This window comes from Dermacentor albipictus, chromosome 1 (assembly GCF_038994185.2).
Source record: "Dermacentor albipictus isolate Rhodes 1998 colony chromosome 1, USDA_Dalb.pri_finalv2, whole genome shotgun sequence".
In the NCBI taxonomy this organism is placed as follows: domain Eukaryota; kingdom Metazoa; phylum Arthropoda; class Arachnida; order Ixodida; family Ixodidae; genus Dermacentor; species Dermacentor albipictus.
Genome location: NC_091821.1, coordinates 505351306 through 505588306, shown reverse-complemented (window position 1 = coordinate 505588306; position 237001 = coordinate 505351306). Strand labels below are relative to the sequence as shown.

General features: G+C 47.3%; 1 protein-coding gene across 2 annotated transcripts; it reads right to left on the bottom strand.

Moving 5' to 3' along the window:
* Positions 1 to 48897: 48897 nt before the first annotated feature.
* Positions 48898 to 215162, bottom strand: LOC135907564 (uncharacterized). 2 transcript variants are annotated; one of them, XM_065439241.2, is made up of 9 exons: positions 214881 to 215162; positions 200675 to 200822; positions 174779 to 174924; positions 133346 to 133436; positions 132519 to 132664; positions 124685 to 124880; positions 85840 to 85985; positions 83780 to 83900; positions 48898 to 49120 (listed from the first exon to the last, which is right to left on the bottom strand). In XM_065439241.2, exons 1-9 carry the CDS (start codon positions 214933 to 214935, stop codon positions 48913 to 48915), a joined length of 1257 nt encoding a protein of 418 aa, XP_065295313.1. In that variant the 5' UTR covers positions 214936 to 215162; the 3' UTR covers positions 48898 to 48912. The 2 variants fall into 2 exon arrangements, with proteins under 2 accessions (XP_065295313.1, XP_065295314.1); XM_065439242.2 differs by having other exon boundaries at positions 124685 to 124865; positions 214881 to 215159.
* Positions 215163 to 237001: the final 21839 nt, after the last annotated feature.

The window sequence follows — 237001 nt, the reverse complement described above, 5'->3', positions numbered from 1 at the left end:
TTACTTGGACTATCTATGTCGCATAAATTCAGGCGTCTGGCCGTAATATTCGCTGCGTAAATGCGTACCTTATCCTGCCGTGAAATTGAACAAGTAGTGCTGCAAGCATATTTTCATTGATCATGGTTGGGAGCCTCCATGAAGCGACTCAGCACTATGATGCAATCTGGTACTGTTCAACTGGTGTAGAGACCACACGCCCTGCATCATGACGCCATAACGAACATAAATAAACGTTCTCTCTCTCTCTCTCTCTCTCTCTCTCTCTATATATATATATATATATATATATATATTGAAATAGGTTATACAATATTATTGAATAAACTTTGTATTAAAGGTACTTCCCGAGGCCCTTCGTAAGCGTCTGCGTGCGACTTTCCTTCTCTGCCTTCCTCCGTATCTGTGCGCTCATTCAAGGCTGCTCTTAGTCCTGGATGACGCACGAGATCCTCATATTGCTGAGAAAGAGAGAGAGAGAGAAAGATAAATGACATTCATTTATGTAGTCGGCAGACTGCTGGGGCGGCAAACCCCACCTAGATGGCGGCCAGAAGCCCTTGAGCTCTAGTGGCATCCTTGGCCTGCTGGAGGGCTAAATGTTGGTCTTCGGGAGCCGAGCTGAGCAACACGGTCTCCCACTGCTTCCGATCCTTAATTTTCCGGACCTGTCGGGGTGCCCGAGGGCAGGTCGAGATACTGTGATCCCGGTCCGCCGTTTCTCGAGAAACTTTACACTTCGCCGAATATTGTTTTGGATGATGATTATAAATAACCATATTTGGATACGTATTGGCTTGAAGGAGGCGCCATACCACCGCCTGCTGCTTATTAAGTGATTGGTTTGCGGGAGGAAAACGCAGCCTCCACAATCTGTAATGGTAAGTTATCTCTTTGTAGCCAACCATCGGGTCCCCTGTCAGGCCCAGCCGCGGCTCCCCCTTGTGGCTCGGCTTGTGAGTCCTCGAGCCACGGTGTCGGCCGCCTGGTGGCCGGGGAGGGAGGAGTGCGCAAGCGCCCAGATAATATGGGCAACCCGCTGACCGCGGAAGTTTGCCACGATTCATTGTGATTCCTGTGAAATGCGCCCCTTTGCGTAATTTAAAACAGCGGTTTTAGAGTCGCTGGCTATTATCGTGGCCAGTGTGGAAGCCATTGCGAGAGCAATGGCCGATTCCTCAGCCACCTCGGCTCTGTTGGTTTTAATAGATCCGCTTACGTTAATATCGCCCTTCGAGTTCACTGCAACGATATACATATTCTGGGGTGCTATAACGTAAAACTATTCCAAACTTTTCTATTCCAATTCTGCTATCAGCCCTCCGCGATTAGTCACAAACTTTTTTCGACCACCCCCCATTTCACCTGTCTGTCACGCGACGTCGCGAAATCCACAATACCTCCCCATCCGATATGATGTGTACGCACTGATTACGCATGATTTGAAAGGAAAAAGAAAAACAGTTATTTCTGATTCGGCCCATTTTCGCCATTAGCCCTCGGCTATTGGTAAAAAGTTTTCGGGCTGCATCCATTTCACCTGCCTGTCACACGACGTCACAAAACCACCCAAACTCACCGCGTCAAAGTGACGTGTACGTGATAAAGATGCATTAATATGCCGAACAAAACTGAATTTTTTTCGGAATAGCCGCAGGCTGCCCCGTTCCGAAAGGAATAAAAGATGGGTGCCGCCGATCGCTAAGACGCTGGATACTCGCACCTGCCGGAGAGCATGGGTGTATTTGCGTATAATAAAACATCTTGCGTGACCGTGTAACATTTTCAAGCACTTTCGGCACGTTTACTACCTCATTCTGCCAACTCTTCTTTGCTGAGGGTCAGTTTTAGCGTCATTCTTAAGCTTCCGTTGTATGCCGCCGCGATTTTCGTCCAGCCACCACAAGCTAAGTAAGGGAAAGCCGACCAATCGCAGACGTCGGCACCATCCTCTTCATCCGGTTATCAATTTTTAGTGCACTGGCTCTGCCCCAGTGAATCCCTCTCCACTTGAGCGTTCTCCTCGCCTCTTGTCAGCCAATTAGATATGACAAGCCGCTCAGAGTAGGCAATGTTATTCGTTTTTCAAGCAAACAAAAGTGGCCTCCTATGAACGAGGAGAGCGTTTGATTGGTCTGTTCAGACAACCCTGCGGGTGACCGCCCGGTGCTTGCGTCGGTGGTTACGCAAATTTGACGTCAGGAAATTGGAATAGAAACATATTGGAATAGTTTTACGTTATAGGGCCCCTGATTAGTCGTGTACTCTGCCGCGTCGACGTACACCACGTCCTGAGAGCGCTGGAATCTCCTCTGTATTGTCCTTGCCCTTTCCTCCCGCCTTTCCCTGTGGTGTTCGGGATGCAGGTTTTTCGGGTAGCGGTTGGATAATAAGCTGCTTCCTTGTGTCGTGGGGAATGTCTACTTTAGTGCCATACTGTGATGCGTATGTTACTTTAAGCTTGTTAAGTATTTGTAGGTGTTTGTGTGAGTCTTTCGTATTGCGCTATCGTATGGCCTTCTATGAGTTCTTCGAGCGTGTTGTGGACACCTAAGGCTAGGAGCCTGTCATTCGATGTGTTTATCGGCAAAGCTCTGGCTTGTTTGAATGACCGTCTAATGATGCCTTCGATTTTTGTCTTTTCTGCTACTTGGAGATTTAGGCAAGGGGTTACATATACTATACAGCTAATGACAAAAGCCTGGACTAGTCGTACCAGATTGTTCTCTTTCATCACATAATGTCGATTAGCTATACTCTTAATTAGTCTCATTGTTTCTTGCGTGTAGTTTTCTAGCATTCTGATTGTTTTCCCGTTGCGACCGTTAGCTGACACGCGGAATCCGAGGACTCTAATGCTGTAGACAATAGGTATTTGGTTGCCATTTACAAAAAGCGTGATGTTTGGTTTATCCGTAGAACTCTTACGGCCCCTGCGTGTCGGTCGGTATAGAAGTAATTCTGATATCTGCGGCGAGCATCTCAATCCTTTATCCACGACGTATTTCTCAACCGTATGTATGGCTGTTTGGAGGATTTCCTCAATCTGCCCATCACTTCCACCTGTTACCCAAAGGGTGCTATCATCGGCGCACAGGCTATGTTGTAATCCTTCTATATTTTCTAGTTCTGCTGGCAGGCCAATCATAGCTATATCAATCATCCGTAGAACTCTTACGGCCCCTGCGTGTCGGTCGGTATAGAAGTAATTCTGATATCTGCGGCGAGCATCTCAATCCTTTATCCACGACGTATTTCTCAACCGTATGTATGTCTGTTTGGAGGATTTCCTCAATCTGCCCATCACTTCCACGTGTTACCCAAAGGGTGCTATCATCGGCGCACAGGCTATGTTGTAATCCTTCTATATTTTCTAGTTCTGCTGGCAGGCCAATCATAGCTATATTGAAAAGAAAGAGAGATAAGACTGAGCCTTGTGGCATGCCGCGGCTTACGAGTTTTATCTCTTTGGATTTCACTTCACCGATTGTGATTTGCGCAATACGGCCAGAGAGAAATAATATACGCTTGGATTCGTTGACCCACTCCTAGGTCTTGTAAGTTTTCTAAAATAGCCCTGTGGGTGATATTGTCAAATGCCTTCGTAAGATCAAAACGAAGGATAGCTTTTGTATGCAGTGTTTGAGGTCCCGTGTTTATTACTTTCTGTTTGATTTGCAAAACAATGTATTGAGTAGACAGTTTTGGCCTAAACCCGATCATGGTGTGCGAGAAAAGGCCATTATTGTCCATGTAACTAGTTAGGCGTGTGAGGATGACGTGCTCCACGAGCTTGCCAGCACACAACGTTAACGATACAGGCCTGAGATTCTCAAGTTGAAGTTTCTTTCCCGGCTTTGGAATCATTATAACGTGGCGGTTTTCCTTTGGCGTGGAATATTACTTTGTTCCCAACAGTTGTTGATATACTTGGTGAGGGCCGAGGTAAATTGGTCATCGAGATTTCTCAGGATCTTATTCGTGATACCATTCTGGCCTGGCGCGAATTTCGTGTTGAGCCGGATGAGCTCCGCTCGAACTTCAGCCTCGGTTATGGGGCTGTCAACATCAGGGTTTTCCTTACCAGTATACACATGTTGTTTTTTGGTTGTGTTTCCTACTTATAGCCTTTGTAGTTCCTGTAAAAGCTCTAGTTGCGTGCCTTTGTATCTGTCAATTATTTTGCGCAGGCAGTGTCGTTGTGTGGACTTGACGTCTTCCGGGTTTGAAAAATAACGCAGAAGATTCCAGGTTTTAGGTAGCCCTATCTGTCTCTCCATGGCGTTGCACGTGGCCTCGCAATTTCGACGGCTTAATCTGTTCGCATAGTCTTCTATTTCCTTATTGAGCATGGCGATTTGCCACCTCAGGTTTCTAATAAGTTTTTGCTTTTTCCATATTCGAGCATTTCTGCATGGTGCTTTTTGCCTCCCACGTATGTAGGAGTATGGTATGATGGTATTCACCAATCCGGCAGTGGTGCACACTGGCTCCGTAAAACCAGACAGAGTTCGACAAAAACACTTCACCTTATTCGTCGCATTGCAGCAAAAGCAGCTGGAGCTCGTACTGACGTAGCTCGACGGTTGGTGCGTGCAGTCTTGCAGCCACGAATTTTATATCAAGCACAATTTCAACGGCTGACGTTGGCACAGCTGGCACAGTTGGAGACGATTAATCGCGATGCTATGCGCACAATCACAGCACTGCCCCGCATCACTCCGATACCAGCCCTACAGGAACATGCCCAGCTCAACACAATTGCAGAGCTAATTTTGCAACGTGAAAAAGCACGTGAAATAAAAAAGCAACTTATTCCGGCTGTCGCTGCGCTGCATGCTCATTTTCACCGCGGCTCTCGGATTGACAATCAGCCCTATCCAATGCTTCCCTGGGAATTCACCAGCATCACAACTAATAAGCCAACGAAGTTACGACGCAGCGATACAACAGGTACTATTGACGAACACAACATCGTCGATGCATCATGCGTTAACACCTGCAAAGTTTATACGGATGCTGCCATTCTCCCAGACGGCGGAAGGACATCATTCTTGAGTACTACGCATAATTTCATCAGCGGCCACCAGCGCTATTTATCTACGGAAGCCAGCGCTCTAGTAATGGAACTTCAAGCCATCCACGACGCTGTGCAAGATGCGACATCTAAGCTGCCTACCATGAAGCAACTAGACATCTTCACGGATTCTTTAGCGGCTATTCAGGAACTCAAGAAGGTCGATAAGGCGATGGAAATCTGCGAGAGCATACACACTATGAATAGTAAGACAGCTACTTGCGTCAAGGTACACTGGATTCAAGGCCATTCAGCGAACCCTCACAACATTGCTGCTGACCAGCAGGCACACTGCCCTCCTAATCCTGATCCTCCCCCTATTCCCCTCCCACCCCAACCCCGTAACTCGCTGCGAGCCCGTAAAAATGTTCTCCGGCAGGACACACGCGCTCTTATCCCACCGCGTGTCTGCTCCCTCCCCCTTCACCTTACTAGGGCGGAGGAAGTTGTGCTTAGGAGGCTTCGGGCCGGGGTGGCCCTTACACCGGCTGTTGTCTCAAGGTGGAACTGGTCGAATTTGCCACTGGGTGCTACGTGTCCATACTGCTCCGTTCCTGTGGTGGAATCAGATGCATACCACCTAATATGGACATGTGCGGGTTTACGATCGGAACGCTCGCGTCTCCTACTGCAAGCCGGCCTCCGCTACAGTGCGACAACCAGCTATGACCGCTGGATACATGATAACAGATTTCACAAAACACTGCTTCAATTCATACACAACACAGGCCTCACAGCACACATATAATACACATATACGCTACAACAATTATGCCTTAAGGGCAAGCCTTCATCGCAATAAAAAAAAAAAAAGTATGTAGGAGTTTGCTGTCAGCCTCATCTATACCTGCTTTTTCCGGAATAGTCTTCGTGGCTCGTTTCACACTTTGCTGAAGTTTTTCAGTCGAAATCTTGATGTCGTGTATGACTTGATCAGCTTGCTCCTCCCGTATTTTGCGGAGGGAGTCCCATTTGACAATCGTTATTTTCCTGCCTTTCTTTCTTGATGGGCCTGCGTGTACAGTTGTTGCTACATTGAAGTGATCACTACCCAGGTTTTCTTGTGTGTTTATCCATTTTGCATCAGGTGTGTTCTTTGCAAAAGTTAGGTCTGGTGTGGTGTCATTGCTCATGCCATTACCCCTTCTAGTGGTTGCCTGTGGATCCGTTACGAGAGTAAGACTGTCCTGCTGAGCGTCTAACTGCAGATTACGACCCTTGATGTTCTCCAAACGGTATCCTCAAGACGCGTGGGGCGCATTAAAGTCCACTACAATTACCATTGCATGTCTTCCTGCTAAGTTTAAGGTTTTACGAAAAAGCGCGCCAAATCTAACTTACTGTCGAGGGCTACTGTATATATTTAAGATGAAAGAGCTTCCTTCTCTCTTGCGCGTGGGAATGATTTCATCCAGGACGTCGACATGGTTGATGCCGGTTACGCAAGCGTTGTGTTCTATGACCGTAAGGTTTCTACGTACGAGAGTTGTAACGGACGCCTTCTCATCGGAAGCACCATATGCATTGTAACCGGATAATTTAGCTAGTGCCCCCGTTTCTTGCAGGGCGATGACGTCTGGGGCCTCCTTGCTATTTATGAACTGCTGTAGGGTCCCCGTTTCCGGCGATATCTGCGACAGTTCCATTGCCATATTATGCATTCATTACGCGCAGCCATGTTTAATTGTTTAATTTTCCCCGGTGACTTTACTGGTTTCTGTCACTGTCATATTGTTACGGAAGGATGAAAGAACACAGAGGAAGAAGATCGCGAGACGCTGGCTGCTGCGTGTTTTTGGTAGTCAGCCATGTCGTCTACGCGGACTCATGCTGTGTATATATTGTAAATACAGTCTTTATATACTCCTAACATCCCCGTAACAATATGGTTTGGTAGACGCTTTTACCGGTCCTACTGCCGCGGGCCCCAAGTCTTTTGGCGCGTTTTCAACAACTGTTGATCGGGTTTCAATGCCCTCTATTCTTTGTAGTATTTCCATGAACTGTACCTGTAACCCTGCGATTTTTTGTTGTAGAATCTTAATTCTGCGAACGTTCCCTCTACGTGTTTCTCCAACTGCGTTGAGACACTGCTTTGGACGTCTGGCGCGTCTTCAGCTTTTCTTTTGTGGGGCGGCGTACCTGTCATTTGCGCGAGAACGGGCGTTGACGACTACGCGTCTGTGCCCTACTGACGGCAGATCTGTGACTCGGCTCGTGTGTCCTATTCTGCTGAAGCCTAGGGTTTTGTTGCCTATATTGTTGAATTTCCTCCCTGTGCCTAGTATTTTTGCGAGTAATTTGCGCTAGTAATTTTTTCATTTGGACCATTTTTTGCTCCAGGGCGGACCCTTCTATTTTAGGTGTTATTTTAGACGGAGAAGCAGCGCCGGAGACCATGTCTGCCAAGCTCACCTGCGTTTTATTGCTGTCGTCCCCGCCAGAGCCCTCCGGGGTTCCGTGTAGTGGGGATCCTCTCGATCTCGATTCGGACCTGGGCCGGGAACTGGACCGGGACTTGGAGTTGAACCGGCCGCCATCGCCTCGACCGGGGAGGCTCGGGAACGAGCTAGAGCGGCTCCTGTCTCGGCGTCTTCTGCCGTGGCTGTTGGTGCACGACGATCCTTTGTGCGATTCGGTGCTGCCCGACCACTCCCTGGATCAACTCGGGTGATTGTCCACCGTAGCTTTTTGCGGTTGATGTTCATTCCGTTGTTGTTGTTGTTTCCACTGCATTTTTTTAAGAAGATATGGAGACTTGAATCGTGCATGGCACTTTTTGTCTCCCGTGAGGTGTCCTTTCCCATTCATGAAGCATCTTGGCTCGCACCGATGATGTTCGGGTGGATTCAGAGTTCCGCACCCGCGACATTTCTTGTTCGGTGTCGGGCCGACATCCGCTCGGTGGCCGAAGCAGCCATAGGTGGTACATGTTCCGTACTGCTTACGACATAGTAGGCAACGATATTTAGCTCCGTGATAGTATGTACGTATGTACTTTCGAACACTATCACAACCGAATCGGTGCGTCCCATGCGTCTTGCGTGTAGTATAGTCGGGCTTATATGCGTATAGTATAGTCGAACGTCCTCCGGCGTGTCGTATTCTGGTATACCGTGTGTGACTCCCTTGGAGGTGTTCTCTGATGCCGTAATGTGCGCAGCCGTACTGTAGGTGTTCGATCCGGGTTGCATTTCCCGTATCTGGCTCTAGCGCTTCGCTATCTCCAGTTTTGGCGTGCTCATGATTATGGTGTTTTGTCTTGGATCATTTCGTAGTGTATCTTCAGCGGCATTTTCTGGTGTCAGTGCGGCTGTGAGTAGAACGCCATCCTTTGTGTACGCAATGCGTTGTTGCACCATGTCAAGCCCACCTCTCGGGCGGATCACAATCTTGTAGTCATCCTCCGGAAGCGTGCGGTTGCTTCGGTGCCATTGGTCGCTGTAGGATTCGAGTGTTCGCGGCTTTCCACGCCGTTGCAAAGGGCGTGTCTTCGATGTTCTTGGATCGTTCATCGAGGTCTGGGCGCCTCTTGGGGTTACTACGGCGTGCGTGAGCCACAATCCAGCCCTGGCGGTCATATTCTCCCGGGGAAATTGTCTCCCTTTCCACTTCTAGGACATCCATCTCGCGTCTCGCGGTGAAGCGGGGCCCAACCGCGCCTGGGTCAGGCGTCGTTCCCGCCGAAGTGAAGGGAACAGTGGCGTCGTAGACACAGCTAGTTAGGGTTAGCCAAGCCGCCGTCGTGGTAGTGTATGAAAACTGTCTTTGTGGCACAAAAAATCACCCACCCGGGATAATTCTGTTGTCTTCGTAGTCCGTCGTCCTTTCGGTGTTAGGTGTGGTAATTCCAGAGTCGAGAACTGCCTTTTTCCGCTACCATCGCAGAGCGTTATCGGAGCCCATGTGTAGCCCGTCTTGTCGGCTCGGCCCCCTAGCATACCATCCTCATATTGCTGAAGCAAAACTAATTCGGGTTTCACAAACGGAGGCAATATAAACATAGTGTTTACCATTAAGTCCACTTTCACATTTTAAGAAATGAGACCGTATCTCTGATGAGAGAATTTCTGATGATTAGTGAAGAAGTTCGCGACAATTGTAAGAAACTTGCCTAGATTGTAAAGGAAGCTGTTGGTAATCTAAATTCACAACGCCGCTTACCTGACACTACAGATGCATACAGCCGCGAAAACTGAGATAAATTTAACCAATTTTTCGCAGACATTGGTCGAACGTTAGCAGCGAAGATCTTTTCTGAAAGAACCCAATGCTTTTCACACTCTGGGTCAAATACACTTGCCTCTCAGACCAATAGCGCCGAGAAAATTGAGTGCACTTTTGCTAATGTGAGCACCAATAAAGTTAATGGGTTAAATAAATTTACAGCGTGCTTAGTAAAAGATATTGATATCTGGGCTCCGTCATATGTCATGCGGGTAACTATTCGCTGCGTGCATTAAAATATCCCTGCTGTGCAAAAAATGCACGCAGAAACTCCTCTGGGAATTGCCTAAATAGGCGTAAGCCTTGTGCCACTTAGTCATTTCCACGCGGCGCGTTGTTCTTATAAATATTATGAAACTTCATCCGGTTAGTACAAACGACAGCACTGCGTTAACACGAACTAGTGCATGCGGACAGCGCCGCAAGGAGCATTGATGACGCAAGCAAAGTACTGTAGGTGGGCAGATGGCGCAGACGACGTTCCGATCATTAAAATCTTAATCCCTCCTTAGCCCCTTATCCATCCGCGTTGGACCGTTATCAACCGTGACTAAGCATACTGGTTCGGCGGCACCACCGCGCGAACCGTGCCTTGAAAGCGGTCTGCGATGCCGACAAAGAGTGCGGGCTGCTGATAGCTTCGCGCGCTGTGCTCTCGCCGTTTGCTTTGCGCTGAAGAGAGACACGCGGATCTTCAAAGCGATCGGCGAAAGCGCCCGAGTGCGGCATGTGCTGAGTGCTCCGTGAGCGCTGCATTCCCGCCGCTTCGTTGGCGTTGAAGCCAGAGGCAGCACGGAAGTGAATTGGCTCGCTGCTGCGGGTGATATGTTGAAAGCGGTCGTCTGCGATGAGACGCGACGCTTCTCCACTTTAGTTATTGGAGCCTCGTTGAAGGTTGCTTTGTTCATTTTAGGTGAACACGATGCGCGAACCAACACGATGCGCGAATGAAATCACGGTAGCACATGTTTTCCTCGATGCGCGCGCTAGTTCTGCCGAGAAAAAAAAAATTCCGCCAAGGAGGTTCCGTCGAGATGCGTAGAGAGTAGGGCCATCTGGTGGCAAAAAAAGAACCAAAATGCCACGTGACCAAAATGCCACGTCACTTACCTGAACTCTGATTGGTGGACGCGCGCGCGCGACGCGTTTTTTTCTACTCCGAGCAGCAGCACGCGGCGGCGCGATTTCGTGATGGATCCTGCTGGGCACGCGTCAAAATTACGCGCGCGTCCCACCATACGCGCGTCAATCGCGCCTGAAATCGCGCCATGCGGTTCCGCCTTTACGGACGGATTTCTCATTGGGCAAGCGTAGAAAAGCTTACGCATTTAAACGTTTCATGAAAAGCTAAGGTCTTACCGATATATAAAGACAGCGATGACTCTGATTTTTAAAGCTGCAGGCCTATATCTTCTTATAGTATGATAAACAATATTTTTGAGAAAAGAAACAAAAATTTTGTATGCACAATCCTAGAAAAATACTTTGCATGTTGCTCTGGGAAACATATTTTGTCTCAAAAGGTTCATCGGTGCGTTCAGCAGAAGCGGAGTTAGTGGCATTCAAACACGTCGTTCGCGGTGGTTCGGCTCCTCCTTCAATCATTTGCGCTGCGAAGGCTACGTCGGAGCTGGCTGTGCCTACAACTGTGCCCACTGAACGTCACATTGACGCGCTGTTCAAGTTCTATTTTGTTTGTTTACGTCGACGCTACTTTTTCCCGTTTTGTCGCCTATGACATGCATATAACTCTGTTGTCCCAGCGAGCCGCAGAGCCAGCGGACTCGTCGCGGCACCCCACGGCGGTCGCGCTTTTCACGCTACCCAGAAGACCGCAGCGGCACGTGACGGTAATACGTATGCGCAGCATTTGCTTTGTGCGCAACTGGGCTTGAATGCGTGCTCGCGCTCATTAATTACAATCTGGCCATTGCCTGTCCTGCACCAGCTAGGCCGATGCAAGGCAAATGAAACTTGCGCATTTTGAAGCGCTGTCAAAGCCTCAATACGAAGCGAAGTCTGCTAAGGCGTCTAGCCAAGAGCAGCCAGGAGCTGTTGCACGCTGGCAAGCATGCCTGTGGCTTCGCATGGTTAGAGGCTAGTAGAGGGATGAAAACTCATCAAAATTAGCGACAGCGCACGGCTATCACACAAATTTCTGTCGTAGCTGAAATGGCCAAAGTTCAGTACTTACGTGAGCGGCCGCGACCGCGCGTGTGCACACGATAGTCGGCTTCTTCTGGAAGCACGAATTCGTGTCTAAATTCGAAACTAGATCTTCGCTTACTGGAGCTTGATCGTTAAACTGTATCCATAAACGTATACATTAACAGTAGTGTCACGCAGACGTTAACGCCTGGTACGCTTGCTTGAACAGGCAGAATGAACACATGAACGCAAGGTGCAGCACACATAACGTTAATTTGATATGGAAGTTAAACAGCAGTAGCACACGGTAACTTCAACACTTATTGAACATTGACTGCATCCTCCCTTGCCGCGCTAAACGCGTTAGCTACCTCGTTAACCAAAGTCTGTGCGGCGATCATTTATGCGCTATCGTAGGGGCGATTACAGCGCCGGTTCTGTTCGGGGCGGATATAGGCGTCGCCCGGTCTGTGGTCCGTCGCTGCCATCCGGTCGCCTTCAGTCGTCGCTGGTGTCCGGCGTCACCGATGCCCAGGCCGATGTGACGAAGGCACAGTCGCTGAGGAGCTGTTGCGCTCCGGCAGAGCGGGACTCGTGCCGGCTGGCGCTACTAGTGCGCGCCGGCTCAGCTGAGTTCCCTAGACGGCACGGTGACTGGCTGCAGCCAGCCTTCGCGCGTCTACATTCACCGGTGTAAACGCTGACGTGTCCTGGCAGGTAGGTCCGGGTCAGGGGTAGTTCCGGAGGCGTCGGTCCTCTGCTCACCGAGCCTGGTACTCGGGCGGCGACGTCGTTGCATCACCTAGGTACTGGCGCAGGACCCAGAATAGCGATCTCCGGCCGTCTTCTCCTGGAACGCTGCGCCCCGGCCACCACGTCCTTCTATGCGCGCGCCTCTTCTCTGAGATGGCGGCTGCACGCGCTCGCTTCGCTCACTCTTCCTCGTCTTCTTTCTTTGTTTACGCTTGTCACTCGTGACAATGTCCCCCCCCCCTCCTTCTATTTTCCGAGTTTTCGCTCCACGAGAACTTCAGTCACTCTTCGTCGCCTCTTGGGTTTACACGGAGACTGCACTCCACTTCCCTACACCCATATAACTTCACTTTGGCGTTTCTTCGTTTACCCATCACTGCACTTCACCGCGCTTCACTGCACTATACCACATATAATTTCACTTCGCCGTTTCTTCATTCACACATCACTGTACTTCACCGCACTTAATAGCGCCCATGCGCGCATCACGTAAGCTTTCGCCGAGTCTTAACACTACGTCAATGTCAACGATGCCACCATTCACACAACACTGTATTCCGCGAGTGTTTGAGGAATACTCCTCAGAAGCTCTAAACACTATATGCATGCGCAGCATGCTGCTCCCAGGTATGATTGTATACCTCTTTAGTGTTATTAACTAAAACAAACATTCAGCAAAGTCAGTGGTGTCCTTCGTGGCACGTTCACTCACATGGTCCGCGAACTCCTGCCTACCGGTTCTTGTTTGGCATGTATACAGCCAAACAGGAAGCTGTGCACTGGTCCTGGCTCTCGACGCCAGCGCCTCATTGAGACATGGCCTCGGTCAGAATGATTTGGATGACACCAGGAGTTGGCGCGAGACCCAGACTTGCATGCCGAGGGCTTGTCAAAGTTGTCGGACACAGCGATGACACGCCCATTGCTCTTCAATTTTTGAGCCCGTCTTTTCTCACATAGGCTCAGTTTGTTTAGACACCATGCTTGTCATCTTCACGTTCTGAGGGATCATTTCTGTTGTTGGGATGTCTGCTTGGTACGGATTTTCAGCAAGCAACTCTGTGATGGCCATTCCTATGTCCTTTTGAAACGGTTGCTGAATAATAGGCGTAGTTCATAGAGGTACCTATGATATCAACCCTTTTGGCGAGGTTCACTGACATGTCTCGCAAGATCGCACAAAGCGTTTAACGTCACTTTGCATGCACGGACAAAAGTATCCTCATACTAGATTTGTCGTCTTCCTTAATCCTTGATGGCCAGCCATAATAATTTCATGCACCAGCTCTAGGACTGCCCTTTGTAAACTCAATGGCACTACTAACTGTCGTGTTTCTCTTCCATCGTGGGTTCTGACTATTCGGTACAGTAATTCTTCAACCTTCTGAAACTTATGTTAGACCCGGCTCTTCTTACTCTGAACCCATTTCCCCAAAATTTCAAAATGACGTCGCAGAGTACTGTCCGCTTCTTGCCTGTTTTTTCATTTCCGTCATGGTTACATCCATGGCGCTGCCTGAAGTATTCTTTATATGGACATCTTTCGTGTCCTTATTCCTTGTGCTTTTCTCCCCTGACCAATGGTAGCTTCTCCGGTATACGGATCCGAACTTCTTTCGTTGTCTCTGCCACCGGCTTCGGTGGATTCATGCTCCGTCCTACTTGTAATTTTGATATTGGGAAAACTCCAGAGGGGATCTGGATCATCCACTCTTCTGGCTCCTAGCACATTCCAAAGAATGACATCGTTAAGCGGTTTTTTGACGCACCAGGTTTCAATCCAACCGCAGTAATAAGGCGTCAAAAGCAATACACCGAGCCACAGGCATTCGCCCTACCGTGCCATCCGCCAATCGAACGGGCGTTTCTGCACCGGTGACATCTCTTTCCGTCACCATGAATTGCATTGCCAGAACAATGTTGGAGCGAGTGTCTCTGAGCGCAGACACTTTTCGTCCCTGCAGCATTCCCACTACTACTGGCATCGGGGTTTCCGCGTCTTCAGACTTTGGAGCCGTCGTGACAGCGCTTGCCTTGTCGCTGGACTCCTGTTCCATTTGCGTCCTGGCAACACCAATGGGACTTTCACTCGCAGCAATACAGGCAGTCTTATTTTCTGGCTTAGCTCGCCAGGTTTGTGTTGTGTGTCCGTGCCGTCCGCTCACCTCGCACTTCAACGTCGAACTGCGAGCGCGACCCAATTCACAGGGACAATTCACAGCCCGATGCCCCATCCTGTCCCACATAAAACATTTGATTGTGCTCCGAGTCTTCTCTCTCATCTGGTATCTTCTTATCTTCCTTCTCCTTTCCGAAGTTCTTTTGGCTTTGGGCTTCTAAATAGCGGTCGGCGTTTTGAGATAGTCCATCCACCGTCCTCAAGTTGCGCTATTTCGGGAATATTGCCACACCCTGCAGACATGATGCTAGGAACTGTTCTGCAATCATGTTGTCCGTCAAGTCTTCAAATGTCTTCCTTATTTTAACCATCGCCAGCCAACGATCAAAGTAGTTGGAAATTCGAGCGACGAATTGCTTGCCCGTCTCATTTTCGTGTGGCTTGTAGCTTCTGAATTTATCCCTGAAACCTCCGCCCGTTAGTCTGAAGCGTTGTAGGAGAGCCTTCCTCACCTTGTCGTAATCTAGTGCGTCGGTCGCTGACATCCGGCTGTACACGGCCAACGCTTCCCCCACAAAGCACATACTCCATCCAGACGCCCAGTCACTCCTCTGCCAGCCTTATCCAGTTGCGATTCGCTGGAAACTCTGTATGTAGGCGTCTAGTTCATCTCGCCTTTCATAAAATGGGGCGATTAGCTTCTGGAGACACACTGTCGCTATCATCTGAGGTACTACATCTGAGCTCCTATTTCGTGCCTGTTCTCCACTGTTACTCACGCGCAGCTGCAATTTCTTTTCCGTAAGCTCTTTTTCTATCACGAAGTTCCTATAGGCACGTTCATCGGCAGCTTTCGCTCTCTACTCAGCTGCCTTGGCTCTCTCCTCAGCTTCCTTCGCAGCCTCTCGCGCCTCTGCGCGTTCTTCTCTTAATAGCTTCTGTTCCTCGTGATACAGTGCTATTATGGCCTCTGCCGACATGCCCGTGGCACTCCCAGTAGTCATCAAACGTTCAATGTCCATTCCACTGCTGAAGACACCCCGAGGCACGTCATGAAGTGGAAGGGATCCTGGTAGGCTCGCCAATGTTGTCACGCATACGTTAACGCCTGGTACGCTTGCTTGAGCAGGCAGAATGAGCACATCAACGCAAGGTGCTGCACGCACAATATTCATTCGATATGAAATTTCAACAGCAGTAGCACACAGTAACATTCAACACTTATTGCACACGGACTGCATCCTCACTTGCCATATTTTACGCTCACACTACCGCGGTTACCAATGTCTGTGCGGCGATCGTTTATGCGCTTTCATAGCGGGCGCTTACAGTACTGGTTCAGTTCAGGGCGGATATCGGCTTCCCCCGGTCTGGGGTCCATCATTGCCATCCGGTCGCCTTCAGTCGTCGCTGGTGTCCGGGGTCACCGATGCCCCGGCCGACATGACGAAGGCACAGTCGCTGAGGAGCTGTTGCGCTCCGGCAGAGCGGGACTCGTGCCGGCTGGCGCTCCTGGTGCGCGCCGGCTCAGCTGAGTTCCCTAGACGGGACGGTGACTGGCTGCAGCCAGCCTTCGCGCGTCTACGTTCAGCGGCGTAAACGCTGATGCGTCCTGGCAGGTAGGTCCGGGCCAGCGGTAGCTCTGGAGGCGTCGGTCCTCTGCTCACCGAGCCTGGTACTCGGGCGGTGACGTCGCTGCATCGCCTAGGTACTGGGACAGGACCCAGAGTGGCGATCTCCGGCCGTCTTCTCCTACAACGCTGCGCCCTGGCCACCGCGTCATTCTATGCGCGCGCCACTTCTCCAAGATGGCGGCTCCACGCGCTCGCTTCGCTCCCTCTTCCTCGTCTTCTTTGTTTGTTTACGCTTGTCACTCGTGACAAGTGGGAAGAAACGCACTTATCCAAACACCCTTTTTGGTTGATGTCTGCTATTGACGAATAGCAGCCGCGTAAAGAAGTGTGCTATATGACGGAACATAGCGCCCTAAAAGAGTGAGGAGAATACTTCTTTTCTAAAGAGAGCGTTTAAGAGAAAGGCGGTTTCGCGCACTGCTTGCGAGATCCATGCGCCGCGCACAAATGCAAAATTTACCTGTGATGTTCGCAGTAGCGTGTGCTATCCACTGACCGCGTTTCTTCACCGTGCCCGAGGGTTAGCTCAGGCTCCCTTTAGAAGGTACCTGGTCCACAAAGCGGCTAAACATAAACGCTTGCACACACTTTTGCGGTTGGCAACTTTCAGTTCTTACGTTTGAATACCTTATTGCACTATAGGTATAATTGGTATGTATAAATAATTTATTTTTGTGGTCATGTATCACCATCCTATTATATTGGTATAAAGGATATAAATAGAGATAAGCTGCCTCAGAAAGGCTAGCCAACGTTTTGATAGAAGGACCTATTGCATCGTTGCTAAAGGAAGTAGGCAGTCAAGACGGCAAGAGGCTGCGCCCCACTAAGAACCCTGGGCGGTTTATTTCCAGCCTTTTTAAAGGAAGCGATACGAAAGAAGGGAAAGAGAGTAAGAGAAGGAAAAACTAGGTATGACGTTTGCAGTTATACTGATAAACTGCAATCTGATCCATCTCTTCCCGATACGAAAATAATAAATCTAGGAAACTTGGCGAAGTTACTATCATAATGCAGCCGTCGAGGTTCCGTACGTTGCCTGGTGGACTTTCGTAGACCAGACGAGTTTACACCTGCATGCTCTCAATCATGCATTACAGTCGTGGGATCCATTACGCTGTGTCTGGCTTCATGTGGTTGCTGCTGAGGGCTGCGGTCATCGTTTCCTGGTGTGTGCAGCAGGTGTTGTCTGTTTCGCCTCAGCATCAGCTGGTCCTCGTTCTTCATGTACGACCTTGGAGCTGTTTTCTTGTTTACCGTCGCTGCGCGTCAACAGTCTCCATTTCGAATACGAACCGAACGTTCCTCTTTGAGCGGCGGCAGTACTTTGCCCTTCACAGACTGGTGATGCTTTGCTACTGGGACTCCTGGATCTTCGTTGTACCTGGGCAGGGTAGTACGAAGGTGCCGGCCTTGCAGCAGTTCACTCAGAGTGCGGCCATCATCAAGGGCAGAAGAACGATAGGTTAAAAGACCCAGCCAAAAGTCACTGTGTCATTAGGATGCGTTGAACAATTTGAAGTCACTTATCCGCCAGTCCATTTGACCACGGGAATTGAGGACTCGACGTGATGTGCTGAAAGCGATATTGTGCGCAAACAGACGAAACTCTTGCGATCGAAGAGTGGGGCCCGTTGTGAGTGCATACTTAAAGCGGGATGCCGTGCCTTGAAAAAATAGCCAAAAATTTGATTATGACTTTTGTTATATCCCTTAGCGTCTCCACGTAGGGGAAATTGGAAATTAGTGTGGGCGTCGTAAACTATGACACAGGAAGCTACCCAAATTGCAAAAGATCAAATCCCCCACGGTGCCACGGCCTGCCCGGGGTGGGCTGCACGAGAAGGGGGCTTACTCTGCTGATTATATGCGTACTTTTTGCCGGCACGGCATCCCCGAACGAACGCATCAATAGCACCACTAAGCCCAGGCCAGAATACGAACCCGTGTGTTTTGGCTTTACATTTGTTTAGTCCGAGAGGCCCTTCGTGAATTAGTTGAAGAATTTCTGCTCTCAAAGTTTTGGGTATGGCCAACTTTGTAGCCCTTCAGTAATACTCCTTCTACAACAGTTAGTTCCCCTGAAAATGGCTTGAGTTCATCGATGGCTTTGAAACTCGTTCGCTCTCCTCGTTTAAGTACGGGTCATTCCTGGTTTCCCTTTCCAGACGCACCTACATTGGCGGGCTTACAATACTGCGGATTACCTGTACCGCATGCAAGTGGACGTTTGTCGATGCACTGGACGCCTGTGATGACAAAGGTGCATCAGGCAACACGTCCGCCAGAACCAGGTCCTTGCCAGGCACGAACTGCAAAGTACAATCATACTGCAAAAACCTGGTAAGAAAATTGCTGCAATGGCAATGGCATAACCAGAATGTCCTTTTGGGAAATAGAAAGCAGAGGTCTATGGGCAGTCTCGATTTGTAGCTTTCCACCATATACAAAATGAAACTTCTTGCATGGGAACACTATGCCGGGTGTTTCATTTTCGATTTGCAAATGGGTTTCGCATTCGGTCAAGGTCTTTGATGCACACGTCACTGGGCCCCAGTCACTACCATGTCGCTGCAGAAATGCCGCACCTGGACCAGTTCCCGGAGCGTCCGCGGTGATCTTGGTGTCCCTCGCTTCGTCAAAAAGCGCGAGTAACGGAGGATTTGTTAATGCGCCGCACGCCTTCACCCATTCACTCATGCGCAGTGGACCATTCAAACATGACGTTTTCTTTTACGAGGCTCCGCAAGAACATAGTCTTAACACTCACTGACGAGACATACTTCAGAAATTGTTTACAATGCCCATCATTCTGTGCAGTGAGTGCCTATATGAAGGTGTGGGCAGCAAGCGCACGCTTTCAAAACTGCAGCGCTTTTCTGCAGTTCCGCAGTTTTCTTCAGCCGCCAGAAAAGAAACAAGGGAATGATGTTGGCTGCTGAACTTATATCCACTTCGAACGTAATTTCCCGGCCGCATACGTTTCCGCTGATAGTTTAATCTGCGCTTGCCCCGTCACTTACGCCACAAACGCCGATATCCAAAATGTCGAAACCGTCATCTCCCTCATCTTGTACGCGGTATATATTTGCCGGCTCTGACGACGCTTGCAGCATGCAGCAAAATGGTCCACGTTCTTGCTTGCGTAACATGTCTTTCGATACGTTGGTCATTCTCTTTGCGCATGCTCATTGTTACACTATCGGCACCGAAACCTTTTCGAGTTTCGCTCAGCCCTGTGCTTGTAGTCCACTTACAGCGTCTCACTAGACCGATCAGCATTTTGTCGTACCGAAACCTCGGCTGCTTCGCACATCTGCTCCGCCCTCTGTAAGGTTAGGTCCTTTTCGCTCAGCATTTTTATGCGAAGCATATTACGAGGGCTCAACCCAGCTCCTCAGGCGCGGCGGTGTCGCCTTGAATACCACGTGACACCGTGACGTCACGACAGAGGAGAAGTGGCTTTGGCTCAACTCTTGCAAGATGGGCTGGGTGGGAATCGAACCAGGGTCTCCGGAGTGTGAGACGGAGACGCTACCACTGAGCCACGAGTACGATGCTTCGAAGCGGTACAAAAGCGCCTCTAGTGAATGCGGTGTTGCCTTAGAAACGAGCTGTTTCTAAGGCTCAGGCGTGCGTCGCTTGCTCAGGCGCACATTTCGTTGCCGCGCCGAACGCTGCGTTGCTCGACACTCACCGCGTCCAATGCGGGGCGTCCAAGGCGAAGCAGAGTAACGCATGAGTTATTTCTTCGTCTAGCCGAACCAAATATAGCCAAGCAACAGCAGTTCACCAAGCTAAACAGTGGTTCAACAACTAAAATAAAGGCTAGTATGCTTCGCATCCTGGGCTTAACCTTACCTAAGCCACAGCCATTTTTTCCCCTGATGTTCGGATTGTTTGTGCCAAAAACCCCTGCGCCCTTATCATAGGCTCTTCTAACGAGCAGAAATTGCATAGCTTTGCCTGCTTCTTTAACACCAGCAGATAATGCTCAAACGCCTCCCCCTGAATCTGCCTGCGAAGGCGAAAAATATGCCTTTCATACACCTCGTTCCCTTCGTCAACACAGTACGCCTCAAACTTCTGCAGCACTGTCGGTAGTCTTCTTTGCTGTCACCTTCTGTGAAGGAGAAATTGTTATAGACATCGAGAGAACCTTCACCGGCGATGCTGAGGAGGATTGCTGTCTTCGTGCTTTCTGTCCTCAGTGGTTAATGGGCGTCGCAGTAAGGAAAAGCTCCAGTTTTTGCTTGAAACTCTGCCAGTTTCTGCGTATATTCCCCGACAACTGTTGCGGCTCTGGAGGCTCGACGGTGTCCACTACGGCGAGGCTTTTACACTTCTGACACCAAGTATCGTTGCTAAAGGAAATAGGCAGTCATGACGGCAAGATGCGGCGTCCCACTAAGAACCTTGGCCGGTTTATTTCCAGCCTTTTTAACGCAAGCGATACAAAAAAAGGGAAAGGAAGTAAGAGAAGGAATGACTACGTATGACATTTACAGTGATACTGATAAACTGCAATCTGATACACCTATGTTCGTCAAAGGTTAGTTTTATCGGGTTAGTGGAGTGGCGTCACGTAAGGTCGTTGTCGGTTGTGGCTAAAGGAAAAACGAAAATGAACGATGAGGATGACGTATCGCCCACGGGCAGCCTTTGTTCAATTTCCTGACGATGGACACAACCACGCACGTCTTTCTGCAACGCGACTCCATCAAGCTGTCATTGACTCCTTCGTGTTCAGAGAAAACCTTCAAGATTCACGTTCGCGCCAGAGAACAGGCAGTGTCGTGCGATCGTGTGACACCAGCGCCCTGCACACTGTCAAGTTCCAGCGATAGCCACAGAGGGCGAAAAACCAACCGCAGTGCGTTCTAGCATGATGTGCGCAAGTGGAGCTACTGTAATTTGATCGCATACTTTAATTTGTATTTGTTCCGCTAGGGGCGCAAAAGACGGCTAAGTAGTTTGTCCTTAAATATACATATAATAACCGACAAACATGGTTAGCGTGTCATTTTTTACAAGATAAGCAGACATTTGTTTTTATTGGACTAACGTAAATAAAGTCTGTGCTTCATTACTTGAACAACGGTTTTGAGAAGTCAGTCATGTGTGATAAGCAGCAGCCCACTGGTATCGCCTGCAGTCCGTGCCGTTAATCGATTCCAATTGTACGGCGGTTATAATTGCGAACCGGGTGGTCGTTTGCGTCCACCCGGTTTATGTGTCCTGCATTCGATAGCCGCTACCAGGCTAACTTGTTTAAAGACAGCGAATTTTATCAGCTGCAGCGTCTCACTTGCATAATGGCTGCATACAAAGCTTCCGTCGTAAGTGATCTGCCCCGTTTGGCCGCGTAATGACGTGTTGCCTGAAAAAAATGTGCTAGCTAGCGTGACAACTCGTCGCTTCAACCGAGCACAATCTCTTTGGAAACTACACACGAAAGCGGATTAACCTTGCAGCCTCTGAATTTGTGCACCGCGGAGTAAAAAAACACTGATTCGCATTTTCAACTTTGAATTTCTTCGGATGCGAGGCGGTAAAACAGATTCCTGGAGTCATTTTTTTTTTCGATGTGGAACCTAATGATAAAGCTATTGCTGTTGAAAGGCAATTTAAACAAGGCTCTGGTTATTTTGCCATGTTGCTGAAATTCCTAAAACGGAGTACAGTACAATAAAATAAATAGTTTTGGCTGTGTCTGCATGAATGATACATTGCAATAAATTCACAGCACATTAGTGCATATTGTCGCAACGTCAAAACAGGGGTCGTAGACAAGAAACACAGCAGCAGGTCACCGTTTTTATTATGAGTGCAACCGCGACTTCTCCATTCCGCCTTGCCAAATACTCAAATACACACTCGTGTTTTATTCCTCCTCAACTGAGTACAGGTGTGACATTTGCGTCTCTCCGAAGGAAGCATCGTCCCGACGTGCACTTTAACCGTATGAGGGTGGTGTATAACGGCACAGAGTAAAACACGCAAAAAATATATAAAAAATAAAAAGTTCGACAGATAGGGCATCATCTCTCTCACGTGCAACACATCAAGTTAGTGCTTGCGGCGACAGCAAGAAAGAGAGAGAGTAAAACTCTACTGCATATAAATTAAATAAGGCACGATGGTTGGAGCCCCTATTCCAGGGCCTCACTGGCACGTGCGGCTCCCTGGACTTGGTCCAGAAGAGCCAACTGGCTCTTCCGACCCTCGTCCACAAGCCATGCCTCCCACTGCCTATTCCTCATTAGTGGATGTTGGTGTAATATGGGGATGTCTATGTGCGGAGGCCTGCTGGGGCACTCCCATGTGATGTGTTTTATTGTGGGTGTGTCTGTGCACCACGGGCACTCGTCAGTGAACCTCGTGGGGTGTATTCTGTGTTGGTGGTGCAGGTTGGGGTATGTATTCGCCTGAATGCGACGCCAGTCCCTCTCCTGTTGGCTGTTTAATCGGAGTGAGGATCTCCAAAACGTCTCCGCTCTTGCCTTTGCTGTAGGAGGATGTCACGACAATTCGGTGGAAGGTCGTCGCTCGGCCATGCCGTTGCTCCGACATTTAATCCTCGAGCAATACGGTCTGCCCTCGCATTTGCTGCCAGTCGCTCGTGTGCCGGACACCATACGATAGTGTGGTGCCCCTCTAGTTGAGCGCCTAAAATTTTGATGATTGATTTGGGTGCCATCCCATGTAGAAACATGCGGCAAGACGCTTGCGAGTCGGATAATGTGACAGCCGAATTGGTTGGCGCTCGGCGTCCTGAATGGCCGAGGCGATGGCTGCAGCCTCTGCCACACATGCCGAGGTGGTTTTGAAGGATGCCGTTGTTATGTTGTTGTTGCATGTAGAGACTATTGTGAACGTGTCTGAGCTGGCTCGACTGGCATCCGTGTAATACACCCCCGGTCCTATGCCAAAACGTTTGTGAAGTGTCTTTACCCTTGCTCTGCGTCGTCCGGGATGGTACTTGGGGTGCATGTTTTTTGGGAATCGGGGCCACCGCGATGTGCGATCGAACGTTGCGGTCTATCTGTGCCGTTTCCTCTCCGCAATACTGGGGTCTCAGGGGAAAGCCTAACCTCGCCAATACTTCGCTGCCCTGAGTTGAAGAACAAAGTCGTTCTTTCTGAGCATACAACGTCGCGACTGCGTACGGCGACTGCAAGTGTTGTCACTGTCAGGATCGACCTCGTAATTCACGTCGCTGTGGCGGTGGATAACTCTGTAAAGCCTAATGTACCGTCGTAGGAGATGTTCAGAAAGTTCACGATGGCGTATGGATATCGAGACCCATACTTTGTCGCCGGGAGTGTACAAAACGGACCTGTGTCGAAGATCGTATCGTGTCACATCTTGGTCTTGCTGAATGCTGATACGTACGTGGGCAAGCTGTCTGGCTTCTACGGTGCGCTGGGTAAATTCGTCAACGTCGGTAGGTATGTCGTCAAACTCGTGCGTCAACATGGCATCCAGCGTCGTCGTGGCTTCGCGACCGTCGACCAAGCTGAACGATGTCATTCCAGTAGTTCCTTGTCGAGCGGTATTGTAGGCGAAGGTAACGCAAGGCGATCCCATTTCTTATGTTCTACGTCCACATACGTGCAAAGCATGTCTGCGAGGGTCTTGTTAATATGCTCGGTTAGTCCGTTCGTCTGGGGATGATGTGCGGTTGTTTTCCGGTGGCTTGAAACACTGAGTCTGAGAACCGAGTCAAGGTGTTCGGCAGTGAAGGCAGTTCTCCTGTCAGTGATGACTTTTGGGGCGACGTGCCTGAGCACAACATGTTTGAAGAAAAAATTAGTTGCTTTGGCTGCTGTGCCCTGCTGGGTAGCTTTCGTCTCCGTGTAACGCGTCAGGTAATCGGTGACAACAATGATCCATGTGTTGCCAGCTGTACAAGTTGGAGATGGTCCCAAGAAATCCATTCCAACTTGGGCGAATGGCTGGCTCAGTACCACGACTGGATATAAGACACCGGCGGGCTTGCCGAGAGGCACTTTGCGTCTTTGACAGTCAGAATATGTTCTCATGTGATGCTTTACAGCAGCAGGTAGCTTTAGCCAGTAGCATTTGCGTCGGTGTCGGGACAATGTCCTCGTGTATGCTATATGACCTGCGGTAGTTTGATTGTGGGGTGGCGGAGAGTATACCGCGGGCCCGTTTTCTTTCTTTCCGCGAACATTGTCGGTTCCTCGATGCGGGGGAAGCCTTTGTGCGGAACTGACTATGACGGCGCCGCGGGCATGCGCTCCCGCCCTTTTCTTTTGTAGTAATGCCTTGTGACAGGTACGACACTCTTTTTCATGGGGGGCAGGCGTCGCAAAGGGGGCATACCACGGGCCTCTTCTCTTCCTTACCGCGAATGTTGTGGGTTCCTCGATGCGTAGGAAAGCTTTGTGCGTAAATATCCGCGACGGCGCCTAGGGCATGTGGGCCCGCCCGGCCGTCGTGGCCACACCTGACGGTCACTTCGTGCACGCATCGCAACCATCTTCTCACGCTCGGCTGTATCGGGCGTCAAAATTGATTAGTTATTGGTAATTTGATTGTCTATGCGGAGTGTTTTCGCGACCATTTTGGCCGCTTAGACTCTGGTCCTTATTGGATCCTGTCGGTCTGACTGATTGGTCGGAATATGCCATTTGTTGAGAAGCCTACGCCTCCCGGCAGTCCGCGGGTCCCTTGCATGAGGCAGAAACTTATTACAGAGTATAAGTTTAGGGAACGCAAGGCCTTGGGGCCCCTTGCGCTTGGGTGCGTTTCCGTTCTCGTACGCAAGCAGAAACACGTTATAGGTTAGTGCCCCAAACGCAAGCCGCAGTGAGGTCGCATGCGCTCGCAGCGCCATCAACGTCTGATCTTTGCTGCGTTATCATATTTTAAAACATGAAGTCAAGCATATGAAGTAAAGCACATAAAACTATTCTGCTCAAAAGCAGTAATAGAGAGGTTTAGAGTGTCCGGTATTCGGGTAAGCGCAGGCTGGGGCGTTTGGGTGGAGCCATGAACGGGAGGGGCCTGCATGGTGCAGCCACCTGGTGGCGTAAAGCTCAAACATGCAAAAACAGCTAATATTGCAGTAACCAAGTGTATTTTACTTTGCTGCGGCTATAAATTTTTGGCAGCAACACAATTACGCCAGTGCTGAAAATTTACACCAGCAGCGAAGTAGAATATACGTGGTTAGAGCAATATTAGCTGCTTTTGTCCGTTTGAGCATTGCGCCACCAGGTGGATGCACCATGCAGGCCGCTCCCGTTTATGTCTCCGCCCCAACGCCCCAACTGCGTTTATCCGAATATCGGGCGCGCTAAACCTCTCCAATATATATAAAAACGACGTCTGTCGAAACTTGGCGAAAGATTTATTAGATTATCTACCCGCTAGCTACTCGTAAGTTCGACACCGCGAGAGTCACGTGGGTAACGTGACCACCTGGTACAGGATCACTCCAGAAAGAGGCAGAAGCACAAACACACATCAGACTTGTATTCATCATCATCATCATAATCATCGTCACCATCATCATCATCATCAGCATGGTTACACCCACTACAGGGCAAAGGCCTCTCCCATATTTCTCCAACAACCCCGTACATGTACTAGTTGTGGCCATGTCGTCCTTGCAAAGTTCTTAATCTCATCCGCCCACCTAACTTTCTGCCGCCCCCTGCTACGCTTCCCTTCCCTTGGAATCCAGTCCGTAACCCTTTATGACCATCGGTTCTCTTCCCTCCTCATTACATGTCCTGCCCACGCCCATTTCTTTTTCTTGATTTGAACTATGATGTCGATAACTCGCGTTTGTTCCCTCACCCAATCTGTTCTTTTCTTATCCCTTAACGTGACACCCACCATTCTTCTTTCCATAGCTCGTTGGGTCGTCCTCAATTTAAGTAGAACCCTTTTCGTAAGCCTCCAGATTTCTGCCCCGTAGATGAGTACTGATAAGACACAGCTATTACACACTTTTCTCTAGAGAGATAATGGCAACCTGCTGTTCATGGTCTGAGAATGCCTGCCAAACGCACCCGAGCCCATTCTTATTCTTCTGATTGCTTCCGTCTCATGATCCGGATCCGCCGTCACTACCTGTCCTAAGTAGATGTATTCCCTTACCACTTCCAATGCCTCGCTACCTATTGTAAATTGCTGTTCTCTTCCGAGACTGTTAAACATTACTTTAGTTTTCTGCAGATTATTATTAGACCCATTCTTCTGCTTTGCCTCTCCATGTCAGTGAGCATGCATTCCAATTGGTCCCCTAAGTTACTAAGCAAGGCAACATCATCAGCGAATTGCAAGTTACTAAAGTATTTTCCATTAACTTTTATCCCCAATTCTTCCCACTCCAGGTCTCTGAATACCTCCTGTAAACACGCTGTGAATAACATTGGAGAGATCATATCTCCCTGCCTGACGCCTTTCTTTATAGGGATTTTGCTGCTTTCTTTATGGAGGACTACGGTGGCTGTGGAGCCGCTATAGCAGCTATAGATATCTTCAAGTATTTTTACATACTGCTCGTCTACACCCTGATTCCGTAATGCCTCCATGACTGCTGAGGTTTCGACAGAATCAAACGCTTTCTCGTAATCCATGAAAGCTATAAATAGGGGTTGGTTATATTCCGCACATTTCTCTATCCCCTGATTGCTAGTGTGAATATGGGCTATTGTTGAGTAGCCTTCACGGAATCCTGCCTGGTCTTTTTCTTGACAGAAGTCTCAGGTGTTCTTGATTCTATTTGCGATTACCTTAGTAAATAGCTTGTAGGTAACTGACAGTAAACTGATCGGTCTATAATTTTTCAAGTTTTTGGCGTCCCCTTTCTTATGGATTAGGATTATGTTAGCGTTCTTCCAAGATTTTGGTACGCTCGAGGTCATGAGGCATTGCGTATAAAGGGTGGCCAGTTTCTCTAGAACAATCTGCCCACCATCCTTCAACAAATATGCTGTTATTTGATCCTCCCCAGCGGCCTTCCCCATTTACGTAGCTCCCAAGGCTTTCTTTACTTCTTCCGGCGTTACCAGTAGAATTTCGAATTCGTCTGGGCTATTCTCTCTTCCATTATCGTCGTGGGTGCCACTGGTACTGTATAAATCTCTATAGAGCTCCTCAGCCACTGGAACTATCTCATCCATATTAATAATGATATTGCTGGCTCTGTCTCTTAACGCATACATCTGATTCTTGCAAATTCCTAGTTTCTGCTTCATTGCTTCTAGGCTTCCTCCGTTCGTGAGAGCACGTTCGATTCTATCCATATTATACTTCCTTATGTGAGCTGTCTTACGCTTGTAGATTAACTTCGGAAGTTCTGCCAGTTCTATTCTAGCTGTAGGGTTAGAGGCTTTCATACACTGGCGTTTCTTGATCAGATTTCTCGTATCCTGCGATAGCTTACTGCTATCCTGTCTAACGGAGTTACCACCGACTTCCATGGCACACTCCTTATTGATGTCGACAAGATTGTCGTTCATTGCTTCAACACTAAGGTGCTCTTCCTGAGTTAAAGCCGAATACCTGTCCTGTAGCTTGATCTCGAATTCCTCTATTTTCCCTCCTACCGCTAGCTCAATGATCGGCTTCTTATGTACCAGTTTCTTCCGTTCCCTCCTCGGGTCTGGGCTAATTCGAGTTCTTACCATCCTATTGTCACTGCAGCGCACCTTGCTGAGCACGTCCAAATCATGTATGATGCCAGGGTTAGCGCAGAGTATGAGGTATATTTCATTTCCAGTCTCGCCATTCGGGCTCCTCCACGTTCACTTTCGGCTATCCCGCTTGCGGAAGAAGGTATTCATTATCCGCATATTATTCTGTTCCGCGAACTCTACTAATAACCGTCCCCAGCTATTCCTATTGCCTAGGCCATATTCCCCCACTGCCTTGTCTCCAGCCAGCTTCTTGGCCTGTTACTACCTTGGCCTGCTTCCTTCCTTGGCATTGAGGTCGCCCATCAGTATAGTGCATTTTGTTTTCACTCTACCAATCACCGATTCCACGTCTTCATAGAAGCTTTCGACTTCCTGGTCATCATGACTGGATGTAGGGGCCTGTGCAATGTAGGACCTGTGCAGCCTTCATTTTATACCTCTTATTAAGTTCCACAAGAAGGCCTGCCACCCTCTCGTTAATGGTATAGAATTCCTGTGTGTTACCAGCTATATCCATATTAATCAGGAATCCGACTCCTAGTTCTCGTCTCTCCGCTAAGCCCCGGCAGCACAGGACGTGCCCGCTTTTTACCACTGTATATGCTGCCTTTGGCCTCCTAACTTCTCTGAGCCCGATTATATCCCATTTACTGCCCTCTAATTCCTCCAATAGCACTGCTACACTCGCCTCACTAGATAACGTTCTAGCGTTAAACGTTGCCAGGTTCAAATTTCAATGGCGGCATGTCCGGAGCCAGTGATTCTTAGCACCCTCTGCTGCGTCGCAGGTCTGACCGCCGCCGTGGCCAGTTGCTTCGCAGCTGTTGGGCACTGAGGGGCCGGGGTTTGATTGTTGTGTTCATATAGGAGGTTGTGGCCAAGTACTGCACCAGTGTGGCCAATCCTGCTCTGGTGAGGGAGTGCGTAACCGGTTCTGGTCACCGGGATCAGGCCAGCACAAGTGATCGTGCATGTAGTACACTTGTAAGCATTGTATTTGCATTATTATAGTAAATATAAAAGAGGTGCCACTATTTTATAGGGTTCATACTCTCTCACGTCATGTAAGCTCGTTTATCTTGTAATGCTCTAAGCTAGTAGAAGCAAACTCGTTCATGATGTACGAGAATCTCATTGACAAGAACACGATCTCGTACACACGTGTAGTACGGGAACTCGTACAGTCCACGATAAATTGCATGGTCTACGAAGCAATAATCGCGTACAAAATTACTCGTACATTCTCGTCCACATCACCTTCAATGGGGCTAGGCTTTATTAATCAGGCAAATAAGCTCAAACAAAGAGAATACGCAGCTTCGTTGCTCTAGAAAAGTGTGCTGCCAAGCGAAACTACTGGGCCAGTTTATGCAGAATCTTTGAACATAAATACCGAGTAAAAATGGCCGATGACATAAAAGAGAGAGAAATCGTATCCGTGATCATAACATATATGTGTCGTTGTGGTGTATTCCTCTCTGTGTAGTGGTGATATTCCAGTGCTCTCGCAGAAACTTTCATGGTCTCTCAGCGTATCGCTACTATGGCTTCTGTTCTACAGGGTGATCATCTTTAAACTATGTGGATATCTGAAAAATCGTCTGTGGCAGATAGCGTTATTCTTCTCTTTGAGCAGTTTTATTCGAGGAGGCGGATGTTAGTAGTACAAGAAATCGAAATATATATGCAAATAATTAGGAAGTATCCCTAATTAACATAATAGTTATATTGCGGCACATATTGCTCTGGCGAATGACAGCCGGTGATCTTGCAGGACATATCCACTGGAAATTAATTTCCCGAATGGCACCAGTTTCGAGATATTATTTCCCTGAGTGTGGAACGAGATACATGGACGTTCCAGTTACTTTTGTGCTTCAACGTATAAAAGCGTTTTGTTAAAATAGGAAGTGGCACAACTTGTCAGGTTTAAGGCAAGTCTGATGGCGTATATCTCCCAAGTGACCTTATTCTGGAGATGTACTTGAAGTCAATGCGCCTTGCAAATTCACCGGCTACAATTCATAAACCAAAATGTGCCGTGAAGTAATTACTTCAAAAGATGATTGGTGGATTTGTGTTCTTAGTTGAATATGCGTTTCGCTTTCTTGATCAAGTAGTCTCCCCTTCGGAATAATCGAACTCAAGGACTACAATAGTGTTATCTAGAACCGGCTATTTTTAAAATTGCATAAAACTATGAAATGATCATGCTGTATATCACAAGGCCATATAGGTACTTTGAAAGCACCACGTAGTGAATAGAAATCATGTTTGGGCCACAGGGCCACTTCGCGCTCTCGCAACTAAGCCGCGATAGCAGTTCGGCAGCAGTGCACTACCAGAGTCCTTCCATGTTTTTTCTGGTCACGAAACTGCCGCCTCAGTTTCATATAGCGCCAGCGCCCGCCGCTAGAGGCGCAACCGTGCATGAGAGGGCATGCGAACGCCGCTACCGCTGTGGTTGTGTGTGGGGCAGCCTCGGTATTCTAGCTTTCTCAACTTCCTCAACGATCGCTTTAGTTTCACGTAACTATTTTTAACATTGAATATAATTATATTACTGCCTGAGCGTGTCTTCTGCGATGATATGAGCGCACGGGACGAAAAAAAAAAAGCCGCTCATAACATGGAGCTCGCGGCGGTCTCAGACCAAAGAGAAGAAAGATCTGGAATTTTAAGAGCCAGAACCGCGATACGATTATGAGGCACGCCGTAGTGGGGGACTCGGGATTAGTTTTGACCACCTGGGATCCTTTAAAATGCACCTAAATTTAAATAAACGGGCGTTTTGCATTTCGCCCCCGTCGAAGTGCGTCCGCTGTACACGGCCGGGCGGTCCCGGTCCGGATTTCTTCGTCATCGCCGTTCGCCTCAACGCTTCGGTGGACTCCGCTTTTTAATATTTGCCTTAAATTAAACACCGCGCATTCGCAACAAAACGCCAGTGGTCCCACTTATCACCAGAGGAGTAAGCGCCAATTCTCCGTTGCGCATAGCGCCAGATTGTTCGCCGAGCACAGCTGTTCAGTTTCTGCTAAACTGTGGCATAGAAGGACTCTGTGGGCAGTATCTTATAACGAGATCAAAAGAATGAAATTGCTATTGCAAAGGGCTGCTACCGTAGAATACTTAATGACAAAGAAAAGGGAACTGAGCTGCTCCATGCGCTTAAGATTTCTTGCAAAGCGATGTCATTTCTGAATAAGATTTAGGTAGAATTAATGCAAGACGAACTTCGCTACTAAATGTCTTCCTAGACAATCACATGTAAGAAGACAGGACAGACAGACAGACCTGTCCTGTCTTCTTTCATGTGATTGTCTAGAAAGCGCAACCAATGTTTCCTATTACAATGAACCAACTTGCCCAACAACGCATCCTGCTAAATGCCTTCGGTGCGGCTTTTAACAACGGATTAAGGCGAACCTGAAGTGTTAGGACCTGCACAGTTGAAACTAGCTGTAATTAGGCAATTGCCTTAGCAAGCAGTCGTTTAGAAGCGTCAGTAAGCCCAGCCCAGCACACTGCTCGTGGTTTCGACGCAGAAACGACGAGACCAGGTATTTTGGTTCTTAATTCGCAACTATTTACAATATGTTAAAATGTTGCAATCACCGGTCCTGATATTCTTATCATGGTCGAAAAAAGAAAAAAAAACTTTATAATTCGATTAAGAAAATAAATAAAACGTGTTGGTGCAAAAACAAAATACAAGCACGATCATTTATTTATCATGTAAAATAAGCGGAGCGAAATACAGATAGCACGGAGGCGTCCGGTCACAAAAGGTCCACCATTCACAATGCAAGAAGTTTGTTAAAAGCATGACACTGATATAATACGCATAAAGAAATAAGATCAAACGTGAGAGGTATGCATTGGGAGGCAGGAAACAAACACCAGCAAACGAATGGCAATAGGTACAGAATGCATAGTCGATTGTTTCTATAAACAAGAAAGTGTAAAGCATAAGCATTTCATAACACACGGCTAAAGAACTCTCAAACGAACACAAGTAGCCACATCAGAAATACAGCAATTTTTTTTAAATGGCTTGTTAGAGATACCACCTTTCTACTTCTTCAGCTGTTACTTAAATATGCAGACAAAACTTGCTCAGCAAATCACAATACAAATGTAGCTAACAGTGTGCTAATAACCTTCTTACTCATAGCAGCTTATAGTCTTAAAAGTACGTGCAATTGAAGAATTGTAGCCCATCATTAGCCAAGACTAAAGGACAATGGAAAATAAAACAATGCATATTATTCTGTTTTAACACTTGCATTTAAAGGAATTCTAATGCTATACCTTTCATAGATGGTCGGGGTAAGGGCGCTATTGCTGTGAACTACTCTATCCTGGTATAACACAAATTGAGGTTGCAACAAAGCATAAAGCAAATGTGTTCAGCGTCGGCTTCTCACGCTCCAGGGACACGTCGTCGCCGTTGATGTTGAAATTGTACGCAGTGACGATGTCCGAGGCGTCAAAGTGTTTCGCGCACACACGTGTCTACTTCGATTCGAAATTAGAACCGCCACTTTCCTGCCGCGGTATGGCCCGCTTCCATTTCTCGCGCTGCTCCTTGTTATTAGGTAAACAGAACAACGACACCTTTTCGGTCGTGCCCTTGTAGCCGGAACGGCACCCAGGCACGCAACACGTGTTCGGCATCGTTGTCCCACCCCACCACTTCAACCAAACAGCCCAACACTCGAAAAATAGCACAGCACATGCACAGAACGCACCCGAAAAGTCAGCTCGCCTCGCACTGCGCACGCATTTCGGTACGCGAACGATGCCCTCTGTGGCACAGTGGCGCCGCGTCGTGGCACCTTTGGGCAGTATATGAACCTCTCCCATAGCGTGATGGCGGAGTTTCGTGACCAGAAAAACATGGAAGGACTCTGGCACTACGGAGCCACATCTAAATATTGCCTCTGCCTTTGCAGCCCGCAACAGGACTCGACCAACGTGCTATAGCCCCTTTGATGTCTGCAGTGCCGCGTGTGTCTATACCACAACAATGATCGGAATCATGTGGCTGGAGCTACTCTTCTGCGTCTACGCAAAGGTCGGACGAGCGCCAAACCACAGCACGAAACCGTCAACAGAGCGAGCACCTGTCTCAGTTCAGCAGCAGTGCACTACGGAGCCACATCTAAATATTGCCTCTGCTTTTGCACGTGAGCGGAACATCTTTTTTTAGCCAATATGTCATAGAATCTGCGCACTGCTGCCGAACCTACCAGCTTTCTTGTACTTGTTTGATTCTGGCTATTGGTGTTGTTAGTGCATTTACGTACTCTTTTGTTGTGCAATGTCGAATGTGGCTGAGGCCATTGAAGATTTGAGGCGGGAGGTCAGGGCAGACTTGAGGAGCATAAAAGATAAGTTTCAAGAGGTCACTCAGCTGTAAGCGGAAATACACCAGGTTCTAAAACTAAACAAGGATCTTCGCGCTAGGAATGGCAAGCTGTCATACAGAATTGAGGAATCGGAACAACATTGTGACATGCTGACGAAGATGTTTTCATCATCGTTGGAAGAAGACGCCGTTCTGGGCTTCGCGCGCTGGCTACCATCTTGTCAGCTGATATAATTATTGTAAATATACTGTATCGTTGTGTATATATATATATATATATATATATATATATATATATATATATATATATATATATATATATATATATATATATATATATATATATATATATATATATTCTGTATTCTCTTCTGGAGCCGAACAACGTCGGGACCCCTCCTTGAAGCACCTTATTCAACGGCTCAATTAACGACGCCCGATCCTTCCCTTCGAATGCTTGAACTTCGAGATGGTATATTGTGCCGCTTTAACATGCACCCGGACGGCCCTGCACCACTTTTTGTTGTGTCTGAGCATCTGCGTCAGACTGTTCTCGTCCAGCTTCATGATGTACTGACTGCAGGTCACCTTGGCGTGTCACGGATTTATGACCGCGTTTGTCGGCGCTTCTTTTGACCTGGTCTATACCGTGACGTCTGCCGTTATGTCGCTGCGTGTGATCTCTGTCAAGGACGCAAAAAGCCGACCACACTTCCTGCAGGTCGCCTTCAACCACTTGACGTATCATCAGAACAATTCTTCCGTGTAGGTGTTGATCGCGTTTAAGCCCTTTCCCTACGTCTGCTTCGGGAAACAAGTGGATTGCTGTAGCAACAGACTACGTCACCCGATATGCAATCACACGGGCTCTTCTGACATGCTGTGCAACCGAGGTCGCCGACTTCCTCCTAGAAAACGTCATCCTTCACCACGGCGCCCCTCGAGAGCTTCTCACCGACCGAGGCCGTTACTGTCTTTCTAAAGTTGTCAATGACATTCTACACTCGTTCGCGACTTAACACAAACTTGCTACTGCTTACCATCCACAAACGACCGGTCTAACCGAGCGCCTTAACCGCACCCTTATTGACATGCTGTCCATGTATGTCTTCGATGACCATCGCGACTGGGACGTTGCGCTGCCGTTCGTTACTTTCGCTTATAATTCGTTTCGCCATGATACCGCAGGCTACTCTCCATTCTTCCTCTTGTTTGGCCGCGACCCTACACTACCTTTCGACACCGTTCTGCCTGCTAGTCTGAATTCCACATCAGTACGCCCGTGAAGCCATCCTCAAAGCACAAGAAGCATGCCATATTGCTCGACGTCGGCTTGTGGAGTCGCAGGACAATCAGTGGCGCTTATATGACGCCCGCCATCGTGACGTCCATTACACACCGGGCGCCCTGGTTTTCCTTTGGCCGCCGTCGCGACGCGTTGGCCTCTCGAAGAAGTTACGTTCACGCTACTCCGGCCCTTGCCGTGTCTTGCGTCAAGTAACTGACATCACGTACGAAATCGCCCCTCTTGAGCCAACCGTGGCTCCGCATCGCTCAGACGTGGTCCACGTCACGCGTCTTAAGTTGTATCACTCGCCCGCCTCCTAACCAGCACCGAGCCGGTGCTTCAGTCGCACGGGGTCATGTGACACGCTGACGATGAAGATGTTTTACTCATCGTTGAAAGAAGACGATGTTCTGGGCTTCGCGCGCTGGCTACCATCTTGTCAGCTGACATAATTATTGTAAATAATCTGTAAATACACTTCTGACTGTTTTTACCCACGTAACAATATCAACGTTCAAATAAAATTGAGATAAAGGGCATTTCACTTGAAGGCGAACCACTAGTTTTTGTGTGGCAAATTGGTGAGCTAATTAAGGAAGAGGTCTCAGAGGCTGATATCGACATCTGCCACCGAGTGCCTACTGCTCGACATGATCAAGCAAATATCATTGTTCGGTTTGTCCGCAGAACCAAGAGGAACCCCTTCCTTAGCAAAGCTAAAAAAATGGCTGTGGCTTAGCTAAGGTTAAGCCCAGGATGCGAAGCATACTAGCCTTTATTTTAACGCGATAGCGTTAAGGAGCTCGTGTCGCAGAAAAGCCGGTGTCGTCGGCGTCGGCTCAGGCGTGCGGCGCTTGCTCAGGCGCACATTTCGTTGTCGCGCCGAACGCTGCGTTGCTCGACGATCACCGCGTCCGATGCGGGGCGCGTAGTCGCTGCGCCGTAGCAGAGCCACCTAGAAACAGTCTCTGTAGCACGCCGCAACCTTCGCTTCTCATTCCAACGAGCAGCTCTGTCTCCAGGAGGCATTTCACCTCGTGAGTGTCTAGCAGAGGCAAGCGCAGCTGCTTATATACCACCGCGACGCCGCGAGCGACGGCGCGAGTTGGAGCCCCGTTTCTCCTCTGTCGTGACGTCACGGTGTCGCGTGGTATTGAAGGCGACACCGCCGCGCCTGACGAGCTGGGTTGAGCTCTAGTAATATGCTTCGCATAAAAAGCAAAATGGATGCAATGACACTGGGCTTTCAATCGTCCTCAAGGGTGTTCGTAAATGAACACCTCACATGGTATGACAAACGACTTCATGGTGCCACAGTAGAAAGGAAGAAGGAATTGAGATGGCGGTTCGTATGGATGGCTGGCGGCAAGGTGTTCGTACGCAAGGGCGAAAGTTCGCCAGCTGTTCGAATCGTCAGTATGGAAGAGATTGATAAGAAGAAAACGTGAGCGCCATGGCCTACTTCTCTTTCTTTCTTTTTTTACAGTTTCGCCGTATGAACTGCACATATTATATTATTCAGTCGTTCAATAAATTAGTGTCTCATACCAGTAAATTGCTAAAAATGTTTCACCTAAACTCGGCACTCGACGGCAGCGGCACCACGAAAGGCCATCGCTTGAACACCGCTCTGCTTTTTCGCAGTTTCGTCTCCACCACGGTTTGGTTGCCCACGCTGAACCTGACGAAGGAGCCCGACTGCGCAAGTGCGGCAGAACTACCTCGATCTGCGAACTGCCTGGAACCACCGGCGGTGCGACAAGCGACCTTCTCTGAAGATATAAGACGGCCTGCTCGGATCTACCAGCACGAAAGGCCATCGCTTGACCACCGCTCTGCTTTTTCGCAGGTTGGTGTCGTTCCTTGTGATTGCATTTAAGAATATGTGCTGCTTGCTGCCACTGCCGCCGCCCTGTATTCTGCTATCGTACTTTTTCGCTGTTGTTTTGCTTGAAACTGCTGTCTGTAACGCACGATGTCGACATACTTTTGTTCCTCATGCAATAAAAAGTTTACGCCCGAGGAAATTTCTGCCAAATGTACTGTATGCAACAAATAGTACCATATAGGAACCTGTGCTGGGCTTACCATAAAGCAGTACAAAAGTAAATAGGAGTCAGCCAAGCAGAAATGGGCATGCGCCACATGCAAAAATGGAAACATCAAAGGAGACAATAAAGATGAAAAGCTGGCTGATGACGAGAAAGCCGACATTAAAACCCTACTCGTTACTCTAAATGAAATATTAGACGAGCTGATGCCCCTTAAAGAAACTGTAGCTAGCACTGAAACAGCTGTAGAGCTAACGTCAGAAAAATATAATGAAGTGTTAGAAATGCGAACTACCCAGGAAAAAGAGACGAAGGATATTCAAAAGAGATTGGAAATTTTGGAGAGAAAGGTTAAAAAAAAAGAAGAAAATGAAACGTTGCCAAGTGACGTCAATGATCTTGAATGGAAGAGCAGAAAGCTCAACTTTGAATTCCATGGAATTCAGTCCACCGAACCTGAAAATCTGCTCGATAAAGTAAACGCTGTGGCTGACACGATAGGAGTTCCAAGGCTTTCGAGCGAAGATGTCGACGCAATTCACCGGCTATCTGCCTGCAAAGCATGGTAGGATCCCAGGGATAATAGATACACCAGGCAAGCTGTCAGAGATAAGTGGATCGAGAAAAGGAATAAACTGAGGGACGAAAACAGCAACGTTGCCATTATGTAAAATATGGCTAGTCATAACCGACATCTGTTGCGACTGACTGACTGGGCAAAACAAAATGCCTATCAGTATGTCTGGCACAGGAATGGAAAGATCTTCATGCGGAAAACAGATGGCCAGTCGGCAATCGTATTGTGCAATATGCGTGACCTTCCGTCATAGCATATTTCAATGTGTCCAACAAATGGGTGTAAAATGTGTTGTCGGAGTTTGAAATGGCTACTGACAATTACCTTCTTCCAAAGTATGTAAGCGCAGTTGCAACGAACCAGCACAAAAATTCACTAAAATGTCTTCATTTAAACGTTCGCTCACTTTACAACAAGGAAGCAGAACTTGATGGTTTTATCTCTAGTTTCTTTTTTGTTCGACGCTGTCATTTTAGCTGAACCTTGGTGTAAAGACGACCAGGGTAACTTTCGGTTTTCATGTTGTCAATCCTTCTGCTTAAATCGAAAAAATCGTCGTGGTGGTGGAGTCATGCTATTGATGAAGCCGAATGTGAAGTGCGAGCTGCTTCCTTCTTTTTCTGTGCTATGTGATGATCTTGAAATATTGTCAGTTCGTGTAAATAAGCATGTGTTTTCTTTTTGTTACCGGCTCCCACATGGAAATGTGTGAAGCTTCTTTATTTTGCGGGCAGCTTCTCGATTTTGTTTCTGCAAATGGTTACTCTGTCACATCAGCCGGCGACTTTAATATAGATATGTTAGCAAACACTTACGAACAAAGAACCATGAAAACGCTTATTACATCGAATGGTTGCGATAATGCAATCCCACTACCGACCCGAATTACGAAAGACAATAAAACACTGCTAAACCTTTTTGTGACAAATTTTAATAATACAGACATCACAGCAGGAGCTATATCATGCGATCTTACCGACCATCTTCCGATATTTGTTATGGGAAAGAAGCAGAATTCAGAAAGATGCAAAAGCCGACCCCCCATTTTTTTTTCAATGTATTACTCTGTCAAATTTGGACAGCTTCAGGACTGAACTACGGAAGTCAGATTTTGGAGATAAAAAATGCCGATGAAGGGTATGAAAAACTTATGAACCAGATCCTGCAGATTTACAAGCGACATTTTGCAATAAGGACTTCTAAGCTAGGTAAAAAAATCCGCAAGCCTTGGATAACTCCAGAACTGCGCCGAAAAATGAACGAGGAAAATGTGCTTTACCATCAGTTTATTAAAACAAAAGATCCTGATACCTCAAAGCAATTTAAGGCGTGCCGAAACAAATTAAACAAGGAGGTTAAAAAAAGCAGATCTAGTTACATTTACTCTGACTTCCAGAGTTGTCTAAAGAAAAGTTACCTCGTATGGAAAAAGTTGAACGCTGTTTTTAGACGCACGAAACTTTCACCTAGAATCGAGAAGTTGTCAATAAATCACTGTGAAGTGTCTGGCGGCGCCCTTGCAGATTCCTTTAATGAGTATTTACTTTATGATTATGACCATGGTATACTAGAAGATCTTTGCAATTTTATGCCCGTTAGAAATAATTCATCTGCTTTTCTTAGCCCTGTAACAGAGGGTCAAGTTAGGTCCATTTTTTCTACTTTAAATAATAGTTCAAGCTGAGACGCTGAAGGAATTCAGACACCTCCGGTGAAATATGTGTTGGATGTCTTAAGTCCATATTTAACCCATATTTTTAACCTTTGCCTAACAAGTGCATGCTTTCCAAAGCGAATGCTAATCGCTAAAGTAACTATGCTCTTCAAAAAGGGTGATCCCAATGATATGAATCTGTCTTACCCATATCTTGAAAACGCTTGGGGAAGCTTATCCATTATGAGCTTTGCTCATTTTTTGATTTACGCAAACTTAGTTCAGATGCTCAATATGGATTTAGCAGAAACAAATTGACCGAATTAGCTTTGCTGGAACAGAAATAATTTATTTTTTTCCGAATTTGGAAAAAGAACTTTATACTAGGTACTTATGTCGACATTTCTAAGCATTCAATTGTGTTCATCACTTCACTTTGCTGAAGAAACTGGAAATTTATGGAATCCGAGGACATTTTCTTGAACTTGCCAAATCATATCTCAGTTTTCGACAGCAGTTCGTTCAAATAGAAACGTATTGTTCTGATTTAAAATCGATAGTTAAAGATGTTCGTCAAGGCAGCATTCTTGGTCCGCTTCTTTTTAACATTTACTTGAATGATCTCACTAACCTCTCTACTAAACCTAAATACGTTTTCCATGCCGACGACGCTTGTATATTTCTATCTGCTCCAGATTGCCATATCTTACACAATGACGCGAATTCTCTCCTTACCAAGCTTAGAACGTGATCAATAGTAAACCATCTAAACTTAAATGTTAATAAGACGAAAGCTGTAATATTTAGACCTAAATCGAGGCAGATAAATTTTCATGTAAGCTTGAGTTATGGTGGCGCACCAATAGAAATCACAAATAGTATTAAAATTCTGCGTGTTACATTTTCTCAGAGCATGCTATGGGATCGTCACATTGATGCTGTTCTGAGTTAGCTCGAGTAGTCGGCATTATTCCCCTTACAGATCATATCCCGTATCAAGTAAAGATCCTGCTTTATAATTCCGTGTTTTACTCGCATTTTAATTACTGTTTCTTGGTCTTGGGCACAACCACGTATACAAATTTGCAAAAGATATTTATACTTCAAAAAAAGCTTATCAGAGTAGTTTTTAATCTATCATGCAACACTCACTCGCAAGGTCTTTTCTCCAAAGCATACATAATACCAGTATTCAATCTTTACTATTATAAGCTAGCACTTTCATTCCAGCGCGAACTAAAATATCTTAAATTTCTGCATGAGTTGTCATTACTGAAAAAGAGCACTGTGTTTTACCCTACCCGCCATAAAGAGGAGTGGATTGTACCAACTCCTAGAACCAATTACACAATGGAAAAATTATCCTTCACACTTCCAGTTCTATTAAACAACTGTAAAAAATCCGGGACTGACCTACTTAAAAAATATAAACATGAAATACGACAGCTTCACTGCACACATTCTTAATAACTCCACCTGTATACCTATAATGTGTATACTTAATCCTGTGTTTATTGTACAGCTTTATACCCTCTGTACTTATTATATTGATTGTTGTTCTATTTTCTTTGTTTCTATTCTTATTTCATTTATGAAATGATCCTGTTATTTTTGGCTCGTCTAAATTGCGAAGAGATTATATGTATACTTGCGTGTGCCTTTCCCGGCTTTGCTGTTGTTGCCCTGTAGAAGGGGGCTGTGGGCCTTTGCCAAGCTGCCGTTTACGAGCAGCTTTTACCCACAACCTCCTCCATCATCCCGATGGAAGTAAAGATTATTATTAATATTATTAAACGTGTGGAACATAAAAAACAAAGAGGACAAACTGAATTGCTCATTCGGATCAATCGCGCTCAATTTTGAGGTCTTATTTTATTCTAAAACATGTCTTACTCTGAATGATGACCCCCCGTACTGTGAAAGTTACACATACCATGGGTTAGTAAGAACAAAGTGCAGAAGAGGTGGCGTGGCTGTCTATGTTCAACAGTGCCTTGTACATGAGGTAATTTCAGAGTTTTCACTTGTAACGAATAACGTAGAATGTGTAATGGTACGCTTAGCATATGTCACAGTTGTGGTTATGTAGCGCCCACCGTTGGGAAACAAACTGACGTTCTGTGATTTCCTAGAACAGGTATGGTATTTCCTGAGCCATTCGTCCTCCCCCTTTATCATTATGGGGGACGTAAATATAAGTATGTTGTCGGACGACATATCATCCAGACAGTTTTCTGGTCTAATCAATTCGTTCATGTGCGCAAACGTAATCTGGCAAACCACGAGGATAACGGCGCAAACGGCTACCTTGCTTGATATATGCATAATCAATGTACACCCAACTAACTGCCTAGCGGGACTGTTATCCACTGAGATAAATGATCATCTGCTTGTATTTTGTTTCATTCCTTACGCGCACAAACGAGGGGAAGGAGGAAAAAAAGCGCAGATTCATAGTTTCCACGCAAGCGCGTGATCTGATCCTATCAACAGACTGGTCATGTGTATTTGAAAAACAAGATCCAAATGCAGCCTACGAATTGTTCTTTCATGAAATGATTACGTGCTATGACCTAGCGTTTCCGTTGAAATTGTAGAATCAGAGGAGCAAGAAAATACGAAAACCATGGATAAATGCTGCTTTGCTAAAAATGATAACGTGAAAAAAAATGTATCACTTGTTTCTAAAATACAGGAGTGCGCAATTGTTGACTGATTAAAAAAATACAGAAATAAGGTCAACGGAGAATTAAAGCAACCAAAAAATTCAGCACTATGAACGGTTATTTCTTAAAATAAAAAAAATGACTCTAGGAAAGTTTGTAGTGAAATCAGAGACTTAACATCTACGAAAGGACAGAACACGGAGATAAACATAAAGACAGCCACTGGCGTGTTGACAGGCAGAGAAGCAGCAGCTGCTCTGAAGGAATATTTCGTCTCCAGTATTCAGCACCCCGGCCGGGGGGAGCCCATGGCCGCAATTATAGTGAATAAAATCAGTCTTACTCACCTAGCGATACTTACACCTGTTACGCCTGCTGAAGTTGTGCAGCTGCTATTTAAAGTAAAACAATGTCTATGCTGGGTATGATGATGTGAAACCAGTACCAATGAAATATATGGCGGATATAATTGCACCTGTCATTGTTCACATCATAGACAGAATGTTTGAAAGCGGTCTATTTCGTGATGTTCTAAAAATAGCACGTGTATGCCCTATTAAAAAAGGAGGTGATAAACATTTAATTATCTATTTCCGGCCGATATCTGTCTTACCTGTTCTGTCAAAGGTGTTCGAGAGTGCCCTGAATGTACGGCTACAAAGTTTTTTCAGTAAATATAATGTAATCAGTGACATGCAGTATGGATTGAAAAAAAAAACAAATCTTGTGAGGCATCTCTTCTCAATATCAAACATATTATAACAAATATTGAAAATAGAATGTATACATTATGTTTATTTGTAGACTTTAAGAAAACCTTTGATACAGTATGCCACAGTTTATTAATTAGCAACTTGGAACAGTGTGGTGTAAGAGGTATGTATCGTATTGGAACTTTCACGACATTACTTAACCTACCTCTATCGATATGTCAGTATAAATAATGATGTTTCATCTTACGCAGGATTCATAACGGGTGTTCCACAAGGATCAATACTTGGACCTCTTCTGTTTATAACATATATTAATGATCGGTGTGACATCCCCGAGTCTCCTGAATTAGTTATGTATGCAGATGATATTAACATATTATTTAAAGCTGCTACTAAAACAGAGCTCGAATTAACAGTTAACAATTACCTGAAGCAACTCTCTTGCTGGTTACAACAGAATAAGCTACAAATGAAGTCTTCCAAAACAAAATATATGATATTTGCCCCTATTAATAAACTACGTACCTGCAATACGGCTATTCCTTTTGAAGATAGGCTGATAGAGCAGGTAAAATGTCAAAACACTCTCGGAGTGTGGTTCCAAAAGGATTTGGCCTCGAACATGCACATCGACAAACTTGCTATCGAACTAAGCAAAACTCTTCGTTGCTTATACAGACTGAGTACTCTGGTTCCTCCATGGTTGAAAAGTTCATTGTACTACGCACCCTTTTATTCTAGATTGACCTACTGCATATTGCTACGGAATAGCATTACCAATGGAGAAGAGACGAGCAGCAAGTACACGACGACGACCGTTAGAGGCTAGCGCGGCCTGTTGCCTCTTGGCCAAGTGTGGCGTATTACGGTGTAAATATACTTGTATATAGCTTTTCATCTGCGTCTTCTTACGTAGCATATCTGGTGGAGGTGGACGTTCCCTGTACCTCGTCACGGAGCTTCGCAGTGGACGGTACGTCAAGCCTAGCTTCATGGCTCCCGGCGGTGACAACTCGACTCAGCCGCCCCCGACACCTGCTGCCACTTCAACGACCTACATCACTCTCCCTGCTCCTCGTGATCCTGGCGTGTTCTCGGGCAAAGATGGGGAAGATGTCGACGACTGGATCAGCCTGTACGAACATGTCAGCCGCAATAACCGGTGCGACCCTACTATCACGCTCGCCAACGTAGTCTTTTACCTGGGTGGCACACCTTGAGTTGGGTTTCGGACGCATGAAGATGAGCTCACCAGTTGGGATTGGCTCAAACAAAAGCTCCGAGACTTGTTCGGCAACCCCTACGGTCACAAACTTGCCGCGCAGAAGGCGCTTTCCGGCCGTGTGCAGACGTCTACAGAGCCCTGTGTCACGTACATTCAGGACGTCTTGGCTCTGTGCCGCAAAGTTGATGCACACATGACTGAGTCAGACAAGGTATCCCACATCCTCGAAGGCATTCCCGATGACGCCTTCAACTTGCTCGTATTCAACAACGTCGCGACGGTTGATGCTGTTATAAATGAGTGCCGCCGCCTGGAACTCGCTCAAAGCCGACGTATCGACCAGCAGTTTGCCCGTTTGCCCAACACCCCAGCGACATCTTCCTGTGCCGACGCTCCTCGTCTCAACAACACTGGCGATATTACCAAGATCGTCCGGCGTGAGATTGAAGCCGCCTATCCGGCTGCCTTCGAATCCAGCCCCACCAACGCACCTGCAGTCACCGTTTCCCTGATCCAGGCAGTCGTCCGCCAGGAATTCGAAAACATGGGCCTTCACACCATCTGCTAGGCCCATCATCCTGATACCCATCCGGCTTCTTGGATTCCGCCCCGTCCCGCATCTTCTTACCCACCACGTTTCCGCAACCCGTCTGAATGGCGCACTGCTGACGACAAGCCCATTTGTTTTCACTGCCGTCGCATCGGGCACATTTCTCGGCACTGTCGAAGTCGCTGGACTTCCCCGACCCGGTCTGCTTATACTGCGTACTCTCACCCCTCAGGTGGCCCTTCTCGTCCCTATGCCGCACGCTCCGATAATGCCACCTGACTCTCCTGCGCCGAACCACCCCTGTTCTCCTTCACCTTCACCCCAACGACGAAAATCTCGCTCTCCCCAGCCCCGTCGCTCCTTTTCGCCGACTCCCTTCGGACGCCGCTCCCAGCCGGAAAACTAGATGATGCAGCGCCTCGAGGTGACGCTGCATTGCTCCCTACGCCGCCAAATCCTCCACTGACGTTGCCCACTCATCTGAACCTTCTTGACGTGCACGAAGACGGTGTTCCTGTACTGCTCTTATAGACACTGGGGCGCATTTGTCGGTAATGAGCGCTGACCTTCGTACCCGCCTGAAAAAAATAATCACGCCCGCCACGACGCATGTTGTCCGTGTTGCGGATGGTGGAACAGCCCCCGTAATTGGTATGTGTACCGCCCGCGTCTCCTTCGCCGATCGCTCAACAATCGTGCTATTCACAGTCATCACCCACTGTCCCCATGACATCATCCTCGGCTTAGACTTCCTCTCCGCACATTCTGCTCTCATCAATTGTTCCGCCAGTACTCTCCGCCTTGACCTGCCTGTTCTGGATCCCGCTGAACCACACCCCAGTCGCCTCAGTTCCGTCGACTTCGTTCGCTTGCCACCTTCAGCACTGACTTACGTTGACCTAGTGTCATCCCCACCAGTGCCCGACGGTGACTATATCGCGGCTCCTATGCACGACGTCCTCCTTACACACGGGATCACGGTACTTCATACCGTTTTATCTATTACGGCGAATTGCGTCTATCTGCCAACGGTCAATTTTGGCTTCACGGCACAAGTGCTGCCACGCGGGATGTCTCTGGCCCAGCTTTGCTCATTCGAGGATCACTCAATAGCGTCTATTGAGGTAGACGACAATTCAGCCGATCCCCCTCTACCATCGCAGTCGGCAACATGTACCATCGTGGACTTACAGAAAATGGTTGCGTCCGACATGCTGTCCGAGCACGCTCGTGAGCTCTACCACGTTCTGTTTTCTTGCAACGATATTTTTGACTGTATCGATCGTCCTTTGGCCCAAACTACAACTGTTAAACATCGCATTATTACCCGTGATGCCCCTCCTATTCATCGACACCGGTATCGAGTGTCACCGGCTGAGCGTCAAGTTATTCACGCAGAAGTTCGCAAAATGCTTGCCAAGGACATCATAGAACCGTCATGTAGTCCATGGGCGTCACCTGTTGTACTGGTAAAAAAAGAGGGATGGCTCATGGCGCTTTTGCGTGGATTATCGGCACCTTAACAGGGTTACCAAAAAGGACGTGTATCCCCTACCTCGGATCGATGACGCCCTTGACTGCCTCCATGGTGCTCGCTACTTCTCCTCTATTGACCTCCGCTCCGGCTACTGGCAGATTGCCGTGGACGATCTCGACCGCGAGAAGACTGCTTTTGTAACTCCGGACGGTCTTTATCAATTCAAAGTGATGCCGTTCGGTCTATGTAACGCTCCTGCCACTTTTGAACGCATGATGGACTCCCTTCTTCACGGTTTCAAATGGTCCATATGCCTGTGCTACTTGGACGACGTTATAGCATCCTCCCCAACGTTCGCTACGCACCTCGAGCGCCTCTCGGCAGTCCTGGACGTTTTTCGTCGCGCCGGTCTGCAATTGAACGCATCGAAGTGCCAATTCGGCCGTCACCAGTTTACCGTCCTTGGGCATCTCGTTGACGCGAACGGAGTGCAACCGGACCCAGGCAAGATCCATGCTGTTACGCACTTCCCTGTTCCGAAGTGTGTCAAGGATGTGCGCAGCTTCATCGGCCTTTGTTCCTACTTCCGCCGTTTCGTGAAAAATTTCGCGGCCATAGCACGACCACTAACCGAGCTTTTGAAAAAAGACGCCCCTTTCCAGGGGGGCGATAACGAGGCCTCTGCATTCTCGCATCTAATCGACGTTTTCACAACGCCTCTCGTTCTGGCCCATTTCGATCCTTCTGCGCCTACCGAAGTCCGTACCGATGCCAGCGGTCACGGAATTGGCGCAGTACTGGCTCAACGCCAGCGCGGCAACGACCGTGTTATCGCTCACGCCAGCAGGCTCCTCTCACCCTCCGAGCGCAACTATTCCATCACTGAGCGTGAGTGTCTGGCCTTAGTTTGGGCGGTTGCGAAGTTCCGCCCATACTTATATGGCCGACCCTTTTCCGTTATCACAGACCATCACGCGCTTTGCTGGTTATGCTCACTGAAAGATCCTACAGGAAGACTTGGTCGCTGGGCCTTACGTCTCCAAGAATATTCATATACTGTTACCTACAAATCTGGCCGACTACACAAGGGCGCTGACTGCCTGTCTCGGTACCCGGTAGACGAGCCTGACGACGCCTACAGTAGTACCGCCAACGGCATTTTCTCTGTGTCTGCCTTCGCTAACATCGCCGATGAACAGTACCGAGACCTATCGCTGCGAGCACTGATTGAGCGTCTGCGCTCTACACCTACCGACGCATCCGTCCGCCGATATGTCCTCCAGGGTGGCATTCTGTACCAAAGGAACTTCCTCCCTGACGGCTCTGATCTTCTTCTTGTAGTCCCAAAACATCTACGACAGACTGTGCTCTTTGAGATGCATGACGCACCTACTGCAGGACATCTTGGCGTAACCCGCACGTACGACGGCGTACGCCGCCGCTTCTATTGGCCTGGTCTCGCTCGCTCAGTCCGTCGCTATGTTGCTGCCTGTGATACCTGCCAGCGTCGGAAAACACCTCAGATGGTACCTGCCGGTCATCTCCAGCCGATCACTGTTCCTGTGGAACCGTTTTTTCGTGTTGGATTAGACCTCCTCGGTCCCTTTCCCACGTCATCCTCTGGCAACAAATGGGTAGCCGTCGCAACTGATTACGCCACCCGATACGCTATCACGCGGGCTCTCCCTACCAGTTGCGCCATTGACGCTGCGGATTTTCTCTTGCGTGACATTATCTTCCTTCATGGCGCCCCGCGACAGCTGCTCACTCACCGTGGTCGTAACTTCCTCTCGAACGTTATCGCCGACATTGTACGTTCCTGCTCCACTCAACACAAGCTGACTACCTCATACCATACTCAAACCAATGGCCTGACAGAGCGGTTAAACAGTACTCTTACCGATATGCTGACCAAGTGCGTTTCCATGGACCACCATGACTGGGACATTGCCCTTCCTTACGTCACATTTGCTTATAATTCTTCCCGGCACGACACCGCCGGATTTTCTCCCTTTTATCTACTCTACGGTCGCGAACCGACCTTGCCCCTTAACACGGCACTTCCTCCTGCTTCTATCTTAACAAGCGAGTATGCGCGCGACGCCATCGCCCTCGCCGACCATGCACGCCAGCTTGCCCGTGCTCGAATGACGGACTCCCAAACCACTCAACAGCGTCACTACAACGCCCGTCACCGTGACGTACAGTTTTCGCCTGGTGCGCTCGTGCTCTTGTGGTCGCCCTCTCATCACGTCGGACATTCCGAAAAGCTCCTTTTGCGATACACAGGGCCTTATCGCGTGCGGCGCCAGGTGACGCCTGTGACGTACGAAATTGCTCCTGTGAGCTCAACCTCGTCATCTACTCTGGCATCTAGTCATGTCGTGCACGTCAGTAGGCTCAAGGCCTACTACACTGCTACCGAGCCCGGCCTTTAGTCGCTCCGGGACGGCGCTTTTGCCACCGGGGGCAGTGCTACGGAATACTATTACCAATGACGAAGAGGCAAGCAGTAAGAAGACGACGACGACGATTAGAGGCTAGCGCGGGCTGTTGCCTCTTGGCTAAGTGCGGCGTATTACGGTGCAAATATACTTGTATATAGCTTTTCATCTGCGTCTTCTTACGTAACAATATTAATCTAGGGCACTACTTCGCAAAACAATTGTAATGAATAGTTCTGCAAAAAAAGTCTTACGTGCATTCGAGGGATATAACGGCCTTGTGAAAAACTTTAGAACCACGCCATTTTTTATAAAACATCCTATGTTAAAAGCTAGCCAGGTGTATTATTACAAGTTGCTTCAATACATTAAACAAAACAAATCACAGTACATCTTGAATGTACCCACCAATCTGCATTACAGCCTTCGACAACATAACATGAGAACAAAGATAAGAACCAATTACGGAAAACAACTAGTAAGTTGCCAGGTACCGTCACTACTAAATAGCGTACGTGATTTTGAAGATGAAATTATGTAATGTGCGAACAAATCACACAAAACTTTTCTCATTCTGAACGATATTGAGTTTGTCTGATTACAACCGCAGCACAAATAGTCTTTTGTTCCTTTTGTTTTAAAAATTAAATAAAATAATGGGGTTTTACGTGCCAAAATAACTTTCTGATTATGAGGCTCGCCGTAGTGGAGGACTCCGGAAATTTCGACCACTTGGGATTTTTCAACGTGCACCTAAATCTAAGTACACGGGTGTTTTCGCATTTCGCCCCCACCGAAATGCGGCCGCCGTGGCCGGGATTCGATCCCGTGACCTTCCTCTTGTTTTCAGGTTGTAGTTGGTCTGAAACAAAATGTACCGTACTTTGAGCACCCTGTTCGTTTCTCATATTGCTTATAGACATGTTCTGTCTCATTAAAAAAATATTCTGTCTCATGACACTCCAGTTGATTTTGGTGTGTCTGTATGATACATGTTGCTGCGTACGGCCTGCGTGCCGAATTGTGGGAGCAGAAGCCTTTGTCAGGCCACATGGCCTTTAGCTTCTGTTTCCTTTCTGTTGTAAACAGGAGAAATAAACTCATTCATTCATTCATTCATTCATTCATTCATTCATTCATTCATTCATTCATTCATTCATACCACCGATGCTTGTCAAGTATGGTGTATTACATTGTGTCAATTTATTTTGATATTATATTGAGTAAAGTGGAAAAATACACTTCAGTAAACAGTTTTTACTTGAAGTTAACAAGGAACAACCAAAACATAACCCAAATACTGGTTGCCGTCGTAGCACTGACAGCGTTCGTACTTGAGTCACAGTTCAACTCTCTAAGGTAGGCTGAGATAATATCCTTAGCCCCGAAAGCATAAGTTGAAGAACAGGTTTTTCCTCTTATCACACTTCTTTGGATACAGGCAGTCACTGAGGTTTCCAATTTCCTGAAAGCAAAAAGAGAAAATGATGAAAAAATGAAGCCATTTTCGGTTTACACCGCAGGAGACTTTCTCGCCAATCATATTGTTACGCTCTTAGGTGTGTAGTGGATTCACGAATGTGACGCTCTTAGGAGCATAGTGGTTTCACGCCTCAACAAACAGTATGCGGGGGCACCGGAGGGTGGTGAACGAGGAAGACGACGTGTGGCTGGCTGGCTGAATCTCGCCAGGCGCTCCGCTGATCCAGGCCATCGCTGCTAACTCTACCCGGCTTCAAAGTAACGCCTTTTGTGGGCGCAACAGAGTGGTGGAGGTGCGGGGTACGACAGGACGTACCACGGAGTCGCAACATCCAGAACTTCGCCGGAGCCGTCGTCTTGCCGGTCTCTTGCCAACGACCTTCCCTATGGCTCAGGACGGTGATGGACAAATGCCAGCTCTAGTTTCACCTTCTCAAAGGTCAACGCCAGTTGGACCTTTGCGGCACTACATGGAGCCACGCTCGTTCGCGGGAAAAGTGGGCGAGGACGTCGACGAGTGGCTGATGCACTACGCAAGGGTGAGCCGCTACAACCGTTGGGATTCTGTCACTCAGCTTGAATATGTCGCGCTCTTTCTGAGTGAGACGGCGCTGATGTGGTATGAAAACCACGAAGACTCCCTAACAACATGGGAGCACTTTGTCGAGGAAATAAAGAAGTGTTTTGGTGACACCCACGCCAAACAGAAACGCGCCGAGAGAACACTTGCTCAAAGAGCTCAAGCTCCTGGAGAAACATGCACTATATACATCGAGGAAATCCTCAAGCTGTGCAAAATCATAAATCCGCAGATGTCCGAGGAAGACCGAGTCGGACATCTCCTCAAAGGAATTGCAGAAGATGTATACAATTTCCTCATAAGTCGGGAACACGTTGATTCCGTCTCAGATGTCGTGCGTCATTGCCGTACGTTTGAGACGTTGAAAACACGTCGCATTGTGCCAAAGTTTGGACGCCTGGCGAATGTGACCACCATTGCCAGCGTCGATGAGAGCCCGTCTGCCGATCTTTCGTCTACTATACGGCAGATCGTGCGTGAGGAACTGCTGCGGCACCAGGAACTTGCGCGCGACGTCATACGACAACCTGACGGTTATTACCCGCAACACATGGCGCCTGCCGCACCCTGCGCTTCCTGGCAACCGGCGGTATGTGTCACAGACGTCAACCGCAGAGGTGCTCCATGGCCACGTGAGGACACATTTACGACCGAACACCGACCTGCAGAACACCCTCGCTCCAGCAGGTTTGCACGCAGACCGACCGTTCCTCCTGTGCAGCAGGCTCAGCCGCTTCGCTCTGCTACACGACCCCCCACGGCTGAGCGCTTCGAAGGGCAGTTCATCGATCGTCGTTTGCCTGTGTGTTATAGCTGTGGCGACTTGGGTCACATTGCCAGGTACTGCAATCGCCGCCAACCACCGAGGTTCGACCGATCGACGATGTCTAGGCGGTACCGCGCTCCTCTGGGCGAAACATACTCGCCCTCGCAGACATACTTAGGACGCTTGCCTCACCAGCACCCGGAGCCGCTGCGGAACCGCTCTCCAGCATCCGATCGCAGCTTGACACCACCACCCGCTCCTCGTGTAAGCCGATCGCCCTCTCCGCGGCGTCGATACCCGTCGCCACCTCCGGAAAACTAGCCAGCGCGGCCGTTGGAGGTGAGGTCGCTGGGCAATCTTCGCTGTCGACAGAGATACCTCCACCACTCTGTTGCGCCCACAAAAGGCGTTACTTTGAAGCCGGGTAGAGTTAGCAGCGATGGCCTGGATCAGCGGAGCGCCTGGCGAGATTCAGCCAGCCAGCCACACGTCGTCTTCCTCGTTCACCACCCTCCGGTGCCCCCGCATACTGTTTGTTGAGGCGTGAACCCACTATGCTCCTAAGAGCGTCACATTCGTGAATCCACTACACACCTAAGAGCGTAACAAGAGCGAACCACCGACGGAACGTTTGACGCTACCGTGGAGCCCGTTCACCTGAGTTGCATCAAGAGGAATGTACTGATACCGTATTGCACGCTGTCAGTTGTTCAGGGACGCACCAACTTATGGGCCGTAAACTGTTCCAGTGAACCTGCAATACTACCACAGGGTCTGAAACTTGCCGCCTACCATGAAGATCACGTGCTATCGCTCGCCATTCTTACAGAGGCCCTTGATTCTGCGGATGAGCGCCATTTCGCTAATGTCTGCCCTGCGGCGCATTCCTCATTTCTGACTATGGTAAACAAGTCGCTCAGCACTAAGCAGCGTCACGAAGTGGCGAATATTCTGCTAAAGCATGCCCGACTGTTTGACTTCTCCCAGCAAGAGGGGCCACCATTGTTTCCTCCTTCTCGTATACACCATCGCATAGATACGGGATCTGCCCAACCACTGCGACAGAAACCATACAGAGTCTCACCATCGGAACGCAAGGTGATCAATGACCAAGTCCACGAAATGCTAAATAAGAATGTAATCCAACAATCGTGTAGTCCGTGGGCAGCGCCAGTGATCCTGGTTAGAAAGAAAGATGGTTCATGGCGATTTTGTGTTGACTACCGCCGCCTCAACACCATCACTAAAAAGGACGTATATCCTCTTCCGCGTATTGATGATGCTATCGACTGCCTCTCATCAGCGTCTTACTTTTCGTCTGTTGACTTGAGGTCGGGGTACTGGCAGATTCCGATGCACGAGGCAGACAAGGAGAAAACGGCATTTGTAACACCAGATGGACTTTTTGAATTTAATGTGATGCCGTTCGGGCTCTGTAATGCGCCTGCAACTTTCGAGCGCTTCATGGACAACATCCTGCGTGGTTTGAAGTGGGAAGTATGCATGTGCTATCTAGATGACGTAGTGATTTTCGGGCGCACGTTCAGTGAGCACAACGCACGTCTCGATCTTGTGCTAGACTGCTTGGACAAAGCGGGTTTGGTCCTCAACTCGAAGAAGTGCCATTTTGGAGAGCGCCAAACACTCGTTCTGGGACACCTAGTGGATAAGGACGGTATACGACCTGATCCAGCGAAGACTGCTACGGTGGAAGCCTTCAAGCAACCTCGCCATGTAAAAGAGCTACGCAGTTTCCTAGGGCTTTGCTCGTACTTCCGCCGGTTTATTCGTGGATTTGCCAACATCGCGTATCCGCTGACATGCCTCCTCCAGAAGGGCGTTCCCTTTGAATGGACTCCTGAATGTGAAGCTAGTTTTCGTGAGCTGAAGTCTCGTCTGACGTCTCACCCCATTCTCCGACACTTCGACCATGCGGCTCCCACAGAAGTTCATACGGACGCTAGCGGTATTGGCATCGGCGCTGTCCTTATCCAACGCGTCGACACCAAAGAACACGTCGTCGCCTATGCGAGTCGTTCTTTAAGTAAGTCCGAGCGTAACTACACCGTTACAGAGCAAGAATGTCTTGCAGTTATTTTCGCAGTACAGCGCTTCCGGTCGTACCTGTACGGGCGCCCCTTCACTGTGGTGACAGACCATCATTCTCTCTGCTGGCTGGTTAATCTCCGTGATCCGTCGGGCCGGCTTGCGCGTTGGACACTCCGTTTACAGGAATATAACTTTACCGTTTCTTATAAAAGCGGCCGCCGACACGCCGACGCTGACTGCCTCTCGCGCATGCCGCTTCCAACGACGGACTGCGACGCGGACAACTTCGACTGCTATATTGCATCACTGGAGCCGGGATTTCCTGATATAAATACCTTCAAGGTCGAGCAACAAAAAGACAGAACTTTAGAACCACTGTTCATTACTGCAAGGCAATCAGCACCATCAACTCGTTTCTGTGTTCGTGATGGGGTTCTTTACAAAAAGAACTATTCTACTACAGGCCCACGGTATCTTCTGGTGGTCCCGGAGAGTCTCCGTGTCTCCGTCTTGCGCGCTATGCATGACGATCCAACATCTGGACATTTGGGTTCTGCGCGAACTCTCTACCGCCTTCAAGAAAGGTTCTACTGGCCCAAAATGCGCCAGACGACCGCCCAGTATGTGTCCAGCTGCAACGAGTGTCAACGTTATAAGCGTCCGACGAGTGCTCCTCCTGGTCAACTCCATCCAGTGCCACCCCCCAGCACTCCCTTTGAGCAAGTTGGCATCGACCTCCTCGGTCCTTTCCCGCGTTCATCCGATGGGAACCGCTGGATTATCGTGTGTGCCGATCACTTGACACGCTACTGTGAGACAGCTGCAATACCATCGGCTACTGCAACCGAAGTGTGTATTTTTCTGCTGCGTTTTGTCATTCTCCGACATGGACCTCCCAGAGTCATCATCAGCGATCGTGGGCGGCAGTTCACTGCAGACGTGGTCGAAGAGATGCTTCGTCTATGTGCTTCAAGGTTTCGACATTCCACCCCGTATCATCCCCAAACAAATGGCCTTACGGAACGCACGAACAGAACTCTCACTAACATGCTGTCCATGTATGTCGAGTCAGATCATAAGAACTGGGACAGCGTGCTACCTTTCATTACGTACGCATTTAACACCTCAAAGCATGAAGTTACGGGTTACAGTCCCTTCTTTCTTCTTTACGCTCGTCCGCCTCGTTATACACTAGACACTATCTTCCCGTTCTCCAGCCACGATAATCTTTGTATATCAGAGACAGTCTGTCTTGCTGAAGAAGCCCGACGACTTGCTTCTTTACGCACTCTTCTTTCACAAGACCGCTCGAAGGCACGCTACGACCGCCGACGCCGACACGTGATATATGACCCTGGTGATTTAGTGTTGCTCTGGAAACCAACCAGGAAACGTGGACTATGTGAAAAACTGCTGGCCCACTATGTTGGCCCCTATGTTATTACGGAGCGCATCAGCGAATTAACCTACCGCATAGCACGTCTCACATCAAATGGCCGACGGTCAGCCAAGACTGAACTTTCGCATGTCGCCCGTTTAAAGCCCTTTATTTCTCGATAGCCTGTTAGACTTGCCCGGCGGGCTTCGTCTGCGCGGAGGGAAATGTTACGCTCTTAGGTGTGTAGTGGATTCACGAATGTGACGCTCTTAGGAGCATAGTGGGTTCACGCCTCAACAAACAGTATGCGGGGGCACCGGAGGGTGGTGAACGAGGAAGACGACGTGTGGCTGGCTGGCTGAATCTCGCCAGGCGCTCCGCTGATCCAGGCCATCGCTGCTAACTCTACCCGGCTTCAAAGTAACGCCTTTTGTGGGCGCAACAATATTTAAACCTTTTGGAAAGCAGAATAGGGTCCCACATGGCACCGAATCAAGACCTTTCCTATTTGTTGCCTTCATTAATGATGTTGGCAATACCGATACAACACATCTCATTATACATGGGGATGACGTTACTATTCAACTTTCTGGACCGAACGCACATACCTTGACAGTAAAATGTAATTCACTTAACCGGCATCTCGCTTGGTATTTCTAATGGGTTACAAATTAAAACGCAGAAAAACTAAATCTATCTTCCGTGCGAAAACCAAACTTCCCAATTCAAACAACGCTATCATGCATGCTGGACACGAAATAGAAGTAGCTGACGAACACAAGGTACTCTGGGTCACGTTTTGCTCTAACATTATCTGGAACACTTACAATAATAAGGTTAACAAAATGCTTTTATCTGCATGACGAATGATGTCACTTTATGGCGCTTTTCTTCCTGTCGACATTAAAGTTCATTTATATTTTGCACTATTCGAATCACATCTTATTTATTGCAATTTAGTGCGGACAACGACTTCTCACACTCTGTAAGAGGGTATTTCGTTACATAGAGAATCTTCCCTATCTCTCGCACACTGAACATGCTTTCCGCACGTAAATTATTGTTCCTGCAGTATGCATGCATGATTTTTGTATTTTACGTCCCTTCCACTTCTCATTTCTGCATTTTGTTAATGCCTAACCTGTCGCGTGGTTAGTGCCGTGGGTGCATGGGCACGCAAAGACGGACTGACACGTATACGCAGCTTGCTCAGACGAAAAGAGTAACCACTCTTTATTGGGCCCGAACATACGCACACACAAGTCACAGGCGGCGCCACACTCTGGTGGTAGCCTAACAAACGGGACCGAACTGTGGCAACCTCTGCATCTCGCCCCTTGAAGCCTTCAATCTTAGACGGGAGGTACTCAGGAAGCCAAACACGTCAAAAGTTTCACAAATTCAAACGGCGAGGCAGAACAATAGGCCAGCCGCTACGTGCTCGCTTCACACCGTCACTGTGGTCCTGACTGCAGAGGACTGTTGCACAGTCTGTCGGAGGGGGACCGTTGATTCTGCGACGTTGGCAGGCTGACATTCCCGACTGGGAAACTGCTGCGCTGGTGGTGGTTCCTTTCCTGAGGCCGTAGGCGCAAAAGGCGCTAGGTGACGCCGGTTGCGCTGTAGGGTGCCACCTCACTCCGTTTCAACCACGTAGCTTCTTGGTCTTTGACTGAGGACCGCACCGTGCACTTTATCAGGTCGCACCCAGACACGCTGACCTGTTTGGAGTGGAAGTAGGTCTCGAGCTCCATGATGCCTGTAGTAGCATGCGGCAACCGAGAAGCCGTACTCCAGAAAACGACAGTGGCCGGTGCAGAACAAGGAATCAGCGTTTATTACTTTGCACACGCTTTTTATAGGTAGCGGTTACTTATCCGCTGCTGATATCAGTGCCCGTGGTGACGAAGTGGCATGGCATGCACTTGGCGTTACGTCATCACAATGTCTATTGTAGTTGTCGGCCTGCTTCTGCTTGTAAGCCCCATCCTTGGCGATGACATCTTTCGTTAGCGGCCAGTTGGGACGTAGCTGTGAGTTTGCTTTGGGACTCTGGTTATGAGTTGACGTTCCATCAACAGCTGGGGAGGACTAAAGCCGTCGGCTCTTGGGGTATCTCGATAGCTGAGCAGAGGCGGATGATGATTATTTGACTTGCGAAACAGGTCCTTGATTGTACGCACCATCCTCTCCGCCTCTTCGTTCGATTGAGCGTAGTGTGGACTGCTGGTCACATGGTTAAAATCGTACGACGCTGCAAACGCCGCGAACTCTTGTGACGAGAACGTTGGCCCGTTGTCCGACCTGACTTCTTGCGAGATTCCATAGCGGCCAAAGATGGTTTTGACATCATTGATGACTGCCTGAGCTGTCGCGCACCTCAGGGTCACCCACCTCAGGAAACCTTGAGTAATAGTCCACCACCAGGATGAACGTGTGGCCATTGAGGTGGAACAACTCCATTCCGAGGAATTGCCAGGTACGTCCAGGTAGGGCCGCGGAGAGCACGGGCTCTGCAATGTTCACGCGGGTGGAAGCGCACTGTTCGCAGTTGGTGACAAGAGAGGCGACGTCTGCCGACGTACAGGGCCACCAAACTGGTTCCCGAGATAGAGCTTTGGTCCTATTGATGACCTTCGTGCAACAGCGCCAAGACCGCCGGCCGAAGGGACGATGGGGTGACTATCCGGGCACCTTTCAGCAGAACACCATCGCAGACGGAGAGCTAGCCTGCCACAGAGGCGTACTTTGAGAGGTACAGTGGTATCATGGACTTTTGTGGCCAACCATGCCGGCAAAGGGGGAACTACCAGTGGCACCCACAACGATAATGGAAGAGATTATAGCCTAGAGGAATTTTAAATCCCACAAGTAACGACGGAAGAAGTAAAGAGAGCCTTGGGAGCTATGCAACGGGGGAAGGCTGCTGGGGAGGATCAGGTGACAGCAGATCTCTTGAAGGATGGTGGGGAGATTGTTCTAGAAAAAGTGGTTACCGTGTATACGCAATGCCTCATGACCTCGAATGTGCCGGAATCTAGGAAGAACGCTAGCATAATCCTAATCCATAAGAAAGGGGACGTCAAGGACTTGAAAATTATAGACCGATCAGCTTACTGTCCATTGCCTACAAAGTATTTACTAAAGTTTTTGCAAATAGAATCAGGAACACCTTAGACTTCCGTCAACGGAAGGACCAGGCAAGATTCTGTAAAGGTTACTCAACAATAGACCATATTCACACCATCAATCAGGTGATAGAAAAATGTGCAGAACATAACCAACCCCTATATATAGTTTTCATTGATTACGAGAAAGCGTTTGATTCTGTCGAAACCTCAGCAGTCATGGAGGCATTACGGAATCAGGGTGCAGATGAGCCATATATAAAGATACTGAAAGATATCTATAGCAGCTCCACAGCCACCATAGTCCTCCATAAAGAAAGCAACAAAATCCCAATAAAGAAAGGCGTCAGGCAGGGAGTTACGATCTCTCCTATGCTATTCACAGCGTGTTTACAGGAGGTATTCAGCGACCCGGATTGGGAAGAATTGGGGATAAAAGTTAATGGAGAATGCCTTGGTAACTTGCGATTCGCTGATGATATTGCCTTGCTTAGTAACTCAGCGGACCAAGTGCAATGCATGCTCACTGACCTGGAGAGGCAAAGCAGAAGGGTGGGTGTAAAAATTAATCTGCAGAAATCTAAAGTAATGTTTTACAGCCTCGGAAGAGAACAGCACTTTAGGACAGGTAGTGATGCACTGAAAGTGGTACGGGAATACGTCCACTTAGGACAGGTAGTGACTGCGGATCCAGATCATCAGACTGAAATAATAAGAAGAATAAGAATGGGCTGGGGTGTGTTTGGCAGGCATTCTCAGATCATGAACAGCAGGTTGCCATTATCCCTCAAGAGAAAAGTGTATAACAGCTGTGTCTTACCAGCACTCACGTACGGGGCAGAAACCTGGAGGCTTACGAAAAGGGTTCTACTTAAATTGAGGACGACGCAACGAGCTATGGAAAGAAGAATGGTGGGTGTCACGTTAAGGGATAAGAAAAGAGCAGATTGGGTGAGGGAACAAACGCGAGTTAATGACATCTTAGTTCAAATCAAGAAAAAGAAATGGGCATGGGCAGGACATGTAATGAGGAGGGAGGATAACCGATGGTCATTAAGGGTTACGGACAAGATTTCAAGAGAAGGAAAGCGTAGCAGGGGGTGGCAGAAAGTTAGGTGGGCGGATGAGATTAAGAAGTTTGCAGAGACAACATGGCCACAATTACTACATGACCGGGGTAGTTGGAGAAGTATGGGAGAGGCCTTTGCCCTGCAGTGGGCGTAACCAGGCTGATGATGATGATAATGATGGCGGTGAGACTCTTACGCCTGTCGCACGTCTTTAGGGCTCAGTGGCAAGACTTCCGACGTGCAGCCGACTATCTGTGCTGCAGAAAGATTGATAGTGTATAGGGGAGTGGGTTGCTTGTGAGTGATGCGCGAGGAAGTATCGGTCATGGCCAGCAGCTTTCTTAGCACGTGCAGCATACGGAACTGGTATCGCATGGTCTTCAGCCGTAGTCTCTGAATACGAGGTTGAAACATGTCCAGTTCCATCTTGCCCAGGAGTGAAACGAGTGGCAGATGTCACTCTCGACGTCGAAGGTTATGCCATGGATGAAGTCGTCGAACCTTAGGATAGCCGACGTCGTTTCCAAAGCTTCATTTTCGGTCTGGCTGTAACGCTGCTCGGTCTCGGTCATTGACCTAGATGTGAAGGCGACGGGGCGGCGCTCTCCATGGGGCTGCTTCTGTAGCAAAATTGCGCCGAGTCTGAATAAGCTTGCGTCTGCAGACACCGTAGTGTGGTACGACTGGTGGTACTTCGCCGTGCACCTGCCTGATGTCTTGAGTTCCTTGATTTTATCGAATGCTGCCTTTTGTTCGTGCTGCGCCACCCAACTTGCAGACTTGTTCAGTAAGGCTCTCGTGGGCGCTGTGACGTCCGAGATGTGTGGCAAGAATCTGGCAAGATGATGCATTATTCCGAGCAGTCTTCTAACGCCGGCAGCGTCCGTTGGACACTTGTCCTGGTTAAATGTGATACCTGCTTTTGCAAGGCGAGATAGCACCTGGCTTAGTCTGGTGTCATGTTCCTGGCGGGTGCGTCCAAAAATGAGAGTATCATCTATCATATTGGCGACTTCTTCTTGGCCCTCTAGGATTCTTGCCATCTGTTTTTGGTAGTACACTGGCGCGGAGGTGATGCCGAAGGGGAGCCGGCAAAATAAGTATCGGCAATATAGGGTGTGAACGTTGTAAACTCTTGGGAATCTTTAGAGACCTTCACCTGGTGGAAGCTTGCGGTCACGTCCAGCTTGAAAAAAAAAATCTTACATCGTCGAGGAGGCAAAGGACTTGCTCGAGAGTTGGTAGAATGTGTCGTTCCCGGAGGACGACCTTGTTTATTTGAGTCAAGTCGACGCAGAGCCGCTCGGAACCATCGCCCTTCCGGACGATGACGAGGCCCGGGCACCATGGTGTTGACTTGTCGACCCTGCGGATCACGCCTGCGTTTCCCAATTTGTACAGCTGGCGGCGGCCGATCTCGAGCAGCGGGATGGGGATCCTGCGAGGGACGCTTATCGAGAAAGGCTTCATCAGGTTTAAACCAGGTACTGTCTTCGTCCTTGAGAGTGCCCAATCCATTGAAGAGCTCGGCGTGCAGCGTCGCTTTTGAAGTCTTGACTTGATCGAGAAATCGAACTACTTGGAGGGCTTCAAACGCTGGCAGTCCCAGAAGGGGTAGAGTGAGAGACTGGATCACGTAAAGGCGCTGGCAGCTTGTGTTTCCTTGCCACCGAAGTCGTGCCTGATACGCGCCCAGCTCGCGCAGTGGCTGTCCTCACGGGCCAGTGATCGGAGTGTCGACTTGGTCGAGTTTGGCAGGCAACGTAGGAAAGTATCTGGGAATGGCAGATACTCCGGCTCCGGAGTTGCGATGTGCAGTCGTCAATGGTGACGTCGACGAACTTTGCCGCGGCGGGCGCCGAGACGGCGTGCAGGCGAACTGAGCTGAGCTTGCTATGCTTGAACTTTCGCGAGCGGCATAGTTCGGCAAAGTGGCCTTTCTTTTTGCAGAAGTTGCAGGCGGAGTGTCGGGCTGTGCAGTCTGAACGTAGATGAGTCGCGCGGCCGAAGAAGTGACATGTGGATGGCTCGCGTGAGCGCTCTGCTTGCGGCTGCGGCGAATGAGGCTTAGCTCAGGATCGGTGACGAGAGGGGAACTTGTTAGCTTTTGTGGCGTGGAGGTTCAGCTCGCGGGAGTGCTCGGTGCGTTTCTGGGGCAACACCTTTTCTATGTCGGCGTCTTCGGATTCACGGGCCTGTGTCCAAGCGTCCTTGAGTGTCAACTTCGCGTTTCGGCACAGCTGGTCCGAGAGACGGCAGTCGCTGAGGCCGACGATGAACCGGTCGCATACGCCCCTTTCCTCGACAGCAGCTAACGGATACCTACAGCACTAAACCATCCTGCGCAATTCTGCCTAGTACGTGTCGACGCTTTCGTCGAGTAGCTGAACACGTCTGTGGAATCGTGACGACTCGTAAAACTCGTTTGTCGGGTGCACGAAGTGCTCCATGAAGCGAGTGGCAACGGCTTGGTCTGAAGCGAGCGACTGAGCGTCGAGCGAGAAGGTCTCGAGAAGCGGGTGGGCCTCCGGGCCGATGCACTGCAGTAGCGAGTATAGCTGCATGTCTTCTGACGCTTGTGTCAGTCCTGAAACCACTGCGTCGTCTTCGTAGCGGCTGAGCCATGTCGCCTACGTTGGCAGGTTCGTGAAGTCGAACGGTGCTGGTGGTTGGAAGTTGACGCCGTACAGTTTCGGTGACATGCCGGTCTCGAGGGGCATCTTCGTGCCTTCCTATCGTGGTGATGGCTAAGGCGTGATCCATCCCACTTCTGACACCATTTCGCGTGGTTAGTGCCGCGGGGGCACGGGCATGCAGAGATAGACCTACACGTATACTTGGCTCGCTCAGATGAAAAGGGTAACCCCTCTTTATTGGGCACGAACACACACACAAGTCACAGAGGGCGCCACACTCTGGCGGTAGCCTAACAAAAGGGACCGAACTGTGGCGACCTCTACATCACCTGACCCGATCATTATGTTTTCACAGCAAACGTGTTAACTCCAGCAGCGATCCTACATGGTTTCTGCCAAGCTGCCACCCAAATTATATATTGCAGGCGTTAGGACACAAATTTCACTTTTTATGAAAAACGTATACCGACATTCAGCATTACACTTGAAGTCAACTACGACAAGACTTTTATTAAGCGCAGTTATTTTGGCATTTTGATCTACTAACATTGGCTTCGAAATTCTTAGTATATTCTAATGCTATTTCTTGTCGTTGTTTGTTTTACCTAATATATTGTGTACATTCACTATCGTGTAATCACAGTAACTTGTAAAAACTATGTCCTCACTGCTCGTTTTGTTCTGCATTCCTTTGTATTTTGTTTATAGCTTTGGCACCATTGCCTCCTTTACCGTCATATTATATTCACGATTGTGTAATTACCATATTACTTTGTAAAATGTTCAATTTTTTGTCATTCCTTAAAATAAGCTTTTACGTTCCCTTGTATTTCTATGATAATTCCGATCTGTTGAAACTGCTGCTTCATCACAGTATGTAGGCGCCTAGTAAAGCTCCTGATACCAGCTTTTTGATTCAAGTGAACTGAAGACACAGAGAAGAAGCAACCACAGAACGATAAAAGCAACTTCGAAAGAGCTGTCTGGTTTGGTAAAATCACTGTACACGTTTTGTCAAATTGTGTGCATCCTTGAAACTCAAAGTCTTGCGCAAAAGCAACAACCACCACTAACTACAATACGACAACTGGTGCTTAAGTAAAAATGCGAAACACAATTTAGCTGGTTTGCTCGCAAAATAGAATGCCACTGAACCCATATTTTACAAATGCGAGGTGTTCCTTCTGTGTCGGTTGCGTTTGCGAGTTGGTTTCAGGAGAGCTTATTCAGCACTAACAGGAACACCTGATCGTCATCCATCGCAGCACTAATTGCAATGACTGACGGTCCTTCAAGTGACGTCTGCCGCCTGCCAGGAGAACGTGCACGCGCTATTGTGCCACCGTTCTCTCCTTGACATAAAAAGACGTCCAATTCATTGAGGCGAATAGTTGATCTTGCACATGGCGTAAGACTCTACCCGAATATCAACCCAACCGATCATTTGCTCAGAAGACAGTGAAAACAGCCTTGTGCTTTTTGAAAACGACTGCCTTTGCGATCGCCTTTGATTGGGTGGTGCTTTGACTGCGTGGTACACATTCGCAGCATTCCTCTCTTCTTCTATTCTTTTTTTTTGCCATTCTAACTTTTCTAGCCCCCAGCACCGACGAGTAAACCAGGGGCTTGTCTTGTCAACATCCCTGCCCTATTTCTCTGTTTTACCCTCTTGGTTCTCGTTTTTAACACGGATTAACAAATTACATTTTAAACACCATTCAAAAACGTAAGGGAATGTCTTCTGAACGAAGCTGTCAATGGGAGTTTTGTAGTAGTTGTTCTGTGCCAACGGCGTGTGGCGATGTTCTGGAGCGCTAGCTGTACTCGATCAAACTTGTCAATTTTTATCCAGCGCCCGTGCCAAATGTGAGTGAAAGAACGGCCAGCAACTGCGGTCTGCGTCGGAGCCCCGAAGCAGCCAGATAACCAAGGCGTCGGTGGCAGGCGCGTAGTCGGGTGCGGCTCCGATAATAACTTCTCGTAAGAACCACCGATCGGCTCCGCCACTGCGCGCGTGGGCCGGTGTTGCTCCGATATGGCGCGCTCTCCAGCAAAAAAAGTGTAATGGGCTGCGCGCACCCGGCTGCCCTAGGTGGCGTTGGTAGCCGAGGACTCATAGGTGCCCAGGCGCGCTAGAAGATTCTGGAACCATGTAAGACCACACGGAGCTGCAAATAAAAATTCTCAAACGGATATAGGGGATCAATACGGTAACCCCTCTGAAGGAGACGATGCGCACCGGTACATCTGAGACGTTGTGGGGAATACCTTCGGCACAAGACAAAGCGTAGTTAAGATCCAGCAACAATAAAGAAGGCTTGGAGATCTAAATTTGGCATATAATTATTTTACTGGAAGAAGAGCAGAAGGAAATGTCCCTAATAACACTGCCGCAGGACCCCATGAAATCACAATACTGCTAATCGAAAACCTCAGTTCAAAGACCAAGGTGCTGCTCCCTAATGCCATGGAGCCAGTGATTAGAACGAAGAATCCGCCATTCTCGTCGGACGGCACGAAAGCAAGGTGAACCTCATCCACAAAGGCAAATGCTGTAAGGATCTAGTTATCGCAGACTGGATGTTAAATCCTGCGCTTTCCAAAGGTGTGCGGACTGCCTCATTCGGTCTGAATTTAACATTTAAATGCAAGAAAGAGAGGAGGAGCAACTAAACGTGTTTCTTTCTTTCCATCATCGCTTTAAATGCAGTAGTTTGAACTAAAGCATGCCAAAACATTTAATGACGAGTCGACATCATTCCTCTAGCATCATTGCCATTATGGTCACTAAAACACGATTGTGTTGGCCGATATTTGCTACATATTCGCCGTAACAAAGCAACAAATTGTTTTCTCATTCACAAAGTTTTCGCCCATTTCTAAATCTTAGTGTACCTAACTGCACTCTGTACTCACCGGCGTAACTTTCCGATGCCGCGTGACGACACTGTGCAGGCCGCCGGTGTACGGCGACATCCGGTTAAATGCGCTCTATTGGGGCTCGCGTTCTTTATTGGCTAGGCTAATAATTTCTAATAAAACACTCAAGTAGAAAGTTGAGGAGCAGATTATCTTGTCTAGATGTTCCTCCATCGACTCAAGAAAGTTTGCGTCTGCGCAAGCTCTACTTACCGCTAGGACGCTTTCCTACGAAGGGGAAACACGCGCAAGCACGGAGACCGGTATAACAGAAATTCAAAATTGTTTTTGTCGCTTAAAACAAAAAGTAATTTGATAGGTGTTTCTCAGTTTATAGACAATGAATGTTTCTAATCATTACACTATTTAGCTTATTTTCACCCCGAACACCTCAATGCTAAATTTACGATTAAACATAGGCTAAAGTTGACTTTTTGCAAATTTGTCGCCAGCTGTACAGGACATTTCACGTTATATTCGCCCCAAATTATTTTCACTTACAGTACAACTTGCTGGAAATTAGGCGCTATGAAATGTAACCTTTCGGTAAAAGTTATCTTTCTGCAAGAAAATTCCCGATATGCACCAAATTTTGCATATTTAGTGCCGTATAAGAAACTCACAGAAACGTAACAATAGCTAACACCTTTTTTAAGTGATAAGCCTATCTTCGCTCTCAAGGGAAAATCAAGTGCTCGCCTTATTTAAGCAGCGAGAGTTTTTTGACAATGCGTTTTACGACTCATGCTTTCAAGCTTTCTAAAAAACTTCACATGTTGCTAGCGGTGCTGCAAAATTTTTTTTCGCAACAATGTTTTACAGACAGGCTTCTTGCTTTAACCAGATAGTCCTCAATTTTTTTGAAAGAAATCGCTGAAGGTCGAGCGCCAAGGTTGGGACAGTTGGCGTGTAATGACCCATATATAATGGCAATGCAAGCCATAAAATGTTGCTTGTCGCAGTGGGTGGAGACAAACGTTGCACGGGTGAACTATAGAGTAGGTTCGAACCAGACGCATGCTGAGAGCAAATATGTTTGTACTAACGCAGTTTATAGATATTTGAGTAGCTCATGATAGACTTATGAACATCATTTCTGGATACTAAGGGGGCCTAGAATAACGTAGACAGGGAACTGTCATGGGATATTCTCGAGCACGAAGGCATAGACCACTATTTCGTCGATCTTCTGAGGGAGATATGTAGAGACAACAGAATAAAACTTTATGGGAAGGCCGAAAATGTAATAAACTGGTGGAAATTCACCAAGGAATGAAGCCAGGATGTCCTCTTTATCTATCGTTGTCCACGCTTTTGTGTTAAGCCCATAGAAATATGACTGAAAAACAGTGAATAAAGGTTTGATTTATACTACATGTGCAAATGGGGCAACTGAAGGTCCTTAAACTGATGTATGCGGGCAATATAGTGCCGCTCGGACAATGCAAAATATTTACAGATATTTACGAATATGTATGGCAATGCATCGACAAATGTAAGTCATAAGTTAAGCACACAGAAATCGGGAATTATGATCTCTATTGAAAAAACAAGTAATGGCGCGATGTCAATTCACCAGCAAGTCATACCCATATTTGAGCAGTATAAATACCTCAGCTTATACACAAACGAAGTAAAGGATTATTCACGCACTCACCCAGATAACCTGAAAATAAAGGGTAAGCGGAACGGAGCAATAATGAAACACACATCACTTTGTGGCTACAATAAACATGAGGTGGTGAGTGAAATCTACAAAGGAATAATGATGCCAGCGCTAACGTTCACAAATGCTATTCGAAGCTTAAAATCGGATATCTTGCCGGGACTGGAAGTTAGCCAAAAATTAGTAGGCCGGTTGGCTTTGGGAGGCCACGGTAAAACCACAAATGAGGCAGAGCAGGGTACATTGGCTGCGCCTCTTTTGAAGTCTGAAATGAGCAGAGTAATATTACTTTTGAAGAAAGACTCGGGAACTTGAATGAAAATAGGTGGGTGGCTAAAGTGCACAGGCAGCTGTACCTGAAAGCGTGGACACCTAATGGAGGAAGATATCAAGACAGTAGGCGTTGAAGTACAGGTCAACTGAGAGTGTAAATGGACAACCATGAGTTATCAAAAAGAAAGTGAGGGAAACAGAGAGAGTGAATTAGATGTAAAGAATCGAAACAAAAAGACCATAGAGATCTGCAATAATGAGAAGAGAGAAATTAGAAGGGAAAATCTGTACTATAGCACAAAGGGCAGCGCCTTGCTGTTTGACGCTCGAGATGGTTTCGTAAGGACAAAAACATACCGGCGAAAATCTTTGCAACAAGTTGAGCCATGTGTATAATGCAGCGAGAATCCGATGACCACTCAGCACATCCTAATGGAATGCTAAGGGATTCACCCAGCTAGATCGGTAGGTAATGCACATTTTCTTGGATTTAAAGTGGACAGAAGCATCAGCCGGTGAGCAGTAGAGATAAGCAATGCACATTTATAGCATTGGTGGAAGAAGGAACAGGGAAGAAATTGATACGACTGGATCCGTTGCAGGCATACCTAACGTTATAATGTAGAGACAAGTTTTGAGAAGAAAAACAAGGAAGAAGAAAGAAAGATTAAGGAGATGTATTCAAAAATTATGGAGTGAGAAACACGTATGCTATGCCTGAATAATAAAGCAGGCTGGGTGACTATTTGTCACCGTCTCGTTTTAAAGGGGATGTCACTAAATCATCATCATCATTATCGTCATCATCATCATCCAGCGCTTGCAGAGGCATTCCTGCGCATGCCCTCGTTTCACGTTTAGTGGAAGATTTTCTGTCAAGCCGAAGAATCAGCGCCCATACCTTCCAAATGTACTCAAGGAATTTTTTTACAGCGTTTATCCTAGTCTTCTGGAAATTGCGAAGCCAACTGCAGCAATTGGAACCGAGTCGCGGCTGGACGGCGATATAGGTGATACCGAAGTATTTCCCGAAGGCTACGTCTGTTATAGAATGGATCGCGGTCGTCGTGGAGGAGGCGTTTTTATTTTAATTCATGAGGCAGTCGACTCCCGGAAGCTGGACGTTGATGTTGGCCAAAATGAGTCAGTATGGGTTCAACTTAGGTTACAGAACGGGAAATCTCTTGCATTGTGTTCGTTTTATCGCCCACCTGGAAGCCCGGTTAAGGTACTGAGTGACCTGTCTGATACCATGGAGACAATAGACGCCGATATCTTATTCGTAGGTGGTGACTTTAACTTACCTGAAATTGATTGGTCCCGACCTGGCATTACAGGTAAGTTAAAAAATGCGTCGAGTAAAGAAATGATAAGGATACGCCACTCCTTCGCATTATCTCAAGTGGTGCTAGAGCCTACTCGAGGAAATAATACATTAGATTTGCTGTTCACTAACCTTCCCACGGTAGTGCACTCTACAACGATAGTACCTGGAATAGGGGATCATAACGCTGTCGTTTGTAACATGAACCTCACATACGCTAAAATTGTTAACTGCGGCCAGCGACGCATATATGCTTACAAAAAAGCCCGTACACTTGACATATGTTGAGCACTGGACGCATATTACGATATTTTTGAAACCTTATCAGAATCTAATGACGTGCATGAACTGTGGCGCATATTTAAAAGCAAAATCTTTAAATTGCGGCAACGATACGTTCCATCGTGGTTGATGAAGTCACGGTGTGGCAAAAGTAAGCCATGGTATACGAAGGAAGTACGCAAAATCACCAAGCGAAGGCAGTATGCTTACGCTAGCTACAAAATGAACCAGTCGGCCACAAGAAAAGTTAAATTGCATCACCTTACAAAAGACATGAAAATAGCAGTGAAACAGGCCAAGGAAAAGTTTTTCGGCTCTTTCCCCTCGCGAATTAAAAACCAGCCTAAAGTATTCTGCAAGCTTATCAAAATGAATAGAAAAGACGACTTATCAATTCCCCCTTAGACGATGCTGGCATCGTTGTTCACGAAAATCTGGCTAAAGGAAAATGCTTCAACTCATTCTTTGCTTCGGTGTTCTCTGCACGTGGAAACAGCAGCAAAATGAATACGAATCTTGGCAAAATAGGTGGTGAACCAATGGAAGACATTTTGATTGATAAGAGGGGAATTGAACTGATACTAAAGCGGCTGGACGTTGGTAAGGCTTGCAGTCCTGATGGCTTACCTGTTGCATTACTATCATCGTGTGCTCACTCTGTCTCAAAATATCTTCGCGTTATTTTTGATAAATCATTACAAGAAAGTGCCTTACCTAATGATCGGAAATCTGCAAATGTTGTCCCTGTGCACAAGTCTGGACCCCGTAACAGTGTGTTCAATAATCGACCCATTTGTTTGACATGTATTGTTTGCAAAGTGTTTGAACATATCCTTATTACTAGCTATATAAACCACTTAAACAGATACTCACTTCTAAGTCCTCAGCAACACGGATTTCGTATAGGTTTTTCCTGCGTTACCCAGCTAACAGAACTAACACATGATATAGCAAGTGCATTAGATAACGGCTGCTCTGTTGATTCGGTTTTTCTCGATTTTGAGAAAGCTTTTCATGCTGTTCCCCACGATTTATCAGTAGAGAAGTTATCATGGTATAATTTAAACACATCAGTTATTACTTGGTTTAAGGAATATTCAAGCTCAAGGCACCAGAAAGTATTTTAAACAACCAACACTCCGATGACATTCAGGTAACATCAGGAGTACCACAGGGATCCGTCCTGGGCCCTCTCCTATATTTAATTTACATGAATGACATATGTGTTGGTATTTCATCTCCTATACGTTTATTCGCAGATGATTGTGTGTTATATAGAGTTATTCATAATGAAAATGATTGTCTTGCCTTGCAAGAGGACCTGAACAAGGTTGGGGCATGCGTATAAATTTGCTGAAAACTGTTCACCTGTCTTTTACAAGAAAGCGTACTCCTCATTAATTTAAATACAATATAAGCACTCAACAGCTGTCATCTGTATCCGAGTTCAAATATCTTGGTGTTTTTTTTACCTCCAATCTGTCATGGCACCGACATATTGAATACGTTTCAGCCAAGGCGTGTAGGGTACTAGGTTTCTTGCGACGAAATGCAAAACATTTTCCTTCGGAAACTAAGCAACTCCTGTATAATACGAATGTTATATCTGTCCTCGATTATGCTTGCACTGTATGGGACCCTTGGCTAAAGGTTGACATACAAAAGTTAGAACAAGTGCAAAATTTAGCGGCTCGTTTTGTGTTCCGTAATTACTCTAGGCATTTCAGCGTATCACGTGCGAAAGAGAACCTTGGCTGGGAATTATTAGAGGAACGAAGAAAATCACTTAGGTTAAAGTTCTTTCATAACATATTTCATTCTAGAACTGTTACTGAACGCGATAAGTACATACTTAGGCCTGATTATGTATCTTTACGTCTAGATCATGTGAATAAGGTAAGCGAAATAAGATGCAAAACCGAAATGCTAAGAATGTCTTTTTTCCCCAGGACGATTTCGGACTGGAACAGGTTACCGCAGGATTGTGTAGCAATTCTGTCTAATGATGCATTTTTTTCTTCCTTGTTATAACATGTTCTTTTGATGAATGAAGTTCTGCTCTAAGGACCAATGCTGTCTGACGATGTATCTTTCTTTTTCTTCATTGAGATAACATATTCCGTTATTAACTTAAGTTGTGTTTCTCAGTATGTACATGTTGTGCCGTAAATAATTTTGCATTTATTATGAAATGACTTTACTAGTTGTTTGTTGTATATACTATTTAACCCCCCGCCCCCCCTTCCCACTGTAATGCCACACTGGTGCGGTGGGTTCTGTAATAAATAAATAAATATCTTAAGACGGAATGTTTGCCAACTGCTCAGATTTCTGAATCGCGCTCTCTGTGGGAACAGAGCTTTGCATCCTCTTTAATTTCACGTCATGTTATTCTTGTTAGCTTCTTCGCAGCGTAAATATCCTGGGGTGGTAAACAATAAGGGCGTTCTGCTGGCATAATTTTTCGCTGAAGAAATGTCTCAATGGAAATTGGGCCAACTGTGGTCAATGAATTCTGAGGTTCTCATCCTGTGACACATATTATGATGCGATCACACATATATATTGGTGGGGTGGACAAGCCAAAGCAGGGCGACATTCTGCATTATAAGAAGCCCGTTTTAAAGTTAAAGCTTAAACATTCTTTGTTGGCTTACAGGTTTAAGCGACACTTTACCTGCATACACAGACAAGCAAGCCATTTCTCTTTTTGTCCTCTTGTATCCTAACTTTGAATGTTTTCGCCTGTGAAATGATGCATGGCAATATGCGCAAAACTGGTGATCCTGTCAGTAACAAGAGTTCACATTTCAAAGCTTCGCTGTAGTTGGGGACTTGGGAGCACGAAGCGTTACGATGTCGATTTCTGGAAAGAAAAATTGCCTAAGTGGCAAAAACACGATGTCATTATGAGGCACACAGCGGCCGAAACTCCAGAGTACATCTTCTCACCTGGGGTTCACTAAGGCGCAACTAAATCTAAGTACACGACCCTTAGCGGCGCGTTCTTGCGGGCGGATCATGCTACGCCTTCCTTCACACGTACGCTATCAAGGCGGCGAATCGCACTGACGGAAAGTAGCGCCATCAGAGAAGGCGACTCGTTCAAAGTTTGGAACCAGCTCCCAAATGAAAAACATTAATTCCAAGTATATTGCGTTTCCGGTAGAGAGATTCTTGCAGACAAATTGAACTTCTACATACCGACGTGATTGTATTGGGAATTAGTCTGCAAAAAATAATAATAATAAATAAATGAACGGGCTACAGCAAAACTGCAAATTCTTCCCTTCTCCAGCTTCGCTGTCGTTGAGGTATAGTGTATGTGCGTTTGTGCGCACGCTGCGTGCGTGTTTGTGTGTCGGGCGTTTCCTGTGGGTGTGCTTGTCTTGATAAATATTCTAACAGTTTGCTCAAATCTGCCCTAGTGGACCTCACTTGAAAGAAGAAGGAAATTGTTCAGTTGACAATCTATTTACCATAATTAGCTTCTTAGTCACTAAAACGTACGTTCATAATAAAATGTCGGAGGGAATGGTGATGACAACCTAGCTGTGGTTACTACACGTCAAAATGGCCACGTGGACAGAGATGACTGGCTTCCAATTGCTCGTTCAATTTACCTGATAGCGCTCGCGGCACCGCGTAGCGCGGCACTTCGTCCAAGCCTCTTGCGGCGCAAAAGTGCGGCGTGAAACGAAGCTGCCCCCGAGCACTTCCCTTTCCGCACGACCACGCTCTGATTGGCGCTTTGCGCAGTTTCTGTTTGGACACATGGTCGCTGCCGCATCAGGCCCGATGCACAGCCTTTCATCGCACCATGTGACTGAGTTTCATTTCGCGCACCCCTATTACGTAACTGGGGGTTGCCCCATGAACCACGCGTCGGTTTTGCCGCTTGCACGTTGAGGCAAATTGAGAGAATAATTTGACTCCAGTTAATTCGGTCTACATGGTCATGCTGAAATGCAGAAACACGTAATTAAACTTTTATCAAGATGCCCTTTGACCTATCAGCGCTTGTTGTTCGGCGTCCTGGTGTATAAGTATTACGATTTATTCAGGCGTGAATCGAATTGAAAAAGGACGACAACAACACGAAATAGCGTCACCCGCTCTCTTCATTACGAGTGACGCTCGCTATTGTCCTTCTAGCTTTCTTGTCTTTCTTTTTCTTCTTGTTTTGCCTTCTAATTTAAATTTTTTTCGCGTTTTAACAAATCGTAATAAGCGTGCCCTTAACTTTCTAGTATAAAGTATGCGTTAAAGTGCGTAATCAAAAGGAGGTAAAAATATAATTTATCTAATTAGCGAACGAACTTGTTCGGTCTTTCTTGCAAATAATGTCCCTCTGGGTAGAGAATACGTCTGTAGCGACGCATTTCTCGTATGTTTTGTGAGGCTGCAAGAAAAGAATCTGTAAGAAATAGACCTGGTATAAGTTGCTCGGGTTGGCCTACATGAGGGAGTGTATTTTTGTTTTTGTTTTATTAGTGAGTGTTTTTCTTCCCTAGGCAGCCCAACATGTCAATAAAGAACGAAGGAAAGCGAAGAATGCACACGAGGTGAGCGTTTTTTGTATTCATATTCTAGTCATGAATACCCGGTTTAGCGCTTAACTCGCACGACCTTGCCGAGTTTTCACACACACGTTAGGCAATTGTTCTTCGCGTCGAAGCAGCGTTTTGCCTATGAGCCAACTTACTTGAAAGTTGATCACTCTCCTATGTAATCGCTGTAATGCGCTACGTCTATTTCGTGTTCTTTCATTTACAACATATGTTGTTCTTGATTTTCAATTTTTTCGCTTGTTTATAGTTTATTGGAGTGGTTATTTGGCCCCACTGAGCCTATATGCGCACAGGTCTTGAATTTTTATGCAACTCACCCTTTATAGGGCTGAGAAAAAGCAAGAACAATTGGTGCCCAAAGAACCACCCCAATAAACTACAAACACGCGAAAAAATGAAAAATCAAAAACTACATATGTTGTAAGTGAAAGAACACGAAAACACCTCGCTATCAAATTCACACATCATTACTCACCGTCGTCTGTAGACTTCCTTGACGTCACGATTACTATTGCCGACGGACGCCTAATCACAAAACTATACAAGAAGACAAGTAATAATCATCAATTTCTTCATTCTGAAAGAAGCCACGTGCGTCATTGCAAGACTGCGATTCTATATGGCCAGGCACAGCGCATTAAGCGCGTATGCTCCGAATAATACTATTTTAATTCTTGTTGCCAGGAACTCAAGCAGAAACTTCTCAACCATAAATATCCAGATAAGATGATCCATGACGCGATACACCGAGTGGCAGGACATGATCGGATGGACTTTCTTAAAGGCAGAAACATGCCCAGTGGCTCGCAGTCGGCTAATTTGATACTCACACATTCCGCATCTAAACCTAAGGTCTCAGGCATATTCCGCAAACACTACAACATCCTCACCCAAAGCGACAGGTGAAAAAGCCGTTTTTCCTGAGCCACCTCGTGTCACGTATCACGTTCGAAAAATATAGGTGACACACTAACGTCTTCAAAAATCGCTACTTCCAGTGCGACCGGTTGGAGCCGCTGCAATAAACCACGTTGCAAAGTCTGCGCTGGTATAACACCTACATTGACTGCCACCAGCACAGCCAGCCAATTCACGTTCACTATTAAAGGCAGTTTCAACTGTGATTCATATAACGTAGTGTACTTGCTCGAGTGCGGCACTTGCCACATGCAATGCATAGGCTAGACTGAAACACCTTTCAGAATCCGTTTTAACAACCACAGGTCGTATGCAAAATCCCAATGAAATCTACCACTATCAAAACATGTTAACATGCCGGGCCACTCATTTAACAATCTCAAAGTAACAATACTCGAATCTGGATTCCGCACCAGCCATGACCGCGAGCTTCGCGAATGTTACCTAATTCATAAGTTATACACGGTCTCATCCAGAATAAATGAAAACAAAAGAAAACTAACTTGTCTAACTTTAGATTGAGCACAAATATACACTACCCACACAGTGTCCATGTATGATTTCAACATTTTTGTTTTTGCACGTGTGGCTTTTTTGATGTATGTGGCTGTGGCTCGAAGTTGTACGCTTAACACGTCAATTTTTAGATAATTAGAGATTGCACTCAGAGATGCCATATGCTAAACATCACGCCTTTGTATCTGCATGTGTGCATAATTTTTTTATTGTGATAAAGACTTGCCCTTAAGGCATAATTCGTGGTGCGTATATGTGTATTATATGTTTGCTGTGAGGCCTGTGTTTTGTATGAATTGAAGCAGTGTTTTGTGAAATCTGTTGTCATCTATCCAGTGGTCATAGCTGGTTGTCACACTGTAGCGGAGGCCGGCTTGCAGTAGGAGACGCTAGCGTTCCGATTTTAAACCAGTACATGTTCATATTAGGTGGTATGTATCTGCTTCCATCACAAGAACGGAGCAGTATGGACACGTAGCACCCACTGGTAAATGCGACCAGTTCCACCTTGAGATAACAGCCGCTGTAAGGGCCACCCCGGCCCGAAGCCTCCTAAGCACAACTTCCTCCGCCCTAGTAAGGTGAAGGGGGAGGGAGCAGACACACAGTGGGATAAGAGCGCGTGTCCGGCCGGAGAAAATCTTTACGGGCTCGGAGCGAGTTAAGGGGTTGAGGTGGGAGGGGAATAGGCGGAAGATCAGGATTAGGAGGGCAGTGTGCCTGCTGGTCAGCAGCAATGTTGTGAGGGTTCGCTGAATGGCCTTGAATCCAGTGTACCTTGACGCAAGTAGCTGTTTTACTATTCATAGTGTGTATTGTCTCGCAGATTTCCATCGCCTTATCAACCTTCTTGAGTTCCTGAATAGCCGCTAAAGAATCAGTAAAGATATCTAGTTGCTTGATGGTAGGCAGCTTAGATGTCGCATCTTGCACAGCGTCGTGGATGGCTTGAAGTTCCATTACTAGAGCGCTGGCTTCCGTAGATAAATAGCGCTGCTGGGAGCTAATGAAATTATTCGCAGTACTTAGGAATGATGTCCTTCCGCCGTCTGGGAGAATGGCAGCATCCGCATAGACTTTGCAGGTGTTAGCGCATGTTGCATTGACGATATTGTGTTCGCCAATAATACCTGTTGTATTTCTGCGTCGTAACTTCATTGGCTTATTAGTTGTGATGCTGGTGAATTCCCAGGGAGGCATTGGATAGGGCCGATTGTCAATCCGAGAGCCGCGTTGAAAATGTGCATGCAACGCAGCGACAGCCCGAACAAGTTGCTTTCTTACGTGCTTTGTCACGTTTCAAAATTAGCTCTGCAATTGTGTTGAGCTGGGTATGTTCCTGTAAGGTTGGTATCGGAGTGATGCGGGGCAGTGCTGTGATTGTGCGCATAGCAGCGCGATTAATCGTCTCCAACTGTGCCAGCTGTGCCAAAGTCAGCCGTTGAAATTGTGCGCGATATAAAATTCGTGGCTGCAAGAATGCACGCACCAACCGTCGAGCTACGTCTATACGAGCTCCAGATGCTTTTGCTGCAATGCGACGAATAAGGTTACTAAGCTATAGAGATGCTATGCTGGGAAAACTCGACTCATTCCTAACCCTGGCAACTCTACAACAAAATAGAAGTACATATTCATATCGTCACCAGGCACTATGGCAGATTCTTTTCTCACGTACTAATTATGGCTGCCAACGCCTTAAACTTACACTACCTTCCCTACCTAACTATTTCAACCAACAAAATGTTGATGTGCTATCTCTAAACAAAACTAAAATATTGGATTTGTTCTTATAGATGTGTATTGTTAACTGCTCTAACAGTTCCGCAGAACTTATCATGTACTTTCGTTGCGTTTATACGTTCGCACTTGTAACTATTATTTCTACAATCCACGTTTTCCGCGGCAGTGAGTGTGCCCGGACCTCGTGGCAGGGTTTGGGTTGTAAACTGGATGCTGTAAAGGGCGTCTTCGCGAAAAAAAAAATGAGGATGTGACGACGCCCTGGGTTACATTGTCGAGGTGTCTGTCACGAAAGCAGCAGTCTATATGCAGATTATCTTTTTTTCTTCTGTTTTTTAACCTGGACGCACATATGTATTTGCAAGTATGTAAACTAATTTCTAAAAAAGAAAGAATGTTTCCTGATGGTAACTTGTGTTTGTTGTACACTTCTGTGAAATTTGTTATATATATATATATATATATATATATATATATATATATATATATATATATATATATATATATATACACACGCACTGCTTTTGCATTCTTATGATATATGCGACGGAGTCTGTGTTAAATAATAATATGCAAGATAACAGATTGTAATTGAATACTGGGAGTTATTTCCCACAAGTGTATTATAACTAGTTTCCATGTAATAACACGAACATGTCTATGTATTTCTGTTTAAAAACACCACTCTTATATCAACACTTTATGAGCGATTGTATTGCTACACCAGCCGCTACCATGCCTATCTGGGAGACCGGAGCTTTGTCAAGCCGAAGAATTTTCGGCTTTTTTCCGGCTCTCCCTTTTTCACCTTGTATCGAGTGGTGAAAATAAAAAAAAATCATGATGATGATGATGATGAAGTGTTTTTCTCGAACTCTGTCTGGTTTTACGGAGCCAGTGTGCACCACTGCCGGAGTGGTGAATATCGAGACCCAGTATGCGGACCTCAGAAGCCTCAGGGATTGCCACTGCGCCGAGTCTAAATGTAAAGGGGTGCTCCGTGATTTTTTTGCGTCCTTTCTTGTTGGCCACCACAACATAGCTTGATTTTTGGGCAGAAATGTACAACCCTGCTTTCCGAGCGCAGCTGTTTTCACTACACATAATCATGGTAACCGCTGGCACTTACCTGAGAGTCATGTTTGTATATATTGTATTCTGAGCTCATCTGCATTTCATTTTTTTGTATTCCAAAATGCGTGTCATTGATAATTATTTGTAATGCGCAATGATAATGATTAGGGATGCGCAGTGTATGGTCTAGTCATTGCAGATAGTGCACCCTCTGCTTTTGATATGGTGCCTGTAAAGCTGTGTATCTGTTGTTCATGCGTTGCTGTACTCTGACCAAGGCTGGTCCACCAGCCAAAAACGTTTAGTATATCATCATCATCAGCCTGGTTACGCCCACTGCAGGGCAAAGGCCTCTCCCATATTACTCCAACAACCCCGGTCATGTACTAATTGTGGCCATGCCGTCCCTGCAAACTTCTTGATCTCATCCGCCCACCTAACTTTCTGCCACCCCCTGCTACGCTTCCCTTCCCTTGGGATCCAGTCCGTAACCCTTAATGACCATCGGTTATCTTCCCTCCTCATTAGATGTCCAGCCCACGCCCATTTCTTTTTCTTGATTTGAACTAAGATGTCATTAACTCGCGTTTGTTCCCTGACCCAATCTGCTCTTTTCTTATCCCTTAACGTTACACCTATCATTCTTCTTTCCATAGCTCGTTGCGTCGTCCTCAATTTGAGTAGAACTCTTTTCGTAAGCCTCCAGGTTTCTGCCCCGTAGGTGAGTACTGGTAAGACACAGCTATTATATACTTTTCTCTTGAGGGATAATGGCAACCTGCTGTTCATGATATGAGAATGCCTGCCAAACGCACCCCAGCCCATTCTTATTCTTGTGATTATTTCCGTCTCATGATCCGGATCCGCCGTCACTACCTGCCCCAAGTAGGTGTATTCCCTTACGACTTCCAGTGCCTCGCTGCCTATTATAAATTGCTGTTCTCTTCCGAGACTGTTAAACATTACTTTAGTTTTCTGGAGATTAATTTTTAGACCCACTCTTCGGCTTTGCCTCTCCAGGTCAGTGAGCATGCATTGCAATTGGTCCCCTAAGTTACTAAGCAAGGCAATATCATCAGCGAATCGCAAGTTACTAAGGTATTCTCCATTAACTTTTATCCCCGATTCTTCCCAATCCAGGTCTCTGAATACCTCCAGTAAACATGCTGTGAATAGCATTGGAGAGATCGTATCTCCCTGCCTGACGCCTTTCTCTATTGAGATTTTGTTGCTTGCTTTATGGAGGACTACGGTGGCTGTGGAGCCGCTGTAGATATCTTTCAGTATTTTTACATACGGCTCGTCTACACCCTGATTTCGTAATGCCTCCATGACTGCTGAGGTTTCGACCGAATCAAACGCTTTCTCGCAATAAATAAAAGCTATATATAAGGGTTGGTTATATTCCGAACATATAAGTCGTCGAAAAAGTTCGTCGTCTCTTTCCTGCGTGTGTATATATATATATATATAATACCGACTACTTTAGAGGGAATTAGGCATTCGCGTTATATACATAAACGCGTCAGCGATATCTTCCTGATCCACATGCAACATGCTTTGGTTAACAGGAACCTTTAGCTCGGGCGCGCCTATCTAAACACATGTAAAAGGAGAGTTCATTTTCTCGGCAACCAGTGCACTAAATTTGACGAGGTTTGTTGCATTTAAAAGGAACATCTATAGTTTAGTGACTGTTGGCTTACAATTTTCGGTTTATGTTGGTAATGTTTTATTAAAAATTGGCAAAAATCGAAAATTTTCAAGAACTAAACTGTCAAGTTTACAACTCTGTAACTCAACAACCAAGAACGATAATGCAATTCTGTGAATTGCATCTGATAGTGCATCTAAAGCGGACGAAATTGATACGTTACACGTGAATCTCTAAAAATTCAGTAATATAGAAATACAAGTTTTGCACAACCCTGTACACAGCGTAACTACTTGACGTAAGATATAAAATGGCATATAGAATTTGTGCGCTTTCAACGATCTAATGGATGTCGTTCACAGAACGGCGATATCTGTTCTTGATGCAGAGCTGTGAATTTGTAAACTTCGTGCTTCTATCTTTCTGAAGCTTTCAAATTTTTGAAAATCTTTTTAACAAAATTAAGGCCCAAAATAGAATTCCCACTTCGAACAGTCACTAGAATTAATTTTCTCTCTCAAACGCAACAAATGTAATTAAACTCGGTTGTGGGGTTATCTCAGAAAAACGTTTTTGCGTTTTACATTTATTTCGTCGGAGTTGGGTCGGTGTTAAAGCTTCCTCTTAAGATTGGTTTAGTTAGGCGATAAATTATGACAACTCATAGACCTGGTTCCCGTTGATAGAACGGAATAAACGTACACAAAAATTAAAAGGGCAGACCGGATATGAACTATCTTCTATTTGTAGAATGCGTACCCCACCCTGCAGCTGAATAATCGAAAGGCCAATTGCTAAAGAGTTACAGAGTCCACGTTAAAGAGTCCAGTTATAGGTCCATGTTAAAAAGTTAAATTGATACTTCGTTGGCCATTGCGTTATGTCGAAAAGAAAGCAATTTAGTAAAAAAATATTCGCGTAGGTGCTCAACTGCTGGCATGGAGGGCGTGAAAAAAATATTTCTTAGAGTCCGCTTGAACTCTGCCAGAAATATGGATGGGTTTTATTGGTAAGCGTAAATTTGCTAGCTGAGCTCACAACAACATTTCCGGGGTTTAATTTTGAATACAGCACGTTGTATTAGCACAATACGAGCGCACATTCCCCTAAGGGAAATCTGGAAACGCCCGAGATGAGATTGCTTAAAATAGCAATGTCCTTTCAATCTGTAATATACACAGCATCGAAAGCACTTCTGCATTAACCGGAAACTGCAGCATTCGGAAGATGTAGGGCGACAACTTTTAACAATGTGCCCTGCTGTGCGTAGGCACAGTATCCATCCCCCTATACTGCTAACCCGCATATGAAATTCTGCTCTAAATTGAACACGGCAGCATCCAATTCGTGCAAGCCGCATGCGTGCGAGGTCACAATTTGTTTCGTCGGAGGGTGATTCCGTGAGAGATCAACACGGGTCAAAAGTTTCATATCTTAGATTTCATTGAATCTTTTATATTTTATGCGCATATTCACTAGGTAGCACAGAAGTGAACGTGGCTTCTTTTCCAAATGACTATTTTAGGAGGAAAAAATAACCGGATTCTTCAGCGTGGAGGTACCTATTTAATGCACAAGGCATTTTCACAAATTCAGAACGATGTGAAATACAATGTTACAGCTACAAAGAATACATTCTTGTGTGTAAAACCTAGACGTAAAGAAGGGTCAGCAAGCACTGCTTCAGGCTTCCTTGCAAAACGGAAGTGTTTTACAAAAATTACTTAATTTGCTACAATCGTCAAAAGATGCTATATTTGCGATTTTTTATAAGCTAAACCAATACATGTAGCCTTTTGAAATTTGCTGGACTGCGAGACCTTAACCTATTCAACAATTGTGCTGAATACTCTTGCTGTATTACAAATTACCATTTCTACAATTCGCCTCAAATTTGAAGTTTTGACAAAAATGAACGCTATTTAAAAAGCAAAGTAAAAAACACCCCATTGTAAGTTTTTCTCAAAATCTCGTAAACAATTGTTCACAGGCACGTGAAAAAGAATATTAAAAAATACGTTGCATTATTTTGTTTGCAATTACAATACAGGTGGTAGAAATGAGAGCCTTGCCAGAATGCGGCAAGGTGCTAAGAAAAAGGAACGTCGGGATAAAAAGAGCTTGCATAATGCTCTGACCTGCCTAAACTTGACCGCAATTGCGACGTGAAGCGTGTTGACCTTATAATTAATACTTCTGCATAAAAGTGTGTTTAGTACGCTACTTATTCGCTTGAAAGGGAATAACGAAGCGTCAGCATAGCCATTACGTGGCTCATATAATTAAACAGCAAGTGCGTGCGCCTTGCAGCGTAGATAATTTGTGCCTTCTGCTAATGCAGGGTTTTTATTTCTTTCTGTGCTACAGAATTAACAGTTAACTCTGCATAAATGTACACAGGTAACAGAATGTACGGCAGGTAAATGCCTCCAAAAATGTCGTACTGGTCATTACATGAACGTCATTATACAACCTAAGAGGCGGTGGTGGGAGTGGCGATGGTGTTGGGTTAGCTGGCAGGGTTAGCAGGGTTAGCTGGCAGATAGTTCCAGCGATTGCTTATTTTACTGCCTCTGAAGAAAAAGAAAAAAAAAGGAACTGTTAGAATACTACATAATCAAAAGTTCACAGTCCCTAAGTATCATCACTTGTCGGAAAGTTCAGTTTCTTAGAAAAGCTGGAAAGGAGCACGAGACTTCCTCTTTCAGATACTTGGGTCTATTGCGAAACATTACCTGGTCCGCGCACTCTTGAGGAAATTGCCTTCTGTACAAAGCCTCAAGTAGAGCATCTATTTATTCATTGAAGTAGTGGCAAGACCGAATGCTAAACGGTGATAGCGTGCTGAGAACACGTCCTAAGTTTACGAAGTGCTGCAGTACTGGCAGCTCTTTCCGCATTTTTCTATAGGACCAGCTGATCCTGAGGGCCAGATCACGCAGTTCGAATGGAGCGAATCCAATACGCAGTGGCACAGTTGCTTGCCTGTTGACTTACTGATCCGTCAGTGTAAACTTGTTGATGATCGGCGTATGCGGCATGGAGGCGGGAGAGGGCACAAGGAACTTCGAGCATAGCCGATGCATACGCTCAGAAAAGCTTGATCCTTTTCCAGTTACCTGCAGGAGTGCGAGACACTAATACAACGCGATCGAAGTTGGTGGCGTCAGGCTCGCTTAACCAATTGTGCCAAGACCGTATGCCTGGAACACGTGGCTAAGACTTCCACTGGTTCTTTTTGATGCGGCGAAAGTTCTCTACTTCATCCACATCTGCATAGAGCAGTATTACGTTTTTCAGCGTTGCGGTCATTTACGCCACCATTTCAGCGGCTGACCTATAATGACTGTAGTGCTGTCTGCTCTGAGATTGTGCAGCGAGGCTTGGTGCTTTACTAAGCCACCAACACCATCGCAAGCGTTTTTGCCATTTCCTCTGGCCGAAAAAAGCCTATTGTATTGACGTGCGCTCCTTCTGTGACAGCCGGTAAAGCTGATACTTGTGTTTGAAATGGCTACTGGCGCCGTCGGACACGTATGTAACGTGTTTGCCAAGTTGAAGTTCTTCCTTCATACACTCATAGATTTTTTCCAGTGCAAAGCAAGCGTGTGCAGCATCATGACATACGTCATCACTGATGACATCAAAACATTGAGGGGATCCTCTGCTCGTGACGACACACGTAAATAGCGAGACCTGTTTTTTGTGCCAATGGTATGATTGTACGCCGTTCGGCACAACAGCTGTCCAATTCTCTGCAAAGTCAAAGGCACGGGATCGGTGCTGTTGATTCCGTTTGGCGTCGTGCATGGCTGATGCTTGAATGCCCTTATTTAATCATGGGTGGTCCACTTGACAAGCCATACACCAAGCTCCTGGAGAAAGGTAGTAGCCTGTGCTGTCTTTTTGACGAGCTCGCCATTTTACCATACCGCATTGTTTACCTCTCTCTCTTCAGGGATTCCCAAAGTTGTAGTAGTAAAAGCACCCTCATTTGCGCAATAATCACAATCGCCCAGGAAACAATCGGTCGTGGGCGAGGTCCAAAGACATTGTTCTTTGAGGTGGGTAATAGTGTAGGCACTTTCAGTGAGCTCTTCAAGCGCGGAAACACACTGTGTGGCGTTGGCGCAATATATGCAAAGGTACACTTCTCGTTGTGGAGCAAGAAGAACCTATTTCGGCCGGATAGAATAAAGCTTTGAGAGCCCAATATATGTATCCGGATTGGCTTCCTTAAAGAGACCATATGTCCCCCGTACCGAGCAGGTCATGAACATCTTGGCAGCATACAGTTTGTTTCCATCAATCGCAACAGATACTACATCTTTTTGTTGGGACTCTACCGAGAACATCCGTGCTCGTCTTTGGTATAGTATTCCACAGCGGTCTGGAAGTCTGTTGGGTTCAACCGTGTTCCCTTAGGTGCGGTTGGTGCTGACCCTATTCCACCCTTCTCGCGCCAACGTCGGGATTTGTTCATCATATAGGCTGACAAATTTGAAATGAGAGCTTGAAATTTTGTCGTTCCAGTTTGCTTAGCAGCAAAGTCAACAAACGCATTCGCGCTGGTTACGAAGAGCACATGTGATAGGCTTCTATAAAGTTGGTGAACCATTCGATGCGGATGCCACATTTGGTGCCTGAGGGGTCCAAATGGCGCTTGCACTATACGAAGTGAGATTTGGCCCTTGCAGTGCCACCAAGCTGAATTTGCTTTAGCACCGGGCGAGAGTTCCTTAGTCGCGAATCCGACTTCTGCTGATGAACATGAGGCAAAGTTTCAAGTGGATGTAGGCACTTCTTTCTACGTCCCAGTTCGTCTCCTTCCGGTAAGAATTCATCGCCTCCCGTGCATTCACTTCCCATTCTTCTACACTCTACCAACTCGATCAAAAGAGACGATTTTTACAGCAGCCGCATCTGAAAGCGTGAACTAAACATGGGCGCCAATGATGGCCGAGGAGAGGCATGACTCTACGAACTTATGTCGGAAATTCAGACATTTTAGAACGGCATGGTTGAAATAATGATTACAGTTTACCAAAACTGCCTTAACGTCGCAATCACGGTCAAGTTTAGGCAAGTCAGAGCCTTATGCACGCTCTTTTTACCCCGATGTCCCTTTTTCTTAGCACCTTGCTGCATTCTGAAAAAGATCTCATTTCTGCCACGTGTATTGTGATTAGAAACAAAATAATGCAACATGTTTTTCAATATTCTTTTTCACGTGCCTGTTAACAGTTGTTTACGAGATTTCCAGAAAAAATTACGATGTTATTCTATATTGATTTTTAAATAGCGTTCATTTCTGTCAAAACTTCAAATCTGAGGCGAATTGTAAAAATGGTAATTTCTGATACAGCAAGAATATTCAACAAAATTGTTGAATAGGTTAAGGTCTCGCAGTACAGCAAATTTCAAAAGGCTACATGTATTGGTTTAGTTGAAACAAAATTGTAAATATAGCAACTTTTGAAGATTGTAGCAAATTAAGGAATTTTTGTAAAACACTTCCGTTTTCCACGGAAGCCTGAAGCAGTGCTTGCTGACCCTTCTTTACGTCTAGGTTTTACACACAAGAATGTATTCTTTGTAGCTGTAACATTGTATTTCACATCGTTGTGAATTTGTGAAAATGTCTTGTAAATTAAATAGGCACACCCACACTGAACAATCTCGTTATTTGTTTCCTCCAAAAATATTCATTTGGCAGAGAAGCCACGTTCACTCCAGGGCTACCTAGTGATATGCGCATAAAATATAAAATATTCAATGAAATCAAAAATATGAAATTTTTTACCTGTGTTGACCTCTCGTGGAATCACCCCGGACGAATATTTTCTACACTACGTTGAATTTTATTGAATACTGAACCGTGAATCTCTAATAGAATACATGTTCGCACGCTCTAGCAGTATTTTGTTTAGCCACAAGAGTGTCCGTGTAACAGATATTCCTTAGGCAAAAGCAAGTAAAAAAACACACTTCTCGTATTAATTGAGGCACAATTTGTTCCTTTAGGTTACCGTTAATATTGACGATACCGTTAACCAATAGCCTGTGCCGACACTAGGCAAAATAAGCACACTAACCTGCAGTCTCCTGAAGTCCAGTTGGGTGCGAAAAATTTCTTCTCGATATTTATTATGTCTGCGCTTTCCGCGCACTGTGCAAATCCGGGTGTGTCCCAGCAGTGGGCTGATTTTATCAAATCTGAAATTGTAAATTTGTCCCGAAGTAAGTGGCGTTCTGGTGCCATTCCATTCAACCTCTTAAGGTCAGCTAAACCCTGTAACAATAGCTGGTAGCCTTAAAATGACCAGAAATGAAGTAGTCATAATCAAACCAACACTGCTTTAGATTGGTCGGCTCTTCAATATTGAGCATGACGATGTAATGCTTAGCATACTCAGTATGCTTAGCATACTGAGTACCGGGTAACCTTCGCCAAGTTTATATATATATATATATATATATATAAATTTGGTGCCTGAGGGGTCCAAATGGCGCTTGCACTATACGAAGTGAGATTTGGCCCTTGCAGTGCCACCAAGCTGAATTTGCTGTAGCACCGGGCGAGAGTTCCTTAGTCGCGAATCCGACTTCTGCTGATGAACATGAGGCAAAGTTTCAAGTGGATGTAGGCACTGCTTTCTACGTCCCAGTTCGTCTCCTTCCGGTAAGAATTCATCGCCTATATATATATATATATATATATATATATATATATATATATATATATATATATATATATATATATATATATATATATATATATATATATATATATATATATATATATATATATATATATATATATGTCCATGCCACGTGGCTGGATAGGACCAAGGTAATTGTGTTTGCCGTGGCTTGCAGCAAGTCAGAATTTTTTTTTTATTTGGCCTAAGGAAATCATTAATTATTAAAACATAGCCAATTTCTGCGATGTTTTTTTCAGAGCCAAACTTTCAATGACAAAAATACACGCTAACCGCACAAATTTTCTATCCAGCTTTATGCTGCTCAATACGTGCTATAAAACAGCTTTCTTCCATGCCTCAAAAATAAAACCCACGAAAAAAAAACGTGCTGCGCAACTTGACCAATGAAAAGCTGGATCGGTAATTTGTAGGGTTGTTTACAATTTTGTCATTGACTCTTTTATTCTGAATATAATCTTTCAGAAGTTGAGTGAATAATGACCGAATATCAACTTGCGAGAAGCAAAATATAGTATGGCTCACTCCAATAAGGATACCCATTACCTCGGTTTTGTCCAGTTGCGTGGTATGGTATGGTATGAAGAACTTTATTTATGTCCTGAGGGATCAGTCTGGGACTGATGCGGGCCGCTCCCACGTCGGTACTTGGAAGACGTTACGTCTCCCAAGTCCCGATTTCGAAGCCCAACTATGGGCAGTCCAACGGGCCCGCGACGTGGCGGAGAAGAAGCACCCCGCTACATGCTAGTGCACGTTCCGATGGACCTCAATAAAGTTTTTCCATCCATCCATCCATCCATCCATCCAACTATTCCTAGCATATTGTTGTCAACATGACTTGGTGACTTTTCGCCGAAAATGTTTTTTGACACCAATTTCGCGACTTAAACTTGCCGAAAAAGAAATTAGCAACAGTGCTTTTATTGCCTAACGTGGTCGCACCTTTAAGCATGTATCTATTCTTTTATGCCCATTATTATCAAAGCCAATTCAGACGGCACTGCGTCAATAAATCAATAAAAAAAGTTGACGCCCTAAAGTAAACCAGCGTTATGAGATTGAGCCATTAGCAAATTATAGATCGGTCCGCTGGCATCTCTATACATTATTACTTAGTTAACCCTTGCGTTATGTGGAAGAGAGAGTGATCGAGTAAAAATCTTTGCGTAGGTCCTTAACTGCCGGCAGAGGAGCATGGAGGGCGGGAAAAAAATGTTTAGTTAGCCAACATCGCCTCGAATCCTGCCAGAATTATGGATAGGTTTTATTGGTAACCGTACGTTTGCTAGCTGAATTGACGACAATCTTTTCGGGAATGTATTTTGAATGCATCGTTGGAGGTTGAATTGCCGACGTTTAAAGCAGACTGCATGATTCTTCGGTCACGTTAGCTGCAAGTAGCAAAGGGTGACAAAAACGCAAGGACTCACCAGATAAAACTTTCCCGCCGTTGTCACAGAACATAGACATTGCGTTGTCGTACGCTCCAGCCAAACGATCCAAGCCGTTCATTTCTGTTGCCGTGCAAAATCTCCCGCCGAGGCTCTTTAGACAAGACTTGGACCACTCCCCGTCTCTAAACAAGATTTGATTGCAACGTCAAATTCATTCACACTTATTAGGATAGAACACAGCCGCATTGTAGAGGGTTGTAGTTGGTCCTACAACGACGCAATCTTGGAAACACATGTGCATTTTTGCAATTTTTTAAAGCAAAGCGCCCAACTATGACCGTCATAGAAAGCTTTCCCGCAAATCCTTGCATGTAGGCTCCCTCAACAGCACTTGAGTTACTGTGCATGGCTCACGCAGAAAGCTATTGGCCTCGAGCTCCACCACTGGAAAAGCTGGCGCCACCGTCGGCGTGACGTGCTAGGAGGGATCACGTGGACATAGCGGCCGCGTCGGCTGCTTCGGGCGCGCCGAAGCGAGCTGAAAACGAGTTTAAATTTTCTCGTACACTGCGGTCCTCATTTAGTGGCAAAATTTTCCCGCTTCGAGTGTCTCCTTTACGATGATTGAAAGCACTACAATAGGTAGTGGCTGCCTTTGAAGGCGCGCAACATGGTAGGCTACTGCTCGGTGCCGCAGGGCCGGACGCACGTAACGGAGGCCGGTGTCAGCCTTATTCACACGTAGCCTCAGGACAAGGAGCTGTGTGAAGCCTGACTCGCGAAACATAAAACCAGCAAACAGTCATCGGCTACAACTCGGGTATGCAGCAAGCACAGACGCGAGGAAGATTTCTGCTACGGCGCCCGGTCTGCGATGTTCTGAAAACGCGCACTGAGACGCTCGCCCGAGTCCGCTGCCCGACTAATGTCATGGCGGTTTGGTCTATGAACTTGTCGATGCTATAGATACTGGCAAGTTCAGTGGAGTGAAAAGGCAGTGGTAAGAAGCACATTTAAAAAAAAGCATGGCATATGGTCATGTTTGTGTTATCAATTAATGCACTGGATTACAAAAAACGAGCAGCGGGAAATTGCACGCTGAGAACACCGATAAACATACAGTGCGACGCAACTCGAAAAATAGCATTGAAAAGTCAAAGAAGTTAGAAGAAAAAAATATTGAATCATCGCGATGGCACATCACAGTCCCCGTAGGCGTCGAAGTCTCTACAGTGAAATTATTTTTGAACAGCTCTGATAGCGCCCACGCAACAATGGTTGCTTGTATACTGCCAATACTCATATTCTGCGGCCTAAAGCTCATGGCACGGTGCGAAAACGCGCGCGCGGAGAAAGCGAAACAGTACGCGGACAAGCATGCAGACGCTCAGTCGGTCGCTGCGAATCTGCGCGATCGCTGCATTGAGGCTTCATTTTATTACGCGCCATTTAGTTATACAAACACTATAAGAACATATTTCACATAGTTTGCTCTCAGCGGTTACCTACCTTTCACGCAAGAAGCCGGTTCGAGAGACTCTATCGCGGCGACCGCGCGCAGTGGCGTTCACTGTACGTATTCGGTAAAGAGATAGCGTCTGTAAACGACTGTGTGCTGTCAGTTTGCCCAAGATTATTATTTAGACAGTAAGAAACTTCTCTCGTTTCGAAACTACTTACAGAAATGTCCGGGAGAGCTCGCGCGTGGTGTTTTCAGTGAGCGCTGACAGCAAAACCTATGAGGAGCGCGCCACGTGATCCCTCATACTACGCCAGCGAGGCGCTTCCGATAGATGGCGACTCCGTAACTCCTCGCCGCCAATACCGCACTCAAGCCCCTGGAACTTTGAAAAGCCACAAAAGGCTTCAATTTTGCCGCCGTGCTACGCAATTGGAGGATAAGCGCACCTCTATTTCCTCCTCGCCCGCCGGTCCATGCAGAGTGGCGACAACGTTGTCTGTTACGGCGCGCGCCATGCTGAATCCCACTCCGAACTACCCGGTGCCTGCCTAGGTCAGTGACCCGAGAAGGTCTTTCTGCACATGCAGACTTTCGTGCGAGGAATAACTGCGCGAAAGAGTTCGTAGACGGTGTATTGTGTGACGTATTGCAATTCAAGTGATTCGCTTATACTTTTTTGCTGCAATTTGGATGCAGCTACATTTAATCGCTGGAGCCTTCGTTCGCTCACGGTGCATCGAAAATCGCCAGACCTCGAAACTCCTTTTTGTTGATCAGCGTGCACTGAATGTAGCCATTTCCCTTTGGTTACTCATCATATTTTCTTTAATGTAAACATCATTGATAAAAAGTGATTATGGGGCACCTTGGACCCCTTCACACATTCTGAAACTTAAAGACGACAGCATGTCGGGCACAACTGCCCCCACCGTTTACAATTTATGTAGGAAGCGATGCGTGCAAGGAAAAAAAAATATGCGGATCCCACGCACTGTGGGAATCGGTGTAAGAAAAGCTTTCTGTTCTGTTCGCGTTGATTGAGGTTAACTAGGGGTGATGTTGACGGCATATCTTTAATTTGTTAAATTTATATTTCTACAAGAGAGGGGTGAGTTGATGTTAAACGTTACGATGCGTGCACCACTGTTGTTTCTCTATGAAGTACACAAAACATGCAGGGCGAGGTGTTTCCTTAAGGCGCAGTTCTGCGCCACGCTTCATAACCTGTGAGAAGGTTGAACATTGTCATTATCTCATATGGCGCATCGCATTGGGGCAGAAGTCATAAACTGTAATTGAATGATGGGGCTGTTTTGCCAAAGCCACAATCGGATTATGAGGCGCGCCGTAGTGGTGGACTCCAGAATAACTCTGAGACCTTGGTGTTCTCCAATTCGTCCCCAAATCTAAGTGCACGAGTGTTTTTACTTCGTCCCCGTCGACATGCGCGGCTGCGGTGGTCGGGATCAAACCTGCGACCACGAGTGATGCCATGGCCGCAAAGCTACTGTGGCGGGCACAGAAGTGTTGATTTGGCACATGACCGCCTCCGTAGTGTCGCCTTGACCCTACGGAACGCATCAATGTGGCTCTCCTTCAGCACGCCCTGCCTAAGTTGTCCGCTTGACAAATTTGCATTGTGTTTATTTTTCAGAAATAGCAGAAACGTACCCCACCTTATCCCAAACCTAAATCAAACCCCGGAAGGCGAGTGGCAGTTTCAGTTACAAGCAGTTGCCGGACATCCTAACTTACTTTTTTATTTATCTTGTTCTGAATTTTAAATCGGACGAAGCGCGGCAAGTACTTGTCTTCGTGCATACGTCGAGTTTACCTCCGCTCACCCTTGCCGCTGGCTCAGCGGTATCAAAAGGCAGATCGCGCTGTGTCATCTGCTTCGTTTCGTAGATAGGAAAAATAACACAGAAAATCTCGATCAGGCGTGCAATGAACGGAAGACGCAGGGAACCAGGTCACCCAATCATTAGACGAAGATGGCTAAATCGGAGCATCACATGCGTTTCGCGGCTCTGTGGTATTCTAAGACCGGGAATTCCTGCGAAGCTTTCGAGAGTCCTAATTGTTATAACGTCATCACGCAGCCAAACCGGGAATGGAATCAGTTTATGCAGTGCCGGCGTATATATATATATATATATATATATATATATATATATATATATATATATATATATATATATATATATATATATATATATATCATCATCAGCCTGGTTACGCCCACTGCAGGGCAAAGGCCTCTCCCACATTTCTCCAACAACCCCGGTCATGTACTAATTGTGGCCACGCCGTCCCTGCAAACTTCTTAATCTCATCCGCCCACCTAACTTTCTGCCGCCCCCTGCTACGCTTCCCTTCCCTTGGGATCCAGTCCGTAACCCTTAATGACCATCGGTTATCTTCCCTCCTCATTACATGTCCTGCCCATGCCCATTTCTTTTTCTTGATTTAAACTAAGATGTCATTCACTCGGGTTTGTTCCCTGACCCAATCTGCTCTTTTGTTATCCTTTAACGTTACACCTATCATTCTTCTTTCCATAGCTCGTTGCGTCGTCCTCAATTTGAGTAGAACTCTTTTCGTAAGCCTCCAGGTTTCTGCCCCGTAGGTGAGTACTGGTAAGACACAGCTATTATATACTTTTCTCTTGAGGGATAATGGCAACCTGCTGTTCATGATCTGAGAATGCCTGCCAAACGCACCCCAGCCCATTCTTAATCTCCTGATTATTTCCGTCTCATGATCCGGATGCGCCGTCACTACCTGCCCCAAGTAGGTGTATTCCCTTACGACTTCCAGTGCCTCGCTGCCTATTGTAAATTGCTGTTCTCTTCCGAGACTGTTAAACATTACTTTAGTTTTCTGCAGATTAATTTTTAAACCCACTCTTCTGCTTTGCCTCTCCAGGTCAGTGAGCACACATTGCAATTGGTCCCCTGAGTTACTAAGCAAGGAAATATCATCAGCGAATCGCAAGTTACTAAGGTACTCTCCATTAACTTTTATCCCCAATTCTTCCCAATCCAGGTCTCTGAATACCTCCTGTAAGCATGCTGTGAATAGCATTGGAGAGATCGTGTCTCCCTGCCTGACGCCTCTCTTTATTGGGATTTTGGTGCTTGCTTTATGGAGGACTACGGTGGCAGTGGAGCCGCTATAGATATCTTTCAGTATTTTTACATACGGCTCGTCTACACCCTGATTCCGTAATGCCTCCATGACTGCTGAGGTTTCGACAGAATCAAACGCTTTCTCGTAATCAATCGTAATATATATATATATATATATATATATATATATATATATATATATATATATATATATATATATATATATATATATATATATATATATATATATATATATATATCGCTATGTGACGGCACGTGGATCATATGGATCATGGCAGTTAGCCCGCCCAGTACACGTACTTACGGCATGACGTGCTGCGCTATCACAACTCCTTGCCGCTCAATGAAATACATGGGGTTAGCTAACTAGAAGAACACCTAGTAAGATTAGGTACTGTGTAATTAACAATTTAAAATTACCACCTGACTAATTAAGAGGAAATTGCTTAATATCCTCAGATCTAAACCAGTCTGGTTGCCGGCGCACACGGGCACCCCGACGTAGTGGTTGCTGTTTCTCCGAGTTGGGTGCAGCTGGCGCCGCTGGCACGGGCGACTCAGCCAAGTCTTGCGGTACAGACTGCTGTGTGTGAGTGGCGGTACTGATTCGTCGTGCTCTAGTGTTGTTCTGCGATTGGAGTCTGCCGGCGTCCCAGGGGAACTGGCACCATCCTGGTCTGCCTGCGGTTGTCTTGGTGTCGGAGTGCGGTCGTCTGCCGGTGGCCCTTCTGGTGGCGTTTGGTTCACACCCACCTCCGCGTGCGGGGGCGTCACGCCGGGTTGAGCATGTCCAGGGCGCAGGTGATCAGCGCGTGTTAACCGGAGTCGATCGCGCACTTTCACCATATATGTCACAGCACTGGCAATTTGGATCACAACACCTTCCAAGGAAACGCGTTCACCACGCACAGTTTTCACCAACACCCGGTCCCACACCACGAAGCTGCGCTCCTGCCCACGAAACAAGTCGCGCTGCTCTTCTAGTTTTTCCCGTTTGTCTCGCATGGATTTTGCAAAATCAGGTTTGAGCAGTGAAAGCGTTACGCGTGGCTGGCGCCTCAGAAATCATTCAGCTGGTAATTTGCTTGTCACACTGCTCGGTGTGTTCCGGTAGGCCATGACAAAACTATCAATATTTTCCTGTACTTTTGGCTGCTTACACGAGGCCTCACGCTCGAGCACCTGTTTCAGTAAGGCCTTTTTCGTGGTTTGTACTGTTCATTCTGCAGCACCATTGGGCGCTGCGTGATAAGGAGGAATACGGACTTGTTTTACACCATTGGTGCTCATAAATTCTGCAAACCCCTCTGAGGTGAACTGTGGCCCGTTGTCACTTACCAATATGTCCGGCAAGCCATAAGCGGCAAAAGCACCCCGAAGTTTTTCCAATGTTTTAATGTGCAGAGGTTGACGACACCGGCCATACTTCGATCCATTTCGAGAATGAGTCGACCAATACCAGAAACACGTTCGTACCATTCTGTGCAAAATCTACATGAACGCGTGACCAACACTGCACGGGGTATCGCCAAGGGTGAAGAGGAACCGGCCGAGATGCTGGCTGAACTGCTTGGCAAATTTTGCACCTCTGAACGTACTGTTCAATGGCCAAATCGATTCCTGGCCACCATACGAAACTCCTCGCTAGCATTTTCATACGGCTGGTGCCAGGGTGCTCCTCGTGCAGCATGTTTAGCAAGCGGTCCCTCAGCAGCTCCGGAATTGCGACTCTTACGCCCCACGTCACGCAGCCCTGCTCTAGTGACAGCTCATCGCGGCGGACATAGTAAGATTTCCATTCATCTACCTGCTGTCTAGGCCACCCGATTATCGCATATTGTGCCACGCGGCATAGAGTTAAGCTTCGCTTCGAGACCCTTGCAATTTCCTCTGCTGTCAGCAGGAGACACTGAAAGATTGACATGCAATCCGATAGTTTGTCGTGCACCGATCCTGGTTGACGCAGCCTAGACAAGGCGTCTGCCACTTCAACATTTTTTCCTTCTCTAAATTTCAGCCGGTACCTGTAAGCTGCGAGGGTTAAAGCCCAGCGTTGCATACGTGCGGTAGCGATAGTCGGTATACGCTTATCGTGCTCCAGTATCCCGAGCAGTGGCTGGTGATCTGTATATGTAGTGAATTCTCGGCCGTGCAGGTACCGGTGAAATTTCTTTAGGCAAAAGATGAACGCCAGAACCTCGCGTTCGCACTGCACGTATCTTTTTCTGCTTCCGACAGTGTACTCGAAACAAAAACAATTGGCTTTTCTTCACCTTCAGCCGTCTCGTGAAAGATAACGGCTCCTAAGCCATATGACGATGCATCGCAAAGCATTGCGAGCGGTTTCTGGACGTCATAGAATGTGAGCACCTTGCTGCATGTTAGCAAGTGCTTCGTATCTTTAAACGTGGTGCTGCACTCCTTTGTCCACGACCATTTTTGTTCTTTGCTAAGCAGCCGATAAAGCGGCTCCGCTACTGTCGAAGCGTTCTTGAGAAATTTTGAGAAAAAATTCCACATTCCCAAGTACGCCTTAAGCTCTGTAACTGCAGTGGGCTCGGGGGCTCGTAAGATTGCGCTCTTCTTTGTGTCGGTAGGGTAAATGCCTTGCTCAGTCACTGTGTCACCCAAATATGGAACTGATTTTCGGAAAAAATGGCATTTATCCAGGTTGAGCGTGATGTTGTATTCACTGAGGCGTTGCAAGACACGTTCTAGTGTCTCCTGGCAGTCGCCGATACTTGTCCCTGTGTCGAAACGTCGTCAATATAACAGCCTACACGTGGGATGCCATGAAGTACCTCGTCCATCATTGCCTGAAAGATAGCGGGTGCACTTGCCACCCCGTAAGGAATGCGCTGAAATTCGAACAACCCAAGACTAGTGTTTACTGTCAAAAATGGTCGTGACGCAGGAGTGAGTGGCAGCTGCTGGTACGCCGAAGAAAGGTCTAGTACACTGAGCACCTTTCCTCCTGCTAAGGCAGTGTACAAGTCCTCTGGTCTGGGTAGGCGGTAATGATCTGTTTTGAGAGAGGGGTTTACTGTAGTCTTGTAATCCCCGTTTGCATGCGAATCTAAGCACCCCCCTTATCGTTAAGAAGAGCGCGCAGCCAAGGCCACCAAACGTGCTTGCTCACTCTGGAATCATTGCTTGGCGGACCTGCAGGCACGCGGCTGATGCTTCTGTTGGATGCGTTTCGCGGCCATCTGACTCCGGAGCTAAAGACAAAGCTTCGGAAGATCAATAGCGACGTGGTTGTGATTCTCGGTGGCATGACGCCACTGCTGCAACTCTTCGGCCTTTCAGTCAACAAGTCCTTCAAAGCCAATCTCCGACAGGAGTATGAAGAGTGGGTGCGAAACCTTGACCGGAAGAAGACGCCGACGGGAAAGCTGCAGAAGGCGTCTCCATCAACCATCGCAAAGTGGATTTCGGACGCGTGGAAGAGGGTCCAAGTGGACGTTGTGGTGAAATCATTTAAGAAGTGCTCGATCACAAACAACTTCGATGGAACGGAAGACGACCTGCTGTGGGATACCGAGAGCAGCGGTTCAAGTGGTGCGATGAACTCGAGCGGCAGTGATAGTGACTGAGCATCGTACACAAGCGGCGGGTTCACTGTCTGCACTGTAGGAAAGAAGTGCGCCAGGAAGAAGAAGTTCTCACCAGGCTGCTGTTCAAAAGCTTCGTGCCGAACAGCGTCTGCAGTCGCGCTCTCAGCAGCCTGGTGAGAACTTTACCAGCTATATCGAAGATGTCATCGATCTCTGTAAACACGTCGATGCATCCATGACTGAGGGCAATAAAATCAAGCATATCATGAAGGGTAACGACGAGGACGCGTTTCAATTGCTCATTTCAAAGAGCCCATCTACTGTTGCACAAGTTATTGAACTGTGCCATATCTGATGATGTTTCGCTTTCCTGCACCAAGTTGTCCCTAACTGACGACATCCAAATACCTCCCCGCGCATCCGTTCTGGCACCTATATCCTGTTCCGTTGCCTCCGACGCTACCGTACTCTTCACACCTTCGACTGCTTTCGTTCATTGCCACCTCTCACCACTCCAAACTGCGCTGCTTGGCCTTCAAGCTGGCGCGACTCACCTTCCTATATACATTTACTTCCCATTCCCAATTACGTTGCTTCGCGGTGAATCTCTGCGCACTGTGGAGCTATACGACCCCATTACCACGTTGCAACTTCCTATCGGATCGTCAGAGGTCAACACCCTCTACTGTAGTCTCGTGACTGCCACATCGCCTGAAGACGTTTTCAACCATGTCATCGACAATGCCTTAAACCCCAAGCAATGCCATGACCTTCTTCGTCTCCTCGAGAAATTTCGCCCTGCTTTTGACAGCCATACTATTTCTCAGGGCCGAACGACGATCGTATGTCACCGGCTTGACACCGGCCCTCCCTCATCGCTACGGCAGCGACCATACCGCGTATGGTCGACCGAACGACGCGTAATTGATGAGCAAGTAGGTGACATGCTAAAGCGTGGTGTCATTGAACCATCCGACAGCCCATGGGCGTCGCCAGTAGTTTTAGTTAAAAAGAAGGATGGCTCGATTCGCTTTTGCGTAGATTACCGCAGCCTAAACAAAATAACCCGATAGGATGTTTATCCATTGCCGCGGATCGACGACGCCCTCGACAGCTTACAAGGTGCAGAGTTCCTTTCCTCCCTCGATCTGCGCTCTGCTTATTGGCAGGTGCCTATGGCTGCAGAAGATAAGCCTAAAACTGCTTTCATCGCACCAGATGGCCTATACGAATTTCGTGTGATGCCATTCGGACTTCGCAACTCGCCCGCGACTTTTGAGTGGATGATGGACACTATTCTCCGAGGCCTCAAATGGAACACGTGCTTGTGTTATTTGGATGATGTAGTAGTGTTTACACCAGATTTTCCTACTTAATTTCATCGCTTGAAGCAGGTTTTACGCTGTCTCAGTGACGCTGGCCTCCAACTAAACCTGAAAAAATGTCACGTTGGCGCACGCAAGCTGACAATTCTCGGACATGTCGTGTCGAAGGACGGCATTCTTTCTGATGCCGCTAAGTTCCGTGCTGTTACAGAATTCCCGAGGCCAACGTCACTAAATCACTTGCGCAGTTTCATTGGCCTCGGCTCGTACTTCCGCCGCTTTATTCGAAATTTCGCTTCGATTATGGCACCACTGAAAGAGCTTCTTCGAGGAGACCCCAATCTTTCCTCATGGTCCCCAGCTCGCGATGACGCCTTTGTGACGCTACGTCGCCTGCTCACAACACCACCGATACTACGCCATTTCGATCCAACTGCTCCCACGGAAATCCATGCGGATGCTAGCGGTGTTGGTCTTGGCGCTGTGCTCGCCCAGCGAAAGCCCAGCTGCAAAGAATATGTTCTTGCTTACGCGAGCCGCACTCTGACGAAACCTGAAGCCAACTATTCCGTCACGGAAAAAGAATGTCTCGCGATCATCTGGGCCATCACAAACTTTCGCCCATACCTGTACGGCCGGTCCTTCGATGTCGTTACCGATCGCCACGCACTTTGCTGGTTGTCGTCCCTCAAGGATCCCTGCGGCTGTCTAGCCTGGTGGGCATTGAGGCTCCAAGAGTACGATATCCGGGTTGTCTACCGCTCAGGCAAGAAGCACGCCGATGCCGATGCTCTTTCGCACTCGCCTGTCCACGCCGACATTGTCATTGTGTCCGTCCTAAACGACCGCCTGCTCCCATTCGCTTCTGTCGACATGGCTTTGGAGCAGCGCAAGGACTCCTGGATTTACTATTTGATATATTACACCTCTAATTCACCTACACGCCCACCATTCCTTGCGTTACGTCGGCAAGCTTCGCACTTGGCCATCCGCGACAGAATTGTCTATCGCCGTAACTACCGTTCCGACGGCTGCAATTCGCTGCTTGTAATACCTCGGCAGCTCCGCACTGATGTATGCGCCGCTTTCCATGCCGACCCTCAGTGCGCACACGCTGGTCTCTTCAAGACTTACACCAGACTACGTCATAGGTTTTATTGGCGTGGTATGTACACATTTGTGCAAAAGTACATCCTTGCCGCCCTTCTGGACTCATGCAACCTTTGCCGTGCCCTTCGCGATCCTTTGACCGGGTTGTATGGCAGAGACCCTCTACGGGCCTCTGCCATACGCAGCTGCTGGCAATCGCTGGGTCATTGTAGCTTTAGACCATCTCACGAGGTATGCAGAAACGGCCGCTTTGCCAGCCGCGACGGCTCGTGACGTTGCCTCCTTCAACGCTTCGTTCTACGTCACGGCGCTTCCCGCGAACTCCTGACCGCCTCTTTCTCGCCGATGTCATTCAAGAACTTCTCGCTGAATGCCGCATTATTCATCGCTGTACCACCGCATATCACCCGCGAACAAACGGATTGACAGAGCGCTTTATTCGAACTCTTGGCGACATGCTTTCGATGTATGTCGCCTCCAACCACACCAACTGGGACCTCATCCTTCCCTATGTCATGTACGCCTACAACACGGCACCCCAGTCAACGACGGGCTTTTCTCCCTTCGTTCTATATGGCTGCGAATGATCATTTCCCATTGACACTATTCTCCCTTACCATCCCGACTTATCAGAGGGTACACCGGTTTCCGAAGCCGCCCGGTATGCAGAAGAATGTCGGCAACTAGTTCGCTCCCTTACAACGCAAGAACAAGCGCTACAGAAATTTCGTCATGACGACGGGTGCCCCCACCACCAGTTTTCGCCTGACGCTCTTGTTTGGTTGTGGGTGCCTCCTACTTCGACACAAAGTGTCTCCTCCAAGTTTGTATCCCGATACCATGGACCTTACCGGGTTCTACGCCAAACTTCTCCGGTGAACTACGTTATCGAAACTCTGACGCCCCCTAGAGACCTGCGTCGCTGAGGCCGCTAAATTGCGCACGTAGATCGGCTCAAGCCGTATCACGAGTCCTTCGTCCTCACGACGCCTTAGGCCTCCTGTGCGGCTCCGTCTTCAGCGAGGGGGGAAGTTGTAAGGAAGAAGAAGGGCGCCGTGCTGAGCTCCGCAGCCGGATCGCCAGCGCTACTGAAGTGGGGCTCGGGCTAGACGCTGTTCCTGGTGTGACTGGCTAAGCCTACGCTGTTGCGTCTTCTTGTCCGCGTCCTTCGTGTCGTCCACAGCCGTGTTGGACTTCTTTGCCATAGCATCAATTTTTCTTTTGAATGTTTGCAAAATAAAATGTTATTTCCCGCACCCATCTCGTCGTGATGTCGCAGCTAAAAGAGAGAGAGGGGGGTCATGCTGGATTTTTTGAATCGAAGCACCCCCCCTCACTTTGGCCATCGCGATCGGGAAAGAAAGGCGGCGGTTAGAATCGAGCACATACGGTATATTTGCGTCCTTCCTCTTGTCTTTTTCAGCTCCCTAGACAAACACCATTTTTGCCTTCTGCTCACTAGAAATACATGGCGACTGGAACGAAATGAAACGCACCTTTAAACATTTGCACTGACGTTGTCAATTCGCTTTTGTGGTGACAGGTTTTATGAAAAAAAAACATGAAACATCCGTGCAGTTTATCTACGTTAGGACAACAGTTATCGCAGCTTGTTTCCAACTAACACCAAACGCGACGTGTTACTTCATCCGAGGTGCGGCAGATAATGAACTAGCTCGATCGCGATGTTTTGCAGCGAAGCTGTATATGGCTAGCCGATTCGTCCATCGGTCCTTGTGTCACCTGCATGCGAAACACTCCTCCGTCGCAACACCATACGCATGCACAAAAAAAAAAACAATAGAGATGCGCGCGATTAGCTGCGCCAGTAGTGACGTCGTTGCTATCGGTCGCAGCCGAGCGGGCACGTAGGAGTTACTCTCCGGCTCCGAAATGTGTAGGCCACGCGTCATACGTACTCCTGAGGAGCAGGCAGCTTTCTATCAGCAACGCCGCGAGCAGAACAGGGAACGAGCTAGTCTACGTCATCCCAATGCTGCAGCCCGGGCACAAGAACAGGCTCGTGCAGCCGAGTGCAAGCAGCAGCTGCGTACCGAGAATCCGGCAGCCTACCGAGCCGTTCTTTATAACTGATCAAGCCGACATTTAACAAACCGTCCGGATTATTCCATTGATAAACACCGGGGCCGTAAGTTTCAGCTTCGCTTGTTATCCATATGCATGGAGTGCTTGGGCATTATTTTCTTTCTTTATTTCCTTTATTTTGTTCTACCTAACTCAGAAGTGCCTATTCGAGGGCGCTACTTTATGATGTGGGTGATAGCACAGTCACGTGGTGTTCACAATATTTAGCAGGATATTTTTTATCAGAGGGAAGAAATTTGTACGCAATTAGTCTGTCGCTGAATATTCTGCAGTGAGATGTCCCTTGGCTGTGCCTACAAATGGCCCATTGACACTCTGATACTTATAGTTCGTCTCGAGTTAGATAATTTATTACAATTACCCAATTAAATCTTAGTAATGGCAGAATTACTGACCGCTACACCACTGTAGTGGAAACAATATGCATTAGGTTTTCTTCGGGTAACGCATTGTTTTTTTTTGAAATTTTGGTGCATGATAGTTAATTGGGACAGCCTGTATACATTTATGACCTCTGCATGCAAGTGACGATGTTTTCATATCTATAAAATGTTGTCAGTTATTAGAAGTGTTTTTTAATGAGTTGTTAGCTTTGCTTAGTGGAAAGATAAGCGATGCTGAGACACCTACCATTCACGCGCATTTCACAGGCCGTTGACAAAATACTCTGCCGAAGGGATCACTAAAGTCTACCGGCCTTTTGAGGGTCAGAAAAAGCACGCTAACTATTTTGAAGCGAGGTGAACATAGAGCAACATATCCATTCTCTAGCCATAAGCTATTCATGCCTTTCGATATAACTGTTAGTTGGCTACCTCCTTCTCTTTATAACTATAGTGAACATTGTCTTGTGTATATATTTAAATATACTGTAGATGTCCATAGTGTTTGCAGTAGAAATTCAAAACTCTGTTGAAGTGAGAAAGTACAGATGAGGCTGCCGCCACTGGTACTTCTACTGCGCTTGTTCCCCTATTATCAGATTTGCAGAAATGAAGCAAAGTATGAATTAAAATCTGTGCACGTCCGTGCCAACAATGATGCAGAAAGCTATAAGCCACAATAAAAATTTCAGTGAGAAGATCGAGGCAAGTAAAAAGTGAAAAGAAACGTGCAATGATGTGGCTGACAAAACTCTGGCAATGACACGTTAGTTGCGGGGATTCAGGCCCCCCGGAAAACTCCGGAGGAGTTCGCAGAGCCACCCTGCAGTCGGTGCCCCTGCGTCACACGCCAATCAGAACCCGTGAATGTCCTCAGCGTCGCGACACCCTGCGGCGGCCACGGTGCCTACGCTGCACACGCAGCTACATGCAACTGCAGTCGTTTACTTTGTGCGCACCGGGACTAGAGTGCGTGCTCGTGCGAACGTGTTCCAGTCTGGCTACGCAAATTGGTGCGAATGAGCTTTTTCCTGCATCAGGTTGACCAACGGTAGTAGGCACATCCATATTGAGCAGTTTGCGCAATTGCTCAATACCAAACCAAGTCTGCGAAGGCATCGGATCTTAAGTTTTGCGTGTTTCGAGGCAGGTCGATTGTTCAAAACTAATAGAAATTAGCAAAACACGACGGCTACGACACTGATAAACATTGAGGCCAAAGCTTCGTTGCAACGCGGGCGGCCGCAGACGTTAGCAGACGAGAGTCGGGGACAGTACGATTGTCGTACATCCGGAAGTCGTCGTCGTCAGCAGCAGCAACGGCGGCAGCAGCTGCTCCTGCTGCTGCTGAGAGGACGAACCTGCGATCTCCAATTACCCCTGTCCTGCGCCAACCGATTCCAACTAGCATCCGCGAATATTTCCTAATTTCATCGCTCCACCTAGTTTTGTGTCGTCCTCGATTGCGTTTTCCTTCTCTTGGTACCCATCCTGCAACCCTAATGGTTCAACGGTTATCTAACCGGTGCATTAACATTACCTGCCCAGCTCCATTTTTTCCTCTTGATGTCAATTAAGATATCGTCTATACCCGTTTGCTCTCTGATCAAAGCCGCTTTTTTTCTCTCTTAACGTTATGCCTAGCAATCTTCGTTCCATCGCTCTTTGCGCGGTCCTTAAGTTGTTTTCAAGCTTCTTTATTAGTCTTCAAGTCGTTGCCCATATGTCAGGACTGGTAAAATGCACTCATTGTACACCTTCCTTTTCAATGATAATGGTAAGCTTCCAGTCAGGAGCTGAGAATGTCTGCCGTATGCTATCCAACCCATTTTTATTCTTCTATGAATTTCCTTCTCATGATCAGCATTCCCTTTGATTAAATGACCTAAGTAAACGCACTCCTTCAGACTCTAGAGGCCGACCGGCGATCTCGAATTCTTGCTCCTTTGCCAGGTTATTTATCAGTACCTTTGTCTTCTGCATATTATTCTTCAACCCCACTCTTACACTCTGTCTGTTAATGTCGTCAATCATTTGTTGTAACTCTTTGGCATTTTTTGGCGTATTCGCCGTCTTTACGCTTAAGCCTTCCCAGTTTAATCGCTTGAATATATTCTAAGCATGCAGTGAATAGAATTGGAGAGATTGTGTCTCGCTGTCTGAGCCCTTTCTTTATAGGTATGTTCCTGCTTTTCTTATGTACGATGAAGGTAGCTGTAGAACCTCTGCAGATATTTTTCAAGGCATTTACGTAAACACTCTGTGGTGGTGGTGGTGAATTGTAGCAACAGGTGGGTTTAGCCTGCCGATCAAGGCCGTGTTACGTTTCGCCTATGACGCGCGCTGTAGCCGGCGCGGATTCAACGGACGCCGGGGCTTCGTTCCAAGCGGCGGACATTTTGGCCCGTTCGGAGCGGCCGCGACGCATCCCCGCCGAGCGCGTCCCGGCATGTTCAGTGCCACGTGTCTTTGTGTGTGCGTGTGTGTGTGTGTGCCCACGCTTATCAAAGCGCGGCAGCCGGGGAGAGGAGCTCCCCCAGTGTGAAGCGAGGAGGTCTGACCGGCGCCGGCCCGGCTGATGCGTCACCTCCTTGTCCCAACGTGTCTCTCAGTCCGTCCGTCGCCGCTGTCACGTGGTGTCGTCCCATGACCTTCCTTCTTGCCCGCGACGCCAAGAGTATAAGAGCAGCTGCCCCCGGACGCCAGGAGAGAGGCTCTGATTTCTTCTGTTGAGTAACGTGCTCACCCGTCTCTCTACTTCGGTCGACCTGACCGCCCGCTCTTTGCGATGCTAGAATAAACAAGTTGTTCTGTTAGCAGTCGCCTCATGCTTTGCTGGGACCTTCGGATGCTTCCAGTGTGCCCCAGGCCGCCAGGCCAACGCTACCCTTGGGGCTTGCGACCCATTTGCAACAACGGGCGCCAACGGTCCAGTTGCAACAACGGGTGTCAGCACTGAGGTTCCAACAGCTGGTGGCAGCGCTGAGATTCCAACAGCCGGTGCCATCGGTGCGGTTCAAATAGCTGGTTGCCAGCGGTGAGATCGCGACAACGGAGGCCAGCAGCGAAGATATGCGGTGGACTGTATGCTGAGCAGCACAACGACCATCCGGGAGCAGTGCAACGAGCCCTGTGTGATGACTGGTTGCCTGCAGCGGAACGACTGCGCTGAATTCTTGGCTGCGAGGTTTGGTGAGTGCGGGACTTTCTTCTTCTGAGTTTTGCCAGGCTTTTGTTAGTGTCAGAAACAGAGCTGGTAATTGTGGTTGTCGTTGCTGCCGGGTTAGTTGCGGCAAGACAATAGTAGGCAGTAGAGAAAGCAGCATTCAGAGCAGCCATGGATTTGAAGTCGTTGCGCAAACCGAAATTGTTGGAGCTTGCAAGAGAGTTGGGTCTGGATGTCTCAGACAAACTCAGAAAACCAGAACTGCTAAGGGCTATTCTTGAGTTAGGAGCTGAGGATGACGAGCTGTCGGAATGCCTTGAGACAATTGAGGAGAGGGAGACGGCAAAAAGATAGGAACGCGAACTTGAAGAACAGCAACAGCAACAGCGAGAGAAACAAGAGAAAGATGAGCGTGAACGTAAAGAACAGATAGAACGAGAGCAACAAGAGAAACAGATAGAACGAGAGCAACAAGAGAAAGAAAAAGAGCGAGAGCAACAAGAGAAAAAAGAAGAGCGTGACCGTCAACACGCTTTAGAAATGAAGCGTCTCGAGGTAGAGATGGAACGCGCTCGTAATGGTAATCAGGCACACGGTGCAGGAGAACGAGTATTGTTTAAAATGACTGACCTGATGCGGCCGTTTAAGCTTGGAGAGGACATTGGTTTGTTCCTGGTTAACTTTGAGCGAGCGTGCGAGAAGCAGGGGTTCTCTCGGGAAACGTGGCCACAGCGCTTGCTCACTTTGTTACCCGGCGAGGCGGCCGACGTAGTCGCTCGCTTGGATAGAGAGGAGGCAGAGGATTTCGACAAAGTGAAATCGAGTCTGCTAAAAAAGTACAGGCTGTCCGCGAAGGCGTTCCGTCGGAAGTTTCGAGAAAATGAGAAAGGCAAAAGTGAGTCATATACAGAGTTTGCCTACAGGCTAATGACAAACATGCAGGAGTGGCTCAAAGAAGAGAAAGCGTTTGGTGACCACGAGAAAGTTCTGCAGTGTTTCGGGCTAGAACAGTTTTATAGTCGGTTACCTGAGAACGTGCGCTACTGGGTCTTGGATAGGCCAGACGTTAGTACGGTGGCTAGAGCCGCTGAGCTAGCCGAAGAGTTTGTGACGCGTCGGGCTCGCGGAGCTAAGGACGGTCAAAAGAGTGAATTTGGCTCCAAGTTTGAGAGGCCGAAGTTCCCGCCCATGAGAGCAAAGGGGGACACACGTAGTGCGGACGCGAGTGAAAGCAGTCCGACTGAACGTAAGGAGACGGCGGCAGCCGAAGCCGAACGCAGAAAGCGGTTCGAGGCGAGGCAAGCGCGCGTGTGTTATACGTGCCAGAAGCCGGGTCACTTTTCGGCGCAGTGTCCGGAAACAAAAACAAAAGTCGTGTTTTTGTCATTATGCAGCACTGACGAGAACATGAAGCTTCTCGAGCCTTACATGCGAGACCTCCTCGTAAACGGGAAAGAGTGCCGAGTGCTTCGCGATTCCGCAGCTACAATGCATGTAGTTCACCCCTCTTACGTAGAACCCGATATGTTCACGGGCGAGTGCGCATGGATCAAACAAGCCGTGGAAGCTCATAGCGTGTGTCTGCCCGTAGCAAAAGTGCTTATTGAAGGTCCTTTCGGAGCACTTGAGACGGAGGCGGCAGTGTCATCTATGCTGCCCCCCCAGTACCCGTACCTATTTTCGAACAGGTCCGATCACCTCCTGCGCGAGAAGGGGCTTTTGTTTGGTGAGGCTAGCGTTCAGGCCTTAACCAGATCGAAGGTTCGGGAGCTCGCTGCAAAGGCGGTAGTTGCGGGGCCGACGTTGTCGAAGGATGAAAAAGGGTCAGAGGCGCAGCAAGCTGATATTCAGAGCACGCCCGAACTGAATAAAATTGAGCCTGAAGCGTTAAAGGCACCAGATACTGGAGAAGAAATTCCCGATGCGGGAAAGTTAGAAGAGCTATCTGCAGATTTGCTCGTCGCGCCTACGTCAGACGGACTTAATAGGTTGCTAAAAGTCAGCCGGTCGGCTTTGATAGCCGAGCAAAGGAAGGATGGCAGCCTAGAATACATACGCTGCATTGTCAAGGAAGGTGTCGCCAAGAAAAATGCTCGCTCTGTGGAAAGAGGTGGGGTCCTGTACCGGAAGTATATAGACCGCAGGGGAGTGGAGTTCGATCAGCTGATCGTGCCTCAGTGCTATCGTCAGGATCTGTTGCGCTTGTCGCATGGGGGTTCGTGGTCCGGACACCTAGGAGTTAAGAAAACTAAGGACCGTCTCTTGCAAGAGTACTATTGGCCCGGGTGTTTTCGGGACGCAGACCACTTTGTGAAGACATGCGACACCTGTCAGCGGGTGGGCAAACCAGGGGACAAATCGAGGGCGCCGTTGAAGTTGGTACCTATCATTACGGAGCCTTTTAGACGGCTTGTTATTGATACAGTGGGACCTCTGCCGGTAACAGCCACGGGGTACAGACACATTTTGACTGTGATCTGCCCAGTGACAAAGTTCCCTGAAGCAGTGCCGCTTAAAGAACTCAGCTCAGTTGAGATAGTCAATGCACTACTGTCCATATTTGCGCGAGTTGGTTTTCCTGCGGAAATCCAATCAGATCAGGGCACAGTGTTTACTAGCGCTTTGACGACAGCCTTTCTCGAAAGGTGCGGGGTAAAGCTGTTACACAGCTCAGTGCACCACCCCCAGTCGAATTCCGTTGAGAAGCTCCACTCCGTCATAAAGCGCGTGTTGAGAGCATTGTGGTTTGAACAACAAACTGACTGGGAGCTGTTTCTGCCTGGGGTGATGTTTGCATTGAGGACCGCGCCGCATGCGGCTACGGGGTTTTCGCCAGCTGAGCTAGTGTACGGTCGCTCGCTGCGATCTCCGCTTCGCATGCTTCGAAACGGATCACTGCCCTCTCCAATGGCTGCAGACCATCTGTTCCACAAATGGCCGCCTCCTGCACTGGAGCCTCGCTTTGCAAGAACATTCTTTTGAGGTGCGTTACAAAAAGGGGAGTCTCAACGGTAACGCCGATGGCTTAAGTCGAAGCCCCTAACGTGGGAATCAGCCTCAAAATTGTTTGTTATTGATGTTTTTCTTCCTGAGGCAGTATTTTTAACATATTGCTTTTGTGTAGTCTTTCAAAGTGATGATATGCTTTTTAGTGCAATTTTCCGATTTGTGGAGGCGTTCTGAGTGCTGCTAGACTACTGTAAGGAACTAGGCAGTAGTATTAAAGGGGAAAGAGCCTGGCATGGCTTAGTGAGGATTGTGCCGTGCTTGCTAACTGAGCGGCTGAGTTTCGGCGTAGTTCTAACGCTTGCTGGGAACGAGAGAAAAATGAGAACTCTCCCGAAGTCACTTTGCAGTGTCCTGTGTGAACCTGAACGTGAGAACGAGGCCTTCTCGGTGCGCTGCGCTCAAGAAACGCCGAGGGACGACCGACTTCGGTAATGAGCATCATCGAGCGACATCCCTCCGGACAGCGGATGCAGTCCCCTGACCATCGGGATCTCCTTCCCCCGGCGGGGCGGTCTGTTACGTTTCGCCTATGACGCGCGCTGTAGCCGGCGCGGATTCAACGGACGCCGGGGCTTCCTTACAAGCGGCGGACATTTTGGCCCGTTCGGAGCGGCCGCGACGCATCCCCGCCGAGCGCGTCCCGGCATGTTCAGTGCCACGTGTCTTTGTGTGTGCGTGTGTGTGTGTGTGTGCCCACGCTTGTCAAAGCGCGGCAGCCGGGGAGAGGAGCTCCCCCAGTGTGAAGCGAGGAGGTCTGACCGGCGCCGGCCTGACTGATGCGTCACCTCCTTGTCCCAGCGTGTCTCTCAGTCCGTCCGTCGCCGCTGTCACGTGGTGTCGTCCCGTGACCTTCCTTCTTGCCCGCGACGCCAAGAGTATAAGAGCAGCTGCCCCCGGACGCCAGGAGAGAGGCTCTGATTTCTTCTGTTGAGTAACGTGCTCACCCGTCTCTCTACTTCGGTCGACCTGACCGCCCGCTCTTTGCGATGCTAGAATAAACAAGTTGTTCTGTTAGCAGTCGCCTCATGCTTTGCTGGGACCTTCGGATGCTTCCAGTGTGCCCCAGGCCGCCAGGCCAACGCTACCCTTGGGGCTTGCGACCCATTTGCAACAATGGGCGCCAACGGTCCGGTTGCAACAACGGGTGTCAGCACTGAGGTTCCAACAGCTGGTGGCAGCGCTGAGATTCCAACAGCCGGTGCCGTCGGTGCGGTTCAAATAGCCGCCAATTGCTCCGCCCGAGCGTCTCCTACAATACCGCTGAAGGGTTTCACCATATGCCCATCAAACCAGTTTCTCTTAAGAATTCGATAAGGAGACGTGAGATTTCTTTGCGGACTGCTCCCTCGTTTTGTAATCCCTTCCTTCTTTCTTTATTGATTTATTTAAGAGAATGAACAGATTGTCTTAGGGGACACGGCTAAAGGCAAGCATTTGCCTGACTAGGCCGTGCCACCCGCACATTGGCAGCCAAATGGCAGTGGCAGGCTTTGAGGAGGCCACACATGAAATTAAAATAGTAGACGTTTTCCAACACTTGAGTACACAATTCGCATAAGAAGAAAGAAAAAAGGTTAAAGTTTATACAGTTTCATAATCACTTGAAGCCCAACAACAGGGGAAAAAAACATGTACGAAATTTCCCATGCCTGTAATTGAAAGGTTAAAGTCTACACAGTTTTCTAAAAGCAACAGAAAAAACAAGAAAATGAAAGATGTACGAAATTTTCTATACCTGTAGTTGAACATTTCAATTAGTCTTCGGATAGTAACAATTCTTCTACCGTTTTCTTAAAGCTTTGCTTTGAAATTCCAGGATTTTGCAGGTCCAATACCAAGGGGTAGTCGTTTAGAAGGTTAGGAAGTTGAACTGCTAGTTTTTGATCTCCGTATTTTGTTCTGCAACGTGGTTTTCCTATCAGAGTTTTTCTGAGGTTATAGCTTGTCATTCTGCCATAGTATTTACTTTGGAAGGAACATTTGTCTTCCCAGAATCGCCGTGAAATTTCGAGGAATAATTTGTTAGTGTGTAGTTTTGATACTGTCGACATTTTATATTTGTTATAGTATGGTTTAGTGGTATCAGTACGTTCTAAGTTACCTATCGCGCGCAGTGCGCGGTTTTGGAGTGTTTGAATTGATCTTAAGTTAGTTTCTGTAGTGGTTGACCAAACTAGAAAACAATAAGTTAATCGAGAATGTGTAAGCGCGTTGTAAATATTGCGCTCCACATTTATCGGTAGCAAATATCGCAACCTGTTTAGCACACAGACAGCACGAGCAATATTTTTTCTAAGAAAATCTACGTGCGGCAACCATGACATATTTTCACGGAATATAACTCCTAAAAACCTGGCTGTTCGTGCCTGTTCGAGGTTAACCTTCTGAAATTGGAGTGTTAGCTGAGGGTGGATTATTGTTCCTTTTGGTTTAAACACTTGATACTTTGTTTTAGTTATGTTTAATCGGAGTTTATGCGCATTTAGCCACAAGCTTAGTTGCTGTAACCAGATGATAGCTTGCTCAAAAAGATTCCCTATTTCCCTTCCTGAGAAGAACACGTTAGTATCATCCGCGTATAATATAATATTGGATGGAACAGCCTTGAATATTGGCAATATCATTAATATAGAGTAAAAATAAAGCAGGCCCCAAGACGGATCCTTGCGGCACCCCGTACTTAATGTGCTGAATTTTGGAACTAACTCCATTTATTGTTGTGTGTTGTGTTCTACAGGTGAGATAGCTTTTTATTAAGGATAATGCGAAACCACGAATTCCATAAAGAGGTACCTTTTTTATTATGTAATGCCTCTATGACTGCTGGGGTCTCTGCTCAATCAATAGCCTTTTCATAATTTATGAAAGCCATATAGAGAGGCGCATTGTACTCTGTGGATTTCACGATAACCTGATTGATGACATGGATGTGATCCATTGTAGAGTATCCTTTCCTAAAGCCAGCCTCTTCCCTTGATTGACTAAAGTCCAGTGTTGCCCTTATTCTATTGGGGAATATTTTGCTAAATATTTTATATAATACTGGGAGTAAGCTAATGGGCCTCTAATTCTTCAATTCTTTAACGTCTCCCTTTTTGTGGATTCCTATTATATTTGCATTCTTCCAGTTTTCTTGGACCTTTGAAGTCGAGAGACACTTCGTATAAAGAGCCGTCAGTTTACCAAGCATTATGTCTCCTCTGTCTCTGATTAAATCGACAGTCGTTCCATCTTCTCCTGCCGATCTTCCTCGTTTCATGTCTTGCAGGGCCCTTCTGACCTCTCGCTAATTATAGGAGGAGTTTGTGTATCCTGTTCATTACTGTTTGTAATTGCGGTATCCTCACTTGTCTGGGTACTTTACAGGTCAGTATAGAATTTTTCCGCTGCTTTTACTATATCTTCGAGATTGCTGATGAGATTACCCAGCTTATCATTTAGTCCATATACCTTGGTTTGTCCTATGCCAATTTTCTTTCTCACTGATTTCAGGCTGCGTTTATTTTTTATGGCTTCTTCAGTCTTTCTTACATTATAGTTTCGAATATCACTTAGTTTCCCGTTGTTGATCAGTTTTGACAGGTCCCCGAATTCTATTTCATCTTTTGAGTTGAACACTTTCATTTTTGTCGTTTCTTTGTTAGGACCTTTGTTACTTGGGAGAGCTTGTCCACTGGTTGCCTTGGCGCCTTGCATGCACTTCAATTTCTGCCTCTGAAGCCGACCTAGTAACAGTTTCATTTATTAGCTCTATGTAATCATCAGCTCTCTGCTCTAAGGCTGCATATTGGTTTGCAAGTACCAGCCTGAATTCACCTGCTTTTACCCTTACTGTCTCAAGGTTGACCGGTTTCTTCTTGACAAATTTTGCTCTTTCTCTCTTAAATTGAGGTGAATCCTAGACCTCACTAGCTTATGATCACTGCAGTATACCCTACCTATTACTTCTACATCCTGCACTATGGTGGGATAAGCAGAAAGTATGAAGTCAATTTCATTTGTTGTTTAACCATTAGGGCTTTTCCAGGTCCACTTTCTTTTGCTACGCTTCTTGAAAAAGGTGTTCATTATTCGAAGCTTACTCCTTTCTGAGAATTCTGCCAGCATCTCTCCTCTAGCCTTCCTAGAATCTATGCCGTAGTTTCTAATTGTTGGTTTCCCAGCCTGCTTTTTCGATCACTTTTGCATTTAAGTCGCCCATTAATATAGTATACTGAGTTTGTAGGTCATTCCTATTCAATACCGAAACGTAGACTTTCGCTTATTCAGCTGGTTTATTAAACTGCATATCTAACTATACACAGTAACAAGAATAAGAAGAAGCTCACAGGCAGGTATTTTCTTGTTTATGGATGTCACCTATTGGCCAGTAGCAGTCATGTTGTGAATCAGCTATACGACGAACCATTGCAGGCGGAAAAGTGAGGAGAAAGCTTCTGTTGAAAAGAAAGTGTTTGAGAAAAAGGCAACTTCGTACTCCGCTTCCGAACTCTACACACGCCACACTATTGCAAGATTTGACTGAGATGTTCACAGCAGCGTACGCTATTGCGGACTGTGTTTCTTCACCGCACCCGAGGTATAGTTCATGCCCCATGAGATAAAAGCAGGAAACTAGCGTATCAGTAGCTGCGAAAATGAAATCAATTTTACGGTTTCACATCTGACCACGGCATTATTATGACACATGGCGTATAGCAAGGGACTCTGGAGTTAGTGAAATCAGCTGGTGCCCTTTAATGTACAGCTAATTTCAGTACTCCTTCGATATTCAGCCGCAGCTGACAGGATCAGAGACACGCAAGTACCCAGGATTTTTTTTCGGGGGGGGGGGCTGCACCACCTCCAAAGTAGTAGTAGTAATAATAATAATAATAATAATAATAATAATAATAATAATAATAATAATAATAATAATAATAATAATAATAATAATAATCAGCCTGTTTTTGTCCACTGCAGGACGAAGGCCTCTCCCTGCGATCTCCAATTACCCGTGTCCTGAGCCGACCGATTCCAACTAGCGCCCATGAGTTTCCTAATTTCATCGCTCCACCTAGTGTTTTGTCGTCCTCCATTGCGTTTCCCTTCTCTTGGTACCCATTCTGTAACCCTAATGGTTCAACGGTTATCTAATCAGCGCATTACATGACCTGCCCAGTTACATTTTTTCCTCTTGATGTCAATTAGAATATCGTCTATACCCGTTCGCTCTCTGATCCAAACCGCTCTCTTTCTCTCTCTTAACGTTATGCCTAGCAATCTTCGTTCGATCGCTCTTTGCGCGGTCCTTAACTTGCTCTCAAGTCTCTGCCCCGTATGTCAGCACTGGCAAAATGCACTGATTGCACACCTTACTTTTCAATAATAATGGTAACCTTCCTGTCAGGAGCTGGCAATGTCTGCCGTATGCGATCCAACCTATTTTTATTCTCCTGTGAATTTCCTTCTCATGATCAGGGTTCCCTGTGATTAATTGAGCTAGGTCAACGTACTCCTTCACAGTCTCTTGTGGCCGACTGGCGATCCTGATCTATTGTTTCTTTGCCCGGCTATTTATCATTATCTTCATCTTCTGCATATCAATATTCAACCCCACTCTTACACTCTCTCTGTTAAGGTCTCCAATCAGTTGTAACTCGTCTGCATTGTTGTTGAATAGAACAATGTCATCGGCAAACCGAAGGTTGCTGAGATTTCTGCCGTCGATCTTTACTCCTAAGCCTTTCCAGTTTAATAGCTTGAATTCTTCTAAGCACGCAGTGAATAGCTTTGGAGAAATTGTGTCTCCCTATCTGACCCCTTTCTCTATAGGTATCTCCCTGCTTTTCTTGTGTAGAATTAAGGTATCTGTAGAACCTCTTTAGATATTCTTACGCGAAGGACGAGTCGGTAAGACGAGAAGCTATTTACAGAATATATTTACAACAACGGTTGCAGCGCTGACCGGTTAGATTCACAGCGCGAGCCCAGTTCGTTCTTCCTCCTCTTTTCTGGTGTAATGGCGCCTACGCGCCTCGTTCAACCAAACAAATACCACACGCATGTAGCAATATTTTCCAAGCTTTTTACGTAAGCGTTCTATACTCCTTGATTACGTAGTGCCTCTATGATTGCTGATATCTCTACTGAATCAAACGCCTTTTCGTAATCTATATAAGCCACATAGAGAGGCTTATTGTACACTGCAGATTTCGTGATAACCTGATTGATGACATGGATGTCATCCATTGTAACGTATCTCTTCCTGACGCCAGCCTGTTCCCTTGGTTGACAAAATCCAGTATTGCCCTTATTCTATTGGATATTATTTTGGTAAATATTTTATATAATACTGGGAGCAAGCTAATGGACCCATAATTTTTGAATTCTTTAACGTCTCCTGTTTTGTGGATTGGTATAATGTCTGCATTCTTCCAGTTTTCTGGGACCCTTGCAGTCGATAGACACTTCGTATAAAGATCCGCCAGTTTTCCAAGCATTACGTCTTCTCCATCTTTGATTAAATCAACTGTTATTCCACCTTCTCCTCCTGCTCTTCATCGTTTCATGTCTTGCAGGGCCCTTCTGACCTCATCGCTAGTTATAGGAGAGTTTCTGTATCCTGTTCACTACTGTTTCTAAGTGAGGTATCGTGACTCCTCTGGGTACTGTATACAGGTCAGCTTAGAATTATTCCGCTGCTTTTGCTATATCTTCGTGATTGCTGATGATATTATCCTTCTTATCTTTTAGTGCATACATCATGGTTTGTCCTAAGCCAGGTTTCTTTTTTACTGATTTCAGGCTGCGTTCATTTTTTACGGCTTCTTCAGTCTTTCTCATGTTATAGTTTCGAATATTAGTTATTTTCGCCTTGTTGATCAGTTTTTACAGTTCCGCGAATTGCGTAACGCTGTGTGGCCGCCAGTCCCATACAACCGCGTAGAGCGCAGGACTCGGCGATTCTAGACGTACTGCGCTCACCACGAAACTTTAGAAAAACACCCACATAAGCAGAGCACAGAAGTGGCTACGTGAGGCGGTTCGACCGATAACTGTAGAAGCGTCATTCAAAACAATAATTGTTCTCCACTTCCGGTGGCCTTTTCCCTACTTCCTTTTGAAATTAAAAGATGTCGATCCATAAATATTCTGATAAACAACGGTTAACTTTTTTATTATTCGATTTTGCTTGCAGTTTAGTTGTTGCCTTGGCTTTCTCCCTTAGTAGATCGCTTAATTTCGCAACTCCTTGCGTTTTTTGTTTCCAATTGCCAATTTTGCACGAAAAGTGCTATACAATTAGGGAAAAACAGACGACGTAACGGGTGACAGTCATCTTGCTTATGAGTTTAAGGGTTATTGCAGGGTTTCATGATGGACGCTCTTTCACATTGTTTTATTTCCCACCTTATCTAACCCATATCACGTGTATATGGTTCCGGGCATCTGCCAGCGTCGCGGCGAGCCGTAACTCAAGGAAATAATGAAGCAAAGGGATAAGTTAAACGCAAGTGGCGTTTTCTCCTGCCGCAACTCGTTCCATGAGAGTACAGACCAGCTGAGTAACAGCCGCATCCCTCTCCTGGTCCCAGGATCAGCCTAAACAATGAAGGTTGAACTAACAGAAGCAACAGCTATGCGCGTGACGGTTGAATAGATGGTGACAACTGAATACACACCCGCCGTGGTTGCTCAGTGGCTATGGTGTTGGGCTGCTGAGCACGAGGTCGCGGGATCGAATCCCGGCCACGGCGGCCGCATTTCGATGGGGGCGAAATGCGAAAACACCCGTGTGCTTAGATTTAGGTGCACGTTAAAGAACCCCAGGTGGTCAAAATTTCCGTAGTCCTCCACTACGGCGTGCCTCATAATCAGAAAGTGGTTTTGGCACGTAAAACCCCAAATATTATTATTATTATTATTATTATTAACTGAACGCATCTCGAGTTAATCGCGCGGGTGCGGAATCTATGAGAAAACTGTCCTTCACATTACAAGAGATGCCGATAACTACCGCCATCTTAAAGGAGTGAAAAAGGCAGCATAATTATTCTGGCCTCGCGGATCGCACTTGACGTGATCAAAGCGTCCTCTGTCCAGCTAGATAACGGGTCGAACGCAGTTGAACATTTAAAACAAACTTTAATTACACTGAGAAGGTCAAACAAGCAAGTCAAAAATACACAAAACGCTCAGTTTTAGCCCCGTAAAAAAGTGGTCCGGTCTCTAGGGCCGGTGGGGTGAGTCTGCCCGTCCCGCGCTTTTCCAACCGCGGTTTCCATCCCCGTCGCCGCCCCCAGGCCCGGGAAACAACACCCGAAACCCCGAAGCGTCGTCACTGGGTCACTCACAGGAACCGAACGGAGGGAGCGGGGTCCTTTCTTTCGCGCACAGCTCGGAGTCCGCGGGGGGCCAGTGAAAGAGAAAGCCATAAAAGTAAGGAATGCTCGCTTCCCTCTTGAAAGAAAAGTCTGGCCGTGCATTCGCGATGCGCACAGAACACTCCCCGTCTGGTGTCTTTCGTTCTTAAGACGCCACCACTATATCACGGTCACAGCAAACGCACAACTTCTGTTGTTGGTCGGAAGAATGTTTTCACAACCCCGTCTTTGTCTGTTTTCAGCTCGACCTTGCGCACCCTTCCATCTGCGCTGGGCAGGCTTCGTGTAATCACTCCGATGGGCCAGTCGTTGCGGGTTGCTTCTGTTCAAGCGGCCGCCGACGCGGATCAAGCCGTTGGCGTCTAAGAATGGGCCAAGCTTTCGAAGCGAGCTTGTCTTGTGAACCTGCTCTCCTCTCTGGATACAGCATATCTCTTCATAAAATGCGTCCTGCTGTACTGCGCGAATGATGACGAGCCTGGCTTTGGAGAGCGCCTCAACGGGAGCTACCTCTCCTTGTGATGCGTTCTTTGCGCGATGGGCAACCTGGATCAGACTTGCTACAGCACGAGTGAGAGATTTCCAGTTCGAGAGTCTATGAAAGCGTTCAGCTCCGAGTCGCTGTCGTTTGTTCACCTCCGTCGCCAGAGTGCAGACTTCAGGGCGTATTTCTTTGTCTTCATCAGGATTTAAGAGGATGAAGCTCGACGACCGTGCTTCCTCTTCTCGTCGTGAGAGAAAATCAGGTCCGGACAACCAGTTCGTGCTCTTAAGCTGTGCTGCTGGAATCGCTCTAGTGGCGCGGTCTGCTGGATTTTCGTCTGTGTGAACGTATTTCCATTGTTCAGGTTGCGTGCTGCTACGTATCCGCTGCACCGTGTTGGCCATATACACGTAGAACCTTCTTGTTTCGTTGTATACGTAACTCCAGACCACTTTGCTATCTGTGTGGAACGTGACCGAGTTCGGCTGGAAGTCCAATTCTCGTAGTATAGAATCGGTCATCTCTACAGCAAGCACTGCTGCACACAACTCAATCCTTGGGATGGTGTGTTCGGGTTGTGGAGCAAGCTTGGCCTTTCCCATGACAAATCCGACGTGTCTGTTTCCTTGCTTGTCAGTCACGCGTAGGTATGCCACAGCTGCGACGGCCCTTGTGGATGCGTCTGAAAATACATGAATGTCCCTGCTTTCGGCTTCAAGCGTCGAGACTGGCGCATACGTTCTTCGCACGTGAAGGTGCTGTAGTGCCTGGAGAGAGTTCTTCCACTCGTCCCATCTCTGCTTTTTCTCGTCCGAAAGCGGCGTGTCCCAGTCATAACCCTTCGTCACGAGGTCACAGAGAAGGTACTTGCCTTGAGCCGTTATTGGAGCCACAAACCTTAGTGGATCGTAAAGGCTGTTGACGGTCGACAGCACTCCTCGCCGCGTATATGGCCTGTCCTGACGAGGAGCCCTGAAGACGAAGCTGTTGTCACCTATGTCCCACAGTAGACCGAGACTTCTTTGCGTAAGCGACGCGTCTGTGCCGAAGTCGAGGTTCTTCAGTACCTGGGCGTGGTCCTCTCGAGGAAATGCATTCAGCACATTCTGCCTATTCGAAGCTATCTTGTGCAGCCTTATGTTAGCTGTTGCAAGCATTTTCTGCGTTCTTTGCAGCACATTAATGGCATCTTCTTCGCTCGGAAGAGACTTAAGCCCATCATCGACGTAGAAATCTCTTTCAACGAACTTCCTGGCATCTTCACCAAATCGTGGGGCAGCTTGTTGGGCAGTCCGTCGAAGGCCATACGTTGAAACAGCTGGCGATGGGCTGTTGCCGAAAACGTGAACCTCCATTCGGCACTCTATGATTTCTCTGGAGATATCGTTGCCCTTAAACCAGAGGAACCTCAGGTAGTTCTGATGGTCCTCGCGAACCATGAAACTGTAGAACATTTGCTGGACGTCCGCTGTAACCGCAACTGGTTCTTGCCGGAAGCGTATCAAAATCCCCACAAGGTTATTCGTCAGGTCAGGGCCGGTCAGGAGAACGTTGTTCAGAGATACCCCTTCATACTGAGCGCTGGAGTCAAATACGACTCGGATTTGATCAGGCTTCTGGGGGTGGTGAACGCCGAATATGGGCAGATACCAACATTCTTCGTCCACGTGAAGCAGTGGAGCTTCCTCCGCATGACCCTTGATGAAGAGCTCGTTTGTGAAGTTCACGAAACGTTCCCTTGTTTCAGGATTTTTTCGCAGGGTACGCCGTAGCGAGACCAGACGAGACAGAGCTTGTTCTCTGTTGTTCGGAAGCCGATTTCTCGGTGTGCGAAAGGGGAGAGGGGCGACCCAATTGTTTAATTTGTCTTGGGTGAATTCACTATTCATTATCTTGAGGAATGTCTTGTCTTCCATGGAGAGAGCACGCTGGTTGTCAAGTTCTGTTGTTTCGAAAAGATTCGGGGCCAGGGTGTCATCCAATGTTGCTGCCAATCGTAAATCTTTTGAGAACGTATCCGCAGAGTAGAGAATCGGCGCCTCCCTAACAAAGAAATGTCTTGGGCACGGCTCGAAAAGAGATGGTCGCCCACTGTCCAGCACATGGGTCTTGAACACGTTGACGCTGCCCGTTTTCCGCGTTCGACCAACGCAAACATCGCCGACAATGACCCATCCGAGGTCGAGCTTCTGAGCATACGGCGCGTCGTGGGGTTCGTTGATTGTCTGACAAACCTTGTGAGCTCTTAGGATGTCCCGGCCAAGGAGGAGCAGTATTCCAGCCTCCTCAAGAGGCGGAATGTGATTTGCTACTGACTTCAAGTGCGGGTAGTGCCTTGCCACGTCAGGTGCCGGAATTTCCTCTCTGTTTTCTGGAATTGCCTTGCACTCGAGCAGAGGTGGAAGAGGAAACTTGACTTCGCCTGACATGCTCTGCACGAAAAAACCATGAGCGACTCTTCCAACCACTTCAGTACTGCCGGAACAAGTGCGGAGCGTGTATTGCGTAGGCGTCCCCTTCAATCCGAAATCGTTGAGGAGTTCTGGCCTAACCAACGAGCGATTACTCTGGTCGTCAAGAATCGCGTACGCTCTGACTGTTTTCTCAGGCTGAGTCTCATGGGTCACCTCTACGAGGCAGATTTTAGCACACGACTTTGTGCTGCTGGTAGCGTTTGCCACTTCGGTACGCCTAGATGTGACTCTTCTTTCTGAGTCATCTGTCGTACTGTCATCAGACCCACTAGCCCCTGACAGCTCTGAGGTTGGCGGTGCTGGGTGAAGCGCTGTGGCGTGGTCGGCGCTGTCGCATATGAGGCATATCACAGCTGCCTGACATTGCCACTGCATGTGGTTCTTGGATGAGCAGCATCGTAGGCAGATCCCTTGCTTCTTTGTGAAAGATTGCCGCTCTTCCAAGGTTTTCTCACGGAAGGCGCGACACCTTTCCAAAGGGTGAGGTTTCTTGTGATATGGACAGCACTTCTTCATGTCCTTCGATTCAGGTTGCTGTTCGTTAGCAGTGGCATATTGATTGATCTTGGCAGAAGCAGGATTCACTTCTGTTTTTCTCGCTGATACAGATGACCTTAGCCGCGTGGTCTTGGTAGCATTGTCTTCCCACCTTTGATTGAATGCAGACGAGGCATTTTGTGAATGCAAGATGAAACTCGGGTCGTTCCTCATGCTGGCCTGTTCTCTAACAAATTTGCTAAAGAAAGAAAAGGGTGGAAATGCAGTGTCGTGATCTTTCTTGTATTTCGACCCCGCCGACATCCAATTTTCTTGAAGCCCAGATGGCAACTTCGAGACAATTTTGTTCACCCCTCTTGCGGTATCCAAATAGCCAAGACCGGCAAGATACGGGTCAGTTTTCGCAGCCTCGAGTTCTAGCAGGAGGTCGCCAAGTTCTTGGAGTCTGGTATTTTCCCGGTAAGATATTTTCGGGAAATCTTCTAGCCGCTTCAGTAGTGCATCCTCAATTGCCTCAGGGCGCCCGAAGACGTCGTCGAGCCGTTTCCACACAACGTTCAAGCCCGTTGAAAAGTCGTCGACATGCACTGATTTCAACCTCCGAGCCTGATGTGACGATTCAGGGCCAAGCCATTTGATGAGAAGGACTAGCTCTTCTTGAGCAGAAAGACCTAGATCTCTGACGACACCTTTGAACGATGATTTCCAAGCGCGAAAGTTCTCAGGTCGATCATCAAACTTGATAAGACCGCTCGAAACAAGGTCTTTGCGGCACAGGAATTTGAGGACATCGGCTAGCTCTGAGCTTGAACTGTTGTGTGCCGGGACGTGCACAAGCGGCTGCGGATCAACTCGTAAGCCCATAGGACAATTCGTAGATCCAGCATGATTATAACTTGGGTTGTTAGGGGCAGAATGGTAGTCAGGTGGCCGTTCATCAGCTCGCAGACACATTGAATTATACGTAGCTGTGTGGGCACCCGGCGCCGTGTGAGCATTGTTTACGTCGCCGCTACAGTTGGTGACAGCCACCTCAATTAACACAAGCGCAGAGTTGCGTAGAGCTTGCTGCTCATCGATATAACTCCTAGTCTGCAACGTTCGGTCCACAGAAGGGAGCGTGCGCATGCGCTCCCCCCCCATCCTGCTCCACGGCTGCCTCGAGCGCATTCGCCTGTGCGTTTGCAGCTGCCGCTTCTTTTTCATGCTGCAAAATATCCAATTCAGCCTCAATCCTTGCCTTCTCAATACGCATCGCGGCCTCTCTGCGACCAAACTCTGCTGTGACCCGGACGGCTTCAGCTTGTGCGCGTGCTTGTACGGTGGCTAGGCTGATTGTTGACGAGCCCAATCGTCGTGACTTCGAAGAAACGCTTGAGTGGGCCGATAGAGAGTGCTGCGACATCACCTCTTGCAAGTGGTCGCGTGCTCGTTCTGAAGCCTCACGTAATTTGTCGCTCACAGTCACATAACGATCTGCGTCGATGGCTTTCTGAAGTTCTAATTCCTGCTGGGTTTCAGATCTGCTCGTTTTGGTGAGGAAGGTAGCGTATCTGGCGGCCACGTGCTCGTAGCGCTCATTGCTTGCGCGAAGCTGCGTTGCGGCGTTGTTAACGTCTTCCTCTTTTGCACATGAGACTTTGAAAATAGCTGTCTCCACGTTCTTCCAAGCAGCGTCTATTCTCCGGCAGTGCTCTTCACGGCTTCTTTCATACGTTTCTTTAGCTTTCATGGAAAACGTAGTTGCTCTTTGGGGTCGAATGTTTGCCGTAGAAGCTTCACGCTCTCCTGTCATAACTTGAGACGTTTCAGGCGTCAGCTTGTCCTGATCCATTTTGGCGTGCGTGCTTCACGACGTATATCACTCAAAGCGGACGTATGTGTTGAAGCCTGCTAAGCTGCGCGATGAAATTTGAAACGAGCCCACCTTGTCGTTGCCCTGTGTGCCGTCAGCTGCTCAACTTGTAGGCGATGCCGTGTCCTTGCAGTAGGCGGATCTCATGGTCAAACTGAAGGTCTTGCCGTGCGACGTATTCCACTGCAGCGGATGTTGAGTTGGCGGCCGATGGCAGTTGACTTCACTTTTTTACTATGCTGGCCTCGCGGATCGCACTTGACGGGATCAAAGCGTCCGCTGTCCAGCTATATAACGGGTCGAACGCAGTTGAACATTTAAAGCAAACTTTAATTACACTGAGAAGGTCAAAAAAGCAAGTCAAAAATACACAAAACGTTCAGTTTTAGCCCCGTAAAAAAGTGGTCCGGTCTCTAGGGCCGGTGGGGTGAGTCTGCCCGTCCCGCGCTTTTCCAACCGCGGTTTCCATCCCCGTCGCCGCCCCCAGGCCCGGGAAACAACACCCGAAACCCCGAAGCGTCGTCACTGGGTCACTCCCAGGAACCGAACGGAGGGAGCGGGGTCCTTTCTCTCCCGCACAGCTCGGAGTCCGCGTGGGGCCAGTGAAAGAGAAAGCCATAAAAGTAAGGAATGCTCGCTTCCCTCTTGAAAGAAAAGTCTGGCCGTGCATTCGTGATGCGCACAGAACAATAATGCTGACCGATGAACAGCTGCCAAGTCTCAACATTTATCTGGCGGCGCTTTAGGAATGTGTGAGGAGTGGTGGCGTGGGTGGGGAAGGGGGGGTATGCCACTTGATTTCGAGCCCCCCTCCCCCCCCCCCCCCTGGGTACGTGCCTGATCATAGGCGCGAGTTTGAATTCAGCAGCGCAGCGTCGTAGGCATTAAGCTACCGCGGTGGGTCGGAGTACCTGCGTCGTCTTCTGTTAAGGAGTAAGTAACGGTAGTTGCAAATACTTCCAGCTGTCTCATCTGGTTATTTCTGGAGGTGTGCGGTGGAACTACGGATAACAACGGCAGGCACTCGTGAAGCAAAGCGTGAAGCAGACGGCGCTCGCTCTGAAGATTGTAGGCCGGATGGACTTAGGGGCACGCGGTAAAAGGAAGAAAATTAGGCAGTACACGACAATATGGGTTGGGCCTTTTTTGAACACAGAGAAACACAAAGCAAAGTTTGTTTTCAAGAATGACCCAGGAACCTGAATGAAAATAATTTGGTGGGTAGAGTGCACAAATATTTGTGCCACAAAAGCGAGGACATGGAATTCAGGCAGAGGTGAAGAATGTCGGCAACCTTGAACACGGTAACTAAAAGTGTAAATAAACATGTAGAAGTTATCAAGATAAGGTGAGGAAAAGAGAAACCATAAATTGAATGCAAAGGATGGAAACAAAGAAATGCCATGGAGATTTAAAGGAATGTCATCAAAGACGTTATAATAATAATAATAATAATAATAATATTTGGGGTTTTACGTGCCAAAACCACTTTCTGATTATGAGGCACGCCGTAGTGGAGGACTCCGGAAATTTTGACCACCTGGGGTTCTTTAACGTGCACCTAAATCTAAGCACACGGGTGTTTTCGCATTTCGCCCCCATCGAAATGCGGCCGCCGTGGCCGGGATTCGCTCCCGCTACCTCGTGCTCAGCAGCCCAACACCATAGCCACTGAGCAACCACGGCGGGTAAAGACGTTATAAAGCAAAATCTATACGTTAATACGATGGGTAGTGCCTTGCTCTGAGACTTGAGCTCGTTGCTTAAGAACAAAACATACTACCAAATATTAAGAACAAACATATAAGCATATATTCGCAAGAGGACAAAGCATGTGTATGCTGCAGCAAAAATCCGGAGTCAGAACAATGCATCCCAAAGGAATGCAAAGGTATTCAGCCGGTGAGATTCGCAAGTAAAGTGCACCATCCAGACGCGCTGAGATTTAAAGTGGATAAAAGGCATCAACCGGTCAGCAGTCGACCTAAGCAAGGTACGTTTAGGCTGTTGGAGAAAAAGCAGGGAAGGGATAATATGACCGGATTCATTCCAGGCATAAGCAAAGGTAGAAAAAAGATATAAAAGGTTTAACGAAGATACAGGAAATTAAAGACATGTAGATAAAATGCTACTCTTAAAAGCATGTATAGCATAGCGCATTGGCTCAAGCAGGCTAGGTGATTATTTGTCACCGCCCCCTTTCGAGGGGGTGCCCATATATCATCATCATTGCTTTGCACGCTCATGCTTACTAGTGATGATCTGGCCGCTTCTTGTCGTTTTACGGCATTTCCATATCATGCAGTCTATCGAGCTTCCATGCTAGCATGGCTGCCTAGTGCGGCAGATGCTCTTGCTTTCCGGTTAAATTATTTCAAGTGTGCACAAACTCTTTTGTGAACGCATAAGGCAATTGGCAAACATAGCGACACAGTGCTGAATCACTTCGTCAGTCACTGGGCATATTACATTTGCAGCTAACTGTGAGGAAGCGCGAAAATAGCTGTGTTGGGCATATGTCCAGTTGAAACTTTTTATGATATTGCTTGACGTGAGTGATTTCTGTTTGCCCGTGCGCCCGCAAGACCATGATTGCTAATTCATTGAGAAGGCGATTATATTCTACAATATATACGGCCGATAAAACTACGAACGTTGCTTCCTGCAGTTGTATAATGCTTTGCTATCTCTCTCAAGGCTTAGCCTTTCGGGCGGAACTGCGACATTTTTGAAGCAATACGCGAATGGATAGCCAGACAAGGGTGTCAATTACTTCCGCCACTGAAATGGTAGAAGTTGTGAGGTTATGACTCGGGCGATACCATTAAAGGGAAGTTGAAAGTTTTTCCAGATAAAATGAATGAACATCTGTACATAATGGTTTTCAACCCTCTGAATTCGAATATCGTATCGAAATTGAGCGAAAGAAAGCGCAAATATATTTTATTTCGCCCAAAAGTGCAGCAGAGGACACGCCCAGCTCGCGCGTCTCGTTTCCGCCTGTGATTGGTCGGTGCGCCTCGTGACGTCAACTCTAGTAACCGACCGCTGCCGCTACACATGAAGCGCGGTGCCAGGTAGTTTGGTGCTGTCTTTTTTGAGACGGTAATGGAAAATATAGAGAGACTGCGTTTTTCTGAGGAGTTCGGCGTTGCTCCCTACATGTACGAGCCGATTGCGAAGAGCCGGCCTCTCGAAGAAGCAAACGATGCTGGTGCGAGCAGTGCTTTCGACACGAACGAAAGCAACGTCTTGGGATCTCCTCGTGTTGAAAATTCTCTTTGGTGAGTATGTTTTTTGCAAAGCGATCTAGTGATCTCGGCGATCTTTCGCCGATCTAGTGAGTTCGTTTCCGGTCAAACAACTGTAGTGTTGTGTTCCTGCATGCCTCCTCGTAGAACGTAAGCGGGGATGCGATCATCGGCATTTGTGCGCTGTCCAAAGCTGTAGGCAATCTACAAAGACGGTTTAAACGCGTGAAAAGCTTCCCGGTTCATGCAGTACGTGTAGTGACCTTCATCTGTTGACTACCACTCACGTTGATTACCACTCACGTTGACTACCACGCACGTTGACTACCACTCTACGTACACGCAGACGCACCAACAAAGGCATGCAGGGTCGATCGAAGCAGATTACAATGACACGCACGCAGAAACAAGCGCGGTCAGGCACGGTCGCGGACGCTGCGAAGGAACGAAACACTAGAGTTGTCGTCACAACACCGCGGTTTCCGGTCTCCGCTCCGCTCGCTCACTCAGTGGGGGGCGGAGCTACAGCGCAATTTCAACCGACAATTACGTCACTCCTAATTGAAAAAAACCCAAATTTTACCTAAATGGTTTATAAGGTTCCCGCATCCGTATATGAACGCCTTATTGAATTCGACAGACTCTTCAGCTTCCCTTTAACAGGAATCGGCATGTATCTGTCGTCTAAACATTCACACTCCACCGAAGCTGCCAAGCTTACCGCACTACAGTACTCAAACATGTAAAGTTAACAGATATAGGCATTACTATATATGCGCCTTTTGGGCGCTTCATGTGATATTATTTGCCACATTGCTATTCAGATCCGGGCATTTTAGCCTAAGATTCAAACGACCTGGAGGAGTATTCACCACTTGTTCAAGTTTACTACTTTCAAGTTCAACTAAATGCACAAACGTTCACGGCACTTCGATTATTATGCTTAAATACAGGGCCCTTTTATGAATTACGCACTGACCGCTGTGTTCCAAATTCTATTTACCTTTCAGCGTGCACCAATACATGAGTGCTATGAAGAAACTTTGGTTCTTGAAGTCAAGTACAGCATCACAGACTATATTATACATCTACTATCTAGTATAAACCATCATCTGTACATCCTTCGGGCCTGTAAGGTGATGACCTGGGCTAGTTGGTTTTCCATTTTATACGGTGTGGTGCAGCACGAATCGCGACAGGGGACACAAGAAAGAACGACGACAAGGGCTTACTGCCTACAGAAATATTATCGTCTGACACAAGTTGTTACAAAGAAAAAAAAGAGGGAAAACGACATAAAAATATATGTAAAAAACAAACATGTATGTGTAAAAAAAAACAGAATGGAAAGGAAGGTTTCTCAGCCCTGAATTGCAGCGAGTGCAGATGTACCCCTCTGTTCGGAAAAACAAAAATTAATTTGCACACACAGGGACGATCGAACGCGCATCACCGTTGAATCAGCTAGCATGGCATTGAACTATTCCCGTGCATAAGTAAGCCATCCCTGGCCTTATCACGAAGGGAGATGCCTTTCTTAGGCAATGGCAGCGCGAACAGTGAGCGGTGATGGCATCTTTATAATATTTTTCATCTTTATTTTTTTTTCTTACACATATAGTTTTATGTCGTTTTCCCTCTGTTATTTCTATATAAAACCTTGTATCAAGTAACAAAATTTCAGTTGGCAGTAAGCGCTCGCCCTCGTTTTTTCCTCTGTCCCCTGTCCCGCTGCTCGTTGGACCACAAACTCTAAAATGTAGCCTTGTGATTTTGATCCCGCTAAATTAACAAGCCTACAGCATGAGCCATGTGGAATACGTGGTTGAACCTAAATATTCCCCGAATTCTAGGACATCACGAAATCACATCTATGTGCCTGAAAATAACGCTTGCACATATGCCAACAACATTCGTGAATACGTATCGTTTCCCCCCTCTCTGCACACATGCAGCCGCCCGTGTTACTGTCCGAAGTTGAAACACCATGCACCCTGGGTAGGAGTGCCCCGCGTGTCTTTCGACCCCTTGCTGAAGGCGGATAAGAAAACCAGTCTAAGGTACACGTTTTAGATTGCAGCTAGATTTTGTGCCACACATTACTGAGACAATCGAAGAATGTGCACTTGTATTTTACAGTCATTTAAAGCTCTCCACCAAGACACGTACAGTAAACTTCATCAGAACGGGCCTGTGCTGGGGTTGCCGGTGTAGCGCATTGTTCAAGTATTAGTGGCAAGACCACACCCCCAAATGAAATTATTCTCACTTCTGATTTATTTTTGCCGCATTGCACATTTTCTATTTTCTATTCCTCGAGTTCGCCGCTCTTGTTTTCCAGAATTCAAATAGTTGGATACCTTGCATAACCTGTTTACAGGGAGAAATGCCAGTTGTCATTTTGTTTTGGCTTCTCAAGGCATTATGTTCGCAGGCCATTGAATTCAAGACATTGCCATACACAAAGACCACACAGAAGAGCAGTTTACAGAGCTACCAAAAGTCAACGGCGGTAACATCGCTATTGTCCTTCCCTCTCGGCGGAGTAGCAATACGGTCCCATTACAACGATGCTGCTTGACTGAAAAAAACAAGGTTGTTGCATTGCTATCGAGTTCACTTTTGAAAGAAACTTCTACAGGCAAATGAAAGCATCAGGTGTAGTAACGCAGGGTGTTCTCACCGACACAACTTTGTGATGACATCGTTGAGCGATAGAGAAATCCGAGTGTCGGTGGTGAACAGTGACCGCCCACCATTGGTCACGGCCTTGTACGGGTGGGTGAGGCACTGGGCCACCTTTGTTGCTTCGCAGACTCGGATGCTATGCTCCCGCTTAGGTTCTGATGAGCTGGCCGTGGGGTCTGAAAAAGAAGTGACTGCAGACAATTGTTCACCGCTTTTTTAGTTCTTTTATAGAGCGCCGCTGTTAAGCACCCGTTCTTGCATTCAGCGTCGCCGGCGTTCTACCGCGCAATCGAGCGAACGCGCAGTGGAGCGGCAGGTGAATGAAGTGCGTGCAAAGAGGAAAGCGGAGGAGGAGGCTACCGTGAGAGCATTAGGCGGGAGCGCAGGAGCAGCGGAGTGGAGACAGCCTGCGCATGCGATGAGTTCCCGGCGTCGACGGCTTCTCTTAAGCCACGTGGGCGATATCATCTGGGCTTCCGAGGGGAGGGGTGACGTAGGGGGGAGGAGGCTACTGTCGCCCGCGGCGTCAGCTACTGAGGTCGGTCCACGGTGCCAGTATGTGTGACAGGGATCACTGCTCCTGCAAGGGGTGCTGACAAGTGGCTGCCAGTAAGGCTCGATGTGACGCTCTATTGAGAGTTGGCGCCGCTGCCATTGGTGGCAAGCTTTCCCCGCGACGAAGGGCCACCCTCGTCGTTGGTGCAACGAAAGAGTGAAAAGAAAAGCCAAGTGCCGCGCAAGACGGATGGTGCGGCGACCATGGCTGCGATATGGCGCCAGAGTAGCGCGCATTATCTGCGTGGAAACTGCATGAACAGCACGGCGGCTGCTGCGAATCGCGTCCACGCGCGGCCTCTCCCGATGGACGAGGTGGTCGCGATACACTTCGATACGCTTGCAATGTACCGCACGATACACATATCAGCGCCAGCTACGCTACTCACAGCGTTCTCTTCCTAATAAAAACCGGGAACCTATATAAAAACAATACAAAGCATTGACACGCGAAATGAAAACCCGTATCCTCTCAGATTATACACTGAAATTTGCTTCGCGCACGCAATCCACTCAGACACAATTGTTTTGCTGTAGAATAGGCGACAACATTCTAGAAATCGCGATACACTGAAGTGCGAGCATCGTGTGATAACTTTGTGAGATTTATTATCCGGTAAAAACGGTGACTGAAAGAAAAATAACCAACACCAAAAGCAAAGGCTCTTGTCACTATAAATTACACTTATTTAAAGGTTACTGATTTAGCTTATAGTTAAATATTTCCAGTTCCGGTGCCACATCTCACTATGCTGAAATGTAGGCCCAGAAAAATGTCGGGAAGTATAAAAACAAATAACGACTTGACAAACGCTGTCACAAGAAGCCTTCAGACTAAGAAAAACTTTGAACAAGAAAAAAAAAGCAAAAAATACTGTAATTTGATCCCCCGAAAGAACGCCAAGAAGAGGCCCCACTATACATATACAAGTGGGAGCATGCACTCATGGTAAAATTTTAAACGAGCACAGAGAGAGGCAGGAATTAGAAAAAAATAAGTCAAAGCACACACTAAATTCAACAAGGGTGATTCTTGGGCTAGTTTGTACGGTTTATTCATAATGGCGAAGCATTTAGCGCAATTAAAAAAAAACAGGGACGTGACAGAGACCTAGGACAGCGCTAACTGTCAATTACGTTTATTAAAACACAAAGACAGATATATAGGGAATCAGGTATGAAAAGACAGAAAAGATACTAAAATGCAAGAGATTAATCACACTGAGTGCACGCACACCCCATTACCGCCCGGGCACGCGATTTCCTTGTCAGAAAGATTAACTGAACCTATACTAACGGAGTCTTCTCCCTTTTTTCAAATCAGCCGGGCTTTGATTATTTCATGCATGCAGCGGTCTTTGCTTATGGCCTCTACTGTGCATGCGCCGAACATTGGCTTGCACGTTTTGCTGGGACAATCATGACAATGTTAAGAATAGTTCCCGTCCCTTGGTCTTGGCACATTTCGCTTATGTTCTGCAAGCCTTTCATTGAGACATCTTGGCCTATGTATACCCGACCACAATTAACGGAATGTGGTAAACCGCCCCTTGCGAGCACTCCACAAACTTATTTCTATGCTTCACTCTACATCCCCTTGATCGTTTAGAAAGAGGGTCCGTCAACTTACACAACTATGATAGCCTGTCTGGGGCAAAGAATGTCAACTGCACATTCGCCTTATTGGCAACCCCCTTCAGCCTACCGGAGATACCGTGCATGTACGGAGTCACCGCCGTATTTTTCCTTTCGGTGGGCTGTTCGCCGCCGCCCTTCTTGCACTTCTTCACGAAGCCTTCCGCCACGGAAACAGGCCCATCTGTGGGATACCTAGCCGCAGAAAGCCGACTGTCTTGCTCGCTCAGGCTGACGGGTACCACGACAGGGCATGATTTTTTCATGGCGTTGGTTAAGCACATTTTCACAATTGCCCGTTTAACAAGCTTCGAGTGGGAGGATGAATACGAAAGGAGTGGTGTGTTAGGCCTAGGGTGGTAATATCAGCTTATGTGGGTTTCTGCGAAATTAACATTAAGTCTGAAAATTGCAATTTCTTGTCAGCCCGTACGTTGTTCATGGGTCAAATCAAGTGGTTTAAAACAGTGCCTAAAAAGACATTACAAGGATGTAAGGTCCTGTACAACGCTAACTGTGCTGTTGTCTATTGAAATTTTAAAAAAAAATCATCAAGTCCAGAATATTTCTATGTCTTAAAATCTAGTAGATGGGTGGCTACAGTCCTGTCGCTTTGAGCTAAAAAGAAACCGCTAAGCACCGGCGTAATGCAAGACTCTATGCAGACACCACGTTTCTGTAAGTGTGCGCCATAAATTCATTCCGCATAGGTGGAGTTTAGATAAATATGTAAAAGTTCTATGAGCCCTGCCACTGATGTACAACGGCATTCTGGAATGCAACAGACCCAAAGCACTCGATGCTGTCTTCCACACAAGCAAGCAACTGCTCATGAGGGAGCGAATAATACAGATCTTTTACGTCTACAGAGATGGCAGTCATGCGCTGGTTAGAATTATCTGCTAAAAATTCCACAGTCATTTCTGAATTTTTAGATGTAATGTTAATTTTCGCAAAAACCCACATAAGCGGGTATTACCACCCTAGGGCCAACAAACCACTCCTTTCCTATTCATCCTTCCACTCGAAGCTTGTCAGACGGGAAATTGGTAACATGTGCTTAACCAACGCCTTGAAAAAATCATGCCCTGTCGTGGTACCCGTCAGCCTGAGCGAGCAAGCCAGTCGGCTTTCTGCGGCTAGTTATCCCACAGATGAGCCTGTTTCCGTGGCGGAAGGCTTCGTGAAGAAATGCAAGAAGGGCGGCGGCGAACAGCCCACCGAAAGGAAAAATACGGTGGTGACTCCGTACATGCACGGTATCTCCCATAGCCCGAAGGGGGTTGCCAACAAGGCGAATGTGAAGTTGACATTTTCTGCCCCAGACAGGCTATCATAGTTGTGTAAGTTGACGGACCCTTTTCCTAAATGATCAAGGGGATCAGAAGAACTTCAGTTTGGCCTAGTTGGTGTTTACTGCATATGATATTGACCGCAAATAAAGACGAGGACAGCGGAGGAGAACACATAAACGACACGGGTGGTAACATTCAAATGGTTCATTCACGGCAGCCCGTGTGCATATATAAGCAAATAGAACATGCGCAGAACGCAGCCAACAAGAACGCTCTTCAGCCTAGCGGGGCAACCAATTATCAAAAAAATCTATTTCCGGTTCAAACAACCTTGTGGCACTAACACTGTATTGGCCTTTCTTTATAATGTGATAAACGTCCATCAGTGCACTTGCAGTCTGGTCCTCGCTTCTCCCCAGAATCTTTATCTCCTTAAAAAGAGGTGCACAGTGACAGGCGTTGCAGTGCGCAGGCAAGTGCGCCAATTAATATTTCATTAACATTTGTTTGTGTTTCCTGGCTCGATTATTTAGGCACCGTCCTGTCTGCCCTATGTAGGACTTGCCACACGCCAGGGGGATTTCGTACACAACTCCTACATTGCATTTTGCATACGGCTTGGTATGGTTCTTGCCACAGCCTTGCCGTCCTTTAGGAGAACTGGAGGTGCGGGGGCAGAGCCGTGCCAGCTAAAAAGAGCTGGAAAGATAAGGGGGACTCCATACCTCCAAGCCACCTTCCTTAGGTTGTGAGTGGCCCTATGCATATACGGTTCCACTTCAGGCATTACGGCCATAGTAGTCGTCCTCACCCTTGCTTTGCTCCTAGATCTTTTTACCTTCTGCAGGAGGGTTTCCACCACTGGCGTCACCATCGAGTCAGGGAACCCTGCCGTCTTAAGGCGGGAAATGTGATTCTCAAAGGCAAGCCACATTTTGTGCACACACGACTTGCGGAGAGCTGATTCTAAGCAGAGCATCGCTACTCGTCGTTTAGCAATCTTTGACTGGGTGGAGACATATGGCAGCAAACCCTACTGTGCCCGAGGGGAGTACTGCGAGCAGGCGTGTCCTTTGGCGAAGAAAATGTTTAGGTCTAAAAAACGAAGGAATTGTCAAGTGGAAGCTCGTGAGTAAAAGAAAGCCCTTTACCGAGTTGTTTAAAAACGGCTAGCTGTCACAAGAAGTTGAACTTCCTGGCTCGTTAAAAACAATTACAAAATCATCCACATATCTAAAAACCTTTAGAATGTGTAAAAACGCCCCCCCCCCCAAAAAAAAACGCCTGACCAAGCGCTTTGTCTATTGCAGCTAAAGAAATGTTACACAAAAGCGGCGCAATGCACGAGCCGATTCAGATTCCACGTTTCTGCAGAAAGAAGTGTTCGTCAAAACTGATAAAAGTGCTATTAAGATAAGTTTCTAAAAGCATCAAAAAATCTTCCACCAAAATACCAACTGCGTTCTGGAAGGGAATAGTGCCGTTTTCTTCAATACACCTCCTCACAGTAACAAACAGATCTTTATGAGGAACGTACTAGTAAAGATCTCCTACATCAACTGAACAAGCCGGACCTATGTCCTGGTTAGCCCTTAGAAAATCAACAACCTCGTCAGAGCTTTTTGTAACAAAGGTGTCTGATATAGCAAGCGCCTTCAAACTCTTTAAAATGAACCGGCTAACTTGAACCTGCCACGTTTCACGCTCGATAGCTATTGTCCTGAATGGAAGGCCGGGTTTATGTGTCTTCACAGCAAAGAAAACAATTGGCGTGGAGCCCGAAGCGTTACTGATGTCCTAGCTAGTTTATCCAGATTAAGAGAATTGCACATTCTGATAATCCTGCTTTTTACTCTGGTTTCAGAGTTCCAGAGTTCCTAATAGGTTTAAAATTCTTCTACGGTGCCGCGGAGGCTTTAGCACCAAACAAGCCCTTCGGGAGCACAACAAATTCCCCTTCTTTGTCTGCCTCTAAAAGTACAAGCTCGTTGTCTTTACAAAATGTCAAAGTCCTATGTATGGCGGATACTGTTTGATTGGCACTCCTGCGAAGACAGGCAACACTTTCCAATAGACACCGGTCATCGTGATCCTGTGGAGCCTTCACCACCCGCCTGTTCAGAGCAGCCAGTTCATGGGTAGGAACGTGATGCTCGACGCTGTACTTCGGTCCTTTAGCAAGCAGGGCGTTCATGTCTTCTGGGACGCCTGCGTCGCCCAGCCCAAGCGGCTTATTTCCTTGTCCCCGACTGGTCCTCGTACCGTTGCGTGCCCTAAGGAAATGACCAACCATGTGGTTCCAGCAGTGCTCGGTCAACTGATGAGAGGTACGTCTAGCAGACTTCAAATCCTTTTCCACATGCCATTATGCAGCTTTAGTAAAGCTTGTGATGCAACGCCAATCGTTGAGCAATCGTTGAGCAGAACTTGCCACCACAACTCTGCCGGAGAATTTTGCATAGACGCTTGATGTGACCCCACGACGGAACGACACACCCAAACAGTGCACTCACTTCCGAAGGGATCAGGCCGCACTTGATACAGAAGCCGATGAATCTCGCACGGCAGGTAGTGGCCACGATGCAACTGATGAGTGATTGTTCGTCTGAGGACACGAAAGACGATGGAACACAGAAAGAAGGGCCATCTGTAAGAGATATATGCTTCCGAAGAACTTCAGTTTGGCCTAGTTGGTGTTTACTGCATATCATACTGACCGCAGATAATGACGGGGACAGCAGAAGGGAACATATAAACGACACGGGTGGTAACTTGGCGTGTGGCAAGCCCTACATAGGGCTGACAGGACGGTGCCTGAATGATCGAGCAAGGGAACACGAAAAAAAGTTAACGAAAGATGAATTGGTGCACTTGCCTGTGCACTGCAATGCCTGTCACTGTGCACCTTCTTTAAGGAGATAAAGATTCTTGGGAGAAGCCAGGACCAGACTGCACGCGAACTGATGGAGGATTATCACATAAGAAAGAAAGGCGAAGACTGTGTTAGGGACACTTCCATTGGGTTGGTTCAACCGGAAATAGATTTTTTTTAATAATTGGCTGCCCCGCTAGGCTGATGAGTGTTCGTGTTTGCTGCGTTCTGCGCATGTTCTATTTGTCTATATATGCCCACGGGCTGCCGTGAATAAACTAGTTTAATGTTACCGCCCGTGTCGTTTATGTGTTCTCTTCCGCTGTCGCCATCTTTATTTGCGGTCAATATGATATGCTGATCAAGGCGATGAAAAGTGAAGCATAAAAATAAGTTTGTGTAGTGCTCGCAAGGGGTGCTTTACCGTATTCCGTTAACTTGTGGTCGGGCATACATAGGGCAAACTGGCAGATGTCTCAATGAAAGGCTTGAAAAAAAATAATGGGGTTTTACGTGCCAAAACCACTTTCTGATTATGAGGTACGCCGTAGTGGAGGACTCCGGAAATTTTGACCACCTTGGGTTCTTTAACGTGCACCTAAATCTAAGTACACGGGTGTTTTCGCATTTCGCCCCCATCGAAATGCGGCCGCCGTGGCCGGGATTTGATCCCGCGACCTCGTGTTCAGCAGCCCCACACCATAGCCACTGAGCAACCACGGCGGGTAGCAGACTCTGTTAGTACACGTTCAGTTAATCTTTCTGACAAGGAAATCGCGTTCCCGGACGGTAATGGGTGTGCGTGCGTACAGTGTGATTAATCTTTTAAATTTTTGTATCTTTTGTATCTTTTCATACCTGGTTCGCTATATATCTGCTTCTGTGTTTCAATAAACGTAATTGAAAGTTAGCACCGTCCTAGGTTTCTGTCACGTCCCTCTCTTTTTGAATTGCGCTAAAGGCTTTGTCTTTATGAGTACACACAAAATTTACAGCTGTTTTTGGCTGACTTTAAGAGAACTCGGAAATCGCGAGACACACAAAAGAAAACGGTATAGGAGTTTATGCTACAGTTCACAGAAAATTAAGTAAGACACACTGAAGGAGGAACTCCAGCAACATTTTAAGTCGCTGACATTCATTTAGTAAATAAAACAAGTTAGCTAACTTTCCATTCATTGTGTCAATAGTTAAGATGCCAAATGGGTGGCGGGGATAGGCGGATGGTCGTAACGTACATAGAAATGAAGCGTCTTTTGGAAGCTAGATATCGTCTGGTAAGTTATTCCTTGAAATAAATAAAGTCCACAAGATATAAAAATTAACAGTTACCCGGCGATTCGATTAAAAGAGCTTGCTCTCTCCTTCAATATTTTTCTTGTCTTTAGTGTGGTCGCTTCGTGTGATTTTTCTTTACTAATCCTACTATGCATACTACATGTACGTGTCTTTGTGAAAAGTAGATACATCACCTTTCCCTTCACTCATTTCGATGGCCACTTCGCTTCGACGATCCAGACATCCTAGAAGGCGCATCGCATCTGACATGAAGTGAGATGGAACATGTATTTTTTCTGCGACAGAGTTCATGCAACTTTTGAAAGGGTCTTCAAAGTTCCTGAAAAGAAAACGCAACGTCTTTGCACTTCTTTATGCTTCAAATGACCTAACGTCGCACTAGAGGTCATGATTGTATTCGCACACAGGATTTTTTCTGTGCACCGAAAACATTTTTCCGGTTTTAGCCTTTTATTCAAGTGGGGCGGAGGGGCACTTGGAGTGCCACATATTTAAAATGCGATGTCTTGGCGTTGATTTCACTTACAGCCCTGGAGCAGCGTACATAGAGATTGACGGTAATTCCCCTCCAATTCAAGTGGAAAGTTCTCGTTCTTCCTCATTAATTTCTATTTCTCTTTAGTAAGAACGTTTATCGCATTTGCCGGCCTTCATACTCATAAATTTATTTCCACATGGGAAGAAAGAATGCCGTTAACCTAGACTTTAAAGCGACTTGCACTCTGCAGGGTGCTTTCTATATTTAACTTCCACCATTAGACTGTTCAAGGTGTAAAGGTCTGAGGTATAGACCGATTTGCACCCTTAAGGATGCTTAAGGGCGCTAGTCAGTTTACAGAGTAAGTTATTCTTCATACTTAATATTGTCATGCCATAGTGACGGTGAAGAAAGCAGCGAAACTGAGCAGGGGGCCAGGAAGTAAAGTTTCGAAGTCACTCACGTCTATAAATACTTGCTCCAACGCTTTGCATTCCAAGCAGTACAAGAAGGAAGGCGTACCTGCAGTCATCATCGTTTGCTGTTTTATCCAAGAGCTGAAGGGCGCTGTCGCATCTGCCGTCTTCGGTGTTCCCCAGAATCTCCAGGAATCCTGGACAAATGAAGAAGGGTACTGTGCACCAAGAAGAACACTAACTAACAAATTTACACTTCACCAATCACTGTATTCCGTGCGAGAGTTCTAGATAGGGCATGTTTCCACATGCTTACGTAGTTCGAATAAACAGCACCCGCTGTGCTCAGCCTGTGGATGCAACGCAGTGATAGTAGGAAGGGCACCAGGACTGAATAAGTTGTGTTTTAATTAGGATGCAAAATAACTGCATCTGCAGTATGCTTGTACTTCCGAAGAAGGATGAACAAGTAACCTAATGTCTACGGTCCATCCTCATGATGCAGCATGACGATGTGTATAGCACCATTAACGCAGAATGCTGCATCAAGAATAACAACGACATCAATGCCACCCACACGATGTCATCTACTAAGACGACATAATTTTTTTTTTCGGGTGTACATCATGCACGTCATTGAGGGCAGGGCGTGAACAGACAAAATTGATTTAAGAAGGCACACGAGTGGAACAGATGACATATCTCAATAAAAAATACAAAAATAAACATACAGTGATACAGATAGAGAGAACATAAAAGCTGCATGTTTGCAGTTGGACGACGTTTTTGCCCCTATATATGGCAACGAGGACAGAAAACGTGTGTACATTTTGGTGTGCACAGTGTACACCATCCAATGAGATCAATGACAGTGAATAAGTGAAAATGCTTAAGGTGAAATGTACAATCAGTGTGCTGCAAAGCAGTGTCTTTCATGAGTACAAATGACATATGAGTACACAGTATATAATAGACACACTTAAATATTTTCGTTTCCATACGGTAAATTAATATAATATCAATATTATATTAACATACAAAAACACAGACAGGTTATAAAAGTGTCTAGAAATGTACACTGTCTTCCTTCAGTGAACGGCACACGCGAACGCGTGGCCTGCACTCTGCGGCGGTTGCCTGCAACCCCATCAAGCGACAGGTAAAGAAAGCACGTGCGCTTTTGGTGTCATCATAAGTTTTTCTACAGTTCACTTAATCGTGTGCCATACATCATTCCACCCGCAAGAATATCGCAACGAGCTCGTCATCTACTCCAAGTTTTAAAACCACGCTCACACACAACTACCTTCTCTGCTTCTTTTTATTTTTCTGGAACAGCAACTGATTCGAATGCCCTTCCCCACCATGTTGTATATACAAATAATCACCATGTGTTCATTGCTGAGGTTGCTTCAATTTTGTCAAATTAATTAACTTTTTGTAGAAATTCATCATCTATCGTACGTTTTTCATTGTATGCAATGTATCTACCTTTTTTCAAATGTTCCAGGAGATACTGAAGTGAGTTGTCCATTGCCACTGTTTCTTCTCTTCGGCCAAATTAACTGCTGCTTAGTTATTCTAATTGACAATTTCACACGAGCATGTACTTGTTTATACAGGGTATCTGCCACTTTTCAGATGTTTCGTTCGTTATCATGTTGAATTATTGTTACAAAATGTACCCCACCCCTTATGTAACACCCCTGATAAAGGGGCCTTTAAGGAAATAAATTGACCTGACCTGACCTATGGGCAAACAAAATAGCGAGTCGCGGTCGGTGGACAAGCGCTGCCAGAGCATGCTCCCTCTCCGCTCGTGCAACGGGCGATGCCTTGAGGGCGTCGTCCCCTGCCAGCGAATCGAGCGTGGTGCACGAGCATGGTGGAAACGTCACAGCGCCGTCTCTCAACTTACGCAAGTTGTGCTTCGCCTAAACTAGAGCTATGTAGGCGAGAACGATGCACTCGGATGAACGCTTGGTTGTTGTGGTTTATCCATCACTGAATGATACCGAGTATGATACTCTGTATTAAGCACGATGTATTAAGCACGCACGCATATTTCTTGACGCAAACGTTTCCGCTTACAGGGACTTCTCACCTGTTGAGTTGTTTGAACTTTTTTTTTATGAAACTGTCGTGGAGCTGTTAGCGGAGCAAACAAGAAAATACGATTTATATTTGAATATGCCTGATACGGAGGTCACAAAAGAAGAAATGAGATGTTTTACTGGAGTCCTTGCTTTGTCCGGCTACGCCCGCTTGCCAGGGAAAAAGTGCTACTGGGACAGCGGCACTGACATGCGCATCACAATGATTTACAATGCTATGCGAATAAACCGTTTATACAGATAATGAGGTTTCTGCACTGTGCGGACAATGCGAGCTTGACACTTATTGACAAGCTAACAAAGTTGCGTCCATTGATGGCCCTACTGAAAGCAAGGTTCTTGGAGCACTTTCAGCCTGTTCGTCACCTGAGCTATGACGAAAGTATGATTGAGTACTACGGTCGTCATGGTTGTAAGCAGTTTATACGCGGAAAGCCAATGCGCTTCGGCTATAAAGTATGGTGCGTAAACGCCAAGAATGGATGCCTCGTAAACTTCGAAGTGTATCAAGGGAAGCAGGGCAACCCAGGAACATCTGCAAAATATGAAAAAAACTTTGGCAAAGCAGCCGCACCACTTCTTCAAATGGTGGATGAACTACCAGTAGAGGCTCACAATCTTCCATTTTTTTTCTATTTTGACAATTTATTTGCCAGCATGCCGCGACCTAGGCATCTCAAGGCACAGGGCTGCGAAGGTACGGGCACAATGTGGCAGAACCGTCTACCGAAAGAGTGCCCGACTGCTCGACCTGAACATATCAAGGAGTCAGCCTCGCGGGCATGAAGAACACGTGCTGAGAGACGATGGAATAATAGTTGTCCGCTGGATGGACAACTCGGTAGTAACTATCGCTAGCACCATACACGGAATAGAACCAATGTCTTTTGCAGACAGGTACTCACGTGTTCAGCAGAAACGAGTCAAGGTACCCCGTCCAAATGCTGTTGCTCAATACAACAGCTTTATGGGAGGCTCAGACCAGATGGATGCAAATGTAGCTGCTTACAGGATCGGAATCCGTGGCGAAAAATGGTGGTGGCCAATCTTCACGTGGCTTTGTGATGTATCCATCACCAATGCTTGGACACTAATTCATAGCACGGGGTCCCAGCATTACCCAGCTTGAGTTTCGCAGGCAAGTGGCACAAATCTATTTGATGCGATGGGAGAATAAGCCGAAAAGACCTGGTCGAAGGAGGACTTCGAAGCCTGGTGACGTCCTGCCAAGGTCCGGTACGACCAAGTCGCCCACTTTGTTGCAGCCGTACCGAATGGAAAGAGGCGGAGGTGTGCCGGCGACAACTGCAACAGTGCGGTGCGCACACAATGCACCAAGTGTGATATTGGCATCTGTATTCCATGCTTTCAGCCTTACCACACCAAATGAGTGCCCTACTGTTCAGCAAGTTGGATTTTCCTCAAGTTTTGTTGCTTAAAATAAATGTTTTTCATTTGGTGCACTTTTCTGTAGCCTGAAGGCCCAGCGTGACCATATGGTCACGGGCTATAATTCATAAACTAATTACGCAAACGCAATCATTCTTTGCATGTCATTAATCTGTACAGAAATATGTACCTATATATCGTTTATTTCAACAAAACCAGAAAAAAAAGAAACCGGTCCCTAATGGGTCAATGCGACGTTTAACAGCTGTAGTTTAGCCCGAAGGACGATCATTAAAGTAAAAAATATCGTGGTAGGAACACAACGTGGTAGAGCTCACGAGCGTGCTCGGACGGCATGTCGGGTGCAATCATTTTCTGTAAGTCGGCGATGGTGCAAGTTGCCGACTGCGATGGTAGAGGAGCATCGGCTGAATTGTCGTCTACTGCAATAGATGCTACTGAGTGATCCTCGAATGAGCAAAGCTGGGCCAGAGACATTCCGCGTGGCGGCACTTGTGTCGTCCAGCCAAAATTGACCAGTGGCAGGCAGACGCAATTCGCCGTAATAGATAAATCTGTATGAGGTACTATGATACCGTGTTTAAGGAGGACGTGTTGCATAGGAGCCGTGATGTAGAAACCGTCGCGCACTGGTGGGGATGACACTAAGCCAACGTAAGTCAGTGCCGAAGGTGGCAAGGTGGCAAGCGAACGAAGTCGCTGGAACTGAGGTGACTGGTGTGTGGTTCAGCGGAATCCAGAACGGGCAGGTCAAGGCGGAGAGTACTGACGGAACAATCGATGAGAGCAGAATGTGCGGAGAGGAAGTTTAAGCCGAGGATGATGTCGTGGGGACAGTGGGCGATGACTGAATAGCATGATAGTGGAGCGATCGGTGAAGGAGACGCGGGCGGCACACATACCAATTACGGGAGCTGTTGCGCAATTGGTGACACGGACAAACAGGCGTCGTGGTGGGTGTGATTATTTTCTTCGGCCGCTTACGAAGGTCAGCGCTCATTACTGACAAATGCGTCCCAGTGTCTGTAAGAGTAGATACAGAAACACCGTCAACTTGCACGTCAAGAAGGTTCAGATGAGTGGGCAACGTCAGTAGACGATTTGGCGGCGTAGGGAGGAATGCAGCGTCACCTCGAGGTGCTGCATCGTCTAGTTTTCCGGTTGGGATAGGCATCCGAAGGGAGTCAGCGAATAGGAGCGACGGGACTGGGGAGAGCGAGATTGTCGTCGTTGGGGCGAAGACGAACGAGAATTGGGGCGGTTCGGCGCAGGAGAATCAGTGGCGGCATTATCGGAGCATGCGGCACAAAGACGAGATGGGCCACCTGGGGGGCGAGAGTAGGTAGTTTAAGTAGACCGCGTCGGGGACACCAACGACTGTAACAGTGCCAAGAAATGTGCCCGATTCGACGGCAGTGAAAACAAATGGGCCTGTCGTTAGCAGTGCGCCATTCAGATGGGTTGCGGGAACGTGCTTGGTAATAGGATGCGGGACGAGGCGGAATCGAAGAAGCCGGGTGGGTATCAGGGCGATGGGCCGAGTAGATGGTGTAAAGACCCATGTTTGCGAACTCCTGACGCACAACTGCCCGGATCAGGGAAACCGTAACTGCAGGTACGTTGTAGGGGCTGGAGTCGAAGGCGTCGGTCTCACTCCGGAAGATCCTGGTAACATCGCCAGTGTTGTTGGGACGAGGAGCATCGGCACAGAATGATGTCGCTAGGGTGTTGGGCAGACGGGAAACTGCTGGTCGATACGTCTGCTTTTAGCGAGTTCCAGGCGGCGGCACTGCTTTATAACTGCATCCATCGTCGCCAAGTTGTTGAAAACGAGCAATTTGAAGGCGTCATCGGCAATGCCTTTGAGGATGTGGGAAACCTTGTCTGACTGAGCCATGTGTGCGTCAGCTTTGCCGCACAGAACCAAGACGTCCTGAATATACGTGACGTAGGGCTCTGTTGACGTCTGCACACGGCCGGAAAGCGCCATTCTGCACGGCGAGTTGGTGACCGTAGGGGTTGCCGAACAGGTCTCGGAGCTTTTGCTTGAGCGAATCCCAACTGGTGAGGTCATCTTCGTGCGTCCAAAACCAAACTCTAGCCGTGCCATCGAGGTAAAAGACTACGTTAGCGAGCATGGTAGTAGGGTACGACCGGTTATTGCGGCTGACGTTTTCGTACGGGCTGATCCAGTCCTCGACGTCTTCCCCATCTTTGCCCGAAAATATGTCAGGATCACGGGGAGAGCGATGTAGGTCGTCGAACTGGCAGTAGGTGTCGGAGCCGGCGGAGTCGAGTTGTCACCGGGAGCCATGAAGGAAGGCTCGACGTACCGTCCACTGCGAAGCTCCGTGACGAGGTTCTGGGAACGTCCACATCCACCAGATATTGACACGTGTATTTATATTTATCGGGCGACCAGGTTTCACCGCCTAACAAATCTTATCGCGCAGCGCGGGACGCGCTTGCATGTATCCGAAGTTTCTGGAAAGTTATCGATGCTTCTATCCGCGTGTCTGTTGTCGCCGAACCTTGTGTTATCAGATTTCATCGCGTGACATGAATTGTGTAGAACTTTGTGGAAGACACGCGGGTCCCATCAGGTAATCTGGAACATTCGACGACTGATCTATAAAAGCCGACGCGCTTGACCCGCTGATCAGTTTCCGACGATCGCCGACCGTGTTCGCCGCTATCGTTGTGCTATAAGTGTAGCCTGTTTTTGTGGGCACAGGTTCGCCCAATAAAAGTTAGTTTTCTCGTTCACAGTATTGCTACTGTGTTATTGCTTCTTTCTTCACCGTCACTACCACGTGACATCTGGTGGAGGTGCTTTTCGTCCATGTACAGGACGCCCCCGACAAGCCGTGATCCCAGCCCAGACCGCGAACAGAACACCAACGTAATCCCGGACCACCGAGCAAGCCGCCGTCTTCAACAGCTGCCCCCGGAGCACGGACTTCTACCTGAGAAGACCAAGAAGATTGTGGCCAAGGCAACCGCAATGGCAGCCCCAGCGTCCCCCATCGTCCTGCAGCAGCCCAGGGAACCACCGACGTTCCGCGGTTCCACATTTGAGGACCCGGAAAACTGGCTGGAAACATATGAGAGGGTCGCTACGTTTAACAACTGGGCAAGCGACGACAAGCTACGACATGTCTATTTCGCATTGGAGGACGCCGCCAAGACGTGGTTCGAGAATCGAGAAGCCACCTTGACGACGTGGGACCTCTTCCGAAGCGGCTTCCTGAAAACATTTCAAAGCGTCGTGCGAAAAGAACGAGCCCAAGCTCTACTGGAGACAAGAGCGCAGCTGCCGAATGAGACGATCGCGATTTTCACTGAGGAAATGAGCCGTCTGTTCCGCCACGCCGACCCAGAAATGTCCGAGGAGAAGAAAGTACGTCTACTGATGCGTGGCGTAAAGGAGGAACTTTTCGCCGGTATGGTAAGAAGTCCACCGAAGACCGTCGACGAGTTTCTTCGTGAGGCGACGAGCATCGAGAAGACACTGGAATTGCGGAACCGGCAATTTGACCGACGCACCAAGCCAACAAGCTACTCCGGAATTCAATCACTGGCCACGGACGATTTATGCGAGACCATCAGGGCCATCGTGCGCGAAGAACTGCGCAAGGTCTTGCCATCGTCGCAGCCTCAAGTGGCCTCGATCGCCGACGTCGTGAAAGAAGAGGTGCACCGATCGCTAGGAGTTCCTGAGGTGCAACCACAATTACCGCAGCCCCAGCCAGAAGCGATGACTTACGCCGCCATCGCACGCCGTCAAGCTCCCCCTCCGCGACAACGCCAGGTCCCTGTAACGCCGCAATTCCGTCGTCCACCGCCGCCGCCGCCAGCACGCCCACCCGTCGCCCAGCGCACCTACGCGAGGAAGACGGACATTTGGCGCGCCCCCGACCACCGCCCGCTCTGCTACCACTGCGGCGAAGCCGGGCACGTGTACCGCCGATGCCCATACCGCGACCTGGGATTGCGAGGCTTCGCCGTGAAAGCACAGCGCCCGAGGGAAGGTGAACGCCCTCGTGACATCGCCGATTACCTCGCCGCTACTCAGTGGAGCCCTCGACGACCGTCCCGTTCGCCGTCACCAGGCCGCTACCTGTCGCCGCAGCACCGACCATACACCGGCCCAGCCCGGGGCCGCTCTGCGAGCCCATATCCGGAAAACTAAAAGCAGCAACCGATGGAGGTGCGGTTGCTGTTCGTCGAATTGACGAAGATCCTCCGCCGCCGACGAAGACGACGAAGAAACCGTCTCGACGACCTAATGACGACACGCCGCCGTCCCGACGAAGGCAGGAAGCCAAGACTACACCGACGAAAGACGACTTGACGAAGCGACGTTCCAGCTTCAGTTCAACACGACGCAGCCGTGATCCGACGCCACGACCTAACTGCAACGCCAGACAAAGAACCACCGACCTTGACGTGCTTCTCGACGGCCACGCACTCACTGCCTTAGTCGACACAGGGGCCGATTACTCCGTAATGAGTGGACGCATCGCCGCCCAGTTGAAGAAGGTTAAGACTGCATGGGAGGGCCCCCAAATTCGGACCGCTGGAGGGCACCTCATTACGCCGACTGGAATCTGCACGGCAAGAATTACCATTCATGACCGGACTTACCCTGCCACCTTCGTTATCCTGCAACAGTGTTCACGAGACGTCATTCTCGGCATGGACTTCCTGAACCAACACGGCGCCATCATCGACCTGAAGTCGCAGTCAATAACGCTGTCGGAAGATCAAGCGATACCATCGGAGCGCCCTTGTAGCCACCACGCCTTAAGTGTGCTCGAAGATCAAGTGAGCATCCCGCCTCGCTCCAGCATCGTTATTTCGGTCGGCACCGAAACACCCGCTGACGTAGAAGGCGTCATCGAAGGCGACCAACGTCTACTACTCGACCGTGAAATTTGCGTCGCAAGAGGGATCGCTCGACTGCACGGAGGAAACACGAGAGTGTTGCTGACAAACTTCAGCCAGGAGTTCAAGCACATCAACAAGGGCACGACGATCGCATTCATCGAGGAAATACAGGAAACCAGCGATGCCTTCGTCCTCTCGGATTCTGTTGCATCTACCCCGACGACCGTAGTTCCCGAGCCAGACTTCAACATAAATCCAAGTCTCCCCGTGATTAAGCAGCAACAGCTCAGAAGTCTGCTTCGACGATACAAAGACTGCTTTTCGACGTCATCAAGGATTCGACAAACACCAGTCGCAAAGCATCGCATAATCACCGAAGAGAGCGCTCGACCACTACGCCAGAGCCCTTACCGAGTTTCGACGCGAGAACGCGAAGCTATAAGACAACAAGTCGACGAAATGCTGCGCGACGACATCATCCAGCCGTCGAAAAGCCCGTGGGCGTCTCCAGTTGTTTTAGTGAAGAAAAAGGACGGAACCCTACGTTTCTGCGTCGATTATCATCGACTGAACAAAATCACGAAGAAAGACGTATACCCCCTCCCACGGATAGACGACGCATTAGATCGGCTCTGCAATGCTAAATACTTCTCATCGATGGACCTCAAGTCTGGCTACTGGGAAATAGAAGTCGATGAAAGGGATCGCGAAAAGACCGCCTTCATCACGCCAGACGGCCTCTATGAATTCAAGGTTATGCCGTTTGGACTGTGCTCGGCGCCTGCAACGTTCCAGCGCGTGATGGACACGGTTTTAGCAGGATTGAAGTGGCAGACCTGTCTTGTTTACTTGGATGACGTCGTCGTCTTCGCCGGAAATTTCGACGATCACCTTAAGCGGCTTGCGACAGTATTAGAGGCCATCAAGTCATCAGGGCTCACCCTGAAGCCGGAAAAGTGTCACTTCGCTTACGATGAGCTTCTATTCCTAGGCCATGTCATCAGCAAATCTGGAGTACGCCCCGACCCGCAGAAGACAGCTGCCATCGCAAAGTTCCCGCAGCCAATCGACAAGAAGGCAGTGCGCAGATTCCTTGGCATGTGTGCCTACTATAGGCGCTTTGTCAAAGACTTTTCACGCATCGCTGAGCCGCTGACGCAGCTAACTAAATGCGACGTCGAGTTCAAGTGGGAAACGCCGCAGGCCGAGGCATTTCAAGAACTCAAACGACGCATGCAGTCGCCGCCCGTACTTGCGCACTTCGACGAACACGCCGATACCGAAATCCACACTGACGCCAGTAGCCTAGGCCTCGGCGCCGTCCTGGTCCAGAGAAAAGATGGACATGAACACGTGATAGCTTACGCTAGCCGGTCGTTGTCAAAAGCGGAAGGAAATTATTCTACAACCGAAAAGGAATGCCTCGCCATCGTTTGGGCTACAGCGAAATTTCGCCCTTACCTATATGGCAGGCCATTCAAAGTCGTCAGCGACCATCACGCCTTGTGTTGGCTAGCGAATTTAAAGGATCCCTCAGGACGGCTGGCACGGTGGAGCCTCAGACTACAAGAATACGACATCACCGTAACATACAAGTCCGGACGAAAACACTCAGACGCCGATTGCCTATCCCGCGCCCCCATTGACCCGCCGCCGCAAGATGACGAGGATGACGACGCCTTCCTTGGAATAATAAGCGCGGAAGACTTCGCCGAACAACAACGAGCGGACCCGGAACTTAAAGGCCTCGTCGATTATTTGGAAGGGCACACCGACGTTGTCCCCAGGGCATTTAAGCGCGGATTATCTTCCTTCACGCTTCAAGACAGTCTACTCGTGAAGAAGAACTTCTCGCCAGTCCGCGCCAACTACCTTCTTGTTGTCCCGTCAGGACTTCGTCCAGAAGTATTGCATGCCCTACATGACGATCCGACCGCTGGACACCTCGGAGTTTCCCGGACACTATCAAGGATACAAGAAAAGTATTATTGGCCGCGCCTGACCGCCGACGTCGCCCGTTATGTCAGAACATGCCGAGACTGTCAGCGACGCAAGACACCGCCGACAAGGCCAGCCGGATTACTACAGCCAATCGAGCCTCCTTGCCGACCATTCCAGCAGATCGGGATGGACTTGCTGGGACCCTTTCCGACGTCAATAACCGGAAATAAGTGGATCGTCGTGGCGACGGACTACCTCACCCGCTTCGCTGAAACAAAAGCACTGCCGAAAGGTAGCGCAGCCGAAGTGGCGAAATTCTTTATCGAAAACATCCTGCTGCGACATGGCGCCCCAGAAGTCCTCGTCACCGACCGAGGAACGGCCTTTACAGCGGAGCTCACCCAAGCCATTCTGAAATACAGTCAGACAAGGCACAGGAGGACAACGGCTTACCACCCGCAGACGAATGGTCTTACGGAGCGGCTGAATAAGACCCTCGCCGACATGCTAGCGATGTACGTCGACGTCGAACACAAGACCTGGGATGCCGTCCTGCCGTACGTAACATTCGCTTATAACACGGCGGTGCAAGAAACAACACAGATCACGCCGTTCAAGTTGGTTTACGGCAGGAACCCGACGACGACGCTCGACGCCATGCTGCCGCACGTAACGGACGAAGAGAATCTTGACGTCGCTACCTATCTCCAGCGCGCCGAAGAAGCCCGACAGCTCGCCCGCCTGCGAATCAAGAACCAGCAGAGGACCGACAGCCGACACTACAATCTCCGACGACGCTTCGTCGAGTACCAGCCCGGCGACCGTGTTTGGGTATGGACCCCTATACGCCGACGAGGACTGAGCGAGAAGCTTTTGCGTCGCTATTTTGGACCGTACAAGATCATCCGACGTATTGGTGCACTGGACTACGAGGTCGTGCCAGACGGCATTTCGCTGTCACAGCGGCGCCGCTCACGACCTGAAATTGTCCACGTTGTGCGGCTCAAGCCGTACCACCAGCGTTGACGAACTTTGGGACTTCGCGTAACTGACCTTTGGACTTTAATTCTTTTCGTTGTTTTGTTACTTATGTTTAATAAGCGTCCCTTTGTGTTTCGCTCTCTTTGTAGCATCGGGACGATGCTTTTTAAGAGGGGGGTATTGACACGTGTATTTATATTTATCGGGCGACCAGGTTTCACCGCCTAACAAATCTTATCGCGCAGCGCGGGACGCGCTTGCATGTATCCGAAGTTTCTGGAAAGTTATCGATGCTTCTATCCGCGTGTCTGTTGTCGCCGAACCTTGTGTTATCAGATTTCATCGCGTGACATGAATTGTGTAGAACTTTGTGGAAGACACGCGGGTCCCATCAGGTAATCTGGAACATTCGACGACTGATCTATAAAAGCCGACGCGCTTGACCCGCTGATCAGTTTCCGACGATCGCCGACCGTGTTCGCCGCTATCGTTGTGCTATAAGTGTAGCCTGTTTTTGTGGGCACAGGTTCGCCCAATAAAAGTTAGTTTTCTCGTTCACAGTATTGCTACTGTGTTATTGCTTCTTTCTTCACCGTCACTACCACGTGACAATATGTTACGTAGGAAGACGCAGACGAAAAGCTATATACACGTATATTCACAAGGAAATACGCTGCACTTGGCCAAGAGGCAACAGCCCGCGCTTGCCTCTGATCGTCGTCGTCGTCTTCACACTGCTCGCCTCTTCGTCATCGCAAATACTGTTCCGTAGCAATGTCATCGCACCGATAACAAAAGCTGAGGTGATTCGTGCGCTTCCACTTTCTCTATTGTACTATAAAAAGTGCTTAGGCTCAAATACACACATTTTAGCTTTCGCCAGCTACCCTCGGCGAGATCGGTCCCCACCGAACCTTAGGCCTACAGCGTATCCACCGAGTCCCTCTTCACGATATCGTCGCGTCTAGGCTCAAGAATCAAGAAGTCTACCAAGGATAAATCACTCTATATTTCAGCTCTCGCATCACCGTTCTTACAATTTTTTCATGTCTATAGTGCCAGCACAACAAGCGATGACCGCAGACGTGACGCGTCATAAACACAGGTATATGCGCTATCGCCGAAGGCTCCCAGCCCTAGCCCCCGCTTCTCTGACGAAGATATATGACCAGACACGCGTTGATTTAAAGGCATCACTGAACTAAGAAAACATTGCATATCTATCGCGTGAAGAGCAAGAAACCGCTACCGAAATCGTCAGTAACAGCCCATACAGCGTCCCGGATCGGTGGTTCATTTAGGACCTTTTTCAAAGTTAAAATAGCAATAGCAAGTGTAAAGTGATGGTCTGGCACTTGCGAGCATGCTGCTTAATACGGACAGCAAATTTTTCTTTGTAGTACAGGCATGAGAGTCGGTTGCTGGGTGATAGCGCGTCTACCATGTCTGTGCGAGACGCAGCTCTAGGAGACTAAAACTGTTTTTCAATTTTGACATGGCAAATTATCCGTTTGCGTTCGTTTGCTGCCGTGGTGTACAGGTAGAGTACCGGGCTTGGGATCTGTAGGTCGGACGATCAAATCCTGCTTGGGATAGTTTTATTTTTACGTTTTTTTCTTGTTTAATTGCACTAAGAGGCTCTTTGCTGCCATCTGTATTCAAAAAATATATATGGTGCCCAGGCACCGCATATTTAACGCGCTAAGCTAGCGCCTCCCAGGACGCCGCGCCTGCCCAGCGCCCCAGCATCCAGCGCGCAACACTGGGCACATAATCCGGCGCACTGGGTCCCAGTGGCACTGGGTTTTGCAATAGGGAGTTTTCTACAGATACCGACCAGAACACCTCCAGCGAGTTGCTGCAAGAGGCCGTTTGCCACTGTGCGTGTGTGGCCTCGCCAGAAAAGAAGGCCTTGGTCCACTAGTCCACATAGAGAACAGATTCACGTCTGCTGGCTACTGCTCAATCCTGGACGACGTGATGGTGCCCTACTTGCACAATGCGTCCTTCCCGGAAAGTGTTCACATCTTCCAGCAAGCCATCTCGCCCGTCCACACATCCCGAAGGATGACAAGCTTTTTCGAGGGTCGTGGAATCAACTCTCAAAGGTGGCCGCCCTATTCTTCGGGCCTTAATATTATCGAAAACCTGTGGGGCGTCTTGAAAACCGCGATGGCGGGTTGTTCTCTGCACGGACTGTCGGCTGATAATGATTGTACTGCCATAAAGGAGGAGTGGGAGTGGCTGAGAAGCAACAGGTCACTAACGGTCGCCTTGCATAACAGGCTTACCAAGTATAAAATTTACTCGTTATCACTGTCTTAGTCAAATAAACTTCATCGACACGATGGTCTAGTACAAACAAAACGGAAAACTGAGAACGACACTTTACCGAAAGCCAAGGGATAGCCAGCAATATTTAGACAACAGTCATCACCCGCGACGCGGCAAGCAAGGATTTTTTCTCGGCCAAGCGAAGCTAATAAGAAGAATCGGCAGTGAAAATAACAATTATATCCACCACCTGAATGACTATAAAACAACATTAGCGGAAAGAAACTATCCACAAATTGTTCTAGAAAGAGCTTATGATGTCACGTCAAAATTGTAGAGACAGTCGGAATTAGAGAAGAAATGTCGTACACCAGAATCTGAGAGGCCGCCAGCCTTTATAACAATTGATTCTAATGCACTCCCAAACAAAAACTACATTCTACGAAACTACCACCCAATATAATCAAGTAACGAGCGTCTGAGAAAAGCGTTCCAGGATGTACCAAGGGTTACCTATCGCCGTAACAGTAACTTTAAAGACAGGTTAGTAAGCGCAAAAGCCAGTCAACATCATTGCCCCGTAATAATAATGTGTTGTCGCCCTAGGTGCAAAACATGCAGGCAACTTGAATGTAACATTAGAATTAAAAGCATCGCAAATAGTCATACATACGAAGTCAAAACTAGCCTTACTTGCACAAATTCGTATGTGATTTATATGCTTGAACGTTCCTTCTATAAGAAACAATTTATTCGCGAAACGGAACAATCCATCAGCGCCATATTAAAGGGACATTGCGAGGACACAGCTGAAAAGCTTATCAAAGCCATCGCCGAGCATTTCAACCAACCAGGTCGTAACTTTGATGAACCTAAACTCTACATCTTAGTCAAATATCCGTTCTGAACGAGAAAGAGATTGCGGGCAATCATACCTTACCCATAAGTTCAAGACATTGCAACCAATAGGCGTAAATGTTTCAAAGGGAACTTTAGAATCTATTCGCTATGCTAAATTTCAAGCTATATGCAACAACACTTAGCTTGGTTGCTTAGTGTCTTTTTTTCACTTTCTTTCTTCTCTTTCCATTTCTTTCTTGCGCCTTTGTTTCCTTTTTTCATTTTATTTATTTATTTATTCTATTTTAGTACTTTTTATTATATTTTCTTGCACGGCCACAGGTTTCTGGCGCTCCTTCTATTATATCTGTCACAGACAGGATAGCGTACGACCACTAGCGAAGCTGGTAATAGAGGGGTGCTGTGCACGCTGTTGACACGCCGAGTGAGACATGGCCGTTGACATGTGATTGACACACGGCCATGTCACCGGCCTTGTGCACAGCAGTCCTTTATTCCAAATTCGACCCCCTCGTTGTTAGCACACCTTCGCTCGTTGCCGCACCCACCCGCCTTACCCCCTCTCACCTTTAAAAGAACCCTGCCTATATATATTGTGCCGAGGAAAGCATATGTCTCTTTGAAAAAGACAAGTCCACTTGTTGAAACGTTGGCTTCCGCTTTCATCTTGTTCTCGTTTTGCTCATCGCCACTCTCAAGAATGGCAGCTGCCATATCAGCAAATGGGGATGCCTAGAGGTACTAAGAGGTGTCTAAACACAAAATATTCCAGCTTTTTGTTTTGGTGGAAAGCGTGACGGCTTGCGCAGGAAGCAGTCGCCGGATGACATTGGCCGAAAAAACTTTGTTTCGACAAAGACCAGCGTTGTTTGTGAGCTGAGGCGTCTTTCTTACAGCTTATAGCAAAGCATACCGTAATGCTGCATTTCTTTCAGTCTTCCGGCCCGCTCACCAGCGTTTTTGTTGCGGTTGTTGTCAGTATGCTTAATATTTTGGGGCGACTCCATCATCTTGAACGTCGCTAACTGTTGTTATTCAGTCGGAAGTGCAGCATTATAGATTATGCTTTGCGTCCTTAAAAAATTAGTGGCAAGTATACCCGTCGTATTGCAGGTGATGAACACTGGCTAATCAACATTGATTTTTTTCTTTTAAGGCGAAAGCCTTTAGATCTCTATTTTTCAAGGTCACGTTGTAAACTACAAGTATCACGTGACCCAAAGAAGGCCACAGGTGACGCAAAGCAGGTCCACCCCTGTATAAGAGAATGATTGGCGAAGTAAATAATGAATCATTATGATTTACATAGGGTGAATTGGGGTTGATTAGAGTGCAATAAAGAAGATTAAGGTGGATTAGAGTGGATCAAGGTGAAGGGTTGTTGAAAGGGTATTAAGGTGCATGAGCAAGGTTTAGGGAGCATTAAGGTGGTTAAAGGAAGATTAAGGTCGATTAATGTAAATTATGGTTGATAAAGGAGGGTTAAGACCGATTAGGATGAATTGGGGTAGATTAAGGTGGATTAGGGACCATGAAGCTGGATTAGGTTTGATAGAGGTGGATTAGGGTGTATTAAGGTAGATTGGGAGTATAAAGGGGGATTAAGTTGGATTAAGATGCATGAATAAGGATTAAGATATATGAAGGGGGATTAAGGCAGACTATAATGGATTAAGATTGATAAAGGAGGACTAAGACCGTATAGGGTAGGCTAAGGTGCATTAAGGGCGATGTAGGTTGTTTAGGTTGTATTAAGGTGGATTGGGAGTATTAAGGTGGATGAAGAGCATTAAGGTGGGTAAAGGCCGACTAAGGTGAATTAGGGATCATTGAGTATTAAGTCCGATTAGTCTAGCATAATCCTCCTAATGCACATTAATCCACTGAATCCACATTCATCGACCTTAATCCTCCTTCATTCACTTTAATCCACTATAATCCATGAACGTCCTCCTTAATGTACCCTAATCCACCTTCATCGACCTTAATCTACTTTAACCCTTCTTAATGCACTTTAATCATCCTTAATCAGCCGTAATGCTTCCTCATTAACTTTAATCCACCTTAGTCTACCCTAATCCTTCTTAATCCACCCTAATCCTCGTTCATTCACTTTAATTCACCCTAGCCCACTATAATCCGCCTTAATCCACCCTTATCCTTCTTCATGCACTTTAATCCACCCTAACTCACTATAATCGTCCTTAATGCACCTCAGCGCACCTTCATCGACCTTAATCCAACCTAGTCTTTTATGCACCCTAATGCACCTTCATTCATCCTAATGCACCTTCATCGACTTTGAATGCGCCGCATGTACCGCGTTCGCATTCAATGGAGGATAGAAAGATAGTGCCCGAAAGAGGAGGTACGCCCCTGACGCGCCTGGAAAAGGCGTGGCAAGCGGCTCACGGCAAGTGTGCAGACAGACAGCGGGACAGCCACGATAGTGCTGTTGCGATAACCCGTTGATAAGACGCGGCGCTGGAGCGCTTCATTGTGCAGCCTCCTGCGCTTGAAACGTGGAAGCAGCGTGCCGCGCAGGGTGCGCTCATGTTGTCGTACGCGGCTTTTTGTCTACAGATTTTCTTGCGTGTAGCTCATGCGCGTTCCACGCTTTCTCCGTCCACTGACTGCCATCGATCAAACTCGTGTAAAACTCCGGTGAACGTGAAGCTCGGCGCATCCTGCATAGCACCCCAGATTCGCCCAATAAAAGTTAGTTTCGTCTTTCACAGTATTGCAACTGTGTTCTTGACCATCACTACCACGTGACATCTGGTGCAGGTGCATCGCGTTCATGAACCGGTCGTAGTTCCATGTGGCCTCAATCGCCGAATTCGTCAAAGGAGAGGCTCAGCGATTGCTTGGAGTTACTGAGGCGCAACCACAATCAATGCCGCCCCAGCCGGAAGCGATGACCTACGCTGCCGTCACCCGCCGTCAGGGTCCCCCTCGGCGACCACGCCAGGGCCCTGTAACGCCGCAATTCCATCGTCCACTGCCGCCGACGCCAGCACACCCACCCGTCGACCAGCGCTGCTACGCGAGGAAGACGGACATTTCGCGCGCCCCCGACGGCCATCCGCTCTGCTGCCATTGCGGGAAAGCCGGCCATGTGTACCGCCGATGTCCATACCGTGAATTGGGACTGCAAGGGTTCGTCTTCAACGCACCGTGCCCTCAGCAAGGTGAACGTCCACGTGACATCGCCGACTTCCTCGCCACTACCCAGTGGAGCCCTTGAATACTATCCCGTTCGCCCTCTCCAGGCCGCAGCGCCGCAGCGCCATCCATACATCTGGCCCAGCCCGGGGCCGGTTTAGCAGCCCAAATCCGGAAAACTAAAAGCAGCAACCGATGGAAGTGCGGTTGCTGTTTATCGAACTGAGGAAGATCCTCCGCCGCCGACGAAGACGCCGAAGAGACTGTCTCGACGAGATCACAATGACACGCTGCCATTCAAACGAAGCCTGGAAGCAAAGAATGCACCAACCGAAAACCCAACAACGCGATGTACCAGCTGCACGTTCACACGATACAGTCGCGATCCGGCGCCAAGACCAAACTGCAACGCAAGACAAAGAACAATCGACCTCGACATGCTTGTCGACGGCCACGCAATCACCATCTTAGTGGACACAAAAGCCGGCTACTCCGTCATCAGTCGATTATTCACTGCCAAGCATAAAAAAGTTAAGGCTGCATGGGACGGCCCTGAAGTTTGGACAGCTGGAGGTCTACTATTAACGCGGCGTGAACCTTCATGGCAAGAATTAGTTCATGACCGGACCTACCCTGCAACGATCGTTGTCCTCCAACAGTGCTCGGTAGACGTAATTCTCGACATGGACATCCTGAACTAACACGGCACCCATCATCGACCAGATTTCGAAGTCGATAATGCCCTCCTCAGACAAAGTGATACCGACGGAGAGGCCTTCCAGTCAGCGTGCCTTGAGTGTACTTGAGGACCAAGTCAGCATGCCGCCTCGCTCCAGCATTGTCATTTCTGTTGGCAGCGAAACATTTTCAGACGTAGAAGGCATCATCGAGAGCGACCAACGTCTACTGCTCGACGATGAAACGTCCGTCGCAAGAGGGATCACTCGACTGCACGGGGACTCGGCGCTCAGTGCTCGCGCCGAGCGGACGTGCGCAAGGGGAGCTCCGCCGAACTCGGAGAGCTCCCTGTCATCGCTGGAAGAACTTTGGCCCGCCGCACTGCGCCTCGCCTAAACATCGGCGGCCTGGGCCGGCCCGCCGCGGGGCCGGGCTCCCCGATCCCACGCTGCACTGAAGACGCTTCGCCGCCACCGCTGCCATGCTCGGCATAGATCCGCCACCCTCGACAGCTGCGACTGCATCGCAGCCTGCGCAATCCACCACGCTGAACCCACAGGGCATGGAATTTGGTGACACTTCACAGGGAGCATTTACGTGCGTGACCCCTTCAGCACCCCGGCAGTACGAGGCCACCACCATAGTTGTGAAGTTGACCGATGGCTTCAACCTCTCTTCAGTAAAACCAATCGAGTTGAGCCTACAAATTCATCGGGCGTCCCACCTTGCCAAGTTCGAGAGGCAGGACACGGTCGTGAAAATTCGAACAGTCCAAAACCTCATCGCCATCGACACGTACCGTGCATCGGCCACAACCAAACTACTCGCCTTACAGTCCGTGGATATCTGCGGAAAATCACACCCTAGCTTTTATAGCGTACAGCGCCAACGACCCACAGAACGCCCGCGCCCTCCTGCACGGTCTACCACTCTCCTTTCTGAAGATGCTGTACGGGAAGAACTCCTTATTCCGTGCCGAAAAATCCTGGCTTTTCGGTAACTTGGGAAGATGGCGTCTCTCATCATCATGGTAGAGGGTCCTGAAATACCAAGGAGCGCCATCCTGTTTTCAGCGGTGTACCGGCTGTACCCACCCAAGCCCAAATGCCTTCATTGCTGGCATTGTTACATCCCGAAACACAGATCTGATGTCTGCCCCAACGCCTCGACATATTCGTGCTGTAGATCTTGTGGGCAGCATTTCCCCCCTGGAACTGACACGTCTACGACCCCTTACGAGTGCGATATGCGCTGCTGCAACTGCGGGGGTGACCACCCGGCTACGGACGCAAACTGCCCACACCGCCGCGCTGCGGAGGAGGCACTTCGCCGACGCAAACCACGGACACGCATCAGTCCAAATCACCAAGCAGCCCATTACCTCCCACGACCGCCTACTCGAGAGGACTCCAGCGTGCCAACCAGCAACCGGTTTTCTGCACTTGACGCCGACCGCAGCCGTAGCCGTAGCTGCAGTCGCAACCAGAGTCAAAGTCACAACCGCAAGCCCAGTCAAAATGGGCCCAAACAAAAACCGAAGCCCGCCCACAAGCAGAAGATGGACTTCAGACAGAGCCAGACAGCTCAATCACAATGTGATCAACCCGATCCGTGCCCTCCTTCGTGGTAGCAACTACCTAAATCCAAGCGTGCTGCTGACGACCCTAACTGGCCTGCGCTACCTAACCAGCGACAGACGCAGTCTACGCCTTTAAAGGTGAGTGGCACCCACTGCGGAGTGGCCCCCACTCCGCAGCCCTCCCCATTGAGCTCAGACCTTCTGTCAGAGGAGTTAGATGCACGTATTTGTTGCATCGTGCAACAAGCGATCGAATCTACTATCGCAACTATAATTACTCAACAGATACAACGCGCCATTATAACCACTCTAACCCCCTTAGCAAACCAATTTGCGCAAATTTCCACCCGCTTCCAACATATAGAGGACCCTATGCATCCAAACAAACGCCCCATCCCCCGTAACTCTTCTGAAACACAACATGGTCACTAACTCCAGGCATACACCTCCGATCTCAACCCTACCATCTCCATCTCTCACGATATGGCAATGGAACTGTCGTGGTTTCAGACGCAAGAAACATCTGCAACATATGCTATTCATGAAAACAGAACCGGATATTCTTGTGTTTCAGGAGACCCACGGTGCCTTTCCCCTCGCTGGCTATGAAGATTTTGCTGCTCCTAGTATTACATACAAACAACGGGGCACGTCAGACCCGCTTACTCCTACAGTGACGGTGACTTACGTCAAGAGCTCCTTGCCCACAATCCAACTCGACACTAAGCATATGAATACACTGACTCCTGAGCACGTGACCACGAGGACAGACGTTCATGGTCACAATCTAGATATTTTAAACTGTATTGGACGCGAAACCAAAATAGCTGGCTGTTATCAAGCTACTACCCGCCCCAGCAACGCTTAACACCTCACTATACTGTCCTAATCCTCGGAGACTTCAACTGTCGACACCTTTCTAGGGGTTATGACCAAACATCAGCGCTCGGCCGCAAATTAGACACCTTCATGTCAAACTACAAAGCCCCTCTCCTAAACGACATTACCACTCCCATCAGACTGGGGAACTCACTTGAGAAGGACACAAACCGTGATCTCACTTGGTCAATCAGCGGCTACAACATTCAATGGGAGAATACCCAGGACACTCTTGGGAGCGATCACTCTATTATTGAGATCCGGCTTTTTTTGCGTACACAAAGTCCCAGTCGGACACCCCGCCACAAAACCATCTCACTCGTTGACTGGAACAAGGCGCGTAAACGACTCGAACTGGATGAGATTGATGAGAACACTAACTCCACAGAATGGACAAACAATGTACTCTAGGTTGTGTCCCAACATGCTTGCCACATTGCCGCGACAGATCAACCCCAGATTGACACTCACCTCTTAGCCCTCTGGGAACGACGCCCCAGACTGGTGAGCTGGTGGCGCCGTACAAAGAATAATAGGACTCTGCACCAACGTATTCACACCATAACTCAGGAAAGCCAGGAATACGCTGACCAACTGGCATCTCAACGGTGGTGGCAAACATGTGAAGACCTCAATGGCCAGCTTCACACACCTAGAGTATGGCAAATATTTCGCACTCTCATGGGCCAAGCCAAACCTCGCTACGCCCTCCAACGATATCAAATGCAGACCGGGTGCTCCACAGGAGAAATTATCCAAGAACTGCGAGAGACATTTCATTCGGAGTTCAACCCACTACCGATTGCACCCTATCTGCAATCACCAATCAAGCCAGAAGGGATTGACGCCGCATTTACACTCCAGGAGCTGCGGTCAGCACTCATGCAGCTCCGACGCAATACAACTCCAAGCCCGGATCAAATAACATATACCGTGCTCTGCAACTTGCCCGAACACCACCAGAAGCACTCCTACACCTCATTAACCATGCATGGGAGACGGGGAACATTCCACAGTCATGGAAGGAAGCTTTAGTTCTTTTCCTCCCCAAACCTGGCAAACCTTCCAACACGCTTAAAAACCTTCGACCGATATCCCTCACATCGTGCGTGGGAAAATTGATGGAAAATATAGCCCTGACGCGAATCGAATGGCACCTTGAGAGCTAAGACCATCTCCCAGACACACTCATCGGCTTCCGCAGGCACGTATGAGCCCAAGACGTGGCCCTGCAAATTACCACAGATGTCTACGATCGCCCCAGCTCGGCACAACTCCGGACAAAGGTAGGCGTGGATATCGAACGCGCCTTCGATAATGTCCTGCACCAAGCCATCATTGACAACCTAGTAACCACCAAACCCGGAGAACGCATGGTTCGCTACGTATGCGGCTTCCTCAGTGCTAGGCAAGTGGGTTTCTTGGGTCCGGACGCCCAGCCATCCATGCGCTTCCCTATAAACCGAGGAACGCCACAAGGTTCCCTTCTGTCACCGACTCTCTTCAACTTGGCGATGAAGGACCTCCCCGCAAAGCTCAACCTCGTTACAGGTTTACGCCCTGCAATATATGCTGACGACATCACACTTTGGAGCGCCACCGGAAACCCAAGTGAACAGGAAGCCACACTTCAAACCAGCTTAGACATCGTCAACACCTACATACACCAGCTAGGCCTCACATGCTCCCCGGAAAAATCAGAGTACGTAGTCGTACTGAATTCCTCTACGCGCAAAGCAGCTGCTGAACGCGCTCACATCTCCTTCACTATGACCTGCGAACCTATCCCGCACAGATAATGTGTCGGAATCCTCGGATTCCTGTGGCAAGAGAATGGACATAGTGCGGAGTGGCTACGGCGCATTCTCCATCAGGCAAGTCAGGTCATACACATGATGACACGCGTAAGCAAGCGCCACACAGGCTTGCGTGAACACAAACTCCGTAAAATTGCTGAGGCACCAATCTACTCCCGAATCCTCTATGGCCTGCCATACGTTGCACTTACACGCACTCAGACCAAACGACTCGAGGGTTCTTTGCGAAGATCTCACCGCATTGAAATGGGTTTTCCCAGGCACGCCCGTAGCATCGATGTTGAACGCGCAACCCTGCACAAAACCTTGGATGTGAAGGTCCAAGCCCACCGGGAGTCTCAGCATCTGCGTCTGAGCACCTCGTCCCAGGGTCGTGCCATCCAGCGAATGTTGGCACACGACACTTCACCACTTCCACCTCTTTACATCGATCCTCCACCATGGATAACTGTCCCTCGAGTCGAAGTCCAACCGATACACCGGAATATGCACTCCGAACGCAACGCAGGTAGGCGACAGGTGCGGGTGACCCATCTAACTGACCCAGTGAATTACACCTACTATGGCGACGCCGCCTTCTCGCCGACCGCATCCAAGACGGTAGTCATCGGCCCTCAGGGTGACATCACTCGCTGGCATAGCAGAGTACCGTCTCCAACCGATGCCGGGATCCTTGCCATATCGGAAGCCATGACTATTCCCCGTCACTCCATGCCAACCATAACTGTTCGCTCAGACAGCCAGGAAGCCCTTCGTTCTTTCGCAAACAACCTACTTCCCTGTCATATTGGGGCATCCCTCACGCTACACATTGCAGCAGCAGCCCTCACTTCACGTCCTCTTGGAGTGGGTGCGGGCCATCAGGGGATACAGGGAAATGAGCATGCTCACTCCCTCGCTCGCGAGTCTAAAATACCAAGCGCTCCTATTCTATGGCCTGACACCTATTGCGCCAGAATACACCGCGCTGAACACCGCAAGCAAAGCCGCGCTAGGCTCCGCGAACTGCGCTCATCTGCATGTACTCTTCCGGCCCCCGATTCCTCCTTCACCCGCCACGACGACTCCCTAATTCGTCAGGCTCAAACTCTAACACTGGCGAATGACGCCATGCAACACATTATTGAACAACGCCGCGGCCACCCAGCATGCCCGGTGTGCGGCGGCTATCCCGACGTTCGCCACACGTACAGGACCTGCACCCGTGCACAGTCCTCGCCTTACTATCTCCCCACCTCTTCCCTGAGTCCATCTATTCCTTACTGTTGGGAGAGCTGGACCACTACACCTGAACCCCACCGAGCCGCTTTTTGGTAGCTCCTTGTGCAACATATGAGGCACGTCCAGGGTGCCACTACACCCCCCGCTCCGAGTGCTACTACATGATCACACGGCACCGAAGCGGCGGACGGCATGGACGAAGAGCCGTTTCAAATAAAGTTTTATTTGAAACGGCTCTCGGTGGAGCACGAGTTCGGTGGAGCACGTGACGCTGGCGATTCAGGGTGTGGCCGTCGACCTTGGCGACGTTCGAGCGAGGCTCCTTGGACCTGCTGCAGCCTCGCGGTAGTGCTGGGCACTCCAGGAAGGATCGATTTTCAGAGGCAGACCAGCACCTATGATAGTTCACGGGTGTCTCGTCGAAACTCGAAGAAGTTGCGGCGGAACCTGGCGTTAGGCGCAGCCAGTGAGGCTGGAGCGCTACGTCACCGACGGACTTTGGGACACCGGCATCAAAGATGGACGGATTGACGGGCCGATATCAAGGCCGCATCTTCTACGGTGTTGGCGATGGGTAAGATCCGACAGGCATCGGACCCGGAGATACGTGAGACGACAGAAGTTTATAAGAACACTCATTTCTGACGGCGCTGCAAGCATAGGCTAGCGTCGCCTGACGTTCACTTAGGAACCGCTAAGGACGAACGTAGACGAGGATAAGGACATATTTAGACTATGGAAGTGTTACTATTTCTTAGTGCAGGTTTATTTTTAGTCAATTCAGTTTTGAGTTTTCTTCATCTCGAGTTTGGGTGAATTAATATCTGTGTAATGTGTCGCCCTGCGTCCCCCGATTCCATCTCTCCTAACATCCGCACGCCCCCGATATCAGGGACAGAGACAAAGTTTACAAATTGGCGAGCCTTCCAGCATCCATCCCAGGATACATGCCAGGATTCATTCACGGATACATTCCACGATTCTATTCCGGCCCAGCTGTCACTGATCCTGGTGGTTTGGAGATGGAGTGGGAACGTTTGGCGGCGATAGCTATAGATTTAAACCTGTCGACGGGCGAGACGATGGCATTCATCGAAAAGCAACGCGAACGAACGCGCGAAAAGCAAAAAAGAGAAAACGAAATTTTATAACTGAAGATAAAACTAGCAGTGATTGGCGCGGGCTCTCGTGAAGGCACGAGTACAGTTGGTTCGGCGTCATCCGACTCGCTTTCTTCCAGGTCAAGACAGATTTGCCCTAGGAAATTGATGGCACCTTTCGATGGGCGGAGGGATGACCTGGATGCGTATTCACATCGCTTTAAAGGGATAGCATTCGGGCCAGGCTGGAGAGGAGCGAGTGGGCTAACGCTTTAAGCCTGTGTTTAATGGGCGAGGCTCTGAGTGCCTTTGGGCGTATGCAGGCAGAGGAGTCATTAGACTACGTACGACAAGGTGAAGAAAACTTTATTGCAAAGATTCATGTTTACCGCAGAAGGGTTTCGGGAGAAGTTTAGGTCATGTAAGCCGGAAGATTCAGAAACAGGCAAGCAGTTCACGTGTCGTCTCACAAATTCTATTGAGAGGTGGTCGAACTGTGCGAGACGGACAAAATGTATGACGGCGCTCACGACCATCTCGTGGGTGAACAATTTCTTTCGAGGTGTAGAAGCAGGTGGGCGATAAACCTTAAGGAAAGAAAACTACAAACTGTAGAGCATATGGCAGAACAAACAGACCAGTTCGTAGAGGCACAAGGATTGAGAAATTTGGCAAAGGGCGACAAAGATGCGCACTTGACAGCAGTAGGAGAGATGAAGTACCAAGGGCGAATCAGTAGACAAAAGAGACGCCAGAGATGTTTTCTATGTATCCGGTTAGGTAATTTAGCGGTGAGCTGCCGATTGAGAGGTAATCGTCAAAAAACACTGGTGGCTTGCCAGTTCTGCGAAAAGAAAAGTCACAAAGCAGACGAATGCTGGACTAGTTTCATGGATCAGACGGCATGTATCATGAGGTCAAGAGAGGATGGACAGAGAGAGTAGGACATGCCTGCATTGAAAGGCGAGGTACGAGTACTCAAAGCTGGTCTTCAAAGATACGGGAGCCAATACCATTTTAGTAAGGATGAGTCTAGTGCCACCAGAAAGCATGACCGGTTACTTGGTAGACAAGTCCGTTTAATTCCTGCTAAAATCACGGATTAAAATATCGACACCCTTTTATACAGGACTAGTCACAATTATATATGTGGAGGACCCCTTTATGATTTGATCGTGGGAAATGTACCAGGGGTGGGAAGGCAGACGACCCAGACGCAAGTTGGAAGAGGATAGGGAAGGACGGGGTAGAGAGAAAGCACTCAGAAGCGCAAAAAGAGGCGATGCAAGAGACAGACGTAGTGGCGGCAGTACAAACACGAGCAAGCAGTACTAGCACCAAACGTCTACAGCATTGCAGGTTACTTACTATTAACGGATTGAATATTACCACTGCAGAACTTAAAGGATTACAGAACAAGGGCGAGCGAATACGAAAGTGTGAAATAAAGATGGGAGAACTGTTGCGAAGGAAAAGGAGTAGGACAGTATAGGTATTTTTAAAGAAGAATAACCTATTGTACCGGACGTGTATGTTTAATTCAGGTGAGGAAGTACTACAGTTGATGGTATCGATGGAGCTGAGGGACACAGTACTGAAGATCGGACACATTAGCATAACCGCAAGTCATCAAGGAATAAAGAACACGTTAGAAAGGATCACAGAAGAATTCTTTTGGATCGGGGTGCAGAGTGACGTGAAGCGGCATGTGAAATCATGTGATATATACCAAACGACGGTGGCTAAGGGACATGTAAGAAAGTAGAAAAGGGGAAGAACGAGGAGATCACTAGGGTTTGCATGGTAATTGCGGAAGAGAAGGACCACGGGGAAGTGCACACCTAATCGATAAGAAGATCATGGGGGTAGAGAGTGTTAGGTTGAACCAAGCCCTAGTGGCAATACAAGTAGAGAAGTTAAAAGCGTTGATTCAGAAGTTCGAGGAAGTGTTTTCAGATGTCCCTGGGTGGACAGAAGTGGTGAGGTGTGAACTGCAGTGATAATAGGGTGGATTTTATGAGTAGGGCGTTGGAGTGATGAAATATCAAGAATATGACGCGGACGAACAAGTACACACATCTAAAGTGGTGGGATCAATGAACTCGCAAACATTGTGAACTGTGCATGTTGTGAAATGTGCATGACAGTGGGGCATTGTTTTGTGAGCTACAATGACGCAAGAAAAAAGCACCCAAGTCACAGCGACAGAGTCGAATTCGCTACCAAGAAGACCGACAGAAGGCAGTGTTTTGGAAGAAAAATCAAGGTAAATATACCTGGTAGCGAAGCTTCCATAGGAGCCCATACGTTCAAAAGATGGCGGTCCATCGCCGGTTCATGGGGCTTAGCGCCATCTGTATGTGGTGGGAACACTTCTGGCGGAAGAAAAAAATTATGTGACGCCATGTCCGTTAAAAGCAGAAGTGACGTCATTTTGTTTTCGAAGGCGCGAAATTTGTTTTGTTGTTCTTCCTTTGGAGCTATATATTCGAATGCCCCGCCATTCGACTTGATGGGCGTTTCGAGCTTTCAGCGTGGAAAGCGATGCAGGAAAAGGTCAGCCGTACGGTTGTCGAAATCGCACCCCTGCACAGAACATACTTTCTTTGGAGGCCGAGGGAAGCTTTAGGTGTAGAGGGCTGATCCTATTGTCGGATGCCAAGCCCGTCAGCCAGCGCAGTCGCACGAAAACAACTACACAATTATCTGGCGGTCGTAACTCACTACTTTTGACTGAACAGATTAAGAAGCAATGAAGCTACTTGCGTCACCAAATTCAGACAAATTTCGACAAGCAAGAAAGCACAAATTGTGAGGGGGGCGTATTTCAACAGGTGATACGAGTGCGCCTTTCTGCCCATTTCAAGACGTGCATTGCACTGCGAGTGATAGTGGCGTCAACGCCCCCTGTAGCGATGGGCGCTGAAAAGAAATGCATTTATTAATAATAATAAAATTAAACTTATTTTCTTAACTCATCACGAATATACAAAATTGACTAGAAAGTTTATTTTCGCTGAATGAATCTAACTGTGTCTCGTTTGAATTAAAAAACGCGTTTTTCTTTCCCAATGTTTGTTCCCTCCAAACATAGTCGCGCTTCAATCACTGCTCCCATAATCCCCCATGCTGATGTCGTTGACAATCTGTACTGAACCGCTTTTCGCCCGAAGCTTCGCGACCTATTTGAATCGACCTTGGAAAAATCTCCTGAAAAGGGGACGTATGTCATATGTAAGAGGCATGCAGCGCAATAAGAAAGGAAGATGACGATGTGCGTGGATTGGTCCGAACGGCACGACCCTCGAGGCGCGTGACCCGAGCTGCGGTCGGATGAGAAGAGGAGCTGTGATGGCATTATCGATGTGGCTGTGGGCCAAGAAGGCTGGAGCGTCAGCAGGGCACTGGCGATGGGAGCCATGGAGGTTCGGTCAAGCCCGGGACGGTGGCGATCCAGGGTGTGGCCATTGACTTCGGCGACGTTCGAGCGAGGCTCCTTGGACCTGCGGCAGCCTCTCACGGTAGTGCCGGGCACTCCGGGAAAGACAGGCAGACGAGCACGCACGATAGTCCCCGGGGCGTCTCATCGTCAGACAGGCAAAGTCAGTGAGGCCGGAGTGCCACGTCACCGAGGGAGTCCGCGACACCGGCATCAAAGACGGATAGGTTGACTGGCCGACATCAAGGCAGCGGCTTCTACGGCGTCGGCGATGAGGAAGATCGGTCGGGCATCAGACTCGGAGATACGGAAGACGACAGAAGATTGTATGAACACTCCTTTCTGACCGCGCCGCAACAATAGGCTATGGTTGCCTGAGTTTCGCTTATGAACCGCTAAGGACGAACGTAGACGACGATAATGATATATTTAGACTATGCAAGTGTTAGTATTCCTTAGTGGAGCTTTAGTTTTAGTAAATTGAGTTTGTTTTCATTTTGTGTTTGGGTTAATTAAAATCCGTTTGCTGTGTTGCCCTGCGTCTCTCGACTCCATCTCTGCTAACAGCCACACGCCCCCATGATCATGACATGAGACAAAGTTCGCGATGTTCCTGAAGCTCTAGTCGTAGTGCACTAATCTATTTCATGACCATGTGAAAGTCCTGTCCCTCCGCACTAGTGGGTGTCTGGGTGGGCTTGGGTGCTGTAAGGTTACGTTACTGCGGTGTTTGCTGGACGCGGTTGCGGATCGGGACAGGAAACCTGCAGCTGCCGAGCTTACCTGCGAGGGATGACTCGCTCTGGAGGGCTGCCGATGGGCCGTCTCCTCCCAGCTGTTCCCGGGTTATGAGGTGCCTCTGGATCTTTTTTGGGCTGCTGCTCCGACAGTGCGGACGCGGCGTCTTAAAGAGTACGTCACTAGGCCTTCTCCCTGTACCTTTGTAGAAGCGGTCGTGGGGTGAGACAGCGCCTTGTGCATATCCTGTCCTCCGTGGAGTGAGCTCGGCCACAGAGAGAGAGAGAGAGAGCCGCAAGGCTGACACGTATGGTTAGGTTTAGGGTTCTCCTGGTAGCCGTTCGCGCACCTGTTTAGTGGTGGGGCTGGACATATACTCACTCGGTGACCAACCAAGCCGCAGGCGGAGCGAAGTCGAGCTTTCTTCTGATGCAGATAGGATTTGCATACAGTGTCTCTGTCATCATAATCATTACCATCAGCAGCAGCCTGTTTTATGTCTGCTGCAGGAAAAAGACCTCTCCCTGCAGCACCTCTATAGCCGAATTGGTATGGACTTTCTTAGTCGTCAAAGACGATAAACATCAAGTTGTAGGGCCTATTCGGCGGGCCTGGAGAATCGTTGGGTCTCGCTTGTTGACTAGGTTGTTCGTAATTGCCCCTGAGATGTCCTACGGAAGGACGTTGTGTGTAACTCCCTTCGCGGTAGTGTCCGATGAGGTAGCGTATGGTGGGCTTAAAACTTGTTTTCCCCGATCTGCAAGTAGGTCATCTTGCAGTGTCTTTCCATGTTTCACATCGTGGAAGTGCTGCTCAGAATTATGTTTCAAGCCGGATTTGTTCTGCAGGTAACTACACTGGTTTCGTCGGGTGTGCAATCACTGGTGGCGAGAATAGCATTTCTTATTTGCGCTTCGCCAACCGTGACAGCGTTGAAGCCATCCCGTGAACGTAATACTACTTTGATATCATCCACGTGCAGTTTACGGAGTATTGCGCCTCACGGGTGCATCAAGGGGCGCGGGAGTCGCATTTTCTCCGGCATTGATGTGGCTTGTTCTATCTGAGTTATACCATGTATATTTTATTAACTCTCTCAAGGTTACATCGGCAACAAAGGAGAGAGGACGCAAGGGAAAAAGCTGCGTTGTTGCAGCTTGAGAGCCACCCTGCGCTCTCTCCTGGGGTGTATAGCCCAGCAGCTGATCACAACAGTGAAAGAGCGCACTATGGAACACAAAAGAAATACAGCCACAAAATAGCTACACCTGGCATTTGCATGAAGTTGCGCCAATACTATCACTGGACGTTATTTGACAAAAACTATTTCACATATTCTATGCAGAGGAAACTCCTTTACAGTCAACCGCGATATAATGCAAGAAACATGAAAGTACAGGAAGCTATATATATGTTCTAATCACGAACTATGCACATTCAAACATGGAAGTAAGTCTGACTAATTGATGCCGTGAAGTTTCTTGAAGTATGATGTTGTTCTTCTGCAGAATATTGAGATAATGTGAGAAATTGTGTCAGTGACTGCTTGCTGTATGTTGTGCGGGAGAAAGGTACACACCATGACATTTTGTTCCGTGTATTGTAGGATAGAATCGAACGAGTCAAGTTGAGACTTCATAAAAAAAACTCTCTTTTAGTGGAAACAGCGTTTTTATACATAGAGATTAACTTGAATTGGAATAATTCTGATATTTTCATGATATTAAACCTTGCAAAGTACGGACCCGTATGAGTACACTATGGTACATTGGCTATTAATGTTATTGCTCGATTTTGAGCAATTAGAATTTTTATTTTGTTCCGTTTGGTTGTTTTCTCTCGGACCATGAGACAATAAGTTATAGGTGGCAATATAAATGCATCGTAAGTTATTATTTTCATTTTAGGGGAAGTGTGTGCCTCTGGCGACATAGGATGCCATTAATCCTGTTTATTTTAGCAGATATTCACAGTATGTTTATCCCAATTAACAGACTCGATGAAAGCAACACTATGACAATTCACGACTGGTACGACATCAATTTTTTTGTTTGCTAACCAAAGGTCGAGATTTGCACGCACCGTTATGTTTTTAGCTCGGAATAATATTTCTTTCGTCTTGGTAATCGTTACATTGAGGAAATCCTTAAAGGACCATTGACGCAGGAATTCCAAGAACTGATTGCCGAGTGTTAGCAGGTGAGTTTCTGTATTACTTGAGGCAAGCACTGTGAGGTCGTCTGCATACGCTATTATGTCTACAGGAAGAGGAGCAGAAAATATATAATTAATGTAGATATTAAATAATAGCGGCCCCACAGTGCTGCCTGGCGGTACACCAGAGAGGATAGGTTGTGATTTTCATATGACGTGATTAAGGAAGACCATTTGTTTACGATATTTCAAATATTGCTATAGAACAGTTATTTGCGATCACGAAGAAGCGAGCAGTGTGAAGACGACGACGACTATTAGAGGCTAGCGCGGGCTGTTGCCTCTTGACCAAGTGCGACGTATTTTCGTGTAAATATACTTGTATACAGCTTTTCTTGTAAACCACACCCCAGTCGCCACAGTTCCGTGGACTTCGTTTGCTTGCCACCTCCGGCACTGACTTACGTTGACTTAGTGTCATCCCCACCAGTCCCCGACGGTCACTTCATCGCGGCTCCTATAGAAGACGTTTTCTTTATACACGGGATCCCAGCACCTCATACAGTTTTATCTATTACGGCGAATGGCGTCTGCCTGCCAGTGGTCAATTTTGGCTTGAGGACACAAGTGCTGTTACGCGGAATGTCTCTGGCCCAGCTTTGCTCATTCGAGGATCACTCAGTAGCATCTATTGCAGTAGACGACAATTCAGCCGATCCTCCTCTACCATCGCAGGCGGCAAATTCTACCATCACTGACTTACAGAAAATGATTGCGCCCGTCTTGCCGTCCGAGCACGCTCTTGAGCTCTACCGCGTTCTGTTTTCTTATCACGATATTTTTTTACTATAACGACCGTCAATTGGCCCAAACTACAGCTGTTAAACATCGCATTAATACTGGCGATGCCCCTCCTATTCATCGCCGCCCGTATCGAGTGTCACCGGCTGAGCGTGAAGTTATTCACGCACAAGTTAACAAAATGCTTGCCAAGAACATTATTGAACCGTCATGCAGTCTATGGGCGTCACCTGTTGTACTGGTCAAAAAGCGTGGCTCATGGCGCTATTGCGTGGATTATCGGCACCTTAACAGGGTTACCAAAAAGGACGTGTATCTCCTACCTCGGATTGATGACTCCCTTGACAGCCTCCACGCTGCTCGCTATTTCTCCTCTATTGACCTTAGCTTCGGCTACTGGCAGATTGCCGTGGACGATCTCGACCACGAGAAGACTGCTTTTGTAACACCTGACGGTCTTTGTCAATTCAAAGTGACGCCGTTCGGTCTATGTAACGCCCCTGCCACTTTTGAACGCGTGATGGACTCCCTTCTTCATGGTTTCAAATGTCCACGTGCCTGTGCTACTTGGACGACGTTATAGTATTCTCCCCATCGTGCGCTATGCACCTCGAGCGCCTCTCAGCACGATCGCTACGCACCTCGAGCGCCTCTCAGTAGTCCTGAACGTTTTTCGTTGAGCCGGTCGGCAACTAAACGCATCGACGCGCCAATTCGGCCGTCGCCAGATTACCGTCCTTGGCATCTCGTTGACACGAACGGAGTGCAACCGGACCCAGACAAGATCCATGCTGTTACGCACTTTCCTGTTTCGAAGGGCGTCAAGGATGTGCGCAGCTTCATTTGCCTTTGTTCGTACGTCCACCATTTCGCCGCCATAGCACGACCACTAACCGAGCTTTTGAAAAAAGACGCCTGTTTCCATGGGGCGATAACGAGGCCTTTGCATTATCGCATCTAATGGACCTTCTCCGAACGCCTCCCGTTGTTCCCCATTTCGATCCTTCTGCGCCTACCGAAGTCCGTACTGATGCAAGCGGTGGGGGTGGTAAACGTTTATTACTTGAGCCTTTTTATAACGTCACTTGTGAGGGGGCTCAGGAGCGCGTAGGGTGCCGGGGAGTTTGTGGCCCTCGGCGACCCTCAAAGCCCAGTCCACCAGCCGTATTTGGTCGGCTGGGTTGGAGCTAGACACCGCGGTCTGCCATCCCACGACGTCGGTGAGTTGCCACTCAGAGGGTGGCTGGAGCTCAGGGCATAAGAACATTATGTGATGGAAGTTGGCTCTAGGCGCGCCGCAGAGCGTACATTCTTGTCGATATAAGCCTTGATGAACCAGGGCGAGAAAAGCTGGAGAAAGAAAAGTTTGTGCCTGAAGCTGGCGCCAGGTACTTTGTTGGAATTTTGTTAAGGATTTGTCTGGGGGAGGATATCTCAACCGCATTTCGCGGTAGTGGAGGGTGATCTCGTGATATTCGACCAATCGGTCTCTGGCGTTATCCAGGTCATCGGACGGTGTGGTTCGGTTGACGACTACTCGAGCGATAGAATGGGCCATCTCATTGCCTGGATGGCCTGCGTGCGCGGGCACCCAGATCAGTATAATTGGTCTGAGGGGGGTCTGATGATTGAGAATTGTCAGTGCCGGTTCACGAACTCCGCCTTTCGAGTAGTTGCGGATTGCAGTTTTGGAGTCGCTAAGGATAACCTCGGCAGCGGTGGTTGAGATGGCCAGTGCTATGATAGCCTCATCCACCTCGCCTGATGTACTGTGGTGGTGAGTTTTTTCAAGGTCGCCGTATGTCTGCCGTTGTACTGCATGACCATGCAAAGCACTCGTAGCTGCGTGACCTGTGGAATGCAGTACGTTCTCATGTGGATACGGATGCTGGGGGTTGGAGGTGGGTCTGTGCGACGCTTCGGGGGGTGAAGAAGAAGAAGTTCCGACTTGGTGGGGGGGCACGCGAGACCTATTGCCATAGCGCGCTCCACCAGCACATCGGCCTCTGCTTGTAAGGTCGCCTCCATGTCGCCTATGTTGCCTGTAGTGAAACATAATGTAATATCATCTGCATATAGGGAGTGTGATAGGTTGGGAATATTCGCCAGGTCTCTGGCCATAGGAATGAGAGTAAGGTTGAAAAGGAGCGGCGAGAGCATTGACCCTTGCGGTGTGCCTCTGCTACCCAGTTGGAGCTTGTCTGTTGTGAGCTCTCCCGCAGTAAGGACCGCAGTCCTGGCCTGTAGGAAGTCTGTGACATAGGCGTGAGTTCTCCCGCCTACGTGTAGATCAGATAAGGCGTTCAGCACTGCGGTATGTTCCACATTGTCAAAGGCCTTGGTCAGGTCGGGTGTTAGTATGGCTCTTGTGCGTTTGGCACGCCGGAGGTGCAGGACTTCTTCGGAGAACTGAAGCATGACGTCTTGCGTGGATAGATGCCCTCGGAAGCCAATCATTGTGTGAGGGAAGAGAGTATGCGTTTGCATATGCTGTTGGAGTCTTTCTAGTATGACACGTTCGAAGAGCTTACCTAGACATGAGGTGAGTGAAATCGGACGTAGGTTTTTTAGATTTAGCGGCTTGCCTGGCTTGGGAATAAAGGTTATCTTTGCATGGGTCCGCTGTGGTGGGAGGGTTCCTGCGGCCCAGTCCGAGTTAAAGCGTTGGGTTATCGCCTGTATCGACCTGTCATCAAGGTTTCGAAGGGCTTTGTTTGTAACGTTATCCTCCCCTGGAGTGAATTTGGTTCTGAGCTTATGTAAGGCTGCGCGGACTTCTCAGACAGTGATGTCTGCATCTAGTTCTGGATTGTCCTGGCCGGTATAAGTAGGTAAGGGGACCCTTGTGCTATCCGCCAGATACAGGGTTTGCAGAGTCCAATAGTGCTTTGTCTTCCGTTGGGTTGCTGTGCAGCAGCCGCGAAAGACTCTTGCGCTGTTGGATCTTGTTATTTTCGGGGTTCAGCAGGCATCGAAGGAATGACTACGTGTATTTTAGGCCCAAATTCGCTCTCATGCGGTCGCAGAGCTGCCCCTGGTGTTGGCGTGTTAGGTGTGTTGCTTTCTCTTTTATTTCCTTGACAAGGGCCGCCATTCGGGTTTTGAGTTTGCGATTGTGCTTATTGGCTAGCCAGCGTTTCTGTAAACTGTTGTGTGCCTCCCACATGTGTAATAGCGTACTGTCTGCGAGTTCTGAGACTGACGCGGTTGGTACCTGGGATGTGGCCCTTGTATCATTTGCCATTAGTTGCTGCACCCACGCTTCCAGGTTATCGATGGTTTCAGGTGCGGCTGCTCTAATCCTTCTAAACCTGTTCAAGTCATTGATGGCGACTTGGCGGCATTGTGTCTTGGAGAGCTTGCGGGTAGGGATGTAAGTGCCAAGGATGAAGTGTTCACTGCCTTGGCGCAATACTGGCACGACGCCAGCGCGGCCAACGACCGTGTTATCGCTTACGCCAGCAGGCTCCTCTCACCCGCGGAGCACAACTATTCCATCACTGAGCGTGAGTGTCTGGCCCTAGTTTGGACGGTTTTGAAATTCCGCCCGTACTTATATGGCCGACCCTTTTCCCTTGTCACAGGCCATCACGCGCTTTCTTGGTTATGCTCGCTGAAAGATCCTACAGGAAGACTTGGTCACTGGGCCTCACGCCTCCAAAAATATTCGTATACTGTCAACTATAAATCTGGCCGACTACACAAGGACGCTGACTGCCTGTCTCGCTACCCGGTAGACGAGCCTGACGACGCCGACAGTAGTACCGCCAACGGCATTTTCTCTGTGTCTGCCTTCGCTAACATCGCCGATGAACAGTACCGAGACCTATCGCTGCGAGCACTCATTGAGCGTCTGCGCTCTACACCTACCGACGCATCCGTTCGCCGATATGTCCTCCAGGGCGGCATTCTGTATCAAAGGAACTTCCTCCCTGACGGCTCTGATCTTCTTCTTGTAGTCCCAAAACATCTACGACAGACTGTGCTCTTTGAGATACATGACGCACGCACTGCAGGACGTCTTGGGATAACCCGCACGTACGACCGCGTCCGCCGCCGCCGCTTCTATTGGCCTGGTCTCGCTCGCTCCGTTCGACGCTACGTTGCTGCCTGCGATCTCTGCCAGCGTCGGAAAACACTTCAGGTGCTACCTGTCGATCAATTTCAGCCAATCACTGTTCCTGTGGAACCGTTCTTCCGTGTTGGATTAGACCTCCTCGGTCCCTCTCCCGCGTCATTCACTGGGAAAAAATGGGTAGCCGTCGCAACTGATTACGCCACCCGATATGATATCACGCGGGCTCTCCCTACCAGTTGCGCCACTAACGTCGCGGACTCTCTCTTGCGTGACATTATCTTACTTCATTTGGCCCCGCGACAGCTGCCTTGTGACCGTGGTCGTAACTTCGTCTCGAAAGTTGTCGCCGACATTTTGCGTTCCTCCTCCACTCAACGCAAGCTGACTACCTTATACCATCCTCAAACCGATGTCCTCACAGAGCGGTTAAACCGTACTCTTAGCGATATGCTGTCCAAGTACGCGTCCAAGGCCCACCAGGACTGCCATTGCCCTTCCTTACGTCAGATTTGCGTATATTTCTTCCCGGCACGACATTGCCGGGTTTTCTCCATTTTATCTAGTTTACAGTCGCGAACCGATCTTGCCCCTTGACACGGCACTTCCTCCTGCTGCGATCTCAACAAGCGAGTATGCTCGCGACGCAATCGCCCTCGCCGACCGTGCACGCCAGCTTGCCCGTGCTCAACTGACGGCGTCGCAAACCACTCAGCAGTGTCAGTACAAAGCCCGCCATCGTGACATACAGTTTTCGCCTGAAGCTCTCTTGCTCCTGTGGTCGCCCTCTCGTCACGATGGATTATCAGAGATGCTCCTTTCGCGATACACAGGGCTCTACTGCCTGCTGCGCCAGGTGACGCCTGTGACGTACGAAATTGCTCCAGTAGGTTCAACCTCGTCCTCTTCTGTGGCATCTAGTGATGTCGTGAATGTTAGTAGGCTCAAGGCCTACAACATTGCTTCTGAGTCCGGCCCTTAGTCGCACCGGGACGGTGCTTTTGCCGTCGGGGGTAGTGCTACGGAACAGTATTTGCGATCACGCAAGAGGCGAGCAGTGTGAAGACGACGATGACGGTTAGAGGGTAGCGCGGGCTGTTGCCTCTTAGCCAAGTGCGGCGTATTTTCTTGTAAATATAATTGCATACAGCTTTTCGTCTGCGGCTTCCTAGGTAACAATACGATTGAATTAAAGATAAGAAGTTGGCTCTTGCTGGCGTTGTTTATATTTATGTCTCGCCAGCCACCCGGATTCCGCGGTGCGTTTTCCAGAAGAGATGTCGGTTCACTACTCTCCGAAAACATCGATTACGGTAGTGCTAAGCGCGGCGGCGGGTCTGTTCAGTGGCGGCATCCGTCGGACGCATGCGTGTGCAAGGCCGACGGCCGCCTGGCCACCAATCTTGTCGTTTGGGTTGGCGGGGAAGGTGCGTGATGCGGTACAAAAGTCATACAAAAGAAGTACTTGCTCTGCTCGGATTATGTTGTGAGTGGTCTCTACAGAAAGCTGATATTTTCCGGAAGACAATTCTGATGATGGTACGGTTGAGGAATCGCAAGGATGGAGTCCCATTAGGACATGTAAACGCATAGTCACTGTTATAGTTACATTGCATGATGTGCGTGAGTTACACTAGATTTCAACCGCACATCTCTTTGAGAAAATTTATAGAGACTCACGATTGCAACAGGAATTAAGACCTGACGTTTTCTTATCACGTCCGTTCCTTTGATACAATACATTGACATAACTACCTAGATCCTTATGCAAAGCTAGTATGTATCCATGCATTAATAGCAGAGAAATTTTTGGAGGACTGATGCGTACACACTGAAGACTAATGAAATAATACAAATATACAAATGACACACAAAACTAAGTGAACGAAGTAATAGCAATTAATACGAGTTACACAAGTACACAAGAGCGAATCACAATGAGAAGCATGAATAATATGTCAAGAGCAGCATTCTTCCTATTTCTTTAAGAAGCACATCTCTATGAAGCGACTATTCATAGGTTTCAATAATAAGCACTACAGTGACAATGAAATGAATGACAATAAGAAACAGTTTCTAAACATTAGACATTTTACGTCAGGTAATTATTAACAACAGGAAATAAAGGCGTTAACAAAATAGAAGCGTTACACGTTTCTAACACAGCAGAAAGGGTCTCATTCCAGATTTTCCATCCTACGTACTGAAGCCGATGCTGGCCATAGTTGAGATATGGCGGCAAATAATTTTCTTTGTGACGCCGAGAGACTATTAGCTATGGGAGCATGAAATATGTGCGAAGGAAAAGGAGCCACCAGACAGTACTCTTAGCGCAAGTAGTGCGACAGAGAAATCTCGAAACGGCTGTACCGAAAATATTTTCTTGCCAAGAAACAAAGGGCGAGAGAGCGTTTTCGGAGCTATGCAATTCATTTTTCTCAATGCTCGCTTCTGTAGTCGTGAGACAGGTTCTATGTAAGTTTTATAAGCGAATCCCCAAGACTCGTGACTTTCAGCCATTTTCTATCCAATTCTACGCCACTTCATTGCCATTTAAACATTCATCCTCTTCACCAGCTTTTTCAGTTCAAGTTAACAATCGTGATCTATAAGTTTTACCGCAATATTGCACATATAGATGGCTTTGTTGCTGAAACGTTTGTAAATACTAACACTACTAGGTTCTCTGAACTCGATAATCGTCATTTACCTAAAGTGCGCAAAAACTATGGTGAGTTCACTACCACATTTGCGGGAATAAAACTGTGGAATTCAATTCCACATACCATTAAATCATCCCCCACAGAGCATATATGCAAGAACCATGTGAAGAAATATTTTATGCAGCAACTCTCTTCATCCTAACAACTGACTTTTGTGATTGTAATTTTATTTCACATGGCTAGTGTACTATATTATATTATTCCTATTTTTATTGTGTTTAAATTTGCATTACTTGTTCACTACAGAAGTTTTCTTCGCAATTTTTGTCTTTCTAAACAGCTTTATATTCTTGTTTTTTCGCACTGTTCCTTATTTTTATGCAATTGTTTGTAAAGTCACCGTAACCAATGCTTTATCTGTATATTGTTTGTTTTTTATTTTCTTCGTGTATGGGATTCCCCCTGACAGTTTCTAACTTTGGGACTCCCTGTGTAGTGCTAATTCTGTACACAATTCTTTGTAAAACTCACATCGCTGATGAATAAACTTGAAACTTGAAACTCGAAACTCTACGCAATGCGCTATTTGTTACTTAAAGAAAGCTGAAGTACAGTGTTTTCAGCTTGCGTACTTCGAAATAGCGCCGAGCTTTATCCAGATTAAATGAGAAAGTTTTCTGCCCATTTCCTCAGCATGCGGTTTCCAGACCAACGCTGCATCTTCACGTTACACCCAGGAATTCAATTGTACTGACATGCTCTATGTCATTATCTTCTATTCATATTAAGGAAGGCACGTTCAGGCATATTTTTGGGGGTGCAAAGATAACCTAATTAGTCTTGGCAATATTAGAAGAATGTTTATTTCTGTGACAACGTTTTACTGGCGAGCTGAAGTTCTGATTTTCAAATGTACGTAGCGCTTTCAATGGGCCCAGCGGTAACCACCAGTGATGTATCGTCAGCGTACACAAAGGCACGGGTATTAAGCAGTCAGGTAGGCTGTTTATGTATACCGTGAAGATTATCAGGACCAAGCCATGCGGCATACCTACAGAACGTGAATTGGACGGCTGTTCGTCAGTGGTAACACACTGCCGCCTTCTACTCAGGTAACTTCTGAAGTCAAGCGACACTTCCCTAAACCCACGCCATTCTACTTTTTGTATAAAATATTGTTATCCACGGAGTCGAATGCCTTTTATTATCCAGAAATGCACCGATAGAAGTATAGTTATTGCTTGGTGCTTTATTAAATATGTCAGTCACAGAAAGTACGGGCGTGGTAGTTTGTCCAATTTTCTTGAAGCCATCGTGGGATGATGACAGAAAGCAATATTTAGTCAAGAATTGTGTAATTCTATGAGCCAGTACTTTTCGAACATACTGTTAATGCAGCTAAGTATTGAAATTGCCCTATAGTTTCTAAATTTATTGGGATTCGCACTTCCGTAGATACAGACTGCCTTGGCAAGTTTTCATATATCAGGATACATGCCGGACATAAACACTTCATAAATTAATGAGGTTAAGGCACCAGCTGCGACACCAATGCTATGTTTAAATATGGACACCAGAATACCGCCGGGGCCCCTAGCCCAACTAGCATTCATTGAATTAAGTGTACTGTTTACTTCATCACTACTTATTTCTATAAGAGCAAAAGTTCATTTATGGTACTCTGGCAAAGAAGGTTCTTCTGCAAGGCCCTTTCTGCATTTTTTCTTCTTTTAAACAAACGTTGTGATACATATATGTATATATATATATATATATATATATATATATATATATATATATATATATTGCAAAGCCTATACAAAGAATAAACCAGTACCGACTAAAAAAACATGGTCGGCAACATGATCTAATATAATATGTATATGAGCGGAGGAAGCTAAACCAGGAAGTGCTCGATTTGAATATGTAGGCCGAATTATAAGGCTACCTATAACCCACAGTTCCTTAGATTGGTGCTATGCCAGTTTATATGCTTAGTGAAATAAAATATTTTTGGTGTACGCATAGAAGCGGCACGTTTGTTTCTATGGATTCTGTATTGAGTGCTGTAATATACATTTCCTTTGTGTTGTTTAATTTTAGTGTGCCAGTGATCTCGTATTTCTATGAAGTTTAGTACATTTACTTATTCCAAGGGTATAATGGGCATGTATCTAACGTCTTCTTCTGCCGAATGCCAGTCTTTGGCACACCATTATTTCTATTGACAATTGACAAAGATACGGCAATGTTCATTTGCATCCATTTTGTCAATGTTTTCGAATCTGATTTGGGACAGCATTAGTGCAGAACTCTCGCAACAATTTTCTTTCACAAATCCAGACGTGCTGTCAGATTCCATACGACTATCTTCTACCCTGTATACAAAAGCAATGGCGACGTGATCTGCGACTGCTGTGTCATAAGCCCCGAATTCAGGTTCAAGCAATGCAGAGGAAGTAAATAGTGGCTAGCTCCGCCGGTTTCTAAGTGTCTTCTACCTGTGTGATCAGCTCCTAAGGAATGATCAGTTCTACGTGCCGCCCTGTTCGTACCCTTTCAAAATGAACTGATGACTGTACTGGTCATGGTTGTACTAAAATAAGCAGTACAAAGGAGAGGAGAATGAAGGAAAAGCAGGGAGACCAAGGAGTCACGCTTACCGAAGTACAGTAGAGGCTTTATAAATATTTAATGCGGCAATCAGTCGTGCAGCAATTGACTAGTGCATGAAAGTGCGCCAAGACTGGTGTACTCACGCTTCCAACTTTGCAGTTCTTCACCACATACGGTGTGCCACAAGAAGTGATACATGGATTCTCTGACAGTCGCTTCCGCATAGCTTCGACAGCTTGTCAAGGAACTCGTACCGCTATAGCATAAAGACTTTTCTTGAAAGATCCTTCTGTTGGGAAGGGAAAAAGCACACAATAACATATACTTAAGGGGCGGAAGTGTCATAAAGAGATAGCCTATTAATTTGGAAGGACTGCTATTTTCATGGTGTGATCGAAACTTATCAAAAAAACTGTCTTTTATATCCGCAGCAGTTTCTTCCGAAAACAGGAAAATTGCTAAACCGAGCATTGCGTGTGCTCAGGTAGACACAGCACAAAAGTGTCCCAAGTTTTTTTATTTCATCTAAGTTCTTATATTACATAAACAAATTTGAGCATCGTAACCGAGCATAAAATCTGAACTAAGACAAGACAAAGTACGACTGCCGGAGTTGTGTGATGTTGCTTCTATAAAAATTAAAGTTTTTATGCCTTCGTGTTTTTTATATGTTACACAGCTTTGGCAATAGAAGGAAAATAAATGCATTCGGTCGCACACATTAGCCACAAATAAAGGCAGACAGCATTTAAGCAGAACATTATTAACTGGGTTGTTTCTCCAAATACTTTATTGAGTCTCTTACAGCGACTTTCTCTCAGCGTTCTTTTATGTTCCTACTTTGCTACATGCTTAACGGGTGGCATAAATGATAATTCACAAACCGGAATCTACTTTTACTTAAGGCGCGAATATTTACGGTCGAATTACAGCAAGATTTTTCTAATACCATAAATATAGTAATATTTATTACATAGCATAACGTCATAGCTACATATCCATTCCTCATACTAATACTTGTACGCAGTGGTTAATATTACAATTAAAAGCAGTGAACATAAAATAATGTTTTGCTTGAGCATAATAAAAGATTAGCTATTGTGCTATTGGATATGCATGCACATACTATGTCTACAATGTAACAAAATGCCAAAAATGTCCATAGCATGTAGCCCTGTTTTGAATATACCTCGCCATCTGTATAGATGCTTAGAAGTTCCTTAAGAAAAAGTTTAACAAATAGGGCGTTGCCTATCTCCAATGTCTTCAAGAATGATTTTATTTGTTTAACGGATCCTAAGATCTCATAATCCTTCAAATTATTAACATTAGTTGGGACGTCGAAAGCACGAGTACTCTTGTTATAATTGGGGTGCGCACCATGGATAACGTATTTTTCTGTATGGCGTAAGCAGTGAGATTTCACGTTCAAGTTGATGAAATTAGTACAAAGATAATTTTTACACACAGCATGAAAGAGAACGTGCACTCTAAAACCAAAGAGTTCCTGGAAGTCTCTTCGAGAAAGCGTCTGCTTGTCCCACATTTCACTCCCTTTTGCAGAGTAGGTAAACCCTCTCAGAGAGAGAGTAGAATAGCCCCCCCTGACAGGGTTTTGTTACTCCACCGTGAGGGTGTGCTAGTACTCTTCTGCTCACTGATAATACTCTCCCCAAAAGCGCAATAGCACTCCTCCAGACAGAGTGCTTCTAGTCTTCCAAACCGAGTGTTTCTACTTCCCCAAACAGTGTGCTTGTACTTCTAGCAGAGAGATGGTACTCCTTAAGAACAGAGTGCTAGTACTCTTCCCAATAGTGTCAAAGCACTCACGATGTAGAGCCATAGTCACATTAGAAGGGACTCGCAGTACTTACATGAGGAGAATATTTGATTCCTTCATCAGCAGTTTCTGCACTTATGCTTGGTGAATTGGATGTAATCTGTAGTCGCCGAGTTACTCAAGTGAAAAAAGTTTCTCTTAGAAGGTCCATATTTTTATTGATAAGTCACAAGACAAACTGAAGAATAACTTGAGAAACATACTGACAGGTGCATAAAATCGGATACAATGATGCATATGAACTTTACAATGCATCTTGTAAGGAAACATAGGTATATTCTCTAAAGTTTGATTGGTATTAGAGTCCAGAAATATCCTTTATATTACAGTTGGCTCCATCTTTGCAAAAGTAAAGTATACCCTGGAAAGTTAAACATAAAACAAGCGTGCGCAAACTCACAAAGTATTGACACTACGATCGAAGAGAAATATGCAGCAAATTATTAGACCTCACAGGCATTTCTAGTAGAAATCGCATGCTCTTATTTGGCACAGGTTACCATATGAGCTGCTAAGCATGGGTCTGGTAAACGTAGATAAATTATGCAAGAAACTTTTTCGGGCCTTATTCTAAGACAGCAGCTAATTTGATAACGTCCTGCATAATGTATGGATGTCACTGACTGAGAGTACGGTGCATTTAGAAATGTGTCGTACATTCTCCTGTGAGGCCGCTGGTCTAGCTTTGGTCATTATCACTTCAGATATGGTTATTCATGTATATGCTGCACTTCAGTGTTTCTAAGCGTCTGTTGTCGTGGTTATGCAGCAATATCCCACCCGGTCTCAAAGCCGTACACAGGCGTATCTCATTTCCTATTAGGTTGGCGTCCTCACGAAAATAGTTTCCTAGTGCTGTTGGGATTGATCGCCTTCTCACACATAAATAAAGTTACATGTACAATACTACCTCGTGTGTAGCAAATGAGTATAAAACTGCAAGGACCGTTAGGATAAGAACCTTGTGCATCAAATTTCTTGTCATATATGGTAGCTTTTCATACCCATTACGGTAAGAATGTTATGCTTATAAAAAAAAAAGCTTGCATAGTTACATGATCAATTATTGTTACTAGTTGAAAATGCACTCTAACTAAAGCACAGCATGGCTTCAGATGTGCACCGAAAATCAGATGTGATGAATATGATGCACCAAAGGCGGCATAAGCATAAACACAGGCAGGGCAGTGTATGAAAAAGAGAAACACAGAAGGAAATTATAAATTGGGAAGGGCACTATCCTGTTTTACGTATGCTTTCCATGCACGTGGATTTTGCATGCGGCTGTGCATCATCATCATCATCAGCCTGGTCACGCCCACTGCAGGGCAAAGGCCTCTCCCATATTTCTCCAACAACCCCGGTCATGTACTAATTGTGGCCATGCCGTCCCTGCAAACTTCTTAATCTCATCCGCCCACCTAACTTTCTGCCGCCCCCTGCTACGCTTCCCTTCCCTTGGAATCCAGTCCGTAACCCTTAATGACCATCGGTTATCTTCCCTCCTCATTACATGTCCTGCCCATGCCCATTTCTTTTTCTTTATTTCAACTAAGATGTAATTAACTCGGGTTTGTTCCCTCACCCAATCTGCTCTTTTCTTATCCCTTAACGTTACACCTATCATTCTTCTTTCCAGAGCTCGTTGCGTCGTCCTCAATTTGAGTAGAATCCTTTTCGTAAGCCTCCAGGTTTCTGCCCCGTAGGTGAGTACTGGTAAGACACAGCTATTATACACTCTTCTCTTGAGGGATAATGGCAACCTGCTGTTCATGATCTGAGAATGCCTGCCAAACGCACCGCAGCCCATTCTTATTCTTCTGATTATTTCCGTCTCATGATCCGGATCCGCAGTCAGTACCTGCCCTAAGTAGATGTATTCCCTTACGACTTCCAGTGCCTCGCTGCCTATGGTAAATTCCTGTTCTCTTCCGAGACTGTTATACATTACTTTAGTTTTCTGCAGATTAATTTTTAGACCCACTCTTCTGCTTTGCCTCTCGAGGTCAGTGAGCATGCATTGCAGTTGGTCCCCTGAGTTACTAAGCAAGGCAATATCATCAGTGAATCGCAAGTTACTAAGGTATTCTCCATTAACTTTTATCCCCATTTCTTCCCAATCCAGGTCTCTGAATACCTCCTGTAAACACGCTGTGAATAGCATTGGAGAGATCGTATCTCCCTGCCTGACGCCTTTCTTTATTGGGATTTTCTTGCTTTCTTTATGGAGGACTACGGTGGCTGTGGAGCCGCTATAGATATCTTTCAGTATTTTTACATATGGCTCGTCTACACCCTGATTCCGTAATGCCTGCATGACTGCTGAGGTTTCGACAGAATCAAATGCTTTCTCGTAATCAATGAAAGCTATATATAAGGGTTGGTTATATTCCGCACATTTCTCTATAACCTGATTGATAGTGTGAATATGGTCTATTGTTGAGTAGCCTTTACGGAATCCTGCCTGGTCCTTTGGTTGACAGAAGTCTAAGGTGTTCCTGATTCTATTTGCGATTACCTTAGTAAATACTTTGTAGGCAACAGACAGCAAGCTTATCGGTCTATTATTTTCATGTCTTTGGCGTCCCCTTTCTTGTGGATTAGGATTATGTTAGCGTTTTTCCAAGATTCCGGTACGCTCGACGTTATGAGGCATTGCGTATACAGGGTGGCCAGCTTCTGTAGAACAATCTGCCCACCATTCTTCAACAAATCTGCTGTTACCTGATCCTCTCCAGCTACCTTCCCCCTTTGCATATCTCCCAATGCTTTCTTTACTTCTTCCGGCGTTACCTGTGGGATTTCGAATTCGTCTAGACTATTTTCTCTTCCATTATCGTCGTGGGTGCCACTGGTACTGTATAAATCTCTATAGAACTCCTCAGCCACTTGAACTATCTCATCCATATTAGTAATGATATTGCCGGCTTTGTCTCTTAACGCATACATCTGATTCTTGCCAATTCCCAGTTTCTTCACTGTTTTTAGGCTTCCTCCGTTCCTGAGAGCATGTTCAATACTATCCATATTATACTTCCTTATGTCAGCTGTCTTACGCTTGTTGATTAACTTCGAAAGTTCTGCCAGTTCTATTCTAGCTGTAGGGTTAGAGGCTTCCATACATTGGCGTTTCTTGATCAGATCTTTCGTCTCCTGCGATAGTTTACTAGTATCCTGCCTAACGGAGTTACCAGCGACTTCCATTGCACACTCCTTAATGATGCCCATAAGATTGTTGTTCATTGCTTCAACACTATGGTCCTCTTCTTGAGTTAAAGCCGAATACCTGTTCTGTAGCTTCATCTGGAATTCCTCTATTTTCCCTCTTAGCGCTAACTCATTGATTGGCTTCTTATGTACCAGTTTCTTCCGTTCCCTTCTCAGGTCTAGGCTAATTCGAGTTCTTACCATCCTGTGGTCACTGCAGCGCACCTTGCCGAGCACGTCCACATCTTGTATGATGCCAGGGTTAGCGCAGAGTATTAAGTCTATTTCATTTCTAGTCTCGCCGTTCGGGCTCCTCCACGTCCACTTTCGGCTATCCCGCTTGCGGAAGAAGGTATTCATTATCCTCATAATAATCTGTTCCGCAAGCTCTACTAATAACTCTCCCCTGATATTCCTAGTGCCTATGCCATAATCCCCCACGGCCTTGTCTCCAGCCTGCTTCTTGCCTACCTTGGCATTAAAGTCGCCCATTAGTATAGTATATTTAGTTTTCACTCTACCCATCGCCGATTCCACATCTTCATAGAAGCTTTCGACTTCCTTGTCATCATGACTGGATGTAGGGCCGTAGGCCTGTACAATCTTCATTTTGTACCTCTTATTAAGTTTCACAACAAGACCTGCCACCCTCTCGTTAATGCTATAGAATTCCTGTATGTTACCAGCTATATTCTTATTAATCAGGAATCCGACGCCTAGTTCTCTTCTCTCCGCTAAGCCCCGGTAGCACAGGTCGTGCCCGCTTTTTAGCACTGTATATGCTTCTTTTGGCCTCCTAGCTTCACTGCCCTATGATATCCCATTTACTACCCTCTAATTCCTCCAATAGCACTGCTAGACTCGCCTCACTAGATAACATTCTAGCGTTAAACGTTGCCAGGTTCATATTCCAATGGCGGCCTGTCCGGAGCCAGTGATTCTTAGCACCCTCTGCTGCGTGGCAGGTCTGACCGCCGCCGTGGTCAGTTGCTTCACAGCTGCTGGGGACTGAGGGCCGGGGTTTGATTGTGTTGTTCATATAGGAGGTTGTGGCCAAGTACTGCACCAGGTTGGCCAATCCTGCTCTGGTGAGGGAGTGCGTTACCGGTTCTGGTCACCGGGATCAGGCCACACTCCAGGCCTGTTTATGCAATTTTATCAACACGCGGATCTTTTTTTTTCTTTTTTTTAATCCGGTGGAAAATTGCCGGCACCGGCATTCGAACCACGGACCTCTTGCACGCGAAGCGGGTGTTCTACCTCTACGCCACCGCTGCACCGGCTGTGCATATACTTGCACAATCAACCAACTACCTGAAACCAAAGTCTTCTTCGTTATGACGTGATTCAGGTACGCTAAAGTACGAAAAATAATTGCACTACACAGAATCGTATCTTTGTCTGAAAACAAGTATATATGTGTCTGGGAAGGCTAAAACAGTGCCTCACTGTGCACTCTAAAAATTTACTACGTGCAAAAATGCTTTTTTCCTTATAAGGATTATGTCTGCAGAAGCCGTCCAACTAAGGAGCGTTTCCTTAACACTTTGTGCTCACATCTGCCAAGTGGTGAACAAGTGTTCCACGCAGATGCTCTCAGTTCTTTGCAGGGAACACATCCCTGCCTCCACTAGCATACTTGGTTGGAAAGTCGTGCCTCATAATCAGAAAGTGGTTTTGGCACGTAAAACCCCATAATTATTCTTGGTTGGAAAGTGGATTCAGTCACCCTAATGGAAAGCTCAAATATCTGACAAAAGCACTCATATGACTATTTCACACGGGGAGAAACCACAATTTTACATGTGCCAAATTAATTTTTCATTTGCAAGTGGCTCTGTGGCTTCTACTTAAGGCGCTAGGTGCGCACTGCGACGCACACAGTTAAAGGCCTTGCTCCTGCTTCGGGAGCAGGGAGCGATCCTAATGAACTGGTTTCGTAAGCATGCAAGTAAATGTTCTCTTCTTAAACATGGGGTACTCTGCCCTCAATGCTTCCCCTTTCTGGAGCCTAAGCGGACGCCATACATCTAAAACTAGGTGTAAAAATAGATAAAAAGGGAAAACATGAACATCTCCCTGCTTCATGTCAGTTTTTAAAGTACAGAATGACACTAGTTTGTATTTGCACTCTTGCATTTACGCACTCTTAAATTATGTCAGCAGCTAGCCAAGTACGAGCTTTTGCTTTTTATAGTGAACACAGACACCGTGCTCATTGCAAGTCTGTATTACGGCACTAAGCACATCTGCAATTTTATTGTACCGCTATTTTTTTTCTCACATGGATATATCTGTTGAGAGGCAAATCGAAAAGCGGTCATTTCTAACAAAATTATCCAGCTTTCTTTAAAAAACATTTCTAACTTTCCAATGACACTTGCTCCTATTGTGTTTCTCTCCAGAGAGCACATTTAATTTTGACTGTCCTATCAAAGACATTAAAAATGCAATGTTAGGATGGCTCCCAAGAGCACATGAGAATTTTCATCTTGGTGTGACACACCGTATTTTGAAAGCTTTCGGGACATTTAGTCAACTGGTACACCCAATATACACACATTAGTTTTCTCTTCCAAATTGCATGGCAATATATTTTGATTCTTTAAATTGCGTTCCTCTGCAACACGTGGAGTCGTGCTGCGATGGCTCTGACATCCTCGTGTCCTCAACGCTGCCTTATTGCGTTATATAAAGAGGGTGCCTGAAAAATATCGTGTGCAGAAGTCAACACGAGGACATGGTGTAAAGCAACATCAAGACAGTCAAGAAATAAGGTCACTTCACTAAAAGGAAGTCTTAGCTCTTAGTCTTCCTACAGAAATGCATGCGAAACGTCTAAATGCCTTGAATAGTTAACTGCTAAATTAACTTCAATTTTGAGATTTAAAGAAAAATAAATTACCAACGGTTCATCCTCGTTTAGTACCAATGCAATACTCCTACTAATAAATAGAATATATGTCATTGTCCGATGTCACAAGTCTATCATTAGTTTGGAGTCTCACAAACACCCCTTGTGACACATCCTACGCTCGTGCCCAGTGCGCCCCCTGCGCCATCTCTGGTTGTTCCACGGCTCAAGATATAATTTGAGGATCATATCTGCAAACATGATGCTCGGTAGTAATGAAAATATGGGCCTCCAGTTCAATGGTCATTACTGCGTGTACCTATGAGAATGGGCAACAAGGCTTGTTACGGCAAGCTTACCCACATTTCAATACTAATAAGAAACAGTTCATTGCGGCCTGCATCTAAGCTTACTAAAAGGCATGCAGTTATTTTCATTTACGAGGTACGCAATGAAGTTCATTTTTGACAGACTCGACTACTGCTGTAGCTTGAAATCTAGCATTTTACGTTCTTAAAGGCATGTAAAATTTGCAGTTAGACAGCAGTTATTAGTTTATTAGACCTACTATTTGTTTTGTCTATCACAGACGACTGGTAACACAGAATTAGGGCTACGTTTTATTTTCATATTTTATATCTCCACTAAAAATATTGAAGCGATAAGCACATGTTGATCTGCCATGAAATAGCAAAATGCACAGATTACACTTGTAAACCTCAGAGGAAGGGTGATTTAACTCTTCACATGACATAACTCTGAAGCGCCAACTTCTATTATCAGGCACAGGCACAGGCATGTCCAAAACAGTAAGCGCATGCAAAACGCCATTGCAATTGTAAGTCCACATAGTAGCCATTATATTAGATTCCGGTGCATAACTCGCCGCTTTAGAATTCACCGAACACGCACGCCTAAGCAACATTCGCACTGCGATTGAAAACCGCAACAGGAGGCATAAAATCAGACATATAATCACACCATTTCAATACATGAGCAAAAACAGCTCAGTTTTATTCATCCTAATTGGTTATGTTAAGGCGTAACCAAGAATGGCGCCACTAAGAAGTTGACTTAGCGTGTAGAGGTGGAATCGCTCTCGACAACAATCTTGTTTATGCATCTTTGTCTCTCGTGTAAATACTGTACATACACCTTTATATGTGACTTCTGCAGTGTAACAATATGAATTTCGCATGAGTTTTCAGTAAACTCAACATTACGCGCCCCAATGACCCCTTACAGCATGCAGCTGAATGCCTGGGGCAAGGTTTCTTACTGGCACTGGCGCAGCACGTAACTTCAGTGATCGCAGATTTGCCATGGGCGAAAGACACCATCAAGCGTGCAGTTTATTATAACGAAAGAATGCCGCCAGCAAAATGACGCCCTGTGTAATGTGATTCCTTACTTCAACAGCATTCTGTGCACAGTACACTGCCAAACTGAATAAAGTCAAACACACAAAACGCGCGCTAAGCACGCTCCGCATTGGCTCGGAATCATGGGCTGGTTAACAAACCATTTTAAGCATCCTCTCGCCTCACGTCTTATTGAACATACTATGGTTCTGGCAACGTTTGCAATTTTCAAAGCTCTTACGGATAGCGGCACGTGATAAAATCACATGCAGTTATCACGTCGTTGTCTTTTCGACTGACAACGAGAAAGAGACCTCGCTTGCCTAGTCCATTGCCAATCGTGCCGGCTAAATGTCGCGACGACTTCGTGGCGATAGCATGTCATATACGCAGAATGTGCGCGTAAGTTGGAATTCATTTACCGTGTAGGATTTGTTGCTATATCCAACAAATGATGAACGACTGCCCTCTTTTTTCGGTGACACGAGATGGCTGACACATGGTCTCCCTTGGATGGCCTTCATTCCTGCTCGATGGACGGATCGTCTTTCTTGGGTGCTATGCTGTTCCACGATATTGTGCGCGCCCGCGAGGGCACAACTCCGAGTGAAAAGCAGAGCGCTGACTCGGCTTTTCTTTGCACTCTTCCCTTGGAATGCTGGGACTGGACTACTTAGACCTCCCTATCTCCCCCCCGGCTCCTCCCCTTTCTTAAAAGGGGAATAAAGTTCATTCATTCATTCATTCTCTTGGAAGCGAAACGGTGTGCTCTTTGCTCAGCGTGCGTGAGTGATACACTGCCATGTTCGGGGCCAGCCTCCTACAGTTGAAGCAGGAGCTTACGCTACGTTTTGTTCTCTATTGCCGCAAAAGTTGAATGGGCATTCTACTCTCTCTTAGAAGGGCAGGGTGAAAAGAACATTTCACTCTCTCCTTGCTGATGGAGTGAACAATGCATTTCACTCCACTCGACATTTTGCGAGAGTAAAACAATTCTTTGAAGAGTAAATTGACGCCTTTACTCCTGTGATACTCTATAGTTTTTAGATTGTGTTGCTCAACAAATGACATGTCAGTTCCGTACATGCTCGACAAGACATCTTCTCAATGAGCAGGTGTGCCATACGAGATACAATAGGTAATATTTTAGGATGCTGTTCATTACGTTAAGTGTATTAAAAGAAACATAGCCCTAACTTGCTATTCCCTACCTTAGTAGTTTTTCGCCACGTGATTTGTAAACCATTTTGCAAACAGTTGCGTCGCACAGAAATTTTAGGGCATACAAATGAGCACACACTGCTCGTAAACGCCTTCCGAGTTCTTCCATGTGGATATGTTCCTGTTTGCAGCCTCCTCCAGGAGGTTGCTTCATGCTGATTTAGGCTGTTGTGGGGTGGAGGGTATTTGATTCGGACCCCCTTATAGTAATTCAATATGTCTGAGTAGCTTGGGTTGACTGGTATGGGTTCCTCAGGGTCGGTGCTTGTGGCCGCTCGGTTTGTGTGCTCTCGAGCTGCCTTGTCCACCCTTAGGTTCCCTTCTATTCCAGCGTGTCCCGGTACCCAGAAAATTGTATGCCTGACTTTGTTGTTAGCCCTGCAGGAGCGGAGGATGTGAAGCGCTCTGCGTCCTATTCTGCCGTTCATGTAATTCCGACACGTAGCTTGCGAGTCGGTGAGTATTGTTAAAGACCTTTCGGATCGGTAGCCCTCCAGTGCCGCTAGAGCTACGGCTATTTCCTCAGCTTTCGTTACCGAGCAGTCCTTCATTGACGCGCTGCTGATCTCTTTGTAGTCCTGGCTTATTACTATCGCAGCTGTCTTTACTATGTTTGTGCCTCTTTGCTTGGCGTATACTGCAGCATCTGTGTATACTGTTGTGTTTTTTGTGGCCAGGTACTTTTCGACGTATTTCGCCCTTGCGTCCCTTCGCGCCGTGTGGATGTTTGGGTCCATGTTTTTGGGTATGGGGCTAACAGTGAATGTTAGCCCCATACATTCTTTGGGTTTCTTTGATTGATTCCGCGAAGCCTAGCCTCATTAGCAGTTCCCATCCCGTTTTGGTCTTCTGGAGTCTCATGAGCTGTGCGATACTTTGGGCTTCTTTTCGTTCTTCGAAGGTGTTGCTTAAACCAAGTGCCATTAGTTTCTCTGTCGATGTATTGTTCGGCAGGTGAAGTGCTGTTTTGTACGCTTTGCGTAAAATTGTGTCCGCTTCTTGTATTTCCTGTTTGGTGCAGTTGAAGTACGGGAGTGAGTATGCGACCCTGCTGACCACCAGGTTGCCAACCAGCTTAAGTGTGTCTCCTTCTTTCATCCCATATCTCTTTTGTGACACCCGCGTGATCATGCGTGCTATTTGGGTTGTTGACTGCTTGAGTGTTTTTAGCGTGTGGGTGCAGCGCTGGTTGGATTGCACCCACATTCCAAGGACCCTGATTTGTTGGCTTTCCGGTATCGGCTGCCCCTTTAGCCATATGTTAAGGCTTTCTTTGCTTTTCTTGCCCCGTGTAATTCTCAGAAGCTCGGATTTCTCCATGGAGCACTCAAGGCCTCTTTCCCCGACGTATTCTTCCACGCAAGTGGCTGCTGCTTGCAGATAGCTTTCTTTTTGGCACAGCGAGCCTTTAGTGGCTCAGATGGTGATGTCATCTGCATAAATGGCGTGTTTTATGCCTTCGATTTTGCTTAGTTTATGCCCTAGGCCAATCATTGCGATGGTAAAGAGTATCGGGGAAATTACTGAACCTTGGGGTGTCCCCTTGTTTGGTGTGGCGAATTTTTGCGATCGAATCTCTCCCAAACCTATTGTTGTTGTTCTATTGGAGAGGAAGGCTTTGACGTATCCGTGTACTTTCTTCCCGCAGTCTACGCTGTTAAGGCCTTCCAGGATTGCAGCGTGGCTTACATTGTCAAAAGCTCCTTTTATGTCTAGTGCCATTAAAATGTGTTCTCCGTTGTATGGTATGCTGCTGAGAACCTCATGTTTAATTTGGAGAAGGACATCCTGTGTCGAAAGCTTGGATCGGAAACCGAACATACTATGGGGTATAGCTCGTTTTCCTCCATGCAATGTTGTAGTCTCTTTGTTACTACAGGAACATATCCAAACCTAAACACACTAAGCAAGATGTTTCCCACCCAGTATAGAGACATTTGCCCCTGGTGCGGCGCCAAGCCCACCTTATATCACGTTACATGGGAATGCGTTCAGAATCAGCAATTCCTTCAAATAAAAGACCCGAGTGCGGAACAGTGGGAGAGGGTGCTCTCCAGCAGCGACCCGAAAGTCCAGCATGGACTAGTAAGGCACGCTCGCCGAGTAGCCACCCTCAGTGGTGCCCTGGAATAGGGGCGTCGACCCTGCGCAGATGGGGAAGAAGACCGTGAAGATGGCCGACCACCTCTGCCACCGCTAATTTCTACACCATTAGAGCAAATAAAGTTTTTCCTCTTCCTCCTCCATGTGGACATTACACGACAGCATGTCGTCATAGTGTTTTCCTAGGTATTTTGTGTTTCTTACCAAGGTTATCGGATGACATGAGCATGCATCGCAGCCACTGGTGAGGAGATGAGTAGGTGAAATATCCGCAAATACTTTATATAGGCCTTGAAAACATATGTTAGTCTTTCACCAATCAAATTGCTTAGACACCACAGTGTAGTACTCGAGCGGCTTCGTTCAAGGCTGTATCCGATATAAGCAAAGTCGTGTCATCAGCAGATTAATATTCTTTTTTTAGTGGTAGGCACGCAAGATTGTTGATATTATTAAACACAAATTGTCGCCAACCATGCTGATAGACGTATATATCGTATATCGTATCGTTCATGTATATCGATATGGAACACGTTACCTTCTGATTTACAGCCATCTACAATGTACGCATTTTATCGGTGTCTTAAAATTCACCTGTTATATACCTTATCGGTTTCACATTTTAGTGTTCCTACTGTTGCTTTTTTTCAAGCAGCCTAAAACTATGCTTATTATGTACTAGAATATGTAGTAAAATTATGGTTACTGGTTGCCATACTTCTCACCTATATCTTATATATTTTTTGGAGCCACAACACAGTCTGCTGACTAATGTGCTTATGCCCTGACTACGATTTGTTAGGGCGTTTCCTTGACAGTTTTCTCGTTGAATCTTCCGACTGCGCGCTCATCCTGTATAAATGAATTGGTAATTTATGAAATAATAAGCTGAGGATGGTGGCGACGATGATGATGATGAGGGTGATAATGTATTTTTTTTCTCGCTTCTTTATGCAGCGCTTTCATTAATATTCGCGACCACTTTTGCAAATTCGCAAAAACTTCCCTGTTTTCACGGAGGAATAAAACAAAACTGGACGGCGCTTAAGCTTCGCCTTTAAGAGGGGAACTCGATAGCATTCAACCACCCCTTACTGCTTCTCACGCTCGCGGGAAACTGCAGCCTGTACAACCGTTACCGTGAAGCACTGGAGGCGAACGCCGTGCACGAAGCCGAACGTTCTGGTAGACACGTGGCCGCTTGCGTTGGCCAATCCCGAAGGTAGTGAACAACCACGCCAAACAAATTACGTAATTTTCAGGTTTCTGTTATTGTTTTGCGCCTTTAATATTTAGGTCCGAGAATATGTTACAGACAACGTATACGCTGTCAGTGTACTTTTGTCACGGCATTGGTTTGCGGGCTCTCATTCTCAAAATTCTGAGGAAAAACTGTCAAAAATGTAAGCCAAGGTGTTAGCAACATTATTCATGGAATGGTGCGGCGGTATAAAGAGCTTATATTGAATGTCTTATAGCAAGGAGCGGCATATCCCAGTTGAAAAACACAACAGGAAATTTTAACAGTCTGTCGTATTTTGGGACGTTGTTTCTGTAGTTCTGTTGCCTGTAGTTCTGTTGTCTGTAGTGTGACGTCCTGTAGTAGAAAGTTCTGTAGTTCTTGATCAATATTTAATTAAAAATTGACAGAGACGTTCGTAAGGTTATGTAAATTTGTTAGTACAAAAAAGAAAAACATAAAAGTAAAAAAAAATTATAAAAAAACGTCTTTGCCTAGGATTCGAACATGCGACCTCACGATTCCGAGCCCGGCATCTTACCACTGCACCACCCCTGACTTTTTTTTTTCTTTATTGCATGGAATTATCGTTACTGTCAAACCGCTACAGTTACATCACATATGATCATACAAGAGAAACAAATTCGCAGAAAGTATACAGTCCAATGACAGTTCAAAATTCTGGTAAACAAACACAAGCGTCCAGACGCGAAATCCATTCAGGGACGGGATCATATGTAGCCACCACACTCGGTGCACCACCCCTGACATGCTTTTCGAATGTACGTTTTGGCCATGTGAATAGTACGACGTGCTGATGCGCTGATGTTTACATTTGCATTTTGAGAGCCAAGATCCGCTATCACTCCACCGCGTCAAGTGCCGCATATCTAGAAGAGCAAGAGTGTTCGTACCATCGACAGGTACATCGTGCGGTGCTAGAACATCGATTTTGATGTACGATATCCATATTAAATAAGAAATTCAGAAATAGACAACGTTGACTTTTAGGGTTATTACTGCTAGTTTCGACAGTTGTCTCTCGTTCTTTACACTTTTGAGCGCGCATATAATTCGTGTGTTCAATGCAAAATAGCTACATAAATATTCGTGGATGAGAGTTCTTTCTGACAGCATACTGGCTTCTCACGGCAGCACTGTACCAGATTAATGAGACCCGAGCGACACAGCTTTTCACGCAATTTCGTGGAACAACCCAAGTCTTCTTTTCCGCTTCGCATAAGCTTGTGAAATATTCCTGGGAAATTAACTAATGTGTCAGTATAACAGCACATGTAAGTCCACAGGCCTGTGTAAACGGATACGCAGCCATTCCCGCAGATGGTATGATTTTGATCAGCGGCCGATTTTGAGGAGGCCGGTAGGGCGTTGCTGGTGCCGCGTCGTCACGGCACAATTATAACTATTCGCCACGTCGACTTTAATACCGGTGTCGGTGCCATCAGCATTGCCGGCTTCAGAGAAGCGCGATTGAATACCGCGCAAGAGAAAAGTACAGTGTACACCACCGATGCGAAAACATACAATTTGAAAGGACCGCGGCGGAAAGCGCTTCTGTTGCGACTTCGGAATTCTTGGCCGTCGCGACCGAATGTTTCTGCTGCGACGTCAGAATTGGTGTCGTAACGTCGGAGTCGCTGTCAGGATATAAAGCTGTTGTTCCGACTTCAGAACTCTTGTTGTCGCGACAGAATGCTTCTGTTGCGAAATCAGAATTTCTGTGGTAACGTGAGAAATGTCTCCCAATTAAGAAATGTCAACAACTTCTGTCGTACAACAGCATTTCTGTAGCTGCGACAGGAATTCCTTTTGCCTTTTTCAACCGGGCACTACAGAAGCTTGTCGCATCACACAATTTCAGTGCACTTCTGTTGTCATCATTAGGTACATGCTGCGGCGATAGGTTTCCTTTGTGGAACAGTTCTCTGTAGTACAACAGAAGTTTGTCCATTACTTCAGGAACACTTCTGTTAAGACAACTGGGGGCCTGTTGCAATGATAGGTTTCTGTCGTACAACAACATTTTTCTGTAGTACAACAGAAGTTGGTCGCATTACTTCAGGAACACTTCTGTTGTGACAATTGGGGGCCTGTTGCCACAATAGGTTTCTGTAGTATTTCAACAGCTCTCTGTAGCACTACAGAAGTTTTTCGGGTTACTTCAGGAACATTTCTGTTGGGACAACAGGGTGCCTGTAGTGATGACAAATTTTTCTGTAGTACTACAAAAATCTGTTGTAGAGCTTCAGCTTTCTGTTGTAACAACAGACATACGACAGACTGTACTTCTGTAGTAGCAACAACAAATGTCTGTTGTACATCAGAAAAGTCTGTCGCTCCATCAGGAATCTGTAGTTACTACAGAAAAATTCTGTTGTACAACAGAAATTTCTGTAGTACTGAACACAACCTCTGTTGTCATTTTCAACTGGGATGCATACACGGAAGTATGTACGGAAATTTTCTCTAACGCAAAACGCGATGATTGCCAATGCCGACACCAGATGGGGCGTTAAAACAATGATTTCCAACCTGGCTCACATTTTCCTAGGATTATGTCCGGCCATTCGTTCTCGCTCATATGCGAAATCATTTTGCATTATTGAAAAAAAAGCTAATACTGGCAGTGTCTACGCTGTGGAGTTCTTCAATCCACGGCTGCTGCTTTACAACGTCAGGCGGCGCCAACGCAAGTTTGGCTTCCTGTCGTTCCTTACTTGAATATCCAGAGGTTTCTACGGCACCGTTTCTCATCGCCACTGCGTGTTGCTTCAAAGTGATGAAAACATTTTATTAACCACACAATCAGCTATGAACATAAAATAATCAATTTATTAATAACGTTATTTCGAATTCTCGTATACGAAGTACGTCATGCATGCCTTAGCGTAATGCAAATAAAATCGTTAGCTACAGCATGGGAACGAACTCGCTGGGGCTTCGGGAATTCCTAAATGCGGCATTTCCAGGAGCTCCCCCATTGCAAGTACTCAGAATACCGTAGCCAGTGATGCAGTCTGTTTTTATCTTTGTGTATGCACTGGGCTGTTATTAGAGCGCAGCTGATGAGCGCCCATTCCTGCGGCGAGCGTCGGCGTCATGCCTCGTGACCGAGCGGACGAGGGCAGCGAAAGCTGACAGAAAACGGGGAGTGCAGCGGGCGATAAATGCAGGCGAGAGCGAAGATAGCGCGAGGAGGAAAGCTTAGAAGGAGGGTGGAGCAGAACCATTGGGGGGAACGCGGAGGAGGAGGTTACGGCGAAAACGTGAGAAGAAAAGCCTAGCGCCGCGCAAGACGGACAATGGCGACGATGGCTACGGGATGGCGCCACAGTAGCGCGCATCAATGCAGTGCTCATACGGGCGCCTCGACGCGCTACCAGGGGATCTTTGAGTTGAATTGAATTCTAGAATATTAGGGGCTAAAACTACAATTTCATTATGAGGCACGCCTTAGTGGGGGACTCCGGATTTATTTTGAGCACCAGAGGATCGTTGAGTTGAATTGAATTCTAGGGTGTTAGGTGCCAAAACTACGATTTGATTATAAGGCACGCCGGACTGTGAATTAATTTTGACCACCAGGGTATTTTGTAGTTTAATTCTGTGGTTTTACGTGCCAAAACCCGGATTTGATTATGATGTACACCGTAGTGGGAGACTGCGGATTAATTTTGACCACCAGGGGATCTTGGAGTTGAATTGAATTCTGGGGCATTACAGGCCAAAACCACGATGTGATTACGACGCACAACGTAGCAGGGGACTCCGGATTAATTTTGCCCACCAACAAATTTTTAACGTGCCCCCAATGCACGGGACACGGGCGTCTTTGTATTTCGCCCTCATCAAAATGTGGCCGCCGATGCCGGGATTTGATCCTGCGACCTCGTGCTTACCATTCCAACACCATAGCTGCTAAGCCACCGCGGCAGGTCTGACGTATCATGAATAAGTGAATCGGCGCTAACATGAATGAACGCGCCGAAGCATAGATGACGGTGAGTGCACCAACTGCACACGAATATGCGAACCTGAACATTTCCTGTCGGTCTGTTATGCCTCTCTCTGTACCCCACTCACCCAGAAAAGCAATGATATTCGCAGCTTTTACGTTTAAAACCTCGATATAATTATGAGGCATGCCATAGCAGCAGACTTTGGAATCATTTTTACCATCTTAGGTTCTTTAACACAATGCACGATACGCGGGTGCTTTTGCACTTCGACCAGGAATGCGGCTGCCGCTGCCGGTAATGGATCTCGCGCCCCGGGCTTAGCAGCGCTACAGGAAAGCCACTAAGCCACCACGGCAGGTCCTGTTTCGACACAGAGTAAGCGAGTGACTAGGCATAATACGCATTCCCTTCAAGCGTACTCCCAATCCCAAGCGCTTGTCCGCAACAAGAACAAATGTATCGCAACTAAGCCCACCCGAGAGAGACAAAGCAGAAAATAAACCATCAGATATTGACCGCACCCAGGAACATTAGTGAGTCAGAAACGTGACAAGTGGTTGAAGTAATGTATTTGCCAGATGAAAAAAACGAAGAGAAAAGCAGCCCTATCCTGAATCAATTCATAAGGTCAAGACTTAACAGCTTAGAATACATTTTAGCCCTGCTTCGAGTACAAGCGCCATGTGGACAAAGCGTAATGAGCGGCGAAAGCGCTTCTCCTGTGAAGCTGTGGCCAAAGCTTCGTGTCGTGAACCCAGTTGATGTCTACGATATTCCACGAAAGAGGTGTTTGCTGAGCCGCATGGGGCGTCGGGCACGTCCACTGTAAACACGGAGCCAACGGAGGCAGATGAGGCTGCCAATGGGCGCATTACCACGTGATCAAACAAGCAAGCGCCCTCGCGGCCGCATTGAAAATTTTCCATGTAATGCCAAAGCGAGCAGAGCGGCACCTATCTTTTGCTAGAGTCGCTCGCGCCACGATTCGCCAAGTGCCATCACATGGTCTAAAATTATGTCATGTTCCAGCGCGATGCAGAGAAACCAGCTTCACGGACGCGGCGCTGACTTTCGTTACATTTATTGTCATCAATATCGCAAGGCGCTGCTTCCGCAGCACACGTGACATGAAGTGAATGGTATATAATAAGATGAATAGCATGAGGTTACATGAATGACATTCATATCATAAAGAATATCATGGTGTAAATGAAGCGAAAGTGAATGACACTACCTGACAGGCGTGACATGGCAAGAATGATATTTCATGCATTCCATGAAATGCCGACATCTCATATATACCATAAATAACACACATAAAATGATATTGCGTGAATTAGGTGTCATGGCATGCATGCGTGACGTGAGTGGCATAGCATATGTCAGGACACATTCAATATATGAATGACATGTATGCCATGACATGCATGACATGAATGACATGGCTTGATTGTCAGAACATGAACATGAGTTACGTGTATGAGACCCATGCGTGACATAGCATGACTGAGACGTCATGACTACACAATCACGAAAACACAAGTGAGATAACATAACAATGCATGTTACGCCACCACGCCTTCGTTTATGCGAGTCATGTCATGACTTGGTTGTATTAACATGCCTGTTATGTCATGTCATGCACGCACCTCATAACATGTCGTGGATCCATCTCATGCGTTGTGTCATAGCACGCCAGGTGTCGCACTACGGCACAGGGCATCGCGACGCCACGTCACCCTCGAAAGCATGCGTTATCCGCGCGTTCTTTGTCCGCGCAAGCTCTCACGTGAGTTCTAACTGCGCCTCGGTAATCGCCACAAAGCAAATAATGTATGAAAAACTGAATAAATTTGGAAATAAAAACGTTGGTGGTAGCGAGTTTCGAACCTACGAGCCAAAGCTCGGCAGTCGGGTGTCTTACCCACTAGGTAAAACCAGCGCCTCTTTTTTCACGCATGATATTTATTGCACCATGTACAGGCAAGTGTCGCACCAGCGCCCCATAAATATGAAGTCTGTGAACCCTTTTTCATGACTCGGAGCCAAATTTCCGTTGTCAAGCCCAGCATGGCGAAAGCAGTGACTTCAAAATCACCGCGACTTACTTGGGAGTGTCCCCGTCAGATTCTAGGGAAGTCTGACAAGGTAGCATGACGTCATGGATCGAAGTGCACCGGCCGCGTGCTATCTAGGAGGCATTGGCCAAGCGTCTCAACGCGGTGGCTTGCTCGCAAGGAGTTCATAACTGGAAGGGCCGCTCGACGGCGCTTAATGGGGCGTTAATGCTTTGGCATTCACAAATCATAAGAACTGAGCGGTATTAGAAGGAAGCTTGGTCGAGTTGATGGTGATTAATGCTTAGAAAAGCAACAGCGCTAAACGGACAAGGACTTGGGTGAAGAACACGGCACTGGTGCTGACTCACAACTGAAGTTTATGTCGAAGAATATCAAAGTTACACACACGGGTCGGCAGGGCAACAACTAAGGTGACTGTACTTGCGCAGCAGGAGCCATCCTGGTGACGTGGCGAACCACGTGGAATAAACCAGTGGGCCATAACAAAAAACAATAACAAAAACCGATAGAAGACTTCCCTTATCAAACTTAACAACACCCTACCGCGATACACTTTCTTGCTAATATCTCTTCTTTACTAAGAGCGACAGATGGCTTGCTAACACATATTTCCCTTCCCTATCAATGTGGAAGGCTTCCGTATGCTCCCTTGAGGTTTCATTCTTATAAAGGAAAAAAAAATCTATTATTTCTGTTACCAGTCGGCCCCCGCCCTCTCTACAATGCAAAGGCAAGTGCAAACCCCCCGCACCTTTTAATGATGACAAGTTCTCCTTTAATGTAATGTTTACACAGCGACAAGTCTGGCCAACATAAATCTGCCCGCATGACTGTGGCAACCTGTAAACGACAAAATACCTACATGGAACGCATCTATTTTTTAACTCCTCAGAACAGAAACTGCAGTCCTTGTCAGGGCCCGACAACCTTTTATACAAACGAGAACAAATCGTGGCATGTTAGTTTGGAGTGGATTTCACTACACGCACTCCACACCTACTAGCCACGTCCTTCAAAAATGCGAAAACTTAGGCAAATATGGCACCACCACCGGTCTTTTTTTGTATAGCACAAGGGCTCTCTACAAGGGTTATATACGGGAGGCATATGTGAAGAACTTGACCGGGATTTCACTGAGAGTGAAGTGAGGGCGGCTCTTCAGTCTTAATGGTAGATCAGCGGCTGGACCTGACGGAATAACTAACAAGATATTAAGAAATATGGATGACGAATCAATTTCTTATCTAACAGAACACTTCAATGAATGTTGGAGAAAAGGGGTATACTCAGAGGTATGGAGGGTGGCCAATACTATCCTCATACCAAAGCCAGGCAAACAGCTCACTCTAGACAACCTCCCTCCTGTTTCCGTAACGTCATGCCTACGCAAAACTATGGAATATGTCATCCTAAATCGACTCACGAAATACGTTGAGCAGAACGGCATCCTCCCATACAACTTGATCGGCTTTCGTCCCGGGCTGTCAACTCAGGCTGCTATGCTGCTGATCAAATATCAACTTATACAGGCGAGCCCAGCGCATACGGAAGCTCATATTGAATTGGATGTGGAAAAAGCTTTTGATAGTATAAAGCATAAGGCAATACTTAACGTTCTCTCGGAGATGGTTTTAGGTAAGAGACTTTTTAACATGATTAAGGACTTTCTTAGAAATAGAACTGCACAACTCAAGCTAAAAATTTGGGAAATAGCGGCACTCCACAAGGCGCTCTGCTCTCCCCCATGCTATTCTATTTAGCAATGTCCGAGGTTGCAACAAATCTACAGAAAATTGAGAGTATACATTATGTGATATATGCCGACGGCAGAACCATATGGAGTGCCAAGGGTAATGCAGGACAGACATAGACCAGATTACAGGAAAGTTTATATGTTGTAGAGAACACACTGAAAGACATGGGGTTGATATGCTCGGCAACCAAATCAGAGCTCTTAGTCATTAAACATCGCAGAAAAGGCCGTAAACCAAAAGGTTACATTCCGGAAGATGAGCCAAGAGTGTGCTATACACTCCTGAAGGATCCGCAATCAGGCTAGTTGAAAAAATCAAGGTTATTGGGTATCACATAGACGGAAACAGTACTAACTATAGAACAATACAACATATCTCGAATAAAACAGATGAAGTCATTAGTTACTTAGGAGAACTAACAATAGACATGGAGGCTTAGGAGAAGACAGCGCTCTGAGGCTAATACACGCCTTTGCTCTCTGTCACTTCACTTATGTGGCTGGGTTATTCAAATGGAAGCAGGCAGAACTTAACAAAGTTAATGTGATGCTCAGGAAGCTCGTTAAGGTACCCCTAGAGATACCCGATAACGCTGCAACCGACAAAATCTTGCGTCTAGGGGTGCACAGCACAATGGAAGAAATCGCAGAGGCCCAGCAGCTAGCGCAACACGAAAGATTGACAAAGTCACGAGCTGGCAGGAACATATTACAGGCAGTAGGTGCATAACTGAATAGATCAAGGAGTCAAATAGAGGCTGAAGTAGAATTAAGGACTGAAGTTAAGAACAAGATCAGAACCAACCCTCTCCCCAGAAACATGCATCCAGAGTATAATGTCGAAAGGAGAAAGGCAAGAGCTAAAGCACTCTTGCAGGAAATAGAGCAGCAGGACCAACTGGCAGCTATAGTTGATGTTGCCTGGGTGAAAGGTAATGAAGCATATACGGCCATTGTATCAAATTATGAAGGGGAGGTACAAGACGCTCTCACTATTTTTACCAAGGACCCCATGGTGGCAGAACAAGCGGCAATTGCTCTAGCCATAAGGAGTAATAAGTGGACCTGCATTTACAGTGATTCGAAATCCGTTGTAAAGTGTTTTCATAATGACTACGTAGCTGGAGTTGAAGCAAACTTTTTTGAAAACATTGCGATTATGAGAACTGAAGTCCGATGGTTTCCTGCGCATATGGGGAAAGTGGACGAGACTCGGATAAACCTCAATGAGGTTGCTCATGACTTGGCACGAGGACTTGCTAACGATGACAGTCACAACCGAGCCGTTCACCATCAAGTCAGGGAATATAGAGATCATTTAATAACATACAATGACGTTACCAAACATTACTATTTAGGACGCAGAGAATTCCCATTGCCACATTAAAAACTGAACAGGGCTCAGGCAGTCTCACTGCGCCTATTGCAAACGGGTACACATCCCAAACCGTACACTATTAATAAGATATATCCAGAGAGGGAGATTAAGGACTGCAACGATTGTAATGGCATCATTGGAATCAGACATATGCTGGCAGGGTGTCCCGCGACTCTCGCCAACCTCGTTGAAGAATGGACACAGTGGGAGAAAAGGCTTCAAAGCCCATTGTTTCAGGACCAACTAAGGGCATTCCAGAGGGTGCATGACGTCGCTGAAAGGCTTAGCCTGACAGTGCCAACGTGGGAGCAGCCCGCCTTGGCTTAAGAAGTCGAGCCTCCGGACCTCATTAGAATAAAAGTTTTCACGCGCACACACGCACACGGGTTCCTTTGATATATTTTTTGTCTCATCTCTGAACCTGTAAATCTGGCCAAGAATACTCTCCCTCTATGAAATTAGTATTGTTTAGGCTGCGCTGAGCGCGCTGCTACAGAAGACATGCAGTGATTCGTTGAGGGAGAGTTTCCTTGGCCAGATTCATTGATTACAGAATGCGGGTTACGCGGATAGTCAAAGCTTGAGGACCTGTAATAAACTGATTAAGTTGGTAAACGATACTGATAGCGTAAATAATAAATCCAGAGAACCATCACGCTATGAAAAAAGACCGGTGGTGGTGTTAAATTTGTGTAAGTTTTCGCATTTCTTGAAAGACGTGACTAGTAAGCATGAGGTGCATGTAGCGAAATCCACTCCCAACAAACGTGCCCTGATTTGTTCCCGCTTGCATAAAAAAGTTGGTCTATGACAAGGAGCGTAGGTTCTGTTCTAAGAAGCTAAAAACTAGATATGTTCAGTGTAGATATTTCGTTGTTTACAGGTTGCCACTGTAATGCGAGCAGGTTTATGTGGGCCAGACTGCTTGCGGTGTGAACATTAGATTAAAGGAGCACTTGTCATCATTAAAAGGTGCGGGGGTTCGTACTTGCCTTTGTATTGTAGAGAGTGTGGGTGCCGACAGATAGCAGAAGTAACGATTTTTTTTCAGTCATAAGGATCAAACCTCAAGGAAGCTTATGGAAGCCTTCCACATTGATAGGGGAGGAAAAGCTGTGTTAACAAGCCGTTTGTCGCTCTTATTAAAGAAGAGTTGAGATATTTGCAAGAAAGTCTCTCGCGGTATACTGTTGTTAAATTTGACAAGAAAAGTCTTGTATTGATCTTTCTTTTTGTTTTTTGTTATGACCAACTGGTTTACACCACGTGGTTCGACACGCCACCAGGATGGCTCCTACTGCCCATGTACAGTCACTTTAGTTGTTGCCCTGTCGGACCGTGTTTATCAATTGATATTACTCGAAATAAACTTCAGCTGTGACTGAGCGCCCGTGTAGTGTTCTTGTCTGCCTAAGTCCTTGTCCGTTTGGCACTGTTGCTTTCCAAAAAAAAAAGCATAATAAGTGCTTAGGGGTCCCCGGACTTTTTTTCGTTGCATTAAATTTTAAAAATTGCCTTGAGCGGATAGCGCAAGTCTAACCCTCCATCTGAAAACTCGATTACGCGGCCATTACTTCTGTGAGAAATGAAAATCTTTAATTAAGAAATGTCAAAATTGCGCTTATCAACTTTTTAATTAGTTAGTCTACGCCACATGTTTATATCTACGAATTGTAGATAGTGAGTATGCAAGGCATATAAAGTTTTAACGAAATCTGATGATTGAACGGTTTTCGAGATATGCACCTCGAAGCTTGTGGTAAAAATGTCTTGTTGTTTCTCTTACTTTTTAAAGAAAACGCTGTTTGATACATTGAAGCACATAATAAACTGGAAGGCTAATGCATTTAGTTGGATACATTGAAAATTTGTATTTCGCAAGTGGTTTAGTCCTGAAAATTCATTCCAAGGGGGTATGCCTTGCATGCTCACAAGCTACAATTGACAAACTTAAGTAGGTGCCATAAAATATTTTTTCAAATGTATATTTTCGAACACCCACCTGCCGCGTGTGCCTTGTTGAAGCGTTCTATGTACGGCAAATGTGAATTGTGCCGTATAGTCTCACCTTGATTTCTTTTCGTTTTCTTTCTTTTTTTACAAACTGTACGAAAGCACGAAATTTGTGCTTGATTGTTGTCTTCAGTTGCTTTTATTGTGTTGACATATGTGTGAATGGTATCCCCCCCCCTATGTAATGCCTTTCGGGGCCTCTAGGGTACTCAAAATAAATAAATAAATAAATAAATAAATAAATAAATATTAAGGGCAATCAGGCTAGTTAGTCAGTTAAGCATAAAGATTTTTTGTTGAATTGTTGGCTGCCTCATCGGCTGATTTAGATCAATGGTTAGAATCGTGCTATGTGCCACGGCAATTTAGAAAAAAAATTGTCGCAGCTTAAAAGGAAAGCGCCATGCACACCCATGAGCAAAAGAATACGGACCATTCGGTTGCCGAAAACACTGGATTTCTTTGTAATAAACACGCATAACTGGAAACTAACGATTGCACTAAAAAGTTTGTAATGTTAAGTTTGGATTGCAGTCTCACATTTCAAGTTGCAATCAGAGGGAGATTTTTATTGTTTATTAGCTTTGTCGCGCAATCCCTGGTCCACGTGATTTTGGCCACGGGTGTAGGGCAAAGTAAACAAACCACTCGTTCACCTGCAACACTGTTAGTATGTGTACGGTAATCAGTGTTGCCCGGCAAAAATACGCTTTCTCTAAATGAACAATAATATATGCGCAAATTATATCGGAATCTTTGGCAGAGAAAACCAGAAAGATAGTTTGAGTTACATTATTTGTGAAAGAATAAAAGTACCGCGGAAACAACAAATTCAATGAAATAATATGTTTCTATTCCAGTTGAGCAAAGGCTGCGGTGCCTCTATAGTGTTTTTGAGATGTCTGGGAGGGAAAGCATCTGCCCCCGTCACCTTTGTACGTTCACATCTGGAAACTGAGATTTCTTTTAAGCTACGCACCCTCACTGCGAGAGGTTTCAAAGACTTACTTGCAAAAACGTGTGTACGAGCTCTGGGCATCGTCGTGTTCTGGCAATGGTAGAAAGCCCACCTCACTGGTTATCTTCTTGCGGAGGGCACTGTAACAGCTGAGGATGTCTTGCACTTGGCAAGTATTCTGGTTTCTGTAGGCAAACCCTGCAGACACAAAGCATACTAAAAAGCGCATCCAGTGTGAAGACTTCAGGATGATGAAAAAGTTGTTCTTTAAGCTAGCATACTGTTCTCAAACAGGAGCAATTACAGTATTTATTTTGTTCGCTAAAATATTGGTAATACCATCACAGCGTTACTCAACATATATTTCAATTACATATAGTATTGTCTTAAAATATACAACATTCACAGAGAGGCTGGAGGAGTTCTTAGGTGAGGCACATATTTGGGCGCTAATTACGTTTGACTAAAAGGACTAGTTATTTTAAATTTGTAAGTCAACCTTTTATTGGAACCTTGAGGACTGTTTGCATATATTTGGCCACTAATAACGTTAGACTCAAAGGACTAGTTACTATAAAGTTGTCAATCAACTTTTTATTGGAACCTTGAGGACTGCTGCTTGTATACGCCAGACTTGGAGGCGGTCACATTCACGTGCACCTACATTTTCTAGAAAGGTTCAAAATCGCATATAATTAGAAATAGTCATGACCCAACTTCAGCGCGGAATCCAGGCAATGATAATAATGACGTTGGCGCAGCGAATACAGGCAATAACGATATGACGTTGGCACAGCTAATGATAGCGCCAACGTCATATCAGACGGGAACGGCCTGTCGGGAAGAGACCGGCAAAGTTTGAAACTGACCGTCACGGTCAGTCAAGGCACATACTGATACGGCACGCTTTGCCTGGAAAGCAATGAACGAACTTCATCGTTTTACACGCCAAAACGACGCTCTGATTGGGACGCCTTCCATAGTCGGAAGCACCGGTCTAATTTTGACCACGTGGTGTTTTTTAGCGTGGACCCAATGCACGGTACACGGCCGTTCTTGCAATTCACCCTCCCTTCTCTCCGTCACGTCTCTCCAGTAAGCCGACAATGTTTTGGAAGACCGTTAAGCCGATCAAAAGAGATGTCATATCAATAAAGGGCCCAAATGATGATGTCGTGAGTCCTAAGGAATGTTGAACTTTGTTAAATAATGAATTTGTTTCATCTTTTCCGCATCCACCATCAGGTCGGATGCCGTGTGTATGCAACCGCAATTTTTTTCCAATGGATCCGATTGCCATTGATTCCGTGGGAATAATGAACCTAATTGGGAAACTGAAATTGTCTTCATGCTGCGTTGTTGATGAAATTAACTCGAAGTTTCTAAGAAACAAAGAAGTGTACTTATCTATTTTTCTGTCACACATTTTCATCCGGTCTATACAGTCTTCTACACTGCCGTTAGATTGGAAAGTCGTAAAGGTGGTCCCGATCTTCAAATCAGGTAACTGCCTGTTTCCTTAACTACAGACCGATATCCTTAACGTCATTTCCTTGCGAACTACTAGAACATGTCATACATTCAAGTCTTGTGTCTTTTCTTGAAACTTTCTTTTTCTTTAATCCCTCCAAGCATGGCTGCGGCAAATTTTGTCTTACGAAACGCAACTATTGTCGTTTACCCACAGCAGTGCTTCTACCTTAGGCAGCGCGTCTGTTATTGACTGCATTTTCATAGCTTTTGCTAAACCCTTCGATACAGATCTCCATCAACTGCTTCTCCATAAAATTAGCACATTGAATGTATATTCTAACATACTTAGGTGAATCGAATGCCTCCTTGCTAACCGTTCTCAGTTTGTGCTAGCCAATGACAGCACCTCACGTCCGGTGTTCCGCAAGGCTGTGTTTTAGGTCCGTTATTGTTTCTTATATACATTAATGATCTTCCTGATAACATTAGCTCTTCTATTAAATTATTTGCTTGCAATTGTGTTTTGTATCGAGTAATAACAAGTTCAAACAATTCTTGTATTCTTCAATCAGACCTTAACGCTATCTCCATTTGGTGATATACATGGCTAATGACTATAAATACTAACAAATGTAAAAGCATAAGAATCTCGCACCATTCCAACACTGCTGTTTGTACTCGTTACATTATTAACCAAGATCAGCTTGATCAAGTTCCTTCATAGAAATATCTTGGCGTTCACATGACCAGTAACTTCTCATGGAACTTGCAAATTGACTTCATCACCGCCAACACAAATCGTACTCTCGGATACTTCACTCTAAAAACTGTTTGCACCCTTTGGGGTGTATATTTGTCCCACAACAATAATCGTCATCTGCGTTGCTTGCGTTTCCTTTCTTGAAAACTCGGCGCTCGCTACTTTCCTGTCGAGAATGCTGCGTCACACTGATAACGCGCATGCCGTTCGTGACTGGGAAGTACCGGGCTCGCAGCGTTAAAGAAAGGAAACGCGGGCAAGACAGATGACGATTATTGTTGTGGGACAAAAAAACACCCCAAAGGGCGCAACTGTTTTTAGAGTGTTGCGTCGCAATTTCGCTCAAGCCCCAATATATCCAAAACTGTTACATTACCTAACTCTCGTCAGGCCTAAACTTGAATACGCGTCGGCAATATGGGATCGAGCTCAACACACCTTAATTGACCTCATGGTATTAAGTGACAACACAATAAATTGACACACCTTAATTGACCTCTGCCCAACCCTTACGGTGTCGCTGCAATGAAATCTGGACGGCTGTAATTAGGTGCCAGCTCCCCGACAAAGTATTGCAGACGCTGCAGCACTTATCCTTGCACTCACGCGCAACAGCCCGCAGAAAAGATTGACAGAATAGGAGAGAGGAAATAAATACAGGAGGCAGAAAATGAGTAAAGGCAACGCTGTGACAAAACGAGTGAAAAACAACATCGCCACTCTTCGCTCGTGCTGGATTCTACACCTGGGAGGACCGCGAGAGAGGGGCAAGGCGATGTCAGAAAATATGTGGCGAGTTTGCTGTGTAATAATAACGAAACGCTAAAGTTGCGGACAGAGTGGACACATTTTATTCAAGGCACACTACGGTAAGTTCCTACTTGAAGCAGGTATGAGCCTTTGAATATAAGATGAAGAAGCAAGGCAACCTGGAGACAGGAGAAAGAATGAAGTGAGAACAAATGGTAGACGAGATGGACGCCAGTTCCACAGCAATGCTTTACGTCTGCTGTGTCCTTTAACTAGTAACGCTACAATATTTTGGCGCAGCCGACGACTCCAGCATGTGGGTGACATTTTTCCTCGAAGAGACTTCCGCACGGAAGATAATCTTTTCGAAATACCAAGCTCAACACGAACCAGAGGTGGAACTACCCCGGGAACTCAACTCGGCAGAGCTCGTGAACCTGGTTTTAGAGATGGCTTCCATGGACACAGCTGAACTATGTCGGAAAGGTGCTGTGAAAGTGAACTTGCGTCTGGCGATCTTCGACGAATTAGTTCAAGCGATGCGTCAAAAGGACTCTGGATCATGGTCTTCGACAGAAGAGGTGAGCCTCGCTTTGAAAGCTCTTCAGCTACAACAAGAACAGGTTGCGCAACAAAATAAACTGGTGTCATCGCCTATATGCTCTCTAAACGCTGAGACCCCGATGCGCTTGACGGTATGTCTTCAAGTCCAGAAAGTTAGCTTGAATTCTATGAATATGCCGCTGGGAAGAACAACTGGCACTCTAATGAGGACGAGATTATTAACATGCGTGGTTACTTAAGCGGTGTTGCACATTATTGAAGATGCTGGCAGCTCTTGGAACCAGTGGAAGGAAAAATTCTTCACCACATCCCGAAGCAACCGAGTGCAAAGATGGGACGCCGCGCTTAATTTAGAATTCAAGCAGGACTCCGTCGTCGAGTATTTTTTTGAAAGACGCCGCCTTTTAAAGTTGTCTGAGCCTATGGTTCCTCCTTCTGCCATAGTAGCACTAATAATGCACGGACTGCACGCGGAAGTCCTGAAGCTAGTGCAAGTACGATTCCCTAAAACTATGGATGGTCTCCTGGAGTGCCTTCACGACATACCATCTACTTCAGAAGAAAATATAACCGCTAGCTCAAGCAGTCGATTCAGACGGACCGGCGTGGATTGGTCAAGCCGTGATCCGCGAGAACCGAGCCGCCTTGCAAGCAGCACAGAGAACTTGGGTTGGCGTATTCCCAGAGGTCGGGTGAATAACGTCGACAATGACCCTGCCCCCTACTTTCAGACGCTGAAAAGTCTCCGACGACAAAAAATAATAAACAGGGGTGATCAGTCCGATCCGATGACCACAACTGAGACTGTTTATTTAACTTGCTCTAGCATACTTCACATTCCTGTCAAAGTGGGAAACGGACATATTGTAACGGATACGAAAGGCACGGACAATAGAAAAGAAGGGAAGACGAAGAAGACGAAGAGTTGGAGAGGCCGAGCTGCGCTGCTATCACGCTACGATCATCATCCATCGCCTGTAAATAAAACCATTTCTTCGCAACTCTTCGTAACAGTTGTGGTGGAAGGTGCGGGGTAATCGACAGCCGAAGACGGAGGCTGAACCAGAACTTCTTCGATGGAGCCGTCCCATTGCTGGACTCCCACCGAATTCACCGGAGCTGAACATGTCCCACGACGCAGACGAACAACGGCCCATTCCAACTGCTGCCCCGACAAGTTCTGTTCTGCAACTGAGAGATGCGCGTCCCTTCGCCGGAGGATCGGACGAAGACGTCGAGGAATGGCTCATCCATTATCACCGGGTGGGTGCCGCCAACAAGTGGAACAGCGCTGCTCAGCTTTCGAACGTTGTGTTCTTTCTGACGGATACTGCGTTGCTGTGGTTCGACAATAACGAGGAAACCTTCACAACATGGGGAAGATTTGTTTCCGAAATCAAAGAGCGATTTGGCGACTCCGCGACGAAAAGGAAAAGGGCAGAACAGACGCTACTGCAACGTGCGCAAGTGCCAGGCGAAACCTGCACGACCTATATTGAGGCGGTAATAAAACTGTGTAGGATGGTGGACTCTGGAATGTCTGAGGAAGATAAAGTCGGGCACATCCTGAAAGGAATTGCCGAAGACGTCTATAATTTCCTCATCGCAAAGGACAACCTGGCTTTCGTCACTGACATCATTCGGCACTGTCGTACTTTCGAGCAGCTGAAAACGAGGCGCATCACGCCGAAGTTTGGCAGGCTAGCCAATGTGACAACAGCTGCAAGCGTGGACAGCAACCAGCCCCTCGATCTTGCATCAACGATCAGACAAATAGTTCGGGAAGAGCTCAGCCTGCACGCACAAGCGACACATTGAGGCACTCACAGCTTCCGCCTACCACCAGATTTCGAGTCAAACGTGGCATCCATCGCCCCGCATCCTGCGGCGAGGGGCACCGAGGATTATGAACTCGCGCCCCGACAGCAGCCACGTCTCTACGACAGAGGCGCTACTTATGACGCTCGGCCACAACGAGAGCAGACGCGTTTTTACCCCTGAGGCCCTGTACCACGACTACCACGATCCTACTACCACGACGTGACTTATGAACGATATAACGGATTTCAGCGAGGCGCACAGACACGTTATCCACATGACAACGAACTTTCTCGCCGCCCGCAGCAGCCTAGCATCCCTTTCGAGGAAGATGCTGTGAACCGCGACCCTCCCGTGTGCTACAACTGCGGTTCCACAGGCCATATAGCAGGGTATTGTCGCCAAGGTCGTCAATCACGAAGGACACCACCGATGTTCTCGCCACCCAGAACCCGTACTTCATATGACTTGCGGACGACCGATTCCCTTCCAATGGACCACTTCCCACACGAGACCAGACGCAGCGATTCGCCAACTTCTGAGCGGAATTTGACACAGCCAAATAATCGTTCCCGTCGCTCTCCGTCCCCTCGGCGCCGTTCTTCGTCACCGCCGCCGGGAAACTAGCATCCGCGGCCAATAGAGTTGAGGTCGCCGGACGGACTTTGCCAGAAATTTCTCTGCCTGTTGTGATGCTCAAAAACAAAGTGAATGTCGCGATTGACGGAATACCGACCATGGCGTTAGTTGATACTGGAGCGACTGTGTTTGTGATGAGTCTCGCTTTCAAGAACCGTCTAGGCCATAAAGTTATGTTTTCTTGGAACCACGGTATTACATTTCGTGGAGTAGGCGGCGAGTGGCTTCATCCCCTTGGTGTTTGTGCTGTGAGTGTTTTGTTGGCTGGGAAAGTGTTTTTGTCGGAATTCCTTGTTCTTGCTCGTTGTTCGCACGACGTTATTCTTGGTATCGATTTTCTTGAACAGTGCGGCGCTTCCGTGGACTGTGGTTGTGCCCAAATCTCACTGAACAAGTTATTGACATCAGCACATTCCGAACAAAGCTTGGGTGGTGAAGACGGGGACACAGACACACTCAGTGTTCTTGATGAAGTGATTGCACCATCGTGGTGCCTGACGCCCGTTCGTGTTCCTACAACTACTGTTGATGCTGATTGTGTTGACCTTGTAGTTAGGCCTCTCCGCGTAAACTGTGCTAAAAAAATATACTCATGCCCTGCTCTGTCGTGTGCATGACGAGAGGAGTCGCCACATTGTGGGCGCTGAACTGTTCCGCCACGCCGGTTGTCCTTCCTCGTGGTATGAAAATCGCTCTTTTCGATGAAGCCGCATGTAGCTCAATAGCGGCACTAACTACGGACGTCTCTACAGCTTGCTCTCCTTGGGATAATCGCCATTCTGAAGAGCTAATGCTTGGCATGATCAGCAAGGCCCTCAGTACATCGGAACGGCAAGCACTGGTACAAGTCCTTGCCAGGCAGGAGGCGGCATTCTACTTCACGCATGGAGATGCACCCCTTCATTTACCGTCGTCCCGCGCTCGTCGCAGAATAGACACCAGCTCAGCAAACCCCATCCGCCAGAAGCCCTACCGAGTGTCATCGTCCAAGCGCAAAGTTATTGCCGAGCAAGTCATAGAGGTGATGAACAAAGGTGTAGTTCAAGAGTCAGCTAGTCCATGGGCAGCCGCCAGTAATCCTGGTCCGAAAAAAAGATGGCTCCTGGAGATTCTGCGTGGATTACAGACATCTAAACGCAGTGACGAAGAAGGATGTCTATCCACTACCGCGAATCGATGACGTCATTGATTGCTTACACGCTGCTTCTTACTTCTCAACACTTGATTTGCGATCGGGGTATCGGCAAATACCTATGGACCCTGCCGACAAGGAAAAGACCGCTTTCGTGACTCCAGATGGCCTATTCGAATTTAATGTTATGCCTTTTGGCCTTTGCAATGCTCCTGCCACCTTTGCAAGATTCATGGACACAGTACTTCATGGTCTAATGTGGGAGATATGCATGTGTTACCTCGATTATGTTGTAATCTTTGGCCGCACGTTTGAAGAACATAACGAACGCCTCAGCCTCGTTCTCGACTCCATAGAGAAAGCTGGACTGGTCCTAAACTCAAAAAAGTGTCGGTTCGGCGAACCTCAAACACTGGTCCTGGGACACTTAGTCGACAAGGATGGCGTCAGACCCGATCCTCGTAAGATTGAAGCAGTGAGCTCGTTCAAGCCACCGCAGTCAGCACGAGAACTCCGCTCATTCATTGGCCTATGTTCGTATTTTCGTCGTTTTGTTCCCCGGTTTGCCGACATCGTTTACCCGTTGACAAGTATTTTGCGACAAAATGCATCCTTCCATTGGACACCAGAGTGTGACGCATCATTCTCTCAACTGAAGTTTATACTAACGTCAGCACCCCTCTTGCGTCACTTCGATCCATCTTGCCCGACTGAACTTCACACTGATGCTAGTGGAATCGGGATAGGAGCGGTGCTTGTACAACGTTACAGTGGCGCAGAGCATGTTGTCGCATATGCCAGCCGTTGTCTGAGCAAATCTGAACGCAATTATACGGTTACGGAACAGGAATGCCTGGCAGCCGTTTTCGCCGTACAAAAGTTGCGATGTTATCTTTACGGTAGACCATTCAAGATTATCACCGACCATCATTCTTTATGGTGGCTGGTCGGTTTGCGTGATCCCTCTGGTCGCCTTGCACGTTGGGCGCTGCGCCTCCAGGAATACGACTTTGTGGTATCGTACAAGAGTGGCCGTCGTCACGCTGACGCAGACTGCCTCTCTCGGATTCCTTTTGCGACTACCGACTGCGATGCTGAGAATTTTCACGACTGTCTCGCTGCTGTTACTCCTACGTTCCCTGACGCGGCAGACTTTGAGCGAGAACAACGGGATGATGTTACCCTTGATCCGCTTTTCGTCGCCGCCCGTACTTCTAAAGGCAGCGGTCGCTTTACTGTACGTGATAAATTGCTGTAAAAAACTAATTACTCCGGGCATGGAGCGCGTTTTCTGCTTGTTGTCCCCGAGAGCCTTCGCTCCGACGTTCTACGCGCGATGCATGGCGATGTGACATCCGGCCATTTCGGTTTCCTACGAACGCTACACCGCACGCAGGAGCGCTCTTACTGGCCCAAGATGTACGAAACAACCAAGCGCTATGTCGCTAGTTGTGAAACGTGCCAACGTCACAAGCGACCGACCACCGCAGCCCCGGGTCCCCTTGGGCCATTGACACCGCCCAGTACGCCGTTCGAGCAAGTAGGCATTGACCTTTTGGGTCCATTCCCGTTATCTAACAACAAGAACTGTTGGATAATTATCTGCGTAGACCATCTGACACGGTATGCAGAAACTGCAGCCATACCGTCTTCCACCGCCGCTTACGTGGCGGCCTTCCTGTTGCGTTCCGTGGTCCTTCGTCATGGCCCACCACGTGTCATCATCAGCGACCGTGGTCGCCAGTTCACGGCTGATGCCATTGAAGAGTTACTTCGTTTCTGCACTTCCCAGTTCCGTCATTCCACGCCGTATCATCCACAGACCAATGGCCTCGTTGAAAGAACGAACAGAACGCTGGCCAACATGCTTGCCATGTACGTCTCCTACAATCATAGAACTGGGACGACGTCCTGCCCTTCATCACTTACGCATACAACACGGCGAAACACGAAACCACGAACTATAGCCCATTTTATCTCCTCTATGCAAGGTTACCGCGAAGACCTCTGGACACTTTGTTACCCTTCGTTCTGCACAGTGATGATTCTGTATCGAAGACTTTGTGTCTCGGTGAAGAAGCCCGTCGAATAGCTCGTCTTCGTACTCTGGCCTCGCAAAGTCGTTCGAAAGAGCGATACGACGACTGTCACGTACAAGTATCGTTGGAAAAAGGTGACTTGGTCCTTCTTTGGACACCGCAACGCAAGCGTGGATTGTGCCAAAAGTTCTTGTCACAATATTCAGGCCCATTTGTAGTCGTAGACCGCCTGAGCGAACTCACTCACGTAATACCTCGCCTCCTGTGCAATGGTCGGCGATCAAGCAGAACTCAGCTGACTCATATTGCTCGCCTGAAGCCTTTCTACCCTGCTTGTGCATCCTGACTCGCCCCACGGGCTTCGTCTGCTTGCGGGGAAATGTAACCGATACGAAAGGCACGGACAATAGAAAAGAAGGGAAGACGAAGAAGACGAAGAGTTGGAGAGGCCGAGCTGCGCTGCTATCACGCTACGATCATCATCCATCGCCTGTAAATAAAACCATTTCTTCGCAACTCTTCGTAACAATATGATGGCGTTGGTTGACAGCGGTGCTTTTGTGTCTATCATAAATGCCAACCTGGTATATGCAAGTCCCCTGCATAGTGGAAGAGTACTACGGGTGCAAGGTTACGATGGAAAAGTGACAATGCATTATCAGTGGGCCTCAGTAAACATCGAGTTCCAAGGTCATAAAATAGGAAGTGAAGTACTGGTGATAGAGGGGGTGACGTACGACTTTCTGCTATCAAGACAAGATATAAAAAAAACTAAAAATAAACCTATACCGGGACGATGTGGTTTTAGTGGAAGGACTATCAAGGGAAGAGACATAGCAGGATAGAAAAGATAACCTGTGGATTAACAAGTGCGCGGAGGATATTGCAATGACCTACCCTGAACTGGTATGCACAGGAAGCTATCCACAAGCGACGAAGTCACACAAGGTGCCTTTCGAACTAATTGACAATATCGTCTTCCGAAAATCACCTTATGACATGTCAAGAAAGCGCGCAAGATATTGCTGAAGAAAGAATTGCAGGAGATGCTAGACGCCGATATAATCCGGCCTTCGGTGTCACCCTTCGCCTCTTCCGTAACTATTGCGCCGAAGGAAGATGGAACTTTCAGACTGTGCACAGATTACAGGGTTCTTAATCGCCAGTCAGAACTTACACCATTTCCTATGCCAAAGATAGACACCATTATAGATGAGACAGGTGGTTGCCGAACTGTTTCACGCATTGACTTGTGCAAAGGTATCTGGCACATCCCGCTAACAGAAGAGACAAAAATGTACACTGCTTTTATCACACCCTTCAATCTGTCCGAGTATAACCGGCTTCCTTTCGGCTGGAAGAACTCGCCAGCATGGTTACAGAAGATTATGAAAGAAGTCCTGAAGCCTTTCCTATGTGTCTTTTGTAACGTGTACTTATACGATATTATCGTCTTCTCCAAAACAGAGGCTGAGCATCAGGAACATCTGTCTCAGGTATTAAACGCCTGGAGCTTGGCACACCTCAAGGTTAATTTTAAGAAAATTGCATTCTTTCAAAGAAAAGTTGTGTTTCTTGGAAGAGTATTCGATGGGACTACCAAAACCACGAAACAAGAGTCCGTCGAGAGGATATCCCTACTGGTAAAACTATATGACGTCCACTCATTACTTGTGTTTTTGGGATTAGCAAGACATTTCAGACCTTCCATAAAAGACTTTGCCATAAAAACAAGATGCCTCACGCGCCTAACGCCGAAATAAGTTCTATTTGAGTGGGATAACGAATTTGAGAGAGTCTACCGTGATCTGGTGCACAGAATCTCCGCTGACCCTATTCTGCACATACCAGATTTCAGTTTACCCTTTCAACTGAATACCGACGCCTTACACTATGGAATAGGTGCAGTCTTGTACCAGAAATGTCCAGAAGCATCCGGCCGAGAAAAGCGACATGTAGTAAGCTACTACAGCTACACCCTCAAGCCACCTGAAGTCAACTACACTACTACTGAAAAGGAAGTTCGTGCTGTCCTTAAAGCAATTCAGTACTTCCATACGTACCTTGAAGGTGCGAAGTTTACTTTATTCACGAATCACCAGGCACTCAGTCATCTCTTGAATATAACCCAACCTAAGGGACGTATCGCCAGATGTGTGAACTACTTGCAGCAGTTCAATTTCACCATCTCCCACAGACCTGGACCCCTTTTGACTGATGCAGATGCATTGTCTAGACTGATGATACAGGCCAACAAAGAACAATTGGAATAAATCAATGAAGTAAAATGGTGGGAAGGCACTGAACAATTGATTTTTATGGAAGGTGGGTATCAAGTCCCGCCAACGCTGGTTTCCGGAGTGCTTTATTTGTACCACGATAGCCCAGAATCTGGAGGACACGGCGGATTTTGGCGCACCTACAAGAAGCTACTCAAGAGATTTACGTGGCCTCACATGAAAGAAGACGTAAATCAATACGTTCGTTCATGCCACATTTGTCAAGTCAACAAAGTGAAATATACGCAGCCTATGGACGCCATGATAATACCTTACCACTCGAACGTGCCTTTTGAAGTTAGACACCTGAATTCTGCCGAGCTAAATAAGAAACGAGAAGGAGTCCGAAAAACGCAAGCTTTTCTTCTGGCCATAGATGAATGCACTAGGATGGTCGCGGCACGGGCAGGAATAGAAGATGCGAATAGTATCATCGCTCTCCTCCAAGGTAATGTTTAGGAATACCAGGATGATCGTGTGTGACAACGGTCCAGCGTTGAAGAGTGAAAAACTAGCAAGACCACAACATATCAATAAAATTTTGTGCGCTATACTATTCCGCAGCGAATGGGCTTGCAGAGCGTGCTGTACTAAATGTGAAACAATCCATCAGGATGTACGATAGTTTCCCTGGTGGATAGAAATGCTATTTAGAAGCAGCTGCAAGGCATCACAATCGCTCCTACACCAGTGGCTTGGGATGCAGCCCGCAGTTCGCTTCTTCAAGAGAAACCCCTATTCTTCAAGCGAACCGTGAACTAGGGCTGTTAAAGAATTTCCAGATCGTCGAGGACAGGAAGCAAAAATCGCAGGAGGAGAGGTACCGTAAACGAATGAAACAAAATTTTGACAAGGCACATTGCTCAGATATCCCAGACATTCAAGTCACCGACGTCATTCTAGTTAGGAAAGGAGTAAGAGAATCCATTGCCAAATTTATCGTCCTTACTCTGTGACAGACAGCCACTCAGAAAGGAATATTGAAGACTGTGTGATACATTGGAGAACGGGGCTCTGTTGAACGTGCTTTCATTGGAAACGCTTTCAAGTATTATCTCAAGAGGGGTTAGCAAAAGAAACCTGGAAGAATGAAGCGGTATGAGCCTTCGAATAGAAGATGAAGAAGCGCGAGAACCTGGAGACAGGACAAGAGAAGAATGAAGTAAGAATAAAAGGTAGAGGAGATGGACGCCAGTTCCAGAGCAATGCTTTGCGTCCATTGTGTACTTTAACTAGGAACGCTACACTACTATTTCATAAAAATAACTACGCAGGTGGAAATTTGTCCATGCCTACAACCGACCTAGGGCCTGCAGACGCCAAGCCGCAATAAAGCACCGTAGCATCAACACATTAATACGCAAGCAAGCCAACGTTTCAGCCGCGATAGCAATGACAGTGCTAAGCTTCCCGCTGACAACGAAAATGGCGCGCAAACGGTGCTTGAGTCACTGTATCTTCTGTGCACCACGTAGACAAATGCGAGTGTTGTACGTAAAGTAACATTTAACATCACAACCCGACCTTTGTATGCTGTGAACATCATCACCAAACGTCAATTCAGCAAAAGGCAAAGAAAGTTTCGCTTACATTGTCTCCCTCAGTGCGTACGATCTGAATGATTTTTTTTAAACGAACACTTTTTTTTCATAAATCCAAGAGCGAGAAAACACTTTCACGGAGAAGACATGAACACCACAGCACTCTGCAGCAATGCAACGCCAGCAAGCCCAAGGGTCCATTCTTGTGGGCTAATTCTGGCTCTCATCTTAGTGGACGGCCTCTGGTGGTCGCCCGCTGTAATATCAGCGCCGATTCAAAGGTGGCCATGCAAAGGGCGCATGCATTCGCGCAACCGAGTTTAGTGGTCACCAAGGCTTACAGGTCTTTGAGACACACGTGCTGCCCACCTGTATAACCACTACAGGTGAGCTCTTTAACGGCTCTGTTCTCCTCGTTTTTATGCAATGCAACAAAGGGGACTTAAATATCTTCCCTGCAACAAATAGACGCCTTACAGCACGTCATTATGCGATAAAAGCGAGTACTTCCCTAGAAGCATTCCTCTTGTTGGGAGCTCGGTTTAACGGAGACAAGGAATACACCTTTTGTCAGGTTGAGAAAGGAGAGTCGACTCGCTTTTTTTGAAAAGTAAAAGCGCGTTTGCCGAGTGGTAGTGGTGGCGCCCAAGTCAGGCGGCCGCTTTGTTCTAAGAAAGAGCAGGGGGCTATGAAGCACACGCCGATGCAAACGCGTATCTACTTGCATTAGAATATGAAATCCAACCATCTCGTATTTTCTGCATAATCGGATTACTATATAGCACGGTGCCTTTTCTAGACTGCTTATAAAAATTGCTGATTCTCAGTATTCGGCGCAACTGCAGTGTTAAGGAGCTGGACCTGCAGTCATGAAGATTGTTTCAGCACGAACGAATTTAGTGAATCAGATGTTCAACGAAAAAAAGGAGCTCGACACGATAATTTGGCGATTTAAAAAAGCTGGTAAATTTTCATACTGGAAATATCTGTTCGCAAGTAACAGCAAATTTTCAAACTGATATAGAACACGATATATTCCAAAAAAAATAAGCAGTGAGGACCCATGACATTGCCATGAACTTAATTTCCGTCTACTGCCAGGAAAGTACTTGTCGTCCATTGAATTCATACAGAATAGCACTCCTTCATATCTTAAATAAACAACCGCCAGTTATTTTATAGATATAAACAGACATTCTACAGTACGATGTACAACCGTACTCCCGGCGCTAAGCTCCGCGGGATATTTAGATGTGCTTACCTGCCGAAAAGAGAACAGCGAAAAACAGCATCGTCAAAGCTTCGAGATTTTTCATGGCTGTACCGTGTGCGGAGATGCGTACAGTGCCCGAAGCGAGTGGACTGCGCGCGAACCTTTTCCCTTTGGCGGCACCTGATACGCTTGCCAGCTTCGTTATCGCCTGAGCACCGTGTTGCAGGTGGACGATGTTGAAAGGGTAATCGCGAGACCACACAGGCGCGCTCCGCAAGCGGCGCTGAGAGGGAGTGCAGTCGGCCAATCGTCGTTCCGGATAAGGCGTGTACGGTGCCCCCGATGACGCGGAGCTGCACTGTGGCCGCGCTGACGTCGCCCGCTGTGCCGGAGAGGCTGCGCAGGCGAAAACTCCAACTTCCGCGTTGGAAACTTCAGCTGCCCGCGTCAAAGTCCAAACTAAAGACGAGGCCCGTGCGTCCTCAATATACACGAGAAAATGAATGGATTCATATTTGAATGTGCTTACTTGGCGTGCGCTTTCGAACTCTCGCGGCACGTTTTTTGGATCACGTGAGAACTGATAGCCAATGCGATGAGACATATGGCAGTAATGATCATGCTACAGCAATGTCGCGATGGAAGAGATTTTCAAAAGAAGTACATGGAAATGAAAGCTAGCAATATAATTTCGCTCCAGTGACAATAAGAATATGCTTTTAAGTCAATGTTACACGGAATCAGCCATATCAGTGTGGCCAGAAAATGAGCACGATCACAACTCCCAGTGACCAGCCACACTGCAAGCTTAATTTTCCAACACATTTTGTTGAAGTCGTGAAATGTACTTTCCACCAAATGGCTTTTTATGCGTTCTACCTTAAATAAAAAAAGTGTTACAATGCGCTCCGTAGGCGTTGTTTACAGTAAAGATTGAGAGCGCTAGAATGGGCATAAGGCTTAATGGGCACGGGGGGATACGCTGTCGAGGGATGGTTGCTTGCTGAGGCTGCAACTCAACTAAATTCCGTCGCATCTTAATGAAGTTAACAGTGTTTGCAATGATGCTTATTTATGATACCTAGCCAAGTATTTCTTGGGAATGTTCTCAAAGCGAACATTCGCAAAGCGCGGACGTAAGCAGCGGACGATTCATCGCTGCTTACTAGCTGACTTGTTATGCCGGTCAACTTGCAATGTGCACTGAGTGTGCCGCTGCATGCCACTGTGATTACGTTTCATGTTCGGCTGACTCTTCTTACGGTCCGTGACGAAATATGGAAAAACCAGCTTATAGTATAGTGCGTTAAATAACATGAAACACAAAAGGCTAGCATCAGCACCTCAATAAATTAGTCCACTTTGAGAGGGGTAACATTTGCTTGCCGACTAACATAGCGCAATTCGCTTAGCCCAGTGAAGTCAGGTTATGTGTGTTACGGTTAAAATCTTTGCTAGAACAGCACAATGCGCCGTGCTGGTCGCATTGAAAGAAAGCATCTTCAGGAATGGACACTAGATTTATGAACACAGATATGACGCTAGAGCATGGAAATGGTAATATAACTAATAAAAATACCTTAACGCATTGCCTTCAGGCTCGTGTATTGCTATCCATGTATGACTGCGATACCTTATCAATCTCTTTCTCTGCGGTGAGCTTTAAGCGATAAATCCTCCCTTGACACGAACCAAATAGCCACTGCCAATACTGCTACTGAAACTAGCTCCGCAAACGCTGAATTGAGTTGTCGTATTTCAAGTTTCAAAACAAATTATCCGTTTTAAATTTTTATGACTGTATGCTACCAGCAGTGTAAAGGAAGGGAAATCTTGCTTTCTCACCTGGAGTAGCACATACGAGAACAAACAGAAGGACCGCGCAATGAGAGAAGGAGCGAAAAATGGCAGGCGTGATGATAGTAGACGGCAGTGTTCGCCAGAAGAAAGCGAAGGTAGTTAACTGACATTCTAGTTGAAAATAAAAGGAACAAATGAAGTTAGGCAAGTCATACGTAATGCTTAGAGCTCATAGCAGGTGGCCTTCTGTGCCATGTTTTCGCATATTTCTGCGTTCCTCGTCGGCCAAGATTGTTTTTATAGGTGACTATACATAAATGAAGTTCAAGTTTAATAATACTTCAGTGGACTCCCACGTTCGTCACTCGTCAAGACTAAGCCGCATGTGAGCGCGAGAAAGAAAGGTGGGCCGAGCGACTCTTCTACACCGGATAGGGTTGCGCGTGTCTGTTACGTCGAGCTCGGCACACAACAGCCGTTTCCTGTTACGTCTGTACATAGTTGGGCGTGTATACGTTCTGCATACACTTTGCAACCCTCGCTGAAAGTGGCAGTGATTTCACCGAGCGCACGCCTTTTGCATGAACACGCTTGGGGCGTGAATCGTCATGGTCGCAATTTTCCCGGCTACCTCAAGCTGAATTTGTGTAAATATTCAGTAAAATCATTGCAACAATATTCATCCTTCATTTGGCATCCATATGGCACCGCACCCCTTGAGTTTGTTCTAAACTGCGGCGCTCGTTGCGCAGCGCCTAACTATTCTTGTTAGGCAAGTGTTTTATTCATCAAAGATAACTTGGGTTTGTCGGCGCTTCCATGCCATCACCAATGCTACCGCCCTGAGACCTGTGTCATACAATATATTACTCTAACCCCGCAGTTAGAACTGATATCCTTTTCTACGTCATTTTATGTGTGTTCATGGAACGATCTCCAATTCAAGCTCAAAGTTCAGTCATTGCGCACTAATATCTGTCATGCTTCTCTTTTGCAACAAAGAAGCAGGAGCTCAAACCACCTTACCGCTTCCGTGAGTGCGACTCATGATTCTGGCACCTTCATGGGCACTAAACGAATTTCGTTTACCGCTCCTCTATCGAATGCCCTCGGGCCCTGTGAGAACGTAAATAAACAAATAATTAAATAAATAAACATGCGCGTTAGGGGGCGCAGGAGTGCGACACGCTTGTGTGTAATTGGCATATGTCAATAAAGAAGTGCTCAGCGTATACTGCGTTTCCTGAAACGTATAGCACCGCACATTTGCTTCTATATAGAAAATAACGTGCGTACTACGTCCATAATATTAAGTCAGTATGCGTGCGTGCACCAAGGTGTCAACGGCTGGAAGGCTATACATTACGCGAGTGACTGAAAAGAGTTTATATAACATACAATTTTGATAGCAATGGTTGCTTGCAAGACAATGGTGAAAGGCGTGCCTTCCTAAACTCTTAAGCATGTGAATTGCCTGAGACGGCAATATGCTCTACACTCAGAAAACAAAATCATCAAGCCACGGAGGCCGTTTTCTGTCACGATGAGGACGCGTGCGTACCTCAGAAGAACTTTGGGGGTTGCGATGCGTATCAGTCGACTTCGAAGACCCAGTCGTCCCACTATTATTTCCCTCCCCCTGGTTGGAAAACTGAATGTGGTTGCCGCTCAAAGCTGGAGAGGGTTGCCCAGGAAGCTCCCCTCGAAGTCCCAACAAGTCCTGGGAGGCTACCGATTCCCCCACGGAATCAGAGACGACTGCTGACTGTGCAGACTCGGAAGTGATACAGTCTGACGAACTACTTAGCTGATGCTTATAATATGAGAAGACGCCGTCACTACAGACGACTCATAGGAATGACTATGCAGATTTGAATATGAGTACAAAAAGTCTCTATCACTTGTACACAATGTACTATCGACTGAATCCTTTATCACTAGGGTTAACTTAGACACATGCCACGTCTTCCCATCACTGAGTACAAAAATAGATGGTCCTGTCTAGGCCTTAACTGTACGAGGTTTTCTGTACTTAAAAAAATCCTTTCCTGTTAAATCTTATTCTGACGGGGTCTCCCACCTTGACACGAGTTGCCTGAGCACCTCTACGTTTTTCTACGTACTGTTTAGTACGTAGTCTGCCACTGTTTCTGCAAGACTTTCTTGAACTTGAGGCACAAGACTGTCCTGTTCCCGTAGACCTACACAGAGCCGCAGGGTTCCATCCTTCTTGCGCACCACAACGAGTGGAGACACCCACTCAGAAGCCTCGACGCGCTCGATGACGTCGCAGTCCTCGAGACGTCGCAGTTCATCAGAGACGTCACGGAGAGCCAGGGGTAGTCGGCGCAACTTTGAAGATACTGGTTTCGCATCTTGTTGCCGATGAATTCGGTGCACGAAGTTGTTGACGAGACCCAACTCGCCACTGAAGAGGTGATCGAAACCCGGAGGCACAACTGTGAGGCTCTGTACTGGAGGAAGCGATGGTAGACGACATGTCAGCGACGTACCGTCGATCTGTATGCCCAAGCGTTGGATGGCGTCTAAACCCAGCAGTGATGTACCTGTAGTCGTTACGTGGAGCGTGACGGAGCATGACCTTTGGAAAAACTAGACAGTGGCTTGAAACAGGCCTTGAATGTCGATGCGTTGCTTGGAGAGGTTTCTGAAGTCCACTGTTGCTTGTGACAGCCTGTGCTGTCGACCAAAGTTATTTATAAAATCTTCGGCCGTCATCAATGACACAGATGCTTCCGTATCCATCAGCAGTCGCATGGAGACGCTGTTCACTACGACCGGAACTTCCAAATCTTTTAGTTTCAAAAGCGCTTACCGTCAAGACAGACGCCGATGGCTGCTCTGCGGAAGTTGAAGACAGCGTCTCTGCGGAAGGGACGTGTTGCACCGCTGTTCGGGTCTTTCGACATACCGAAGCGAAATGGCCCAACGTGTGGCAGGTGTTGCATCGCCGATTTCTTGCTGGACAATTCCTGCAAGACGCGATATGGTTCCTGCTGCCTCACCGATCGCATGCACCACGGTTCCCGGAGGAGCCATGTGCGAAATGTCGGCCCTCTTGGCGGCTTCTCGGGAGAAGTCGGACATCTTCATGGCCTGCCGGACTAAGTTGGCCATCTTGGCAGCTTCCCGGAAGAAGTCTGTCATCTTGGCCTGTCGACGGAACGCCAAGTTGAGATGCCTCGATTCTTCGTACATTTTCGGAGCCGAACGTGCGGTTCGCTCGATGCAAGGCTTCTAACGAGCATCCAATTTCTTCTGCCTTGTCTAGGGACAGGGTTTCGCCATGAGCCAATAACTTTTCGCGAACGCTGGTGCTCGCTACCCCATGTATTATTTGGTCTCGGACGCGCTCATTGTAGGTTGTGCCGAAGTTGCACTGTACCGGCTTCTCCTTCAATGCGGTCACGAATTCCAGGAATCCTTCTCTCTCGAACTGCCTTCGACTGGTGAATTCGTGCCTCTCCTCCAGAACATTTGTTGACGCGGCGAACAGCCAGTCAAGCCGCTGCAAGAGTTTCTGGAACTCTCACGCGGGCGGGACCGCATCACTTGATGTTGACGCTGCGCCGGTCGACTGCCTTGCTGCTTCGCTTGACGCTGACACTGCGCCGGTTAACTGCCTTGCTGCTTCCTGCTCCTCGTCTGCATAGTACTTTCGTTGTCCCTCACGCCCGAGAGCGCTGACGAGCGCGGACGCTCGTCACGTGTCAGTCCAATCGCCGCCGCCGTCCGCTTCGAGGTGGACCTGAAAAATTTTTTTCCATCGATACCATGGAATTAACGGTGGCCTGGGAACTTCAAGAAAAACGGGAAGGTTCGCCGTAAAAGAAGCTATGCCCGGTAGCGTGCGGGGCACAGTGCAGGAAACAAGCCGGAGCTCGAGTAGAATGGAGCAGGGCGGAACAAAGGGGGCGAGAAGGTCCAGGCTCGGAAGCCTCACGACGCAGAGTGCGTCGGCGGCGTTTGCGTGCAGTGCAGACACAGGAAGGGACGCTTCACTTACGAAGATCGTTCGTTTCCCGGGGCTTCGGTCGGAACCGCAGCGGGAATCCCATCCTCGTCGCCAAAAGATGTGTCGGCAGCGGCAGGCAAGCGGGGGCCCCCGGCCAGCGAACGCGTGGCGAGCGCCGACGCAGAGAGGGACACGGAGCTAACTGCTCCTGATGAAAACCGGACGAAGACTCAGCCGGCTTGCGGCCATTTATTACTGAAAAGGACTTCACAAGCCAGATGACACCTCCAGATTGGTCCCAGCTCGTCACATGGTAGAAGGGGGGTGCGCCATCTAGCTAAACTGCTACGGAACATAAATATATGATAACACAGAGGTCTGACAGGGGGCGACACTATACTACAAACAGCTATCTGCGCAAGAGCTTCCAAAGCTCTGGGTTATGTTCGACGGAACTTGCGTATATCCCCTGCTACAGTTCGTAAATTAGCATATCAGACTTTTGTTCGTCCACAGTTAGAATTTGTGTCACCACTATGGTCACCACATCAAAATCATTTTGTTGATATACTAGAAATCATTCAGAACAGGGCATCACGCTTCATCACAAGTAACTACGACAGAACTTGCAGCGTGAACAAGAGTAAAGCAGATATTTCGCTCCAGCCACTTGAAACTCGTCGCACGATAAGTCTTCTTTGCCCTTTCCATAGATACGTCCATGGCAATCGACGTCATGTGTTGCCGCTTGAAGTACCAGTGCGCACGTCACGTCGCCTTAACAATAGCCATAGTTTCGTGCGCATATCCGGCAATACAGTGTCATTCAACGCATCAGCACTGCCACGTGTCATAACCGTATGGAACAGTCTTCCTGATAACATTGCGAGCATAACAGATCGTGACGCTTTTCGCGAATAATTGCAAAGTTTCCTGTAGAAACATTGTATACGGATGTTATTGACCTGCTTTCCTTCCCTGTTTGCGAAACTTCTATTTTTGTATTTTTGTCTGCATGGGTATATTACTGTGTTTACGCTCTCTAAAGCTTAGCCTAGACAAATATTTATTGAAATTCGCTTTACTTATCTTGTGAATGCCTCCATTGATATTTATGTTGTGTACTCCTGTTGAAACACTTACTTTGTGTCCCCCCTTACCCAATGCCCTTAAATGGGCCTGTAAGGTATTTTAAATAAATAAAGAAATAAATTTATGTATGGCAGCAGCCTGTGACTTGTTTCTTCATCAAGACAATCCAGCCATTTTCGGACAATCCCCCATAGCCTGGCGATAGGTACGAAGGACACCGCATACCGGCGGCGGCAGTGGACAACATCGCCAATCGAAACTGTATTGGAAGAAACCCGTAACAGCTTACGCTGTAATAACTGCGCAAACAAGGACAAGGCCGAAGAGTTAAGGTAGGTACACACACATGTGCTATGTGTCAGCCTACCTTAATGCCTTAATTTCTTCGTCCTTGTCACTGTTGGCGCAGCGTTTTCAAGCGAAGCTTGTATTGGCTCACGAGTGGCTTTGTCGTGCTCACGCAAAAACCCAGTTGTTCCCAGAGCAGAGCAGCAGAGGGAAAGGGCGGTTTGATGAGTTGAAAGCTGCGCCAGCGCCGGAGCATGAGTCATCAGCAAGGAATCGGCAATCAATCAGAGCCGTTTCGCTTCCACCGGGAAGGGAACTGGCAGGGAAGGGTTCCGCGCGCGCTGCCGGGCGGCCTCGTTTCGATTCAATTAATTCTCGGAAATTTGATGGTACGGCCACGCGTTGATGCGTTCCCCCGAGGAATTGGAAGCGTTCGACGAGCTGCGGCGATAACGCCGGTGGAAAGGGCTCGCCGTTGGTGCGCCGATCTAGCCGTCAACGGCTAAATATATTCCGATGTAGCATGAACGCACGCACACGTTACGTCAGGTTGGCGAGAGGAGGAGGAGGAGGAGGAAGTAAACTTTATTGCTCTAGAAAGAGTAATTCAGTGGTCGGGCCGGATGTCTTCATCTTCTATTGGTTGATTACGATCTCCGGCCCGCATGGCTGGCGCCCCTATTCCAGGGCACCACTGAGCGTGGCTGCTCGTCGGGCATGATCCACCAGACTCCGTTGGAGGCTAGGGTCGCCGCTGGAGAGCACGCTCTCCCACTGCTACGCACTCGGATTTTCTATTTTGTGGAATGCCTTATTCGCATCGCACTTCCATGTGATGTGATAAAGTGTGGGTATTGCACTACACCACGCGCATGTGTTCCTGTATTGACTTGGGAACATTTTGAATAGTATATGTAAATTTGAGAAAGTTCCTGCCTGCAGCTTTCGCCAGTAAACTGCCTGTTGTTGAGTCAGTGTATTTTGAGGCGGCGGATATCTGATCCTCGTCCCTCTATGGTAATTTTGTATGTCAGAGTACGTTGGGATCGCTTTCATGAAGTCCTCAGGATCTTTGTTTAGGTCCGCTCGGTTTGTACGCTCGCGAGCGATCTTATCGACCCTTTGGTTGCCCTAAATGTCAGTGTGCGCCGGTACCCAAACGACGGTGTGTCTAATGCGTTTATTCTGTTGGCCAGCGCGGAGGAAGATTTGGAGCGCTTTTTGACCAATTATGCCGTTATTGTAGTTTCGGCATGCTTCCTTGGAGTCAGAATTATGAGGCATCCATTTGTGCGGTAGCCCTCCACAGCTGCTAGAGCAACAGCCATTTCCTCTCCCTCGGTTACGGTACAATCCCGTGCCGACGCGCAAGCGATTTCCTTATAGTCCGAGTCTATTACTGCCGCGACGACTCGCTGTTCTGTTTCCCTTCGTTCTCGAGGATATACCGCGGCCTCCGTGTATACCGTGTTCGCCTTGGTTGCTAGGTATGTTTCTACACATTTTGCCTTAGCGTTCCGTCTGGCTGTGTGTAAATTCGCGTCCATGTTTCTTGGCAGGGACCCTACCTTGATGGTACCGCGATACTCATCGGGTAGGTTTGCCGTTTTTTGTTCTTCCCTTTCAATTTCCTTATTTCCAAGTTATTTTAGGAGCTTTATGCCCGTGGTAGTCTGCTGGAGTCTGAGTAGTTGCGACCCTAATTGTCCTTCTTTGAGCTCCTCGAACGTGTTGTGGAGTCCGAGGGCCAGCAGCTTCTCTGTCGAAGTGTTGGTCGGCAGGTGAAGCGCTGTTTTGAATGCTTTCCTTATGATGGCGTCGGCCTGGTCCAGTTCGCCTTTGTTTGTGTTGTAATATGGGAGGGCGTACGTAATCCTGCTGATTATGAAGCTCTTAACAACTTGACTGTATCTTCCTCCTTCATGCCGCTTCTTTTTTGCGAGACGCGGGGGATCATACGTGCCACCTGTGCTGTCGCTTGCTTGAGTAGGCTTATGGTGTGTGTGCAGCGTTGATCGCTCTGCACCCCCATTCCCAGAATCCCGACGGCTTCTTTTTCTGGTATCTTTTGTCCTTCTAGGGTGACGCTGATTTGTTCTTCCGACCGTTTTCTTCTTCTGACTCGCAGGAGCTCTGATTTCTCCGTCGAGCAGGCGAGGCCTCTTTCCCTAACACATTCTTCCACGAATGTTGCTGCGGCTTGTAGTCGTTCTTCTTTTTGGCTGAGCAAGCCTTGGTTAGTCCAGACGGTGAAATCGTCGGCATAAATGGCGTGATGTATGCCGTCGATCTCTTCCAGCTTCCGGCCTATCCCAATCATTGCACTGTTGAAAAGGATCGGTGACATCACGGAGGAATAAACATTTACTAATGGGGTAAAATGGGGGGAAAGGGATCAGTACAGGGTGGGTCCCTATTCCAAGACTCTAGTGGCCACCGCGACCCACCCGGCTTGATCCAGGAAGCCCTTCTGGGCCTCGTGGTTAGTAAGAACGAGGATTCGCTTCCAGGGCTCCCTTAGTAAGGTTAGGGCCAAAAGTGAATTATTAGTACGACGCATTTGGGCGCACTCCCATGTTGCGTGAGTCAATGAAGGCTTGGACCCGCTCCACGGGCAAGAGTTATTGCACATGGTTGGCTTTAGTTTATGGTATCCACCTAAATGTGGGTAGGTACGCGCCTGTATTCTATATTTCTGCGCCTCCTCCACGTTGAGTAGTTTGTCTGGGGCGCACTGCAGTCGGGTTCTTCGCTGGTGCTGCAGTATATTGCGGACCAGTAAGGGATCATCTTTTTCATCGTTGTGCGTATCTCCAGCTCGGTTAGTAAAGCCTCGAACTATAGTGTGTGTCTGTTCGTTTCCCGAGATACCCTCGGGGCCAGGACACCGTAAAATCGCATGATCTTCTTTCAATGTGTCGCCTATGATTTTAAGGGCAACTTGTGGTATGTTGCCTTGTAGATACATTCTGCATGGCACTTGTGTGTCAGACATTATTAAAGCTGAGGTGTTCTGTTTTTCCTTGTACGCAATAGCGAATGCGATCATCGCTGCTTCCGCTGTAGCAGTGCACTTAAGCGGGGGCTACATGGGGCGTTTTTCTCCTGCGATTATCGCGTGCCAAAAAAAAGAAGCGCGCTGGCGGCACGCCGGCCAGGCTACATGAGACGTACGAGCGGCGAACGCCGCCGCAGTGTGGCCAGACAAGGCAAAAATGTTTTGGCTACCACTAAATGAACGAGCAATGCTTATATGTTGTTTGCTTGTGTTAAAATTAATAAATTATGCAATAAATACCCCACTAATATGTCTATACACATTACCAGGCATTACGCCGCCTAACAAAAATGCCGCTTCGCTTACGATGAGCTTCTGTTCCTAGGCCACGTAATCAGCAAATCTGGTGTCCGTCCAGACCCGCAAAAGACAGCTGCAATCGCACAGTTCCCGCAACCCATCAACAAGAAGGCAGTGCGTAGGTTCCTTGGCATGTGTGCCTACTATAGGCGCTTTGTCAAGGACTTTTCACGGATCGCGGAGCCGCTAACACATCTAACGAAATGTGATGTCGAGTTCAAGTGGGAAACACCGCAGGCCGACGCATTTGAAGAACTCAAACGGCGCATGCAGTCGCCGCCGGTACTTGCGCACTTCGACGAGTACGCCGATACAGAAATCCATACTGACGCCAGTAGCCTAGGCCTCGGTGCCGTTCTAGTCCAGAGGAGAAACGGAGTCGAACAGGTGATAGCTTACGCAAGCCGGTCGCTGTCAAAAGCGGAAGGCAACTATTCTACGACCGAAAAGGAATGCCTCGCCATCGTTTGGGCTACAGCTAAATTTCGCCCTTATCTTTATGGCAGGCCATTCAAAGTCGTCAGTGACCATCACGCGTTGTGTTGGCTAGCGAATATAAAGGATCCTTCAGGACGACTCGCACGGTGGAGCCTCAGACTACAAGAATACGACATCACTGTCACCTACAAGTCTGGACGAAAACACTCAGATGCCGATTGCCTATCACGCACCCCCATTGACCCGCCGCCGCAAGACGACGAGAATGACGACGCCTTCCTCGGAATGATAAGCGCGGAAGACTTCGCTGCACAGCAACGGGCAGACGCGGAGCTAAAAGGCCTCGTCGAATATTTGGAAGGGCACACCGACGTTGTCCCCAGGGAATTTAAGCGCGGATTTTCTTCCTTCACGCTTCAAAACAATCTACTCGTGAAGAAGAACTTCTCCCCAGTCCGCGCCAACTACCTTCTTGTTGTCCCGTCAGGACTCCGTCCAGAAGTATTGCACGCCCTACATGACGATCCGACCGCTGGACACCTAGGATTTTCTCGGACACTATCAAGGATACAAGAAAAGTATTATTGGCCGCACCTGACCGCCGACGTCGCCCGTTATGTCAGAACATGCCGAGATGGTCAGCGACGCAAGACACCGCCGACAAGGCCAGCAGGATTACTACAGCCAATCGAGCCTCCTTGCCGACTATTCCAGCAGATCGGGATGGACTTGCTGGGACCCTTTCCGACGTCAACAACCGGAAACAAGTGGATCGTCGTGGCGACAGACTACCTCACCCGCTTCGCTGAAACTAAAGCACTGCCGAAAGGTTGCGCAGCCGAAGTGGCGAAATTCTTTGTCGAAAACATCCTGCTGCGACATGGCGCCCCAGAAGTCCTCATCACCGACAGAGGAACGGCCTTTACAGCGGAGCTCACCCAAGCCATTCTGAACTACAGTCAGACAAGGCACAGGAGGACAACGGCCTACCACCCGCAGACGAATGGTCTTACGGAGCGGCTCAATAAGACCCTCGCCGACATGCTAGCGATGTACGTGGACGTCGAACACAAGACGTGGGATGCCGTCCTGCCGTACGTAACATTCGCTTACAACACGGCGGTGCAAGAAACAACACAGATCACGCCGTTTAAGCTGGTTTACGGCAGGAATCCGACGACGACGCTCGACGCCATGCTGCCCCACGTCACTGACGAGGACAATCTTGACGTCGCTAGCTATCTCCAGCGTGCCAAAGAAGCCCGACAGCTCGCCCACATACGTACCAAGAACCAGCAGCGTTCCGACAGCCGACACTACAACCTCCGACGACGCTTTGTCGAGTACCAGCCCGGTGACCGTGTTTGGGTTTGGACCCCTATACGCCGACGAGGACTGAGCGAGAAGCTTTTGCGTCGCTATTTTGGACCGTACAAGATCATCCGACGTATTGGCGCACTGGACTACGAGGTCGTGCCAGACGGCATTTCGCTGTCACAGCGGCGCCGCTCACGACCTGAAATTGTCCACGTTGTGCGGCTCAAGCCGTACCACCAGCGTTGAACTTTGGGACTTCGCGTAACTGACCTTGGGACTTTATTTCTTTTCGTTGTTCTGTTACTTATGTTTAATAAGTGTCCCTTTCTGTTTCGCTCTCTTAGTAGCATCGGGACGATGCTTTTTAAGAGGTGGGTATTGACACGTGTATTTATATTTATCGGGCGACCAGGTTTCGCCGCCTAACAAATCTTATCGCACAGCGCGGGACGCGCTTGCATGTATCCGAAGTTTCTGGAAAGTTATCGATGCTTCTATCCGCAGTCTGTTGTCGCCGAACCTTATGTTGTCGCCGAACCTTAAGTTCTACACCACTCGCGCCAGGTGATTTCATCACCTGGCGCGAGTGGTGTAGAACTTTGTGGAAGGCACGCGGGTCCGAACGATTAGTCTGGAACATTCGACGACTGCTCTATAAAAGCCTACGCGCTTGATACGCTGATCAGATTTCTGACGATCGCCGACCGTGTTCGCCGCTATCGTTGCGCTTTAAGTGTAGCCTGTTTTGTGGGCACAGGTTCGCCCAATAAAGGTTAGTTTTGTCTATCACAGTATTGCTACTTTGTTCTTAGCGTCACCACCACGTGACAGTATTGTATCGAGATTTTTGTGGATGTTCAGCGGAGAGAGTTGGCAGGAAATGTTTCGTCTGGCGACCTTGTGCGACTGACTCGGGTGTGCGGATTGCGCACAGTTTCAGCGCACGCGCGCGATGTGTTCAAGGGACGGCAAGGAACGGTGAGACAGCTGGGGCTCTATTCTGGACACGCATGGCGGCTGCACGGTCGCCATTATCCGCCATGTTTACTCTCTGATTGGCTGTTGAAAGGTCACGTGTTTTGAAATTTGTGCCGGGAAGCGGAAGTATTGCAAAATGCAATTTTGCGTTTTCATCAAGATGACGAAACGTGACGTGGAGCTGCAAATTTTATGAACTAATACATTTTTTTGGTCCTTGGCAGATATATTGTGATGTTAGCGCTTCAAAAAGAATGTGAGTGGTAGCGTGCAGAAGCCAATGCAATGCATCTGCAATTGCGCGAATATGTGGTGGCGATCCAAGATATGCGCCATGCCAGCTTGCTGATTGGCTGAAGGAATATCTCGTGAGGAGCGTCACAGGAAGGGCTGTTTCGTAATCGTCATTTTGACGATGCGTGACGTTGCGCTGGGCCGCCATTGCTGAGATTTTCCGCCATAAATTCTTGCTGCGACGAGCCGCGCGAATTATGCTAATGGGCAGCCATATGCAATGGCAGCCGAGAGGAATGCGTATCGCCACATTTTCCCCGTCGTTTGGCGCCACGAAAATCTTTTGTTCAAAACGCGTGCTCATAGTATTTGCATCGCTCTCGGGTGGTGTTGGCATTTGTGTTTGGGGCCATCGTTTTTTAAAAGAACGCGTTTATACGAAATAATATTGGTTGAATATAGCAAACTTTCAGCAATGTTGTCTACTTTTCACTGCTGCATTTGTATTGTAATCGAGATTAATGCCTTTTCGCACAATCAGACGTTATGACAACGGCCTCTTTCTAATTTATAAAAAGAAATGTACGCAAGGCGGCGCCTTGAAGTTTCCTCCCGTGGTGCGAGAAACCAGCGAAATGAACAAGAGATGGCAGCGCCGGCGCTTGCGTCGCTCTAGTGGATATCTCTGGCGCGCGCAACGCTATCGGTGATATTCGGCTGTTTCTCAGCCAGCCGAGTCAGGCTGAGTCACTTGCGTTTCTCGAAATAGCGATAACGTGGCCTAGAACGTCCTCGCATCACCATTGGTAGGTCGCGTATGTTGTCTCAAGAAAGAAAACAAGCGCGTTGGCGCCAACATGCGATGACTCATTCCATTTTCCAGGGACACGCATACTAGCTATTGAAGCAGACGATGGCTTGTACGCAGCAGACGACGGAAGCGAGAAGCGTTTTCGACGGAATAATCATACGCTTTGAGATAGCTGCTTTATTTTTACTGCGGAGGAAAACTGTTTTGCTTTACCGATAACGCTACATTCAGTGCCTTCATTTCAGTTTCTTAGGCAAAACGTCAAGTTGGCGTCACGTTACGTAAGCAAAACCGGGCCACCAGCGCCATTTTGTTTGCGTCGCGCCTACGTCACTCATTGAAGAAAATGGCGGAATGTCCAGAATAGCGCCCCTGGCCGCTCCCGCCGAAAACAGACGGAAGTGACCCCGACAGGCACTTCCGGTAGCGTCAGACGCGTGCGCGCCGCGTCAAAATCTAGCCGGTCCTGATCGGCGGCGGCGGGCGTTTTTCTCGACGCCGGGCGTCAAATCGCCTCAAAAACGCTCCATGTATTCCGGGCTTTAGTGCGTATCGAGGTAGATGTGTGAAGTGCTCCGTGGCGTGTGCATTCAGCTGCCACTATTACGTGTCCTTTGCTAAATCTACTTGCACCTGTTTACATTACATCTTGATTACTGCCGAAGATTTTCTGAGGCTGTTTAGCTCTAGCTTGTCTTCTCGGTGTGATAATTTTTTCTTCATGTTGCGTGGGACTGGGGAGACCATCATGCGGTCACGTATTGGATGCGGCACGTGGTCGTTTGTTCCTGGCAGTATTGCGGTCGCAATAAGTAGCCTAAACGCGACAGAATGTTTCTACCAGTGCTTGTAAGTCATATTCGTTCTCTTTGTGTCAAAAGAACGGCTGTTCTTAACTGTTCAAATGTGCCGTATATTCCTAGAGCTTGCACCCTCTCGTTTGCCGCATTCGTAGGAAGCCCAAGGGCTGCCACTTACGCGCTTCTTATTATAGTTATTACCTATTATGCTGACACGTGTACTTATCTTTATCGGGCAACCACGTTTCGCCGCCTAACAAATGTAATCGCACAGCGTGGGACGCGCTTGCATGTATTCGAAGTTTCTGGAAAGTTATCGATGCTTCTATCCGCTGTCTATTGTCGCCGAGCCTTATGTTGTCTGATTTCATCACCTGCCGCGAGTGGTGTAGAACTTTGTGGAAGGCACGCGGGTCCGAACGATTAGTCTGGAACATTCGACGACTGCTCTATAAAAGCCTACGTGCTTGATACGCAGATCAGATTTCTGACGATCGCCGACCGTGTTCGCCGCTATCGTTGTGCTATAAGTGTAGCTTGTTTTTGCGGGCACAGGTTCGCCCAATACAAGCTAGTTTTGTATTCCACCGTATTGCTGCTTTCTTCGCCGTCACTGCCACGTGACAATACTTATTATGCGCTATTTATACGCTTCACTTAGTATCTCGATTTCTTCAGTTTCGGATGGGGTTAGCTCTTGATGGTGGTATCCTGTATGTTATTTCGCTTAGAATAAAAGCGTGGATTAGTGTTATGGATTCATTTTCGTGGAGCCCTTTACCTTTCTTTGTAATCCTGCTTATTAGTCTAGCGACGCTCCTCGTGCTTGACATTAGAGTCACAATGGTGTGAGTGGCTCTTTTGTTGCTTCGTAACCATACTCCTAGTATTCTAATCCTATTTCTGGTAACGCCTGGTCCCCCACTGTTAGGTGGATGCCCGGTTTGCTTCTGTAGTCCCGCCCGTGGATCCGAATAAACTAAGAGTTTTCCAGAGCGCATTGCACACTGTTTTGTTCTGCGAAGTCCTTCACCGAGTCGATAGCCTATTGGATAGCTTGTTCTTTTTGCCCTAACGAGCCCTGCAGGTCCATAAGTTGATGTCTGCGTGAAACGTGAAATGTAGGTCGTTAGTTTTCTCTAGTTTTCGTACCAAGCGCGGTTCATTGCGACATTTGATATCAGTGGCAAGAGGATGGCACCCTGTAGTGTGCCTCTGTTAGGCATTGGGAGTTGGGAAGATCGAATATTTTCCTTAGATATTGTGGCTTTACGTTAAGTAAGGAAAGAGAGGATGTAATTATGGATCTTAATTCCACAGCCCATTCGTTAGAGCTCTTCATTGATGAGGGTATGAGAGATTGTGCCAAAAGCGCTTTTTAAGTCAAGTGCTGCTATGACGTTCTCTCCCCCTGTAAGAATATTTAGCGGCACGTCATCTCACAGTCTAAATAATATATCTTGTGTAGAAAGATGTTGTAGGAAGCCGTACACGTTGTGCGAGAGAGGTTCTTCGCTTGTGCTCCAGTATATCGTCGTCGTTGTGCGCATCTCCAGCTCGGTTAGTGAAGACTCAAGCTAGAGTGTGTGCCTTCGTTTGGCGAGATAACTTCGTGGCCAGGACACCATAAAATCATATGATCTTCTTTCACCGTGTTACCTATGAATTTAAGGTCGGCTTGTGATTGGCGCGAACAACATAGTCTATAGTTCGACGGATGGTTCAACGCACTGGTGCCGCCCATGCCACCGGACGCGGCCAGCGCGCTCTGACGCGCCCTGTGTCTAATGACGCTCGCCCACAGCCGATAACGTCGCACTATAAACGCACCTTTAAAGCCACCCGAGCGCAGGCAATCCGACAGCAATGAGAAAATCCCGAGCTCTGGGAGCAGGAGGCTGAAGCGATCCGGTACCATTATTTGTGGGTTACTTAACTGTGACGCAGGCCAGGTGCACGCAGTAGAAGCTTCGCTTACCTCCATTTTCCGGTAAGGCAAAGGTTTGTAATTTTTTGTCAAGTGCGTAAGTACACAAACTAACCAGCAGCAGTGGGAGACCCCGCTTCTCCGCTCAGAACAGCGAGAGCAGGTCTTGTCCGTCCAGGTAGCCGAGGGTGCCACTAAGAACTAGCGGGCCTTGGCCGTCTGCTGGGCTGAGGAAGGCTGCGTCCCTCCCCGTGATTGCTGACACGAATAAAATATCTTTCTCTCTCTTGTCCAAGATTTACTTCTAATATACTTTGTAATGCTTGGAAAAGTGGCAGCTGTCTATACGAAGTGTCTATTGACTGCAAGTGTCCCAGAAAACTGGAAGAATGCAAACATCATACCAATACACAAAAAGGGAGACGTTAAAGAACTGAAAAGTTATAGGCTCATTAGCTTACTTCCAGTTTTATATGAAATAGTCAACAAGATAATTTGCAATAAAATAAGGGCAACATTGGACTTTAGCCAACCAAGGAAACAGGCTGGCATCAGGAAGAGATACTCTACAATGGATCACATCCATGTCATTAATCAGGTAATCGAGAAATCCGCATATTACAATCAGCCTCTCTATACGACTTTCATAGATTACGAAAAGGCATTAGATTCAGTGGAAATACCAGTAGTCATAGAGGCATTACGCAATCAAGGAGCACAGACCGCCTACGTAAATGTCCTGGAAAATATCTACAGAGATACCACAGCTACCTTAATTCTGCACAAGTAGGAAGATACCTCTAAAGACAGGGGTGGTGCCGAAAAACGTGCACTCGCCAAGAATAAAACTAAAGAACTGACGTTTCGGGCCCCGTACGGGTCGCTTGATCACAATGAAGATGTAAGCATGAGCGCGCGGCTATTTATGCGTGAGGTGGGAGTATGGGTGGGTGGCAGTGTTCGGGAGTATATCTCGGGAAGATTACCCAGCGTCCTGTTGATCGTGTGTCTAGTTGATTGGATGAGAAATGATTCTAAAAGCAAACGGGCTGATAAGTGTTTTCCTTTGGGATGACGGCTGCCGAGTCCCAGTCACTGATGTGTCCAGTTAGTTCGTGATGTTCCGCCAGGGCATTCGCGGCTGTGTGGCCCTTGGCGACGTCATTCATGTGTTGTTTCAAGCGCCGTTTAAAATTTCCGCTCTCGCCGATGTACGACACGTCACCCTCTTTGCAGGGTATCTTCTATATCACACCCGGGTAGTCCGCGTGTTACAAAGGGTCTGTTGTGCGTACCAGCTGTTGGCCAAGTTTTCGGGAAGACACGTGGGCGATTTGAACACCGTAGCCCTTAAAAATTCGTGCCAGGGCTTCGCTTATTCCCACTGTGTAGGGTACTGCCACGCGCTATACTGTTTCTCTCGCCGTTTCACGGCGGGGCTTCGCTGCTTTGCGTTCCTGCGCTCTGAGCAGTTGTCGAGGGTAGCCCTTGTTCAACAGGTCCCTTTTTTACAACCTATAGCTCTTGCCTACGTTTCGTGGGGCTGGAGCCGACGCGGAATGCCCGGGAGAAGAGCGCTGCTGCGACGGATCGCTTTTGCCCAATGGGGTGCGCCGAGTCAGAGCTCAGGTACTTTCCCATGTGCGTTGGCTTTCCGTAGACACTAGTCCTCAAGCCGCTTGAAGTCCTCTCTACGAGGACACCCAGGAAGGGAATTCGCCCATTGTTTTCCTCTTCAGCCGTGAACTGTATACTCGGCTTAAAGGAATTTAGGTGCTCGAGGAAATGTGCTGCGTGCCGGCTAGGGAAATGCAGAAGTAGTCGTCCACGTATCTTAGAAATAGCTTTGGCCGCGTTCCAAATGAAGATAAGGCGGCACTTTCCAGATCCTCTAGAGCAACGTTGGCGCAAACGACGGATACAGAGGCTCCCATCGCTGTGCCGAATACATGTTTGTAATACTGCGTGTTAAAGACGAAGTACGTATTCTCAAGGCAAAATTTTAGAAGGTGGCAAATGTCGTGGGATTCGAATGGCGTGCGTACGGGCAAAAAAGAGTCAGCCTCGAGAAGTTTCCTGCAGCACTCGACCGCGTAGTCAATAGGCACACAAGTAAACATTGACTTTACGTCAAAGGAGATCATGACTTCGTCATCGTCAATGCAGGTGCTTCTTATTAATTCAATAAAGTGAGTGGAGTCCTTGACGATAGTGAGGGTGAGTCCTGCAAGCGGCCTAAGAATACGGTGCAGGTATGCGGACAGTTCGTACAGCGGTGAGCGTGTGTAGTCCACAATCGGTCTTACCCGGACGTCCGGCTTCTGACTTTTCGGCAGTCCGTAGAGCGCGGGAGCCGATCCGTTGTGGCAGAGCAACCCGTAGAAGAGATTCTTTCCTTCGGGGGGGGGGGGGGGGACAAGTAAGCAGCTTCTGGCGCTCCAATTCCACTTTCTTCGTTGGGTCCCTAGCCAGTTTGGGATAGGTCGACGTGTCCTGGAAAGCCCATTTATCTTGTTGACGTAGTCCACACGTTCCAAAACCACAGTGGCATTTCCCTTGTATACGGTACATTTCCCTTGTATGGCATTTCCCAGTATACAGTTCACGGCTGAAGAGGAAAGCAATGGGCGAATTCCCTTCCTGGATGTCCTCGTAGAGAGTACTTCAAGCGGCTTGAGGACTAGTATCTACAGATAAACAACACACACGGGAAAGTACCAGAGCTCTGACTTGGCGCACCCAATTGGGCAAAAGCGATCCGCCGCAGCAGCGCTCCTCTCCCGGGCATTCCGCGTCTGCTCCAGCCCCACGAAACGTAGGCAAGAGCTACAGGTTGTAAAAAGGGACCTGTTGAACAAGGGCTACCCTCGACAACTGCTCAGAGCGCAGGAACGCAAAGCAGCGAAGCCCCGCCGTGAAACGGCGAGAGAAACAGTGAAGCGCGTGGCAGTACCCTACACAGTGGGAACAAGCGAAGCCCTGGCACGAATTTTTAAGGGCTACGGTGTTCAAATCGCCCACGTGCCTTCCCGAAAACTTGGCCAACAGCTGGTACACACAAAAGACCCTTTGTAACACGCGGACTACCCGGGTGTGATATAGAAGATACCCTGCAAGGAGGGTGACGTGTCGTACATCGGCGAGAGCGGAAATTTTAAACGGCGCTTGAACCAACACATGAATGGCGTCGCCAAGGGCCACACAGCCGCGAATGCCCTGGCGGAACATCACGAACTAACTGGACACATCATTGACTGGGACTCGCAGCCATCATCCCAAAGAAAAACACTTATCAGCCCGTTTGCTTTTAGAATCATTTCTCATCCAACCAACTAGACACATGATAAACAGGACGCTGGGTAACCTTCCCGAGATATACTCCCGAACACTGCGCCACCTCACCCATAAATAGCCGCGCGCTCATGCTTACATCTTCATTGTTATCAAGGGACCCGTACGGGGCCCGAAACGTCGGTTCTTTATTTTTTATTTCATTCTTGGCGAGTGCACGTTTTTTGGCACCATTATGTTTCCTCGCCAGACGAGTTTTCGTCCAACACTTGGCTACAAAAAAGGGGTCAGAGAAGGGGAGACAATCTCTCCAATGCAATTCACTGCGTGCTTGGAAGAAATATTCAAGCTACTAAACTAGGAAGGCTTAGGAGTAAGGATCAACGGCGAATTCCTCAGCAAGCTTCCGTTTGCCAATGACATTGTTCTATTCAGCAATACTGCAGATGAAATAAAACAAATGAGTGAGGGCCTTAAAAGAGACAGTGCAAGGGTAGGGTTGAAGATTAATATGCAGAATACAAAGATAATGATGAATAGGCGGGCGAGGGAACAAGAGTTCGCGATCACCAGTCAGGCTCTAGAGTCTGTGAAGGAGTACGTTTACGTAGGTCAATTAATCTCAGGGAACCCTGGTCATTAGAAGTAAATTCATAGAAGAATAAAAATGGGTTGGATCGCATAGGGCAGACATTGTCGGTTCCTGACTGGAAGTTTACCATTATCATTGAAAAGGAAAGTGTACAATCAGTGCATTTTACCCGTGCTGACGTATGGGGCACAGACTTGGAGACTGAAAAAGAAGCTTGAGAACAAATTAAGGACCGCACAAAGAGCAATGGAAAGAAGAATGCTATTCATAAGGATAAGAGACAGAAAGAGAGCTGATTGGATCAGAGGGCAAACGAGTGAAGCCGATATTCTCATTGGGATTAAGAGAAAAATAAATTGAGCTGGGCACGTCATGTAATGCGGAGCATAGATAACCGATGAACCATTAGGGTTACCGAATGGGTACGAAGAGAAGAGATGCGCAGTCGAGGACGGCAGAAAACTAGGTGGGGCGATGGAATTAATAAATTCGCGGGCGCTAGCTGAAATTGGTTGTGGCAGGACTGGGGCAATTGGAGATATCAAGGATAGGCCTTCGTCCTGCAGTGGACATACAATGGGCTTATGATGATGATGATGATTTACAAAGCGCATCATCATCATCATTGTGATGATGATGATGAGCGGCGGAAGCTTCAGTGCCTTTGAGGTGGCCGACAGTCTACAACGCCGGTGTGGTCAGAGAAGTGTCGCCGAAGCAAAAGCTTCAGCCTGCCCTCTGTGGCCACAATTTATGCTGAGCATGGTCTGAAAGTTTGACGAAAATTCTACATAATGTACCCTAAAAGTATGAATTAAGTGGCTTGTTCGCTCCTGCGTTGTCATCCTGACGTTTTCTACAGCTAAACCTTCTTAACCATTTATTTCTGAGAACATTCTTCGGGAGGCTGAAACTCTCAGCACCTACAGACGCGGTGGCTCAATGTGCGATAATCTTTTTATCACTGCACGATGAGATCGGGTACACAGTTTACTGAGTGGTATTTTGGCGTGTGTTTCTCATGCTTAGGAGAACATATGCATAATGCACATCTTCGAATGACCCATGAAAAGAGCTAGGCATAACATTCAGCGAATGTTTTGGCTGTAGCTCCAACTTGAATCGTCGATGGAATCGCCTAAAAGCTGAGTAAGAAATCTCTATGGAAATACAAAAGTGTATTTTAAGGTTACGTGGATTGATTATAATTTTGCAGTAACTCAGATAGATGTCCCTCATATGTAAATGAGGACTGAGAAGAAAAGAG

What these genes read in the sequence shown, in the direction of transcription:
- LOC135907564 (XM_065439241.2), bottom strand. Translation starts at nt 214,935, where the DNA reads ATGAAAAATCTCGAAGCTTTGACGATGCTGTTTTTCGCTGTTCTCTTT. An exon ending in CGCTGTTCTCTTTTCGGCAG is followed by an intron (nt 200,823 to 214,880) that starts GTAAGCACATCT and finishes TTGTGTCTGCAG; the next exon opens with GGTTTGCCTACAGAAACCAG. An exon ending in GCAAACGATGATGACTGCAG is followed by an intron (nt 132,665 to 133,345) that starts GTACGCCTTCCT and finishes TTTTCTTTTCAG; the next exon opens with GAACTTTGAAGACCCTTTCA.